This window comes from Megalops cyprinoides, chromosome 2 (assembly GCF_013368585.1).
Source record: "Megalops cyprinoides isolate fMegCyp1 chromosome 2, fMegCyp1.pri, whole genome shotgun sequence".
Lineage (NCBI taxonomy): Eukaryota > Metazoa > Chordata > Actinopteri > Elopiformes > Megalopidae > Megalops > Megalops cyprinoides.
Genome location: NC_050584.1, coordinates 43501865 through 43790222, shown reverse-complemented (window position 1 = coordinate 43790222; position 288358 = coordinate 43501865). Strand labels below are relative to the sequence as shown.

At 40.1% G+C, this 288358-nt stretch overlaps 14 protein-coding genes across 23 annotated transcripts in view; 9 read left to right on the top strand and 5 right to left on the bottom strand.

Annotated features, from left to right (window-relative positions):
- Positions 1 to 8235: 8235 nt before the first annotated feature.
- Positions 8236 to 16009, top strand: slc5a5 (solute carrier family 5 member 5). Its single transcript, XM_036519307.1, has 15 exons — positions 8236 to 8598; positions 8920 to 8985; positions 9317 to 9368; positions 9738 to 9805; positions 10107 to 10261; positions 10942 to 11082; positions 11929 to 12058; positions 12887 to 12975; positions 13080 to 13192; positions 14080 to 14150; positions 14291 to 14377; positions 14728 to 14927; positions 15251 to 15354; positions 15689 to 15771; positions 15869 to 16009. The coding sequence occupies exons 1-15, from the start codon at positions 8236 to 8238 to the stop codon at positions 16007 to 16009; spliced, it is 1863 nt and encodes a 620-aa protein (XP_036375200.1).
- Positions 16010 to 22079: 6070 nt separating this feature from the next.
- Positions 22080 to 36085, top strand: ccdc124 (coiled-coil domain containing 124). Of its 2 annotated transcripts, none has more exons than XM_036521716.1 (5): positions 22080 to 22139; positions 23335 to 23514; positions 31624 to 31813; positions 31985 to 32090; positions 35099 to 36085. In XM_036521716.1, the coding sequence occupies exons 2-5, from the start codon at positions 23356 to 23358 to the stop codon at positions 35298 to 35300; spliced, it is 657 nt and encodes a 218-aa protein (XP_036377609.1). In that variant the 5' UTR covers positions 22080 to 22139; positions 23335 to 23355; the 3' UTR covers positions 35301 to 36085. The 2 variants fall into 2 exon arrangements, with proteins under 2 accessions (XP_036377609.1, XP_036377610.1); XM_036521717.1 differs by lacking the exon at positions 22080 to 22139 and adding an exon at positions 22532 to 22551.
- A 21193-nt stretch (positions 36086 to 57278) lies between these two features.
- Positions 57279 to 115175, top strand: kcnn1b (potassium intermediate/small conductance calcium-activated channel, subfamily N, member 1b). Of its 3 annotated transcripts, none has more exons than XM_036521521.1 (10): positions 57279 to 58571; positions 83175 to 83624; positions 87367 to 87462; positions 88507 to 88925; positions 102085 to 102226; positions 104306 to 104416; positions 104607 to 104734; positions 105517 to 105525; positions 111709 to 111778; positions 113117 to 115175. In XM_036521521.1, exons 1-10 carry the CDS (start codon positions 57300 to 57302, stop codon positions 113399 to 113401), a joined length of 2982 nt encoding a protein of 993 aa, XP_036377414.1. In that variant the 5' UTR covers positions 57279 to 57299; the 3' UTR covers positions 113402 to 115175. The 3 variants fall into 3 exon arrangements, with proteins under 3 accessions (XP_036377414.1, XP_036377415.1, XP_036377416.1); XM_036521523.1 differs by lacking the exon at positions 57279 to 58571 and adding an exon at positions 72323 to 72375; XM_036521522.1 differs by lacking the exon at positions 105517 to 105525.
- Positions 115176 to 130389: 15214 nt separating this feature from the next.
- Positions 130390 to 134789, top strand: LOC118771330 (MARVEL domain-containing protein 2-like; the record flags this gene model as incomplete). The annotated part of the gene is made up of 5 exons (XM_036519296.1): positions 130390 to 131316; positions 132335 to 132513; positions 133057 to 133228; positions 133700 to 133750; positions 134068 to 134789. Coding segments are annotated over 5 exons (1479 nt in total), but the record flags the coding sequence as incomplete, so codon positions are not given.
- A 754-nt stretch (positions 134790 to 135543) lies between these two features.
- Positions 135544 to 154192, top strand: si:ch73-61d6.3 (occludin). Of its 2 annotated transcripts, none has more exons than XM_036521441.1 (8): positions 135544 to 135711; positions 139133 to 139905; positions 140928 to 141089; positions 149586 to 149740; positions 150079 to 150300; positions 152389 to 152560; positions 152995 to 153036; positions 153263 to 154192. In XM_036521441.1, the coding sequence occupies exons 2-8, from the start codon at positions 139153 to 139155 to the stop codon at positions 153362 to 153364; spliced, it is 1608 nt and encodes a 535-aa protein (XP_036377334.1). In that variant the 5' UTR covers positions 135544 to 135711; positions 139133 to 139152; the 3' UTR covers positions 153365 to 154192. The 2 variants fall into 2 exon arrangements, with proteins under 2 accessions (XP_036377334.1, XP_036377335.1); XM_036521442.1 differs by lacking the exon at positions 135544 to 135711 and adding an exon at positions 135729 to 135832.
- A 3119-nt stretch (positions 154193 to 157311) lies between these two features.
- Positions 157312 to 165945, bottom strand: nr2f6b (nuclear receptor subfamily 2, group F, member 6b). 2 transcript variants are annotated; one of them, XM_036521167.1, is made up of 4 exons: positions 163981 to 165945; positions 162315 to 162409; positions 159621 to 160196; positions 157312 to 158332 (listed from the first exon to the last, which is right to left on the bottom strand). In XM_036521167.1, exons 1-4 carry the CDS (start codon positions 164247 to 164249, stop codon positions 158058 to 158060), a joined length of 1215 nt encoding a protein of 404 aa, XP_036377060.1. In that variant the 5' UTR covers positions 164250 to 165945; the 3' UTR covers positions 157312 to 158057. The 2 variants fall into 2 exon arrangements, with proteins under 2 accessions (XP_036377060.1, XP_036377061.1); XM_036521168.1 differs by having other exon boundaries at positions 159621 to 160193.
- Positions 165946 to 172969: 7024 nt separating this feature from the next.
- Positions 172970 to 179465, bottom strand: ushbp1 (Usher syndrome 1C binding protein 1). 2 transcript variants are annotated; one of them, XM_036521962.1, is made up of 14 exons: positions 179110 to 179465; positions 177908 to 178083; positions 177660 to 177799; positions 177183 to 177346; positions 176860 to 177069; positions 176435 to 176709; positions 176215 to 176355; positions 175938 to 176026; positions 175736 to 175862; positions 175330 to 175558; positions 174800 to 174958; positions 174488 to 174585; positions 173835 to 173957; positions 172970 to 173477 (listed from the first exon to the last, which is right to left on the bottom strand). In XM_036521962.1, the coding sequence occupies exons 1-14, from the start codon at positions 179173 to 179175 to the stop codon at positions 173312 to 173314; spliced, it is 2163 nt and encodes a 720-aa protein (XP_036377855.1). In that variant the 5' UTR covers positions 179176 to 179465; the 3' UTR covers positions 172970 to 173311. The 2 variants fall into 2 exon arrangements, with proteins under 2 accessions (XP_036377855.1, XP_036377856.1); XM_036521963.1 differs by having other exon boundaries at positions 177183 to 177343.
- Positions 179466 to 180102: 637 nt separating this feature from the next.
- Positions 180103 to 184328, top strand: babam1 (BRISC and BRCA1 A complex member 1). The gene is made up of 9 exons (XM_036522178.1): positions 180103 to 180220; positions 180884 to 181275; positions 181483 to 181541; positions 181685 to 181805; positions 182106 to 182184; positions 182316 to 182340; positions 182515 to 182644; positions 183157 to 183243; positions 183608 to 184328. The coding sequence occupies exons 2-9, from the start codon at positions 180889 to 180891 to the stop codon at positions 183806 to 183808; spliced, it is 1089 nt and encodes a 362-aa protein (XP_036378071.1). The 5' UTR covers positions 180103 to 180220; positions 180884 to 180888; the 3' UTR covers positions 183809 to 184328.
- Positions 184329 to 187899: 3571 nt separating this feature from the next.
- plvapb (plasmalemma vesicle associated protein b) lies at positions 187900 to 191682 on the top strand. Its single transcript, XM_036519284.1, has 6 exons — positions 187900 to 188490; positions 189172 to 189271; positions 189648 to 190357; positions 190798 to 190966; positions 191132 to 191186; positions 191670 to 191682. Exons 1-6 carry the CDS (start codon positions 188104 to 188106, stop codon positions 191680 to 191682), a joined length of 1434 nt encoding a protein of 477 aa, XP_036375177.1. The 5' UTR covers positions 187900 to 188103.
- Positions 191683 to 196222: 4540 nt separating this feature from the next.
- gtpbp3 (GTP binding protein 3, mitochondrial) lies at positions 196223 to 203138 on the bottom strand. The gene is made up of 9 exons (XM_036522148.1): positions 203057 to 203138; positions 202516 to 202766; positions 202198 to 202284; positions 201299 to 201501; positions 199555 to 199627; positions 198402 to 198545; positions 197513 to 197678; positions 196630 to 196941; positions 196223 to 196491 (listed from the first exon to the last, which is right to left on the bottom strand). The coding sequence occupies exons 1-9, from the start codon at positions 203110 to 203112 to the stop codon at positions 196260 to 196262; spliced, it is 1524 nt and encodes a 507-aa protein (XP_036378041.1). The 5' UTR covers positions 203113 to 203138; the 3' UTR covers positions 196223 to 196259.
- A 4542-nt stretch (positions 203139 to 207680) lies between these two features.
- ano8b (anoctamin 8b) lies at positions 207681 to 241063 on the top strand. Of its 3 annotated transcripts, none has more exons than XM_036520801.1 (18): positions 207681 to 208107; positions 227545 to 227655; positions 228170 to 228302; positions 231049 to 231187; positions 231267 to 231363; positions 231553 to 231669; positions 232104 to 232231; positions 232538 to 232699; positions 233014 to 233166; positions 233589 to 233715; positions 233911 to 233966; positions 234136 to 234210; positions 234398 to 234532; positions 235644 to 236390; positions 236706 to 236897; positions 237121 to 237252; positions 237849 to 237959; positions 238759 to 241063. In XM_036520801.1, the coding sequence occupies exons 1-18, from the start codon at positions 207954 to 207956 to the stop codon at positions 239470 to 239472; spliced, it is 3483 nt and encodes a 1160-aa protein (XP_036376694.1). In that variant the 5' UTR covers positions 207681 to 207953; the 3' UTR covers positions 239473 to 241063. The 3 variants fall into 3 exon arrangements, with proteins under 3 accessions (XP_036376694.1, XP_036376695.1, XP_036376696.1); XM_036520803.1 differs by lacking the exon at positions 207681 to 208107 and adding an exon at positions 223759 to 223829; XM_036520802.1 differs by lacking the exon at positions 234398 to 234532.
- A 2052-nt stretch (positions 241064 to 243115) lies between these two features.
- On the bottom strand, positions 243116 to 252106 carry dda1 (DET1 and DDB1 associated 1). 2 transcript variants are annotated; one of them, XM_036522318.1, is made up of 5 exons: positions 252064 to 252106; positions 250144 to 250224; positions 249185 to 249236; positions 247263 to 247324; positions 243116 to 246823 (listed from the first exon to the last, which is right to left on the bottom strand). In XM_036522318.1, the coding sequence occupies exons 1-5, from the start codon at positions 252064 to 252066 to the stop codon at positions 246719 to 246721; spliced, it is 303 nt and encodes a 100-aa protein (XP_036378211.1). In that variant the 5' UTR covers positions 252067 to 252106; the 3' UTR covers positions 243116 to 246718. The 2 variants fall into 2 exon arrangements, with proteins under 2 accessions (XP_036378211.1, XP_036378210.1); XM_036522317.1 differs by lacking the exon at positions 252064 to 252106 and adding an exon at positions 251654 to 252056.
- A 4592-nt stretch (positions 252107 to 256698) lies between these two features.
- abhd8b (abhydrolase domain containing 8b) lies at positions 256699 to 267354 on the top strand. Its single transcript, XM_036522363.1, has 5 exons — positions 256699 to 257053; positions 264322 to 265073; positions 265312 to 265482; positions 265681 to 265897; positions 266162 to 267354. The coding sequence occupies exons 2-5, from the start codon at positions 264331 to 264333 to the stop codon at positions 266375 to 266377; spliced, it is 1347 nt and encodes a 448-aa protein (XP_036378256.1). The 5' UTR covers positions 256699 to 257053; positions 264322 to 264330; the 3' UTR covers positions 266378 to 267354.
- A 13203-nt stretch (positions 267355 to 280557) lies between these two features.
- Positions 280558 to 288358, bottom strand: part of lmnb2 (lamin B2) — a 10943-nt gene continuing 3142 nt past the window's right edge. The window contains exons 3-12 of the mRNA XM_036520958.1: positions 286981 to 287137; positions 286553 to 286678; positions 285796 to 285966; positions 284984 to 285109; positions 284439 to 284659; positions 283545 to 283776; positions 283274 to 283381; positions 282796 to 282915; positions 282506 to 282604; positions 280558 to 281650 (exon numbers count right to left, since the gene is read on the bottom strand). Coding sequence (XP_036376851.1) covers positions 281609 to 281650; positions 282506 to 282604; positions 282796 to 282915; positions 283274 to 283381; positions 283545 to 283776; positions 284439 to 284659; positions 284984 to 285109; positions 285796 to 285966; positions 286553 to 286678; positions 286981 to 287137 — 1402 coding nt within the window. The 3' untranslated portion in view covers positions 280558 to 281608. The remainder of the gene's footprint in view (positions 281651 to 282505; positions 282605 to 282795; positions 282916 to 283273; positions 283382 to 283544; positions 283777 to 284438; positions 284660 to 284983; positions 285110 to 285795; positions 285967 to 286552; positions 286679 to 286980; positions 287138 to 288358) is intronic.

Sequence of the window (288358 nt, the reverse complement as noted above, 5' to 3'; positions counted from 1 at the left end):
CCAAAAAGAGGACATGTCTGGGAAAAAGAGGACACATGGTCACCCTAAACTGTTCCTGTCACCCAATGTACTACTAAGTGGTAAAAATCTCTGGAAAAAGGGCAGACATAAAAATTCAAATGATACAGAGGAGATTAAGTGAAGTTACCCCAGTTTTTATTTTTACCGTATAATGGTTCAGGTTAATGGATTTTATCCATGATAGTTCAAACAGTCATAATGTGACAAACAAGGATACAATGGAGAACATTTTGGATTTGGAATTTTAAGGTTATTGTTCAGGGGTTAATGGTAAACATACAAATTAATTATTACTTTTATAAGATGGGAGGTGGTTTCTAGAAGTCCCGCCTTACCACAAAAATAGCCATTCCAATTGGTTTAATTCTCTGTTTGTTTCTTCTGTTTTTCAAAATGGTACAGAAGGAGTAGCCTTCAATTTCATGTGGACTGCACTCTATTTTAGACGTCGGTTAGCTAGTGTCATGTTTTTCCCCTTTAAACCACCTTATTTTGGAACCTTAATGTACTATTTTGTACATTAGGCTTGTCACTCTGCAATAACCTCTGTACTTGTGCAGTAGTGCTGAGGTGAGACAAATGCAATTCTCCAGTACAACTGCACACAGCCGGCAACTATTTTTTTGCACTACAGATCACACAGTGTACCACAGTGACATGGTGCAAATTGGAGAATAGGTGTTACTCCACTGTCATCATCTGATGATTGAATTGCAAGTGAGAGCAGCCAGATGAGGAAACCCTGGCTGACTTTCCCACCCCATTCTTGGTGGAATGAAGCTGACTTATTTTGCCACTGTGGACTCCTGGTCATTCTCAGCGGATGACACTGCCAGTTTCAAACCCAGGTTTTAGAGCTCAGCCTGCACTCAGCACAAACACCTTGCCGACCGAGCCGCTTGGGAGCCCCAGTTAGTTGTGTTTTGTCTGTTCATGTTGAAGCAATCTTCAAAAACAAAAGGAAATACAGTGCATTACTGAGCAGGTGATTTTCCAAAGTTTATGAATGGTGTTGCATCTACAGTAAGTAACCATGTTTGGTAGCACTGGTATTTGCAACTCAGATTGTCCTCTCCTTATGAATGGTGATAGGGATCCATGTTGACTTGGTTTCCAGCTGGGCTTGAATATGCCCTTCATCCTCACCCATCCAAATGTATGACCTTGAGATATTTACACCCTCATACTAACTCATAGCATGTTGCATGTTCATTTAGATTCTGTCTGGTCCCTCTGCATTTGTGAGACATTTATAATTTAGTACTTTTGTTTCTTCACATTAATAAACTATGTCACTTTTTAACTTTGTGAAAACTGTTTTACCTTTGTATCTGACCTACTAGAGATGAATAAAAACCATATTCCATTTTCATTTTATTTCCTAAAGTCAGAAGCTTTGAATATCACCTAGATACAGTATCTTGCCATGGAAACTATGAGACCAACATTGAATGAGTGGAATGTGTATGAAAGGCAAAGTCTACTTTGTTTTGTTTTTAGAAATGTCTTCATGTAGTTGGCAGCAACAGTTAAATGCAACACAACACAACTGTTCACATGACATGCATTTTGGATAACAGTTACATTGTTCTTTGCTCATAATCTGTTTAATGCCTATCTTAAGGTGCTGCTGTAGACTAAGGATAAACACTTTATATATTGCTATCAGCAAGGACATGCTGTGCCACAATAATGTTTGAATTAACACAGGTGTGACTCACCTTCATCTACTAACCTGAATGACATGTAGTTCTGTGAGTGTGAATAACTCCAGGTATGAGTTCTGTATAATGATTGATCTGTGCTCTGTTCCAAGGTCCATGAGAAAACACTTTCAGATCTGAGCATGGTCCCTGAGAACAAGCCTATGGACTCAGATAGTGAGGAGGACAAGAGCCCCATAGAGCGGATCAAGTCCATCAAGCAGGAGAGGTAATCTGAGACATACTTGCTTGGTTTGGTTTCTGATGTGATGACATGTCAGTGCCATTTTGTGATATTATTCCTCTGTGTCGCAGGGAGGACCTGGCCTGCAGACTGCCTGAGCTGGGAAGCCTTCCATAGACCAGGAGACGCTAGACTCAGAGCTTGCTGAAAGTGTGCTGGCCTTGGAGCTCAGACATCAAAGGTCAGTATTAAGCAGTGGCGGCTGCTCAGAGGATGCAAAAGAAGCCTCCTCTAAACATTAATTAAACATTTTTTTGTAATATTTCACCTTTTTCTTGTTGCATAATTAAAATGGATAAATATACATCAGTGTTGCATGTTTCTATGGATGCTGTTTTGGTGAAAACTGTTGAATTGCTTAAAATCCCCTCATGTGCTCTTTAAAGTCACCCTATGGAGGCCAAGCTTCCCATTGAAATCTGTGATAAAAAATGATTTAACAAGTTGAAATCCTGTCTTGTGATATCCAATGGATCGTGGCCCAAGTCTATGCCTTATAGTCAACCATTACCTTTTGATGACTACTACCTCCAGATGTTACCTCCACTGCCTTGAAGCAAGTACATGAGAATAATTTATCTGGGCAACATTTACATCGTTCTTTTATTCTTGTTAAATTGGAAAATTGACTTCAACCTTGTGGATCTGATTTTATGTGACACATTTCAATCCATTAGTTATGAAGTAAAAAAACACACTGGATCAAAGCTTAGACCTAAACCTGCTGTTTATTTGGTTGTTTGGGATATAGAAACTGGCCATGTCAGTACTTCTGGTGTAAGAGGTGAGAATGACTTACTGGGAACATGGTTGGAAAGCTAATATACTGGAGGCCTAGGCTGTTGATATAGTCAAGAATGGGATTTCATGATTTCTGTTATATTGGCAGAGATTGCAAAGGGCATGAGAATTCAAAAGAGCTCTTCAGTGGAAGTGCTTGATTAATAGTACTGGTGAGAATACAGGGTAAGCATGCAGTAGTCAAAGTTGCTCCTCTCCATGTGACAAAGCATCATGAAACCGTGATGGAAAATAAGGCAGTTATGAAATGTTTGATCCATATATTGTCCTCCTTTGAGTAGCAGGAATTGGCTTTTATGACGTAAAATGAGGGCAAAGATTCTGACAATAAGGGCAACTACAGGGAGTTAGTTGATGTAATTGCCTGGTGTGATGAAGTTCTGACAAGGTATTTTGAATCATCAGCAGGACATGGGGAACTCCACAAAGCTGCACTGTCCTCAGACAGTAAGCACCTTGAATGCTTATCAATTTGCAGATTGCAATGGTTAAGGATTTTAAGAAATTTTGTGTTCAGATGAAGAGATGATTCCTGTGCTACTGTCCACCTTCGTCATCAGTGGAAGCGTGTTTTCCCTTGCCACTGTCACACTGGCCTGGCTTGTGTGGACATTAAGCATTTCATGATATATGAGGAAAAGGCTAATGCAAATTAATTAAATTTGATCTGAATTGTAAATACTACATTGCATTTGTTACCATGTTGATTGTAGAATGATGGAATGATTGTAGAATTCATGTTTTAAATGCAGCATTAATCCAATTTGTAATGGATATTGTTTTATCCGTCATGCTCACTTCAGGGGCCACATGTGAAGCTCTGATAGGCTGCACGTTGGCCACCCCCTATACTGGGATTTTAATTCACGACATCACCCACTTTTAAATAAACCCTTTTCTTTGATGCGAAACAGAATGCATAAAGTAAACAATTTTTAAAAACTGCTGAGCAGTTAAAATGTATATTATTCATTTCACAATGAAAATAAAAGGTATGTTTGAATATTAATGGAAGCCTCTTTTTGAAATCCCACAGAATGTATCCATAATGTTCTCACCACAGCTTCAATTGCAGCAAGAGCAGCCCATTTAATTTTTAGCTGATGAAACCCATAACAAGGTGTCTTGTTATAGGTTTCATGCCAGAATAATTTAAATTATTCTAAGCTGTAATGAATGAGTGAATGGTTAGGGCTATTATTCCCATGCAGTGCAGCTGCCCCATAATGTGTCACACTGTGTCCATGAATATATGTCTCAGAGCTTTTCAGTTATACCTTAACTTTGACTGCCTAATTTGCCTACGTCCTTGACCATTGACATAAACTTCATGGCTATACCTGACAGGACAGTGGTAGTGAATGCTCCCTTCTCTTATCTTGCTTGTTTAAAACTGACAATCTCAAATAATTGAGTAGGGCAATAGTAATGAAACACATTTCACTCTAAAAACAACCTTTTTGGCAGAGTTTTTGATTTTCTGTCTGCATTTCATTAAATATTAATCAACCTTACCTTTTCAATCAATCTTTTCAAGGTCAAGCTAGAGGTACATGGCTTTACATGGAAGATATTGTGGGGTTACCGAAGCAAAGCATCGACTGCAGTGTTCATGGTGGCACCCTCTCCACAAATGCGTCTCCGGAAATCAAGGGTTGCAAGGAAAGAGGATATGACGTAATTCTAGCTGTTTGAATGATTTTAACTTTTTACGCTTCAATACCACAGTAAAATGGGAAATGTCTTGAAACCATTATTTCTAGGTGATTAAACTTAGAGTGATTAAACTTTAAACTAGTTTATATACAGGCCAACATTTCATTACTTTCTGCTTGCTACATATTGTTACATATTGCCCACATCATTTCAACTGTGGTAACTATTCTTTAACTATTCTGCTTATTAATGGAGAAAACTTATTGCAGCTTAATGTCCAGAGTGTTTTGTTGTTTTTGTTCAAGAGGCTGATCACAAACCCTATACACAGTACATATATTATGGTTGTGATGTTAACATATGTTGACTCAACCCCTTGATGCTAAAACACTGCCTACTGAAAAGTACAGACTATAATGGATATGCATTTTGTTTTGGTATTTTCACTGTTGGGACCTTGTATGCTACAGAATAGAAAGAGACAAACCTTTAAATTTGTATTCAATTTCTGTTCAAATCTGTTTTTACTTGACATTTGCAGCATAAAGTCGATTTAGAGATTAAAGGAATATTTTAATATAGGTTGTGTGGAAATTATATACTTAAAGTGTACTATGGTATTTTTTTAAAAAATATGTCAGTTACTGCAACTTTCCTTAAGATAACATTTGCACATACCGTATACTGTGCTGTAGACTGTATCAATACCTCCTCAATTAACATGCAATTTCATATACAGAATGACAGCAGAAATGGAAATTTATATTCTGGCATACGCTGCAAAACCCATGCAATTCCATTTGTGGCTCTGATCTTTTTTGTATTCTTAAAATCTCCACAGGATATCTGTTTCAATCCCTGCAGTGATCAAAGAAATAAAGTGAAGAGCCTTAACAGTTTTGCTTAGGGATCAGCGCACACTGCAGTGCGGCTCAGTGGACCTGCTTACTTCCCAGCAAAGCAAGGAACTAAAGGGAACATGCCCTCTGTTCCTTTCCTTTCAAGGGTCAACAACTGATTTCCCAATAAATATATAGTCATATTAAATTGTGAAGATATGAATAAGATCCTCATAACTTATGGATCCTGAAGAAGCTCTCTTTCCTAAATGTACTCCAAAGCTCTGTCTGCAGCTTCCTTAGTTTTCAGTATGTAATTGATCCCTATGCCATTAATTGCTTCCTATACATTTTCTTATCACTGATATTTTGAAGGCATCCAGTTTTCGTTCTCGTTCTCTTTTATACAAAGGTATAATTACAAGTATCGGTTTGCTTTAGTGAGTTCACTGCTTGCCTCTCCACTGGAGCTCAACCTCTCCAAGTCTGACGTCCCACCAAAACCAGTGTCAGACTCCAAGGGGGAAACTTGTCTGCACTTAGCAGTTTTCTTTGGTGACACATCAGCGTAAGAACTTAGCAATGTGTCAGACTTAGACAAACTGGTCCTGTCCACGACTATAAAAATCTTGCTTACCGCTTCCTTTCCTCATCAGCTGTTCACGGCATCCCTCCTCCAGCTCATTTCCCTCTTTCTTTTCCCTGTTTATCATGTCTATACAGGGGTCAACAATCTCTTTCCCACAGCCAGGTGCAATCCCTTTGTCAGACTCGAAGCCAAATAAATATACTACTGTAACCACATTAAATGCAACCTTATCCTCCTCTTTATATGTGTGAAAATTCATATATACTGAAATAATAATAATTGCAACTGTCTCCTTGTTGGCTTGCCAATGTGCAATGAGTTCTACGTATTCATACAGAACACAGCTACCTGACAGGTATTCTCCCCTTCTAGCAACTGCTCCACTCAAAGACTACCATTCGCACCTTCATTTTAATAATTCAGTTTTTGAAAAAGATGTGTCAGGCTATCCTCATTTTTCCCTTTCCAGGTTCAATAGGTAACCTATGTACTATGAATTTTGGCAGTGCTAAGTATTAAAAAGCAAGTTTGGATTTTTAAATTCTTAAGCGTCTGCTAAAGTGCGAAAAGAAGGTGAAAATGTACCTACTGTAAGCTTGAGTTCAATTACAATTTTGCTTGTTATTGTATTCTGCACTTGTATCCAGTTATGTTTTCCAAGTTGCCCTGAATAAGGTCTTATAAAAATTCTCATCTAATTAGTTATTATATAACTGGATTATGGCTAAAGCTGCTGCTTGTGTATTTCGGAGGTTTGGCAGTAAGCAAAAGTTATAGTTGACTGAGTGAGAGGCCAGTGTGTAACCATTCATTGCCTGCAGCGGAGAGCAGCTCACTTTTTACTGTAAAGGTTGTGGATAGGAGGAAGAAAGGGAAATTAAGTACATCACTTTTGATGAGATTAATTATAAAAAGCTGAAGACTTAAACTGACCTAATTAATTCTAAAATATCATATTTAATGATCATTGTTGAGAAACATTTTAAATCACTACAGAATCCATTATTTAGAAAATCTCAGAAGCAGAGAAAAGTAGTTTTTTCACAGCAAGAACAGCAGCTCAGATTTCAACAGCAGGAGCAAAGCAAGCAAGGTTATGGATTAGCAAGTGGGTTTTTACAGACATTTTTAGTAAAATAGATGTGGAGTGCATCTTTTTTTGTAATTGTTTTTATCTTTCAGTGCATTCTAGCCAATAAAGTGGTGCATTAACACAAATATATTAATTCTTGATGGTAAGCACTGTAATCAAATTGATAACACTAGACAAACCTTTTTTGAAAGAGAAAGATAAAACTGTTTACAGATCTTTTTATGACACTTTTGTGTTTTTTCACCCTCACATACTTTTCATTACCAATATTAGAGACAAAACAATTGTAGAATTGACTCGAATGATGAGGCATCTGTGATGTATGAACCAGGGTAAACTGACAGTCTGTGCATAACTCAGGAATCTAAATCTCAGTCCTCCCCTCCCTCCTTGTCTGTTCCCTCCTCTGAACCCTCCTTCAGTACCGCCCTACAGCCAGAATGTGCACCTTAAAGGATTAATGCTCTTACCAGTTGACAGGTTCTGTTCGTTCTCTCTTCTCATTGTATTTCAGATACCACTTCTGAAATTTCATCTTTTTTTCACCACGAATAGCTGCCGTTTAAGTTATTTATTTAAATGACATATATTTCTATTCTGTGTTTACTTTATACTCAAATCAACAGTTCCCTGGGCTTTAGAAGTTTTAGATCTTGAAAATGTGCCAGGAGGGACTTTTATAGGTTTTACCGACAGATAGAGGTAATGTAATCTTCAGCTACTTTCTGTTCTTTTACTCTTGGGAGGGAGAAGAGAGGGAAATATTGTACAGTGTGTGATTTTCAGAGGGGAGTGTGAAAGTTAGAGCTATATTCACACTTGCCCTACATGCTGGCTTGGTTTTTTCTTTGAGGTTTTCTATGGGATTTGTATATTCAAACATTTTAGCTCTTATCTACACTATTAACTTCTGATTCTGGAGTTTATTCATTCATTTATTCTTTTTAATTCTGAAACAACAAATTGACAGGTCGTATGTGGGCAGATATGTTAATGACATGCGTATAGCATCACAAAATATTAGGAGATTACATCATACTCAAGATTCCACAATGGAAAAAATGTTAATAAATATATTCCACTGTTGGCAAATTTGAAGATTTGGATTTGTTGTGCTAAATTCTTCATATTTGAAATTAAACTTCATTTTCTTCCATTTTTGCTTATATTATTAAAATCTTATTGTCCTTTCAGGGATTTTCTTGTATTCATTTCCAGGGGAGCTCTGAAAGAGAAGGTTGGTGTGTGGCAGTTACAGGGCAGGACAGGACTGCAGACGGGGACTTGCAATGGAGGGTACCTATGATTCCACAGCCAGAAGAAGCTTTGTCCTAGCTGACTATTTTGTCTTTGCCATCATGCTGCTGATCTCTGTTGTTATTGGACTGTTCCAAGCTCTGAAGAAGAGTGGTCGACAGGGAAAGGTAGATGATTTCTTCACAGGGGGAAGGAAGTTGCCCGCGGTACCAGTTGGTCTGTCGCTCTGTGCCAGCTTCATGTCAGCTGTGCAGGTGCTGGGTGTGCCAGCAGAAGCCTACCTTTATGGTATGAAGTTCCTTTACATGTGCTTGGGACAGAGTCTCAACACTCTCCTCACTGCCTATCTGTTTCTCCCAGTGTTTTACCGACTTGGCATCACCAGCACCAACCAGGTGAGAACATTAGTGATCCTTGCTCATGTATGGGGAAATAAGGAACAGGAGATGAAATCCAGGTACCTATGAAACAAATATAGAAATGGATAGAAAGTGAAACAGAACACACATTACACACACATCATTCTGGGACAATGAAGACTGTGTTCAGTTTGTAGAGGAATTTTGAAGTGTTATTATTGCTTTTATGCAGCATGATGGCTCAGAGATCATGGTATATGAGTGGCAGTTGTGCAGATCCAGCAGGGTAAGGGTTACGCTGCTGGCATTACCTGTTCTTTCCTTGATCTTTGAATATGTGTTTGTATTCCATTCCAGTATCTTCAAATGAGGTTTGGCAGAGGTATGCAGCTGTTGGGAAGTCTCCAGTTTCTTGTTGCAACGGTAGGAGAAATACATACCATTCTGTATGTGTTATTAACTTGGTGTGTAGACATAGCAACATTATCATTGCATTCAAATTTTACAAATAATGCAAATAGTGGGAATTAAGGAAATACCTAAAAGTATCACTTGTGTAGTTATGTAAGAATGTTATGTTAGGAGAATATCACAAGGACAATGTTATGCAAGTGCAAAGAGGACAATTTCAGTGAGATCCCAAAATCTACTGTCACCTTCTCAATGCTCTATTGGTTAGCAATGTTCAATTACTTTCAATATTATACACCTATGGAGAAACAACATTGTCATGCAGACCCAATATTCTCCACAGCTGCTTTACACTGGAGTTGTGATCCTTGCCCCAGCCCTGATACTGAACCAAGGTTGGAAATTGTGTTTTCATACATCTAGGAGGAATAACTTGGCTCATGAAGTCTGAATTTTATCAGTGATGTAGTAGCAATCCTGTCTACACTGTAGATGGTCTAGGCTTGACCCTTAACACTCATTATTGAGATGCTGAGTTGTACATTGCTGTGACAGACATGTTAGATATTGGACAACCCTGCTAATCACCACATGATTTTCCCATATGCCATAATTGCACTGTGAGATTAAGAAGGTAAATTTAACACAAGCTATGGCTAATGATTTTCCAAAACATATGGTTGCGATAATGACGCTGTGATATTTCTGCATTTTGCATCTATTCATTTGGCAGAAGTAATTGCTGTCAATTGTATATGTTTCAGCCACTGGGCTCAACATGTGGGCATCTCTGTTCTCAACCGGGATCATCTGCACATTCTACACAACACTGGTAATTGTTTTCCACCCTGAGCCTCTACGTATTCACAGCGTACATCGCCTCACCTTTCAATCTCTATATTTGTTATATGAATGATCCTTCCTAAGAGACACATTTTATATATATTCTGAATTATTTTCACTGTGATTGAGTTTATGGCTGTAACTTAAAGGATGAGATATGGCTAGTGGCGGGAAGAGTGATATATGAGTTGACAAATAAGGAAGAGTTATATGCAGTACAGTGGTACTGTAATTTTCAAGGTTCAGCAGAGCCAGGTGGTCACTGTCTCTCTGTTGCCCCATCTCTCCAGGGTGGTGTGAAGGCCGTGATCTGGACAGATGTGTTCCAGATCATTGTCATGTTCTCTGGCTTTGTGGCCATCTTCATCCAAGGCACTGTTCTGGTTGGAGGACCAACCAAGGTTCTGGAGATCGCAAACAATGGATCACGCATTAATTTTAATGAGTAAAAACAATTTGTCATAAAATTATGAAGTTCTTTGCAAGGAAATATAGCATATCAATCCTCTTTATACCACAGACAGAGGTGTCACAAGTCAAACTGTGAATAAACTGTTAATGTTCTGTACAGCAAGAAAAACGGTTGAAATACTCTACAAAACAGTGTACTCTTGGTCCTTTTTTGATTTAGAAAAAATTCTGTGGAATTAGGTTGTTCTTCAACCCCCCTCTGAATACATAAGTAGAATACTTGCCTTTTTGAACTCTTTATACTTGACCTTTGCCCATCTTTTTTTAAATTCAAAGTGACTTTTAGATGTAGAAAAATGTAGCATACAGACAACAAATTATATTTTGGAAGTCTCAGTGATGGCTGAAGGTGACTAAAAATTAAGTAAATATATTATACTCAGGAAATTGGGTATAAAATGTACGATATCACCTTTCAGGTGATTATTTGATATATATTTTTTCTCAAAATTACTTCCTAGCATTATATTTTGTGGCTAGTTGGGAAGGGAAGCATAGTTACCTATACATTTTAAGAGTTTACAACAAAGCATAAGAGGATTTAATGTTACTGGTGTGCATGCGTCAAAATATAAACAGAAGAAAGTAGATGGTCGATGCTTACAGTAAATGCCAGCAACCAATCTTTCTTGACCCTTTTCCCTTTCCTTTCAGTTTTGATCTGGATCCCAGGAGGCGCTATACCTTCTGGACTTTCACGGTGGGGGGCACAATGTTGTGGCTGTCCATGTATGGAATGAACCAAGCCCAGGTGCAACGTTATATTTCCTGCAAGACAGAAAAAGAGGCACAATGGTGAGCATAACCTTAAGTCCACAAGAAGTTTGATAGTTGCTGGCAGCTCTTTTGATCTGTGTCTTTCCATTGCAAATGGAATACATGCAATGAGTCATGCAAACAATGCATGAAAAACATATAACAGCTGATATGTAAGGCAACACCCATAACTGTTTATCTTTTAAATTCAAGGGAAGATCACTCACTGTTTTTTTTTTACGAGAAGTGTAACAGCTTGTGGATCTATCATGGGACATGTACTCGTTCACAGTGAGAAATGAAGTGTTAGCATGCTTAGGTGTCTACAGCTATATTAGCATAACCTGAGTATTGAAACTACTTGCGCAAGAGCTCATAGAATTCTGTTGCAGAGAAAAATCAAGTGGTTGTTGTTGACAGGAAATTCAATAAACCACAGAGGGAAGCAGACCTAGTTAAAGCATTTGTGTGAGTCTCATGCAACCAGTTTTCACTTCTTAAAAACATTAGATTTAACTTGTATCACATTTTATCTTCACAGCTGTGACCTGGGACCAGCACTACATGCCAACTCTAGTCCATTTCCTTTGTGCAACATTAAGAATTTATTAGTATCATTTACTGCTTGGCATTTTGGGTGACTCTCAAGTAATAAAATTTAAAACCTTATAAAACATTTTGTAAACCATGCAAATGGATGCAGTGGTAGGGATAACATACCCCTCTCAAGAGTACAACAGTAATGGTCACCTTGACAATGAACGCAATAAGCCTTAGGCCATTGACTACCTGTTATAACCACTGCACCACAAAGCCCAGACTGAGAGAAGAATTTGTACTCTTAGAACAGGATCCAACGCTTTACCTATGTGTTCCTGTTTGCAGGGCCTTGTTTGTAAACCAAGTGGGCCTATGCCTGATTGTGGGCAGTGCTGCTACCTGTGGTATTGTCATGTTTGCTCTGTACTCCAGCTGTGACCCTCTCAGGACTGGGACAATTTCTGCAGCTGATCAGGTACATGGACACTTTCACACAGGAGTGAAGTCCTCAAGGGGAAAAGCCCGTTATGCTCTCCTGCGTGCCATTTAACTCTCAATGTAGCGCTGTACTGCTTTTGTGCTTTTGTTTTCATCAGCTATGGTTTTAACTTCTCAATTTGTCACAGCCTCTTTTCTGAAATGGAACAAATTAAGGAATGCATTCTACATGTCAGAGATAGAGTATTACTGCAAATCTGTGGTAATTCATTAACTCTCAATGAAATTCTCATTTGAAAATAAATAATACAGACAATGCATGCTATGCCTCATTCAGAGTGCTACAACAAGGTTGTTGATTCAAGGAGTGGTATATGACAACAAAGAAGAAACCACAAAGAAGAAAAGAAAGGGTCCTGTGAACCTTGACATTTTTTTCAGTCTCTGGGTCTTGTCATTTTGTCATCAAACTGAGCATGTCCAGTAGGAAGTAGAAAAAATGAATTAGACGTGTATAATGTATTAACGGTTACCATAAGCAAGCAGCAGTTGTGCTAGCCTATTTCAAAAGTCCAAAGAATAACATAATCTGCTTCAGTGAATAAATTTCCCTCTGGTCTGAAGTGCCATCATACAAGAAAACGGTGTGTCAAGCTTCATAGAAGTATAATGCTGTACATCACATACCAGATTCATTATCCATTAGAGAGGCCATCAAAAGGGTCCAATTCAATCTTCCAGTTTGTGGTGGAACCGAGTATTCCTGAAGTACATTACCAGTTATGCATAAATGATAATGATAGGATATAATGTACTGTATTTCTGTATATAATAATCTGGATTTCTCTGTTTTCATCTGCCACAGTACATGCCCTACTTAGTTTTGGACATTTTTGAAGACTACCCTGGCTTTCCTGGTTTGTTCCTGGCTTGTGCATTTAGTGGAACACTAAGGTAGGCGATGTCAGTCCGTGAGTGTAATTCTAAATGATAAAGAATAATTCCCAGAATTTGAAGACATATCATTTAATCTCATGTTTGACTCATTTCCCTCACAGCACAGCCTCCACTAGCATCAATGCAATGGCAGCTGTCACCATGGAAGACCTGCTGAAGCCACATTTGGTGAACATGTCTCAGAAAAGGTTAATTCTCATCTCCAAAGCACTATGTGAGTCTGTGTGGAACATTCCAAGTTTTATCCTGTTTATATTATTATGATATAGTTTTATTATATATTTTTCATTATATATTCAGTTAGAATATGCTTGAATATTCAAAGATACCACACTGATTGAATTGTCAAAAGCACTTCGTTTAGACCCTATCTTTGATAATTATAGAGGTGCTAATTCAATTTAGTGTAGTTTGACATAAAACTCTATGTAATGTCATAGCATGTAGTATTGCCGGGAGAACTGAGGCAACACCCTTTTTGTTTTCTCTACACTGCCAAGAAGGACTGCTGAGCTCCCATTGGAGAGGTCACAGATCGTTCTGTTGTGCGGTGTCTGCTGATGGTTACATTTGTTTGTATAGCAATATGTCTGTGAGCTTTATGGTGATCCTGTGATTATAAAATTAGTTTGAATTTCATTAGAAGATAATCTATGTCTCATAGCACTAATACCAATAATGTGATTCCTGACTTTATGAGATATATGGAGTGTGGCCTGACTGATTTCTAAAACTTAAAACTACTAAAACTACTAACACAATAAGTTGAATTGAAAATAGTAGATCTAAAAGGCAGAACACATAATACACTCTTACAACTTTCCCCTTTGAGAGGCACCAGTACATTTTGAATTTCAACTTGGCTTACATTTGTTTTAGTCTACTTTATAGATGTGGAAAAGAGGTGTTTCTTTACTCCAGGTTGCTGTTCAGGCAATCCTGATACAACTGAAAAAGTTTTTTGATTATTATTATAAAGAGAAGTGGAGCTAATCATCATAATAATCTGTTTTACCCTTAATTAAACACTCATAAAACAAATCAAAAGAAAAAAAAGTCAAAGTGTTGGTACAGTGTACAGGTTTATTTTCTCCATTTCAGCTCTCGTGTATGGTGCTGGATGCATCACAGTGGCTGCCCTCTCCTCCCTCTTAGACTGGGGTGTTCTTCAGGTAAACCCTCATTTACTCTCATTTTTTACATATAAATGAAAACACTGTTTTGCATTTACATTACTGCAATATACCTATATAAGCTTCAACATTCAGTATAACAATACAGTTCACATCCACATCCCATTTCCCATCTCCAGGGCTCCTTTGTGGTCATGGGGGTAGTCAGTGGCCCACTTCTTGGTGTATTTCTCTTGGGGATGTTTCTACCTGCGACCAATACACCGGTAAGTATTCAAAATATCTACTTGTGTGAGACTGCAGAACAAACCACAGAGGGCTCAATAGAGAGCAAATGCTAGCTTTTGTGACCTTGGGCAAGGTAAAAGAACATATTACTGATTTTTCTTTCAGCAGATGTCCAGAGATTATATAAAATGTAAGCTGCTGTGTACATGTTGACTTAAAGTTTAAAGTTTAAATTCAAAGTTGTGCTACTTGTGACAAAACATGCATAAGTGAACACACACAGTTCTCAGAAAGCCTTGTACCTTTCAGTGGATACCTGCCCATTTCAATGGAAACATATACAACATTTATGACATTATGTACAGTATCTCTGCTTATCCTTTCTCAGGGCGTGTTTGCTGGTGTATCTGTGGGGTTTTGCATCTCTGTATGGGTTGCAGTTGGATCAACATTGTATCCTCCCAGCCCTGAAAAAATGGGAATTCTGCCCACTAATGCAGAACAGTGCCAGTCACTTAACACCACCCACAACTACAGCATGGTCTTGGATAACTCCTCAGCCTGGCCTGCTGTTCTGGATCAGCACGGGTGAGGAAAATGCTAATACTAATACTAATAGTAAAAACTAATACTAATACTGAGATTGAAAGATAAAATGATTGATAAAAAAAGGATAAAACAAATTACTACAAGGAGGTTAAGAGCAAGGTATGTAATCATATGGAAGAAAAGATGCAGATGAGTACTGCTGCTACTAATAAAGCTTATACTCAAAAAGCACCACTGCAAGAATATGATATGCTCACAGGAAATGTGATATGTGGGAACTGTTGAAAGGGTATGTGACAGATTTGCCTATTTGGTGCTATTATACTCTCATTTTACAGTAATGGTATATTTCTTTTCTGTAGTTTCACTTCTGTGACAGATTTCTACTCTATATCCTACCTCTACTTTGGAGTTCTGGGGACAAGTTCAGCAGTGTTAGTTGGACTTGTGGTCAGCTATATGACAGGTAACAACCAAGGCACATTTCAGGACATTCACAAATGAAAATGAAGATGGAGTTACCTCATGCCCAGACCTGTGGATCGCTTTATTAAAACAGTTGTATTGTAATACTGATTGAGTTTTTCACATGGAGGGGATGCTATGCTCACTTTCTGAAAGATACATAAAAAGATACACACACACATATGTGTGTGTATATATATATATATATATATATGTGTGTGTGTGTGTGTGTGTGTGCATTTGCCATTTGTGGGTCAGCTACATCAATGCTATTGTTTAGAAAAATATGAAAGAAGTGTACATATTTACACTGTTGTCACATGTTTTTGCACTAGGACCAACTAAGAGGACTACCATCACCCCAGGACTGCTGTGGTGGGACCTGAAGCCAAAATCCCCTGTTCCCTCACAGAACACAGTAAGAGTGGAATCGTATTTAATGTAGCACATTAATTCAGGCAGTTCAGCCTAAAATAAATTACAGTGAATGTCAGATGCTGTGCATGTCTCCACAGGATGTCTTGATGCACCTCAGTCCCCTAGTAGCGCCCACTGACCCCATTCCCAGTGGTACAAGAAGAGGTGATGAAAAAGTGGAGACCCCAAGGACTCAAACTGAAAAAGATGGAGAACAATCCCAGCTCTGTGCTTCTTGACAAGGCCTATACAGTCCTGGAAAAAGAGAATGGCCCTGTAGTGGATGCACCTGTAGATATGAATATTTCATTGAACCCTTATCATGTAGATCCATTTGAAAAGAAAGGAACATTAGTTATTCCAAGTAACTTCAGAGAGTTTGTCACACCACTGGCATTCTTCCAAGAGGAGAGGACAAGTTTGTATGATGCGTCGGTACTTGAAAGGTGGAACCAGGGCAGAACAGAAATGCAGAACCTACATGTGGTCAGTTTGTGCATCACATTGTTTCTGATCCTCACATCTCACTATACACAATACACTCAAACTGTGGCTACTTATCTCAATATGCAGGAGCTCAGTGAATGAAACTTAAGTTTTTCCTGTGAAATTTTCATTGAAATCTTCCTATGAGAATGCATATTGTGCCGATGCCTCGAGCTGCTGTTGTCAGTCCATGACCCGCCAATGAAAATACAAAGTCTTTAAGCATTTTAAAAATTTAGTTATCCAAACTTTACTTGATATGTATAGCATTTTTAAATAGGATAGACAGATTGTGTAATCACATAGAATCACATACCTCCTAATTGTGCAACAATTTTTTACAATGAGGAAGAAATCATGACAGTGCCATGGATTTAGGTGACTGAATGGAATCCTTATTTTAGAGCCATCTTGATTGTGAAATTAATTGAAATTATATTTATTTTCCATCTTTATTAACTGTATTGACTTTATTAATTATCTATTAGATGTAATATTGTTTAGCCTTCTTATCACAGAAAGAGATTTAAGGGGATCTTGTTCCTAACTGTCTTGTTTGTTTGGGAATTAATGAGTTACATTAAAATGAAATGAAAAAAGAAAAAAAATCACTGTGGATGTACACCACTTAAACATATCAGAATGGCAATATGTAAATCTCGTAATGAATCCTTGAAGTAATAGTGAAATATTGCACACACAAAGAAATGCAGTTATGGTTGGAGCATCACTGCCAAATGACCATGGTGACAAATGTGATGTCCACTCAAGTGTTAGGATTATACCTCATTCTTCATCCAGAATCACACCACAACTCATCTTTCATCTTACGTCCTTCACACTGATAACATTCTGCTCAGCTCTAAAATTGTACATACCCCAAAAGAATAACCTAAAGTAACTGTTGGTAGCATCCATGTGATTTATATCCATTTCCCAAATATCCACTCTTCTTGTTTGTATTTTGGTTTGCATCTTTACTGTCCAAATTTAGCAGCAAAAAAGATTCTTTGCTGTCATGTGCATTATTAAATACATCAGAGGGCAGCTACATTAATTAAATTCTTTCCCAACTTCTCTTTGAGGTTTAACAAAGGGAGCTTGTTTGTCAGACCACACCTGGACAAAATCTAGCACTTTCTGAGGCATTGTGGCATTTGCATGCTCCTTCTCCTGCTGAACATGCACTCCTTTCTGGATTTAGGATAATCACAGCTCTTGTGACCTTGGTAGTAGATATTGGATGCCCTTTGATCACCATCTACATTTTTTGCCTTTTGCACAGATCAGCACTCAGTTCATAACAGCATTCCACACATCACCCTCAGCACACCTGCATTCTCACCTGTGAAGCTTAAACATCAAACCCAGACACATATGCCTGCCAAGCGAATGGTCAGTTCTAGGAACGTTCTGCATAACTCCTTGCACAGTCAAGTTGCCAACAAGCTCTTCACTATTGTCATTTAGCAGACACTCTTGTCCAGAGTGACTTACATTGTACATCTTATAAAGTGGTATGAAAAATTGCACAAACAGGACGTTACTAACCACACATGAATGAGCGTCAGTGCCAAACATAGTGCTGAGATTACAAATGTGTGCACAGATTTACAAGTAAGGGCAAAGCAATATGTACGACTTGTAGGACTATACCATTCCTAGTTATAATGTTAACACATGCAACACACATGCAAGTAAACATTTGAACAGCTACATGAGCCAAGCTCTCAAACGTACATATACTGCAGGAATAATGAACATACTCAGTGTCCTTTCCACTATTGCAATGGGGAGGAAGCAAAAAAAAAAAAATTCTGGGAACCCCTGAATGGCTCAGTGGTTATTTGCAACTTGGCTCTTCCAAAATACCATCCATGAAAATGTAATGAATGCACTGGCAATATGTCTGCCAACATTTGAGTGTCACCTTCATCACTAATCTGTGTAAAGTGATGGAAAATTCACCATAGAATATCTACTTCTTCTCAAATTAAGCAGCTTCACAAAATAAAATCTACAAAAACATGATCAGTTTGAGCCACCATGGTGATGACTTTGGGAAAGGCTCAGCACCAGGAGAAAATACAGAGGGGTGCACTTGCAATCAAAATGTGATATCTTAAAAAAATGTAATAAATACCATATAGACATCGGAATATAATGAGACAACTAGGGGTGCACTGAGGTCTGTATTTCTTTGGTTTGTTGTATTTATTTGGTTTGTTTCATGAGGAAAATATATTTGATGGTGTTGGGAGTCCTCGGCAGCCATACAATAACCAGGTTATGACACCAAGAGAGCTTTTTGACCCTTCTGTGATCCAACCACAATGACATTCAGTGATTCCACATCGTCAGAGTGGGTAGATGAAAATGCTATGCCAAGAGACAGATTCAGTGCTGGCAACACAGTCCCAGGCACTCAGAAATACATTCCTGCATCAACAGCAAAGTTGCAGGTGAAGGCTTACCCAAAAAGCATGGAGTTGCGTTTCAAACTTTAAATGCTGACTGCTGCCCTAATACCCCTGACCTTTTGTGTAAACCAAAACAAAATGAGAAGAAACCCATTTTTCAGTGTCTAGTTGTGTTTGTTAATGGATTGGAATTTTTATTACATTTCATTGGTCACATAGTCTCACACTACAGGGAAGGAGCCTCAGACATGTTGTGCAATAGAACAACAAAGAACAAGTTCATCGGAATCCTGAAACAGTATTTACTGAATAGCCTTTTGTTCAGAGTGCTTTCATTTTTCACTTTCTTAATGAAATATGATCTTAAGAACAATAAACACTATAAAACCCCACCTTCACGGAATGGGTCATATTTCACGTTGCTATGGTCAGATAATAAACTACAAAACAACATATCAAAATAATATATACAAAAGAACAAAATCAGAAGCTGCATTTTTTGAAATATAGTCTTCAAATTAACACATTAATACCCATACATTGCCAACAAGAGCCTGACACTATTCATGTTTTGTACTGCACAAAATACAGTTGAATATGAGACTGTAATCACATCTGTAGCATGTATATATCAAATGTTAGTCTTTTAGATAGCCTCGCGTGAAAAATCAAATATTTCAAAAATATGATTAAAATCATATATAAATGTTACTTCAATCATATGCACACAATCATATGGCAATTTTCAGGACAATCAGGAAGGGTTTCCATTTTGACATTTCACATAACTCAGGAATGCTTCTGGCTTATTAGCCTACTCATTGCATCAGAGCAGCGAACTACTCATTGTATTGGGCTCTGAAGTCTCAACTACGTACGTACGGAGTATATTTTAAGACAGAAATATAATAAATTCAGTTCTCACGCGGGAATTTTGGGGCGATTTCATTTTATTTTATCATTTTTCAAACAAATGTAATTTTCAAGGCATAGTAGAATGCAATTCATACCGATCTGGTACATATGCATGTATTTGAAGGTACGTCCTGGGCAGATTCAGATTTTAATATTTCAGGATACAGAACTACAAGTGTTGTCTTTTTCAAGGCAACGGATCTGCACCATGTGGCTAAAGAAATCGTAAATGAGTTCAGCACGTCACATCCCTCTCCTTGTGCAAGATGAAATGAAGCAGATGAAGGTCAATAGAATGGGTGATTTTTACGGAGCTATTGCCCCTTGCAGGGTTTCTTAGCTTCGTTCGCCATTATTATGGATTTGGTCCGAAAATCCCGTTCACCACTCGTCTACGGCCCGGTTGGAATCCTCTTCGCCAGCTACAGCGCAGTCCAGACGCTGAATTCCCGGAAGAGCCAGGTCTCTTTGGTTCAGTTTCTCCAAAAACGAAGACAGAAGACGCTTGTTCAGGTGATCCGTCAAGGTTCTTTCTTCTTCCCGGACCTTGGTCTCGCCCGTCTCACATTCCAGTTCTGGCCTCCCGGTTGCGGTTCGCGACGGTGCGCCAGGATCAGAGAAGCCGCCCGGACGAGCATCCTCCTCCGTCTCATGGCTTTCTTTATTCCCGTGAACGGAAACTGTTTGCGTCTCCATGCGAAGGGAATTTAAGCTAGTTTGCAATGCCACATTCTCTAATTCTTTGTGTCGTTTACTACTAATATTACCAGCATTGGTGCAGGACTGACTTGTATTTCCAGCTTGCCCAACTTCACCGAGTTCTCCATATGTCGACTCCATGTTGCTTCCTGTGACGTCTCCGGCGGATCTCCCGGTACAGGGTAGCCCTTGATTATGTAACGTTAATATATTCGCCATCTTTGTTATGGGCAGCAAAAGTTGAATATTAATTTTTACACACACGCACTCCGCTGTTCTGTCCAGAAATAAATAATTACATTAAAGAAGAAGAAGAGTTTCAGGGTAGGCAAAAAAAAAAAAAAAAAATTCATATTTGCTGGTGCAGGGACTTTAACCTTTATGTCCCATTCCACAATTCAAACAGAAATATACCACAATATATTATGTACAAAACTGTCTGCTAAAACAAATGCAGTTAACTTATAGTAGCTAACAGCTAACTAGTTAGCTTACCAGCTCCCTTCCACTTTTGTGGATAACTTAGGAACTTGTTTGTTCTCGGCAAATGTACAAAACATTGGTTTGCAAGCTGAAGATTGTCAGTTACACATCTCTTAGTTTAACATTTTCCTTTCTTATAATGTTATAACAGGGATGGTCAACCACACACATTATTGTACTGAGCTTTTCCTGTCAAGCAATTCTGTCGTTGAATGCCATTGTTAGATAATGAGTTAGAACAGAGGGTGCCCCAAAGTGAAAATGTTAAACCTTCCACCTCCCTCCCCATTACTTGCCAGCTGAAGTAGCCCCCTCATTTACGTCAACCAATCATCACGTTGAAGGTACTACAGTGAAGGGGAGAGGGGGCAGATGGGGATGCAGCCCCAGGATGGTGAAGAGAAAGTGGGAAGTTCTCCCATGAGCTTTGTACTGTAGATGTAATTACTAACAAACAGGCAGTCTTTACGGAGAGCAATGTTAAATTCCTGCTAGCCTGAAAGGGTAGTTCGCTGAAAACAATATGAAGGTCTCACATGGTGAGCATGCCTAGCATAACTGGTTTAGGGACAAGACCCTGCAATATTCTCTGTTCAGAGGCCAAAAAGGCGGGTCTAGCAATGGGGGAGAAGCATCCCCTGCATCCTAAAACAACATGTCCACCTTAAGTGGCAGGGATCCCGCTAGAAGTTCTTTTGTATCTGCCATCCAAGCAGGGTGCGGTTATCGTAGAGCCATGGATAGGATAGGACTCTCACTTCTCTGATCTTTGTCAGGACACCTGGCATTTGATGAAAAAACAAAAACCCCTGTTTGTCACTCATGTGTTTGGTTTTTACGTTGTAAGGGAGGCTCTGCGTACTAACATACACACATGCAACATAGGATCAGTGCTAAGCAAATGCGCATTCGCCGATCGTTTTGTTTTGTACATGAGTAGTGGCCACAGTGATAAAAAAAAAGAAAAAAAAAAAAAATAGCCATCCAGGTTATTATCGGATCAGCGAAACTGCCCGACATTTGCCTAACACTCATTTTGTAAGTCAATTCCAGAACTATTTTATACTGGATGCAGCCGTGTCGCGAGCCTTTATATATGTGTAATTTAAAAGCGACATAATCACAAAGGACCCATAATAAACAGCAATGTATATCAAATTAAAATAAGACGCATAGCTACATAAATCCTGAGATACATCACACCTGCACAGGATAGTAAAATAACTCTGCTCCAACTTATATTTTACGTTTAAATTTTAGGACATGAATCTGTGTTATTTTAGATTTTAGCAGGCAATTGTGAAGACAACTATTCGATGTACAACATTGGCCTGCTTAGGACTAGCTAGCTAGCTAGCCACATGAGGTAAGCTAAACTGATTACGCTGTAAATCATTATTATTTACGTATTTGTAATATATTTTGGGACCCATAGCTCACAATATAGATGCCACTGAATATAGATACACATTGAATTAATTCAAACTTCACAACATTATATATCTATGTCTAATTTTCACAAGCCTAGCTTTTGAAACCGTTAGCTATCTGACGTTACCTACGGAAACAGATATTTGCAGCTGGCTAACCAATTACCTATCCGTCGACAGAATGCTAACTGACGACTAGCCAAGTAATCGAGCATTAGTTCAGATGTCTGTCCCTAAAAATTTCACTAGCTGGACAGATAACGCAGTATTTCTATTATCTGTCAATGTGTGAGACGCTGGATAGCGCTGTTAGAGGATACAAGAGATTTGTTGTCAATTGTCAATAGGGTAACAAGCTAGTTCTACCTACTAATCTACCTCGTTATTCTGGCTATGTTTTGTCAGCTGTTTCTTTTAGTAGGTAGCTCATTTACTAGTAAGTCAGGGGGTTTCCGAGCAATACAAGATAGCAAGCAAGAGATAAAGAAATCTGTCTAGACTCTAGCATAAAAGCTGGCATCCCTAACCCTAGCTAGCTCTCCAGTTACTCTAGCTAGCGTAGTTTACTGTTCATTAGAAATAAAGTAGGATGGTTATCTAATATCCGAGAAGTGGTTAGTAGCTATAAATCGGTTGGAATAACTCAAGCTACCCAATTTGCAACAATGGATTGTTGATTTTATGTAACTTTATTTAGCTAGTTAGATCTAGCTGTTATTTGTCACGCTCTGTCATTGATTTTCGGTAGCTGCCTTTTGCTAACCGCTAGTCTTCGTTTGAAAGTGTTGAAGTCCAACACGAAATAATTTCATGAAAATGAAAATTTCTTTTCCTATTCTCAGTGTATTCAGGGTGTTGAAAACGAAGCACACTAAAATTCCAATGTTTTTCATATGTGCATGGGACCCATTACAGGTTAATGTATCACGTAGATCTGCCTTGTTTAAGTTAAATATAATATAGAATGCGGAATGTTTTACATTTTGTTTTTCGCAATTTTCGAGGCAGAACACGTTTCCTCCAACTGCTTTTTAATTTTAGCCGTTTCTCCAGAATTTCACCAGTTTCGAATGAGTCCGTTTCAGTCACAGTGAACTGCGACTTTAATCACGCTGCTGTTGTTTCTGTCAGCGGTAAGGGACCTTCAGAGGAATGCCGAAGAAGTTCCAAGGCGAGAACTCCAAGTCAGCCACCGCAAAGGCCCGCAAAGCAGAGGCCAAGGCAGCGGCAGACGCAAAGCGTCAGAAGGAGCTGGAAGATGCGCTGTGGCAGGAAAACGACAAGCATGTACTAAAGAAGGAGCAGCGTAAGGTGAGCAGTGTTTTTTTGTTTTTCATGTTAGTGACCACCACGGAAAACCGTTTGCAGATGCAACAAGTAATATTGCTGTTTTATTGGTGTCCATACTGTATATCAGTAACTATTTAAGTTGCTAATACATCGGCACCTAATTTGAAGGCCGCTATATTGGGGAGCATTGACAATTAATTTAAATGTCTTCACTGTGCAGCAACTTTGGGCTAGGCTAACAACGTAGGTGTCCATAGGTGTCCTAAGATGCCGACGTATTACCAAGTTTGATTTTGATTCATGTAATGGCTTCCATTTAGGAGAGCTAGACACTATTAATCTCTTAATATAGGTGTGTACGTTGTTGTTTTTTTTATAGATACATATTGAAGTGCATATGAAGCTAATTACTTTAATTAGTAAAATAATGATTAAAATGTAATTGGTTTATGTATTTAAAATGTTAAAAGATGAGCCTGTTATACTTTATACCTCCTGCAGTACTTGCAGGACGTGCAGAAAACAACTGTGCAATGAGTGAAAAGACACTAAACATATTCTCACCATCCATCAAAACAAGTATACAGATGCAAAACCTACATGTTGGCTTGAATTCCAGGCTATGAAATGAAGGAATGAATGGAGGCAGATTGTTCTAGGTGAAATGTCCTAGATTGAAAAAGCAAAAGTAAAAGTGAAATGGTAATTTTACTCTAAATTAACATCTAACGTGATGTGTCTCTGCATATCCAAACACTATACCGCCCACCTGAAATGCTTAGTCAGAAAATACAACAAAAATATAACCTAGCCTAACCTATTAACTCTTGTAATTATGTCATTATTTTAAATTTACCTAATAAAGTGTTGGTGGACAAGAATCACTGCATTATTGTGCGTGTGTCTTACCAAAGGGGTTCAGTGTAAACTGGAAGTGGAGCATCTGCGCACTGGAATTTTTAATCTCTAGTCCTGACTTTAACTGAATGATATTAAACAAAAAGCTTTTGGCCATTTTATGGATTTGTTGCTTCAACATGTGATTTGAAGGAGGAATTGTGAGCCTGCTAGAGTAAAAGTTGCTTGTGTCAGGTTACTGATACTGAATTACCGAGTATACAGGAAAATGAATGTACATTTTAAGGAAGCTACTGCCTTGGAAGAAAGTCAAGATTCTTGAATGAAAGTCAGATTCTCAGTTACAGGAGTAGTGAGTGTCCCTACAGTCACCTTACCAAAATGCCCTAACTTTTGCACCTCAGCATTTTCTTGTTTTATTTTAACCTGATAGCTACTTGCATATAATTTTTAACGTAGATTTTGCATTGCTGTGATTATTTTACTATAAAACAGTTGAGTGTATTTACATCAGGTGCAAGTTTCTATGCTCTTTCACTCTTGATGTTGCTCACAAAAAATGATCACTCTTTTGATTAATATAATGACCAATAAGAGCAATTCAGATGTGGGAAATTAGCATGTCAAAAAGCAATGTAAATGAGCACAATTAAAACAATACTGAATAGTATGTCATAAAGCACTGATCATTTGCATTACTCTTTCAAATAATGCATTTTTGTCATAACAAAGGAGTAGTTGGAGTATGTCACATACCGCATTTCTTTAAACAATTGAAGACAAGAGTGGGCGGAATATGGAAAAAAGATATTGTTTGACAAATTTCAGTTTAGGAGATGGAAAAGCTAGTGAAGAATAAAGTGGAAAGTCTCCCCTTGGTTCCCCAGGGGCAACCAAAGGTAAAATTTTAAGCACAAATCTGTGTCATCCATTTTGGTGGAATGTAGACATGAGCTAAGTTTATAGAAAACACAATTGCAATAGATTCACATTATAGCTTATGCAGAAGACAGAAAGCTCAGGATCCAATGAGGAAGAGGGTCTCTGTGGTCTTCAGGGGTTGAGCCTCCTTGCCTGGATCCATGAAGGGTGAAGGTATGTGTTGAAATGAACTTAGGATCTTGATGGCATCTTGCCGTATGTCCTGTGGGAAAAGGAAATCGAAGAAGAAAAGTGACCAACTACTAATCACTTACTTCGCTTGGTAAGTGATTGGTAGTTGAGGTGTGATAGTTTACACTACCTTAATTCAGCCCACACCAGTGTGACTTGAGGGAAACTTGGCAGTAGCTGAATCAGGCCTGAAGTACTTTTTCATGGGATTAAAAAATGGCACAGGCAGGCCAAACATTTTCCACTGTCTTCTGAAATAGTATGTAATGGTTAGCTGGAGGTGGCATGATAGGACCTTCACAGGTATACTCTCCCTTATTGCTTTCCTTACTCTAACTGGTATGAATGTGTAAACAGTAACAGCATATGATTTGTGAATTCATTGTATGTTTGATGTTCAGTGCTTGTCATGGACTTGTCAAATATTCTACTCGGATTTTAGTGGAAGCAGAAGTGCAAAATCTGTCTGTTGTAAAACTACATGTGAAGAAAGCATATTGAAAATTTTACAGAACATACAAGGTACCCACAATTGTGTTTTTATTTGGTAAACATGGTTGTAATGAACAAAATGTGTCAAAACTGAATTTTCTGCCCAGCCAGCCTGATCTAAAAGTTTGGCCTTAATTTTTTTTTTTTTTGAGCAGTCTATGTTCTAATTGAATGGAATGATGGTGTCTCCCATTCCTTCTGTGTTGTCACTATGATGACAGATTGCATTGAAAAATTATGCTGACATCATGAGTTATGGATGTGTGTAATTGGCCACTTGTGCTGTGTTTGACTCTGCATGTGTGGATTTGCATGTAAATGGAGTGGCACACTGTGCCCTTGGACTGATATGCCAGTCACTGTACAGCTCTAATACTTTTAATGGTAAGGCTATATGACAAGAGGAGAGTAGCACTGGCTCACTGAATTACACAGTTGAACTTGTCTGTGTGGTGTACTTTATTTAGTGAAACTAAACAAATACTGAACCTGAACTCTCTGTTGAAGGAGTATTATCTCTGTTTTATGTACAGTAGTTTTCATTGTGTGGTTATTTCTGTTCTTCAAAAATACATTTGCTGAATCACAATTTAATAGAAACTATAGCTGACAGATTTGGAAAATAATACCCTGCAATCATCCTTCCTCGAGCAGTTTGTGTGAGAGTGTAGCTGTGTTTTAATGTCAGTTTGACAGGTTTAGCTGAAGCCTTTCTGGAGGCTATTGTATTACTCAGCTTCAGGGTCATATGCTGTGTTCTGTGAGTCTGCTCTGTCAACATTAAGAAAATCAGTTTTCTTGCTAACAGATTAGGCAGCAAATAAAGTGGAAATATGTATTCACATATGGAAGCAAATGTGTTATGAAACTGCACTGGAATTAAGTAACAGGGAGTTGAGAGAGTGCATGACTGTAAACCATACCTTGCATGATTCAGGCTTCAGGCCCTAGGCGCCTCTGTGGACTGTGATATCTGGCAGTAGAAGGCAGTGAACACAGGATGGCAGTAAGGGACCTGGTAGTGTAATCTTGTGAATGATGGAATGTTTTGCCTGTGGACAGTCGTTCTCTTCTGTTTGGCAGAAGTAACAGGCATTGGTAGCTGTCAGTCACAGACAGCTCCGCCCACAGTATTGAGATTCTGTTGGAATTTCTGATATCTGTTTTGTGCATTAAATTGGAGTAGTGGTAATAACAGGAAAAAACAACAATCAATAATTAAAATGCTCTTGCAGGGACCTTGATTGGATTGCTGGAGTCACGCTGCTGGCATTGCCCAGCATTCAGCTGAGCTGCATCAGGGGGCATATTTTTCCTTAGGTCTGACAGGAAATCTCTGTTTGATTTGACTAATACATTTTTTAAACATGATTCAATGCTAGATATAATGCTATATCTTAGTTATTTTTTGTTACTTATGGTTAGGTGAATACCCCCTACTTTTATGATATATACAGTGCAGAAAGCAGAATCTGGTCTTCCCTATGATATCTAATATCTTGAAATTGCAATAAAATATAATTTTGTTGTATTCTGAATGAGAATCAGAAATACGTATTGTATTTGTTGTTTGGTAGAGTGGGCACTAGGGGTAAACTTTGCAATTGGGCCAGGTGTACAGTGTGTGTATGTGTATAGAATAAAATTTGAATTCCAAGTTCCCATGGTAAAAGTTTGTTTAAAAAAATATTTCATTCAATAACTATGTTTCTTTGTAAAGCCCAGTGTTTCTTCTATGAATCTTAGCTAGCTAACTGAATAATGGGAATGACACTATCCATTATATTTGTGCTGTGATGTGGCTGTGGACTTGGCAACTTGGCTATGATGGCTACAGAGCCACAATCAGTTAAAATTTAGAGAGTTGTTCCTTACTCCTGTAAAGATATTTAAGGATATGATGCTTTTTGGTGGTGTTCATTAATAGATATGGCTGACAGTGCAAAGAGGTGTCTAGGCCTTTGAGCATTGTGCGTGTTTTGGGTTTGTCATTTACATTAAATTTCAGAATTTTTCCTCTAAGTTTGGAGGTGTGGCAAGTTTGCTGACTAAATATTGCATTGAATGGGAGAATCTAGATGTGGACAGTGCAAGAATATTCATATTTACTTATTCCACATGTGCAAGTGTGAAATGAGTATTGATTTACTATATTTTGGTGGTATATAAAAATAGATTAGAAGAATGCATTAATAATCAAGTAATAGAGTAAAACCTGACATTTGCACTTTAGGTTCTCTGAGAACCTCTGAGAGAAATTCTTGCTACAGAATGACCACACACACACACACACACACACACACACACAGCTAACATAGTCACCTTTGGCATTAAATCGCATATCTTGGTATATTTTGCAGTTGCAGGGTTACGTAATTTAAAAGTAACATGCCATTGCCCTTCTGACCAGAAACTGACTTTAAACAGGAATGTGGATATCAAACTGTAATATTTACTGTATATGGCTGCTCTAACAACTGATTTTATTCGGTATTAATGTTCTTGGCAGTCTTCCACACAAGTGCCCCGAATTCTCTGGCTTTTTTGGCACAACTACATCTGCATTTCCCCCATAGCCAACTAGCTAAGTGCACCAAATGTCAAATTCAATTCTGTTGTATTCCATTATCCAGAGAAACTGATTTATTTGATCTGAATTAGTTTGAGGTGATGTGTAGTAAATGTGTATTTTGCTTTCTTCAGTATGTCGTCAGTGATTCCTTCCAGGAAGTGAAGTGGATCAAAATACAGCTGGCTGTTTAACTGAGAAACATTTGTAACTGAGAACACTTCAAATGGCTGACTCCAGTACAGTTTGTTCTCATTTAGGAAGATGCCTTATTATCGTTTGCTGCTAAGCTTTGCTAATGTTTGATATTAAGCATTGTATCAGTTAACCAAAGGTTACAGCAGAAAGGGCGTCTGTGTTGTCAGTCATTGATCCTGAAGAAATGGGGAACCATTCCCATAGACACTCCATATATTCCCTTTCAGTTAAGGCAATTCAGGGAATGAACTGAAATTAAATTCTTCAAGTGAAAAATCTTAATAGAAAATGGTAGGCACTTTTCAATTAATGAATTGAATTTCAGTTTCAGTTCTTGAATTGAAATGGAATTGACCCTAACTCTGCCTTGAATGCACTGACTGTAATTATTCGTTGTGTGTGGTAGTTGTCTTGGCAGTTATTACAGTTTGGTCTAGAGGAATTCTGATGCACTGTTACTCCAGGTGAGTGGATGAGGTTAATGAGTGTATCTAATTCTCTGTGATCTGATGTTTGTTGTTTTGTATTTGTAAGAGTTGTGATGCACCACACATTAGGTGGCAAAATGTTTCGTCGTATGAAATACAAAATGGAGAACCAATAAATACTGCTGTTATTTGGGTACAGCTCCACATAAAGGTGACACTGAGTAGGTGTTGGAGTTAATGGGCTTACCATAAAAATACACAGGATGACATGTCTTTGAATACGTCTGACAGTAACTCCTTGGGTATGAGTTCCTGTCTTCAGTATCAGCATTAAATATTGTCCATGTGTGCTGATCAGCTGCAATATTTAAATAACATGACATAACTTTGGTGGTCTTTTTAGGGGTCAGAGTGACTAGCAGTGGAGCTGGGCTAATAGATTTGAGCTGGTATGTGCAGAACACCAGCTAGTGCTTGACTTGAGCAATATTGTTGTACTGTGACACTACTGTGGTGCTCTGGCAGAAAGCTGCTGTGGCCTCTCTGTGCTGTGCTGACACTGATGAGAGTGGGCACGCAGCCTCAGCTGAGCAGAGCCCTTGTCTTCCCAGGGAAGAGCTGGGCGGTACGCCAGGGAAATGCCTCACTGCCAGACTGTGACCTGCTGCAGGCTCCTTAAACCAGAAGGCAAATCCCGCCACAGACACGCTGTCTCATCATACCCATCCAGAGACATCTTCCACAGTCCCCACCACCCCATGCCCCTTACACCCGCTCCCTCAGCTTGCGTGTGAGTTGCTGTGACTTAGCCTGAAAGGAGCGGTCCATCCAATCTGCGTTCTCTTCGGGTTTCCTCCGCGCCTCCTTGCACATCCCATTAAGAGTGTTACTCTCTGTGTCCCTGTTGTTGCGTGAGTGAGTGCAGGCAAGATTTTATTACATCCAGCAAAGATATAATGTTTCTGAGGAAATTAAACATTAGGAAACTGTTGATTAACCTGTCGTAATCAGGTGAGCTCCTCAGTCATCACGTCTTCATCAGCCGGAGTTTCCCTACACAGGTCGTTCTGTGTGTCAGACTTACTAATTTCTGTAAGAGGAACAGCCTGTAGGGGACATTATTATGGCTGCTGCAAGGTTTTGTCTACACTAGGGTTCTCTCAACCCTCTGTGGTACCCCTTTCAGCTTTTACTCCTAACCCTTCTCACCTGGTTTACCAGCCCTGGTTACGCCCTATGGGCGCTCTCGCTCTCACTGCCATGCATAATGGATGCTTTGGTGCCAAGGGGGTGAGTGGCAACACTGTTCCCAGGCTTTCGCCAGGCCTGCTCGTTAAGTGACCGTGTTAAAATGTTAAATCACACCCCGCACCAGGCCTCTGGTTTCACTCAGCGCTGTCACCTAATCCAGCCGGGCTCATGAATAGACAATGCAGATTCCACTTGCGGGGCCTGTGCCTGCTGTGTCGATAATTACCGTGCTGAAGATGAGTGGCTCGTAAGCAAGGTCTTGGATTTAACTTATCAGGTAGTGTATTTTCCGGTTCTGGTTGGTGTTTTCTGCTTTGATTCTGTTTGTGCTCCCTCTTTTTCTTTCTCCTCAAAAAAAACAAGAAGGAATCCAGTGGGGTGTTGATGGCAAAGCAGTATTGTCGGGATCTGAGTGCCACAAAGGGAAGGGCAGGTGTCAGATGGGTCTCTGTTAGTTCAGTGTCACATTCACCTGCATTTCCGCTTTTGCTTTGTGCTCCAGTGTCATCTTATTAAATATTTGCTTCCCCTGACAACAATCAATTCACTTCCCCTCTCAGAAGGGGAAGTATTGACCAGACCATTTTTTGTTGTGTTCGAATAATGTTTTGATTTCTCTGACTTCAAAGGTAAAGATCAGGAATTTCTACAATCATATGATGGCTGCATTGGCCAGTGAACTTAATTTAAGCACTACCATTTCAGTTTCCTGGTTTTCGTTAGCAATGGAGGCACTTCAGTTGATTTAGACGCCCATTTACTTAAAGTATTGTAAGTTGTCAGTTGTTGTTTCTCCTTGGTACAGCTGGGTGCAACTGTTCTCTCATCACGTTTCTCTCTGGGTGGGGCTGTTAACTCACCATCTCATCTTTATACCAGCTCTTTGTGATGCTAGAGTAGTCTTGCCTCAGTCTGTATGGCTGAGGAGTACATAGCCTGGTCTAAACCTCCATAAAACTCACCCTGGTGTAAGCAAGTTAGAGTCTGCTAGAGTCTGATTTAGAGTTTTCTGTATGCCTCTTGACCTTCTAGATGCCTCTTGACCTTTTTTTCCATGTTGAATGAGTGGTTGTGACATGTAGGACATTCTACCTGTATTACATCATCTTCCAGGTGCATTTCCCTTTCTCTGTCTTAGTCAGGCCCTCTTCCCCCTTATGGCTCATGGCTCTCACCTTATCTTCTTCCTTTTTTTTCCACTTTTGCTGTGGAACCTTTCAGGATGACAGAGAGAAGAAGCGCTTGGAGGCCCTGGAGCGGAAGAAGGAGAACCAGCGGCTCTTGGAGGAGGAGGATGCCAAGCTGAAGGGCAAACTGACTAAGGAACCCACCGGGGGCAAGGTTACCCGGGCACAGATTGAAGAGACCCTACGTAATGAGCAGCAGACGCAGCAAGAGTCTAAGGCGAAAGGTGATGAGATTATCTCCCGGGTTTACATTGTGTCATTGCTAATATCCTTTAGAAGTATCATTCAAGACATTTGAATAACACTTACTGTTGTGTCAGGCCTGGCCTGGAGAAATCATTTCCTCATTTGGCTGCAGCGTTCTGTGTTTGATGCTCTGTCTCTGTCCATCACAGAAAAGAGCCATCTGGAGACCCCCTTGGAAGAGAATGTGAATCGCATTGTTCCAGAGGAGGGTACAGTGGAGGCCAGAACCATCGAGGATGCTATTGCAGTGCTCAGGTATGTCCTCTGGCCTCACATTTAGAGGCAGTTTTTCTTCAGTTTTGAATAGTGTAATTATGGTGTAATAGTATAAGTATGTAATCCAGCCAAGACATCCCTCCCTGTGTACAAGTGAAGATCTAGCATCGTTAATCTTAATCTCCAGCAATGAGACATCAGTATGAACAGAAAGCAGGCACATCTGACGCACCAGTCGTCTCCCATCTTCGTATGAATTACAAAAAATACAAAGATTTTTAACAATAAATGGAAACTTGAAATCTTTCATGAAACCATAACACTGCTTTAGTTATTTGTATGCTAAGAATTTATATAATTTAAGTATAAAAACATTGCAGGTGCAATGAAAGACTCAGGTTTACATATACCTTTAGTGTCTGAAGATGGTCAAGAGTGGTTATATTTAAATGATGTAGGCGATATTAATTTTGGAAAAAATCAGATATAACAGCAACCCTTTTTTATTTGAGTACACAATTTGAAATGTCCGAACAACCAAAATGAAATAACACAAAAATGATTATGTGTGTGTGTGTGTGTGTGTGTGTGTGTGTATGCACATATAAATGTGTGTGTCTGAGTGTATTTACTCTGTAAGAAGATAAAACTTAAGATATTGTGAACAAGCTGCATAAAATAAAATGAGTAAGGAATGAAATCATAACTCATGCCCATCTGCACTCTGTAAAGACCAAATATTCTTTATAGAATTCTGTGCTGCGTATGTACTGCTGTATGCACAATCGATAGTGTTGTGACTACAAAGGAATAGATTTCATTGGCGAGGTCTGACAGACTGACAGAGTGTATGTCAGCATTTTATGACTCAAAGAAAATCAAACATCGATGTAAATAAAGGGGGGACTGCTGTTAAATGGACAGCCTTGGCAGTTGTAGTGTAGTGTTTCAAGTTAGTGTGACAGTGACTGTTTTAGGTGGCTCTGCAAGCTGCAGATTTTTTGTATCTTTTGTCAGTTAGTGCATGATCCTTAAAAATTTGCTGATTTATCAAGCCATTATTTTCCTGTGAAACGCAGATTGACTTTGATACACTATCTCACCCCACATATACCAATAATATAAACAACAACCAAACGGTTTTACCAAGGAGATTTATTATTGTAAGTATTATACTGATGAATTATAATATTAGTAATGAATGTGTATGTGTCTGTGCTTGATGCCAGGGGATTTGGATTAGACTATTAGAAAACAACGTCTAAAACTTCACATTATTGCCAAGGTCACTAGGTTTTTACTACGCACACTAAGTTGAATTATAAAGTAGAATTGGTGGTATCATTTGCTGCAGACGGGTTCCTATTGTAATTGTGAATTTATTCTCAACTGACTTGCCTGGCTAAATTAAGGATATAATAGTAAATGGAAGTGGCAATAATGTATATTGGAAAAAACTAACCAAAAATAAGAAAACTCCGTAATTAGAAATTATCTGGATGTTGTGTTTGAAAAATGAGTACAGGCCGAATTAGTGTCTGTGTTGGCTGCGTCAAGAACCTGAGCCGAAAGCTCTTTTTCTGTTATGTCATATATACATTGGTGCAAAGCAGCACAGTAAAAATACTTAGCTTTCCTGGATGATACATCAGCTTAGAAACTAATACGAATCACGGCACTTTGCAGCCCTTGAGAAATTTCCAGGGAATCATAGTGACAAACGCAGACTGTGAAGCTCAGTTGTTGGACACCATTGTGTTGTGTTCACTCGTTAGGATGAACTTACTGTGTAGCTGTCCGCAATTGGGTTATATAGATGGTTTACATAACACATCTTCCTCTCAATTCTTAAACTTCCATGCATGAACCTGGGTGGTGAGCTACCTGGAGGGTTGAAGTCATAATATCAGTATAATAGCAGGAAGAAAATTACATATTTTTTTACATTATTTTTGTGTTGCCAGCTTGCCACATTCCTTCTCAGCCAATAATAATCTTTACCCCTCTTTTGTTATTGATCTGAAATGTGAGGAGTAGCATGGTGCAAGCTGAACTTCTAGCAAACTGTGGAAAACAAAGCCCATGCGGTTAGTTGGATAGTTTTGTCACCCCTATTGTTTTCTTTGTCTAGTTCACTACAATACAACATCGCTCCATCACACCGGATTTTACAATCCTAAAAAGATGGGGCTTTCTTTAACTTGCTTAACAATGGTACTGTTTTGTTCATGCATTGGGTATTACACATATTAGCTAGCTAGGTAGCAAGTCACCAGGTGTACAAAACTGTCTGATCGGACCACTTACCTAGACATTTTTAAAGCTGGCCATTATAAAACCAAGAGAAATTCCATCAGTGCTGTCAAATAAAAATTATCTCACTGGACTAACATGGACTGAGATTAGTCATTCTGTTAATTTGTTTTGGTGCTTTGACTTGGTTACTTAAACAAAATTAAGATTTTAATTAAGATTTTGAAAATTAAGATTCTGAAGCCACATTTGTCGTCTCCATTTTTTGGGGAAGCTAGGTTAATAATAGAAACAGTACCAGTATATGAACACATCCCCTGGAAATTTCAGTCCTTACATATGTTAGATGAAAAAACCAGCTACATAAGTAAAATTGAGGACTATTCAAACAGATTTTAAACTTCACAGAGTCTTGTATACCATAACACTGTTAAACTAGCTATCACCAACACTAATATTTTAGTAGTAGAAAATGCTTTTACCATTTGGAAAAGGTGAAACCCGCTACACACACTATGTGTTTGTACTTCTCTTTACTTAAGTTTTGAATTCTGTGGCAGGCAAACAAATGAGAGAAGAAATATGTTTCTTTAATCCTGTCTTTTAATCCAATTTGCTGTCCTCAAGCATTGTGATGTACACTGCATGTACAAAAGGACTTTTGATATGTAGCCTTTGTTGAGTTGATGTGAAGACACTGTGTGCCCTTTTAATAATATTCATCCAGTATGAATCATTTTAGTGTTTCTTTTTGCCCTTCTCATCTAAGTGTGTCACCCCTATATCTGCTGCAGCACGGCGGATGAGGTGGACCGTCACCCGGAGCGCCGCATGAAGGCAGCCTTTGCTTCGTTTGAGGAGCTGCACATGCCCCGCCTCAAAAAGGAGAATCCTAACATGCGGCTGTCACAGCTGAAGCAGCTACTCAAAAAAGAATGGATGAAGTCTCCTGACAACCCCCTTAACCAGCGCTTCGCCATGTATAACACCAAGTAAAGAAGAAGAAACAAGCAAACAAAAAAAAAAAAAAAAAAACAATGAGAGAGAGCTGCATACCAGCTGTACAGTTGTGACACGGATAAAGATAGCCAAAACAAATGATCCCATTTCCTTTTCAAAAGAAAAAAGCAGCACCCACACCCAAGATTCTCTGTTCTCCTCTGTCCTGACAACTCGCCACTGAAATTTGGTCAATGCAAAAGCTGAGCTGGGAAAAGCAGACATCCCCAATGCCGAAGCGCAGTGTCATATCCTCTGTGCTTTCACACTCATGCCTTTCTCTCTTCAGTACCACAGCACTGCACAGCCTTTTCTGGACTTTCACTGTTTACTACAACGTTTGGGTCTCATCCAGCTGAAGCAGTGGATTCAGCTTGACTACAGATCATTGGGGAGCTGGGGGAGGGGGTCTGTCATCCAAACAAATAATTGAATGGTGGTTAACGGCACTACTACATCTGTAGGTTCTGTAATGAGCCAGAGGGGATTTCAGACTGTAGGCATAAACTGCTCTTTCTCCGTCAGTCCTCCATCATCATTGTTGTGCACACACACTGTGGGGGATCCCAGCAAGTCAGGGGGGTCTCTCCTCAGGTAGTACTCCACTGCTGAGCTGTGCTCACCAGCTGCACCAACATGGCACTTGTCAGCAGTCTGCAGTGAAATTACCCATCTAATATTTATTAGCAGCTCAGTTGCTTATGATTGAAAGGTAGCTTGTTACATAAATGTTCTAACAGTGTATGCATCTAGCAATTTTGAACAGATTAAAAAAAAAAAAAGCAATATTATTTTGTAAGTTGCGCTTGTGTGGCGCCTATCCTCCATCCCTCAGGGGCTTGGGCCCTGTGTTTGTGGGACTCCCATATGCTCCTGTTAGCTGTACATGCCACCCTGCAAGGTCCATTTGTCAGGAGCATCTGGAGAGTAATACTGCTGCCAATCTCAGCATCCCCAGGCTCTAATCACGTTACATGGGCGGTTCACAACCTCCGCATACTTGGTGTTCTCAGACCTCAGGCTGCACCCCAATTTTCATAATGGACCTTCATTGCCTTTGTGAATAGTGAGAAGATGGGCTGGTTGTGTTTTTGTGTTGTTTCCTTATCGTTTTCATTCAGAGGCCCAGATTCGCAAATGGGTGATAACTGAATTTTGTGAACATGAATCAAGCAACAGCTGAAATGTATTGAGACAGGTGGGTGCAAAAGATTTTTATGCAAATGGGGCTGGGAAGTTGTCATCAGTCTTAAAGGCACACGCAGATACCATTTGATAAAACGTATAAGCCAGTCTCACTGACACTGTTAATTCAGACGTGCACTTTTCATCCAGCTGTGTTTTATCTTAGTCCCCCTTTTAATCAACAGGATCAATATTGTCTCTTGGCTCCATTCAGTTTATCTCTAACTTGTAGAAGTCCCATAATTTAAATGACAGTTAACTGATGGAAATCAGTTCCATCTTAAAATTGAACATACTTCTGAAAGTTAATTCAGTCATCTGTTATTTGCATTGCAATAGCTGCAAACCACAAGTGCTTCATGTAATACTGAACACTGTATAAACACAATAAAGTGCTAAAAATAAACACAATTTTGACATGCAAGAAAAATACCAAATTCCTCTGTTTTGCATGCCACTTAAATGCTTTTCTTATTTAATGCTTTAGCTTACACACAGTCTTTCAGGGACTATCCTGGCCTAGGCTCACAGTTTTTCTCTGCTTTTTTTGCCTTGTTACATTGTTCATCATTTTGGGCAATACGACACAAAGTGTGGTGCAAATAGTTTTGTTTGTTTTGCTTAATCATATGGTAGGGGAGGTTGCCATTAAGAAATAAATGTAAGGAAAATAACAAGAGTTCATTAACAGAAGTGGAGCAGATCTCTGCATGGGGGTGTATCGGAGTTATCCCTGTCTCTTATACATTTAGACTGAAAGCAATAAGTGTCCTTTGCCTAATTTAAAATTCAAAATATAAATGCAGAAAGAGTATATATATTATACTAGTGGCCTACTTAAAAATAGGTACATCACCACATCTAGGTAAATTCAGATACTTGTACTTTGTGTAACTGGTGACACACAGTTTGAGGTACTAATTGTAAGGTACAGTGCTTCTTCTCCAGATAGCTAACACACAGAACAGCTCATTTATCTTTTGAGTGCAGTCCCATTTCTGTATGAAATATGTGCTCAACTTCAGGTGCATGCATAATCTCAAATGTAAGCTTGATTCATAACAGAAATATGAAAGCTGAAATGGAGGGGACTGTACAGCACACAGGCAGCCTCAGCTCGTGTGAAGTTAAGGGGTTATATTTCAATTAGTGCACCCAATATTACCATTTTTTATTATTGTGGTACTACTCTGTACGTGGGAAAAGCCTGAGCTCAACTAAATAGTGGCATGTATGCATGAAATTTGTAAAAAATAAAAATTATGAAGTGCTTTGAGTGCTGCAGAAGCAAATTGCAACAGTAATCTACATGCAGTAGTTGAAAGCCTCTTTGAGGTGCTCTTTCAGCCTGAATACCTGTGCTTTACTTAATTCACATTAGAGGAGCTCATAGGTTCAGTGAAATTAGAATCATAACCCAGTTGCAAATCAGTTGCCAAGAGATTTTATAGAAAATTGAGTGCAAATCATTTTTAGTCTCTTGTGTTCCTGTAAAATATCTCTATAGGAAATGCTGATAATATGATGACAAAACCTTGGTTTAACATCTGCACTTTCCCTGCAAATATTTAATAAACTTAAGTAAAATGGCACCGTGTTAAAGCTTGAGGTGGTATTGCTTCTCAGAAGCACAAAGCAAGCATGATTAGAGGACTAAGAATAAGCACAACTATTGTGTTTAATTGAGATCGTGTCCAGGTTTCACAAATATGTTAAGAGGCGGGCTGGCAGATCAATAATAAATGGTGGAGGTAGAACAGGACCGCCATTTGTTACCCTTGCTGATTTTACCCCCCTCATGATGGATTTATATCAGTCACACTTGCTGGTATTCATTTAACCCAGAAAATTAATGGTCAGGAGTGGTTAGTCTTCCATGGAAATTCAAGGCTGAAATTGTTAAAGTAATTCATTATTTTTGAGTTCATTGTTCTGCTTTATATTTTTTAAAATATAGCGGCGCTATAACAGATTTTGGGCTGGACAGTGGGCAACACACATTTTCCAGTCTATCTTGTATTGGCAGAAGCCAGCAGAAAAATAGAAATTTTCATGCATAGTACTCACTGCAGAGCTGTCGCTACCCCTTTTACATGCCTAGAAAATGATACTTCAAGAAGAATAAGGTTTACATGCTGATTTTCTTCCACATCCACTAAAGACACCTATGAAGGATGTTTAGAGCAGGTTGAAATCATATGTATTTTTCCATTCACAAGTGTTCATTTGACATGCTTTCTTGTCCTTTGCTGCCCTTTGCTAGGAAAGCATGGACATCACTGGCTTGCTGAGCTTGCTACCCACTGCACAGTGGACACTTGAAATTTCCGTGTCACCATTCAGGGGTGATGTGTTCATCACCAATGGCTGACATGAGTCTTTGTTTTTCTATCTTTGTTTTTTTCAGTGTTTTTTTTTTTCAGTGAGCATTATGTTGAAAGATAATCTGGTCACCTTCCTACTCTTCTCCTCATTCTTCCTGTCATAGTCAGCCATTATTTCCCTTGAAGCATGAAGCGTAAAGGGCGTCATAAATCTGGTTCCCAGATTTTTGCATGCGTGGACAAGATTTCAGACAGGGATCATGCCCTTGGTAATCAGTGCCCAGCCTGGAACTGAATATCGTCTTGGATCAGTTTTTCGAAGGAGGTGTTTTCAGTGGGAGTTTTAGTGGTCCCAGCGCATGGCAGAGTGTCCCAAACATCAGAACCACAGGAGTCTGAAGCCCTGCTGCAAATTTGAAAATCACAGGATGCAGCCTTTGCATAAGTGAAAATATATTCTGGAAATTTGGATATGGAATCTATGGGAAAATCTGTCTCTGAAAATAACCTTTTTTTTTTGCTTAGTCTATCTTTTGCCTCTGCTTTTGCTTAGTATATTATGTCTCCGATTTTTTCCTGGTTGTACCCCAGTTATACAAACCTTTCATTTAAGAGTTAAAGCCCAAAGAGGAGAAGGCTAAATGGAGGATTAACATGGTATGTAATTTTGAGTTATCAGAGGTGTTTCACATAACAACATTACATTACTACTTTACTTATTATTACATTATTTTATTGATTGACATATAGGTGGAGTTGATGGAGTGTACACTGACCTGAAAATTTTTGGAATCAAGAATAATGGAACTGGTTTGAAATTAAATGATTAATCGATTTTAAACTGAAATTGTGAAATTTAACAACAACTTTGGTACCGTATGCTTGTTGGGATACTGGCACTTATTTTCACGTTTGGTTTATGAATACAATGCTGGATTATTTTGTATCCACATAGTAAGTCAAGAAAGGCAATTAATTAAAAATCCATGCGGCTGTATTTGAGTCAATATTTATCCTGTATCAGATAAATTGCTGCTATAGTAATGCTGTTTGAAAAACTATAGCAGATTTATTCATTATTTTATTTGACTTTAAATTGAAGTCAAATATGAAGGCATTTTGGACACACTGCATTTTATTTATATAATGTCTTTTGTTAGGCAAAGGAGTTTGCCAAACAGTGAAACCCTTTAATGAGGAAGGGGGTGAAAGGGTGGAGCTTATGTTTGATCTACAGATCAGGGGGATCTGGGGTGACAGTGCCACATTTCTGCAGACATGGCTTCTGCTGGTGAGAAGGTGAGGTTTGCAGTATCCCTGAGGAAATAGACTGGGCTTTTCCTTTCTGTGTTTCTCTTTAACTTCCATAATTGCTGAGAGAAATGTGGTGATCATTTGACTGTAAAATAAATTTTGGTTTTGCCTCTAAAGTTAGTGTCCAGTAGATTCTTTTATTAATGAACAGTTTTTATGTTATTTGAATGAACCATTCACGCATATGTCATCTCACCTTGACTTCTGGCTGGAGTGTAATGAACAGTCATATGCACATTTTTGTCAGAAGAAACAGGGGCTTTTTACATAGAGTTCTGTTCAAAATGTCCCATCATACAGAGAGTCCTTTACGATAGTAAGGGAAATGGCCAAAAGGAGGTGAGGTTGAAGCTGAAGAAGTGTGACCTTCAATCCATGCACCATATGCATAAAAAAACAACTTTGATGCAATAAACTGGGTACCATTCCTGGTACATTTACATAATCTCCAGAATGGTTTATGGTTAATTTGTTAAAGCTTGGGAAAAATCAAGGTTGACCATATGGATGCATCTAGAAGACAGGGGTCATTTGTCTCCTTTTTTCCCCTGTGCAGTTAGGAACAGGATCAATTGACCTCTGTCTAGCATATTTCACCTCTATATGAGCCTCCCTTGCTTAGTGTATTGAAAGAGCTGCAATCAGCAGGAGCCAAAGTTGCCTCTGCCATTAATGAACCTGCTCTGTCTGTTCACAGGGGTATTTCATCAGCAGCCAGGCACCGCCACAGGCAAGGACACCAGATCCCCTGTGCCTGGTGTACCACTTGAAATTGGTACATGTCTCATGAGCTTTGGCACTAGTGGCCCATATATGACACTCCTGTGATTTGACTGTCTGTCACATGTTCCTAATCAGTTTATTTGTGTAATTGAGGGCCTGGCTCGTTTAAACGGTTTTAATTGCCTTGAGATGAGAGAATTGACAGTTTGTGTGCAAGTGCATGGGTGTGGATGCTCAAGTGGATCATAAGCTGGGGCATGTACAGAGATGAGTGGATGTGTTACTCTAAAAAGCCTCTTCTTTCAAGATGCTAAAACAACCTAGAAGCATATTATTATTGTGCTAATTCAGGAAGATTACCATTTCTCTAACACCAACTATGCCCTTTACACTTGCCCTGAAAGTCAGCAGCTCTTGGGGATGGGTTTAATTAGCACACATAGAACCCCTTCACCAGTGCCATCTACTTAATATCCCATGAAATCGTCCTTTTTCTTTTGTTAAAGAATTGTCTAATGATGTGAAACTAGAGCTATAAAACACAGGGAGTGATGCTGGTTGACTTGGTTTGATGTAGCTGTAAAGCTCATGTTTGACCACACATGAAACAGCTGGCCGGGAAAACCAGCTGTGCTCTAATGGGATACCTCACCTCAAGGAGAATCTGTCAGTTCACCTACACAGTGTATAAACAGGAACAGTCACCACAAGCTGGTTGTATCACTGACACTTCAGGTGTTTCACACTTTGCTTTTGCACATATGCATGTGAGTGAGTGTGTGTGGGTGTGTGTGTGTGTGTGTGTGTGTGTGTAAAAGAGAGTTGGCCCTGTTCTCATATCCAAATTTCCCATGTTTGCTCACTGCTCTCTGGATTTGGCACATAAATAAATACCCAGATACAACACAAGTTGGAACCGTCTTGCAGGTGGTATCCCCTAAACTTGGTATTGCTGCATACTATATTCAACACGTCTGGGTTTTGAGGATAAAACATTGAGATTACAAATGAAGGTGAAAGGAGGAGCAGGTTGTCTTGCTTTATTCATTCATGTTCAGCATTTACTTTGCTGCAATATGCTGTGGTGAGACTCAAGAATGGTCCCCTCACCTTTAATCCTGGCTTCTGATGACTGTGCCCTGAAGTGGGGGCCCAGGCGTAGCAGTAGAGCATTTTGTGAGGGAATGCTCTCCTTTTTGGTTCATGGGTTTGAGAGCCAGTCCTTCACTTTTCCTGCACAGCCTTGCCCTCCTGCATGAGTGTGCTGCACTTCAAAACCCGACATGCCGGAGAAAAGCAATCAAGACAGATAGAATCTCTTTTTTATTATTGGGACAGAAGGCGTTATTATAAACCAGCAAATCAAAATTTACCTAGCTCTATCCTTTCTCTCTCTCTCTCTCTCTCTTTCTGTATACTTCTTCTGTGATAGGATCTCCTTTTTAACCAGCTCAGACTCCTGTCTTATCATACTCCTAATCAGGCTATTCTTTTCTTTCTATCTGACGTCTCCAAAGTATGTCCCCTCAGCAGAATTAAACTAATCTTGGAGTCTGTTCAGACAAACAAAGCAATTTGATTAAAGGGGCTGTAGCAGGTCTGCTTATATACAGTAATCAGCAGTCCCTGAGCTTTAACCAGACAAATAAAGGTCTAAACAAATGCAATTAGAGATTACAGACCCTGCCCTTTGATTCAACCTCGGCCTCTAGTGGTAAATGTTGTTATTACATCCCTTTGATACAGACCATCAGAGAGAAATACAAAAAAATGAACGAAAGAATTAATAATAAGCCAAACACAATATCATCAGGAAAGGGTCATATTTCACACATTGCACATTTCCAGTAAATGGGTCTGGGAGACCCATTCAAAAAAAGTGACTTGTTGATCCCTTATTTAGTAAAATATTTAAAAAAGACATTTTAAATAAACATATGACTTTGTAGAAGAAATGTTCTTGATTTATACAGCATGACTTTAGTTTATACCTATACATAATAGTATGGTCACATTAACAGAGTGCTTTATCTGGTAGGACTGCTTATCGTTTATGATGTAACTGTTTCGTACCTCACAAATTTGCAAGCCATACATATTCAACATTCCTTGAAATGACTTAGATGTATCATTAAGGGCTCCGTTAGGACAAGCATAATAACATGAAGCAAACTTTGTGCCATTATATATTTTTCAATATTATATAAACATTTTACCACACTGTGGAATAATATCAGTCATGGTGTCAAATATACATCTTCAATATTGCAGTTGTACAGGACAATAAACATGGTGGGCCTCCTGGCCACAGAAATGTATTCCAGTGCCGATTCATGCCTCTTGTATAGCATACCACATTTTCATTATGACTGAACAACAAAATGTACAATGTTCCTGTGTAGCCTTTTCATGCAAAATGTCATTTATTTTTTTCCCATAATGTGTGGAAATTTGTGTATATAATTTATTTTAGTTATTTCCATGTTCATAGTGATTAATATAAAACTAATGTAAAGCAATTTGGGACTATTGTTTGACACTAATTGAGAAAGCTTTGCGGCCTAATGACATAATTTATATGCTTCCTGCAAAGTATTGTTTGTCTCGTTGGGCTTCGTCGATTGATCTTAAATGTGTCTTTTAAACGCAGGGAGAATGCTGTGCCAAGATTTCACAGCAGTGCTTCAAGAGAAAATGATAATCTTTAAGTGTACTTTAAGGTGGCATTGGCAACATTTCTTCTCTTTTTACCCCCACAGAGATTCCCCTCTAGCCTGCAGTCACAGCATAAATCTAATTTCCAATTCAACAGCATGAATCTGCCGCTTTATCTGGTTGTGCTTATAGATTCAAGCATGCACACAGCACAGGAGAAATTTGCAGTGCAGCGCATGTTTTTAATGTGCATTTTTACTGCATCGGCAAACACAAAATGGAAGGGTGGTGGTGGCGGCAGTGGTGTATGTGTGTCTGTGTGTTTGTATATGTGTGTGTGTGTGTGTGTGTGTGTGTGTGTGGGGGGGGGTTAAGGGTAAATTTCCCAGAAAGGGTTTCCCACAGTGCAGCTGATAAAACACACTTTCAGTATTAACACTGGAACACATTAATAACACCTCACAGCAAACGTTGCCCCTCTCAAGATTTATTGCTGTTGCTAATCAAATACATCTATAGCCTCCGTGCCTTCAGTGGTCCTACAGATGTATCTGTTTAAAAATACAATTTACAGCAACTCCTGCATGACTTAGGTTTCTTGAACAAATGAGAAAAATGGATGGAAATATGCTTCCTATTTGCATTTCATATTTTAAAAGTAATTATTGAGCTCAAAGTCCTCAGGATGCACACATTACTTCTAGTAATATTTAAACCCCTATACTGCTAAAAGAGAGCAATACAGCTTTTACTAGCAATGCAGATGCTAATAGCTTTCCCATTTCCAGAGAAGGGCAGAATTAAAAGTATTGACATCTTGCAGGCATTTGAAGCAATGAAGTATAACCACTGAAATATGTCTAACAGTCTGCTTCATTGCTACCTTCCTCATTATTTAATTATTTCAACAGCATTGAGATACATAAATGATAAATTTGCTGATATGTGCAAGGTTATGGTCGGGGTCAGGATTAAAATTTTGGACAAAGTTTATTTTTCTGTTACCTTATTTTTGTCCCAAAAGCAGTTAATCACCATACAATCTGCCTATATTGGCCAGCAGGATATTATGAATGATTCTTTGTTATGCAATCTCAACATTATAAAGTGGGGTAGACCATACTTAGTTATCATTAAAAATGGCTAACCTAATAATCCACTTATAACACATAATTATTTGGCACACAATAGTGTACACCTGTTTCTAACCAAGTCCTTGATTTTGCTGCGACCAGTTCTTTTTTTAAGATTACAATATGAACTTCAACATGCACACAAGCTGTTGACCTTTCCTGGGGCAATACATGTTCATTCTTGCGTACTTTTAATTTCAAGACACCGGACACGTCCTACTGCACCCTGAAATCATATACCGGTACATTACTCTTGAACTGCGTGTTAATTTTCACACAAGTAAACATATTTGAGTCACAGTGACATTGTCTTTGTCTCAGTGTTATTGGGGGATTATTTTGTAGCAGCCTACAGAGAGTGTTAATTAAAAATTCAAACACATCCTGTACCCAAGCTTAAGGGACAAGACTTGGCTCATAATATTTCCCCCTCTTGTTTTGGTGCCAATGTTGTGCTCAGTGAATTAACAATGTAATCGCCCCCATCAGAAATAGTGCACGGTGCACTGTGCGTAGGTACACTGCGGTTACTGCAATGCATTGCATTCAGGTTTAAGGCTCTGAACATATAGGATTTTATAATGTTTCCTAAAGAAGCACTCACTCCTTTTGATCTCATGCTGGAATATAATTTGTAAACAGAACATACAGTACAACCTCTTGAGAATCAAATTCATTTAGAGGGCAGCAAACCTAGGAGACATCAGTGAGACAACACCTGAAGCCTTATTTTTCAATGAACAGTGAAAACAGTTCTGGTTGTTTTGGCCTATTAATAATTAATTTTCAGTGACCATATATAAATTAAGGAATTAATTAAATGGAGTGCTGAATGCATAAAAAATAGAGAGTATAGACTAAAAGTTATACCTGTTTTGAATTACTGGTTTAATTACTGATATGTCTGTTTGCAGCCTTCACAATTATGTACTATTCTTGTTATTTTCTAGCTTCTTTTTTCTTTCACTCTTCTTTTTTCCTCCTTCACTGAAATTATTACAGAGCAGCATATCTGGTATTTTATTCAACTCATACAGTAAAATGGATCTCACGTAGAATAGACACAAGTAAAGATACTGTATCAGAACAATTTATAGTACTGACAATAATGTGTTACCTATTACTCATGATTAAGTGAATATTTTATAAAAAGATCAACCAAGATTATTAGACGGAGTAATTTGTTATGTCAGAAATATGTATCTTCTAAGTAAAGGTTCAACTACATTATTTTAAGTGAAAGCTGAGTCAACGTTATCTCAGATCATTTATTAATTTGGGGCTGTAAATGACACGTTCGTGTTTAAATGTGAAATCGGATTTCGATTTGTTATTTTTAACATTGCAGGGGGTTAACAGACTAAACTGTTTCCAGAAGCGCACGGAAAGCCATATGATGATCTTATCCTTAGGTACAACAATCCGATGTATGGTAGTTATAACATAATGGCATGAAATGTTTGAATGGACACCTTTACCTTCATTTCATTGGTGTCCTCTTCATTTAGGTTTTAATCCAGTATAGCTAAAATACACATTGCTTCCCTTCTTTTTTCCCTGTTAGGCTTACGAGCCAGAATGGCGGGTAGCCTCCCACTCTATATTTTGAGGCAGTTTATCCTTCCTTTCTCTCCGTTTTTCTTCTGGTTCTTCACAGCATAAATAAAACCTTACCGTCTCAGTGGACATTAGCAGCAATTCATAATCTTCGCTCACCTTGCGGTGTATTACTACAGTCGTACAAATGATAATGACACAAAGCAATAAAGATGACAATATGCTATGCACAATGGCTGACGCATTAATCGAGTATGATTTTAAGATACAAGCGCTACATTTCTTCGTCTTTTTGTTCGTTTATTAATAGTCCGGTTGCCTGGTCACGATCCTAAAACTCATTGGATAGTCGTTACCTTGCGCAGCGGTAAGAGCCTGTCTGGGAAAACCCCCGCTGCTCCATCGAGAGCAAAGGGCTAAAAATAGACCGGAATCCCCGCATCAACAGAGCTGAGGAACATCACGAGCTTTCGCTGGCTGTAACCCTTCTTTCCATCTGTAGATTAGCATCCATTTCGCCTGTTTTTTACCTTCCGCTACCGAGTTCATCAACAGTAATTGCCCAAGTTGTTGTTACTGTTGTCGACGGCAGGAAGTATTTATTTTCATATCGATAATTTTCGAAATTGTGAAGTAGCAAGCTAAGTAGCTTTCTAATGGTTTCAGTTCGAGACAAAAAAACGAGAAAGAGCGAAACTATAAGCAAAATAAAAAGATGCAAATGGCGATGAAATTACGCTGAGGTAACAGCGTAATAAAAACAAAGAAATACATGTATTCCTCATTTCACAACCAAGTTCCCTGACTCACAGTATAATAGCTGTTCATCTGGACATGCATAAACGGGGATATACACGGCTAGTTTCTTATTCCGAATAACTAGAGGATTTTGAGCTGAGTAACGGACGACACAATTAAAAGCAGGGATACAGAAAAAAGCAAATATTCCACTCAAGCAAACGTGTGGCGAATCTTTTTTTAGATTTAGATATAGATATTTAGATATATATCACATTTTATCACCCCTTTTCTCTTTGTTCTCGGCATGTTCTAGTCACGCTGTGCCACTGTAATTGCCCTCAATCAAGGTTAACGCTCCTGTTAACCATTGAGCATAGTACCCAAAATTGCACAAATGCCCTTCATGTAATCGTCTTTAAATCATATTAGTTTGTTACCAGTTCAGAAAATTGACTACCGTCTTTACGTCAAAATCCCGTTTGCATTTTAGGTGTATCAGCAATTACCATAACTTAACATTTTGTTTGTTATGCTATGTTTTATGGGTGGCCTAGGTAGTAATTTATGTGAGGGGTAGTGCTGAAGGTGGGAAATGATGAAAAACAATTCACACAAAATTGTGGTGCCGGTTGCCTTTAGATAATGCATGTTGTTATCGGTAGCAGCCAGGAAAGCGTAGTCGCTGGCCATCTTCCATCGCAGCCTGAAGACCCACCGGACTGCAGCACGGATCCTTTACATACTTGTTTTTAAAGTCTTCCATTTTCTTGTGTATTACGATTTGCAGTTGTTGAAATCTATTTCAGTAGCATACTTCTATATACATGAAGCCAGTAGTCATTACAAGACTACAATGGATTGACACGTGTACATTTTCAGATGGGATCCGTCGATCGCAGCCTATTTTGTAGCCTACCGTTACGCACCTTTTTAAAATGCACTTTACATCCGCGCTCTGTTAATGGCTGTGGGTAAGAGCATCTGCCAGGCGGCTAAATATAGTTTAATAAATGTCATCATGGTTACAGGCCTACTTAATGTTATGCTGTCAGTTTTGGGTAATCTATTTATCGTTTAACATTATCATTGTGTGTTTGAGGTTTCATCTGTCTTTGACAGACAACTCTTTGGGAACGACATGCAGGTCAAAGTATAATTATATCATATATGATGGCAAAAAGAATACCGAGGCCACAGGAACGTGTTATGGAACCCAATTCGAAGACTGGTTTGATCATTATACATTTGGATTGGTTTGCTTTTGTGAGTCTACACGGCAGAGATGCACTCTATTCATTTATTTCAGTGTCAGCCTAATTTAATTACATAATGGAACTGATTGTCAAAAGCGGAAATTGTGGGGATTAATGTTCTGTTTGTCATTTATCAACATTTGACAAAGGTTTGTGCACGACTCTCAGATCATGAAAATTAATCGCATTAGCTGTATATCCATTTACAGCTTTTTATAGTTATGATTATAAAACATTATTTAGCCCCACAAATCTCCACTTAGGGTTAAAATTGAAGGGTGTTATAACTGATATTGAACTGAATTAATTAATATTTTATTTAATTGTTGTTTCTGTTTAAAATGCACAGCTATAGAACTTAACCCTCTCTGTTTTTTCCCCCTAACCATCCCCAACAACAAAAGGCTATAAACTGAAATGTAAATAATGAAAGCCAAAGAACACAATAAATGTATCCTAAACAAATGTACGTCATAATCAGCCGAATATGTACTAAATGAATGCATGTCATAATCGGCCGAATCCATGTCTGCTGACATTCACAACAAGACCTTCAGGCGATAAGACAGCTCAAAACCCCAGCTCTCTAGCAATGGCCATTTAGGTTCAAACACCACAACATACGTGCATTGTAAGAGGACTAACATTCTATTTTGTTATTCTGTCATCTCAGTGCCTTGATGGCTGTCAACAAGATTGTGATTTAAGATTCAGAGGTTGTCCTTCATTCTACAGTTACTGGTTTCCATGGTGCATACATTTGAGATTGTTGACAAGTGCGTAGTTTCTGATGTGAGTTCCTGCTTTGTCTGGGCTGTCCTTGTGGCGGAAGAGATAAGAGGCTTCGCGTGGGCCTTTGAACTGCTATGTATCCCTGACAAAATCTCTGACCTCTAATTTATCTGTTCTACGTTGAAAGGAACCCCCCCTCCCCAAATATATACACCCCATGACATACATTATATGTACGGACACATATTGTCTGTTTACATGTGATGTGCTGTGCTAAAGGGTGGCATTTCCGTGAGATCTAATGTCAGCTGCTTTTCTGAATCCTGCTCCTGCCTGTTGCATTGTCCCCCTTCCATTTGCATGCCAGCCCTTAACAAGCTCAGCTGCCCTTTCTTCAGCCTGAATCCTAATTAGCACTCTCAAAGGAAATCGGTCCTACCTCTGACAAGGGAGATAGTGAGCACCAGGAAGAGCCTGTCTGCTGTCTGAATCCTATTTCACATGCTTTTCGACCACTTCCCCTCCACTCTGGCCAAGACTGCTTCCAAGTTTTGATTTTGCTTCCTAGTAGAACAAGTGAAATGGCGGCAGAAATAGGGTAAGAGAGGCTTTCATCTTCAGTTTACATCTATTGGAAATTTATCTTGTGAAATAAAGTGAACGGAGCGGAAGGAACCCAATTAAGGAGAACATTGCTGGTTCTAGTAGCTTTGATTTTCCTGCAGCCAGGGGGACTGCAAAGGAAGGGTTCATTCAACTCTGCACAAGCCTGAATGTTGCTGTAAGCTTGAATATCTTTTATTTTTAGATTAAATTGACATTTACAGCAAACAATAATTTAACTAAGGGAAATATCTATTTACTGTAGTGTCACATATGTATAAACTGTAACACAGTGCTCCTGAATATGTGCTAAGTGCTACTTTCATGAGGAAATCCCCTGAGGGTCTCTGAAATGTATGTCTGTCATTCATGGTTATATATTGTTATATATTGCATGAAACTGAAAAAATGTGGCAAATCCCTATCTGTTATCCTATTGCATTTTTAACAGATACATTTTTTTTGTCATGAGTTTCAGAGGTGGAAACATACTGTAATGAAACTATGTGTTTTGTTTGGGATTTTGTTGACAACAAGTCTTAAGAAAGGATGTTGCAGATGAGGGTTACTGAACCTCTTTAATCATTTTGTGTGACATTTACTTTAAGAAAATGATTCAGATAGATGTTTACTATTGATGAGGCCCAATACCAATGAGGAACTCCTCGCTGTATTTGGAAGACTGTCTCGGAAATGTGGGAGAGCGTGTTTATTGTCTTGTAGGATTTACGCCAATACTTCATCATCGCACACTGGTTGCTTTCCTCTGTAATAGAAAACACTTAATCAAAGTCATCCACACTGCATTTGCACATTCGTTTTCCAGGTTTCAGAGCTCATGCATAGGCTGATGTTTACCAGCGTCCCTCTCTGTCTGCTTGTGTTTGAACATGCTTGCACTCTGCTTTTGCTCATTATTTACACCACTCGCGAATCTAGTCGTGGTAAATGAATGCTTCATCAAAGCAGTCGTCTACTGATCTCTCAGAGTGCTGCCCTCTGCTTTGTCCTTTTTTCTCACTTGCATCAGCTGTGAAGCAGGATATTTTTTTGTACTGCCCTCCATGAGTCACACCTTTTATGTTTTGTCTTAAATTTTGGGAAACCTTTAATTTTGTTCTGTTGAGAAGAGCTACACTTTTACTTTGCATTGTACTTATTTATATATTCATTCCTTAAGTTCCCCCAAACTATTTTTAAAAATTATTTTTTTAAAAATTGTTTGATTATATTCTGTGCAGCGCTTTTCAGTCCAGCAGTAACAGTTCTGACCAGTTCTCAGATCTACATAGTGTTTTGCAGTCAAATATAGGGGGATTACAGGATCTGTACATATCATTCTCCATCTTATGAAGTATCTATCTTTACTTATGTTGCTGCTTTTGAACAGAATACAATACCCCTGAATGTCTGTAATCAGATGTGTGCTAAATACCTGACATTTAGATTGTTGGCTGCCATTGGTGGTGCTGAGTTTTTTCATTCTCAAAGTAAGTCATGTCCTGTCCACTGTTGTGCCGATGCGCTTCAAAGAACAGTCACCTCCAGCCTCCCCTTCCGTCTCTTCTGAATCTAGGGAGCAAGATGATACCAGATGAGCAAAGGCTGTCTGGCATTGAGACCATCTTTCTTAAATGCCCACGTACATAGATATACACATGGATTGGAAGGAGTAGTATAGAGTAGTTATAGGCATGACCACCAAGCACTGCACACAAATGTTGGCAAAAATCCACGCGATTATACTATTCCTTGTTTTTCTTGCACATTTTTCTATTTAAGAAAAAAAATGTCTCTAAACTTACATCACAAAAAATTTTTATATAGTTCAGTTTAAAGACATATCAGTTAAAATACCTGCAAAGGGAAAAATATTGGGGCATTACAATAATGCAACAGCGTACATACATTTCAAACAAGGAATGCAATAAAACTACAGACAACTAAGTAGAGTTCAAGTTAAAAACATGTTAATTAAACATATCTGCAAAAGGAAAAATGGTGGGGCATTGGAATAATAGGGCAGCAAAGTACATGGAAAACAATGATCATAAATAAATGAATAATGAATATGTATTATAGAGTAAGAGTTTAAAGAGATGTGTGTCTTTAGGAGAGAACAAAATCTAAAAGAATACTGTGCATTTCCAATGTTTCCACCAGTTCATTCCACTGCCAGAGAGTGATCTCTCAATGAAGAATAACAATGTTGAGAATGGCTGAGAACACAACAGTAAGCAAGAAAACACATATCCCTCTGGGAAGATATCACCTCTATTGACCAAAATATATAAAATTTAACACATTAATACTACTTCAGACTATTTCAATACACCACGGGCCACATTGCAGAGGCGTATTTCCCAACAATATGTAGATATATAGTTAACAAAGATTATTCAGGTTTGTCCGCCAAAGATACACTCTGACATTCAAACTAATCTCTGTCCTATCTTCCTGTTTTGTTCCATCACTGTACCATACCTTTCATGGATTCTTCACCTGCAGTCTCACATATTCATCCCAACACTCCTTTCACCTCTCATTATCCATCATGTACTTTTGTTTGCTTCTCCCTTTCTTTTTCAGCTTCCATTGCTAATTTCCCTTCCTTTCCCCTCCTTTTCTACCCCACCCCCACTCCCCGACCTTCTCCCAATTTGCACATTCCATGCACCTGTCTTTCTATTCTCATCCCATCCTCCTTCACACCCACTCTTACTTCATGAATTTGGCCATTTCTTACAGCACCTCCCCTTGGTTTCCTATAAGCCACCCTTATAGTTACCATTCACTTCCTCATATAATCAACTGTTTCATTTTCCCCTCTGATGTTTGCTCCTCTCACTTCTCTCTTTGCTGACAATATCTTTGTCCTGACGTATTTCCATTGCCCCCATGGTATGATTCACCATCATGCATGCCTCTCATAGTCTGAACACGGAACACATGGTGTGAGTCTTGCATGCCTATTCCTTTGTGCTGCTATATTTGCGAAAATAATATGCCTGTCATTTTTTCAGTTACTTTCAGTTTTTTTTTCAATTCTTTCAGCAATTTTTCATTTATTTTCATTCCAAATAATTTATTTCCCTATGTGAATGGATGAGGATTTTTTAGAAAGGGGAATGGGATAACAAATATGCACAAAAAATTGTAAATTTATATTTTGGTGTACAGTAATATACCTCCACCCATATTTAGATATAGTATAGCATTGTGTTCTGATCTCAGAAAATAAGTGAAACCATGCTTGGATTATATTAAGCCATGACTCAACAGTCCATGCTGACTATTTATGTTTAGTGCGTGAAATTCCAATCTTCATTGCACAAATTTTCCTGTAATCAATGCAGCACCTTGCTCATAATTAATTTGCGTTAATGAGCACTGCACCTTAGATGTTTGCCCAACATGCACTAAAATATAAACAGAAACATGCACTGTGTTACTCTTGCTTAAATTATTTTCACTAGACTGAAGCATAGTACTATAAACTCTGCTAGCATTTACATAAAGTGGGTTGAATTTGTATTTACATGACCTATGTATGGTCCAGTCAAAATTTTACTTACCTGCAGCACTACATTTTGCACTGTTTTATCATTTTGAGCCTCAATGTCATCTATTGCAGAACTGAACATCTTGTTATATATGTATTGTTGAATGAAATGCTTTCCATCAGAACATGCAACAAAGACATAATTAATATTTGATTTTTTACTTTCATTCAATAAAGAAGTTTATTCAAATGAAGTTTATTATCATCATTTTAAGAGATTCTATTCATATATTGGGCAGCAGTGTAGCATAATGGTAAGAAAGGTTGCTAGTTTGATTCCCCACTGGGGCACTGCTGTTGTATCCTTGGGCAACGTACTTAACCGGCAATTGCCTCAGTAAAAATATGGCTGTATAAATGAGTAACGTAGAAATTGTAACCTATGTACGTCATTCTGGGTAAGAGTATCTGCTAAATTCCAGTAATGTAATATCTAAGCCTCCATCTTTCTGCCCTCAAGTTTAAAACTGGTATTTGTCTAGGATGCTGATAGTCCCAATAATTGCCCTTCTCCTGTTATTACTGTGCTTCCTGATGCTTCTCTCTGTCTGTCAGCATGTCTGTATTTCTGTTTGTCAGTCTGGAATGCTGCCATGTTCCAGTTAGTGTCTCTGTCTTGAGCTCTTCCTCTCTTTCTCTTGCGCCATTTGGTTTCTGTGCTTGCATGGGCTCATTATTCTTACAAGAGGAATTATAATGACTGCTTTCTTTTCTATGCTCCCTCTCCATCTCTTTCTGTCAGCTTCATTCCTTCTCTCTGGTGCTTAGTGGGGTCCCCCAGTGGTCATTAGTGGAGCTACACATGTTTTTAATGAACAGGTGGAAAAGCCAGGGGGATGTACGTCCTGCTGGTATCAATAATTCAAATAGAGCGCCCATTATATAAGACCTCAGTGCTGGATTACCTCAAGGATTCCCTCAAAGTGTTAACCTCTTCCTCTCTAGACAAACACCTTGACATATGTAGAGGATTTGTATACTGATACAGGGATACCATGAGACAGCACAAGACCTGCACTCTCACACATATCAGTTTCTGTGAGCGTACGTATTACTGAATGAAGGGTATTGTTATTTTTTGCTTAAGCTAACCATCTGGACTGGAAAGGTTGCTTGGCTACTAAAATGAAGAAATAGCAGAGAATATCAGGGCAACATATCCACAGGCATGCACAAACTGAGACACTCACACACACACACACACACACACACACACACACACACACACAACACCTTTACTGTTAATGATGAGGGTATGAAATGGTTGGACCATTTTCCATATGGCCAAGGGGGTGCTGGTAGTGCTATACATCACAAGCTTTAGATACTGTTAAAACACCATACAGTATTTATTCTCTATGATGGAATGATTAAAGGACCAAATATTACATGTATTAATTGGATATATCCCTATACTTGGATATAATAATACCCATGAATTAACCAAAACATTGGTGGGTTACATCCCTTCTTTTTCACAGTGCTAAAGAAAGAGCAAAGAAAGTGTGTTTTGTTCTTAGGACCTGATGAAGCCCTCCAGTCTCCTTTCTTGGAAAACATTTCAGCATGGCAAATGTTTGGGGCTGTGTGTGTGTGTGTGTGTGTGTGTGTGTGTGTGCGAGTAGGTGTGAGGTGGGGGGCAGTGAATAATTGATGGGGAAGCAAGCAGCATTACTTCCCAAACCAGCAAGCAAATGATATTTCATCCTGCCCAGGAACCCACACAGGTCGCAGAGACTAATTACTTAATGAAAATGATCAAGTTTCTACTGCAGCTGTGTTCCAGATCCACTCCATCCAAAATCCAACCATCACACCACGTGGAGATGACCTTAATGACACAAAAACCCACAAATAGTACTCACCCTAATTGCTTCCAAAATTGTGTGTGTGTCGCTTCATCTGCTCCTGCAACAGTGGCTATTCTGACGGTCAGCTCCTTCTTCAGTGAGTTATTTGTTTTTAATTATGAATCATTCTCATTCTTCTGGGGTGTACAATGACAGCAGTGATCCTCCTCGTCATGAAAGAAAAGACACATAATGTGATGGCATTATTTCTGGCTGTTATAGGGAGGGTGGACACATCTGAGAGGCAAAACAGCTGGATACTCCATGCTGCCTGTGCAGTAGGCTTTAGCTGTTGATGTTAGCGAGGATGCTGCAAGAGAAACAAAAGCTGTATCTGACAGAGACCATCTTTGCGAAGTGCTGGTTATGTCAGCATCAGAACAAGTGCGTGTAGTCATTCATTAAAATATTCTGTGATTTACGCTACTTCCTCCATTGTTAGAAAGGGGTTTTCATGAAGTTGCACTAGACTGGATGAAAGTATTATCCATATAGATGGATAATAGATGAAAAGCAATAGATGCTTTTTTAAACTATGTTTGTCCATATGTAATCACAAGAAAAATCTATGCTGTTTGGAATGGCAGACCTACAACTGGTGTCTTTCACTTGTTTATTCTGTATTGGGGTCCTTTATCCCAAGTAATAAATGACAGTAAAAAAGAATCATGGACAGCAACTCCCAAATGATCTCTGACGTCTCAGAGAATCAAACAAGAAGATAAAGTTGCAGTCCATTTGGGAGTTGCTGTCCCTGATTATTTACCAATACATAATCCCTGTCAATCATTTCAAATTAATTGAAGAACAGCAATTGTTTGAAAATTTGAGTAAAAGTGGCTGCATATCTTGTGTCCTAGAATGGGTGTTGTTTGTCCTGCCTGAGATTAAGTTTCTCATTTTGATCCCTTTATTGCTGTGCTTTGGCTTGATCTTGAAGTGATACTAAGAGGAGGACAACCTCAGGTGTACTCAATATAATTCAGTAAGCAACAGCTTCAGATTACTTTTTGAGATTTGGAGTTACTGATTGATGTCAGGATTAGATTACAGATTGCTGTTAGGAGGCACACAATACCAATTTATTACCACAAACACTACAGAACATGAAAGTGTGAGATACAATATCCACAGTATAAGTAACTGGGAATTCATCTGTGTTGTCAATCTCTTCAAGCAGTCATCTATGCCTGTCCATCATCTGCTATGATTTGGCTTTTTAAAAATGCAGATGAAACTGCTGAAGTGTCATAGAAACATATGATTCTGCTCTTTCCTCACTCAGAGTAATTTCCATTTTGTCTGTTAGTGCACAGAGAATGCTATGAATGCAAGAATTCACATGCCACTCTATCCATTGCTTTCTCTCTCTTTTACTCATTGATCAGTTTCCTCTTTTCTAAACTGAACATACATTAAAAAAAACAGTTAATAATCATTTACACACACACACACACACGCACACACACGATTGTGATTATATTACATATGTTTAGATTTTCTTCACCAGAATTAATATTTATCCTCTTTTACATCATTCAAGCATGTAGATCTCTTGTACATTTGTGCACATTTGTCTTCATATCACATCCTTCATATATCTGTAAGATTTAAACTGCACTGCGAGATCATTAAAGCTGAGCTGGATAAGGCCATAAGGAGCTACTGCCTTGTAACACAAAACGGCGTCCGACCATTATGAAATATTTAACACTTACCTGTTAATCAAATAAATACTGGTAGGGTTTAAGAGGATTAAAATGGCCCAGGATCTTCTGCATACAGTACAGAAAGTTACATGTGGTATTGTAACCTGTTTTATGTTATAAAATTAGAACTGAATATATTTTTCTTAACCAACTTATATTTTTACAGGGTCACTCTTGTTTGGAACTGTTGAACAATGCTGTAAAAGAAGAAGAGGAAATCTAAATAAAACCACAACAACCTTTACACGTCACACAGTGAATAAACATTTCCGTAATGGAAACCTGTAATTTTTATCTACTGCAATAAAATAACCATACTTACAGTTTTTGTATTTTTTCCTGTGAAGATAGCTGATTGGAAAATCTGAGCAAATTTAAAGTTCTGCACAACTGATAAGTGAAATCTAGCTCTTCTTTTTGTTCTTCTGTTGCCATGGATGTAATATGGTATTAATAAAGATTTCTATAATGGGCAATAGATACATGTTTAAAGGAAAATGGGACTCGATACCTTCCTAGTAAACCCACCTTCACCTTTCCACCTGGATCGCGACAGTTCGATCTTCGTGCTGTTGGGATTCATTCAAGTAAAGTGTGTTTGGAGCGACAGATTTTCTCATGAAGGTGGTGTTTTTCGTAGCTATACAGTGACGTTATGAGGCTGGTCCTGGTCAAACCTACCAATAGGACGAGCCGGCTCGATTCTACTGGGGCTGTTCGCAATGAAAGGGTGCCAGAATATTACAGCGCAAGGGAGCAGCCACAGCAGGACGAAGCTGTAGAGGGGATGCAGCATCGGTACTCCGGGGCTGTCTTCCAGCACCAAACACCTAGCCAGGAGCAAAGAAGCGCTGACAGCACTGCAACTTATTCTCAGAAAGCAGCATCAAGCAGAGCCCCTCCAGTCTGTAGCTTGCCGCCGCCACCTCCGCCGCTCAGACAGCGTTCTACCACCTTATATCAACAGAACAATCAGGAACTGCCCAACCCAAGCCTTCTCACCCGGCAAGACAGCACACCTCATCAACTGCAGCACGGCGGTTCACCGCTAGTGACAAGCCACGGAGCCGGCCAACGACACAAAAACCAGGGCTGTGGCTTTACGAACCAGTCCATACATCTGCAGCAGAGTCTTGAGGCCACCGGCTATAATCCGCAGTCGGAGCAGCCCCTCTATCAGGACTGCCACTGCAGTTTTTCTAAGGAGGCGAACCCTCCTCGCCAGCACCAACCCCTCACGCACCCGCAGCCCTCCCCACCGCCGCCGTCGTCGCTGCTGCTTCTGCAGAGCCCAAATCGGGAGGATAATTTGAAAAAGACTGCTAATTACCAACAGGAACATCTTGCTTGTCACTGCAGAAGAGAAGGAGGGCTGCAAGAGCACAGTCAGTTGCAGCAACAGCAGCAACCCCATAATCATTTAAAGCTACAACGACAGAACCCCTCCTCTGGCTCAGTTATACAAAACCCACATAAGGCATTGAATATAAATGCACGCGAGGCAACCGAAGTAAACCAACGATTATTTTCGTTTCAACCTCAGGACTTGCAGCAGCAGCAACAGCCACCACAATTGCAGGCGCAGCAACAGCGACTGGTGGGGAGCAGCTTTCCCAACAACTACTGCGCCAACGGATCGGGAGAGCTGAATAGGAACCAGCAATCACTACTGCTGCAGCAGCATCAACAGAAAGACGCACACTGGCAGCACCTCTGTGACCAAGACTGTAAGGGGCCAGGCGAGAAAAAGAATTCCCATCAACAGCAGTGCCACCAAACCCCTGTCAACCCACCCTGCCGCCCGCTAGTGAGAAACTTACCTGCGGCTAGCAGCAACAAAAGCAGCCTTCCTTCTTCGTTCAGCAACCGCTTGTGGCCGGAGAACCACCACCAAGAAGGAAACCAGACCCGACCAGAAGAACAGCAGGTACATTTATTTAAACACCTGAACATTACAACTGTGTATGTGTCCTGATCGCAATGATTGTAGCTTGCTACCTTCCTTGACTGCCAAGTTACAACACCTTGCTCCTGCTAAGAAAGAGCGCAGTGTGTTTTACGTGGATGTAAAGTTTGTGAATAACAGGTAGGCTACGTACTGCAGACTGCAGCCTTCAGAATTTCAAGCAGTTTGACGTTCAATGAGACAAACACACACGCACACACATACGCGCGCGCGCACACAAACACACACACACATGCACACACGCACGCACGCTCGCATACATAGTCAGTCCTGTTGGCTGTGTGTAGGGGTCGTAAAGACCATCATTTATTTATCATTGTTTTCGAATAATTGTTATCGCATTGTTTTGTATTTAGACTATAATATATATGCGTTGTTTGACGGGCGGTAATAGTCTTTTGCAAATGGTTTCTGTATCTGGATGTTTCCAAGCAATTCAGCGACCCCTGGAAGAGGGTCTTTGTTGGAAGTTTCAATAATCATTCTCTATCGCCGTGGAAGAAATCGCCTGTTAAACAGTAATACCAGGGGGAGGTAGTTTAGGTAATTGAAAGAGCTGGATTGCAGTTTCTACCAGTTGTGTATATGACGTTTTTATGCTTTTGCTGTAAGATACGATGGTTCTCTTCTACAGTGCATTGCACCACAGTCTCATGACTCATTTTATTCCCCCTCTCTCCTTGTTTATTTATCTTCCTTTTCATTCATTCATTCATTCATTCATTCATTCATTCCCAATCTGTAATAAAACAGGCTCTGAGCAACAATAGGCAAGCATGTATTTCTGACCTCAGGCTTGCAGACATGTCTGTGATTGCAAATGCACTTTTATTTGATTAGGCCTATCTGGTAGAAGAGGACATGACCTGTAGAAATAATTGTCATAATTTCTCGGGATTTGAATGATAAGATGGAGAAGAGGGAACAAATGTCATATGCACAAGATACCCATGTTTGATTTGATGCATTCCTGAGTTATTTTTGGTCCTGCTTAATGAAAACATAAAATCTGAATAGACAAAAAGTTTAACAAAATACACTCCTGTATATACGTGTATCATATCAAGGCTACAGGTCACAATATTATGATAATTGTGATTATAATTATTAACACATTTATTAATAATCATGAATATAAAGGTGCAACAGATTTCCAGATATAAAAGAATATATTGTGTGTTTTATGTTACAAAACACAAATTGTTTAATATATTTGCTGTTTGTTGTAGCAGGAATTACAAGGAAGTCTGACCAAAATGCAGCCTCTCTGATTAGGTTTCAGTCTACTTGTGCAAGATTGCAAAATAGTGTGTACTAGTTTAACCACAAATATTGAAAGAGTGGAAGAGTCTAGTTGCAGTGATGTTCTCTTGTTATGTTTTAGTGAAAAATGAAATTGATTATTTTGGAACTAAATTCTACTAATTGGAAGTTCCTTTATTGTTTGTTATTTTCTAAAAAAAAGATTCAAAATGGATAGAGGCAGAACTATGGTGAATTGGGAAAACTGTGGAAAAAACTTTGTATTTAAGGTTGAGTGAGGCTGACATGCTCAGGGATTCTGAGAAGGAATGGGATTGCATGTGTAATTAATTTGTTGTCCTGTGTAGCCATAAAGGAGTAAAAGAGAGAGGGTTCAATAATGCATTCCTTACAAAGCACGCTCATTAAAATGATATTAATACCTACGATGATGCTGATGACAATGATGACGACGACGACGATGATGATCACAATGCCGCTGCCGCCTATGGTTATTTACATTCTCATTAAGATCGTGACTAATTACTGAAAATGAATAGGTGTCATTGAAGAATGGTATTGTGTCCGGCCCTGGCAACAGTGTCCAGCACGGGTGCAAGGCAAATGCTATTGTTGTTCACATGTAATTACTCCCTCATTCCTGCCACTTATTGGGAGAGATGTAACCTGAGCCTCTGTGGCAGGCCTGTGTCGTGTTACAAACCCCTCCCCTAACCCTGAGCAGATAGTGGAGTGCCACTATGGTCAGCATGGCTCCAGCTGCTCCGTGCCCAGCTCAGGACACTATGGCCAAATATACCGCAGCTGGGTTTCGGACTCTGTTTAGCACTACAAACTGGCTGTACAGTCTGGAACTAAAGTCTGATTATGTGCTCATTTTTTTCATAATGCCATGGGTTTTTTTATTTCAAATAGTTATGTCATGATAATATGGTTTATTAGGTGTACTTGTAAATTTAATGAAATGTTTTTTCTTAATACAATATATTGTCTGTGGCTCCACTCTGATGTAGTTAAGACCTGTGCCATATTACAGTTTTATGATTGGAGGTTTTATAATAGGTCAAAATCATAATCGGGCAAGGTTGCAAGCATTAAACTTCATTTTAAATTGTTTGGCGTTTCTCATTTCAAAGCATTATTTGTGGCATTTATGTATACCATACATATTAATAAACCAGCAGAATGACACAGATTTCAAGTGCTTTATCTCTCAAAGACCTCCTTAGATTTTTCAAACTTTGTAACTGAAGAACAACATTTACAACATTACTTTAGGAGAAGAAGAGTCCCACAACTGCCCAGCGAATGATATTAACTAAAATTTGTTCTGTGTGTACTAAATATGATATGAACTAAATTTGTTCAAACCAAATCTTTTGGGGGAAAAACAGTTCCAGAAGCTTTCCCTTTGTCCGATGCAATACAGACATGGTACCATCTGCACTACAGGTAAGATTGTATTTTTCAAATAATGGAATCCTCCATCATAACAAAAATTATACAAAAATAATTTTATTTAAAAAAAATGTATATTTCTAGACATCCCAGTAGGCAATTATCCACATGTGCTTAGATGCTTTTTATAGTATAAAAATGCCACGTAGCTTCACCATCTTGTGTCAGATACATCCAGCATTCCTCCCTCTTCTCATCTGAACCTCTCTCTCCATTTTCTTATTTTGTCGCCAGGGGCAGAGGTGACAGCCTTGTCCTTATGGCTTGGTGCAGTCTCTTCCTTGAAAATCCAATGAACGCTAAACACATTATTTTAATTTCCCTTATACACAGGGAAGATAATGTAATGGTCTTGCATTTTACAGAGCTGTAAAGGGGAAGTTTCCCCCTGAAGTTATTTTCCATAGCATTGCAACAGAGAGAATAGTGGCCAAACCCTGTGGCCCTGCTGGGGGGTGCCCACCACAGAGAGTCAGCTGCTAATTGATCCATAGCTATCTCTCATCACTCCACTGCTCAGGGTGGTGTTGCATGCAGGGGACATGTTTTCATTGTAGTCATTGTTGCCAGGGTCAAGCTAGCCAACACCTTGAAAGCAAACACAAGTGGGCACGTCAACTCCACTTATCAGCAGGGTGGAACCAAAACTCATGCATCCTGCTCTGCATACTCAGGAATGGCAAGGCTAAGAAAATGCCTTACTGGTCTGTTGATAACATTTGCCACATGCATATGCTGTTGACATAGGATTGTTCATTGTTCATATTGAAGAAAAAAGGGTTTTTTCGCTTTTTCTTTAGAACAGGTAATAAGTCCAGCCAGTGGATCTCTTTTTCTGCTTCTCTCTCTATGTGTTCCTACTTTGGTCCAGTCTGGAAATTGCTTTTTTTAAAATGGGCTTGTTGAATATGACAGCAGCTATGGAGAATATGTTCCCAGTAGACTCTCACAGACCTATGGGTGTACGGTATATGGATCTGCTTCTGTTAACCACAGAGGACCAGCAGAGGTAAAAGGCGGACTGAAATGCCTTAGGGGTTCACCATGTATCTTTCAGAATGGGAGCAACGGACACGTGGTTTGCTGTAGCTGCGTACATTCCATTCAAAGGCCAACCTTTCTTCAGAGAGCTTTCTTTTCACAACCAGTGTGAACAGTAATATTTCTCATGTTTGAGTGCCTTTGCACAAGGGGAAACGTATGGAATTATGTGCACACATAATTGCGGGGATTTCTTTACACATGAGATGACGAGTGCTGCCGCAGGTTTTCTCGCTCAACAGCTGTTTCTGCTCTGGTCAGTCAAGTGTAATTTGTGGATTGTAATTGGCCTCGCTTTTTCCTTCAGTGCTCCCTTAATTTAGTAGTTACAGCACGGGCCCACACACTCAATGCATTGTCTGCATTGTCAATGCATCAGGTAAAACCATTGAAATACTGTATCAAGCAACAGAGAATACATCATAATAGGGATAAAATTATTCTGTTAGTTTCTTTCGGCCTAATTTTTGCCATGTAGCTTTTCTTGAACAGGTTTGGCCTTGAACGGCTTCACCTCTCTCTCAGTCACATTGGGAAAACCTTGGAGAAGGGAATGGAGAGAGCCCATCTGATCCCTTCCGGGCTGTTGTTGCGTAACACTGAAATAGATGGCAGAGGTCCCAGTGTGGCCACATAGCAGCTCTTTACCTGCTGACCGCAGTTTAATTTAATTGTGAAGCAGATGACGGGAAGGGACATGTGTACTCTGCTCCACACCTCAGAGAGAGAGAGAGAAGGATCACTTTTAGTGGTGCTTCTACCACTGTGCACTTATAACAAAGATTTTCTCCAACTCCTCTGTATATCATTTACCTTATGTATACTACAATATTCCACAGTTTCAGTCATGAAGCACCAGAAGGTGTCCATTTTTACATTCTGCCTAAACTCTTGAATTAATTAATTGTTTCATTGAAGTCTAATTTGCCTTTGCTCTTTATAGATATATAGAGCTTTATGACTTATTTGACAGAAATAGAAGTAACAAATCTTTATTTACTTTCAGGTCAGTTCAATTAAAAGACTATAGTTAAAGCCAAGTTAAAATCAATAGTGATGTTTGAGTAAACCTGGTTTTGACTTGCATACACAATCATTTATTACTTCATTAAAGCAAGTAAAATAAAAAGATTGTGTTCAATAATTTATTTAAAAAGTAATTCTGCCATTAGTTTAATGAAGATTTTAATTCATTTCTTCAGCATTAGTGCTTTGATTGTCTCCCTAAAACAATCTATTTGCACAGTTCCTTGTGTTTCTGTGTCATGCTGAATCTTTAAAAATAGAGGGAAGTCTTAACATTCAACAAAGCAAATCCAAGAATGTAAAATGAACAAATGGCTACGTTGGATATTTATTTTATCATTCTGAAATTGAAATTAAATAAATATCCAACATAGCCATTTGTTCATTTTTCATTCTTGGTTTTGCTTTGTTGAATGTTAATATTTCCCTCTATTTTTGAAGATTCAGCATCTAATTTTTATTGTTCAGCAGCACTGTGATACTTTAATGTGTGTTGTATTATTGCTGGGGAGAACTTTAAACCCACACTGTGAACTTGAAGCCTTAAAGCTGTCCAGTTTACTTGAAAAATTAACCATATTCATTCGATCTCCAGATTAAATTTTTGTGCTGAAAATCACCCTTCATATTTCTGAATCTTCTTGTTTATGAAGCCGTTTCTAAAGCATGCAGAATCACCATGATTCTCCCCCAACACATTTTAATGTGGTTTTCTCTTAACATGACACTATTTTGGCTCCCCTTGAAATCATGATAAGCCGGTAGTTTAAGCTTTAATTCTTTCTCCTTCTTCAGCTTTCATTTTGACCTTGTACTGCATAAATGTGATTGGTGACGTTTGTAAGTTCGGCATTTCCAAACCCTAAAAATAGTTCCAGAATAAACCTTTAGGCTACATCAGACTAAAATGTCTGTTTTTCTGCATGCAAGGGAAAAAAAAACCCTTTAACTTGTCATTAATGTTATGACCTGCTGTTTACAGAGGATCCTCTCTTGTAGTTAATTTTGTGGTTGTGGATAGGATGTGTGCAATTCCTCTGCAAGCTGTAATGATTATAACAGTGTGTGATGAGGAAATGTAAAATTTTATTGCTGAAGGTCAAATGGTGTGATCCACAACCCGAAGTGAAATATTATAGACGATGTGTGGAAAAAATGGCTCTGCAAAATGTTGTTTTTACTCATTTTTAATAAAACAGTACAAAAAAAAATTACCTGTAGAAAACAGGCATGTTAATGGTAAGTTATTGTGAATTATACAGTTGCTGACTATAAATATATTGCAGACATAAGCGTAAATGAAATTCACGCTGATCTGTGCTGGAATCTGCAGAAAGTACTTGCTTGTTTAAGCCCTCCCATTCCACAAATCAATCCCACCAATTTTTTTACATCAGTAGCAACTCTCTTTACACAGCAGTGCAACTCAGCCTTAACACCTGCATAAACACCTGCTTTTACTGGCAATGAAGCAGAGGTGGTTGGAGAGCAGGTGTAGCTATCTTGACCCGATTGCTTGCTCTAAATTGTCCTCAAATCCAATGTTTAGAATGTCATCCACAGCAATGTGAGAGAGAGAGTGTATTTGGGTGGGGATCAGAGCTGTGTAAAGACAGGAACCTCACACCTTACTGGTGAGAGGCAGGTAGTGTGACGCAGTGCTCAGCAGACATCAGCAGATGAGTTAAGTGAGCACCCTGTTTTTCTCTTGTTGTTTTTCATTCTTCATCGGAGGAGTCTCGCTGCTGCTGCCCTTCTCATTCCCAGCCCCCTCTTTTCTTTTTAAAGCGAAAAACCCATTTAAATGGAGTCAATTTACACTGGAGGCCCCTGAGGAAATTCAGGCACCGCGCTTAATTTCATTTTAAAAAATCATCGCCGAAGAAAACCGTAGCTGGGGGCTGCCAGCACAATTCCCGGGACTTTTTTCTTGTAGGACATAATCAAGCTAGGCAGTAACTTTATTAGTATTGATAGAAAATCCTACTGGGGGTGGGGGCATCCTCTATGTCTGCCTCCCAACAGCAAAAGGACTGCAGATAAAATGGAGGGGGAATGTTGGTTGCTATAAAATCCCTCTTATCCTGTTGCTTGTCTTCCATTAACAGAACATGAGGTGGTAAGAAAGAGAGGGGCATGCAGTTCACTTCTTGGAATAAACGAAAAGTACTTGAAATGAATGAGGCCACAATGCAAGCTCTACTTTAGAATGTGACATTAGCTTTGATCAGACATGATTATGGTTTATGGAGATACTCGTTTAAAACAAGTATAACTTGCCTGTGGAAAAAAAAATCAAGACTAAGTCATAAATTCTGAGGCTGAGTGGAGATAAGATTCCCAAGTTTGGTCATAAACTTGGAAAGTCTTACTGTTTGTCCAATTGTACTGAGTACTGCTGGTTGTCAATCATGATATCATATGCAAATGAAAAATAATGACGGGGAAGCCATGTTTTTAAAGATAACACAATTATGCAACTTCAAGATATGGCATATAAATAACAAAAAAAAAAATCCTAGTTTACTTGCATATTAGTCCCACTTTGTGATATACAGCTCACACATGTCGTGAAAATAGCAGTACGTCACACTTACTACTTTCTACATAAAGTACAGTATACACTTGTAAAATATTAATTCTTTAAATTATGACAAAAATCTGTATCACTCAATAAAGGAGACCAATAGTCAGTAAAGACAAAACGTTATTGTCAAAGTAGGATGGAAAGTGCCTTGTATTTGTTTTTGTTTTCTCCTCAGAGACAGTCATTTAGGAGGTTCCCAGATTTGTTTCTGTGGTAATTCGTCACTCAGAAACAGGACTGGGTTCCCTTGTGTCTTGCTCTGGTGTTTGGAACTCCGCACTTATTCAGGCTTTGTCTTGTCTCTTTATTAAGGCTTTGCCGTCAACCCCTCTGAGTTTGCTTTTGTGAGGGACTCCAGTTTTTGAATATTTATTACTCTGTCGTGGATGACTATCAAAAGTGTTTTCAAAGGAAGAGATACTTCCACTGACATCACTGTCACAGATTCCATGACTAGAACTCAAAAATTTATCTGTTGATTTTCTCTGTTTTGTGCTGGAAGGGTTACTCAGAGATTCTGCCCCAGCCGTAAGGTAAATGACTTTGACTTTGCTTCTGCTGTTAATGGAAGTCAGTGTCATTCTGTGTTTTTCAATCACTTTAATAACGTCCTTCAGATGATTTTTCTATATACGTTTGATTTGAATTAAATACAACTCACTGAAGATAAGATATAGTTTGACTTTAACCTCTGTAAATTAACCAGTTTCTTTTTGTTTGTTTTTAACAGAATACAATAGGTCACAACCAATATTTTTAACCATGGTGAAAAACTATTTTTATTACTAATATTATATATTCTACCATAAAACTATCTCAATGCCAGCTGTAGCACAATTCCATTTCAGTCAATTGGTTATTGTATTTCATAGGTGTGTGACCTCAAGACTTCACACCAGGAGCTGATTTTATTCAGCACTAATACATAGATATTGTTTGTGTGAGCAATGAAAGACCCCTGGTTTGCTTCATATAACATAACTCTGTTTGGGTTTGTGCCTTTTCTGGTGGGTAATCGCCATAGTATGATTTTTGTGCAGCAGGCTTCAGAAAATAAGATACTTTTTGGTGACGTGAACTGACTGATGGTTCCAAAGGGAACTCAGTGTCTCAAAGAGAATTCCCTCTCAAAGAACATGAGTACGTGCCACAGTCGGGCACAGCAGCAGGGTAAAATAGTGTCAGCCAGGCAGCGCTGAGGATTTAACATGCACATTTTTCAGAGTAACGCTGAAAGTTAATAACCAAAAAAGTTCATCTTCAAATTAGAATGAGTGCTGGCAGTGTGTGTGTGTCAGAGCAGTGTATTTACTCATGACTGGCTTTGGCACTGATGAGAATCCAGTTGTTGTGCTAAGATTTCTGCAGGGTAAATGTGGTATGTTCAGTGCCCTAATTTTCATGATAAGAAATACTGTAACAGCAGTTAACTGTTTTAAGTGCCTGAACAAAGGGCTGAGGAAACAGCAGCTTGTATGGGGCATCTTGGAGCATAGCATCATTTGTTAGGTGAACTCAGTTTTAATGCTGACATTGTGACAGAATGCTTTGTTCTCAGATGGGAACAAAGGCAAGCTTTTATTGGCATGGATGTGTTTCAGTGTGTATTCCTTCCTTCGAAAACTGTCCTTTACTTATTTGTTGATAGTTTCAAATTGGGATTCAGCACCTGTTAATGCTTTATTCTGTTGGCTTTTATTGGACTCAACGATGCTAGAAATTTGGTTGATTTTATTAGCTAGTGGATTTTAAGTGTAGAGAGGCCAATCTAAGGAAAGCAGACTACATAAATAAAGCAGGTATCCAACCTTTTTGTGTATTTTACCAATTGCATGTACGGTTTATACAACTAATCAAATTTGTGGCAAAGTATATCTTTTAGGGGGGTAGGAGGGGGGTTTCAATATGACAGGAGTTATTGTAACTCCTTGGGAACTGGTGTTCTACTTGGCATCTTTCATTTGACAGCAAGTTTGATTTGAATTAAATACAACTCACTGAAGATAAGATATAATTTGACTTTAACCTCTGTAAATTAACCAGTTTCTTTTTGTTTGTTTTTAACAGAATACAATAGATAAATGCTGACAAAAACATGGCTTACAACATCTGTCAATGACTATAGTAAAAAGGTAATAAGTGAAATGTCAGAAGTGGTTGTCTTAAAATGCAGTTTTATAGCAAGCAGAACAGAGGTGGTTTGTGCTGAACAGCTAATCTGTATATGCCTTTGCATTGTTTTTTTAATGAACTGTAGCAATGCAGGATGGCAATAGTTGTCTAAATGTATCTGGTTCTTGCACACCCATATGCTGTATTTTTCTGGTGCCTTTTTCTCAAAAACATTTATCCGGTGATAAGCCTAGCCAACAATTCCTGTGTGTGTGTGTGTGTGTGTGTGTGTGAGAGAGAGAGAGAGAGAGAGAGAGAGAGAGAGAAAGAAAGAAACAGCGAGAATATGTGTTAGAGAGAAAGCTAACATTGAGCTTGAGATTTTGATCCGTATTTCAGGGCTTCTGCTGTGTCCTGGCTTGCAGCCTAGGATATGGTGTCTTCTGTGGGGTGTTGAATCCAGATTTGTCTAGTGCTTTGATGAGTGCCATTCCTCTCAAGGACTGCTGCTCTGTGACATGATAATCATAATGAAAAATATTAGTTGCCTTTTGATTACACTTTGTGCCTGCTCTCAGTGGAAACCTCCATATCTACAGTAGTTTTTTTTAACTAGAAGGTGTTCAGTCTTTCAACCTGTCTTTATTTTCCAAGTCAGAGCACACTAGGAGCATAGTTGCCAGTTAGACTTACATTCACCCCATTGTGTGTGTTTGGTGATCACCTATTTTTCCAGTACTCCATTGTTCTCTATTGGCAAGCAGCTTCTTGTCTTTTTAAAACAATATACTTGGGAGATAATATGTATTCTTTATATTTCTGTTCTCTGGATAGGAAGAAGAGTTTTACACAGACCATTTGTTTTCCTCCTCAGTTACATTTTACAGAAGGGCCATACTTATTTTATGAATGCGTACGGCATGTCTCATGTAATCATTTGTCCAGCATCAGCCTTTACTGTTCATTTTATGAATTCAGCATGTCTGGCTGTAAAACTGTTTAATTTCAATATGACATTAATACTTATTATAATAAAGAAAATAACTTACACACTGTTTACACACTTATACACTGTTTATACTGTTCTTTCAATATAATAGAATTCTCTGGCATTCTTTTCATTTATACTAATAATGTTGAATTTTTATTTGCTTTGATACTTGGTTCTCATCATATACCATCAAGCCCTAACTCAGCCTTGTAAGGAACATTATTGCGCTGGTTTTGTCATGCTGGTCTGGTCTTCTTAGTGAGCTTTGCTCGGAGTGATGGATTGATGTGAGATGGTGGTTTTCAGACGGGATGGGATTCTAATGCGTAAAGACAAAAAAAGGAAACTGTGAGTCACAGATTCAATCATAACCCCTTCAGGTTTGCCGTGGATATTTCATTACGGGGAGGGGGTGAGGAATAGAGAGCTTGATGGGAGATCTGAGTAGGTGCAAATTCAACGTCAAAATGGATTTTCTAAATTAGATTTGTATAGACTGAAGATGGCTGAGGGGGAAAGAGAGAACGAGAGAGGAGAGGTGCGAGGGATAGACCTCAGGCTTATGCATTCAGACAGATGAACATAGAGGTCAACACACGACAGTGTGGATCTTTTTATTCTAATGCTAACAATGTGCATGTGTTTTTAAAATGTGTTTTAGGGTGGTATTGAAGCCCATCAAATTAGATGGCTTATCCCTCTGCATGCAAGGGAGTATCACAATACATAACAGGCACTTTGATTTTCTTGAGTTGACCTTGTGCAGTCAGACATTCATAGAAGATTGTAAAAAAAGAAGGCAATGTTTTAGCCTGCACTAAATTAAAGGAATTAATTAAATGTGATAAATGCTGGGGCGTGTGCCAGGGGCTTGACCAGAGTATACAGTCCACAATTCCATGAGACACACTGGAATGATTCCATAATCTGGAAATCAAGCCTTCATTCTCATTTTTATTTTATTAATTTAAGGATATAGTTGCTAGTAGGGTATTTTGTAGACTTGTGTGATGTAATCATAAGGTATTGCCTAAGTACATATGGAGGGAGATGGTCATGTAATGAAAGATAATATGATAATGAGAAAACAATGTCCTGGTCATATTTTCAAATCTGATACAAAAATTCATACTGATTGTATCAAAATAATGTCTCAGTGTCTCAGTACTCACAGGTTAACCAGGGATTCATAAACAACCTAGTCATACTAGTAATGAAATACATACCTAAATCGAATGTATTAATGCGACATTTGATGTTTTTTATCTCTATATATGTGTGTATAAATAATAGTCATAATATTTGCCATGTATATGGCAATATTAATAGTTTCGGGTTTCATTTCAGTTGTGAATGTTTTGTAAGGTTTGAAACCTGAAAGCGGTCCAGAAATACCTAAAATTAGGAGCATTATCAGATTATGTTAGACCTTGGTGCACAGCAGTACTGCAGTGTATATCCTTGTGGAATAAACAGGCCTTAGGACATTCAACATCACTTATACAGAAGAACATAAAATGACAAGTCAGGAAAGTATTTGAATGGGAAAGTATTGGTATATTGTATTAATCAGGAAATAAAGTGCACTTTTCATGCTGTGTGGAAATCTCAGTGTGGAAGACAACAAGGCCCTTCTGTTTTTAATGAAAGTTGTCATTTGAGTGAGTGTTCAGTGTGAGTGTTAAGATTACACAGCAAGGGGGTCACTTGTCTTACAGTGAAAGTATAAAGGAATTCAGTCAAACAGAAATGAGCCTTTAAGGCTGTATTTAATTACTCACCTTTGGAAATAAGCATGGTCGTTTGACATGAGAAGAAACAAATATTCTCATCATCAGCGTCTCAGGCGTTTTATCTCCATCTTCACCAATATTGTTTTCTTTTTAATTTGATATCATGCAACAAACTGAGTTTAACTCACAATATTATTATATTACTGTGACTTGCAAAGCTCAACAGCTAGGAAGGTACACTTATGGTTTGAAAATCCTAACAGTGCTAATGTAAAATTATGTTAGGACAATTATTCATTTGAATATAGGAGTAAGTGTAAGGAATGTCCTGGTTTCAAAAGACTAATGCTTTTTTTGTCCAAATCATATGGACCCCTTTTTCCTCTAACTACAATGACATTGTAGTTTTGAGGATTGCTATGGGATATTATTGATTGATACTTGATATGGAGATACAATTGGGTTAAGAATTCACAACAAAGTACAGAAAATAGGTAGTTGATTTGAGCCATTTTGTTTTCCAAAAAAGTGATTGAATGGGAACAAAAAACACACATAATAGTACCTGGCTGAAAAGGCTTTCACTGCCTCCATTAAAAAGTTTCACAGGATTGTTGTTTCAAGAATTTGTCTGTATTTCAATGATTTTCAATAATGCAACACATGCTATCCACCTGTTATTTGACACCAACAAAAATGTCTGTACATTGTTCAACTATTATTTCCTGGTAGTGTCTTGAACTTGGGGATATTTCATGCACATTTTATATTAAATTCATGTTCAGAATCAAGCACTTGGTTTTTGAATGGAATTTGATAATAGCAAAGAAAATGGTGCATTTTTTCACTGTTTACATTTTTCACCTTCTGCTGGTTTGTTTAAATTGGGTTTTGGCTACTAGACTCCAGTATAGTCTAGTGTTCCCTCGGCTATCCCTAGAATCTGGCAGCTCTCTCTGCAGTGTGGCAGACTGGTACAGCTACAGCTCGCAGCTCTCTCTCTCTGCAGTGGCAGCCTGTTTCTCTGCCTTCAGGGGCTTGCTCTCCCTCTTTCTTTCTCCCTCCCTCCCTCCCTCTTCATTTCCCACCCTCCCTCCCTACTGCTCTCTCTCTCTCTCTCTCTCTCTCTCTCTCTCTTTCTCTGTTAGTGCAGTCTGCTGCAGGCAGCAGCTTGAGCCCAGACTGGGCACACAAAGCTCCACTCAAGGAAAACTAAAAGATTCACGTCTCTGATCAGTCGAGGTGGGGCTGGGGGGGGGGTTGAGATCCCGAATGATCTCCGCTTAACAAAGACTGTCATCTCTCCACGAGACATTACGGGGAGGAGGATTGGAGGGATTTAAATGGACGACGGTGAACGGGAAGCCTGTGTGTGTTTCTTCTGATGACTCTAAGGTGCTGCTGCATGGCCATAAGAGTCTGCTCTTTCTCTTTCCTCTCAATTCCTCTTGCCATCTCTTATAACCCAGGCTGCAGATAGCCTTTCCTCTGAGCGGCTCAAGGAATATCCCTGGCTTTCTCCAATGCTGGAAGCTGGTCAGAACTACAGTGACTGTAAGTTTTATCATAAGTGTCTGTGCTTTTCAAAGGGGGAGTAGGTTTACAAGCCTGGTCAAGGTGGACAGGACAGGGATTCTGTGAGGTTGAGATCTGTCTGTGTGTGTAGAGAAAAAGAGAGAGAGAGAGAGAGAGGGATGAGAGGGGTGATAGAAAAGTGCTGCAGTGCTTCATTTAAACTGTTCTGCACCGTGGCTTTTCAATTTCGTTGAGAGGCTCCAGCTCGTAGCAACTAGATGCAGCACGGCATTCAGAATCAAATACGAAGAGAAGGGGGATGGACGACCACCCTCTGTCTCTCTCTCAGGGGGTTGCTAGTGAAAAAGGGACTGCTACATCTGCCTTGTTATATTGCTGCTTGTGTTTCAGGAAGGAGAATGGGTGCTTTGGAGAGTTTACAGTTAGAAGGTACCATGAAATCTCTTTGGTATTGAAAAGGCCAGTACTTTGTGATGTAACAGTTGCTTTAGAAACTAAAGGATATTGCTCCTCCTGCAAGTGTCTACTGAGACTTGGCTAGTGATGCTGTAATGCAGAGAATTAGAGATAATTATTGTGGCCTTTGCTGTCTCATTTCACTGAGCACACTGGTGGCTAGCTGCCTCGGGCTTAGGGAAGTTGGTACAGATGGCAGACCTGCTCACGCTGACACAAAAGACTGCATGTGGGTTAACTGAGAAAGCAGCCGGATGCTGCCTTGTTGCCATGCGAGCGGGTAGCCATGTGGAAAACTACTGCATGGAATGGATTACTCACTGCCGAATAAATTCCCTTTTAATCTAGCAATTCTTACTTGTTCACTATATCCTCTTTTTGGGTTTTGTAGTTGGGTAGAACTGACTGTTGTGGTTATCTGGCTATCTGCTGTATAAAACCATAGGTACTGTATTCGAATGGAACTATAAGGATCTCTTACTGGACTGCGTGCCACTTTAAAAAAAAAGATCAAAGGTTATCACAATGGACAGCTTTCAGAACGAAAGGATTTCATCATGATTTTTATGTTTTCTGCAAGTTTTACATTGAAATGGCAGTTAGGGTCTGACTCTGTAATAAAGGATTTTTATGGTGACATTTGTTACCATCCCGCTAACCTGAATGGCACTTACCAACCTATTTTCAGTGTGTATTTTTAATGCTGTTCAGTATCTCTTGAGAGGAGACTCAAAGATGTAGCGTTCAAGCTACTTTTGGCCAATTCTGTATTTGTACTGTAAATGTGCAGCCCTTTTCTTCATGACAAAGAGGGGTTATGATGGGTTCTTGATTCATGAAGCTATTCAATACAGTAAACAGATTAGCAATACATGGCATTCTCTCATGAAAAATCTCCTCTCTGAACTTCACAGACAGACTGTCTTAACCCCCCTAACTGTAAGCAGGGAGCCATGGAAGAAGGACAACCGTGACTGTAGTTCCTAAACACTTTAATGGTCTTTGTATATGACAAATAGTGTCCCGTCTTATGTGGGCCAGCACTAGGCAGGAGAGTAAGGGCAATGTATGGGGAGGGCTGGATGTGCCTGACGTAGGAATGTTTTTGCAGAGGTGTGAGAGGACTTGGCCACGCTGCCGGCTGGCATGCTGCCTGGTTACAGTCACAACTGTCGTCTAACCTTGGAGTAATAATTCACATTCACTTACAGAAAAATCAGAGAGCACCAGCAAATAGTATCCCAGGAAAACACATATTACCTCACAAATCACAAGATAAAGTGATGTGCAGAAATAGAGAACAGATTTAAATGCAATTGAAATGTGCAAATTATTAGTTCTGTTTTTATATTTATATCACTGGCATTATCTATTACTACTGGAAGTAATAGTATTTATTTAAACCTTAAAGGGCATTATGAAATGCTAGAGCAGAGCAAAATTTTCATGATTTTAAATGCAGATAATAAGTTAGTTATGTCATACACTACTATCAAAACTGATCAATTCAAAATGGGGAGGAAATAAAGTAGTGCAAGCTTAGTCTTAATTCCAGCGCACAAATTGGACATAGATCTCAGTCAGGAGAACCAAGGTATTTAGGTACCCAGGAACAGCCTGAAAAAATGAGTCTTCAGGAAGTGAAAGAAGGCAGTCACCCATTCTGCTAATCTGATGGTGATGGGTAGCTCTTTCCACCACTAAGGGGTGAGAGATGAGAATCAGCAGACCATTTTTTTGGGGGTGAGTTGAGGTAAAGGACAGGCAGACAGCAGCCAGTAGTGGAATAGAGGAGGCTGACATCGGAGTTTGGGGGTATGAATACGAGGGGCATGGGAGCAGATGAGGACTGAAGAGACCAGTCGGGCAGCAAAATTATGATTCAGAGGGGTCAGATTGGGATGGCAGGGAGGCCAATAAAGATGGAGTTGGAGCATCTAAATGAGAGAGCACCAGTGTACCAACAACTTAGCGGAGTAGATTGAGAGGAACAGATAGATTCATATATTCAGATGTGAGATCATGAGGTCAGGGCAAATGACAAAATGCTTTAGAAATGATTGTCAAGTATAATTTTTGTTCTTGGGAAGTATAACAGGTTCTTGTTGGTCTGAATGAGGGGTTAGAAGGTGGTAAAGCAACCTGCATGGATTTAACCAAGAAAGACTTAGAGTTTCATATCCAGTGAGGCACACTGTGATTTAAGATATAAGTTCATCAGGAGGAAAACAAGGAGAATTCAGTGTTATTTGCATATCAGTGGCATTCTGACTCATGGGAAGCTCTAAGTGGCCCAAGGGGTGTGAAGATTCATTTAAGCTACAGATTGAACACTTTTAATACGTCCCTGGAGGGGGAAGAAAGAGATATCAGACCTCTCCAGAAGACCTGGTTGAAGTGATCTACTCAACCGAAGCCCCCAGCTATGCTCAAGATACACAGTACAGCAATAATAATGAGACTGATCTGGTGATCCCCTAAAACTGGCAGGGAGCCAGTGGGATCACTACTGAGGAAAGCAAGGTTACTCATTTCCTGGAGGGCGTCAGCAACCATATACCCAAGCAAACATTTTTTTAGAGCTAGAGGAATGCATTCTCATTGAGATTAAACAGACAACACTGAAAGACTAAAAACATGGTGCAAAGACAACAAAAATGGCTGTCTGCACAAGATGGAATGCAATGTGTTTCAGTTTCCATTTTCTTCAGGCAGTATGTCCTTTTGAGTGCCCTTCTCTCCAATGTTTGTTTCCTGGGCATAAGAAACCAACAGGGGGGCCATCTATACAGACTGACCAATTCCAGTGCCAGACTAGTTGAGACATGCAGAAGATTTTTTGGCAAATAAAACATGAGCATTTTTTATGGACAGTTCACTCAATGTTTATTCCTAGGAAGCTGAAAGGGGAAACTGAGCAGTAGACTGAGGCATTGAAGAGTGGTTGTGCCTCAGCATCCAATCTTCAGCCACAAAGGGAGATGGTGTTTTGTTGTCACTTTCTTACTTTAATTTACAGTACTTGTTGGCTTTGTTGCAGCTGTTTTCTGTTCCACACATGCACTGATACATGCTGTTCTGGAGTAAACTCTGAGTCCAGTCCATAGATCTCATGGTTTTAGTCATGCAATGGAAATCACCTTTTTCCTTCGAAGGTTAGAGTCCCTGGACTCTAACACCCAGGTGCAAGCCTTTTCCAACAATAACCTGGGGTCCACAGTGGCAGAAATGTGTCAGAGTAAGGGTGGGTATGTCGGGCAGGGTCCCTTCACCACACCACTGTCAACACACAGAGGCTCTTTCAGTTGACTATGAGCTGCTCAGATGGTGTCAGGGAGATACATCTATCCTTGGCAGGGTGTCCTCTTCTTAGTGCACTCTGTGAAAACGTGGTGTTAGCATGTATGTGTGGAGGATTTATCTTGCCCTGTGCTTCTGTATGAATACATGGGCTCTCACAGTGATGTGGACCTGATGTACAGCTGGCGATCATAAAGGTTGGCTGAAAGAGCAAAAGGAGCCAAAAGTTCTCAGAAACCTTGCAGCCTCATTCTGTGACTTATTTTAAGTAGATAAGTTTTGTGGAGTTACGCAAGTGCACAGTTGCTACATAGAAACCATATCAACAAACCATTATTAATAAAAAACCTCCCTTTTGCTCCACTACTAAGCCCAATATTAAAAAAGAACTGATGGTTACTGATGCAGATGGTATACAGTGGCATTATGCTGAGATAATGCTGGGAGCTAAATATTATTTGGTTGTAAGTTCAGCAGTAATAGGTTTTTACCCAGGGGTAATAACATCATATAGAGATATGGAAGAAGTAACATTAAAAATAAAAATTATAGCTCAGATTATAATGGGTAGCATCATGGATATAGGAGTGTTTGACATGCAGATGCACTACATATAGAATGCTGGGAGATAGAAAGTAATTGTGCATAAATGGATTTATACATCCATTCACTGGTAACATAAAAGCAGGAAGACACTAGATGGGATTTGACTGGGCTGTTTAGTATTTGTGACATTGGCCCTATAGCTCACTGATGGATCTCATGGAGTGCAACTGTGTTGACAGAATATGTCTTGAAGAGACTTGCCCATTTTACAAACATGCTTTACTATTTCTTGATATTGTTTGTTTTGAGGTAAAAAGTACATAACATCAAAGAACATAATGTAATGTATAAATAACTCCAAGCTGTGTTTCTTTGTGCTGCATTCAGTAGCATGCCAGGGGCAAAGACTTTAGGTGAAGCCAAAGGCCGATTAACCAGCCTGCCTATAGTGCTGTGTCCCACGGGATGTGGTTTGTTCGCTTCCCTGATACTGACAAAAATAATTAGAGAGGCAGTTGCTGGAGTCCCAGCAGTCTCTTTTAGCTTAGGTTGTCTGTGCTTTAGGGTGTTTATTGTATGGATGAAATTACTGGAAAAGGGGTATAGTTGAGCCTATTATTATTATTTTTTTTTGCTGCACAAACCTATTTCCCTTAAAGGGACTGTATATGAGGGGATTTCACTGAGTGTTTACTTCTCTTTACCCCAAGCATTAATTGCTGTGCTTCTGTTGATGGCTTTTCAGTTTGCCTGGTGTATGAGTCATTATTCTGCTAGCGAAATGTGGAAAATCATTCAAATCCATCAGGATCTTAACTTTTGTCTTATTTCTCAGCTGGAAAAATGTTACATAATAAGTCGTCCTACAGAATTTACACAACATACACCAAACATCACAAAAATTCAGTGCTACAATCCTACTTGGATTGCATTGTGTAAGCAGTAATACTGCTGACAGTTGCTTGGTAGATATAGCAAGCAAGATAATGTAAATAACGTCTTGTTGCTGGTAGTTTGAGTGAGCTTATTTGCTATCTTGCTAATTGCTAGCAGCTAACATAGTTAACAAGCTAACTTGCAAATCTCTTACAGCTCTCCAAACAGGCCTGAGCCTTTGTGTGATGTTTGAAAAAGGTTTATGGTATCGAAGATACAGAGACCCTCACTAATGATAGCAGCTCAACAACTCATGAGATTAGTTATTTTAGTTTGCGAGCTAGTTAGCTGTATTAATTTCCTAATTAATACAGCTAATTTCCTAACTAATTAGCTAATGCTGCTGCTTTTTCCATGATAATGTGTCCACTGCATCATAGCTGTAGTTTTCATGATTGATACAAAATAATTTTAAATCAAGCAATGACAAAAAGTAGAGTATAAACCACAACATTGCTTGAAGTTAAAAAACAATGACTTAGCTACTGTCTGTCATGACTTAATTAATATGCTAATTTCTATTTGTGCAGCATTTTCAGTACTCAATTAATGCATGCTCTTATAGATAATTGGATACTAGGTTGCACATACCCCTCTCTAGTTGCAGTATCATAGCAATATTATAGAAGCAACTCTTTTGATTATTTTCTGCAGGTGTCATCTGTATCTATTTATAGCATAGTTGGAAATTTGTCGACAAGATATATTAGACCAAATCACACCTATCTTTCCTGATGTGGCTCTATGTACCTGTAGGTAAAGCAGTCTTCTGTTACACAATAGTTACACACAATTTTTCCTCATATTCATTTCCATTCAGATATCAGTGTTATTGGTGTAGTATAGGCTGCCATAATAATATGCATATAATATTGCATATAAATGCAAACATAAATTTTCAACTTGAGCACCCTTAATAGAAGCTATGAAAGGCGGAACAATAAGAAGGGGGGGAAGACCAGTAATTGCAAGTATTACTTACATTTGCAACATGGAGCAATAACCCTGTTCCTGGGAGACCAGACAAATTATGTTATGTCATGTTATGACATTGACGTCTTTGTTTTTATGTTTGTTCTTTGCTGCCTGTAACAGGTGTACACAACAGCTACACATAAAAATATGTAATAAAACATAAAACATAAGACATAAAAATAAATATGTCTTTGTATCAACAGTATCAAATTAATGGTGTTCATTGTATATTAATATATTGGGGTTGTAAAGGTTGTTGTGTTCATTTTGGAGCAGCTTGCAAAGCTGGCAGAGACAAATCTCATCTAAACTTGCTGTTCAACAACATTCAGTTACAAGGAAGCAGATGTTATTTGCTGACCATTTTTAAAACTGGATGCTTTGCAATCACAGAGGACATTGGAACAAACATCATATGATACCTCAGGGTCAGGTTACATGAAATAACATAGGAAATATTGCATATTATTCATTTTAAATAGTCCCTCTTTAGTGAGAGGTAATGTGGCCTAAATTGTTATAAGATTGTGTTATATTGATATGAATAGTCTGAGTGGCAGAGCTGTTTTTTTATATAAATGTTCATGTATTGATGTGGAGAATACATGATTTGTATGTGAGAGTGGCTTGGTGTGAATACACTGAGAGCATTTTTAGTTCCTTCTTATCTTGGCTGCCACTGTGAAATTCACTGCGACTGGTTTGGAAGAGGTGCATCCTTCACATAATCTATTGGCAACAAGACAGTGAATGCCCTGTGAAAAGTCCTGGGTTGGCTAGCTAGCTGGCTAATTAACAGATGATATGATTCTGTGATGTTTGTAATGTGTAAATAAAAGTAATTTAGACCTGTAGCTCACATGAATGTAACTGTCTATATCCATATACCTGTACTGAGATATGCAATGTCTATAGAATAAGATATAATCCTGTCTGAACAACACTGAAAAAATTGTGATGTCAGTGTTACAAGGCAGGCATGTGTCCACTGACATCCCAGTGTCTCTGGTGTTATGAGGCTTGGGTCTTGATGTTGTTGAATTGTGAACACAACATTGTTGTGATTTTTAATTGCTGGTTAGTTGGTTATCAAAATCATCCTTTTGGCCCAATCATAGCCTGACCATGGATATAAAAATCTGTTATGTGTTTTTTCAAAAGCAGCCTTTATGCTATCAGTTTACAGTTATTAAACAATTATAATCATGATTGCCTATGTGTAAATGGTGATACAACCTCTTGAAAGGTGCCTCCACAGCAAGATGTTTTTTTTCCATTATTTAACAAAGTTGTCAATCAGCTCCCTTCCTACACATTCTTTCAAGAATGGAAGCAAGTACCACATGTGGAACAAGTAGCTTGATTACTACTAAGGAAGCTACCACACATTGTACAGCCTGACTTTTTTCATTTTCACCATGAGATTTTCCAAGTTTTGTTGTCCCATTGTAAAATTGTACCATTTTTTGTGGACTGATCACAGTAATAGTATTTCAGCAGTCTTTTACTCAGGAGTAATTGACTAGAAATATTTTTGCATTTGATATACATATAGAAAAAACATTGTGGAAGGTATGGCAATGACATCCTTATCTTATAAGGTCATTTTTATTGTCATAATGTGTGAGCACTTTTATTCATTTGAACTGAAGAAATTGATTTTTTTATGGGTATAGTTATCATTGTCATTCCTAGTGTGACATTAGCTTAAAAGACAGAATCTAAGTAAATCATGAACTGTTTAAGATATTGTCATAACTATTCACTGGTATCTGCAATAGTCAGGTATGTCTTTTGATTATGCTGTACTATTTACATTGCTATCATGGTGAGCTCTGATGCTCATAGATATTTAAAATAACCAGTGTACTTCAGCTAGATAAGTAGTTTTACAGGCATCAAAATGTATTTTAAATCCATTAATTTCTATTTATTGAAATTGTATCCATCAATATTATGGTCCCTGACTCCACTGTAGTAATAACATTCACAAACCATTTTTCCAACTTAAGTTTGGCTTTATTTAAAACTCATAAGCTAGACCAGTAATTTACCCCTGTCAAGAGGTGACCACTTCCATTTTACAGATCTTGGAATGTTACTTCAACAATAAAGTGGTGGGTATATTAAAACCAAATTTTAACATAACATAAATGCCCATCATAAATACGGACAACATGTAAAGCTCAACGTTTTGTCGAATTCAATTCAAATAAATGGATCAGTTTAGTTGAAATATTCTGTTTTACTAATTCTAGCTCAATAGTACTTATTTGACAGTATACTTTTTACTTGATAAACATACTATTTTTTAATGTATTGTAATAATGATTTGATTGATTGTTATTAATTTAAGGTAGACTCCATGCAGGGCAAGGCGTGCAGAAATAGGGGTGGAAGGTGGGTGCTAATGCATACATGCAAACATCAGATTTATAAATTAAACTGTTTGAAAGCGGTGATGCTGGCTTTGTGTCTGAAAGAGAGGGTTGCCACGCTTCTTATTACATTGAGGAGAAGGCAGAATTTTTGCAATTGTTTCAGGGATGTATGTAGCGTATGCAGTGCATATTAAGTGCAAATCCGAGGAAAATACAGCCATACTGCTGCTTATGTCGTTCAGACCCTAGAAAATGTAGATTCTGTGCACTGTTGATGGGAGGAATCTTCTCGGTCTGCAGACGCAAACTTACCTAAGGAGTAGGTGCCCCTCCCCGTCACTGAAGAATCATACATAAACTGTCAAATGTTAAATGCTGTCAGAGCAGACTCAGAAATACATGGTGAGGTTCTGTATTAGGGATGATATATTCATAAGCAAGTGTCACCTACTTTTTCCATGGCAGTCTAAGAAGATTGCTCAGGATATTCTGAGTAGTAAACATATGGTAGGGCTTATTGGGCGACAGAACGAGCAAAATCTAGCAGAATGTTCCCTTTCTCCCATATCTCTAGTCCCCATAAGTTATTTCCCATTTCCTTCCTTCTCTCATTGCCATTATTCAATGTTCCCACCTCCCTGGGATTTAAACAAAAACCACGGGTATGAAAAAACAAAACAGGGAGCTGTGTAGCATGCGCTTTGCCAATTTGTGACAGAGATAAGGCAGAGCTGCTTCAGCAGGTGAGGAAATGAATGACGCTTTCTGACTCCCGCAGCTTCAGCTTTTATTAATACCTTCATGGGTCTCACGCTGCTGAAAAGGAATTGCAACAGATCCATGCACACACCGGCTGGCAGGCAGACACCCGCGCAAGCACACACTCTCCCTCATGCAGACGCACAGTTACACACTCCATCTCCTTCTCTGTCGAGCTGTACGAATGACTGTACACCCTCTCAATGTGGTAATGAGAAGGGATAAAGTCATCCATTACCCAGCCCAAGATAAGTTGGCTATTGCACAGAGATGCTATTTTAAGGAGACTGTTACATGCATTATGAATTTTTAAGGTGAGTATTTATTATGTAATTTTGTATTTGCTCTTAAATCAGGGTTATAAGCGTGCCAAGTGTACTTTCACCAATTATTTTTGAGGAAATATTTGTGATAAAAAGAGTGGGAAAAGAGTCATCAAATGAAATCACAATTTTGAGCCACACATCTGTTTTGCAAACTTACATCATTTTTTCTTACATTTTCTTACAATTTTTCTTACATCAAATATCAATTTTTCAAAAACTCAAATGACCTGCATGCATGTTTGCTTGGCAGAAGGAAAGAAATTGCTGAGTGCTCATCCGTCATTTTCTTTCCATACAATCATTTAATCATACACATATAAATGTGTATATCATACCAGCGTTCACATCTCCACTGATAGGGTTCAGACACGTGAACATTTTTAGCCTACATCTGTTGATATGCAGTTTATTGCAGCTGAATGACTTCCATTTACAGAATAAGAGATTTTCCCTCTGACAACCTCCAGTGATTAGCTGACAACTTTAACTTTATTTGGCAAAAATTAAAAAAAGGCTTGTTACTTTTACTTTACTTTTGCTTGTTTAAGGATTTACTTTATTTACTTTAAGGATATATTTTATCTGTAAAGGACTGTAACAATCTCTTTAATGTTATTTAATAGCAATCTACATATGCATTTTCAGTAATGCTGTAGTACTACATATGGGCTTTGTTGTTCATTTAATTTTTCCCCTGTATTTCATAGCCTGTGGAGTGTTCATTTTTGGTTTATTTAATTGAACAGTTCATCCTTTAGCTTCAGGGTGCTTTGTATTCCTTGGGGCTCCTGTCATGACCCCTGTCTGTGGTAGGAGTATGTCTGCAAGGAATTTTTACCTGTTGTTTAAGATTATATAAAAGCAAACACCAAAAGAACATCAAACAGTTTTCAGCATAATTTCACTCTAGTAAGTCTAGTCATATATCATTTCTATGTCAATGGAATTGTAGTTGGAGAAGTTGGTAGTTGGTCTGTTGGAGTTTACTGAAAATGATGATTGTTGAGAATTACTGATAGAAAATACATGTGTACATATGTAGAAAAGCTAGTATCCATGAACCACAGGATTTGAAGAAAAACAAATGTGAATATTGATATATGAGGATTTTTTATTGTTATTGTATATTTTTTTGTAGGTAAATGCTGAGCCCAAGAAGCTAAGCCATGCTGGATCCAAGCCCTCCCTCTCTGAGAGCAGTTACCCATTCCCTGAGATAGCCATGAACAGCTGCAAGTACAATGGGGGTGTGGTGAGACCCCTGGGCAGCCTGGGGGCGTCACGGCGCAACCTTGCAGAGCTCGACTCAGAGACACAGCCCCTCCAGACCCTGCACAGCTCTGGCCTGGAGGTGGTGGTCTCCAAGGGCAACGGTGAGGACCCCAGCAAGGCATCCAGCGAAAGCCTGGCCAGGGAGGGCAGCAGCGCGCCACAAAAGAAGAACAAGGACATCGGCTACAAGTTGGGCCATCGCAGGGCTCTCTTTGAGAAGCGCAAGCGATTAAGCGACTATGCCTTGATTTTTGGGATGTTCGGGATTGTTGTCATGGTGACCGAGACAGAGCTCTCCTGGGGGGTTTACACTAAGGTAAGAAATAAGTGGTGTTGATGGGTCAACTCATTGAAATGTTCATAATGCTATATTTGCAATTGAATTTTTATGAAGATTTGTGCAATTTATACCATACAGTTTTATTGAAATCACACAGTAACAATGGAATTTTTAATAGAAAGCATCGGAACTGTACTTGAAACCATTGCAGTGGTGGGTCTGAAAACTGTCCACTCTGTTTTAGAATGTCTTCTGTCAAATCATCTTCTGTAGTCATGTTGGATTCTGTGCTGCAGTTCATTCTGTTGTAAATTATATTTCAGGAATGTTTTTGCAAGATAATATGTTTCATTGTTACTAGACATCCAAGCAACTGATGCAGTAATGTACTAAACCATAAGGGTTTTTTAAATTCTTTCTTGAGGCCTTGTAGTTAACGTTAACACAACACAGGCCTGACTGAGTTTTGCAATGTGAAAATACTCAGCTATAGTTCTTCCCTGTCTCTGATCAAGGGAACATTTGCACCGTTTAATTTTTTTATGTTTTCAAAGGGAGCCAGAAGCTTAACTTACTCTAGAAGAATAGTGATAAAGACCTTTTGAAATCTTTCCAGTGAATTAATTGCTTTACTCTACATCTTCTCACAGTGGAGGTCATTTAAACCATGACTTTTTTTAATAGGTCTAATAAAGAGGTGACATTTGGGAGGGAAATAAAAAGAGAATGTTGTATAGTTGACAGTTTATGTTGTGAGTATATGATGTACTATTGCATCAGAGATGAACTATAATTTCACTGTAAGCTTTTACTAATAAGGTACACTGTTGTAACTTGTAATACCTGGCATCAAGATATGGCACCCCAAGTTAAAAATATTTCCCGTACAGTAACAAGGAATTTAAAAAAAAAAACATTAGAATTCTTGTGTCATAATTCTTAAAACAGTAATGAAAATAATAGCAACACTAATAATTCTAATAACTAATTTTACAGAGCTCTTTTCTCAGTCCTGCAGTAATACGCTTAAATAGTAAAATTCTAGATTTCCTTTGCGAGGAATTTCCTCAACAGGAGCATGTTTCAGAGACATTATTGCGTATCCCCAGCTGCATCCTCAGTGCTAGCGTGAGAGGGTTCATTTCCTATCCTCCGCAGAATAACATTTCTCACCCCAGTGAGTACAGCGCACACACTGCTGAACTAGCCTGGCTCACTGCAGCTGGAGCTCTGCGGAGGCAATTACAGGCCCGTCTGGGACATGTCAGTGCCATCCACCCTGCAAGCCCGTGCCCGCTTTCTCTTTCCCTCACTATCCTTCTCACTCTCCCTTGCGCTTGGCTACAAGGCTTCCACCGCCAGAGACCCATGTCTCTCCACACACACACACACACACACACACACACACACACACACTGCCTATCACCCCAGCCCTTGCTGCTGGTGATCTGTGTTCTTCTTGCTGTTTTTTTCCTTTGCATATTTACCACAGGATTGTTTTATTTCTATTTTCAAACAGGTACAATTTGACACACCGTGACATCTAAATGAGAAGGATAAACGTTGAATAGGTTTATTTCCAGCACTAATTAAATTTGATACAGTAACCACATTGTAAAGTGATGCCCGCAAATATATTCAAGAATTTATGTCGCAAAATTAGGTGTAGTTCACATTTTTGTCTGTCAATTAATATACAGTGTTATAATATTCTAAGGGGGTCAATGCTACAAGTGTAACCCTGTCCTAATTTTAGGCTTTAAAGACATTGCAAGCAGTGGAGGTTTACAGTATCCTGCAGGAGCCACACTAGCCAGGGACGATTTACCTATCAGGTTCTCAATGTAGATGAACTTGTTAACGTCCTGTAAATAATTAAGTGAGGGAATAATTAAGAGCAAAACCTCACCCTGCTCTTGCCCTTTACTTGCCCACAGGCTACCAGTAGAAGACAGTGATGGATGGCTGTATGCATAGCCTGAGTAGGAACTGGCACTGATCGTATTCACTGTACGGTATCACCATTCTGTCTTTTTATGTACTATTATACCAGAAGATGATGAGTGTCCTTGTATGGGTTACATTTGTTGATTCTTATCGAGGCAATTTTGTTAATAAATGGGATTATTTTTTAGCAGGCTGCCAAAGTTTGCAAACAGACAAAGATGCATTTCCCACCTTAGTTGCAGCATGGGGGACAGTGTCCACAACCCCCAAGGTAACTGGGGCGCATCAGTTGAAAGATGGGAGCACGCTGATTTGCGAGTGGCGCGAGGGAGAGGCAACATGCCGCACACAGCGAGCGCGCACGTGATTGCGGCAGGAGAGGCTGCCTCCTCTGCCTGCCTCCCCATGCAGACCAGCCGCTCATTACTGTCTGGAGCCCCTGTTCCAAAAGTTCCAATGATCCATGGCCCGCGCGCCGAGCCGCAGCACCGCCGTCTGTGTCTCCAATTCATCATCGGCGAAAACAGTGGCTCTCAGTAATGGAAATGAGAGGAGTGGAGACGGGTCCTGGGAGGGAGGCGTTCAGAAGATGAATGTGGAGTTTTTAAGGCATTAACAGGCCATGTCTTTTTGCAGGCTTTTCTTCCCGCTGCATGAAGGCGTTTCTGCCCCTGTCTGTCTGCTCCATCCATTTTCGTGCTACAGGCGGCACACTGTCACAGTGTCCTTTTCCTCCTGGTAGAGGCTGTTTTGCCTCTCCGAAAGCTCTCAGAAAGCTCCTAGGCTGTGACAATTATGTGTCATGACAAAGAACAAAAACAGCATCCTGCTCGCAGCTGTGCATTTTAAACGGTTTATGCAGTGTTAATTTTTTGACGTTATTATCAGTATTGAAATGAACAAAATTACGTTTGCCAGTGGCAGAGCCAGTGGCACCTCAGACAGTGGGGGTTTAGTGGGGCAACCCATCTGTTTTCCTGAAAGGTTCCGCAGCAGCCAGCCATCTTTGTATGTGACTGTAAGCCCCTTCAGTTGTTAACAGGCCCCAGATCAGTGGTCTGCTCTGTATATCGGGTCCATACCCAAGGGATGCATCTTTCCATCCTTTCTTTGTGTTTCCCCAATGAACATTTTTCATCGTTAGTGTAAATCAGATTGGAATGGTAGTGTAGTGTGCCTCTGAGATAGATGACCATGCTGTGAGAGGTGAGGCCAGTTGGCTGGTTTGGCAGAGGGATGGCGATCACAGGCCGCTTGCAGACAGCTGTTGCTCCGTCATCTGCAGCTCTGGAGCTCCACAACAGCGCTGTAGTCATTTACTCTCACAGCTGCACAGCTCCCCCCTGTTATTCGTCTCAATTACGTGTGTTTTCCCCATGTAGCTGTGTCCACGGTGCTAGACTCAGACTTTTATTTGGATCTTACTGTTTTGCTGTGTTTGTACTTTTGAGCAGCTAGGAGCTGTTTTCCTGCTGCTGGATTCTCAGACATTCCATGTTCCACTCTGCCTCCCTGGCACCGCGGGCACAATGTGTTGTAGTGCATAAGGAGAAATGGAGGTTAACAGGAGACCTATTTGAACAGACTGAGGTGTGCTGTGTGATGAAATGAGAGGAGAATGTGAATGCTGCAGGAGGAAAAAAAACTGTGTGAAATGTAAACGGCCTATATGATTGTTAATAATGCACAACCAGATTATATTCCCACATCCTGTGTATACAAACCTACACTAAAATTGTCCATAAACCCCACAAAGCAATAAATGCATGATAACGTATATTGCCACTAAATCTTGTCATTTGTTATGTTCACCCCTCCCCTCTCGTTGCAGGAATCTTCATATTCATTTGCACTGAAATGCCTTATCAGCCTTTCCACTGTTATATTGCTTGGTCTCATTATAATGTACCATGCCCGGGAAATCCAGGTGAGTGGCTGAAGCAGAACGGTAGGGACAGGGGGGTAGGGGATATGGTGGGAGGGGCCATGAGTGGGGAACTGAACATCATGCAAAGAAGTAAATTACTGCTCCATCAAAACAATTTTGTGTAAGCCATTAATTGTGATTCAGATGAATTGTTAAAATCAAACGGGTAATGGGAAGCAAAACTGCAACAGTTTTGGAAATTACTTGAGTATCACAAATTCCTGAAAACCTTTCAAGTTCTTTTGCAGCTTCAACTCTGTAATGACATTGATCTGACTTCGATGACTTCTAAATGGGAGAACAGTAAAAGAGTGATTTATGATCACATTAAACATAGAATTGTTAACTAATCAGCATGGTTATCTCATGATGATCTTTCATGTGAAATATTAGGCGCATATAAATGATGTTTAAATGTTCTTTTGAACTTTAATTTTAGATCACAATTAGTTAGGGTGCATTTCATAAAGGTTAACTGTTAGATTTTTTCCATTCTATCAGATTGTAACAATGAGAATTTAGCAGTAATTAATCTATGTTCCAGTGTTATGTGTAATTATTGTTGAATTTATGGCCTATTTATTATTTCTCTGGTTCTGAAAATGGACACATGCAAATGTAATTTCCATATAAATATAGTTACAGACAAATTGTGTACAGCTACATAGTCCAAGACAGACACAAAGTAATTTGTCAAAATTATGCAATTAACAAACACATGGGAAAGACAAACTTAATGCAGATTGGCATCATTTTAGTCTGCCTCATCGTAAGTACAGTGTTGATAATGAATACAGTGAACTCACAAAGACTATAATACAACAAACCTGACTTTATGGGGTGGGGAGAGCGCATACACAACTACAGTGGGGAGTCTAGCATATGAATTGGACTAACTAAAGAGACTATTGTGAGCAAAACTTAAAAGGAAGACAAAATAAATATAACACTGTCTTGCTTTTTCTGCCTTCTCCCTCGATTCCTCTCCCATTTTGGCATGGTCATGTCGGCCGATCCTTGGGGGTACGTCTCGCCTCTCTGCAGCTGTTCATGGTGGACAATGGGGCAGATGACTGGAGGATAGCCATGACGTACGAGAGAATCTTCTTCATCGTGCTGGAGCTGCTAGTGTGCGCCATCCACCCGATACCGGGTCAGTATGTCTTCACCTGGACAGCGCGGCTGGCCTTCACCTACACGCCTTCGGTGGCCGACGCCGACGTGGACATTATCCTCTCCATCCCCATGTTCCTGCGGCTCTACCTGATCGGCCGCGTCATGCTCCTGCACAGCAAGCTCTTCACGGACGCCTCGTCCCGCAGCATCGGTGCCCTCAATAAGATCAACTTCAACACCCGTTTCGTCATGAAGACCCTCATGACCATCTGCCCCGGCACCGTGCTGCTGGTCTTTAGCATCTCCTCTTGGATCATCGCTGCGTGGACCGTGCGCGTCTGTGAGAGGTATGGGCTCTCCCCCTCGTCAAGCTGTCAGGAGCACGCGGTGTAAATCAGTGCTTCACGTTCCATTCAAGCTCCGTAGCCCCTCGTACACAAGTCCACGCCCTATTTGTAAGCTATTGAAGCATCCTTTTACATAATTCATCAATGTGTAATTGTTTGTTTGGGGAATGGTTTGTTTGGTTAAAGCTGAGCCACCCCCAGGATCCCCTTTTCATAAACTCAGTGCTGTATCTCATGGGGCCGAGGATTTTCACAAGTTTTTAAATAATGAAGCAAGAAAAATAGAAAGGGTCTGAGCAACACAGTTCTCAAATTTGAATGTTCCTTGCCTTGCTTTGCGTCTCACCCTGCTGTGGTTACTTTACAGTGTTATGCTTTACTTTTTGCTTGCTTTTTTAGTCCTAGTCTCTCACATATTTGAGCTGTTTGAATCCTGCTTTAGGAGCACAAGAAGTAGATTTGTTTTCTTCACAGGTTTAAGGTAAAGCGCCTACAGAATAAATTTAAGTTGTGGCAGTTGTTTAATTTTAGATCTGAAATAGAGAGGTGCATTAGAGGAGATAAATACTGCAAAATGGAAACCTTGACCTGTCACTTTTTACTTATGGTACCTCTCTTTGTGTAAAGCTAAGGCTCTGAGCTACCGCTCTCCTTTCTCCCTACCCATACAGCCTAACCCGCTGATAACCCTCTTACCCTTCCCTTGACTCCTCTCCCTTCACCCCCCCCCCACCCCACCCCCCAACCCACACACACACGCACACAATCACAAAGAGCTAATACTAAGTCACATCTTTGACTGTCACATTTGACTGGTGACTGTATCAACTGTATCCACTGTACCAACAGGAGTAGGGGAAAGCAAGAGCAGATCACACTGAGTGCTGAGATCAACGGCTCTATCAAACCATTCATCTTTAGGCTTTCAGTATATTTGTTGGTAGACCATAATTTGAGAATGATCAGCGCTGACTGTTTTGGGATTGTTGTGACTGTTGTTGAGATCATCTTGCTGTCCCACCTTCATGACAGAGCATGCTCCACGGTATTTTTAATTAACATCTATAGGGCTCCTGAGGGGCTCAGACAGTAAATGCACTTCCTCTAAGTGCAGGCTCTATGGTCCAGGTTCAAAACTGGCCATGTCATTTGCCTTCAAGGTGTGGGATCCCACATCAGTGGAACAAATTGGCTTCATTCCGCTGGGGATTGGGGTTGGTAGGTTGGCCAGGGCTCCCTCGTTGCTCTGCTCTCGACACCCGTGGGACTCACTTTTCAGTCTATGAGTTGCTTAGCATCAGGAGGATGGGCCTATCTTACAATGCTGTTTGCCTCCTGGTGCACTCCGGGACTTATTGTATGAATAAAAGTCACAGTAGCCACACGTGTGTGTCAGAGGATTGCACGCGTCCTGCCCTGCGCTCCTACATGATTTCAGCGGTTGTCGGTACAGTGGGGACAGACTTAATGGCTAACTACTGAAAGTTGGGTGAAAAAAGTGATTTTTTAAAAATTAATTAACATTTATAGTAAACCATTTGAACCATATGCTACCCAAGGATAATATATCAGTAAAGATGTAAAGTAGCATGAAAAAGAGGAAAACATGAATAAGCAACAATGATCAGGTTGGAGCTTTGGTTTGAGTGATTTGAGCTGGTTTGGCAGAGTCGTTGCACTCCTACTTAATGCTAAAAAAGAAGACCCATCTGTGACACAGCGTGCTGCACGTTACGTCAGGTTGGAGTGGTTAGCGGGACAGATGAGTCAGGGTTGATCATTGCGTGTAGGACAGCGTTGTCCAAACCTCTCCTGGAGGGCCACTTGTCCTGCATGTTTTAGATCTCTCCCTGCTCCAACACAGCTGATTCAAATGATCAACTCGTTATGAACTCCTGAAGCCGCCTAATAACAAACTGATCATTTAAATCAGCTGTGTTGGAGCAGGGAGAGATCTAAAACATGCAGGAGAAGTGGCCCTCCAGGAGAGGTTTGGACATCGCTGGTGTAGGAAAAGGGATCTCTTGCAAAGAGGGAAGCACAACGCTAGGGAAGGAACTGTCCTCCTCCTTGCGTTAGTTCCGCCAGCCACAGTGCATGCTGGGAGGCTGCTCACCTCTTGGTGCATCTGGTGAATAACCTGTATGTGTCTATAACTCACTGTTGTGCTTTCTATTTCCCCACTATGCTGCTCCATAGGGATACCATGTGAGTCCTTGTTCTGTAGCCGTGGAAAGCAATCATTGTGCACCGAGCTGGCGCCACTGCTGCTCCGCGTGGGGGAGGGGGGTGGAGGCGACCCAAACTGCAATAAAGCAAAACACAGCGATTGTGTAACGTGTTCTCAATCAAAAATGGCAAGGAAGGACACAAAAGACCCGCAAGATATGCTTCTTCCCCCAAGGCGGTGCGAATACAGCACTATCCTGACTAAAAAAAGTAGTTAGGGGCGACTTTCATGCTTTTAGTCGGGTGGAACACCCCAGATTTGAGCAGCACTTTGAACCAAGCATCTCTTAATCATCTGTTTTTGGGTGGAAGAGGGGAGGAGGGAGTTTGTGCTAAAATGGAGCAGCTCCTTCATATCACCTTCACAGACCACCCTTAGGACAAACCTAGGCTTTGTTATTATTCCTCATGAATTAATGAGAGATTAATACAGTACTTGCTCTTGCAAGATATTCTGCAAGCATTTGCCAAAGTAACAAAAACTTGTTGGGCTCTGCAACTGAGTGGTTGTTCTATTTCATTGTATAGCCTTGACATTGGCATCAACTTATTCTAAAGCACGCTCCTTTTTCAAAAATGTGAGTATTGAATGATATATAAAATACTCCTACATAAATACATTTGCATAGAGAGATTACACATTAAGCTGATTTTTTTTTTGACCACTGCCACACTTTCCTCTCACTGGCACATTGATTATTTTTGCTTTATTCCGTCAAGAACAGGGTTAAAGAATAAGATTTTATCATATGTATATAAGCAAGGTGACATGTATACATGGTTTCACCTTCTTTTTTGATTTCTTGTTCATCTCAAAGTAAACATTTAAGAGCACAGCATCTGAATGGTGAAGAATCTAAGCGTCCATTCTAGCACAGTTTCCCTTGGGAGTGGGTCAGAGAAGTGCTGGGGAAGAACCAGTAGGGTGAGGTCTCTTGTTCTTCCAGTCCGGAGTTGGGAAAAGGGTTGGGTTCTCACCCGCGGTAAACAATGAAACAGCATGGGAGTCTTCATGTTTACCTCTCTCTCATTTCTAGCAAAGAGCCACCGGTTTTTCAAAGTGCTATCAAGTTTTGGGTTTCCAAATGCACCTCACCTTTTTGCACACAGCCGTACTCCCCAGCTAAGCGGACGTTGTGAGATTGGACAAGGAGTCTCCCTGGGACCCTATTGGCTCAGCGGGTGGGAAAATAAAAGGCACGGCGGGGGGTTGGCAGGGCCCTGACAGCAGAGAGCCATAGTCAGAAACCTGAAAAAGAGTGAAACAGCAACACAGGTCACTCCGTTTATTTTTGCCCATCTTTCTTTGCTGATATGCGTTTAATTTCCTCCAGCCTCATGACCCATGCTGAATTCCTCCTCCCACCCCCTCCCCCCCCAACAAATATGGCATGCTGCTGTACCTCTGTTTACTTCGCCTTGCCTTCCCAGCTTTTTCCTTATCCGCTGTAGACCAGACTTCAGATGCACCCACATCTCATATTCCACACAGGACACCGCAGAGGTTTCAGCCACAGAGATTATGGTTTGAAACTGCTGCACTCTCATGCAACCTGGGACAACAATGCCATCATTTTTTCCTTCTTGAGAAAAGCGTTTGCAAGGCATACAGTGAGGAGCCCTTTATATGTGTAGGGGACTTGCTCTTGAGGTCAGTTAACAGCATTGAACTGCGGACGATCATTAAGTGTCCTAATCTATCAAAAACGCACGCAACCGCCTTCTGTGGCTTTTGTGCTTTTTTCAGATGGTTGGATGATTTTCTCTCATCGGTATCTCATAATATCAGTGTGCAGGTCATTGCAGAAGATTTGTTCTCCTGATGTTTTGTTTTGCATTCTTATGGTTACCATTGCTTGTGTCAGAAAAGCAATTTTGATAAAGCAAGGTTCAACACTAAATTGTGTGCCTTGTCCCACGAAGCAGCTCTGGGAATTCTGTGCACCCCCCAAGTGCACTGTCAGCACACTCACTGTCCCACTGGGAGAGAGGCCTCCCTGCTACGAGTGGACCAAGAAGCAGCAGTTATTTTGCCCTTTAAATTACAGGCCGACAGGCAAGTAAAAAGGTTGCTTCAGAGCACTCAAGCTAATGAGTCTTCAAATAAAATAATTTACCATGAAACTTGGTGTTTGCTGATGGTGTAGATATCACCAGATGAATATGAATGTACATGTATTAAATGATTCACATATAAATGTGTATTTTTCACATTTCAGTTTCTTTTTTAGTAATGAAAATGCACCAATCCCTGTTGAAAAGGGGTAATCTCAGTGAACTGCTGATTTATTTAAGTGGCTCAATGGAAGGTAAAGAATTGATGAGTGCCCAGGTTCAGTCATACTCTTTCCATCTCATTGCCAAAGCACTTTTCTGTCCATTGCAGAACATGATGGGATATATCAGACAGGGTTGAGAGTGTCATTATCTGTTGATCAGTTTGAGTAGTTCATATACCCGCCTCTTGAAGGCAAAGGAAGATTGCAAAGACAAGAACTCAAGAGTCTTAATGCCATCAAACAATGGCCATTTCCACTATAGGCTGAACATTATATATCTATACCAGACACAGTCCACCAACCACATGACTTTTTTGTAAATCTTTTGTTCTAATCCAAGACAAGGATTCAACAGGGTTCATGAAAGACCCTGAGGAAACAGAAAAAAGATGGTTGAAAAGGTAAAGGGAGGTAGAAGCAAGGGCTTATTTCTGTATTAAAATATGGGGCAGTAAATTGAAATGGACTACATCAGAATGTTCAAATCAGAATGCAATTTCTAAAGCTTCTAAATGTAATGAAATGGGGCCATAAATCTTCTCCTCTGTGCCTCTGTGTACCTCAGGTCCAACATCCATCCCACATGGTTTCAGGAGGTGACCTGAAGGTACCAGGCTTTCCTTAGCTTAGAATATGGGAAATAAAATGATGTTTAACATTTTTCAGGCTTGCAATTTATGTTCAGCTACTTTTCTGCAAGAAGAATCTAAGGAGTTAAAAAAATAATAATCCTGTCATAATCATTGTTACTATCAATATTTCTAGTAGTAGTAGTCATAGTAGTAGTATTATAATTCCTTGTATCACTATTAAAGATTAAAGAGGTAAAAGTCATGATAAATTTGTTAGCATAGTCTGTGGAAAAAACCAGATCTCTCCAGCCATACATGTTTTAAAGTGATGGATGGAAGCTATGTATTTCAGAATTATTCTGTCTTAAAATGTTAGTAACTTCCCATAAGGGTGTTTTTATTGTGTTTGTGATCAATATAAATCAATGTCAAATGTAATAAATAGCTAAGCAAAACAGGTTGAAGCCATGATTTCATCCTATGACCACTCAGTACTGTAATGCCATACTGCTACTGACTCATTCCTTGACCTCTCCTTGTTACATCTTTTAATGTCCCTATACAAAGGTATGTGACTGAGTTTTGGGGGAACTTTCTCAAAGCATGTTTTGGAAGTGAAACAAAAAATCATAAGGCCTTTAATCATAAGGTTCCTTGTATATACATTGTACACAAGAGAAATGTAAATTGACATTAATTCCGCATTAAATACACATTTAGAACTTTGCAACAAGCAATGGTAAATTAAGATGGAAAACGTTTTATTTTCGTAAGATGCAGGAGGAATGTGTTCTTTTGTGTAGGTTGTAGGGGGGTGGACTTCCATACTAACATAGAGTGGATATTTTTGAATCTGTCTTCATTCCAGGAATAACAAAAATATAATCCAGAAGAAATGTACTGAACAGATGTATGTCATGGGTCACTATGGCAATGCACCTACTGCCCACCTTAGACCTAATTTTTTCAATTGCTTATCATTCCATTCCACAATTCCAGTTCAATTGGCTTATTTGCATGTGACATTTTGACACTTAATAATGCTGTATTTAGCATTATTAGCAGAACTAGTTGCCATATCCTGAGTTGAATTGCCTGAAGTTGCTATAGAATATTTTAAATTTGGATTTGAATACAAGGCATAAGCTTCCTCTGCTGTAGATAAATGTATATTCCATCCAATCTCTTAAAAGCTGTGTTGTGTCAGTTGTAATGCATTCAGTTCAGACCAGAGAGATTGCCCTGGTTAGTTAGATCTTGATCAATAAGTATCTTGATCTATCTGTCAGTATCTTTTTCCTAGTACAATACTGACAATAGTACAAAGGGTGTCCTGACAGTGTTAAAACAGCGTCTTTGCTGTTTTACTTATTCCTGCTCATGTAAGGGAATCCAAGCTGAAAGTTCATTTTGTGTAGCAAGTTGCTTGGGGGAATGGGAATGGTAAGGAATAGAACCCTGGATGTGGTTAACCTACAGTACTGTGTAGATTCACAGCCTTGTTACAGCACAAATCCCTAAAGGCTTTGTTTCCTGGATTTAACATTACCCACAGCAGGCAAAATGCATATGGATGGTGCAACCACACCTTGAAAATCAGATAACTGGACTCATCTAATTCATTGTGATACTTGAGGAAGAGGAGTGCACCTCTATTCATAATACATTCCCTCAAAGGAGTGTTACAAAAAATCTCATAAAGGAGAACAACAGGTGATCTCGTTGGTTAAGTATTCTAGAAGGAGAAGTATTCCCCTATGACACTCTGTGGAGACTTACTAATTGGGTCAGCTGGGTTTTGTCTCTGGGTTTTGTGGGCTCTAGGATAGAGTTGAAGACAGGCACACAATAACAATACTCATTCTCTTTTTCATTTGTGTAGAGACTGACAAACACAAGCCTAGTAACACCAGGGCACTTTCCAAAACGAACTAATGCCTCAGTAATCTAATACTGGGAAATACTTCACAAATCGGAGAGGAGGAAAATCCCCTAGTCTTGCTTCAAGTAGAAGGTGGTGCCAGCTCTATTCCATTTCATGCAAGTGAACAGTATATTGAGAGCTTCAAAACTCTGTTTAACTACAATCATCCTCCCCATCATCACAGAGGAGTTTCCAAAGGAAGAATTTGAACAGCTATGTGAAATAGATACATTGTTTTCAGTCAGAGATTAGGATTTAAGGTTTTCACACCTTAAGGTTTAAGTGTTTTGGATTTTAATAAGGTCCTTCAACACATAACTTACACACTACATTCTTTAGGTGACAGCTTGTGTTTTTGTTCAGTTCTCATTTCTAGTTAATTCTTTAAATAACGTTTGCACAACCCAACCGGATCTCATTTCTTTGCAGTTCAGAAAATGTCTCCCTGGCTGGTTTACTCCAACTCGCTAGTTACAGACAATATCATGTGACTTGAAAACAAGGGCACTTAACTGACAAGTGTTCCTACTTGATGACAGTAATTACTGGGGCCATGAAGCTCTGCAATTGAGACAGTTCCACTGTGTAAGCTACAGGCAAAAGGAGCTGATAAAAAAAGGCTGAATGAGTGGAACTTATGATCCTCTAGATAATTGGCAACATCAGTGGCAGCGGAGCCAACACCAAGCAGAGGGTTCCGCCCTTGCAACCTTTTACATCGTAGAACTGAATTCTTTTTATTCCATCTGGGAGGGAGTATTGATTCCAACTGAAGGGGAAAGGAGAGTGACGTGAAGGCTGTGATTTGGATGCCATGATCTGAAGGAGTATGGGAACTGATTCCCTTTGGCCTTGTTGATTCCCCCTAGACTAACCCTGTCACTCTGTATCTGTGACCAAACTCAATGTCTGCAACCAGATTATTACTAAACACTTTTTTGACTGCCACTTTAAATGCCTGAGACAAAACACAACTGAGGCCAAATTCAATGATAGTGAGCAAATTTAAAGTCTGCAACCTTACACTATGGCTCTGACAGAACTGGCGCTGCTGCACATACAGTCTCTAGTGCTCTAGTGAATGAGTTTGAGTCACAGATACATAAATTTCAATGTCTTTAGATCTTATGTTAGTTTCTGTTCCTCCATTTATGGAGACTCCTACTATTTTTGCCCTCAAATGCTCAAATGTTCACTGCACTTGCTCCAAACTTTCAGAAAAGTAGAAAATAAACAATCAAGTCTTACCATAAACCTGTCAAGTCACAGCTGAACTGAATAAAGCTGTACGTATATCAGACAAAGCTCCAGGAGACCTTGTATGTCATTCAGAAGGTCAAATGAATTAGCCATAGACACTTGAAACATAAACTACACCTAAAGGCACACTACTACCAGACCCAAATGTGAGCGAGGAATTGCACCCTAAATGATCCTGTTCCAAGTCCAATTTTGTTAATGGACTTTGTATGAGACTAATCTATACACCCCTGTTATCTAGTGCAGTTGCTCAAGCCCTCAGCCACAGCCTATATTGTCCTCTTGGGATCATTCTAGCCCTTCAAGCAGTGAATATTAAGCTCGTAAGTATCTGATGGCAGTGGCTGGATAGCAGAGTGCTTTCCCCTTTAAATCAGCAGACCAAGAGACTGACGTCTATAACCGTTCAGGTCTTCTTATGGATCCTCAACTCAGCCTCTGTAATTGTGTGAGTGTATCGTGCTGATTTGGATTTCAGAAAATGTTTCTCCTGACCTGTGCTGTGTAAAAGTGAAGTTAGGTCATAGATCTCCCTCACATGATTTTTCTCACATATCAGTCTCCACAGGGCTTTATGGTACACACTTCTAAGAACCTGCCAGCAGGACTGAGTCTCCTGCTGTGGCAGGAACACTCTGATGTCCATCCAGTAAGATGCTTTTAAAATTTCATTAAAGCATTGATGGAAGTCTTTCTTCTTAAAAAATATCAGTGATGGATAACATTGCCTCAGCCACCCTAACTGAGTCCAAAAGTATGAGTATATTTTGTGGTAGTAGCAACAAATTATTCCCCTAGGAAAGGAACATAATTGTGAGGACAATGATTATATGGCCAGTGGTGCTTCTGCAGCACTGGTACCTAAACAGCAGGCAATTGTACTATAGACTCTCGCATAACCCAACAGTCAATTTTAAAAAACTGGCTCTTGTCAAGAAGTGTTGGATATATGTAATAATAATGCAATACTGTGTATACAGTACAGAAAGACACATTTTTCTCAAGGGTCCAGTAAAAATGTTAGCTTTAAATTCATCTCCTCCTTTGGGCACTATGTACAGGCCACTGGTCAATGACTCTAGTGGAGCCACAATGCAGACATTTAGTCACACTGACCCAACAATCAATTTTACCTCTTCACCACCAGTGACTTTGGTACAGGATTGTTGCTGACAAAAGAGAACACACATGGATCATTGATGACCGCATTAGCCTAATCTGATTTCTTGGATATCAGTGGTGACCCATGATTTTTCACTTACCTTCTTTGCTCTCAATATACTGTATTTATTTATCAGCATGCAGGATATGGAAATATTATATTTCCGGGCATGACATACTGTATACTGCTTTTTTGCATGACAAACTATGGACTAGCCATCTGCAGTGGTTTCAGACAAAAAGTAATTTTCTTCAGGGGTCTGAGCATGATTGCAGAATACAAGGGGCAGTGTGATCAAGGCAGACAGACAGGGTTTGAGTGCTGATGGCATGATAAATGTTAAGAATGAACCGTCTGGGAGGGGATCTGCACACCACACACTTCGGGGGCCATTTCAAAAATGCAGAACATTTGCCTCAGGTATCTGTTTCCTGCTCAATTACATCCAATTGTGAAGGTAAGCCACTTTAATTTAAAAGAGGTCGGTTGGGTCTGTGAGAAATCCATCAGTGTTTGGTCCTATCAAAGTAAACGTTGATAGTGCAGTGCGACATCCGTCCCACTTTTGGTTGATCCATTGTTCCCTCCCAGGCATGCTCCCAAGGTGTAAATGAGAGAACCACAATGATTCTTAATTCTCAGTGTTTGGCTCCTCCCAGACTGATCATTGACAGTAATCAGAAAAGTGCTCTTGAGAAAGGGGAGCAGGTGGATATTCTGTCTTTATATGGATCCATTCTTACATAATGAGACAACAAGTGTTCCATCATTAATGCTATATTGTATTCTTTACAAAATAATTGAATTTATTCAAAACTGTGGGCTTTGGGCTCTTTTTGCTTTTGTTTCAGTGACACAAAGCAGAGGTCTAAATGTTATGAGTCCAAGTGAATAAACTAATAATGCTGTGCCATCCATTTCTCAGTCCTCACCCAGAATAGAAGACAGACATTTTGATGAATGCCACTCGTTTCTTTTTCATTGTTTTCCTTCTTTCTCTGCATAATTTTCCAATCCATTTGCTGTTGATTCTCTTGGGCAAAATGCCATCTGCATTTGTCACACAAGGCAAGAGGTCATGTGAAGATCATACCACCTAAGAATCATACACTTGGACACTTCACTGCTATGCAACCACAGTTAGTCTTGCCATTAACTTTTAATTTCTTCTGAAATGCCATCTGAAAACTATACTTGTTAGTCAGTAACCTTTCAGGGTAGTGTATTGCAGTGAAATCAGTTCTGATTAGAAGTGTTGTGGTCAGTTGTGAGTAAACTAGACAAGTGCAGCAGTTTGAATTTCCATCTGGATATGAAAGATAAGTTTAGACTTTTTCTCATTCTGTACAACAGTTAATTGAAAAGGTTTTGCACGTGTATGGAAATACACAGCTGGCAAGATCACCTTCCTTTGGTATAGTAATATATGAGTGAAGTGTGTGTAGCTTTGGATATGTGTTTAACATCTCTTAATTTAGTCTAACAGTTTAATTCAATAGGTATTACCCTATGATTATGCATAGGTCCCACTATTTTTCTGCATTAATTCTTTGTTCAGTTAATGGTCAATGGGTATCACAGTTTGCCCTGATCACAACATACAAGTTGGAACGGTGGGATTTTTCCAGTTAAAGCAATGCCACCTCAATGGCCTGTAAACTCTTTATCGCAGGTCTTAAAGAAAACAGTCACTTATGCAGACGAGGTGCTTAACTTAATTTTATGGCTTAATGCAGCCTATTGATTTTGGAACACTCTGCCAATGAGTGCATTGTGAGTCTTGTGTCACAGCAGTTTTTCCTAAAAAAAAAATAAGGGCGAGACCAGTTGTAAGTTTTCACCCAGTAGCAATTGTTTTGGGCTTCTGTTGAGTTCCTTTTAAAAATAAACTTGAAGGGTATTAACCTATTACATTGTGAATTGCCCCCTTAAATTCCATGGCAAAGCATACATAAATAAAAGTGCCCTTTCAAAATTGTTTTATGCGGGGTTTAATAAGAATGGGTGTTTTTTTAAGCTGCAGCACACTCTGTATGTAAGAATTACTGTATTATTGAAGAATCATCTGCATACAGTGATCAAAAACACAGGGACAAAATTGCTTTTTTTGTTAACTCTGTTTAAATATTCATTTTGTAAGAATCATTTTGGGCTCACAACACAAAATATGATATAGAAAAGGTGCATAATAAACATTTAGAATTTGAATACTGGGACTCAAGGTAAATACTGTAAAATGTGAAGGGTCTTGACAGAAATGTTGTTCAGTTTTGCTAAGCACTTGTATGACAGTCAACATAGAAAAAGAAAGCTTGCCCTGCTTATGAGACTTCTTGAATAATATTAAAGTCATCTTATGACCAACCAAAGAAATGCAGCTAATACATTGGACATTCTGAAGTTTACACTGTCCTAAGTATTCTAAAAGACCCTGAGAGCATCACAAAGAACAAAAGATATTGACAAAGAACACAAAGAAATGCACCTAAAATTGTGGCGTACAAGTTTGTGATTCAAAAGTAACTGCCATTGCAGCCTACACAATGCCAGGTATTCACTCAGTGATGCTCTAAACTAATTAACACACTGTATTATTATTTTTATTTCATTTAACAAAGAATTGTGTAAATTACTGTAGATCCAAACATGTGTTGTGCCATGATTATAGAGTTCAGCTAAAGGCATTTTTCGTTTAAATAAGACCAAAACAGTGTTTGTAAAATAAATGTCTGTTTTAGCCTGTCATTTATAATTGTGCTTTTAACAATCCACCATTTGTAGGAGACAAATCTTGTCTTTAAAACCATATGATCTACTGAGGCCAGCACTCTTAACTTTTAACTGCTCTGATGGAAGCTGGTGACAAGATTCCATTTTTGAACTATTTCAGTACCTAGAATTACATTTCATTAATCTCCTCTGTGTCTGTGTAATCCATGACACACAGTATTACCACAAACATTATTAGGACTTCTTCCTCTGCTCAGTGTTGTATATGGAAATGGTCAGACTAGGGATGTTTAAGCATGTATTTAATGAATTGCAAAGACAGAAACATGCTCGCAGTCACTGGTTGAAGGGACACACTGAACGTTACATTTGAATTGCAAAATTAATAGGTCTCTGCAAATCAATTTTAGAGCAGTGAATTGTGGCATATTCACCTAGGGATCCTGAATTAGATTTTACATCAAAAGGAAAAAGGCACTGATGTATTTTGGCTTCAGCTTGATTAGAAACAAAGTCATTAGCTGCTGTAGAAAGTGAATGCCTCAGGTGGAGAAAAAATACACCCACTGCTTGAATATTTATTTAGTTTGTTGAATAAAATTGTGTTGCTGTGTGAGTTTCAAACAAATGTACAACACAATTCTTCATTTTAACTAAAATGAGTGTCTCATCACCTCTCTTTCTTGGTTTTCTCTTTATTTCTTTCTCTCCATTTTTCACACTGCTTTTATCATTCAGAGACCAAATAAAACATACTGTAATGCCTGATCATAACTTTGATCTCAATTTCAAGTAAAGGGGATTGAACTTGGGTGTTTCCTCTGAGATGTGTTATAGAAACCAGGCGGTGGCGGTTATGTTAGTCACCAGACCTATTTTATTTGCCCTTTGCTTACCATGTCCTTTGTGAAGTCATGGTCAGTGAGGCGGACATACTTCTTCAATTTACCTTTGATGATACTGAGTTTGTTGGGTTTTTTGTTTCTCTTTTTTCTTGCCTCAGGTATCATGACAAACAGGAAGTCACCAGTAACTTCCTGGGAGCTATGTGGCTAATTTCTATAACCTTCCTCTCAATTGGCTATGGAGACATGGTGCCTCATACATACTGTGGAAAGGGTGTGTGCCTGCTGACTGGAATCATGGTATGTTTCCCTCTTTCACGTTTCTGTGTGATGAAAGTGAAAAAGTAGAAAAGTAGAAAAAATACATGTAGTCCAGAGCCACAGAAGAAGAAGTCGTTTTCAAGCTACTGTACCAAACCTGTGTATCAGAGAATGTAATTTTTGTCTGATGTTATTTCTTTATTTGAAAGAAATAACATTTAAGGGCATATTTATACTTTTACATAAACATCTATGTTCAAGATACATTGCTACAATTAAGCTGTTTACCGTTAAAAAGTAAACAGCTACTAGTATAAGATCTGTGTTGTTGGTCAGCAACGGACTACACCTCATTTAAACTATATGTAAATGTAAGAAATAGAAATAATTCAAAACTGCAAATCAGTGCATACCAAAGATGCATTTTAAAACAGTGATTTCTAGTGAATTTCACTCTTAAATTGGGTGTTTGTTACTCATTTATTACATGCTCACTTTCTGTTTGGTAGTGGTTTAAGCTGTAGAATATTAATGAACAGTTTATAACAGTATTCACAGGTTCTTGAAATAAAGCATGACCTAGAATTACATAGATATGTAAAACCAAATATTTTTATGTTATTGTTTCAGGTAGGTGCAAATTGATCTAAAGGCAGGCTGTCTTATACCCTCCTGTTGTAAAATCAGATACAGTACGAGCAGATGAATAATTGAGGTGATGTATCCAGATGGCATTCAGGGTGAGGCAGCGAAGGCAGCAGGAACAGGAGGGAGACCGTGACAGCCCTTACAAGACACTCGGAGGCAGTCAGAAGAGAGGGGGTTAGGAGATGGAATGAGGCTGTTGACAATGCACAAGAAAAGCAATACCTGGATCTCACCTATCACCCTCCTGGTGGTGTTCTGCAGCGATACATGTGGATCACTGACCATGTCTGCTCTGGTATTACATAGCATGACAGTAGCATGAGCTGCACAGAGACACCTGTAGGTAATGCAGTCCCTGTCTCAGGAGTGGTAGGTGAATATATAGGTGGTCCCCGTTTTTATATTACGATGCCTTCCTGGAAACCCCATTTGAAACCGGATCTTTGGGTAATTGAATCCTGTTTTCGATAGGTGAAATGTTGTAAGCAGGGGTTAAGTTCCTAAACATGGGCTAGGCATAACATTTTATTTTTTAATACGAAACGGTTAAATAAGGAATTTGATCAAACTGACATAAGATTTTTGTAATGCATAAATATTTTTGTATTTACATATATTAAGGATAGCAGAAATAGACACTTTTGTGAAACATACTGTGTGATGATTTGGAAATGACAGGACACTGAGAACAGCAATATGCAAGCAGAATTCATTCACAAGGTGAGAAAGAAGTGTAAGCATTAACAGGATAACATAAATGGCTCACAGTTTCATTGGATTAAAGCAACAAACTGATATAAGAAAGACAACGTAACAAATTAAAACGACATTCCCCCCCCCCGATAGGAAAAATAATGTTTGTTGCCTTGTTAGACTTTCATTTTACTTGCTGCTTTTGATGGGTCTGGTTATACTCTTGGTCTAACCCCCTAGCCTCTCTCTCATCCCTTCTGCTATAAGTTTATGGAGGTACAGTATTACATGCATTTAAGAAATCACCTTAAATTTCTCCAGTAATTGACTGAAGATTAACTGAACAGAACTTAATTTGCCAGGATTTGATTTTTTATGGCTAAGATATGAATGCTAGTTTCTCAGAACATAAGCAGAGCAAGAAAAAAATATGTTTGTATAATCCAAATATATCTAGAGTGAATGCTGTGAAATTATGCTTAACACTCAGTTGCTCATTATTTTCCTCTTGTGAACAAATTAACTTTTTCATTAAAATTTATCTTTTCCCATCTTCATGTCCAAACTTTTCTCATATTTCAGGAACTGGTTGTATGACATCATCCTATCATCCTGCAAATAAGTGTTGATAATATTGAAAATATATGCTTCAAAATGTTGATTTCTTCAAAAGAAACCAGTTAAAATATCAATTGAAGTATGACAAGCCTATTAATTAACTACTTGCATAAGACACCTGAGGTCTGATCAGAGTCCTAACTGTCCAACTTCTTTCAGGGGGCTGGCTGCACTGCCCTGGTGGTTGCCGTGGTTGCCAGGAAGTTGGAGTTGACCAAGGCTGAGAAACATGTTCATAACTTTATGATGGACACGCAACTCTGCAAACGAGTGAGTAACAAGCATTTTACAAAGAAACACTTTCTGCAAAGTTTGTTGGTTCCTGCTGTTAAAGTCAAAATATTAACCACTCTATTGATGTTTGCAACAAAAAAATCAACATTAGTAACATTTGTTTCACAGTCCCTAAGTTCGATTATCAATTATAATGATGAATGTCTGTTTCCTCACTTGTCAACAGGTCAAAAACACGGCTGCTAATGTACTCAGGGAAACATGGCTCATCTATAAACACACCAAGCTGGTGAAGAAGATTGATCATGCTCGGGTGCGAAAACACCAGCGCAAGTTTCTGCAGGCCATTCACCAGTAAGCCCTCATGATGTTATTATAGTAGCCTCCTGTACTGCTGGTTCATTAATATTGTGTAATTACTATCTAAATAATATTTAAAAGCCAACAATCATATTCATATTATTATTGGTCTAACAGTCAATCATTATTATTTATCCTTACATGTACCAAGAACAATTTCAGACAGTGATTTGTTAAAAACATCAAAAAAAAAAAACATGAACAGAGTGGAAGGATTAGTCCTGTCCTACCCTATTCTGTGCAGTCTCTGGCCTCTCCTGTTTTTGGTTGTGTACTGTGGTGGCTGGCTCTTCCCCCACGAGTAGATGTTCTCACAGAACTTGAATGAGGGAATAATATGAGTGTTGTGGAGGCTATGCAACACCTGTAATTTTGTCCTTCCAATCTTTACAGTCAATCAAGAAAGGCAACTGCACAGATTGCTCATGAAATGATTCTGTTATTAATCGAAAAAGAAAAATTGCAAAAAGTAAAAGCCTTTCTCCCTTTTATAGCAGGTATTTACAGATTCATACATTTGCTGAAATTAAAATGTCAACAGTTTGACAGCAAAAACACAGTTTAGCAGAGATGTCTTTGTTTAAAGTATTTTTTGTTTTATCCCTATTTTTAGGAAAAAACAACACTCTGATCATGATGTATACTGTAGACCCTCCTCTCATTCCCCCAAATCTTTCCCTGTGCAGTGAGAGGTGTAATGGTTGACCTGTTTTGTGTAAGTTGTGGGTTTTTAAACTTGTACTGTGTTCTGTCTTTGTTTTGCTCAATCACTGCAGAGCTCAGAAGTAAGTTGCGTCTTCTCTGTTCTTCCCCTCCTTCCTGCTGTCCTTTTCTCTCTATATCTCTTTTGTCGATGTTATCCGGACATGATTGACATGCATGAGGTTTGAAGCTGGATGCTGATCTGGATATTTTTTCTTTTTTCATTTTTTCTTTCCATTTTCTGAATGGAGTGAAAAAATAACAAGAATACGACTCATGTGATGGTAGCAGGGTGCCTGAAGGAAAAAATGAAACAGCATCTTTCGAGCTTCAAATGCGTCAGCTTGCCCAGAATCCATTCATCAACAAACTTGTCCAGATCTCCATACTAACTTGTATTGACAGCCCCACCCCTACCCCCAACTGCTGCTGGTTTCAAATGAAAATCTATCACAAAGCCTCAGTCCATGCCTCAATCAATGTGCTTTTCACGATGGCAAAATCTATACGGTAAACAGCCTTCAGTCATCCATATAAAAGGTAAACATATTCAATCACCTTGAAAAAGGGCTGAGTTTTCTTAATTTACAGAATGTCCCTACTCCATTCTGAGGCTTCCCTTGTAGTGGAGGCCCTTGTCAGCTATTTCACTTACATTTTGACTGTGAAAATTAAATGTTCTGCTGAGCACATCAATTTATATTTAATGCATTTGAACTGCAGTTTTATAGCCCTATATAAAAAGTCTGAACCAAATGCACACACTCATAAATTTCAGTAAATGCATGCCCCTATTTGAGAACTATAGTGAAGTCATAGGCTGGTGTTCAAATCCAAGCACATTTTAAAAGATATGCACTATGTCTTTGGGCCCAGCTGTATACCTCTGTGGGCCTGGATAGATGCAAGATGCTATGGAGTTCTGGCTTAGGAAAGATGCTGACCAGTTATGGCCCTCCCAAATCCTGCAAGGAATCTTGGGAGCTCATTGTGAAAACCAGTGTTGAGGGGCAAGGGATGGGATAGGGATGGAGGAAAGTGCACTCATACAGCTTCCATCGAGGGACTGTGCAGCAGGGGAAGGGGGTGTTGGGAGTGCTTGGTCAGGCACTTATATTTGGCAACTGCTTTTACTTTTGGGTAATTATCTGGTAAATGATGTAGGGGGGAGGGGTGGTAATTGGAGGCACTGTATTACAATCACACTACTGCATGGTAATTGCATACTTCATGGATGCGGAGAAATGTGCTCTCTCTTAATTGCTCTGGCGTAGTGCCACACTCCAGTGAGCATCAGTTCGTCTCATCTTGGCCATGCAGAGCTGATCTCAGTTAACTGCATGCTCTTCCCTGCTCGACAACATTACAGCGATCAAAAGGTGTCATTTTCTTTATGTTTTTGTCTATTGTTCATGTTACCACATCTTATTTTCATACAATACTACTGTTTTATTCTAATGTGCTTTTTCATCTTTTATAAGCCTCTGCTGTTGGTACTGCTTAGGATGCACATTGGATTTAATACTGGTTTGGTGACTGCCAAGGAACACAAGCGTTATCTTATTCACAATTAAACCCCCTTTCAGACTGGGGTGTACATTTGAGTTTGGACCCTCTGTTGGTTCTTTTATTATAGAGCATCGGGCATGATGTCTTTTGACAGTGTGTTTTAAGAAACTGCAAAGACCTGGGATGCCAATAATTAGCACATAAGGCTGCAGCTGTCATGTAACATGCAGTGGATTGAAGCCAAAGGTCTAATGGGTCATTGGATAGAAAGGCAGAGTGCAAGTCAGGAGGAGAGGGGTCTGTTTGTGCCCCCTCTTCATCTCACCCTCTTATGCTGTTTTTGGTGGAGTAGCTTTTTATATGGAGCAGATCCAATGGCAGAGACCACTATGTAACTTATATATTGTTATCAAGATTTTACCATGGCAATGAGTCACAGACAACCTATATCACTGCCATTTTCATCATTCAATAATGGATGGTTCATCACCACAAACACTGTCATTAATTTTTGCTTTTCAAATTGTCCCCTTTGCAACACATAGAGAAATGAACCATACACTGCAACGTATATCCATGCTGTGGACCCCAAGATACTTTTGACATTTGCACCAAATCCTATAACCCAGAGGCTAAATATTTTCAGTAAGATTTGCTGTACTACTATATTTGTAACAGTAACAATTAAATCCTATGAATATAAAACAAGTTCTGATGATATTCCAGTCTACTCAGGCATTAAAAATGCTTTCAAGATTACAGCTATAGTAAAACTGTTAATCAATGGAGAGGGCAATGGAGTAGAAAGAGTGCAAGAAAAGGAGCAGAGGCTGTGGATCCAGAGAGGAGTGTTCCCTGACCGCTGTAATGAAGTTACATTTAAATGTCTTCAAAAATTCCATTTGGATCCAGCAGACTGGAAACCATTTGGGGATTCTCTCTGTTGGCTTTCCTTGTAGTGTGACAAATTCATTTCCACAAAGCCGCTCACAGATTCCTCCTTTGTAAATCGGTGTTTTCTTCAGAGGTGGGGGGGGCGGGGTACTGTTAGGAATGATTTAGCTTTAAGGCCTCCAAAGGACAGTGTAAGGTGAAATACATTAACAGCATGTTCGTATTATGATGGGTTTTAATTGGTATGACCACTGAAAGACACCTATAGACAGATTAGTGGTAAGCTCTTAATGTATTATTCCATTTTTTTTCTGTTTTTTTCTTTATTGCTGCATTATCCTAAATGCATCATAAACCTCATTACTGTAAGGAGAGATGCTCAGAACTTCCCAGTACTAAGTCAATGGAAGTTGCAGCCTACTCTCTTTTTCTACCCAGGATAAGACAGTCTAGCCTCTAAGACAAGACATTACTTTTCACCCAGTGACAGAGTTATCCTACCAGTAATTATTTTTTATTTGCCTGTCCTCTTTGTGGGTATGCTGGAAAATATGGAGTATGTTTGGGTAGGCACATTCAGTTCTGTGGCTTTGTTCCCAGTGTTAAAGGCCATAATCAAGGGGGCTTGACCTTATGTTGGAGAAGAACAATAAAGTCTCATGAAATTGTGCTCCGGATTCTTTCCCTCTCCTTGCCCTTTCTTACCACGACTTTCCCTTTCCGGGGTTTGTATCCTGGCTAATCAACTGGCCTTTAGAAGAAAAACAACCTGCAAGTTCTGAGTGGTTCTCAGCAATGTTTTCTTGTTCGGTTCAATAGACATTGAAATTAGGTTAATGCTAATAGCTCTGATCCTATTTTTAAGCATCACCAAGGAAACCACGCCCTGGTGTACAGTGTGTTTGTTTTAGCATTGTGAACAGCTCTTTATCATTTCATCTGTTTTTGCGAGTGGACCTCCATACAGCATTTCAAAGGAGATGAAAGGAAGTGAAAAGGAGGTATTATACCTAGCACTTCTCTTCTGCACATACAGAGTAGCCTTGTTCATGGGATACACCATTACAAAAAATCTCATGGTTGATTTAGACATTGCTGGCTTCATTACAGGTGGAGAATGTGGGAATTAAACATCTGAAGGACAAAAATACTTTCTTATTACTGTCAATTAAAATGTAATTGTAACACGCTAGAACATGTCAGTGACTAGCTGATATTTGGATTTGTTTGATTTATAGTTTTATTCTGCACTCCAGTGCCTAGTCTGGCACATATAGTGTGCACATCTGGCTGTGTTAACCCAAGTATTCAAACACCCTTTTGATTGTGACTGTATTTATTTATCTTCTCTCAAATAACCAAATGTGTTTACAAAAGCAGTAGCTGCACTAGCTACTAAGTACAGTAGCCAGAATAGTAATGCTGAAATGTGTGTTTCCAGTCTTTTTCAAGTTTTGAATCTGTAATACCACTAATATTATTTCAGATATGTTTCAAGATATGCATCAGAATAATCATGATGAGATTCACCTACTAATTTAAGTAGGGGAATAATTCCTGCAATCGTAAAAGCCCATTTAAAACAAGGCTTTACTGATCGCATTTGGTCTGTAAAAAGCTCTTACGGCTGTTTTCTGAAATGGTAAACAGTTTGAAGTACTTTACATCATTTAACATGCATGCCTAATGGAGATTTGAAATTACTGTTCCATTTTACTGTTCCGTTTCTCCATTGAAACGTGCAAAAGAATTTGAAAATGAACCTTGGTCAAATTGTTGAGTATAAAAGGCACACACTAAGTGATTAATCTATGCTGAACTGAACACTGTCCTTCACAACAGGCAGTTATGGTTTCTGCTAATAACACAGCATCAAAGATCAACAAAGCAGACAGCTTTCCCGGTGCAGTTTTTTCGATAGCTCACATTAGCCTTGGTGTGATAGCTTGTTGCGAATACACCATAGTAGTGCAGTACTTTAGGAACTGGCTTGTTACCAGAGGATTAGAGGTTTGATTCCCAGCTCTGCAAAACGTTTAATCCAAGTTGCTATATATATAAAAGTATGCATTATGGACTGATGTAAGTTGCCCTTCTTAATGGTGTCGGCTGAGCAAAGGGAAACTGTAAACAATAAACACATATAGACATGTTAGGAGTACAAACCATCTACCAACAACCTAACTGTGTGTCAGCCATATCAAATATTGTAGCATATATGTATGAAGGTGAAGGGTTCACAGCCTAAGTTTCAAATCTTACTACTTGCTGCTTAGCTATCACCCATTGATTCACAAATATTTCATGCTAAAACTACTTGAGTTTTGTACAGGAAACTAGAACACTGTTCTGAGCTTTTACACTGACAGCACTGTGCCTTCCACAGAATTCTTCTGAAAATAAGACTCTTCCATTTTAATTATACTTGGACTAATTTGAGCCCATGTTTCAGATAGCTTTTAAGATCACCCTATTTTGAAATGTTTTTTTTCGCTCTCTACACCATACACCAAAAAACTGGACTAGTATATGATTCTACAAAGTCATCTTAATTTGATTACACTGATGACAGAGTGGTTTCCCCCCAAAAGATTGCGGGTGCAAGAACATTTGCTTTATTTCCCAGTGGTGATGTCATGTACATGTCGATGTATGTGGGCATCTTGTAAACCTCCTAAGGATGACTCCCACCCAGGGAGGAAGACACCCACACAGAGGAGCTGTCTTCATGGTGCTCGGTCATGACAGAGGGTGTCCTTAAGGGTGATTTGTCAACAGCAGCCATGATTACATGAAAAAGTATCTCCTCGATTATTTTGTTGCTGCAGCTCTGGTAGATTGAGCACGTTCCTAGACCTAATGGGTGGTGTCCGTGTTCTCTTTGCATGTTTCATTCATGCACAAAGACCTTTTGCAATGTCACGTCTGCTCTACAAACGAACCTGACCTGCCCAAATAAATTCCAGGGGAAAAGAATTTTTACTGAGAGAAATCGAACCAAAATATTCCATTACAAACAAACTCAGACTTACAAACAAGCAGACTTAAGCAAGTAAACTAGATGTGAAAGCCACCATTAAAAAGGTTCTGAAGTGTTGGTCGGGGAAATATAGAGTACCCCTTTGGAAGACAAGACAGTGTTTTGCGAGAGTACATTAATTACAGTAACCCTTGACTCATATTTGTGTTTTGACTCAGTAACTACATTGTGGTTCTTTTTAACCGGGCTCAGTCATCTTTATGCTCATTTTAACACATGTGCTGCACAACAGCTCGTTCATTCACCAACGCTGATCAAATGTTTGTAATTTTGACCGGGCACTGCATATTTGGCGAAGAGAAATGTACTTGTCGCAGGTATAAAGGTTTTTTTTGCCCACCAGTAAAGTTCCCCCTAGTCCCATGTCACCACCACCCTCCTGTCTGCCCCGCCATGCCCACGTGCCTCACCTGTGCTTCCGTCATCGCACCTCCTCTGCCCTCATCCCGAGTGTGCTGCGTGGTGCAGCACGGCATGCCTGACGTGGCGCACTGACAGCTTGCCAGTGAGCGGGGCTGCGTGGGTGTGGGAGCAGATGGAGAGAGCAGTGAGATGTTTGAATGCTCTGATGGGTTGTATTTTTTTTTTTTTTTTGGGTTTAGTTTTATTTATTTATTTATTGCCTCTCGTGGCCGATTTGGTGTGCATGTTTGGTATGGCAGTCCTAAAGCAGGTATGTTTGCATGTGAACCACTCTCCTCTCTGAGGCTGTCGCGAGCTCTCCTGACGGTGATTTGTTGCTCTCCGTCCTTCCACCCCAACCCCACGTCCACCCGCCTTCCCTCTCCCGACCCCACTGCCCTCTTCCCTGTCCTCTCCTCAGACTGCGCAGTGTGAAAATGGAGCAGAGAAAACTCAATGACCAGGCTAACACACTAGTGGACTTGGCCAAGGTGCGTATAAGGCTTTGTTTTTTTTTTGGCTTCATGGTTTATCTGCTCCTCTTAATTTCTGTGCTAACAACAGTTTTGTAACTCAGGACCTGTCTTATATGATCACCAAGCTGAATGATAAAATGTTTATTGTCTTTATCAAAGTCATTATCAGCGGTAGCTTTTATATGTTGTCTCAGAATTAATTTGGATGAGACTTATTACTTAATATTAACACAGACTAACTAAATTTAAGTCAATTTAAGAAACCCCATAGAATGCTGTGCTGAGGATGAATGTTTCACTTGTTTCAAGCAAAGTGTTCCTACCCAAAAATTAGATAACCGTGGAGTTAAAAGGAGTCAGCCAATGACGATTAAAACTAAATCAATTATTTGTGGCTGTTTTCAAGGACATATATTTGTGTCTGACTTGCTAGTTCAGTCAGACACCTCACAGTAACCTTCTGATTTCTCATTTGCTCATCTGTGTCCTTGTTCTTTTCCTCAGGTTCACTTTCACAGTCATTGATGAAGACTACAGATTGTAATTAAAATGGAAAGATAATTAGATTTCTTAATATTCTGATCAGGTCATAGTATCCCACTGTATACTTTGAAGAGCTTAATCCATATTCTCCACTAAACCTCACAGTAGTGCAATCTGTAGAATCTCATTTAAAATGAAATAGCCAGAAATGTGAGCTGAAATCAATCTTGTCAGAAGGAAGAAGAATATCAAAATACATGCGGTAGAGTGTTTACACTTTTAGGGCTGTGTTAAATGGCACTTAATGCTCTACAGTAGTTATATCTTTCCAATAGCAGGAACTGCACTGAGTCCATAAAAAAGCACTCAGACACTTTTGAATGCATCAGTGAACTGCCCTCAGAGAAACATACAGAAAAGCCAAGGAAACAGTTGCATTTGCTACACTGAATTGCAAATTAACAGCTTAGGAAAAAACACAATATTCATCGATTGTGCTGCTGGAAACTTTACTTCTTCACTGAGCACACAGTTGACTTTGCTGCACGACTCTAAGTTCATTAGGACTTTTTTTTTGTATCCATCCTCCTTCGTAGACATGAAACCAAAACCATGAATGATGTAATACAGTGCTGATCTTTCTACTGTATTAAAATGACAGCAGTTGTGTCTTTTTATAAAATAAATATGACAACAGTGAGGGCTTTGCATTATGATGTTTTGTCAAGTGGAATTTTTTAGATCAGAGGGAATTTCCCCCCTGTCCCTGCAGTCTCTGAGGGAGCTGTTGGACTGTAGTGCCCTCCTGAGAATGTGAGAGGCAGTGTCCTCTGTCCCGAATGTGACGTATTCCCTCTGTCTTTCCCGCAGACGCAGAACGTGATGTATGACCTGGTGTCTGAGCTGCAGGAGCGCAGCGAGGAGCTGGACAAGCGAATTGGCACCCTAGAGGACAAACTGGACTCCATCACCGGCAGCCTGCAGGCCCTGCCCGGCCTGCTCTCTCAAGCCATAACGCAGCAGCAGCGGGACTTCCTGGACGGCTTTGCGCACCGCTTTCGGCCGGCATCGCTGGGCTCGGAGCGCTCCTGGACGCCTACCCGACGGCGCCGTTCGCCCTCCACCGCGCCACACACGTCCTCCGACAGCGGCTAGCCTCCCTACACCTCTGCCATCCAAAACAAAATACTGCTGAGGCTCCAAAGCAGACTGACTAACTAAAGAGAGACCGGAAACTAAAACAGACAAATTAAAGAATTAAAATAAAAACGGTAGAGATATGGTTTATGTTTAGCCATTGTATGGCTGTTCAAGTTAGCTTTTTTGTAAAGCCCTTGTATAGTTACTGACTGAGTTCAGGGTGCTGGGGTGAAGCTGGCTATCACACCGGAGAATCCTTAAACAAGATGGAATGAAAACCTCTGGCAGAGGTCACTGCTCTGTCAGAGCGGTGCCTCAGATGGGTGTGCTGAGATGGAGGCAGCCATGGAGAACCGACCTTGCATACCAACCAGAAAAGGATACGCAATGGACTTCCTCTGCCATGTGACGAGTGTCACAGGTTTCTCTTTAGCCGAGCTGCAGGCTGAGAGGGCCTTTGGAAGCTCTGAAATAAGTTCTCAGAGTGCAATAAATAGAAAGGAAAGCTGGAGAAAGAGAGGTGTTCAGGACGTGACCAAATGTTGAAATGGAAAATACATACAGCGAGGCTGAGTTCCAGCTTTCACACAAATTCCAATTGTGTTATTTCGTGTATACAGGAAAATTGGTGCGATTAACTTTTCATATGAAAAATATTGGCAAAGTAATTTACAGCACCATTTGATTTATACATAAAGTACCTTGATTCATCAAGATGCAAATATTTAAAGGGTGGGGACCAATGCACCAATGGATCAATGCATCAAATTATGTTAACCCAGCAATGGAGTATGATTTTTGAGAATTTAGAAATCTGGAGCAATCTGGTGAATTATTTCTGGGAATTAGTTAACATCTTCTTTGTGCCTATATTTACTATAATTAATTAAATATGGTAATAAGAGTGATAGATACACACACTCCCACAATATGCATGTGCATGCATTTCTTGTTTCAGGAAATAACTTGGAAAACTGTGACAAAGGTGCATTTACTCATTACCACCACCACAGGACCATACCTTCATGCATTGATGCATCAGGCCCATAAACAATGAGGCATCAATGGTTAGAAAACTGCCATAATCCCAGCCCAAAATATTAATGTAGATTTTTGTATGCTGGAACTGGTCAAGAAGGCAAATTTGCATTCCTTCCTCAAAAACATTCCTCTACAAATTTTTAAATGAATAAAAAACATTTATGTCAAATTTCTCAGCGTCCAAACAAACATTTTGTACCTCTCCCAAAACTAATGTCCAATACATTGTTGCCATTGCACAGGTATATATACTTAAAAAAGAAATAAAGTAATTTTAAAACCTAAGCTCTAAAGTAAAAAAAAATGCATTGCTCTCTCTGATTCTCTTCTTCATGAAACATCAGAGCCTCCAAAGGTCCTCTAGTTGCCCAGAGAACAGAATGTTCCCCTTTGGCATGCCTAGCAGTCTGTTGGAAGAGGACAGCAGGCCACACCCACTGTAGATGGGCGGTTTTTTGTTTTCCTTTGATTTGTTTATTTGAGAGAACTGAGAAACAAACCCCGCCCCCTTGCATGTTTCAATGCAAATGGTGATGGAGCTAACCTTTGGGATGGCTTTATGTTGTGTTTTTTTCATTTTTCTTCTTTTAGTTTTTTTTTTACAGATATTCATTTTTTATCATTTACCTAGGATTTTTTTATAGGTAGTAGGTCAGATCTATAATGTTACTAAAGTGTGGCAGCAAAGTGAACAAAACATGCATTCCTAGTTCAATGTCATAAAATGGCAAGAAAATACAGAATACAAAGAAAAACATAGGATACACATTTTTATGCTTAAAAGTCCCAGATTTGGTGCCCAGTTATGCATTTAGGGTTAAAATATCAGTGTTCTTGACAAATTGTTTAGGAGATTTTTTTCTTTTAATTTTCTAGAAAAAAATAAAAACACAGTTTTATTTCGTGTTTTGGCCCTGTTGACGAACCTGTAACACCTCTACATATACAGTATGTCCAGCTGTAATGGAGTTGAAACGACATAAACCAAGTTGGTGATCCTTGGGCTTGTTCTGACCATCTGAGATGGTTTCTCACTTGCTGCATTTCATTTAAATTAGTCTTAAATTACCTTGGTGACAGTGCTAATGATACTGTACATTCTGCCCCATTTGTGTGTTAAGTTCAAATAATGGAACTGCTTGTGAAGGATGACCTATAGCTTTGTGACTAGATCCAGTCCTTTGAAGGAAAAGCAAACTGTAAAAGTTTGTCAATGATGTCTTTTCCACAAAGACACACATACTGTTTCAAAATGCCATGGCTCCAAAAATCAAGGTCACATGTTCATATATTCATTAGGAGATTTATTCTTTCACTGTGCATTCCTGTTTTCATTAAAACAGGCAAGCAATCAAACAAAAGCCAATAATGCTGAACCTGCATTTCCAGTTAATCAGAGTAATATTTAAAGGGCCTTCTGTCAAGCTCCAACCAGAGTCACTATCCAGCTTTTATGTTTCCATCTGAAAAGCCTCAGCAAGGTAGTGACTTATGCAATATTTAAAAAATAGACATGATCAGGTGAATTATGTTTGAATAAGCATGTGAAATGCTGCACTTAAGGAAATGGAAAAAATGTAAATGACTCTGAATGGATGTGCCCAAAGAAAGCATGCAGTTTCAGTAAAAATACTAGAAATTGAATGCGTTTGATATTAAATCAATTCAAGAAAGAGAGAAATTAGCTTTCAAGGCTGAAATCCAGTGAGTAATAGTATGGGATGGGCCACTTTTGCGGTCGGCCTGCCTTTCTTCGAAATGTAGTCCTTGATTGGCTGTGATTCTGAGGTTTTACTGTTCCTTTGTTTTCCCTTTGACCTTACACACCTGCCAGGGTTCCTGTGAGATGTAGAATAGCTTTGGCCTTCTGTTAATGTGCTTCACTGATGATGTGGCCGAACAATCCATCACACAGCAAGGGCAGGTGGCAGTCCACCTTTGCATCAGGTGCATCCATAATAAAGATGCATCTTCAGATGGCTAGAGTGAAATTAAAAGGACACCATGCTCACATACAATGGAAAAATGATCAGTAAATTAATAGCTTGTATTTTTTGTGCTGTACCCTGAATGAGAAGTGTCATGCACATCTTTCATTCCTTGGAAAGGTGGTCGTGATTTGTTCCAGTGAACATTCCCTTCTACGGCAAAGATAACCGAACTCTAAAAGGGAGTCAGTTTTATCTATGGCCATCATCTCAGTGTGAAGCCAATGAGAGTGCACTTCATTTGCTTGTGTGTGCAAGTTGCTATAAATCTGACTGGGTTAATCAAGCATATCCTGCTAGCTTGCTCCAGGGCTGCAGTCACCCAATCCTGAATTATAATGTGTGAGATTCTGAATCAGCACAAAACCTTCAAGACACAGCTTTTTGCCATCCATGATTGGTTACATGTGCATTTGGTTACTCATTACTTTCAAACACACCAAAAAGTCATCTGCATGCCCCTTTGCCTAAATTAATGGTCTTATAAAATATATATATATACGTATTTGAGTATCTCTCTAAGATTCTAATTCTGTGAATTCATCTTTCATAATTAGTGAAAGCTGGGTTTGAATGGCATATGAACCAGTCAGGTTTTCAAAACATGCACAAAAATGGCAAACCAAATCAGATGAACCAAATCAGCCCCCAAATGTGATTATATTTGGTAATACCTAAATGATGATTCAGCATTATCACCAAATAGGAAGAGTTACCGTCAAAGGTATGAGCCAGTGGTCTTTTATTTATTTATGAAAACAAAGGAAAAAAATAACTATCCCTCATTAATGGAAAGGAAAATGTGCATATATCACACAGGGGTGTGCACGGAATCTCACATTTTTTTCATTTAGGTTTCTCTTCCATTCTCCAAACCAAACCGTGGTGTTTTGAAACAGTGCAGAGGAGCTTCTCTGCATTGTTAGAAGGTTGTGAGAGTTTAAGCCCTGTGAGTATGCCCTCAGTGAGGGTGTCGCAGGGATAGTGTGGCTTCGGGATATCAATGATACTTGCAAGCTAAACAGAGTTGATTCTGAATTTGTTCCTCTCCCCTCTTTCCTAGTACTCTCTTCCCTTGCCTCTTTTTTTCCTCAGAGAGCCCGTCCCAGCTTTACCCCAGCAATTATAACAGAATCCAAGGACCTCCTCATGCTCTTCCGTTATAGCCAAAAATTCACAATAATGTGTAAAAAGGGAAACAAATATAATTGTACTACTAATGATTAATTAATGGATTAATAAACAATTCAGACTACAACAGTACAGACACAAGTAAGTATTTATTAGACTTTATTATTTCTCAGTAGTAACATCAGATGATTTATAATTTTTTAAACAGGAAAAACAAAATGAATAAATAAAACCTTAAAATGAAATGTATAATCCCTGTTTTGTATACACTGCCACATTATGCATATCTAGTAGCACTGGAATAAAACAACTGTAATGAATGAAATATGGTGATGTTACTCTCTACTTTCTGTTTTGGGTTTTTCTTTAGTTTTCTAGATCAGAATACACAAGTACACAACAGAAATGGTGAATGAGATTGAAAGGGGGAATCATAAATTCTGGAATCAGAGGGCTGCATTTCACTTTCTAAGTCTAAGTGGACTTCTTTGACCAGGGTTGAGATCAAGTGCTCTACATAAATTTGACTCATTTTCCAAGTGTCAGATTGGAGGGAAAATGGTTGAAGGATTGCTCAGTGTGTCTCAGTAGTGGGCTTCTCCTTCTCTTAGCCAGTTGCAGGAAGCCTGCTGGTGGCAGGGCTTGCCTTGCCTCAGTGTGAGTGATGGGGAACCTGGCAGCAGCAGCAGTGAGTGGTTCCCAGCTCATCTCAGTAAATGGGAGAGTCAGCATCATGGCAGTGCGGTGCAGCAGATGGGCAGCCTTTGCTACTGCAGGACTGAACCCAGCTCCTATTCCTCTGACTCCTCCCCAAGCACGTGGCACGTTTTCTGGCTCCAGTGATGGAGAGAAGAGTGTGAGACTGTTCAGTAGCTTCATTCTTCATTGTGCAAAGGAGAATTTCTGTATGGTACAGAGTCAGAGGCAGGTGTGTACAGTGGCCCAAAGAGAGAAAGAGAGAGACAGAGAGAGAGAGTATGTATTCCATTAAGCAGAAAGTCATCAAAAGGGCAATGAAAGCTTGAGGGGGAGAGGTGAAAAGGCAGAGGTGAATGCAGGCAGTTTTCCTTTTTCTTAATAGTAATTTCTTTCAATTGCTTTTGGATGGTCAACTTTAAAAGCACAGCAAAACAATTCCTTTAGAGTCACTCAGTTAAGAAGCCTCTATCCCTGGAGGATCTCCCGAGAGTGAATGAAAGAGAGCAGGTGACCTTGACAGACACAGTGTCACCCACAAGAGGTGAGGCCTAAGCTACATGGCAGGCCTCAAGCATCTTCCCTGGAACCAAGGAATACCAAGAAATATCCCTTCAATTCAGGCATATCATCCAGGCCTACTTTCAACATCAGTCCATGGTGTCTGATCCTCTTTGTCTGTCTGAGAGGACAAATGTGTGTCAGAGGTATAGCAAGGCCACAGGAGGAACTGAGGTTCAGGAACGTATACTGTATAAGGCTGTTGTAATTGAGAAAGGCTCAAGTTAATATTGAGGGTGGGTTTTGACATGCATGTCCCTCAGTCAGGAAACGTGCATGTCAAACAAATGGATAAATAATATGTTTTCACACTCTCACTTTGTTCAGAGTTTGAGTCAAATAATTAATGCATCAAAAGTCAGTTTGTGAATACACTCAATAGGTTGATTTATCTTTTACCACAATACCCTATATGACTAGGAATTTGTTTACAGTTCACCATTGTTAGGTCATAGGATACCTGTACACAGCATTAAGTGTTTTTTTTACCATTTCCCCTGTTCCTCCAACAATCCTGATGTTGAAAAATATCAATCTGAAGATATGATAAAGACAGGTAAGACAGACAAGACCATGTCACTGACTCAGAATGTGAAGATTGTGGAAGATCCAAACAACCCTTTAAATTCATCATTCATCATCTATATGAACTATGAACAGGAAAGCTGGATTAAGCTTCCTTCTTACAATTGTTTGGGATGCCATCTTGCTTCACTTTTTCCCAAAGAAGAGGGTGATTGTTTTTGTTTTTATTTTTTGCATGTGAGCAACCCCCCCTGAGAATAGGGCTGTTTCATTTTCTTTTCCCTGCTATTGTCCTCTTTCTGTCTCTCTCATTCTTTCTTTTCTGAAGAGGCAAGGGCTGGAGAACCTTGAGATGCAGTTCTCAATTTGTTTCCAATCTCCTGGTTTCAGCTGTTTAAATGTGATTTAAAGAGTCTGGCTTAAGAGAGGGTATTCTGCCTTTGCCGTGATATTGCTGAAAATAAACCTACAGACCTCAATAAACCTCTTCCTGCTTACACAGCACTGTCTCTACCAGAGCCGTGACATACCACTGAGGCCTTTTTCTATCTTTAGTCCAGATTCTTCAAATAAGCCAACCATGACGTATTTGTGCAGTACACTAAAAGAGAGCACCGATAAGGATGAATACTTTTAAAAAACCAGTTTAATGAATAATTAAAATAAATGCGTCTTCTTCTTTTTTCCTGTCGCATGAAACTACTGTTCCTGGTAAAATTGTTGGACAAGAGCATTCTGGCCTGGCTCGATAAATACTTTTAAATATTTTATACACAAAATAATAAAACAGTATGTACTTTACTCCATGGGCCTTTTTCTTTTTGTACCCCCTATCCCTCCACCTGTCTAAATGTATTGGGCAACAACTAGCAAAGCTTATTGAATGATAAATGAATCTTTAAATTTTTTATTGGGGTCCATATAGATCTACCATGTGTTCAGTGATGTTTCAAAGCTGAGTGCTTTTGGCTAAAAGTTGTTTGCACAAAAAAGCATTTTATAATGTCTATTCTAGATCACCATACTCACTATGACAAACATAACTAGGCGAAAGTCATGTAAGGTCATGCCCCCGTCTTGTTGTTCATAAAGGATTTTGCCAATGATGGTTTCCAACTTACTGTCACCAAAGCAGCAAATAAAATTCAGAGTTTCAGAGAAGGACCCAATATGTTGCTAGGGTAAGAGGGCATTGGTTTTCCCAGCAGAAAAAAAACTTACCTGGTTTACATTTCTGGTCAGAGCATCATGTCACAGTAGTGAGGGTGAGGCAGAAATATGTGTTCTTGTTCAACATAGTAACATCACTGAGGAGCAGTGGATGAAACTTACATTGCCTTTTTCTGTCATTTTTAGGAGAACTTTGTCAGAAAAGTCAGAGCAAGAGTTGCCTCCTTGGAGGTGGCTGTTGTTAGAGCCATTTGTGGAATTTAATGCAGTATAATACTATTGTCTTCAATAACAATGTGCCATCACCAAAGGGCCTGCATCTCAATTTGATTTCTGAATAGGGTTTTTTAAATAGTCATTTCCATGCTATCCAACCTATTTGTGCTGAGGAGCAGGTCAGGGTGAGAGATCTTTATTTTCTTACTAATGCAATTCAAATGTAGAAATGAGAATGGTTTTCCTGGGGCTGGATACTGTTCTAGCACACATGGTACTGTAATCCATCCTTAGCGTCTGAGGGTGTGAAGCAATGAGGGACTTGAGTGCAGAGTGATAGTATTAGGAGCGATCCAAGATCAAGTTGCCCATCAATTAGCGAGTTTCCAACCGGACCCACTTTGCAGCAGGGTTTTTTCCCCATTAGTCTGAACAGCTGAAACTCACAGGCCACATCTTATCTACTGATGGTCTTGCATACGTGGTGGTAAATTTTGTCACATGTGGTGGTAAATTTTGTCAAATGTGTTTATGTCAGATGTTTCAACACACGTGTAGGGAAACGTTAATAAAATACCCAGGCTGCCTTTGTGGAGCTGGTACATAGTTCAATAGTAGACAGTGAGTACAGAGTAGCCATTGTTCCAGAGGCAACTGGAGGCGCTTTTGTTAAAAATTCAACCCAAGCTGTATACTGGGGTTGTAAACCTCTGAAGAGACATAAGGTGCCAGTGTGTGATGAGACAACGTTGCATTTATGCGGTGTCTCAGGGGTTAAAGAGATGGCTTTTTATTTGACCCAGTTGTCAGAGCGTTAGGGCAAGTAGAACCATAACTGCCTGTTTGAAACCCCCAGCTGCCTTTGAAGCCTAACATTTACCCACAAGAAAGGGAATCCACTCACAGACACCCTCCAGTCCAACCTTTAGAAATGAAACAAATCAGCCAGGGAACACCTCCTGACTGTGACCTAAAGCAGCATCAGTTTCAAGTGATAAACCTACCACCACAGCTGCTAGTTCACAAGTACAGTAAATTACTAGACAATTTACAAATCATTTGGAAAATTTGATTAATATTTTAATGAAAAAAAAAAAAAAAAAAAAAAAAAACAACCGAAACATGGAACAAATATTTCCCCATAGGGATATGATCGTCATCATCATTAAACAAGATCATCGTGACAATGACCATTATGATAATGAAGTCATTCAAGACAACTTCTTGTTATTATGCTAAACAATGACAAAAAATCCTAAATAAATGCAGCATTCTTGTGCACATCAATAACATTTTACACATATTAAGATGAAAATAAAATTAATAACCTGTACAAGTAATTCAATTTGGTCTTCAGTAAAACAAGCTGGCGAACAATATCTGCAAATGGAAAAAGAAGGGTGATTAATAATTTGGCACTTAGAAGAAAAAAATTATGGGCAATTAGAAAGAATAATGCTGTGGTAGTGAAAGGCTGCTTATCCTTTGAAGCCCCATGGAGGCTTGGGGGGAGCCCCTGTCAATCACACATCTACCTGTTGGGCCTCATTACAGTAGCTGTAGGTCTGTGGGGCTTCCTTCATGTCTCTGTACTCTAAATGAGAGGAGCTCTCAGGAAGAGGGAAAGGTCATGAACGCCAGAACCTTGCATTTACATGTTTCATCCCAATTCCCTCACAAAAATGTCCAACATGGCTGCTTAGGGAACATCATGATTTGTCAAATCCTACAGTAAATTGACCCTTTCCAAAGGGCATATAGAATGTTAAATACGTTCCACTTTCTGAAAAAGTGCAAGTGTGATAAATTATAAAGGTAGAAACATGGTAAAAATCACAAGGAAAATATGTTAAACTGGGAAACCGTGAAGAAACCTGGTGGCGATGTCCTTGTGCTGTTTGTTTGCAGGATTTTTTTAGCTTCAGCTCTCCATGGCTAAGGACTCACACGCTGTGAGTCTCTCACAGTACTTTCCTGGCAGGATTCTCTCTCAGGGAAGCCCACGGCAGAGAGCCAAACCGGAGCGCAGAACTTACGTGATCTTGTATGCAGTACAGCTTCAATTAGGCTGATGAAGTATTCTCATGGTGACAGCTGCAGAATAGGAGCAGTGTGCCCACATGTTAAAAATGAGAGAGTCTCATGAATGATTAAAGAAAAATAAAAAGCGTCAGCAATGTAAACAAGAGATTGCTGGGTCTCCAACTCAAAAGTGGCTGGACAAGCACGTCTTTGAAGACCAGGCTTGGATGCCAATAAAGAGGCAGAGATCCAGCTCCCTTTGTGGTGGTGGATGCATTTGTAATGCTCCTGTCCATGAAAGATGTGGCCGAGGGGGTCACCGTCTCTGCTTACGTGAGTAAAAAACGGTGGCTTGCTTAATCACTGGCAGGTAATTTCAGGCTATGATGTTGCCCTTTCATTCAATTACAGCAGTGGCTTCACTTCACAATGGTCACTGGGCTGTCACAGGATGGCATGGGGGATGAGGAGAGCTCATATTCTACAGCAGAGCTGATGAGGGTAGGTCCTTTATTTAATTTGATGCTAAGTGTTGTTCTGAAGCCCAGTGGATTACACCCGGATACAAACATGCTAATTATCTCACAACCACAGAGATTTAGAACAGGCACTTGAGATATTTAAGGAGAAAAACTGATCAGTGTATTCTGGGGCAGCCTAATTTTATTTCTGAATGTGTTCAGTTAAGTGGCCAGTGGTCTGAATAACATTACCCATGGCCTCAATAACATGGTAAGGCACCATCAAGCTTTTTATAATACAGAGATCAAAAATCTACCCTTTGGAATGTTCATGAATAGACATTCCATTCTGATTCCTCAGGAAAAGGATGCACTGTGGAATATTTTTCTAGAGTAATTCTGAAATTAACATATGTCAGAATGTAAAGGTGAAGCTGTGCTGTTGATCCCATAACTGGACGGTTGTGTGTTTGAGTCCTAGACACTCCCGTTGTATCTTTTTGGAGGATTCTTAACATGACTTGTGAAGAGATGCATGAAAATTCAGCTCTTTTGTGAGGAACATAAAATGTAATTAATGTTACATGAACACTTGTCATGTAAGGAATCTGACAGTAAATGCAATTTAATGTAAAATCACTAGTAATACCAGCTCCTGTGATGTGCACTGCATACAGTGTAGTACACAGAATGTCTACACATCAGTAGTAGTGGTATGTAAAAATACCGATGTGTCAAATGACTAGTCCATGCATCAGCCTGAAAGCTGTGGATTGATGCTCTGTGCTTCTGCTTCGAATTATCGAATTCTGTTCCTTTGATCCTTATAGCACTACAGTGCATTTAAGGGCAATTTTTCACCTTTTATCAGTTATCATTAGGATTCAGCAGGAGCAGTATCTGGCAAGAGAAATGCCAAAGATTTTTTTTTTTACTTCCTCCATCAATACACTACTGCTGCAAAACCTCAGACAGAAAATGTCTAAATGTGTGACTGCATCAATTATCATGATTAGCAAACCTCTGCTGACATTCTGCACTGTGAAGAACAACACATCCTGTTTGGAGTCAGGGCCTAATGCTATTACACTGCGGCTGAGGCAGATGCAAATGTCAAACATTGTTACTATGAGTTTCCACTTTCTTAACCCCTGTTAACCTGTGCATTGCTACAGTGTGTATTTCAAAGGTGTGTAAGTGGAGATAAGATTAAATATTTAACCTGAACCTTCTGAAGCAAACAATTAATATGATCACATTTGTGATATTCTAACTTTTTTAAATGATACACAGCTGGCTAAAGTGTCTTTGAAATGATGGTGTCATGACCATGTCACAGTAAGTTGGGTTATTTGCTTCCAAAACATTTTTAACTAAAATGAAATCTATTAATGATAAATACAATTGCTTAGCCTTAACTGTCAAATACACTGATATGTGTGTGTGTGTGTGTGTCAATAAGTGTTTGAAAAGCAAAGGTCCCATTTTATTCCATTTATTTAGGTATGTTTATTACACATTAATAATTTCCTATTAACAGATCACAATATTATATGTTTACAAGTATATCAGTATTAACTTACAGTATGTGAGACGTATAAATGCCATTGGATTTTATGCAATGTCATCTCCCCTTGCAGCTTTTTGGGAGTCAGGGGACTATGTAAGAAAGGCCTTTTTAGGTCTGTCTATTAATATTGAGCTGAAAAGTATGTAGCTATTTTGATCTTTTTGAGCTTTATTATTAAAATAAAACATTAAAAGTGACATTTTCACTCTGCAATTTGAAGGTTATATACTAGATGGTTCAGGTCAACGGTCAAACTAACTACAAAAAAAAAAAAAAAACATAAAACAAAAAAAAGTCACATGGATTTGCTTTCAAGGCCTTGTTTTATATCACAAAAATCTTGTGTGTGCTTAGTTTTGGCATTGATTATGTTCTTAATATGTTCTTGCATTTGTATTTGTTGTAGCTGGGTTCAGCATTTGAAACACTGAAAAATTAAATTTACAAATCTCATACATTCTCATCAAATTTCTGAACTCAAGACATCAGCTATGACACAGTGGTAAAAAAAAAAAAAACATCTTAAATGCCTACAGTCACTTTGCATACAGTGGTCTGGAAAAGGAAGGCAATGCATCAAATGATATGCCTTGCCTCTGTTGAAGTATCCTGAGGACTCCAGGCCAGTTCTGATGATTAGAAAGGAAGTATTTTGATGACTTCCCTGGCTGTCCAGACAATAACAAATATACCTAATTCCTTCTGGTGCAGTCTGACAAACTTGACAAAAATATTTCACCGGGTTGCTATAGGACTGCCACATAACATTTTTGCATCACGTACACTTCAAAGACATTGCAACAATCAATTATTCACCAATCATGTGCAAGGGAGGGTTTAAAAATAGTCACAGTGGAGACACCCTGTAAATATCTGCATGTGTAAATGCCCTTTCAGAGGAAAGTCTGATAAATGATGCTGTCTTCCTATATGTTATTTGCTGCAGGTGATTTGGCAGCTGATCTATACCCTTCAAAAAAGCACTTTTTGAAGGCAGGAGCGTTCATCTATCTAGAAGGGAGGGTTCCTTGGTGACAGTGTGGCAGACGCTCTGTGATTCCTTTCGCAGCTGCTGATGAATCTCCCAGCTTTCTCCCACTCCCCACATCAATCACCACTGCACTTCGGGACTCGTGATGGAAATGGAATGAAACATTAAAAATTGGTTCCCCCATGACTTGACACTGTGGTGCCCCAGGACCATTTTACTCCTTAAAAGCCACTTTTCACTGCCTGGGGCTTCAAATCAGAGCTTCAATTCTCTATACATACAGCGCTGTGTTTCAGTGTGAAAGATTTTTGACATGTGCTTCGCAAGCAACTTGCGGCTCCGAGCACCTCTTCTCTCACAGATATGTTGCGTAGGACAGGTCCATTTAGTAGGACATCATCCCAGTTTTTTAGAGAATTTCCAGTTTTTGTCATTTTTGATAGGGCATTATATTCTTATGTCCTCAAACAGCCAGAGACCGGATCCCTGATACAAGGATCATCTATGATTATACCCCTGCTGCACAATGCCAATGCTGCAGCTTTGAATTCATTAGCTGCTTATAACTGTAACTATATGTGAAGTGTCACTGGAACATATCAGATATTTCTGACAAAGATCTTCTGTACTGCCTTGCAATGTTAGCCTATTAAGAATGATGCATCTACTTTGGTTTCAGCTATATTAACTAAAGACAGCTGCAAACTTAAACTACAGTTTGAGTATGTCTGGTGGAGAGCCAATGGCAGTAAGAGTCCTAGATGGAAAAGAGAAGTGCTATAAGGATATTCACTTCGAATCGATAAGGATTAGCAGAGGGAGAGATAGAAGCGACAAAGAACAGCCATGCTGAGGGGACTGGAACAAGGAAGAGTTATGTGTGAATGGACCTCATATCTCAAACTTTATGCAAATACATGTAAGCAGTCTGGTGTCAGGGGTCAGATCTGTAGTGCTGTGCAGTGTAGCTCTTTTATTGCATTACAGTTACTTTAGAAAAAAATCACTGGTGGCTTCAACAATTTTAAATTGTAGCAAATTATGTCAAAAAAAGAATAACAAAAACAGAAAAAAATGACAATTCCATGAAAAGAAAAAGAACTTTAGTAGACATTTATGTCAGAGTGAATCCTTTTAAAGATACAAAATAAAACAAAAAGACATTTAATCATGGTATTGATGTTTTTCATTGTTCATTTGGTAAGTATATAGTTCCGTTGTTCAGTTTTATCAGCTGTCACATGTGTTCTTGATTTCTTATTTTATAACTCTCTCCATGAAATATATTTCATTCACAGTTTCCTACTCTGTGCTTGATAGAGTAGGAACTGACAGTGTAAATAGCTGCTCAGCAATTTTGAAAGCTACCCTTGTAGCAGAGCTGTGGAAATCAGACCCAGAGCGTTTTTTACACATGACAGAAGAGACATGTTCTAAGGACATTAGAACAAGGCTGCAGGGTTGTAACATTCTGGGGAGCAGCAGCAGAGACTGGCTCTCTCTCTCTCTGAGGGAGACAAAGAGAGAGAGAGAAGGATAAAGAGTGAGGGAGAGATGGAGAGAAATAGGGGTTGAGATAGAGAGAGAATGAGATAGAGATGATGACATAGAAAGAGAGACAGAGAGACAGGGAGATGGAAGCATTTTTAATGCTTCATAAAATAATGAAATGGCCAGAGGTCCTCACTCCAAAGTTCTTCATAGTTTGACAGAGGTAAGGCATATATTTAAATTAGTGCAGTAGCCAAATAATTATGTATTTAACTACGTTGGGGACATTCACAGGTGATATAATAACACTCTTTCAATAGTTAATAAATAGGTATTTCTGAGGTAATTCAGCAAATGTTTTGTGTTTTTATAAGGTCAATTGGTACTGATTTGACATTGTGTTTTTTGAGTGCTCCAAAACACATGATCATATAATAACACATTTATTCATGTTAGTTTATAAATTTTACTTTCTGTACTAACCTTCACCTACAGTCCTACAAATATCAGAAAATTAAATTACTTTTAATTTACGATATCATAGCTTGGGGAGCAATTAAGGATAATAACTAAAATAGCACAATGCATGAGTTATGTATTTTATTACCTGTTATTATTTGCTGAATATTGATATCACTTTTGCAATAACATAGTTTGCAAGGTCAGAGAAAATGAAGCATCTAAATTCAAAATTGAGACAAAGAATGGGACAGTAAGAAAGAGGCCTGGTAGTCATACTGATGACAGATCACTGCTGCCCCCTGCTGGTAAAATTTCACACAAAAGTCCAACCATTAACACGGCAAATTGTCACATTATATTCTTGCAACAATTGAGGGAAGATAACATTTCAACAGTGGATTACAGTGTGCATTGTGTATTAAATCAGAGTGATTGAGGTGAGTTTTATGGTTACATTTATTGCTTGAGTGTTTTTGTTTAGGAGTTAGGGTCTTCAAGGGTTAACCAGGAAAGGATGAAGGGTCCCAGATAATCAAATCTCTCGAGATAAATTAGACCCACAAAGAAAAAAGAAGTAATGAGGAACAGGAATCTTATCCGTCTAATTTATTTAGTATCGATTGTACTGCTGCTGTGGATTTGTGGCAGTAAAATGAAAGATAGAGGAAAACTTGTGCATAGAAGATATTAAGGATATTTTAGACCTCTCTAATTTAAATTAAATCAATGCTCATCTGTAAACATTAAAGAAATTCAAAGAAATTAAAGAAATTGTATGATCAACATTTAACATTTTTGTTGATTAATGTGAAGTACATTGTAACTGTAAAAAAGAACATTTTTTTTATTTGTTTACACAAATTCATATTCACATAACATAAGATTTCAGATCTAGTGCTGATTAGCTCTTGATCTAGATGATAGATTGCTGGACTGCTGGAATTTTGTCTCATCAAGGTAATCTAAGATGTTCAGATGGCTTCTGCAACACACACACACATAAACACACACATTTAACACGATGGTGGCAAATGGCAATCCAGAAATTGTTTCAATAATAATAATACATTTTCATAACATATAAATCTAAAAACAAATTACATTGACTTAGTGCTTCACAGATGTGTTATGTGTGTTTATACCCACTCCCTAACATGAATGCTCCAAAGCTTAACCTTGCAGTGCCAGCCTCGAGAGGGCTCACCAGGTTTAATTTTTAAGCTGCTCCTCCACTGAGGCGATAACAGCAGTAAGTCACCTGAAGGGCCTGTTCAGGCAGCAGCCATTTTGACAAAACCTTGTTTTCCTCCCAGATAACTGTCCTCCTGGGCTATCTTGAGTGGCCTCCAACAACAAGGTACAGTAAACAAAGTCGTTATTTAATCACAGGGCCTTTTGTCACTGTTAATAGCTGGAACATGCAAAATGTTTTGATTCTGTCTTAACTGCCACAGCTCAATCTGTGGGCTGTGTAAAAAGTTATTCTTTGAGAGACAAATTTAGTTGTTTTGGGCAGTTTAAGTAAACTTTATGAGCGACAAGTCTTTTGGCAGCTCTGCAAAAAAGTTCAGTTAAAGCCCTCTTTGTTTTGACGTAAGTACCACAGCAATGTAGACATGCTGGGGGGAAGGGCTATTCTGTGCTCCATCTGGGGCTGTATGTTGGGCTTGGGAGCACGAGGAGCTGTTACTCTGGAAGGAGAAGCTCATATTTTGGTGTAACAATTGAATTGCTTCTGACGTGCATATGCTGGCTTGATCACTTTCTCTCAAACCCAGGTAAGAAATAGTATTTTTGTTCAAAGCTGTGGTTAAAGCATGGAATGTTTTACCATTTCCCAATTAACTGAGAGGTTCTTATTAACATGGTTTTCCATGTTCCTATTATTTATAATGTTAACATTTTTCCTTAAAATAAATAAATAATCTGATGCTGTGTTGAATGTTTAACTAGGAAAGGTTATATGAAGATGCAGAAAAGTATCATGAAACAGTAGGAACCACTGCAGAGAAGAAATAATCCTTAATTTAATTCTTAAAGTGCATTATATAATACATAAATAGATTGTTGTTTGGGTTTCCTGTTTTGTGTTACCATAATGATGCTGAAGGGAAATTGGTTCATTTAATTATCCATTTGGAAAACTGTCCTTATTCTGTTCACTACACTACACTACACTACATCTACACTGCATTTTCACTCCTCTTAAACAAAATAATATAATGTACATTTTATTTTCCAGAATTTTCCTGATGTATAAATTTGTAATCCTTTGTTAATTTGTCCCCTTGCCAGAAACATTTTTCCCTGAATCTGAATTAAAACTTCTAAGGGAAATTTTTATTCTCTGCAGAGAGCACAATGGATGACTAGGCTGTCAGGGCTCCCCTTATCCTTCCATCCCTCTGTCCTGAATAAAAGAAGACCATAGCATGATGTCTGTGGATGCTCGCTATTCCTCCAGGAGCAGCTCAGAGAACAGAAGAAAGAGGAAACCTCTCCTTGATCTCTCTGAAGATCTGGATGAAGCTGTTCCTCAAAGAAAGATCTCTCCCATCACACTTTCAGAACGCATTTTCCCAAGGATCTCAGACCAGGACTCTAACAGATCCAGCGAGAGCTCCCCATTGTCCAGCAGCCCTCTGGTTGGACATGCACTGGGTCAGCGGAAAGCAAAGCTACGGGACAAGATGAAGAAAAATCTCCTCCCGCAGTCATGGAGTGGCCTCTTTAGGAAATGGAGGAGGGGCGATGGTGCAACTCACCAGAATTTAACAGAGAGGACTATCCTGCCCAATGGAACTCGGGTAAGCCCACCCGTGAGTCCTCAGCTGCAACAGAGGTACTGGGACCAACAGGATTCCTTAAGATCCAGCAAGAGTTCCCAGAAGCCGTTGTTAACTGACAGCCCCACAGGTTACTCCCAAGCAGAAGGTCAGGACCCTCTTGAGGGATCAGAGTTGACCAGTATCCACCCAGCCCAGTACTACGCAGAGAAGCTTGAGGTCTACCAGCAGAAATATTCCTATATGAAATCGTGGCCAGGATTGCTGAGACTTCTAGCCGGCATCCAGCTCCTATTTGGAGGCATGGTGTTTGCATGCGTGTGTGCCTACATCCAGAAGGATAGCGAATGGTATAACCTGTATGGTTTCCAGGGTCCCAGTTACATATATGGTGGATATGGGACATCAGGGTACTACTATAATGGCCCCATGACCCCATTTGTGTTAGCAGTGGCTGGTCTGGCATGGCTTGTGACTGTCATTCTTCTGGTGCTGGGATTGACCATGTACTACCGCACCATCCTCTTGGATTCTCACTGGTGGCCCCTCACAGAGTCTGTCATTAATGTGGCCGTTTTCCTGCTCTATATGGCGGCTGGAATTGTTTACGTTAATGACCTCAATCGCGGGGGGCTGTGCTACTTGACAATTGGTTTCAACCCTCTTATATCCACCCTCTGCCGGGTGGAAGGAGGACAGATGGCCGGCACAGCCTTCATATTTATTAACATGCTCATGTACCTCATCAGCTTTCTGGTGTGCCTGAAGATGTGGCGGCATGAGGCAGCACGCCAAGCTAAAGAGGCGCTGGAGAAGGAGGTGGGTCCCTCTTACTCTTCTCCCCTTTGGCATACCCCCCATGTGAAAATGCTGTGTGGATGATAAAAGGACAGAGTTCATTTTCTTTTTTTTTTTTGTTTTAGGCCTATGTGGCATCCTGTACAGTAATTTTCTTGAGTAGTGTCAGTGTGAGGCTCCCTGTGTCTCACAGCCCTTCACAGCTTCTCTCAAAAGGATGTTTGATAAAACAACAGCTCAGGGTCAATAAACTTGCAGCTATGTTCAATGCTCCAGAACGATACATATGAAACACTGAGATATTTGAATTAAATCCCAGCCATTCTGGAACCCTGCACAATGGAACAGCTGATAACGCAGTACATCTTATCAACTTCCAAAAAACAACCAGCCAGTGCTACAGAGCAAAGAAACAAATTCATTACATTATCATTTAAACGGAGGGTGGGGCAGTGGGGATAAAAATGTATTTTTAAGGGTTTTGCGTATGGCTCCTTCAGGTTGATGAAGTGAAGAAACTAAATAAGCGGCAAGGAATTTCTTCTCTTCAAAGAGTGAATTCTTATTCTCTGTGTAACCTGGGACTAATCCCCTGTCCCTGGTTTATGGAGACTAAACTATGGCTGTGTAAGAGATAAGGCCTGACCCACGTGCATATAACGTAAGATGGAAACAGCACAGAACAAAAACAATCTAATCTGAAGGGGAAATAAAAGTGAACTCTCACAGTCCATTGAGAACAATGCTCATTACAATGCCAGCTTTGTGCGGTTTCCTTCAGTTTGTTAGTTTGTTTTAAAAGAACACAAACACAACAAGATACCAATGTGGTTAAGACTTAGGCAGCAGGATGGGATTTTACACAGCCCAAGAAAAGAAAAAAGGAAAAGGGCCAGAAAACCCAATTCCTAAGAAAAGGATTTTTTTGTCACAAAACTTTAGGTTGAAGGTTTTATTATTTCACATAAATACATAGCCTACATAAACACTTCCCCTATGTAATGGATTTTCTCTGTGCCTCCTCTCATTTTCACCTCAGTTACATCCACCTAATACCACGGTCCAGTCTAAATCCAAGAGAATTATTTTTGAGGATGAGATGGATCATTCTATGAGGACAAGCAAGAGGATACATTTTTCAGAAGACCCAGGCACCTTGAACAGAGCCATTCCTACTGGTTATGTCCCAAAGCCTCAAGTCATTGCAGACTACATCATGTGAGTACAATAGTGCTGTGATATGTCATCAACAGGTAAAGCCACACGGAGAGAGAAAAGCTGTCTAATCACATTCCAGCCATCATTCACACATACAGTTTAGCTTCAGTCACAACATATATATACATACTATCCTAACTGCCTGCCTTTGGGCCAGCAGTGTTTTGGCCTACCTTTGGTATTAATAACTGCTTCAATGTACTGTGGGAGATTGTCTACTACTTTTTGGTAGAAAACTGGGTGTATTGTGCTCCATTCCTCCTCTGAAACATTAGTAAGCTCCACCATTGAAGAAGGTCATCTTTGCCCTCTCTTAGTTCTGCATTCCAATTCAATTTACAATTGCAAAGACATTCTGCTGGGTTGAGGTCTAGGCTCTGTGCTGTGCTTTTGGTAGGATAGTGTGTATATTCAACTGCAGGCAAATCTACACAGAAAACAGGGATGATGGCCTTCAGATATTCCTTTATATTGCTTTCACACAGACATACTGTAGATTGTCATCTTCTGTTCTGTGACGGTGCTGCCACTTTCTCCCTTAAGGAAGTATCCTGAAATCCATTCGGTGGAGGACAGGGAACAGTATAAAGCTGTCTTTAATGACCAGTACCAGGAGTATAAGGAGCTACACTGTGACATCAATGCCACATTGAAGAAATTCAGCGAGCTGGATGCCATGATGGGCAAGCTACTCAGTGAGATCAACAGCTATGAGGTGGGACAGCTACCCAGATGACCACTGGAAATAATAAGGCTTAAATAAATGTTCAGCTGTCTCAGGTCCTAATTAGGTCAAGTGTAAAGAAAATGGCGGCTTAGAAAGCTCAGCTATCAGCAGATGGAAAGAAACAGCTCGGATCAACTCTCAGGCATGTAGCCTCACTTCCACAGGCCCTGCTATTTCCAGCACTGTGACTCAGTAGAGATGGGCTGGTCAGGGTGTATACTTTACCCATCCCCTAGACATCAGTAGCCTTACCTACAGTCAGGCTGAGTTCATTCCTTCATGTAATGATAGGTCAGTGGTGCTGCAACACAGACAATAAAAGGTGTCCACAGAAGTTATCTGTAACACATTAAAAACATGATGATTATTTTTAGTACCATTAGATTTCCATGTTATATTACCCTGGCACAGGAAATGTATAACTGAACAGATCGATTGTGTATTTTTCTCCCCTAACAGGAGCAGCGGAGGATTCAACAAATAATGAGGAAGTACAATGAGAAAAAGAATGTAAGCTATTTTTATGAAGAGAAGGACGAAATTTCAGTTTACTTTAATGCTGTTGGTCAAACAGTAATTCTTTATGCTCCCTCTTAAAATGGGCCTCAAAATGCATTTGGATACAAAGTTTTACAATTGTATGAGTAGGTGAATGACATCTCCTAGTGTAACCCAGTAGCCCATTCATACAACATTTTGCAATGGTCTCTGTGCTGCTTCAGGGGTATAAATACTCCTCCCGACCAGTGAACAACAGTGAAGGACAATCAATGTCACTGAATGTACAAGGCACCTATAGCTTATTTTGTATTTGAATGTATTTGCAGGATCCTGCATTCTCAGAAAAAAGGGAACGCTATGAGTACCTGAAAGCTAAACTCAAACACATCAAGAGCAGGATCCAGGATTTTGACCAGGATTTTTACATGGAACCTGAAGAAAGGAAGGGCCAGCACCTGAGGAAACAGCCAACATAACACACATGGGAAGCACAGAATCCTTCCTCTCTAGTGTGCCTGTCTTTTTAGAGGAAATCTCTGTTCAGTTGGTGAACGGATGAGATGTGTACTCCAGTACTCCTGTTGATTGACACCTGCTTATTGACAGAAACATTTTTATTCGATTCACTTTTGTACTTCATACTGAATACCATAGGGCAATACGTTTATTAAACATATACATATGATTTTATTCAGATATGCATGTGTGATGGTAGAAATACTTGCTCTTGCTTTATTCCAGATTTATTTTATCATTGACCAATTTGGTAAGGTACACTTTTTCCTGCATAAGAAGCTAATGTATATGTTTTTCATCCACTAGTAACAGTTTGCAAAAGGTGGTTTCAAAACACAGACCAGAATGAACCCCTGATGTCATTAGACAGATCATTGTGTAGGCTATATACTGGAGGAATCTCAAAGCTTCAGTGCCTGAAAACACATATCACCAGCCATGGGACATGGTTACGGGGATGCAAATATATTTTTGCAAAGTCTATGTGTTTGTTTATCATGTGAGCTTTCACACTTTAATGTTCAGATCTTCATACTGCCATTCTGAAGGACACCAATGCTGTTACATCATAATTTATTTCTGGAAAAAAATCAAAGAAAGCCATCCTGATTTTATCAATTTTACTTCCACTGTAGGTATATGGTGCACTGTATATATGTATGTATGTATGTATGCATGTATGTATGTATCCAAAACAAACGTTACATTTGAATAATTCTTTTCGTGATTTTTTGTTGTTGATGTTATTGATATTCAACATACATGACCGTTGCGAGTCAGCCCAAATGGTCATTTGAACATTAACTGTATGAGAACATATCCAAACCAGTTCCCTGAAAGCATTCTTTTTTTTTTTTTTTTCAATATCGTACCACCCGTGTAATAAATGTAACTATAATGGACAGGAATGTCAAACTCACATTTGGTCGTGTAACTAGGAGTTCTGCTGCTTCTTTTAATTTCCTGTTTGTGCACTCAGTACATTTGTTTCGGGCCCAAGGTACGTGATTCTCAGAACTGTATATGCAATAGATCTAACTCAGTAGTCTAGGTCATTTACCTTATACAAATTTATTTCCACATATGACCCGCGAACAAACAGTTGCCGTTGTGCTGTAATGGACGTAAAATACAGGACTGAGGAAATTAAGTCGAAGATAACTACCTAAATAAAATAAATAACTAAATGACTATTTCTCCCGTCTTGACGTGCAATCACACCCACTTCGCCAGTAGGCTGAGTTTCAGGCACAAGAAAGTAATCCCTAACAGAGTCACGACAAGTGAACTTTATTACTCGCTGGTAAGTCATTAGCCGAGTTAACGACGGTGTGCGCCGTGCCCGTTCTGCGTGGTCACAAAGCAACCACAGAGGCACGGAGTGCGACAGCAGCGAAACAAGTGGGTCAAGAGAGGGGAAGAAACCTGTTCTTTCGACTTCTTGAAAACTCAAGGTCCGTATGCAGTACATCGATTAGATGTTAAACCGTGAACGATTATAATCCAGATGTAGGAAGCTCGGAAAGTTAGTTTTGGCAAGGCAGAGTTTATATTTAATCTAGCTACGATTCACAGGTAAGTGGGAATGTGGTGTTTATTTGTAACGCTGCCACACCGTTACACCACAAATACTACTAGCTAAATCGGTACCCACCTGTAACTGCTGTTAGTAAAGGAGCTACAGGATACAGTTGATGGCAGTTTTAAATTGTGGCGTTGAATACTGAATGTTTTAAGACGTTAGAAAATGTTTTACAACGTTTATTAGATAGCTACTACGGTAGCTAGCACCATATTTCAAGGACGGTGTGTTCTCGACAGTGTGTTTTTTTCTCATTTAGGGCAATATATGTTTAAACGATTAAAACAGGACGTTGCCTTTTACTGAAATGAGGATACAGTTACAATAACGCTATCATGATAATAAGGTGGGAGTGCATGTGTACACGTACTAGTGGTGTGAAAAATTGATCCACGGTGTTATTACAAACCTGAAAAAATTGTCCACGATTTGCCCTGCATTACGTGACACCTTTGCTACTGAAAACTCACTGCTAGCAATATTTGTTTGTGGCAGGTTCTTATAATATGAATAATTGAACCTTTCACAGTAAAATAATAATGATCATATAGTTTGAAGTGAACCCTTTTTGTTGCATTATTATTGTCTTTACAAACCAAACTGTCATTGACAGATTTTAATGTTGTTTGTAACCCTGAACATTTCTTTGTTGCTGGTGTTCATTCCCAACATGACTTGAGTGTTTACAGTTTGAACTGCAATGTTTCATGAAATCTATCAAAAAATAATTCACGGGACTACTAAATTGCCTGATTTCAGTGATGTGAATGAGGGTAGTGGATGTGAGCTTCAAGAGTTGTGCACAGGTAAGCCTTGATGGACTGCTTTGGAGCTGCTGCAGTATGAATACTTAATGTAGCCTCAGAATCGTGAGTCAGTGCAGTTTTACAGTTGAATTATTTATTCTGCAGCTCATGAGAGAGGGAGGGACAGGTGTGGCCAGCTACTGCTTCAGATAACACCAGACACCGTACAGTAATGAGCGATAGACACACACTTCTGAACAAGTGTATTGTATGTATACATGATGCTGTGGAGGTCATAAACATTGTATGGACTCCACACATGGCACCTGGGTGAGTGGGGAGAGGAGTGGGTGCAGTGGGGAGTGCTGGCATAGAAACAAAGCATGTCGGGGTGGCCTCTGCTGGCCTCTCATGCTTGTCTGAATTACTGAGGCCCACGGGGGTGAGTCACAGTGGACTGATGAAAGGCATGCGACTGAGAGTTGGAGCACACTGATCAACAAGAGATGATTGAGTTTGTGGTGACCGACGGCATTGTAATGAATTGTGGGTGTGCGATCTTTGACACTGCTGATTCGCAGCTGCCTCTGTCCTCTGATTTTTGTTGTTTAGGAGCAGGCTGGAACAGTAGGAGCTGTGCTGTGCTTGGAGGTGTTGTTGCCTAGACGTAACAGTCAAGCACTATACGCACACGAGAGAACAGCGCTTGACATGGTGCTGATGAACCACTGTGTACGCTGGTTTTAGTTCCAACTGGGCTCATTAAAGCAGGATTAATTACTTTACTGCTGTTTTGGAATTGACATCTCTTGACTGTTGTTGTAGAAGAAATGTCACTGTGCAAGATTTTTTTTTTTTAGTTAGAGGTCTGTTTATGCTGCTACAATATGAAAATAAAGATGTTTCAAAACTCATGTTTGGTCATATGTGTGACTTAGTCACACAGTATACACCGTGATCCACCAGGGCGAGGGTTGAGAAACATAGGCTTTTCCTGTATAGGAAGACAAAAAAATTTGATTCATTTTTCAATTCCTGTCAAGACTCACAAAAATACAATACAGTTTTGAATACTGGAGCTAAGGAGGTGTGGCAGGGTCTTTTCTCTGACACACTGTGGGACATCACAGAGTAGAATGTTGATATACAGCAGTGGAATCCCCAGCAGACACCTGATCCTCCAGGACAACCATAGCTTTCCCTCTGAAGAGTCAGCACACAGAAGAGCACTTGTTGGCTTTTTTCTGCTTTTTTTTGTGGATACCATGGCAACACCACATTTGCTACTTGCAGCCTTGACTTTTCCCTCGTGCTTCTAAAACAAAGACAAGAAGTAGAGGTGGGGGAGGGGGGGAGGGGGTGCAATAGAGGTGATTTAAGGGGGGTAGAGAATTCCCGTGGTAGGAGATGGTGTGACTGGCTGAGATAGAGGACACTTATTCATGGCAGGACTCTCTTGGTCTGCTTTAATCTTCAAAGGTGGGGTGAGATTCTATGCAAGGAGAAAGTTTGTTCCATAAAAAGGCCCCTGAAAATAAATATTTTGTGTGTTTGTTATCAAATACTGTAAACTTCCTGATAATTGTAATTTGACATCAAGGGAGAATAGACCGGAAGCATGAAGCAATCTTAAAACTTCATTAGACATATTTTCTAATAAGAAGTAGCACACAAAGGGAAGTGGTCCCTCAGGTGCACTTACAGTTGTGTGCATGTGCATACATTTTTCCTATATTGTTCTGTCTCCAATTGTACATTTTCTTTAAAAGGAAAGTAAATAAAATCCGTAATATTTATTTATTGTAAGTGCCACCTACCATTCTTTCAGTAAATCACATTTTAGAATAATGGGTATTGTTACATTGTTCTCCATAGCTTATTTACAATGAGAAATGAAGTCTTTGGCATACAGTAGATTTTATTTTTTAGAAGAAAGTGTGCTGGTGCAGTGTGAGAGATTGAGGGTGACTCCCACAGCCTGGCTAGTAGGAAAGAACAACAGCTCTGTGTTTGCTGGCCCTGCCTCCTGGTACTGACATCTCTGTGCTGTTCTGTTCTTTGATGGTTCATAGAATTTGAATCCAAGGTTATCTGTGAATTAGCTCAACTGCTGATAGCATATCATGATATGTGGTTTTCTTGCCTTGTCCTGCTTAATAGAAAATGCTTTCAACTATCCAGGTTTTGCCCGTGAATCACAGCAGAGTCCTGGACAACAGCTGCTTTGCATCACCTTGCTTTCTGCAGTAATATACAATAATGAAATAATACCTTTGTGAGTGCCTGTGAATGAGGCTGCCTGCTTTGCAAATTATTCATGATGGCTGTAAGAAAAAGTGAGACTGACACATTTACTGAGGTTTATATTTTCCCTATTTGATTGCAAGAGCATGAACATGAATGTAACTATGTAGCACACCACATAAAGTAAAGTTACGGTGACGTCATTTCAAGGTGTTGTTGATAAATCACTATCTCCTTGTACCCTTGCTCCCAAGGTCTTTCTCCAAAGGAAAACGTCTTAATGGTCGCCATTTTGTTTTTCAGGTCTCCATAACCCTTGAATCATGTTTGAGAAACAACGCTATGACAGTCCGCCCATGTACAGCCCTCCCTACAGTCCTCCCTCTAATGGCTATGGCCCACCTGGGAGTTTCCATCCCCCTAGGAGTGAGTTTGACCCTTATCCACCCCCTCCTGGCTCCTTCTACATGGAGGCGAAGCCCCAGCATTTCTACAAGTGGCTCTCTCCACCTGGCATTGTGAAGGCTATGGAGGGTCTCATTGTGGTGCTGTGCATTGGGATCTTTGCCTGTGTGGCCTCTACACTGGTTTGGGACATGCAGTATGGTTATGGAATGGGCATGGGGGGCTACGGCGTTGGGATGGGGGGGTATGGATATGGCAGTGGCATTGGGATGGGCAGTGGTTACGGCTCTGGCTACTATGGAGGAGGCTACTACAACTCATACCCAACGCCCTACTCTGCGAAGACCAGTATGATTGCCATGGCAGCCATCAACTTCCTGGCCTCCCTGGGCTTCTTCGTGGCCAGTTTCTCCAAGACCAGCAGTTTGCGGAGCCGCAGGTTCTACCTGGTGGTCCTGGTGGTCAGTGTGATCATGGCCTTCTTGCAGGGCATCATCAACATTGTGTACATCATTGGCGTCAATCCCATGGCCCAAAGCTCACAGAGCATGTACTATAACCCCATGCTGATGATGTGCCAGAACCTGTACAACAGTGGAGGAATGGGAATGGGAGGCCTACCCATGTATAACCAATACCTTTACCACTACTGCTATGTGGACCCACAAGAGGTAAAGGGCCAGCTTATCACTAATACTGATTTAGATGAGTTTGATTTGATTTCTGTTATTGATAATAATGATAATGTATGAGAAAGCATGGCACATGTGTGCCTGTTTAATACCTTTAATGTTAATTAATATTAATTGTATTAAAGCAGTAACTATGTATCATGCCTTGTCTCCACTGGTCAGGTTGCAGACTGACTAGACTAGCTGGCAAATTGTGAGCATCTTAATTGTCACTCAAACCTGATAAAAAGGTACAAATTAACATCAACCGTGTATTTCTGTTGCAAGTTGGTTTGCTGTAGTTAACCCACAACAGCCCATATATATGCTTTGGTGAAGGCTATATAATGTATAATTATCAGAAAACCATTATGTATAACAATACCGAGGTTAGTGTTTGCCCAAATAGCCTCACACAGCTACACAAACTTGACATTATATGCAGTCATTCAGGTTTATAGTCTAAATACAGTAGCTAACAGTTATATACAGTACATAAGCTGAAACACAATACAGTACTTTCTTGATCAGATTACTGCAAAAATGCTAACAGTGAACTTGGCAATTTGACTACTTAGTGTAGTTTTGACAAAAAGTGTTTAACATTGATTGTTTAACATTACCACCAAAAATTAAGGTAATTATCAGTCATCACTGTCTTCAGAGCAAAATCACAGTGGTTCATAATTGCCTGTTGTTCCGCTTTTTGATTAAAAGCTCTCTTTGAAGTCATCCAATATATAAATCATAATATAACATATTAGATAAATTTCACGGTGAAGAATGAACAGTAAATAGGTGGGAGAAAATGTAAGTAAAGAACCACCTCTTTGGAGCTACATAATGGAAACCCTGCCCATTTCAAATGAACTCCAGTTTACAATGGAAACGGGTACCTATCCTGTCTGATCAGATGCGTCTCTCTAGCCTAGCTAAGTCAGGCTACAGACAGCCCGGTGGGGACAAGGCATTACTGGTGATGAGATAATTGTACTGACTACTGTGACATCATCCCTTTCCAGGGTATAGCCATGGTGTGTGGCTTTCTGGTAGTTATTGCCCTGATCGTTGCTGCTTACTACTCCTACAAAACTCGCAGCAAGATCTGGCGATATGGGAAACCCAACATCTACTGGGACAAACCACTGACAGGGGCCCCTGAAGGCAGAGATGTGGAGGACTGGGTAAGTGGATAGTTGATAAAGTGGCTTGTGTACCAGCAGGGGTGAGAGGTTGCAACAATGCAGTTGAACACAGGAAACAGAACCAAGCATTTTTTTCCTGTTCCTTGTGTTCTAGACACTTAGCTACTGAAGTTGCAATCCATTTGGAAAACATAGTAAAACACAAAAAACTGATATTTATAGCAACCCACTTTATTTATATTTTGAAACTTTAATTACATTGCTCTCTGCTTGTGAGAATCACGTCAGTTCAGGATTTTTTCTCCTATTTAACTGAGGAAATGTCATCACAGACCATTGACTGTGACAACTGCCACTGTGTAGGTTACAAAGCACAACCTCAGTCATAGATAATTTGATGGATATCATTCATTTTTTGTGTCTCCTTCATTCTTCAGGATGTGGCCCGATTCTTTAGAGTCAGTATAGCCTAGGCAGTGCCCAATTTCTCAGCTGTGTTGCTTTGGTTGGTTTTTCAGTTTCTTTTTTTAGTGTATTATGCACCAATGCACTCAACTGAGTGCCGTGTTGCATATTGTCATTGCGCCAAAAATTATAAGTGGATTGCCTGGTTTCTTTCAATAAGAGTGTGTAAACAGTTTTAGTACAGGAATGGTTCTGTTGCAGTGTTTTTTTAATCACCATATGCCATTATATCAATAATTCTGAATAGTACTTAAAAGAATAAGACAGTTGGATGACAAAGCATAGATGAAAAACCGTTTTTGCTTGCTATCCTTAGGGACCCAGATAGGCTGTCAGGCTAGCTATCTACTATAGCTAAATAATTGTTGCAAAGCTGAAGTAAATGGAAGCTAGGTGTGTTTCTCTGTTCTCATCAGATGCTAAAATTGTGTACATTGTTGCTGTTTAGCTGAATTTTTCAGTTAAAAACATTAAAAGCTACCTGTTTCAGTAGTCATAAATAGTGTCAATGTTAGGTGTGCTGACTGTTTTATAAATATTCACCAGTATGTCTGTATCTAGCATTGGTTAGGGCACTAACCTGAGGAAGATGCTTACCAAAGATGCCTTTGTATGTGGGGGATAATAGCACAGAAGCATCCTTGTGGCAGAAGTCTGCTGTTGCAGAGAAAATTGCGGTTATCCCCAGAGTCTATCATATTTTGCTGCCTGACATAGTCAGATGGCTACTTGCTATAACAGAGAAATCATAAATCTGTCAGCTAACTGCAAAATAACTAGCTGCCTGTGTTGTTGGCAAGCATGTCCATCATTTGCAAACTTTTTATACTAAAGACAAGGCAACTAGCCATTGTTGAGCATTTCCAGCATCGTCAGACATTATTGTTGCTATAAATGACAAGGAAATGGTAGGAAGATGTATTTGTTGTGATCTCTCTGTTACTATGGAAATCCTAAAGTTATATTAGCTAGCTAGTTAGCTGCTTTTAATGTGCTCGGAATGCCCATTGAGAAATGGGTAGAGGGAAGTTTATGTGATTTTATGTTTGTACAATCAGGTTTGTGCACTGTGAACTGCTGAGAAATTACTAGCTAGCTATGATATCTCTTCTATCTGCAAAATTCACTACCTTCAAACAACCTACTGAAGACATGCTCTCAGGAGCATGGCATATACACAGTGGCCTGTAAAGAAAGAACCATTTTTGTAGAATGGGGAGAAGGTTGGAGGGAAAAGGCAGGTGGGAGGGGTTTTGTGAGAGCTTATTGCTAGTAGCAACTTGCTTAGAGGCCAGGGGGGCTTTAGTGAAAAGAAACTGGATTGTGTTGCTCGTTTGATTTTGTATTGGTATTGAGAACATGCCAGTATAAGGCAGTTTCTTTGTTCCGTGTAAAAACTATGTATGTGTTGCACTAGTGTAGGGGAAGGGTCAGGCATGGTGAAGTTTCCACTGCTTTCCTTAGCATCAGACTCCATACTGCAACACATAGAATAAAAAAGTTACAGATACATTGTTTTGTATTTTGTATTATTTTGGTTCTCCTCCAAGGAAAATTCAGTCTGTTCCCAAGCATCATTTGCCTTTTGTTTCCTTCATCAAAATCAGTTCTGTTACTAGCTTGAATGTATGTGTGATGATCACAGATACTGATGTGGATGTTACCTTAAACAAATATCATCAATTTAAATTTCCAATTTTAGTGAGGCACATTTTCCTCAAGCTTCTTGTGACTCCTATAACATTGGAAAATGCAAAATTTATAAGTTCAATTTTGTTATTACTCTGTGAATTAGGTGAAGATTAGCCACCAGCCTGAGTCTACAATCAGATTTGTTGAAAAATGGATAGGCATATTAAGCATAACTGGCCTTGAGTTGAATTGCTTTCAAATAATTCTTTCGAAAGTAGACCAAGGACAGATAGTAGACATTTTACTTCCATAAAATGCTGTACCTACTTTATGTTAAAGTTCAAAGACCATGTCATATACTTTTTCATGAGGTTCAGGGTGAAAGCAGAAGTATCCATGTGCTGTCTGCACACATGATTTCAAGCCAAGATGGCAGTTTAGTAGGTCATGCTATAATCCAGGGAAGGGAATGTTTCTGAAATGGTGCCCTGCAGCCTGAAGGGTTTGTGCATGGAGAATTAGACATTCCCCTTTTCAATGCCCAGCGCATAACATTTAAATACAGGTTAATGGTGACATTGCCTAACATGTCACAAGCCAGAGTTACTCTAATGGATCTTGTACTAAATGCACTCAACACTTAAGGAAGCTGAAATATATAAGCAATTAGTACATTATTGCTGCTCTTACAAAGTAGTTTGCCCATGCAGTGCAATGTAGTGTCGCATGCAATAACAGTGCAGTAGTTTAATTCTCTGAAACTAGGTGTAGGCATGCCAAAATCCTGTGCTCACCCTGCATGAAAATGTTGGAAATGATTTTCATGATCACAGGGTTCTAAGCCTGCACCACACCTGGGCTAAGGGAGGGGTGCAATGATTTCTGCAAGAAGTAATCCCAAATATGCATGTATTAATGATAGTGAAGTTTCTGTTACTTTACTCTGCCCTAACGTAAGTGTTTTCACAATAGACAAGGATGATCTGAGATGGGTAGATGGTGAGATTCCAAAATGTCATGAGTTCATGCAGTATCAAATGAGATATTAAGACATCAACATTAAAACATAAAATTTTGTGCACCATCTTTACAGGCAGAGCAATGATAATAGGAACAAGCTGGATTATACACAATGTTAAAAAGTTTTAAAAGATGAGCCTTAAGTAAAGAAATACTTAGACATCAATGTTATATTTATGTGTAATAATTGTAATCATTATTTTAACAGTTGTTATAATCATTTCTAAAAATGGAATCATTACTATGATTTCTTTAACAGTTATTGTTATGTTAATGTTAATGGTTTGTTCATAATTGTCTTTATTATCAAAAGAAGCTTGATAATAAGAGGTTAATAGTAAAAAAAAAAAAAAGTTAAATTATGAAAAATTAAATGCCCTAAATACATTACAAGTTTTTCACTTAGTGCACATATTTGGATGGAAAATTTGCAACTGTGCTAATTCATTAACATGATGTATTTCATAAATAATAAATGTGCTATGTTTATGTTAGACATTCCACAGTGTTCCAAAGATAACCACCGATGTGTGTATTTGTAAATGTAAAATATTTAGTTACCGGTAAAGTCGCAGTGCTAAATAAGACTGAGAGTTTATAAAGTTATGCTCTCTTTACAGGGTATACCATGCAAAATAATGTAGTGTGAGTGGGATATAGATATGTATATTGCATGTTGGCTCATTCAGTTCAACAGCTTTGTGTCAAAATGTTCCAATTTTTTATGTGTTATTTGAAAAGAATGACAAATGTAGACCCATTATGGCCACAACAACAGGAATATTCTGCCTCCTTGATATTTAGGTCAAAAGAAAGGTTAAGGTTATATTGCAATACTTTGGGCCAAATTTTGGTGGAGCAAAAATATAACACCGTTGGAAAATGCTGTTGATGAAGTTGTTTTTGGTCATTTGATGTCAGTGCAGTGAGCAAAAATGACAACAGCACAATGCAGTTTTCATCCCATTCCTTAGGACTTTGCCCAGTGTAGGAAAGTGATGGGTAATTGTAAATTAACACCCACCAGCCCACAAATGCAGGTAGATTTTATCTTTGGCGTGTTAAAATTCCAATATCTCTACCACTCTCGGAGGTGCTCTTTGCATTAAAAAATTAACTGATCAAGACCTAGTATGTTAGTCAAACAGCTCTTGTAAAACAGAAGATGCACAAATACACTGCCCTTTCAGTCCAGATCCTGTTTGTTTTTGCTACAAGTCAATGGCAGGTCAATTCTTTCTACTGTGATCAGTAGTTAAAAACCAATTAATCTCTTGTCGACGGCATATTATTTTCAGTAACCTGCATTTAGCTTTCCCTGTCAAAGCAGTTGAAATGATATTTTCCTGATAGGTTTTATTGTGTCATGATTGTTTTACAGTGCTGGATTACAGTCCTCAAGGACTGGCAATAATGAGCCCAGATGTAGTGAACATTGACTGTACTTGCATTAACATAACTGCCGGTATTCTCTTGAAAGCAGCCTTCAGTTCAAAATGCACCTCCTGATTCATGACTGAAAAAGCTTGTGAGTGGCTCCTGAAAACAACCAATCATATGAGAAGTTAGACAGCTGATAGCAGGTGTTTGTTTATGAAACACCCAGTTTCACCCTGAGTGATCATTAACTAGGCAGGTGATAGCAAGTTTCTAGTGCTTTCAATTCAGTGTATCACACAACATGAAGGCAACAGGAAGTGAATGTTTTCCAGAATCATCCTTTACTTGCACATTTTGTAACAAACCCCTCCCCTATCCAATAAGTGTGATATGAACATATTTAGATTAAAAACAATAAAATATTCCATATCACTACACAATTTTCCATTATTCTTTCCTATTAGCACTAAAGAAGACTAGGGTAATGGCTGAGACCTTGTCATGAAAAAAGGCACATCCTGGCATTGAATCATGGAAATATTTTTAAAAAGTAAAAAAAATTACACTAAAAGCTATTTTGTGTTTGTGTCACTTCTTCAGTTGATAAGTATGATGTTTTCATTATGTGGCTATGAGCAAATACATACTTCTGTTCAGGTAATTACCTCTGAGAGTCAGCACAGTCCAATGTTTGTGCAAATGTTTAAATTAATGTGTCTGTCAGCAGGCCCTAACGGGATTGAGTTGGTGTGTGGTTTCAGTCACATTGAGTCACAGCACTGATTGAATGGTGACTGCATTCATTACTGCTCTCTTAGATCCAGGCGCTGTGCCCCGCCCTGCAGGCTTCACTTTTGGCACAAATACATACGCACACACAGGCATGCATACACACCCTGCAATCTAGGCAGATGGTTTGCTGCTATGAATGCAGTCAGTATTGTCTAGCCGATGATGTCACAGAGTATGCCGGGTGAGGCCTCTCAGCTGTAATGGCAGGAGAGCTGAATACATGCAACCAGCTGTTCTGAACTAAGCTGTATGTCCCCTGACACAGTATGTCAAAGCAGAAAGCCAGGCCTTCCGACCACCAAATAAGCTCATCATATGGTTTTCACCCTAAACCATCTTCCCACTTCTGCAATACCAAAGAGAACAGGGCCATTCACTTATTTAACAATTTAAGTTTATATAAATGCTTAAATGTGTTTAATTGTGATTTTGAGAATATTTGTATTTGTAGTGAAGGTGATAATACCGAATGAGATGACACATTCGCTGATGCTGCTCTCTGCTAGTCAGCATTTCTTATTTGATCTGCTGCACAGACTGCAGGAGTACAGGCGCACGAGTTCCTGCTATGAGCACTGGTGCTCATCTCTCATACAGGATGCTGCTCTTAGCTGGAGTGATACTTGAAAAACTGAGCTCAGTGAATAACCAAGTTTCTACCTAAAGCTCCGTGCAACCATTTTTTCTGTTTTTCCCTATGATTTCCAAACAGAATCAGCCTTTCATGTGTAATTTGTAAATACATTTTACACATGCAATAGAATTTCAAAGCTGTGAATTTTAGGACATCTGTGAGTGAATGTTTGATGCCCTGTGTGGGAAAAAATCAGCCTATTCAAAATGTATTTCTAGCTGCATGAATACCTCTGCTCTTTCATGTTAAATAACACCTAACCATTATGGATCAACACTATCTGAGTGAGATTTTGGTGGGCCTCAAGCTTTGTTGAGCGCATGAAGTTGAAACCATTACCTTCAGGCACCATTGAAGAATGTGCTTCATCTCATTTCTGAAATGCAAATACAAATGCATTGATTTTAATCACCGCATAGTGACTTTGGTTGCCTCGGAGAATGGATTGTAAATAATTGCATTGGTTTCACCTCAGCACTGACTGCAAACCCTAGCACTTAATCATTCAATTAGTGAAGCTCGATATACATCACCTTTTGATGGAATGCACCTTGACAGTAGAGTTACAATGCTTGTGTACAATATGTGTCATAACAGCGGTTAATATGGTTACTTTATCTCAACGTCTACTCCTTTGACACAAGCACAATTAGGATTATATGGTCTGTACCTTAACTGTGTTCATGATTGTGTGGATGCAGCTCACAGATTTAAGCTTCCGCAGCCTGGAAGAGAGGCTTCCTATGCAGAGAGTGAAAACGCTGAGAGGATTTTGGTTCAGCTGTGGGAACCTGGCCTCTCTGCCCCATGTCCTACGGCCTCAGACATTCCTTCCCTGCTTACTTAGTCTGCTCACAGCTCAGTGCTCATGATGCTCCATGCAGAGAGGGCATTGTTGGAATTCCTGGATGACTCGCGCGCTTCAAAGGTGGCTTTGCCACAGCTGCAGGGGAACTCACTCCACCCTCCGATTGTTGTTCCTTGTAGTCTGCCTGTTTTGCTTCCTGAGAGTTCATGCTGCTTTGAAATGGATTTAGCGCAGCTAACAATGCAGGCTTGCTTTGCACAGCTTAATGTGTCACACAGCGTTGCACAGGAGTTTGGAAAATAATGGCATTCTAACCCCCTTCTTTCATCTGTTCATCACACATCAAAGTGTAAAAAGGTGTGTTTGCTTCCCACTGTGTCGGCTCAGGGAGGGCTAATTGAGGAAAAACAAGTTGTCAGATTTTTAGTTCGATACTAAAGATGTTGTGTGACGTTCCTGTTTTTTTAGTCTTTATATTAGTCTTTTTAAGGTTGGGCAAGTGTTTTGAACGAAAGTCGCAAGACTCACAGTGGCCGTATATCCTCATGCACCTTATGACATTCACATTACTTCCTTAAAGAGTAATCTGCCGAGAAAACCTGTCTGATATGCCAGCACTGGTGTACGTGCCTCTCGGGACAATCTCTCCACCCTTTTACAACTGTGCCCTTCCCCTCACCCCTCTGTTCTGGCAGGAAATAATTGAGTGAATTACATGTACTGATTTTCTTGTTCATTTTGCCCTTGAGTGACCTTCTAATTGGCTCAGTAGGTACAGTAGGTACAGTAGCAAGGCAAGGTAAGAAGCACAGGCTTTCTGACACATGTGAAGCAGAGGCCAGTGACGCGCTGGTAGGAGTCCACTGTTTTATGTTGGAGAACCTCATCTCCTCAGTGTGGTATGACTCACACAGTACTGTACCAGGCTCTGCACAGAGACATGCTGATAAAGGGGCTTTCTTTCCCGGGGGTGAGTCATCTTGTAGTTTATAACGTGAGCCTTGGATTAAGGTCAAATCAAAGAAGAATTCAGTTCCTCTTGACACTCATTAACAGTATCAGAAAGGTTAGGGATAACCCCACTTTCTGCTGAGAGCAAGGGATTTCTCAGGTTTACTTTTGTTAGGTACCTAAAGAACTGCCTTTGACAGTGCCTGGATGTGTGGGGTGCTGGTGAACCTGTTAGCCACAAGGGTAATCCAAGTCACATTCAGAACCACATAGTCCAATTTCACACTTCGCTGCCCACCCAGACTGGGCTAAGCTGTATGTGAGATGGAATTGGCCTTTCTGTGTCCTTCAAATGGAGGTGCCTGCGGGTGGGACAAGGGGTGGTTTTTTATAAATCAGCAAAGGAACTAGCACGCTTCATGAAATCAGGCAAATTTAGAGTAATCACTTTCCAGTCTCATAAATTTAGCCTAATTCCCCGCTGCATAAGGATGGCAGTTTGCTCACTCCAGGAGATTGTGGAGTCAGATCTTCTGGGTCTGCTCACTCACTCATAGTTGTTAACAAGCTTAGTGAATGAAGGAATCTGGCCTTGTTTGAACAGTGTTGCTGGGCTGTCATTTAAACCCAACTTTGCATTTTCAGTAATGAGGCGCTCATTGGTCCATGTGTGATTGGAAATGATCATTCTTTACAACAGAGCACACTACCTCAGGGGGTAACCAGGAGAAAACATGTTCTTTTGTGCTGCCAGAAGGAAGTTGATGTTAGGCCTTACATAATAGGTCAGGAAGTAGATGTTTCCTTCTGGCTAGTACTTCAACTCATTTTTTTATTTATTGTTATTAACAAGGTCAACAATGTTGAGGATGAGAGGAGTGTTCAGGACGCTCCAACGGTGGTCTTGTCTGAGAAGGTCGCCTCTCCTCTGAACACGGCAAACAGTGTAATCTCCTACCCTGTGAAGGCTGACAGCGTCTTCAGCGGGGGGACCTACAATGGCCAAGTGTGAGTGATCTGGGGATGGGTACTGTCTCACGCTTCGCTCTGTGTCTGAGGTCACCAAAGCCAGCTGTACTGTAGCCAGACTGGTAATCATTCAGTGCAGTAGTCCTACACACAGATGCACACTGCCTTCAGATTCCTAGAAGCTACATCATAGTAAACAATATTCAGTGTAAAGCTGCTGTTGGGATTTATAGATCACACTTTAGAGAATCTGTATTCCAGAGAATCATTATTGTAACAGCGAATTGGTAGCATCAAGCTGGATGCAGTGATGGCTGCGGGGGGTCTGTGTCTAAGCCGTGTGCAGTTCTGCTCACTCTTCAGTGATTTCTCCTCAGCTACTCGGATCAGTCCATCAGCCGCCCCTCTGAGGCTCAGCCCTCACAGGGTGGGGGGGCCAGCTCCAGCCCTTCAGAGGAAGCAGGGGGGGTGCGGCGGCCCTCAGCCTGGAGGGGGAAAAGGCGGCGCCGGAACCCTGAACTGGACGAGTCGCAGTATGAAACGGAGTACACCACAGGAGCGGAAACAGGCCCCGAACTGGATGAGGACCAGTGGAAGAGGTAAGACCCACACCCAGACCAAGGCCTTACAAAGAGAGAGCCTTATTCTCATCATGTATCACTCCTTTTAGTGTAGATAATGTTGGTCTGGAAGCAACTAGTCTGCATGGTTTTATAATTAGCCTTAATTAGCAGAGTGTGTCAAAGGTTTGTGGAATGGAGGCCAGTGGTGAGAAAAGCAGCTGCATTTTCTTCTACTTCCTTTTCTCCACTTCCTGGGCTCCAGAGAGAATGTCTTTTCAAAACCATGCTTGTGTCTGTCAGTGCTTGTTGTTGTTTAAACCAATTTGTTCTTCATATGACAAAAATCTCCTTAATCACTATCTCACTATCACATTTCCTTTAAAAATTTCCTTGAGGCCTGAAATGAAAACCCATTAAATCAGATATTTAGACATGGTAAGCCTCAACATCAAAGTAAAAAGAAAAGGCATCACATTTCTGAACATTAATTCAAAAACTAAAACACCTTTGTTGCATATGTTTACACACACCCTTTACAATGGGTGTTATAGTTGTGCTCAGGTCTTACCATTCACCATCCACATCATGCCCACAGCTAGATGACTTCACTTGTGAACAATTTAAGGGCGTACTCACACTAGGCCCGGTTGGTTAGTTCTGCAGATCCATACCTAAAAATAACTCTGTGGACCCCCACATTAGCTTGATTACTAGCAAGCGAAATAAAACTAACCATACTTTATGTGGCGATGTAAGCATTGCTGTTGTCAGGGGCTTAGTCAGAGTATCACAAATGAAGCAGCCAACCTGTTTAAGTAGCTAGCCTTCAATAATCGTTCAGATAGGTAGAATAATTGCCTGTTAGTTAACTAGCTATGTTTGTCAAATCTATCGTTAGATAGCTAACGTTAGCTCCCCAGCCAGTTAGCATCGATTATCAATAAGGTGAGAACCAGACCCATTATTAACCCAAATATCCTCGAATGAATTGAAAAGTGTACTGTCCAAGTAGTAATAGAAGAAGATGTTTGTAGAAGAAGATATTTGTTGTTGTAATGATGACAGTAGCACACACACAAGTAGTAGCCCTAACTGGTTAACATTAGCTAACATTATTGTGATTAGGCTACTGTAATCTGACACAAATCTGACACGAAATATTGGTCTGTCCCTTAGCATAATGACTGAAACGTCAGCTGCCTCCGTAAAAATCTTCTTATATGTGAGCATGATTAACTGAAAATCGCTGCATTGCATAATCGATAAATCTATATGGCATGTGAAAGGCTCGTTTGTCACTGCGCCCAAAACCACTCCAAATAAGCCACAAAGTATAACCATGAACTCCACTGTGCTGTGCGGGAGCACTTTTCCTCAACACAAAAAGCTTGCATCGTGATGACGTAAGCGGGCTCGGGCCTGGAATGTTAAGCACAATGTGAGCGCAGGCCAGCGGGGGAGTGGGGGGGGGGAGGGGGGCAATCGTGCTCGGGCACGGTACAAGGCAATCGGCCTAGTGTGAGTACGCCCTAAGTGATTCTGATTAGGTCAGGATAAAATCAGCTGCTCCTGTCAGTTTTCTCAGCAGGTTTCCTTATTTCTTAGTACATGGTAGCTACAAGGAGCTACCAAAAAATTTCTGGTGTTGAATCGTTGAAACGTACAGATCAGGTGAGGGTTAGATAGTAAAGAGAGTGGCCTGACATATATCATGGAGCACAGTAAAAACCATAATCAAGAAATGGATTTAATGTGGTACCAACAGGACCTTGCCATCAGGTTGTACCTCCAAGTTGGATGGCCAGGCAAGAAGAAACTCATCAGGGAGAAATTTAAGGGTGTGCAGACCTATGCAACTAAGGCATTCAAAATTTTTCCATTTTTACTTCTTTTTTGAAAAACTTAGGCAGACAGAACATTTGAAAGGGTGTATGTATATATATGTGCGCAGACTTATGCAACTAAGGCATTCAAAATTTTTCATTTTTACTTCTTTTTTGAAAAACTGAGGCAGAAGATTTGAAAGGGTGTATGTATGTATATGGGGGGGTAAGGAATTAAAGTCAATGTAATCAACAGAGGGATTAATGCAATGCCTTTTACGTTCACATTTTTTTCCACCAGCATGTACCCAGAAATCACATCTGATGGACAACGCCAAGAGTATAAGAGGGAATTTGACTCTGACCTGAAAGAGTACAAGCACCTATGTGCAGAAATGGATGACATCCATGACCAGATGAACAAGCTCAGCCGGGAGCTGGACACGCTGGACGAAGGCACTGCCAAATACCAGGTTAGGCACAGGGATGTCCTCAGAATACAGGATTTCCTGTAATTTGGGGATCAACATAAATAAATATACTTGTGTGTTCAAGCTATCTTCCTGTAGCATCTTGTTTGTGGTTTGTATATTGGTCTGGACTCTCTGCAGTGGCACTCTGCATTGTAAGATGCAATTTGCAGCAAAAATACCTGTAACAGATACAGTAATGTTCCTACATTTAAGCTTGCTTATTGCGTTCTGTTTAATGTTAGCACAGGCCGGTATAGCATCTGTTAGGGTGGGGAATACAGGATGGGTGATGGTGGGTACAGGCCATCTTCACTCCGACTGTTGAAGGAAATGCCTACGTGACACAGAGGATGGTAAACACGCTTACTGACCACTGAATTTAGACTTTGTGGATATGCACAATGAAGGACCTACCCTCTCTTCTTGTCTCTCAGGGTGTGGCAGAGGAATATAACCGACTGAAGGACCTGAAGCGGGTGAGTGAACCTTCACTGGTGCCACACAGAACCACCTCTGCCCACTTAGCTATGAATCGTTTGAAAAACAAAAAGGAATGAGAAGTGAATAGGGCTATGATTGCTTAAGGATGCGGGTCTACCCTGAATGTTGTATCCCAGTTCTTCATGTTCAAGTGTGCAAGCACCTCATTCTCTTCTTTATGCTTTCTGACGATTGATTTTTAAAAATTATTTATCTTTCCAGACGCCAGAGTATCAGACCAAGAAGCTCCAGTGCAAGGAGCTGAGACATAAACTCTTCCACATCAAGCGCATGGTAAAGAACTACGACAAGGGACACTCTTAAAGCAGACCCCCACTACAGACAGAACCCCCAAAGCTCAGCTCATAGTGACCCATGTGGGCTCAATGGGACCCTCAAACCAAAGCTGCCCCAGGCCAGAGCCGCACCCAGTCTGACCTCACACACAGATGGGTGACAGGGTTTTGGGGGAATGGACACCTGTGACAATTGGTGCAGTTCCCTAATGTCTCCTCTCACTGCACCTTCCTTACACCACCCTCAGTCTTTTTGCTTCAGGTATGCTTTTGAGCTTGAGACTGCTCTGCACCCACAAGTGTTTCATTGATGGGGCAGTTGCTGGGACAAAACAGCTGTTTGGAAATGGCTCTCAGATGGTTATTCCATGCATGTAGCGTCACTTGATTTTTCCACTATGCAGTTTATGGTGTTTGGGCAGGTATACTCTCGCTTACTGTTTTGTTGTACATGGCTTTGTTCTCTATGTGTGTGACTGGAAAAGGTAAATGGAAAGTCCTTTCTAGTGATAAGTGCTTCTGGGGCTTTATCATTTACTGTTTGCTTCAGATATGGAAAATTCATTTGGACTTGTTCTCTTAATGTAAGGTGGCAACAATAAGAAGAATATTGTGTGTGGTTGACTTAAAGTCTCAGTTGCCAGTTTTACTGACAAACTCTTGCTGTACTACACTGCAGCACATAAGAGACCAGAGTTTACAAATTTTGTTCTTGCTTCTTATTAAGTGGACCTCCATGTGCCTTTATTTGTTTTTGGTAGAGAACTCCGCAAATTTCTTACCAGAATTGTAAATGCTTTTACATTATTCTTTCAAAGCTGTCTACGCTTTGCTGTAGTCCCACATGTCAGATAACATGCACCTAACTGCTTCTCTTTTGGTTCCTTCCATTGAGAGTTTAAATGTCATATTAACATAATCATTTTCAGTTAAAATAAGGGATTAAGCAACATTTTGCTGTGACACAGGATTTAGAATTGGAAAAGCTTTTTATAACCAATTTTCATTCTATTTTTGAGTGCTATCTGAAGATGACAATATAACATATTGTAGCTAAGTTGTTTCGGTTAGCCTAATCACAGAGCAAATATTCCCAAAGCATTGATGCCACGCAAATCTGTAGTTTTGCTACATTCAGAAAGCTGACTTTATTGGATGGGAAATATTTACATACTGTGCCTACTGTTTTTGGAGTGCCAGCTCCAAACCGAAAATGGCAAGATGCTTTTAACCTGAAAACAAGAACTATGAGGGACACCCTCTATCATTGTGTGACCAATATCTGTCTGTTGCTATGGCTTTTATTAGTGTTTCAGCATACTGTAAATATTATGATTTGGAGTCATTATTGTAAATGCTATAAATGCTATATGAATCAACATCCTATGCAAGCCCACTTTTAAATTTAATTATCCAGAAAAGTGGCTGAAAGCTTTATAGGTTAATATTTCAGTTTTGTTTTGTCTGTTGTCTTTTTGTTTATTTTACAATAGGTTAGTAATCCACCAAATGCCATATCTAATCATGAAATATGAACATGTACCATATAAAGATGCAATTATTCATCATTTCAATGAAAGGGTAGTTTGTGAAAGTTTTTTTATACTGTACTGGCTCCTTTGACTTTTTATAAATGAAATTGTTTTTCTTTAATTCTACAAAATATTTATACATTATGCAGACACATATTTTGTTTTTAAAGCAAGTTTGATTGGAATGATGCCATTGTGTTACATGTAATTGCATAAAAATGTTTTCTTATACAGAATAAATGTACAAATATTCATTTTCTAACCTAATATAATTCTCTCACTCTTGTTATTCAGCATTAAGCTCTTAAAACATGTAGATTTTCCATTGTATCTCCATCTCTAGTTATTGGGGGCTCAATGGTAAAAGTCTGAGTCATTTTTGTGTGACTGTACAAAATGAAACATGGTCATGCCCATGTTCTCATTTTACTCCTTTTAATTGAATAAACACAAACCAGAGACACCTCCTTGAACTATTGATTATGCATACTGCCTGTAAACTCGAAATGCTCTGGGCATCATTGATACAGGCCGTAAATAATCACAATTCATGCACTCACTCTTAAGGCACCTTTTTCAATGTAAAATACTTTTTTATTGCTTTTCAGTAGACATTATTAGCTGTCATTTACAAGTTTTCTAAGTTGTCAACCAATTTGCTAAAATCACCTTCCCCCACAGCTGTGTTCCCTAATGAAACAGAATGACTCTTTGCAGACTGTCTTTTTCTGCCCCCTGCTGGATGAACTGAAAATGGCATCCTGTGCTGTGTTGGTCAATTTCATCAATGCTTTTCATGAATCAGGTGTTAATATGACTACTATCTTTGTTACAAAAACATTTGCATTGAGTTTTCACATGTTTTGTCAAAACAAGGCCACCAATCCAATAAGAAGCATTCTTTATTTTACAGGGGTTAGACATGTCTGTCACACACCTGGCCACTCAAATACCAATGGGAGAAGTAAATACAAGTATGTCAATTTGAGAAGTATATACAATGCTCTCTTGGGTCTGTCTAGAGAATGGATCTATGTCCATTAATCTTTAATAAATAGCAGTTGTGCTGAAATGTAGTAACAACAGAATAGGTGAGTTGACTGGGAACAGGCCAGGAAAAGCCTGTAGTAATATCAGTATGTCATCATAAAAAGACATGTCAGAAGTCAAAAGCATCCTCTTGCAAGTCTCTTCTGCAGACAGGCTATTATAAACAGAAGTCCTGATCCACATACTCATTCAATGAGAAAACAGCATAAAATTTAACATTCACAACCAAAAATATATATATTTGTATATGAATATATCTGTATAGATTACACTTTGACTTTATGATAGAAGGAAATGCACATCTTCACATTGTGATTTTGGTTATTAATTTGCAGTTATAGACATGAATACAAAAAGCTGGAGAAGTAACACAATGATAGGAATAAATTCATCATTTGAGAAGAAATTTTCTCACTGATGTACTTTGTTCAGGTCTCCCATGTTTTTCATGAAGGCGAGGGCATGAGGTAAGTCCTAGTTGATCTAGGAATTGGGGTTCAGGCCCTGGCTGCCTTTGCCAGGGGCTCACCAGTCCTTTTAGGGCATCTTCTCGAATACAGCAGAGGCAGTGCTGTGTTTTCACACTGAAACTGTTCATTTCATGTGCAAGCACATTGCACTGTTAGTGACAAAAAGCCCATCTCACTTCAAGTGCCGTGCACAGTGAAGCGTCCTGGCACATTACTGAAAGGTTGGAAATGCATGAATCCCAAGGTTTGTGTTCTGTTGCATCAACATTTTTTTTTGCAGAGTTTTGTGGCGTACGGAACAGTCAGCTAGCTAACTGTAAGAAAGTACAACAAAAATTCTCGAAGGATGCCAGAGGTATTTTCATCTTTATGAAAAGAACAGCAAGTTGAGAATTTGTTCATATCTGTATTGAACAAGGTTGGTCAAGTCTACATATCACTTCAGGCTGAACAGTCTTTGTGTTTTTCAAGCAATCTACTGCTTGGTTGGTGTACCCAGTTGCAATTTTAAATGTACTATAAAATGTTAAGCTACATTTTTTGATTACATTCAGGAACAAAATTACTAGTGGTATTTTTCATACCCAATTTTAGCATAAGCCATGTCTTGCCATTAACAATTACCACACATACCAAAAGTCCAGAATTTATGTTTCCCCAATGACCAGAAGTGTCAAATTTGCACATGTCATGTTCAACAATATTTAAATCATCGGATGGATTTAATCTGATTTAAAACTGTAGTTGTATTTCACATGTGCAGCCCCATATTATTTGGTGTAAAACAGATAAGACCACTTGTGTCATGCCAGTTTTAAGATTGTTTCTAGGCTGTTTATATTTCAAAATATCCATCCACATTTATGAATATAATTTTTTTTCAGCTAATAAGTACATGAATAGTAAAGCCCCATCACAGTAGTTTTCAAAATAAACATTCTCATTTTTAAAAGAAAAGGGTCCCTTACATAAGGTTTATGACAAGGTTTGGCTCATGAGTTTGTATTGCAGCACAATTCTCAAATTACTTCTAGTGCTTGTAGTGCTGTGGTTTCAGTGTGAATTCCACCAATATAAATGACAGCTCCAAGGTCTTACTGTTTCTGTAGCAATGCCGGTATGCTGCTGGTATGGGCATTGGCCTTTCATTCTGTAAACTCTTAAAGCATTCTCCTAAAATTCTTCTATATTTCAAAATGTTACATAGTGGACAAATTTCTAACCTTTGTCATCTAAAGTGTACATGATTTTCCAAAAGGAGGCTAAAAAAGGGCTGGACAGTGTCAGAGAGCAGATTGCCATTGAGCCCCAGCTGGGACAACTGTGACAAAACCTAGAAATTAAAGGCCATAAAGCCGTAAAAGCTTACAGTTGTCAGGCTATAAATCATTCATCCATATGTCCAATTACTTTAATCAACATCATCCCTGTAAAGCTGTTAAATATTTTTCTTTCTCACAAAGACCTCCAGCCATGCAGAGTAGTGAAACCCCTGGGACAATTCCAGGAGTTACTGCATCAGAGCAGGGTTTGTGATATAAAGAAAAGCTGCACTGTTTCAGGACACATGTATATGAATAAAAAGGGCATAGGGTGCCCTAGGCCAGGTACCAGAGAGTGTCCAGTGGTGCAGACATTAGTGCCAGAGTGGGAGCAGATCAGGGGAGCCTTATTGCCCTGGGACGTAGGGCCAGCTGATTGAGCTGCCGGAGAGCTGCATGTCACGAATAAGAGTCTCAATGGGGGTTTTGCCAACCAGGCGCATGAAGAAGAGCTGGGAAATGAGTGAAGCGGGCACGGCCCTGAGGGCAGGCAGGCGGAGGAGCAGACGCCCAAAACGTTGTGGCTGACCCGGGTATTGCAGACGCTCGTACTCGGTCAGTGCCACCTGGGCCTTCTCCTGCAGGCTCTCCACATGCACAGGGTCTGTCAGTCCACAGGCATCTGCAGACATAAGGAAGTACAGGACAGGCTTCAATCCAGCAGCCACACATACAGGGTGGGCATTCTGCATTTACTGTTCTGTACTATAATGTACTACAGGGTGATCTAATCTACTGTGCTACAAGGTAATATACTGTATTGTACTATACTGCAGTATAGGATAATGTACTGTACTATACTGTACTACAGGGTAATGTACTGTACTGTACTATGCTGTTGCGCTGTAATGTACTACACTGTACAACAGGGTCATATAATGTGCTGTACTACAGTGTAATGTAATACGCCAGGACTGTAGATTTCACTGTGTAATTAACTGTGGAGCTTTTCATACTTAACAGAAATGCTATTATCTAATTTAACTGACTGATGCTTTTATCCAGAATAAATAACTTACAAGACAAACGTGGCATGATATCGAAGACATGCATCAAGGGATCAACAACAGTAATAGCAACACAGGTTCATATGGGGATCTTGCCCAAAATAGTTTTGTGAGACTCAGTATGCTTGTGTATGAGTACATTTACCTTTTACACTGTTGAAAATCTGTGGTTATGACTGTGGTGTGCAATTACATATACTGTCCAGGAGAGGGCACAGAATACTACAGATACCGTATATCTTCATGTTTACATTATAAAAACACAATGGTTTTCATACAGGATTTATGCATTCATTATAGATTCTGTGTAAAATACTATATTTTAAAAACAGAACACTGAGGATTTTGACAGAATGGATAAAACATATTTCCAAATATGTGCTGCTGCACTATTCATTGGTAATTTAACATTCCCATTTTCATTAAAGCACTATTTCAGTAATAATATGTGACTGTAAAAAGTGCCATCTAATGAAATTGTTGTACAAACATAGCACATCTATTCCTAATTGTTTTCTAAATTGGATTTCTCTGATTACCACTAATTGCATTAGCAGAATGTTGTAAAGTCCATCCCCTGGACAGGAATTCAAATCCTCAGGCTACAAGTACCCTCACCCCTGCCTGAAAATAAGCTACCAAAGTTCACTCTCATGTGAAGCAAACAAGCAGACTAGTGGAAGAAGCTGCAATCCTTAATATTTTCTACTCCAACTGACTGTACCACTGATCTCAGAGCAGTGCTAAGCATGTGACCACTCTGCATTTGTATCACATTCTAGGAATGGATCAGAGTTACTGAGGAAGATTGTGAGCTAAGGGAATAGTGGAGGGGTGTTTGCTGTGGGGGTGAGACAGGGTGTGATGCAGATTTGGCTGGGCAAACAGAGACTTGTCACTCACCAGGGGAGAAGAGAGCGATAGCTTTGAGGCAGCTGTACTCAGCAGAGTCCACCTGCAGGCGCGTCAGCTTGTCCACCTGGTCCTGGAAGACACGCACCTGGTCCATGAAGGAGACAACGCGCTCGGCCGACATGGGCGAGGAGTGGAAGCCGGCGGCGGCCAGCAGAGGGGCCATGTGGAGGGGCAGGGCGGACTGTGCTGCGTTCAGGATGAAGAGCTCGCTCCAGCTGAGCCGCAGCAGAGCCACCTGCTCTGACACGGGCAGGTCGGGGAAGTAGGGGATGTTGCGCGCCCACTCGATGGTGCTGAACAGGAGGCGGGCCGCCAGCTCACAGATGTTGTCGATGCCCATGACGGGGCCGCTGCCTCCCTGGAGCTGCTGCTGCTGGTGGCCATACTGGGGCCCATACCGGCTGCTGGGGTACGGCTCGGCCCGCAGGAGCTGAGAAATGAGCTCGGACACCGGCTGCCCGTTGAAGAACTCGCCTGCCCCCACTCCACTGCCAGCACCGCCCCCGGGCATGGATGTGGGGCTAATGCCTGCGTGTGTTGGCGGGATGCGTCCACGCTGGACTGCTGGAGGGGAGGGCGGAGAAACAGGCCAAGACTGAGTTATGCAGTTACTCTCTGTGGGAGTTCTGGCAGATTAACAGCAGACTGAATCTCTGTTACATAAAGCAACTTGATGTACAGGTCCACTCCCTAGATACACCATTAGTCTATCACTGTTGCCCCAGTCCATCTCTGTAATGCTGAGTGTCATGTGTTTTGGCACTGCATATTTTGTACGTGCCTGGGGAGTGAACTTTGAATTGTCAGAGACTCCACTCTGAAGGACAAAGCTACTGAACCGGTCAAGGTTAACCAGCCATTTCCAGGAAGTGGGGAAACAATTCTGACCTTCTTTTGAGTTGAAACAAAACATGAATAACCTGGCTAGTACACTTTGAGTCGTGTGCCAGCCCAATGCGAAGTACATATTTAAACACTGACAGTGATTTGACCTTAGCAGAGGGAAATAGCTTTGTCACATGCCGTTGCTTGGGGGTGGAGAGGGTAGTAGTTTTGAAAGAGGCATTTGAGGCTATTTTGACCATGAAATGGACTCACATGACCATGTTCAAATACAAACAGTAGGCCACTTCCTCTAAATGTAGTAACACACAAACATACTCACAGCTTTCCTACAAGGCATCATCGGGTTTGTATTTTTACCATGATGTAAGCCTATCCTAGGCTGTTTACTACTACAGCAGGAGCATGTCACAATGAGGTGTTACTCATAAAACAATAATCTTAAATTTACAACCACCAGTCACTATTAGACATAGTGCATTTGCAGTGGGCTAATTTATCGGTTGTTGTTTAGGAAGTGTTTACATCTAATTTGTTGTTTTCTGACCCTGACAAAAACACGTGGTGAGTTCAAGATACTTGAGCACTTATTTTGTGTGACATTTCTTCAGGATTTCAGTAACGGACAGAGGGAGTTTAGTTGTTTTTGTTTTTCATTTTTGCTCACTTCTGTTCTCAGAAATGGGCTTCAGGTTATAGTATGTGGTGTAAATATTATTTGTTGGCAGAATATTGCGTAAGTCTGCTGTCAGTAACCGGTCAGAACAGCTTCCAGTGGAAGGAAAAGCATTTTTAAAGGGCAGAGGGGACTGCAACTCTCGTCCTCGCTTCAACTTTCAGCGCTTGACCTTTCACGTGCTTATGAAAACATAGTAAATGTTAGATAAAAAAAAAAATATTTCATGCATAGTGCAATTTAATAAATCACTGCTACTTTCACACTTGTAATTTGATACATACGTGTACCATGGGATGTATTTTTCATGTTTTTTTTTTTTGAAAACAAAGTTTTGAAGTAAATCTTGTTTGTATATCATATCTATATTTCTTAAACACATTTTGACAGTTTTAAGAATATAGTTCTTGTTATTTGTTAATCTCACTCCTGGACATGTGCTATTTTCTCAAGAGAATGTGAGGGGCCAAGGGCTCAGAGAGCAAATTCCTCACCTCTGGAAAAGCTTGTCTTCCCTTTGCGCTCTATGGCAAAGTTAATACTACAGAGAGGGGGCCAGCTGCTGGGCTATTATTTTGCCAGCCTGCTCGAGATAGAGGCTGGAGGGTAGGGGCGAAGCAGCGTGAGATTCGCACCACCGCTGTGCTGGGAAACGTGACTCAGCAGCTCTTCTCAGGATGCGGGCTGTCAGAAGCGCGTGTCTCCGAGGTGAATCTCCCTCACACAAGCAGACAGGAGATTAGCCAGGCTTGACGCACGCTGAGCCCCGGCTTGGCAGTGACTCAGTTAAGCTGCACAGCGATGAGGTGCATGAATGGGGGGGGGGGGGGGGGGGGGGCTCGCGTGTAGAATAGGAGGTTTTTCACAGTAGAAGGATTTGGCCCTGACACTCCTCAGTCTTGTCTCAGTTTTTTTTTTTTTTTGACTAAATAAAGAACAACTTTAATGATTTTAGGTCTATACCCCTGAACTTCTGAATGCAGAGGCAAAAGGGGGCATCCTCTCAGATAAGTGAATTTAATAGATAATAAAAATATTCAGTTGTGGAAGTACCTATTTCAGCAATTTTGCACAGAGGTGATAACTTACAGTACATGAGGCAAAGTGTTTCAGCTGCTGTGGAGTGAGAGAGCCCTGTGCTGTGTGTGTGGTGAGATAGTTACCTTCTTTACGCATCCCAACACGGAAGCATTTCTTCAGGCGGCAGTACTGGCACTGATTGCGGTGGTGCTGGTCGATCTGGCAGTCTCGATTTGACCTGCGTTCGACATTAACTGAGCATCAGAACAACACTGCCCTCTGTTCCATAGCAGTGAACCCCGGCCCACTTTCCGGACTGCTGTCCCTCAGTTTCTTTTTGTAACTCCAGCTAAAGCTGACTGAGGTGGTGGGGTTCGGCTGGCATATGCCTCCTGACACACATCCCAATGAATCTGTTTCTACGATCACTGCCCTCTGTGTGCAGACATGTTTGAGGGGCACTCAAAGCACAGAATGGGGACTTTTGTGAATCATTAGCCCACATTACCTTGTAATGTAGAAGGTAAGGTTAAGATAAGCCAATTACAGCAAAGAATGCTGACACTTGAGGAAAACCCTGTTACTCATAAGCTCTGATAAACAAGGGGAAAAGCAGGCTGGCAGCACAGACAAACTGAATTAACAACTAACTTTTTTAAAGTCTCACAATCAGTTGCGTGTGAAGTAAGAATCTTTCTCTAAAAGATTGTGACATTGGATTGAGTTACTGCCGATGAACAGAAAATGGCTATTTATGGGAGATTGTAATGTTTTTTAACAAAAAAGTGTGCTAGATATGTATCAGTGAATCTTACTCTGCGTGTGACCTTCTTGTATAGTTTGAGTACTCTTACGATTGTGCGTGGGGAAATACATGTCTTGCTAACAAGTATAAATGATTGTGATGTGTGCACATGATACTATTGTCTGGCCTGTACATTGTGATATCTGAGATATCTTTGCATATCCTAACACCATAACAATCATATAATATATTTGAACAAAAGTACAATGAAGGTAATTTCACTGTTTCAGTGTTCACTAACAGACACACCATGCATTATATACAATGGCGTAAGCCAGGGGTGTCCAAACCTCTCCTGGAGGGCCACTTGTCCTGCATGTTTTAGATCTCTCCCTGCTCCAACACAGCTGATTCAAATGATCAATTCGTAACAAACTCCTGAAGCTACTGAATAACAAATGATCAATTCGTAACAAACTCCTGAAGCTACTGAATAACAAACTGATCATTTGAATCAGCTGTGTTGGAGCAGGGAGAGATCTAAAACATGCAGGACAAGTGGCCCTCCAGGAGAGGTTTGGACACCCCTGGCGTAAGCCATGAGTAACCAGATATAACATATGACAAAGGAAAGATATGGTATATTTCTGCAAAGTGGATGATAGTTTTTAGGCAGTCTAAATGTATTGTGAAAATAAAGGCAATTCTGCATTTCATGTGAACACTGAATATTCATGGTGAATAATGCATGTTTTCCAGATTACTTGCATTGCACATGCAGCAATGGGAACATTTTGAGATACACGAGAGGCGGGAATGAATGGGAGAAGATACCTGTGATTTTATTTGGACACACTGTGTGCCGCACATGGCCCCATGCATGATATGGAGTCAAGTGTTTCTTGTGTGTGGGATGAGTGTGCCTAGTGTGCGTGTGTGGGATGAGTGTGCCCAGTGTGCGTGTGTGGGATGAGTGTGCCCAGTGTGCGTGTGAGGGATGAGTGTGCCCAGTGTGTGTGTGAGGCTGGAACAGTGCGACGGAGCACCAGGCCCTCCCCCCTTACCTGCAGGTGTAGCTGAGGTTGCGGCGGATGCTCCTCTTGAAGAAGCTCTTACAGCCCTCGCAGGTGAAGACGCCGTAATGCTTGCCGCTGGACTTGTCACCGCACACGCTGCAGTCCACCACGCAGGCCTTGTCGTCCTCTCCCACTTCGATGTCACTGCTCCCCGCCTGGGGGGATCCGTCGTCCTCGTCGCCCCTCAGGTACCCCTTCTCCCCCAGCCCATTGGTGTCCCTGTCGGGATCGCCCCATCCCCCGCTCACCATGGCCATCGCTGTTCCACCAGGCCTGCCCAGCGAGAGTGAGCCTGGAACTTCCGCCCACCTCAGGTGCTTTGGTCGTTTGATATTAGCCTATAAAATTTGTTTACAGATGCAACTCTAGTAGCACCAGCTCAAAGTCTGACCATATGAAGAGTTCCACTTCTGGGTCAAATCTGACACAGATGTTGAGCAAAAAGGGTTAAATTAAACGTGTTAAAGACTGTTGCCAATCATGAATGAGAATTAAACAAAAAACGCTGCTCTGGATTTTGCTTCTCTTCAGATGTTGTGATTCCTACCACTCAGGAGTGACCTGGAAATTCTTGTCCCACTGAGCTGACTAACTCCTGCTTTGTTTATCCACAGTTCTCACACCCCTTTCTTCTGTCCCCTTTCTCTCTCCCTCTGCTCACCCACTCTTGTGTTTTTCTGTTTCCCCAGTCCTCTGACTCCTCCTGTCTTTTCAAAAGCTTGCCAATTCACAGGCCAGTTCACAGTTCAGGCAAGAAACAGAGCCCAACCTGCCCTTTTCACAGGAAACAATAAATTAAACACAGACGTTCACGCTCTTGTAGAAAATGGACAAAAAAATTCCACAAGTCTCATTGGCCACAAAACTTAGAGGGGGGGGGGGGGCATAGCCCCTCTCAGGACGGAGAAATGACTTGGTGTCCTCTCTCTGCAGATTTCTCCAGAAAAACACCTCAGCAATGTCAGAGCAAGCAAGGGAAAACAGAACTATCCTACTCTCACAAACCAGTCAAACCAGTTCTTAATGTGCAGAGAAAGTGGTATCTTTCAATCTGACAGCACCATGTTAGTATCACTTTACTCTTGTATGAGTGCTCCAGATATAAAAGGAAAGTACATGTAGATATTGCTAAAACAAATCTAGATTTTCTGATACTTAAGCATCCAAAACACAGATTCTTGAAAGGTCCTGTTAGTCCTGAAAAGTCCAAGCTTGTTTGTGTAGGACGTGCACACGTGGAATCATAACCTCTACAAACAGCAAACTAAGAACAAACGTTCAAGGTAAAAAGTCCACATGTGCTGAACTCCCAGAGTGCCTTTGGGCAGTAGTTCCGTCTTTTGCTTTGCGGGATTTTCTTCCAGGTCAACAGGATCAAAAGGTGCAAAGCAGGTCCAGCCTGTAATTGTAGTCTGAAAGTTTCCTTGTTTTGATGCTCTTTAATGAAAACAAAGACTGCTCAAGGAGAGCTCCCTCTGTCGTCTCCCACTCTTCCTCTCTGTCTAAAACAGGATCAAAGTTCGAGGAAGTACCCTCTGTGTTGTTTGTTGTGAAACAAGGCCTGGATCTTGCTGTTTCCTCTCCTCCAGGCTTTGTGGCTTCACTGCTTGAGAAGTGGTGTGAGGGAGCCCAGTAAGACCTTAGCTGTCAGAGAGACAACGAAAGCTCTGCTGTCCAAGTGTCCCTCTGTCTCTTTCCCCCTCTTATTTCTTCAGTGCCTGCCCCCAGCTGGAATGGCTTGAGGCCTAAGCTCTTGTCCGTTCCCGTCAACAAGGTTGGGGGAAGGACTGTGTGCTTTTTGTCAGCTTTTTTCTTTGTTGGCCCTCACAAGCATAAATTAAAGCAACCAAGAGAAAACACGGCAAGACGCTGGGCAGGCTGGCTGTTGTTGTAAGCAGCCAAAGAGCCTCTTCTCTTCTGTCTCTCTATTCCCTCTCTGTCTCTCTCCCTCCCTCCCTCTCCCTCTCCCTCTCTCTCTCTCCCTCCCTCCCTTGCCCTGTGTGTAAGAGAGAGCGAGTCTGTGTGCACAGGGATTTGACACTGCTATTCAAGCCCTCTGGTTGCCATGGCAGTCCCTGCCTTATATGGACATTGGAGTCAAAGAGCAGAGAGTGGGCTGCTGGGCTGCACCAGAGGGCTACACACATTCAAAAAGAATGTGGTGCTGCTCTCCTTCTTTAAGCCCTGACCCCAGGCCTGCCTCAAAGCACATTGCAAGGGAGTTAACCCCAACACTGCCAAAAAAAAAAAAAACAACAACAAAATTCATCTGCTTACCAAAAAACAAGTTTTTTTTATTTTAATTCCATGTTTTTTTTTTCTTTTTCTACATTACGTCAGACCTGTGTAATAGTTCATTTTTGATATGGTTTTAAAACACAAGTATGTTACATATGTATGTCTCTGGGGGAGAATGACATTACCCGCTGTTGCACTTTGGCTTCATTTATTTTGACCCCCCCCCCCCCCACACCGCACTATTAATTTGAATGCTCCTGTTTGGGAATCTCACACAGAATTTGCCATAAAATGAAATAGGCAGTTAAACTTTTTCACAAAAAAGACAAAAAACCTCACTGTCACTGGTTCAGACCATATGATTTATGTTTAGTGTATTTTTAACAGAAAATGATCCGCGTTATTCTTAGATATGTCATTGCCCATTTTTTTTTAATTTTATTTCCAATTACAGAAGTATGCTGATTTTCACATCAACGAATAATATCTTGTTATCTTCATCAATGTCTGAAAAAATGTTTAGGGATATATCATATCACTGAGCAAATTCCATTCACAGAGAGTGTATTTTCCACTGCTATATCATTTAATGTAATCCAGCCATAATAATTAAAATAATTCTGTCAGATATCAGAAGGACATGTGTTTCTATGGTCTTTACCTTTGGCATCAGTATTGTCCTGTCCTCACCATGTTTGCTTCCAATGATCAGTCTGAAAAGTTCTGCTTTGTGAGAAGGGAAGTGAGTAAGAGGTGTACTCTGCCTCTTCAGTGCTTTAATTCAGCCCTACTGCCCACAAAGGCTTGTTGTCTTGTTCTGTGCCAAGGCAGATTCAGATTAGTGATGAGCGCAAAAGGTCAGAATGCCTTAAACACCCCCGCATGGCCTCCGTGATCAGCATGACAGTTTCAGGAAATTAACAAAAAATGAGAGAAAGGAAAAAAAAAGAAAAGAAAAGCTGGATTCACAGTGTCAGATAACAGTCACGTGTCTTGTTATAGCATTACAGAGCAAGTGGTCACATATGGTCTGTTGCCTGATGTTGAAGGCCATGAAATGGAGCTTGGGATCAGTTTAGTAGTAAACATATTTACAATATCAATTTAATCACAATCCATTCCCTGTAGAAAAAAATAAACAGAACTCTGCAAATCTCAAGCATTCAAAATACCATCTGACTTTTTGTGGCATTGTCACCCTCTTTTGTCTCTGCAGTTTGTTTTCAGAGATCTGTGCTAAGCTGAATTAAAGCTCTTTTAATTAAGTCTGTGTGTGTGTGGGGGTGATTATGAACCGACAGGACAGGCCATTTCCACGTTTCCAGTTGTGTCACTCAGCATTACATCACATATATTTGATATCAGCCTCTTTAGGACCATCTGAATTTCTTGGGTTTATGGGAAATCAACGCTTTAAAGTGATAAATAATCAGAAATCCAAGAGGACAAAAATGGAGTAGTACCTTCGTAACTACAGTGTAGAAAAAGACCAAGCATCACTAAAAATGAAAGATTAAGTGGCAGCAGGGTGCCCAGTGTAAGCACTCTTATTTCTTCAATTACAGCTCAGTCGACACATGCCTTAAGATCAGACCTGAAACTTGGAATTTTGTGATACTTTGTGCTTTGTGGGACGTTTTACTGTATTTTTTCAGTTTCCCAGTAGAATGTTAATGCTTGTTGATAGCAAGAAAGAACTTTTCTTAAAATAAATGTAAAAGGAAAATCTGAAATCTGTGCAATCAAGAGATTCTACTGAAAATGTTCATACACACTCACTCATTTGCCATATTAAAAAAAAAATGACCATTAGCTCAGAGTTACCACCCATTCAGTTTGAACTCCCTGTGATTGTCTGCAAACTCTAGTTTTACATTTGTAGGTATCTGGTGGACTCACTCTTGTTTGACTTTTGGTCACATTTCCTTAGTCTATCATTCTCCTGGGCGTTAGAAAAATGGGAAGCTGATGTCATATTCCTTACTATTTGTTTTCTCTGCCTCTCACTGAGCTGTGTGTGTGTGTGTGTGTGTGTGTGTGTGTGTGTGTTATTGAAATAGGTGGGATGGCCTTTGAACTGGTGGCCAAGAATGCTGCTCCTGTCTGCATGGTGTCCAGTGAGGCAGGGTCTGTGAGTCCTCAGCTCAGCCAGTGGCCTACCATTACTATCAGAGAAGCCACACTGTCAGAGTCACACAGCCAAAGACCCATTTGCCTCCTCTGACCCGGAGCTGACGCCAGTTAGCTGAACAAACAAAGCACATACAGATCCTGACCTGCTAGCTACAGCCTCTTCACATCCAGCAACAAGGCACCTCAACTATGTAAAGGTGTGGTTATGTCTGGGGAATTATTTATTTTACATGAGCATATCTCCCAGCTGATGTTTATGTATCCAGTATCAAATCTGTTATGAACTCTGTACAGATATAATATGTCTTTTTATTTTTCTGAAAAAATTCGTTCCATTGAATCAAGGTCTCAGAATGGCTGCTGTTATGTTGTACCCTGAAGGGACCACGTGGTCTCAGAGGAAATAATGTAGGACCCATGTGCTCAGGTATGCAGGAATTTGGTAAATAGCTTTCACTTTAACCATTACTGGTGCTTAGCGCTTTGTGAATGATCACATGACTTCCAGTGTCCTCCATTATCCATTAGGCTGGCCCTTTGACCACTGCAGCAGTTACTTTCTTAAACATGGAGGACCTTTGATCTTATCAGGATGGTCAATGGGCATAAAACAAGCAGGATCCTGGAACCTGTAGAAGGAAAACATCTGCCACTATGATATGAAAAAAAACATCCAAGCAACAAACAGTATCACTGTGTGGATACAATATTCTTACCATAAAACTGCAGAGGTACACTGCAAACCATGAGAGACTATCACATACAGTGTGTCATCTCATTAGTGCAATTTTTCCATCAGCTAGCAGGCAAGGTGTTGAATCAGGAATTTTGGATGCCGCGTCATCAGATAATGTTTCTTTCTTACAGCGCTGAGCAAAATGCAGTGACACTACAAATCCCTTTAATGCTGTCTAGAAAATTACTCCCAGGACAAAGAAATATAATGACCACTAATTGCTCATCCTATTTGTCTTCATTCAGGCTAGTCTTGTTCATGTTTTCAACAAGTGAAGAATTTCATTTTCTGTGTATATCTTTTAAATGTCTGTGTGTACAAGTAACAGCTGGAACTTCATCCAAGTATTCTCCAAGTATTATGGAACTAAGAAGAGGATATATAAATGCCCATTGCCCTTGAAGAATGAAAGAGCAGGAACTTTCAGGATGCAGCACCCAGAAACTTGAAATCACACTTTCACCCATCATCTCTACACATCCAGTACTCACATTTGAACATCAAACAGATTTCATTTGGGGCATATTATAATTTAGGCTTTTTTAAAACCAAAGAGTCAAGCAAAGTGAGAGATTTTTCCATATTTAATTTAAGTATTTTTGAGCCATGGTATGAAATGACCATAGGAGTTTAGAAAAAAGAAAAGCTGATAAAATTAGTATGACTGAAGGACGCATGACTCATTACACAAATATCTTGTTATGTGTTACACTCTCTTGCTGTTAACTAATGTGCACTTCATACTAGTGCATCTACTTCTCTTGGTATCTTAATTTGTATTTTGTGATGCATATTTTTTTCTGGATATAATGTTGTACCAGTTAACTTCGCCCCCTCTGTCTGCAGTTACTTTATTGGCTTGTTGTAAACTGAGATTATTTCTGTTCCGAAATTAGCCATTTCAACCCAACCAAAATCAAAAGAATGAATGAAGGAAGAACAGCTGCAATTCTGAGACAGACCGCTCATATCTTCTTATGTCAATCATTGTTAAACCTAAGTACACAATCTGCTGTTCAGCGTTTTCTGGAGTTGGCGAGACAGAAGAGAGGGTATTAAAGTGGGCACAATTAGGCCTTAATGAGCTCAATTAAGGTATTTCCGAACATAAGTGGATTAAAAACCTGCTTACCTCCCCCTAACCCCTCCCTCCTGTAGCCCTTACCTTTAAGGACCTCATTCATTTAATCCTGTGCTTAGAGTATAAGGAGTTAAACAGCCTCAATGAGGTAACTTGGTCCCTAGTTTGGACCTGAATGGAGAAGAGCCGTGGGGCCCCTTGAGAATGGTTTCACCTCACATCGCCTTTTGTGTACAGAGGATACTTATTGTTGCAGCGTGTCAAGAAAAGGCCCATGCTCTCCAAATGCCACACTATGTGAAAGCAGACTCTGTGTGGGTGTGGGGTTTGGAAGCAGCCCTATCTAAGTAGGTTTTATCAGTCCAGGGATTCTAGAGAATCTTTGTATGTGTTCGCGTGTCTTTTGCTTGTGTTTCCAACAGGCTTGTGTGTGATTGAGGTCAAACCTAGCCAGCGCCTTAAATACGAGCCCATTCTGACCTCTCATCTGTCTCACCCCTGAGAATGGGGATGGTGTAATGGGGCAGCGAGGGCAGCGCCAGGTCAGAGTGAGAGGCCCCGCAGGAGAGAGAGGGAGAGGTGCCTGAGCTGATGTCTGTGAGAAAACAAGGGCTAGGGCAGGGGCTGCAATCTCTTCCTACAGCCCACGGGAGCAACTAATTTAAATGTGAAAGGGATGCTGGGAATAAACGAGGTGACCTTAACCCTGTGGGTCATGGCCCAGTGTGAGAGTGTGTAGGGGGGGACCCCATCTTCATCACAGCCCTGGCCTCTTACTGACAGCTCTTGTCATTGTCTTATAAAAGGAGGTTCTTTTCACCACAACCATCTTGTATTTTCCTTACTCCTTAGTTTCCCAAGATTATGGTATGGTATGTCCCTTACCTTTTTTCAGTAACTTGAGCAGGAGTGTGAAAGCTAAGATGAGCATATCATATTCTTCCACTTTAAACTGGATACGAGAAAAGGTCGCGTTACTCCTTAGCTGTGTTTAATCTTGTATATCGTCATTACATTGGGATTGTCAGGACTTCAGGGCATGACCTTTTCCCAACAGACACGTTTGTTTTCTCACATGAGTATGTGCAGGTGAACCAAATGTATAATAAGGTATTAAAAATGCATTATAGCTGTTAACTAATGGACACTACCTAGGGCAGTCTGACAAAGCAACTCTGATCAAATTCAAATGCTAATGCAATATTCTTTTCTTTCACTAAGTACTATCCTTGGAGGTGGACCATGGGATACCAGAGAGAAAATACTGAGGAAACGCAGGAGTCAAGGCTATTTCCACATTATATAATCTGTGTAATTTATAACACACTGTATCCAAAGAATGTGTGTGTGTGTGTGTGTGTGTCACAGTCCCATGTGTGTGTGTATCATAGTCCTGATGTGTGTGTGTGTGTGTGTGTGTGTGTGTGTGTGTGTGTGTGTGTGTGTGCACGCTCACAGTTCCTGTATTCTGTTCTGCGGTTGGGCAGGGAGGGGTGTGATGGAGGCCACAACTCTGGGAAAGAAGCTGTTCCCCAGTCTATTGGTGCGGGATCTTAGTGCCTTGAACCGTTTGCCGGACGACAGCAGTTCGAACAGGGAGTGGCTGGGGTGTGTGGTGTCCCTGATGATGCTGCTTGCTTTCTTCCTCAGTCGACTGGCATAGATGGTGTCCAGTTTTGGGAGTTCCATCCCAACAATGCTCTGGGCCACCTTGACCACACGATGCAGGTCCTTTGGTAAAGGGTAAATTCTCATATTATGGCTTCTTTTCATTTATCCCTTATGATTCTGATTCTATGTATTTATATATATACCCTCGAATGCTAAGAAGGATTTAGAAATACACCTATATGTAATATACTGAGATGCAGTTTGAATTCATGTCTGAGAATTTATCTTACCAAAGATATCCCTGGATATCCCTGGCCAGGTCTACAGACTATTATGAGGTGTAATAGGCCTTATGGCATAAGCAACCCACATGAGTACGGGGAGTGTTTGGAGAGGCAAAAGCAATAATACTGGCAATACTGAAGACAATCGCCTGAAATAATAGTAACGATCGTCATTATAAGACACAGAGTCAGGAAACCCCCCCTCAGACTGACCTCTCCAGGAAGGGCAGGCTTAGGCGAGAATCAAGACCTTTAGATGCTCACAGTATACTGTGGCCTCCTGAACCCTCTTTCAAACTTTTAAACAACAGCCAGGGCATCTTGTGTCCCCATGGGTGTGACACTTGACCTTTGCCCATAACCCGTAGCAAGAACGCACAGCTGCCGGCAGCCAGACGAGGCAGAGCTCAGGAGTGGGCGTCCACCCAAGAGAGAGAGCAACTCAGGGGTCCTGGAGGAGAGAGATGAATGGGCAGGCTGGGATTTTCCAAATACATCCTCCATCATCCCATCCCTACCCCTTTAGTTCTATTCCTATTACAGGGTAGCATGCAGTGTTTTCATCTAAATGTATAAAATACACTCATTTTATTATTCTTCTTTTACTTATTCTGTTTGTGTGCAGACAGAAACTTTACTTGTAAGGCGATGAGGTCCCTGGTTCTCAAGTGATTTATTTCCAATTTCCTCCAACAGTTTTACATGTAAATTCTTGTTGGAGGTATTCATGTAGTCAGAGGCTTTTGGAATATGGCCTATCTATGAAATGGACAGAGTCACAGAAAGGAAAAATTCTGTTCTGTGTGAATGTTTGTAAGTATGAACAGTATGTACACACTGCAAACAAATATATCTTAAATAAATGCTTTATTAATTTTTTTTGTGTTGCATTAACGTAGCATGTCATTCAGAGAGCAAACATGTATCCACCTGTGCTTTGTGGCTCAGGCAGTAGTACTGCTTCTTTTTCATATGCAACCATGCAGGAATGGATGATCCACATGAGCTCTTGTTACATAAAATTCAGTTGTCAGACTCAGGGTGCTTCCTATTAGGATGAAAACATGACAGGCAGGCGAAGTAGCATTACAAAAACAGAAGAGACAGAAGAGTGATGTATTTCACCTCTTCACGGACGCTTCCTCACAAACCAGCTGAAGTATGAGGAGTCTTCAGCTCCTCTACTTTTCCAGTCTGTCTGCAGATCCGGCACTGAGAGAGACCACAGAGCTGTTGTCACAGCACCGTCTCTTCCCTCTTGAACTCCAGGGACTCGAGCGTGGCCTTGAGGCTGGCAATCTGCGTTGCATGGCGTTCGGACATGGCGGTCACCTGGCGTTCCAGCCGCCACAATTGCTCACGGTACTTCCTGCGTGAGCTTCGGTACGTCCCGGCAGCTTTGCTACAGATCACAGCAGGCGGTCAGCCTTCCACGTTTAATGTATGTGCACACGTAAGAAAGAGTTCACGGCGAGCAAAAACCTCAAAACAGCACTAAACATAACACTTTAACTGCAAGACTCAGACTCGGGGTTTTTCATTGTTTTTTTTGTTGCAAAATTAATTAAAAAGCAATAATGGTGTTAATTAGTGTTTCCAAATGATTAGTATGATCACAGGGTTGGTAAGACTATCACTTTTTTGTCATTTTCCTGCACAATGCCTTTGGGAACAGGAAGGCATTTATTAATAGAGAGGAGAGTTTATTTATGCTGGCAAATCTAAGTAACATTTGCCTGGTCATGCCTGAACCGTTTACCTGTGAGCAAGGGCAAGCTGTGCCCTCTCCTCTTCACTACATCTCCTTCGGCTGGCACTGTCTATCAGCACAGTATCCAATGAGTCCCGAAGGGCTGTCACCCGTCTCTTCAACATCTGCTCCCTAAAAAGACACCGAAACACACACATAATGTCGCCCTGGCTTTAAAAAAACACAAATAAATGTGATTTAACATATAAAAAAGAAGTTTTTAAGAAATTGACAAATTAAGCTGAAAGACAACGCATGTTGATCCTTCCCCCACACTGTTTTTACTGCTGCACTACGGTCACCATTCAACAGGAATACGATAACGGTCAGCATCAACATAGTGCATTATGTAGGTGCCTGTTTCTAAGCAACCATCCAAAGCCAAGCGGCAGATGTCTGCAGTGAGGCCTGCACTGGCTGAGTTTACCGTGATCAGATAAACGCTCTATAAACACACACATTCTATAAGGGTGCCAACCCCTCAGCTTCCCACAGTGCTGATGGCATATATAAATTATCTCTCCAATAATGCATACAGTATGTTACTGCTCCCCCTGTGGCGCCAGAGGGCCCTGACTCTGATTCCCAGTCCACGGCTGTTTATAAACAGTGACAGAAATACACCTTTATTGCCATAAAGTTCTACATCACAGTGCCCTCACCGCTGAAGGGCTGCTTGGAGCTCTCGTATGATGGTGCGGTTTCGGGGACCAGGGATGCCCCCGCCAGAATCCATCTTAGCCCCCTTCTCAGCCAATTTCTGAAACCAAAACACATGCAAGCAAATAAAAGTTATGTTATGTTCGGATATTGCACCAGCCCTCCATTATTGTCAAACAAGTCAGTGTCATTGTCAAACCAAGACCAATATAAAATGACCAGACTGAGAAAACTTCCCTTCGTATTGATCATGAAATAAAATAGTTGAGCCCGTAATGATAATAATTCAGGAGACACCGTGTTGATAAACGCACCTGCCTCTCTGCCTGTCGGTCCTCCAGCTCCTCCCGAAGGCTTTCTGCGATCAGTGTCCCAGCCACATCCTGTGCCCTCTGAGCTGTCAGCGTCCATTCCAAACAACGTCTCTCTTTCTCCGTCAGCCTAATCATCCCCCGCAGTTCTGACATCTCCTCCTGAAGACACAAAAACCCGGAGGACACCCAATGACGTGGGCCATTTCCTATGGCTGAAGTGATGTTCATGAACTATAAAACAGCTTTGTCAAGCCTGACTTCAAGGCAAGTACAGAAATTACATTACTGACAGCAACCCTGATATTGACCTCATAGTAACTAATCAGCACATAGTATCTAAGCAGCACAGGCAAAGCTCTAATCTTGGCTAATAAAATATTTGAATATTAAATGCTGCTTCATGCAAATGCCTGAAACTAGTTCTCAAGTAGATTTTCTTTTTCCAAAGAATATATGTTTATTACACTATTTGCCATGTATGTAAATAGAAATGAATTCCAGAATAGAGAGGAATTGGATACATCACCAACCCTGACAGTAACCAGCTCATACAGAAGAGCGGCCTTCTCTCTCTTGGTGCTCTGAGGCCTGGAATTGTCCTGAGCCCTGGGCCCAGGAAGGGTGCCTGTGTCTGGGCTAGGTTTGGCCTCGCCATCAGGCTCCTGAGCTGGGACGCATACTGCTGCTCTGTCTCGCTTCAGTTTCTTGATTTTCTCCCTAATGGCCTCCTCCTGTTCTTCTAAGGCTGATGGAGTACACCTGGTATAACATTAAGAGACCTATATAATGCTATAAATAGCATTTTCAGAAGGACATAGATGTTTTTAAATTACACAACAGCAGAAAAACAATGATGAGTGTTTGTTAGTACACAGGTCCAAATACAGGATAAACTGGCCAATTTTAATATATACTTAACCTTGACGTAAATCAAACCTGTTGGGTTGCTCAACCGTCTCTTTAGCACCCCCTGGTGGAGAAATGGAGGACAAAGATTCCCCTGTCTCTGGGCTCCTGAGCTCTGGCTTTGAATGACTGAGTTTCAGTCTTTCTTTTCCAGCCTCTGCAAGATGAAATTCACAGTAAGTGTATACATGCATACATATTAATGAGGAAATAGATATAGTAAGTAAAGTACCTGCTGTCTCTCTGGGCTCTGATATGTCCTGCTGTTTTCTGGCCTCATACAGAGATAGTAACTCATGGTAGGCTTCTTCACACTCCTCACTGTCAATAATAACAATCAACAAACTACATGGAGATAGACCACACACGTTTTTGCAGAAAAAACAATCAAGATAGGAAATAAAATTCTTTGATTTGACAGACTAAAACTGAGATACACCAGCAGTATAATTTTACATCATATAGGGAGCATGCAATGTTATTTTTTATCTGGTCTTTTCTCATAATACCTGTATTTCAGGGCCATTTGGAGTGCTGTGCTGTTAGCTTCATGTCTGCTGAGAGTCATGCTGATCTGCTCGGACTCCCCCTTCCTTCTTTCCAGAGCCGCAGACAGGCGCTCATTCCGAGCCTTTAGCCTCTCTATACACCTACGGGAGGGAGCAGAAGGTCATGGCTGATGTTTGGCTCTAACCTAGGATTTGCACTGCAGTTCAATCAAAGTCTAACCTCTGCAGACGGTCTGTCTCTGACTCCAAAGTGCCCATCACACTTGAGCTGGGACTGCTGGAGACAGCAGTGCTGGGAGAAGAAGAAGGAGGTGTGTTGTCGCCCCCTGTGGCAAGAGCTGGAAAAACACCAGCAGATTTTCTTAGCAGCAAGGGGGATCCAGGGAAAGGAGGGGATGCCCAGCAAGGACTCATGGCTCCGCTTGAAGAACTGGAGGGGCTGGTGGGAGGGGAGAGACTTCCCCCAGTGTGCAGATTTTTCTGAAGGCCCAGCAGCTACAGGAGAAGTATGGAGTGGTTAATGACTAGATTTATTAAAGGATACCACTCTGTTTCATGACATAATGTACTCTGAGTTTTAGTGTAGTGCCAATTATGCAGACTGAGAGCAGGCACTCTACCTCCTCTCCAAACTGTAACACAAACCTTTAACTGCAGTTTGTTCCTTTCCTCCTTCAAGCCCCCCAGTGCAAGCTTTGACCTGGATAGCTCCTTTTCCCGGCACTGCAGGGTGGTACGGAGGTTGCAGTTGCGCTTGTGTAAAGTTAGAACGTCCCGCTGATACTGTTGCCGCTCCGCAGCAGGTAGTTCTGAGGGATATGAGATCCCAAACTCTCTCTCCACCTCTTCCAGAATCTGAACCAAAACATGACAAAGGCTGTAGAAAATGGGCAGGATTGAAAAAAAACTGATCTTTAACTCAAAAAAAGTGATGTTATTTGTCACTTTGGCTTCACCATATGACACACCTGTGTGGTCCTGACCCAGCTCTCTCTAGCTGCAGTTATGTGATGTGTGTATTTCTCCTCATCAAAGGCAGTGTGTGGGGCAGCCCAGGTCCTTCCTTTAGTGATAGAACTTTCCAGAGCAGACAAGACCCCCTGCAGCTCTGTCCACAGCTTGGCATTATCTTCTGAGTGAGGTAATTATGAGAATTTGTAATGATGTTGGTATTTTTAAGGAACTATGCAACAATTTTGATCAGTGTACATGTAACATAAATGTAAGATATTTCAACGAAAATCAACGAAAATCAATGAAGATTTATTAGATTAAGAGTTGCCAAGTTTGCCAGAGAAAACAAAAACATTCAAAACCATGGAGTTGTTACTCTTCACGTAAACTTGCAGGCTAGCCAACTGCATAGAGTAGTAACAAACACAGAGACAAATCAGAAAAATACACAGACAGAGTGCTCTGTACAGTGAGTTTAAATTTATGCTAACCTTTCTCAGTTACTGAACACTCAGATGCTACAGGTTCATCCCTCTCTTCTGGGATGCACTGTGAAGGTGGACTGGGCAGAGGCCCTGGTCTGGGAGTGCTGATCACCTCCTGTTCCAGAGCTGTGCTGCCTTCTGGGTCCCTGCAGTAGAAAGCTCCAGCATCAGTGTTATGGATTCTTTTCAGAGAGCATGACCAGAAGTACAAAATAAACATCAGTGATTTGTGAAGTCTTTATGATGAACCATACCCGGGAATTTGCAAAGCGTTCATCCTCCCATTCAGCTCTGCAATGATCCTTAGTAAGGTGCCCACCTCTGCCTCACACTGGGCCAGCTCCAACTCTGAAGGGTCAGTAGCAGCTGGAGACCCCCCCACACATGTCAGGGGTTCCCCGGAGCTGACAAATGCCTTTGCTTCAGAATCCTTTGAGGGAAAGCAGTGTTTTACTTACGCTATTTTGGTACCTGTTATGCTTACATTACAACATTTTTTAGTTTGTTTTACTAGTTTGTTTTTTTAAATGCTTCTGTACATAGACATTTAAGTAAAAGTATTTTATCATTCTTAAGTAATCTGACTGAAAGCTTTGCATCTACCACTACAGCCATCCCTTTCCCTTTGAGAGACCTACAGTATTTCATTAGATCATATTTAGAGGTACTGTCCCTGAGGTTGCGTTGTCCACTCCTTGCATGACCAAAAAAGGCAACACATTTAGCTATGTTTTTTTCAATTATACATTGAGATTTCTTTTCTCTTTTCTACGTCATACTATTCACCATGTTTACCACGAAATTAGATCCAGTCTTTTTTTTTCATATCACTTGAGTACATAAACAATTTTTTCAGACCTCTTCTCGTTAGGCTGAGGTTATTGGTGTATTTATTTATTTATTTTTTGCAGCCTTTGTTTTGAGCAGAGGAAAAGGAGGAAACAGAAACATCCTGCAATTCCACTTCCTGCCAAGACAACAATGTACTAATGTCACTGGGATAAGGGAAGGATGGGAGGGGGTTATTGAGGGTCACAAGGTGGGGCAGCAGATAATATCACAGCCGAAATGTAATTAGACAAACATATGTGTTGCGTGTTTATGCGACCTATTGAGCAGCCTGAGTATTGTCACAGGCTTAAATGTCTTTAGAGCCAAGTGTTAAAATAACCTATGCAGTCAATATAAGGTCTGTGGCGCATTAGTGAATACATATTAATGCCCATGTGCTGGCTGTTGGTTCAACATTATAAAGAGTGATTTTCTGAAGAATAATCTCTATATAAGAAAGATTGGTTTTCTGCCTCAATATGTATCTCAGAGTGCAATTTTATTCAGGAAAACATAATTATGTGAGTGGTATATTTGTTGTGAGTATTACCTTGTGAAAGTACTGCAAGTCGGTGAAAAAGCTGGCTGTTTTGCTCAGGCTACAGAAGAATCATGCAAAACCTACCATATTTGCTCCAGCTCTCTCGGGCAGGACCTTCCCCTGGTCTCCTTGCCACTCTGCAGAGTCCATGGGTTGGCTTCAGACTTCTGCAGGGCTTTGTGCCTTTGGTATAGAGGCTGTTATTCTGTTGTTTTGTATAATTATACCTTCCAATAGTTCCACAGTCTCGGATGTAACCTCCTGCTTGTGCGCCCGCCGCCTGGAATTCTGTTTCGTCCCCACCTCTCTGCCTCTGGGGTGCGATTTTCCAGAGTCTGAATAGTTAGTGACAGACAGACTTCTTTTCCAGCTGTATTTCAACTGCAACACCTCGGTCAGATAAAAGTAGCCCGCATATCGCAAGTGGAAAACATTGAGTTAACAACCCCCACCCATTCTCTCTTATCCACATCCTTTCCTGTCATTGCTTACATTTGAGTGTGTATTGTGTTCCTACCCACTGACAGTGGCTATGGCTATATCCAAAGACAGAATCTTATAATCTTTCGCTTGTAATCATTAATCTGTAACTTATATAACATTTTGCCAATGACCACATTATGACAGATTTGATCGATCCATTGAAGAACATAAGGTATCTAGGGTACAGGTATTATGCACATTAAAAAAGCATGGGTCTGAGACACATATTTGTATTTTGCAATGTGCTTAGGTTGTTATTAAAATGTTGACCACTTACCTTTTTGCTGATTTGCTAACTAAAAAGCTAACTAAAAACTAAAATTGCTCATGCAATATTACTACTATTACATTAAATTAAAACATTAATTATACTCACAATTCTCCGTTCAAAGCCTATTCAACATATGTTGATTTTGTAATAATAATAACCATAAACATTCAGTGCTTCGCGCTGTGACACTGAATCTAGCTTGTGTTTTAACAGCGTTTATTCTTTTTTTTTCCAACAGGTTAACAGCTAAGTGAAACTACAACTACCAGACCCTCCAGTCTTCCTGACTCTTTCATGGTTTCCGGTATGTAGAGTGCCGGATACCCGACATACCTAGCCAGTAAACTAGCTAGCTAGCTAGCTAGCATGATAGATAGATGTTTTGGGTTTTGCTAGAAAAATCAAAATTACCAAGATATAGTTCTTCTTGAATATTGCAAGGTAATGTCAGTGGTTACAATTCTTTTGTTTTCTTTTTGTTGTTAGGTGTGTGGAGTAAATGCTTAGTTAGCTAACGTTAGGTAGTCGCGTAGTTATGATGCTACCTAGCTAGTCAGCAAACTATAATACTGGACTTGTGTTTTGAGCCGCAACATTATCTCGTTGCTAGATAGTCAGACTTGAAAGGGAACCGGCTTGATAACTCGCTTGGTAGATTTTGGTACAATTATTAATATATTGGTTAATGGTTAGCAAAGGTTTGTTTTTGAGCTAGTTAGTGACCATTTTTATGCTTAGCAAGGTAGCTGGCAGGCTAACCAGGTACAGCAAATTGTCAAATTAGAACAAAAATTTCAAGCAAACTCTGTAGCTAGTATTTAGCTGTATAAATTTTAACTGTTAGCTAGTTTGCTAAGTTATGCTTTCAGTACAGTACTAGGCGTTAACCAGCACGGTGCAGACATTGCTGCTAGGTAGAGTTCATAGCATGCAGGAAGCTGGTTCTTTATACTGTCATAACACTTGTCGTCTCGTTTAAATCAAACCTTTTGTTGTGTTGCTGGCTGTCTGTTGTGATAGGGGGAACTATTAGCACTGAACAGACCCCTGGCTGCCAATGTGTGTAGTCTTACAACGTGTACTGTTAACTTATGTGTTGTCCAGCTTCCATGGAGACACCAGAACAAGGCCCAGCAGATGGAGAGGAGCGACTGGTGGAGTTGAGGCCACGGACTCGCTCCAATCCAGAGGGGGCGGAGGACCGCCGCAGTAGCAGCGGCAGCATCACCAACAGCACACCCCAGCCTGCAGTGGGCAGCCGCAGCGAGGGTGAAGGGGAGGCCTCCTGCAGCGATAGTCCTCCTAGCTCCACCACCACCACTTCCACCACTGTCACTGCCACCTCTGCTGCTGCCGCCACTGCCCCAGCCACAGTCCCCACTCCCACCTCTGCTGCCAAAGACAGGCCGAAGCCTGCCCAGCCTCAAGCACCCCCCATGCCCCCCACTGCAGATTTCCAGCTGAGAGCACCCCGGGTCAACTGTCCAGAGAAAGTGGTATGTTATGCTGGGCTGAATGGGGTCTGAGGCATGTTTTAGGAATATGATCGCAGTCATTCATATTTTGATCTGAAAAAGTAAGACAAGATTCGTGCTTGCTTTTGAGTCATGTCTGTACAAACCAGTTGCTGTATCTGTTTATTGCAGTTATAGAAGTGAGGACATCAGTATCTTAGTATATCTGATTCTTGTTTTCCTGAACAGATCATCTGTCTGGACCTGTCAGAAGAGATGTCCCTGCAGAAGTTGGAGTCCTTCAATGGGTAACATTGCACCCTAGGAAGTGTTTTTCAGGATTCTTAAAATCTCAGTCTTGAGTGTTGCGTAATTGGCTCTAAGTCTCTTGAAAGTGATCATAAAGGTGTCAAAACCCCTGCTGATGCTAGTCTTTGTCCGTGTGATGTAGGTCCAAAACGAATGCACTGAACATCTCACAGAAGATGATTGAGATGTTTGTGAGGACAAAGCACAAGATTGACAAACGTCATGAATTTGCCTTGGTGGTGGTGAATGATGATGCTCTGTGGGTGAGTACATTGATAGGGAACCATAAACACGATAAACACAACTGCATCTGCAACAATGTAACCGTACTCTGGCCGCATGGATTAGCCAGCTGGAGATACGGTCTTTAAATCCCATCTAACATAAAGCTTGCTGTAAAGAGGACAGCCTTATAAGCATGACCGCATTCCAACACAAGTCAATGTGAGAGTGAAAAGGATGCTTGGTTGGCACCATTGTGTTTGTAAACACAGACATGTGTCATGGCCTAGCTCATTTTTTCATGTTTAATATTATTTGTTTATTATATTTGGCTCTTTCAGCTGTCCGGCTTCACCTCTGACCCCAGGGAGCTGTGCAGCTGCCTGTACGATCTGGAGACGAATGTCTGCGAATCCTTCAGTATCCTTCTGCCTCAGTTCTGGTTCCCCCAGCAGCTTCTGCATGGCATTCTGCCCCCTGGAAGGGATAGCTGTCACTGTTTGATAATTTGTTGTAATTCAAACATGGTCTCTCCTTAACAGCATGATCAGATCTTGAAGACCTTCTGAATGTTATGTAAGTTGTTGAAGTGTTATTACAACTTATTATGCAAACATTGTTTGAACAATGGACACTGTGAAGATTGTTATCTTAAGCTTTATATTTGACAGTCTGGGTGTAAACTTAATTTAGATGCTGAAATACACAGTACATTCTGAATTACAGTCTTTGTCTTATTCTGTTCTGAAGCCTGCAGAAAATTGAGCTGCCACTCATGGAGAATATTCAGACCATTCCCCCTCCATTTGTGGTACGGACTCTCCTCATCTACAGCCGCCATGCGGGTCAGCTACAGTTCAACCCCTCAGAGGCTGTTAGTGTGAGTGTCCTGCACTGTAAGATATCATTAGAGCAAAGCCTTACTCTACACTCTGGCATCAAGTTACCAAAGTAGCATCAAAAGTTTATGTAAGTGTGTTAAGGTCCAGTATTAATACACATTGGTAATTCCCTCCGTGTCATGACAGAATGACTTTTTGATCTGAGATCAGACCAAAAATCAGAAGGGCGCATTTGGATTAGCACATAGACTAAATAAAGTAGCAAATAGACATTTGTAGCAAAGTGATTTTGACCAGAGAATCGGTTTTCTAATCCATGTAATTATGGCGCTAGAATGCAATTTACTGAGAAGTGTGATAAAGGACATCTGGTGGAAATGGTCACTGTAGTGCAATGAGTGCTAATGGTTTAGCACAAATGATTTGATACCCCTAAGTCATCTGTATAGTCTGCCCTGTGATTCTGATGTCTCATACTGAAATCCTCATCTGAGACCAGGATGACTCGTACACATGCACACTCAACTCTTTAACATCCCTCCTCCTACAGAAGATGCTGCAGTCACCGTATTTTTTCTTTGATGTGGTTTACTTGCACAATGGTGCTGAGGAGCAAGGGGACGAGAGCAGCTGGAAGGTATGGCCTGGTGAATTCACAGCAAAAAACATGGAGCAATGCAGGCGTACAGTGAAAGAGAGGAGAGCTAGCTGCCTTAAATTAAAAAAAAAAAAGTTGACTGGAGTTAGAGTAAGCGCATACTTAGTTTAGAGCAAAGATGTCGTATTATTCTAAAATGAAAATGAAAAACCTTAAAACATGTTACACGCCTGGTTATTAGTAAGCAAAACTGTAAATGCTAATGCAACTGATGCCATTCTGCTGGTTTTATGCATGCAGTTTGTAGCTGGTGTTACTTGAATAATAACAGGCAGTCTCACTCTTTACCTGTCACCAATTTCCATTCCTCATCTGTTGTTTTTTTTTTTTTTTTTTTTGGTAGGACATATATGCCTCATTCTCTGACTTGGACTCGAAAGGCATGTGCTACCGGTTCGAGGTGTCATTGTGCGGTCCTGCCATCGAGCTGCACAACTGTATGGCCAAGCTTCTCTCACACCCCCTACAGAGGCCTTTTCAAAGCCACGCCTCCTACAGCCTGCTGGAAGGGGAGGAGCCTCAGGAGGTAGAGGCCACTGTCTGATTGCCCCTGAGGCATGTGGACAGAGGAACAGAGGACCGCTGAAGGTGGCATTTCCTCAGGCCATGGGCCTCCCTGTGTATAGTGAAATCTATGGAAATAGGATGACCTGTTCCTGAGTGACTGGCCCATGGAAAGCTTGATAAGCAAATGTGTCACTAATTGTTTGAAGTGGTACAGATTGTCCTGTTTGTGGCTGGGCATCTGTACATTTCTGAAAGGTGCAGTAGGTCCACTAAATGAGAGTCAGTGAAAATTGTATTCTCCATATCCATTCTATTAGGTAAGCTTTGTGGGAGAAGCTATTTAAAAATTTCATTTTCCTGGTTGATGTAATATAATTTTTTAAAAGACGGGTGTTTTAAATTGATTATTTTTCATTTTGATCATCTTTTTTCGCTCTTGACTAAGCAAGAGAAATGTGGGTTAGGACTGGATAGTTTGTCACTCATTTTTCAAAATGATTGAAAAGGGAAGAATTCTAACCATGTGAAATGGTGGGTAGGACTTACTGAATTTTCAGGTGCACTATAAACACATTCATTGTACAACAATGTTGATTTTAAAGGTGTTTCTCTTGATTAAAAGAAGAAAGTAATGCCTCATCCCTGTCCTCATGTATATTACACAAAATTAATTGCATTTTACATTTTTCCAGTTTTAAAGCTAATAGGGAAGTCACAGAATTTGAAGCTGAAGAGGTTTTATGTCAATTTATGAACACATTTAACTGTTTATATTTAATACTGCACGATGTGCTGTTTTAACAAGTGGACTTGCTTTTTTGCTTTCAGAAAAATATCCCTTTCTACTGTAAATTTTCCACCCACTGCATTTATATCTCTTTGATTGGAAAAACCTGCTTATAAGGTAATGAAAAATACTGCTTAAATGTTGTGCACCTAAACACCAGTTACATTCACATACACATACACATATACATTGTGTGCATATTATTAAATTATTAAAATAGAGTAGTACTTTAAGGGAATGCAAACCAATATACTGTATTTTTCTAAATTAACTTTACTCAGTCTAGCAAGCTAAATGATCAAATAATCAAATGACCTAATATATATGTCTTCCTTGCAAAGACCATGAAAAACCACTTCCCATGAAAGTAATAGAGGCACTATCCTGGCTATGCTGTTTGTAATTTAAAAAGACACAAAAAATAACCCTAACAAGTGAAAAAGTTAATTATGTTTCCATTTTGTCGCTGATTAAAACATTTAAAAGTTTTAAACACAGCTGAAACAAACATTTGGGCACACAAATGCACATGCAACACTAAATTATTCTATTCCAAAACTTTGTTGCCTCATTCTAAAAAGTGTTGTCAGCTACTTTGAGTGGACTGGACATGAGGACATTTTTTGGTGCAGTTATGACAAGCCTGGTAATTACTACTAGTTCAGATGATAATATCCTTGGAGTGTTAATTCCAAAAATCAACCTACAAGAATTCTTTTTTTCTAAAAAAGGTGGAGATGTGCATTTCAGTGTTATTCATTTTAACACAGGTAGGTATTGATAGATAGATAGATTGTCTTTTCCGAAATAAAGTTATTCTTCACATCTGTACAGTCACAGATTGTGTAACATTTTCTAAATAGGTTTGTGGAAATAGTCATAACCTCTTCTCCTGGACATATGTGCAGGGGTGAGATTCAAGCCATAGTCTCTTCACAGTCGGGTGTCATTTCAATACTGAAACCTTTGGGACAGCGCACACTTAGGAGGAAATAAAATGGTTATGATGGGCAAGATAATAACAGTGAAGATGATCATGCATCTTTAGCATTCAAGTCGAAAAAGGTTTGGCAGAAAGTCAAGAAATGCTTTGGTAGGTGTAGGGTTCAAACCTGGCTGTATTTGGGTGGGGTTCGCATATTGCCATGTCTGTGTAGTTTCCTCCATATACTCCCATTTCCTCCAACAGTCCAGAGACAAGCTGTCTCAGTTATGTGATGTACATAAATTGTTCCCAGGGTGTATGTGTTCCTGTGACTGCCAGGTTCAGCTCCAGCTCACCTTGACCCTGATCTACTGAATAAAAAAGTTCAGGTGGAGACTTATCTACTTATTCTTTCTGTAAAGGAAACACTCTTTTGTATTTAATTGTATTTGGAATTGAATTAGAGCATAGAACACTGTAATAATTATTCTGTCATCTTCAAGCACAATATCTTTCGGTGCCTCCTGTGAATTAGTGAACTGTTGGAATGATGCATTACTTCTCCACCAGGTGGCAGATTGCGTCTTCAAGAAGTGGATGACAAGTCTATAAAATCTGTGGGAACACAGTGCATGTCATAGTATAGCTGAAGAAACAATTCATACATTTGTTGCCACTTGTGCTATTATGGCTTGATTCATGCCGTCATCAATAACTAGCAATGTAATAAATGTGCAAGGCTTTTAATTCTTGGTTAAGGGTCAGTAGAAATGTAGTGATGTTGCTCCTAATTCATTACAATTGTCATCGTTTTGATCCAAGTCAGGCATCTCATTACAGACAAGAAATTCACAGCTTTCTTGGCGCATTCAAAATGAGAGTTGATGTGCCAATTAAGTGATTACAAATTTGATCTAGTGATCTAGTGTCCAGAAACAGCACTTAAGGAAAAGTACTTGAGAATCATTATTCAGGAAAACATTAAGTGTTTTATTTAAAATCTGATAAAAGATCCATGTTGCCTTTATGAAGTGTTAAATTCCTCCCTCTTTCTTCAGCATCAGCTGTGTGCCCCACATAATGACGCTAATCTCTGTCTTAGACATACATTTCCTGCGTTTGTTCTGAAGTTTATCTGAGATCAACCATGACAGTCACTCTGAGTTTGTCACTATAAAACACCTCCATGAATTACATCTTCCTGTGAAGACAGGTTGGCATAAAGACAATGCCTGACAGGAAGACCCCTGGCTTTCGTTATTTTCCCATTTCACACCCCTCCCCAGCAGAAGAGTCAGCTCCCGACGTCATCAAGAAAACAAGCGTACCGAGGATCAAACGTGAGCATCGCCTCCCGCACTGGTGGGAATATTTGTTATTCTCGCGTCCAGAAGGGATGACAGCTCTCCATTGTTGTCCCTTACACTTTACCACCGTGACGCCTCCTGCATGCAGGAAAAAGCCTCAGCCTTTTCAGGACTTTTTTTGTCAGTTTCCAAGGAATTCATTTGTACTAGTTGAATCTTTTCGCCCGGTGAGAGGTTCGCTAATTTGTCACTTTTTGGCTACTGAGGCTACGGCCGGTGATGGAAAACAGATAACTCGGAACACCACAGGATCTGGCAGAATTTTGTAGGTCATCAAGAGTTATGTTATTATAAAAACAGTCAGATCTGACAGGAAAATCAAAGGAAATGTGACAAAGCCGTTCCCAGACCTAAACCTCATGACTAAAAAGAATAATATTTGTAAGGATGTAATTATATTGTTTGCTTATAGCTACAGCTTGCCTTCAAAAACATCACTGCTGACATGATAGATTGCATTGGTTATTGCTGATTTATGTTAATATTATTTATATGACTTGTTTTTACAAATTACAGGTATAGGTGTTAAATATATGGATGCATTAACAACATTTAAATGTGCATGGACACATTCTAAAACCTTTCTCAAAGGTGAACACCTATATCGTAAGACCTTTGAAATTACATGACATTAAGCAAGAGCACCTTCTTTCTGTCATGTAGGTCTAACTGTTCAGGATGAAATGTGTGTGCATGATGTCATTTCTGTTGTCCTTATGAAATCTGGTAAGAAGAGGCTACAAAACAATGGGAGATTACAATATGACCATCTGCCACATGTCACTCCTCTGGTACTTGGTGCTAATTTGGTATCTAATGCAAAGATCTGTCAGTTGGACTGTGCAGCCAATGAGGGAATGACATGAACAATGAGGGGACAATGAGGGAGTGATGCCTGAGCACCTCCCTGCCCACTGTGCAATGTTGTGATAACCCCGGGTGCAGTGTCCAGGGGAGGGCCAGGAAGGAGCTGCGAAATGGGAAGTGTGCCACAACGTTTATAAACATTGTGGCTCTGCACATTCTGACGCTAGTGTTTACACATTGCAATCTATGCATCGTTCCTTACATTCACTGCGAGCAGCCAGATCAGCGGTGTTTACAGGCTCAGGTGCTCATACTCTTGGGCTTTCACCCTCTGTTGGACAAAGTGGAATTCATGAGAAAAGGTCATTCCACTAAGGGAGCCAGCAAGCCTACGAGGACCATTGTTTCTAAGTGGGGTGCCGATACCACTTGAGTTGAAAGCCAACATGTACAACAGTAGTTATTCACGAGCCAAGTTTGGACTGGAAGCCAAGGACATTCAGAAGTCCAAGGGCAAGAGCTGTGGCTACTACATGAGGATTGTGTTCTTCTTCTCCTCGCTGATCCAGTCACTCATCATTGTCAGCCTGGTGCTCTTCCTGGTGTATGGGAGGCCAGAGCAATCTGTGGAGCAGCAGCGAGTGCAGGACCTGGAGCAGAGCTTCGAAAGGCTCTCCAGGGAAAACCAGCTACTCAGGCAGCAGAAGAGTAACCTCACCCAGCAGCTCAACAAGAATGTGGCCGAGAAGCAGAACACCGAAAAAGAACTGGCCAAAGTCCGTGCCATGGCCAACACCACCACAGTGCAACTTACTGCTCTTCAGGCAAAAATGGTAAGATCTAAAAAAAACTTTTCCCTCTTCATTAAGATGCCCCTACATCAGCTAGTGGTGAATGTTACAATATGTCTGCCTAGTCACTGTAAAATGCCTCTCTAGGCTTAATTTGATCAGAACTGTTGCAAAACTTCAATAGGAAATTACATTTACAACAGGGCTATTTTGGAACAAAATGTATGTCAACATGTATTTTTTTAAAAAGTATCTGTTTTCATCTGTGGGCACTCCTGGTTACTTAAACTGTCAACAGTCCTTAAAGACTGATTGAGCGTAAGAGGAATAGTGAGACTAGTGCTAGTGAGTTACAGCAGAAAGCACAAAAATCTGTATCATGTGATGTCCGATCACCAGGTGTACTATGTAGGATTTATGCTATATATTCTACTAATTAGATCATTTGTGAAGTTGATTATCAGTTGTAAAACTGATAATACATATATTCACCTAATACTTTAGTTATTGAAACAAGAATTTTATTTTGGCTGAATTTTCTTTTTTTTTTTTTTATTCCCAGAATTATTGGCGTATTTAATCCTTAAAAGTTAAGCCAAATTAAAATATAAATATGAAATTTGATTCTGTTGATATGTAAATGACCTAAAACAAAGATCTTTGTGAACCAACCACTCAAAGTCACTGTAGCTTATTTTGTTTATTGAAAATTTGGGTCCACAGTCTCAGTGTGAAGCAGATAAGAAAAGGGCAGAAATGACACGTTCCACTCCTATTCAATGCCCCCCGCCTCCCCAGACCCCAGTAATAATCACTACAAATGGTAAGTCTGCTTGTGTTTTACATTACATTACACTACTTGTTTTCTACTGTAGCATCTCATATGATCATAGCCATGGGGTCCATGTTCATTTGGAACGACACTGAGATCCTCCTTTTATCAAATGACAAAAATCTGCTGATTTCTTAAATTCCAAAGAGCTATTATGTAACCAACCGTGACCTTAAATCACCAATCATTATCCCTGGCTTCCACAAGTTGTTGGTGAATTTTCAGAGAAAGAGCATTTTATTAAATCCTACTGAATAAAAAGTATTACTTCAAACACAGAAATGACATAGCAAATGTGTGAATTCAAAATTTCACAGCCTTTAGATTTATCCCAGTATATTTCTATAAAATATTGTCCTGTTCTCAGGTGAAATGAAAAACCTGCAGGCTCGGAACCAACAGTTGGAAACTCTGGTGAAAATAGTGGAGGCCAACTTTACCCAAACTGTCAAGCACCTCAGGACTGACCTGGAGAGTGCGGTCAAAGCCCGAGATGCACTGAACTTGGAAGCAATTTCACTGAGGCGGGAAAACTCAAACCTTAAGGAGCAGCTGGAGAAGTTCACACAGAAGTGCAAAGAGGACTTTGTCAACTCCCTGGAGGGCATCCAGACTGTCACCAGTGCCTTCCTGCAAAGGATCGAAAACCTGTTCCCTCATTCCCTCACTTTCCACCTCACCTGCGAAAGGCAGCAGGAGCAATTGGACAGAATCCGCTACAGCTGCTCCAGCCTGTCCAGAGAAATAGAAGACAGGTTTCAGCAATATCTAAACAATGTTGGAAACAAGGTTGCTGAGATTCAGGGCAAAAGCAGTATGCTGCTGGTGCAGAACGCGCGCCTGATTGAGAACTTGCAGCAGTGTAGCCAGAACCGATCTATGGAAGCAGCAGAGAACAAGCGCCAGCGCCAGGTGGCCCAGGAGAACAATGACAAGCAGATGGAGCAGCTGCTGAAGGAGAAGAACGAACTGCGAGACCAAAAGGACCTGCAGGAACAGAAGGTCAAGCTGAAGGAATCGGAGATCGCTGTGCTCTCCGGCAGGATCCAAACTCTCAGCACCAGCTGCGGCATCAAAGTAAGAGACTGGAATCTGATGTCATGATTCCAACAACGTACACCTGCATTCTCACTCACACACGTCATACCAGTGACAGCAGGAAGCTTTAGTCTCACAATCATGTCAGTGTTTGAACTAACACAGCAGAGGTGACAAAGTGGAGAACTGAGAGAGAGGAGTAGCAAACTGTCAAAGACTGCAGCGGAAGAGAGAGGAATGTCAAAAAAGATCTGTGTAACTATCAGGAGTAGTGAGCTGTAATAAATGATAACATGCACCTAATAAGAAACGACATAATAAATATGGTATCGTGGCATTGACTCCATGATCTCCGCATGGCCGAGTGTGTGCATGACCATTACTGTAAGTATCTAACTGGCAGATGTTTCATAGACATTTATTCTTGTTTGCTTGACTTAATATACTGCATTTTATAAATCCTTTTAAAATGTTTTCAGGCAGCTGGGCCAAAACCTGCTGGACTGCATGCTGGCATGACAATGCAGCAAAATAGACCCAATACACCAAATGGACCAGTTGTTGGGGCACCTGGAATAAGCAGACCGCCTGTGAATGAAGCAGGAACAGGTGGAACAAGCAGCCAAAACACACAAAGTGGACTTCAAGGTAAGGGACATGTTGATAGAGGAGTATGAAGCTACCCTCAAGAGTCAAGCTTCACATGAGGCTACATTGCACACACTATGGCTAATGGGTCTCTTCCAGTGACAGATGTTTTTCTCTGGCTAATAGAATCAGTTGGTAACAGATATTTGCTTTTTGAACCCACAGCAGCAGTGAACCCACAAGTGAAGCAGCTACAGGAGAATGCCAAAAAGGGTTCTGAGTGAGTACACTGTTACTGCTGTGAAACTGTTCATCTGAAAGGGTAGCCTTTAAACTATTTGACTTTTGGACTCATTCTAGTAACCTGAATGGGAATATTATACAGAAAATAACCACAACTGGCGGATCATAATAAACATACTTTAAATTGTATAGTAAACAATCAAAAACACAAATAAATATGCATAATTAAGGTCAAAATCAAAGATATACACAAATAACACTAGTGTAAGCAGCTACCGTAAGATGCCATGAATTTGCCAGTGTTGGTATTTTTCATTTACTCTAACACATCAGTTTCCCTTCATTTTTGTCATTTATAAAAATAATGTTGTCCAGATAAAAGGCCAAAGCAACTCAATCTTTCACGGGCATGGCACCAACATTCTTGAAACAGCATATATATCATGGATATGTATATTCATCATGAGCTATTAAGCCATTCCCAGAAACTCATGTGTTTTGTTTTCTCTCTTAATTCCAGAGTATCTGGGTGATTCCTCAAGCCAGATGAAGGATTTAAGTATTTCAAATAATCATCAACCCCTGTTGATGGAATTGAGAATATTGTGTAAGTTGTATATAAAATTTAAAATTTGGCATTTTATACTTTCAGAAGGAACAGACTGAGAAAGTGGACCTTGTTGCTTTACAACAAATTTGTTTTTGGTTCTTCTTTTGTACAGCGTGTATTTTAAACCATTAGGAACACATATATTTCAAAGAAACTGTATGAAATGTTTCTGGTCCCATTTGTTCAATTTTGCATTTTATAGATTGTAGATTGATTGCTGTCTGCAGTTGAATATTACGTATGACTTTATGTGTTGTTGCATGAGATCCAGTCAGGTAAAATGAGCCAGTTTGTAAAAAAGTACTGTATGTATATAATTGAATAAATTTCATTTATTATGAAAAAAGTACTCTGCCTGAAATATTCTTCATCCAACAGATTACTCAGTAACATTTTAATCACTACCCAGTGGCTGATTACAGTCATTAGTTCCTTCTCATGAGAATTTTGAATATCTCATGTATATATCCACAGATTACCATTAGGGAACCCATCAAACTGTACATGCCTGTCAACAGACAGATGGGGATGAATGGGTGGAAGGTGAACAAACTCCGGTGTTTACATTTTCCATACAGTTCAGAACACGGATGTCCCACCACTTAAGACTTACACAAAACACTTAAACTGTAATGTACTATATGTACTGTACTCACACAAGTTGAGTGATGGACAGCGGAGATTCCTGTACTTTTTTCAAACCGCTTCTGCCTTTGTCTCATAGCCATAGTACCTTAATTTAAATGAAAACAATCCATAACATCTGATGTTGTCTTGCCTTATCCTCTTGTCTCACCCGAAAGTCTTTGTCCTTATGCTCACTCCTACCTATAGACACCACCTATACAAGACACATAACACCAATGTTCAATTTCAGTGCAAACAAGCAAACTTCATAGACTCTCTTGCCAATCTTGCAGTCCACATATGGGTCAGGAACAGGCAGTAATGCAACTCCTCTGTGTTGTTGTACCTGTCACAGTTATGTTTTAGCATCCCCTTTGCAATAACAGGTATACTAAGTAAAAGCAAAAAACGCCAAGTGATGGCCAAGTCCTGTTAAGTTAACAGCTAACCCAAATATATTGAGTGCATGCTTACCTATTTGAATGTACATTATGGATATTTTACACATGGTAGATGAGGTAAAATGGAAATTGCAAAGGTTATGAAGACCTGAAAGTTACAGTTTTAGTTACAGTGAAGATGCAAATTTAAATCCTATATAGCTCTGTATTTTCCCACATCAGCATTTGTATTGTATATGCATTTTGAGCCAAGACAGCCAACTATTATTAACAAGTGTTTCCTGTGACAACAGCAAGTCTGCTCTCAGTTTAGTAAAGCACTTTAACTGTTAAACTTCCTTTTATATTTTTAAAGCTGTTCATGATGTTTGCAATGGGTTTAACAGCAAATAAGAAAATACAAAACTAAATGAAACTCTTTAACCCCACTTTGAGTGTTTGCTCTGCTTTTGGTTGTTTATGAATCATTTTTTAAAAATCATTTAACAAACCTTATACAAATGTACATTTCACCAGATTTTCTATTGTTACAATTGCAATGCATGTTAACAGGAAAACCCCAAAGAAAACATAATCCCCCTCCCCTTACCTTCAAATACCAAAAATAATTTAAGACATAACACTGATACATGATGTAAACTAAGGCTAGAGGATAACCTCAGTTGTAACCTGGGCTTGACTCGTCCACTGGGCCCCCTCATGTACAGTATACAATGAAATGATGCGAATAACTTCATCCCATAAGGATAACATCCTCCTTCTCCAGTGTTACAGTTCAGCTACTTGTACCACGGTGGGACTGGTCTCACCCTGATCACCCTGCTCTACAGCAACATGACTGGTGCCCTTGGTAAGGGGTTCTGCTGACGGCACCACAACAGGAGTGGTCTCTACAAATAACCCCAATAAACAATCTGACGTATTTCTGTACATCGTTTTCCTGTCAGGAGGTACGCACACGGGGATAATGTGGGAAGATTAAAAAAAAGGTTTTGAGCGGAGAACCTGGGCGCCTGTTGATGAATGGGAGAGTCAGGTGAGGGAGCGTCCTCTCCAGGATATCCTTTGTTTAACATCAAGTGTTTTTCCACCCTGTGCAGTCAGACCTCTGGCTTACCCGGAGTAAACCGAGGGCATTGGCAAAGAAGGGTCAATGCTCGCTCCCTGAACCCCTCTCTCCGACCACACACTGTTCCTTTGCGCTACACCTGCCAAATAAATCACACTCTGGACCAGACCTACCAAGACACAGCCCACACTCCGCCCATAACACTCCCACTACTAATTTGATAAAGAAGTTGCTGAAAGCCTCATAACAATGAGTATTTCCTACTTTTTCCTTAAAGACAATGTATGACTTGAAAGGCATGCAGTACATACTGTAAGTTCTTACTTTTATAGAGTGTGAAAAGAATCACTCTTTTCCAGTGGTATTTTGTTGGTGGCCAAGCAGTGGCCAACAGCAGCTCAGTGGATCAGTAGGGCCAATTTTGTGTGTGTTCTAAGGGGAGTTTTGAAGCATTTTTCAATAAAAATGCAATCACATGACAAATGCAATACTATGTAGCAAACTAGTTGTTTGTATCTTACAACTCTACAAAGCACATATTTCAAGCATTCTTTTACCTGAAGCACAGATCATACTACCACTTGCAGGCTGTTTGGGCCAAAGTTTTTTTACAAGAGGGAGTGGAATCCTGAATTTCTTTCACACAATGTTTTCGAAGCTTCCTAATATAACAGACCATTCCACATTCAAGCAGTAGCAAGTTAGAAAGTCCCTGATATGCAGCTACAATATACAAAAAAATCCCAGTATAGAGTAAAAAATCCAGTAAGGAAGGAAAGGAATGAATATAGAAACACAACATATTTATATATTTTTTCCTATATACATATATTTTCCCTTACATCTTATTGCACAAACAATGAATATTTATAGTCTGAAAATTAAAATATGGGAATAATTTATGATATGGAAATTGATACATCTTGGTTACCGGCTATTTTCAGTCCACCACATGCACCCAGCTAGCTACGTGTTAAGTGAACATTATATCACACAAATGTTCACTTAACACATAGCTATATAAAAAATGTACATATATATATATATATATATATATATATATATATCCTTGTTTTCACCGATTAATTAGGCTATGTTTTCACCAGTGTTTTAAATTAATCCTGCCACCTTCTAAGTTATGATTGCACTGATCAAAATCACAATTGCACTGATTTAGAAGCTGGCAAATCAATGGTGAAATGGGCATGGAAAAGGCTCTGTAACATATAATTTCCAGTTTTAAATCCCAGGTGGGCACTAATATGCATGCTATTATCACATTATATTAATAGATGATATACAAAAGGTCTACATATGTACATTTTATTTATACATTGTTGAATTATACAATATGTACATATGAACATCGTGTATATTATGCAAAATGTACATACATACATAGATGTTGTACATACAAACACATGACATACAACATGTGACCTGTACTCCTTTGGTAAAGGCACCTGCTAATAAAACAAAGAGACTATACAAATTGTTCACTTCAGAATCAGTTTTTCTATAAAGTGGGTCATGGGCCAAAGTGTCACCTAACTATTTCTTCAACAGAAATGGAAAATAGAGAAATTTCCAGACATGAGTTGATAGAGATGATATTTTCACTTTGATGACATACTGTGTCTCTCATTTCAAACATCACTTCAAAACAAAGCGACCCAAATAGATGTACTATTATTAAACTGTTACTTTTTATTACTTATTCTTTTTTTTTTTTTTTTTGGGGGGGGGGGGGGGGGGATTTGCTGGGTTGTATACATAGTAAATACAATGTATTTTGAGGAGATTCCAAACTTTTTTTTGGCATTTCACAACTCCAGCTTCGACACACAGAATTATGCAAACAGGGATGCCTATTTGCCCAGTTGCCTCATCCTAAGCCCCTCAATTAATCAAGTAAGAGATGAAAGAGGAACGTCAAAACGTCAGCAGGCTGAATTGGAGGAAGGTTTGAGGGTACAGCATGCTGAGCTGGGCTGCACTCTGTTCTATAGAGGGAGAGATGCCGTCAGAGGCAGCAGTGAGGAATAAACTTGGGAAGAGGGGTGAGAGGGTCAGCGAGGAAGCATAAATATTTAATCAAGGCCAGATTGACAGGGGAACAAAGGACATGGTGGGCTGCTTCAGAAAAGTCCCTTTCCTGCACAACTGAAAGGACTGTGCAAGGTCTTTCATTGTGTGTTGACAGAGACTGTTCTACACTTAAGTCTTAAACAGTTACATTCACCCCTCACTGCATTTCCACTGAAAGTGCTTATAAGGAAGCAATTTGCCATTACAGAATCTTTACTAGGTCTAATGGGTAAAACAGAAGCCATCTGTGTCAACTGTGTCCAACGACCATCGCCGCTTTTGAGGTATTTCAAGTTCACGCCTTGGCAAGCAACACTATTTTCCTATGCAGAAGTCCCTGAAGATGATATCCAGGATTTCCTCAGCTCCCACCTTGCCTGTTATCCTGCCCAGATTGGTGAGGGCTAGCCTCAGCCCTTCTGCAGCCAGTGCCAGGTCCAAGTCTCGATAGTGGTGGTACTGTGCCAGGGCCTGGACACAGTTCTGCAGATGAGCACGGTGCCTTGCCTGGGTCAGGCTGGGATCACCACTCAGGGGGTCTCCACACCTGGAGCAGAAACACTGTGGTCAAATACAGCAAACCTCCTTTCTTCTCACACAGATGTGTATAATTAAATGTGTACACCTCCAATGTTCATGCAAAAAATGCCAGTTTTCAGCCTATAAGCTCCTAACAAATACTTACAAAGTTTTTACTTGTTTCTGAAAGACCACAAGAAAGTTGTCCAGTCCATCACCCGTTTGGCAGGACAGCAGACAGGCAGCAGGCAGACCTTCTGTTTGGCTGAGTACTTTCTGTATTCTCTCCACCAGCTGTCCAGCAAGCAGGTCACTTTTGTTGAGGACCAGCAGGCATCTTTGCAAGGCTGCCTCCTGGGCTTCTGCACTATGCAGTACAGTCCTAAGCTGGCCCATGAGGAAGCTGGGTACTCCCTGGAGATCTCTGGGAAGGTGCGTGGAGTCCACAACAACCAGTGTCAAGTCTGCCTGCTCCACCCTGTGGGAGAGGAACGGATTCTTACTACCTCCTTCCTGCCACAGGTCACACAGCCTCAGACGCCTGTTTGGATCGCAGTACTAACACTCCCACCTCAGTGCATGAGTACATTGTGCACATTCTACATGCCTGACTCCTTTCTGCCCCGCTGTCGTCAGCTTAGCAGAGACATGGGAAAAGAGCTCTCCTGTTGATGCTCACACTGAGGTAAACAGTGGAAGCAGCTGGCCTAAATCAACAGGTTTGTTCATCACAGAGTGTCTGAGTCCACTTTGTCCTATTAGAGGAAATATTATGTAACTCAATAGTGGTGATAAAAATACACATCCTCTTGAATTTGTTTATTTGGGATGTTCATAGTTCTACCATTCAATTAAAAAGAATGTTTTTTTCATTGTCTTTGCCCATATATCACAGACACATTTCACCAGAACATTTAGGGGTAGCTATTTTTAACAATGTGTTCTGCAGACTATCCACTGTCCCCTGAATATTTAAGCAGTAGTCTGATCCACTTGACATGCAATTGATTCACTTTGTCCTTTGTTCTCCCCTGCCCCAAGTTCCCTACCTCTCCCTGGCTCTGCGGACTCCCTCTCTCTCCACAATATCCGGGGTGTCTCTCAGTCCGGCTGTGTCACTCAGCAGAACAGGAAATCCCCCTATGTCCAGGGCTGTCTCCACCACATCCCTGGTGGTCCCTGCAACCGGTGACACAATGGCCACAGGACGCTGGCCTGAGAGGGGAACACATTGAGAACGCCATTCAGCACCTGAACCTAATTCTCCATTTCCTAAAAAACACTGCTCTGTACCAGAACAATGAAAACCTATATGAGCAAACTGTGAAATTTAACAGCAGGGGGATGTGCTACAAAAAGATTTTATACAAGTAGAGTCATTTGCATTGCTAGCAGACACAAGCTACATATCCAACATTGCTGGTCTGCGTCAAACCAGATAAATAAACGATACACCTTCACCTAGATGACAGTTGTCATTTGCAGGTGCTAAAAAACATTACAGTAGGTGCTCAGTGACACAGTGTATGATTCATTTACTGATCCCAGTGCTTCACAATATTCAGGAACCAAGTAGTGTTCACAGCTAAACAACTTTTGACATGTGAAAAATAACAAGAAATCCCATCTGGAAGCTCATGTACCTGTACAGGAAACAATGAAATACATAATCTAAACGACTGATATAAAAAGGTGTTATTCTGAAAGGAACAGCTATTGAACTTGAACCAGGGAACCATTCTCAAGAGCTTCTAGTCTTGATTTGTTCCCATTGCTTTTCCTGTTGTACTTTTTCAGACATGAAATCATTACACTGTTACTGCGGAATGCTGAAAACTGTTACGCAATGCCACTTGATTGTCAAGACACTAAACATGGAAACCCCATTGTGTCAACGGTTGACAGGCTCTTGTTCTCTGCCCAGTGATTGACACTTACACAACATGTTCAGGAGACTGCTCTTTCCTGCATTTGTCGCACCAGCGATGACAACCTGGACGCCCCCGCGGAGCCGCTCCCCTCGTCGTCCGTCCCGCAGATGCCTCTCTAACTCCTCCTGAAGCTGAGACACAGAGCTGTCCACTGGGGGTGACAGAGAGGTGAGGAGGTCACCATCTCTGCCGCCTCCACTATACTGTGTGACCCCAGGGTCTCCTCTCTGACCAGCTCTCACAATGATGATCAGAGACTGTTTATCAGTGTGTGTTTAACCTCCGTGGGCCTTCCATCTGACACATTCATTTCACAGTCTTGTGTGCTGCACACTTTCAAACTAATCTAAAAATACATAAGATGAAATTGAGTCCCTAGTATCATTTAGCCAGCAACACCTACATATTGATTACCAGTATCTTTTGGTAAATATTAAAAATCTTTCCAGGAATGAAATGGTGCACTTTGTTCTTACATTATAATTATCTATGTGATGGCACTATATAGCAGTTGAGGAAAATCTGTGGGACACTATAACAAGCCCAGTTATAAACCCATGAGAAGTTAAGCTTTCCTTACTTTAGCACATAAACCTGACTTCAAACCCTATGTTGAAAGCTCCATGTATCATTTGTTTTAGCCTCTGAAAATGCACCTTCTAAATTACATAGTAGGTAATTGTATAACCACACAGCCTCTGGTGTTCTTGAACTTTCTTCCATGCTATGATATATGCTGTAAATTGTGTGTCCATATAGAAGCAGCTCTGTTATTCTGTATGACAAATCAAATGACAAAGAGTTTCTGGGCTACTGTCAGACCCAAAGAATGGTGACAAACACCAAGGAATGTCTGCAAATTGATGACAAATGGGAAATGCAGTGAACTAGTCAAACTTTAAGGTGCTGCTGCTGACAGCAAAATCCTGTGTACAGATCCTATGGCATGCTTTGAAGACAACACTCATGCCCCCGTTGGGTCCCCACAGCCCTTTCTCCCCACATCCTCAAAGGAAACTGTCCTTTCAACAGTTTGATCTCTATCTTTTCTCCTCACAGTCGCAGTCACTCATTCACCGTAAATGCAAACAGGAAAACAACACTAAACCCTTGAGAATTGCTCCCAGAGATGTTGTTTTTTTCCGCTGATGGAAACATACCTTGGTTTAGGACCCCGTCCTCTATGAGTTCGTCCTCACTGAAGTCAATGAAGGCTTCAACATGCGCCAAACACTGGAACAGCAAGCAAGAACATTAACACTACTGAGTGAGATCAACACCATATGAAGTGTGAACATGGTGTTGGTTTTGTTTATCATAAGTAGCCTTTAACAATGACTACATGGACTATGTGGAAATAAGAAAACTACTGTGATTAAAATCCAGGCTAAAATGTATTTCAACATACAGTATCATGAACATATTGCACGTTGGCCCAGTTGTTCAGAAGTAATCTGATCGGATTTCGGCTATTGGACTGGATCAAATCTTGAAAATGGGTTGTTCAAAAGAAAAAAAGGATTCTGAAATCGGATTAGATCACGTAATTCAGTCTTGGTTTTGGTCTGGATCAAACCTTCAGTATGAGTTGCTCAAAAGTTTTTAGTAGGATTGGGATACCTTTGATCCAAAAAATCAGGATTACACAGTCCAATGTTGCTTTGAAAAACCGGCACAAAAGTAAGATGGATTACCTGATCCTGGATAGCAAAACATGGGATTTCCAAATCCGGATCATTCTGATCCAGATTAAACTTTTTGAACAACTGGGCCGTTAAGATTAAAAAGGCCATTAATATGCAGGTAATTAAACACCAGTTAGATGAAACACAAGCCAATGCACAATATCAGCAAGGGTCAGTAATCATAGCTAATTTTACTAATACATGCTCCAGGTTTGTGGCATTTAATGAATGCATTAAAGAAATTAAAGAGTAATAGAAAATTTGGAGGTAATGTTTGAGGAGGTGTGTCTTTCAGAGATGAAAAATGGTAATGAGAGGCTGTGCTATCGTTAAGTTGTCAGTCACTGTGGAGCTAGAGAAAAGAAAGAATGGAATTCAGCAGAAGATGAACAAGAGGTGTAAGATTTACCCTTCCATCAAATGATCTTTTCCATGCTTTGTAACAAGTCTGTGTCAATAACCTTAGTGTGTACTTGACAAGAATAACTTTCCTTTAATTGAAAAAATGTATAGGAAATGTCCGCCAACTGGGCCATCCGTCTGTTGGGGTCATTATAGCAATCTGTCTTTGTATGCCAAACAGAGTTGCAATAAGGACACTTTTTACCCAGCACACAAATGGCTACTTCCAGACAGTTTGAATAGTGACTTTCATAGAAATCTGACTAATAGACAGCATTTTGAAAGACAGGTTTCCTCAGGAAGGCTCAAATTAGCATTTCTGAGACCGTGTTTAAGGACTATTTACACGGATGAGACGCCAGGCCAGTACTCTGGGCGGGACCACTCCGCACCCCACGTCTCACAAGGGGGTTCAGCATGACCAAGACAGTCTGGCTTGCACCCAGGCCAGGATATCCTGTCTCCTGCCCTGTCTCTGGCCAGCTCAGGGCCCCCAGCTCTGCACACCCCACTCTCAAAAACCACCAAGAAAACAGTGACAGCAACAATGGCCATTCAAACAACTACACTATAATTGTGGGCAGAGCTGCGATCTGTCATCAAAATGCAATAACGATGTATTCATTAACCAACAAGCTGCTTTATAGTAAAATATATGTAGAACAGAGGATGAAAGACCGATTGTACGTTACAGAAAACTGTATGAGATGATTAGATTTGTTTTGGTTTAACCTAAATGTACTTTAAACACCTACATAAAGCTGTACTTAAAGGGAAGGTAGATACACATGCTTTTGTCACAGCATGACTACTGTACCCTGGTCAGCCGCTGGCTCCAGTTGCTGTAGAGCTGACCCAAGTCACCTGCCATTTGTCGGAGAGCCTGTCTCCTCTGTGCCTCGGTCTCTGCGTGTATCAGGTCTCCCAGCCCCTCCACCTCTGTAAGGCCCAGCTTTCCTGCATAGAAGGCCCGGCGTGTGAACTCTCCGGCCTCTGCAGGCCGAACACCTGGGAGGGTTCCTGAGGAACACAGAATGCACAACGAGTTCCATCAGAATCAAGAAACACTTCATTTCAGAAATGGACTGCGCAAACAGAGAGCAGACAGCTTAAAACAAAGTCTAGCAGACATCGCTGTTATAATGCGTGACGCTTTACAACCAATAACAGATCCAGTTACCCTGTCGTTATGAATGCCACTGACATCAAGACCTGATTTACCCTGGTGAGGAGACAGGAGCTGAGTAATCTGAGACCTAATTCCTTTTTTAATCTTGCAAGGACATATGCAGCTCAGCGATAGCCCACTGGAAGGCTAGAAATGTTACATTAGCCCAAACTGAAAGGGTGACCGACTTAATGAAGTCTCTCACACAGACATAGATGTGAGGTCTGCAGCAGACATGCAAAATGACTTGCTGGCGTTGAGAGATGTAGTCACTGAGCAATCCCATGACAGTAACTCAGCTTTGAATGCAGCTCATTCTGACACTAAATGATACACTACTGCCCTCTAGTGAAAGATTAGCATATCAGGACCACTGACAAAAGGTGGTATAAAATGATGAACTAGTAGTTTAAAATACCTTCCAATGGTCAAAAACAATATTCTCTTGGGTCATGCCTGGGGGATGGGGTGAGGGAGTGGTTTGGAAAACAGTTCTCTGAGGCATGAAGTCCCTCTGAGGCATCTCAGCTTCCCCCTCCTTCACTCACCTAAGGCTTGTAAGACCCCTCTGATGACAGCAGAACCACCATGTATGTGAAATTCCACACTGTCTTCCCCAGTGAAGCTATGAGGACCTTAAAAGAAGAAGAATCTCTGGTACCATCATCAAAAATACACATATATACTATCTAGCCACCTAGCTACCTACAGACAATCATGTGCAAGTGCTTAACTCCAATTGCCTCAGCAAATATCCCTACCCTTTATTAACAAGGTCATTCACTGTCAGACCAAATAAAGAAAAACAGTGAGTGACAGAGAGTCTGACTGACGGAATGATTTTACAATTTCAGTTGCATTCAAACCTGGGAACCAAAGAACCAGTCCCCTGTCGAGCAGCTCCTGAGAACGAGGGTCAGTGATGTTCCGAAGGAGAGCAGTACGGGGGACAGCACGGCTATGCGTCAGGCCAGCCAGGCTGCTGAGAGCAAGAGCAGAGGCGGGGCCGCTGACACGCAACACAGCCACTCCGCATCTGCCATGCCCGGAGGACAGTGCGAAGATGGTGTCCGAATCACAGAGGTTATTGCTGAACCATTTCTTTACTGGATTCACTCTGCGCAACACATGGATAATGTGTGATTAGACTTGTATACCTTGCTTATTTTTGGAAATCATCTCACGTTTGTATAAACATCAACAATATTTTGTTTTGACAATACTTGATAGACGATAAAGTACACAATATACGCCAACAGAAAAGCGTTTCTTCTTGTCCCATCTTCACCATGAATAACTGACCATGAAATGTACATTAAATGATTAAAATGAAACACAACTAGCAAAAAATGCCCACGCGAGCCCAATTTTTGACCGTGATATGGCAAAAAATAAAGCCTTACAAACCTTAATCCTGGTATAATGAGCATTCTCCGGAGAGCACCAGACATGAACGTAAACATGTCGTTTCATAGCAAATGTCGCATATGTACCGACGCCTAAACTCCTATATAAATTACTCGTGTAGTACGTGTTTTCAATACCTACTATTTAGAATTGTCCTCCTAAACTATACATTATCCAGCTCAGTTCTGTCAATTACTTTATGTAGCTAGCTACTTAGCTACAGCAACCTGCAACACATTTGTGGGAGCAAAATCAAATTCACAAAAAAATGTTATTGTGTAGACAACGCAATGCGCTTCACTTTGAACAAAGTAAGCATAATTAGAAAATGAGTAATTTTGAAGGAGAAAGGATCTGTCTTTGACAACTTCTACTGTCTTCTCAGACCCCACAGCACATGCCCCTATTAAACCGCCTACCTACCGTTCCTCCCCTTTCTTCTACCTTTGGAAATAATTGGTGTAGGTCCGACAGTTTTGATTATTTTGATTGGTCTAGATGTTTTCTTTCTTGCGTCATCAAGATTGTGTGGATTTGACTTGCCGGTTTTATGTCAATCAAAAAACGACCCTCCTTTTGTGCACCATGGAATTGTGTCCATGCTGATACTAAATCACACAGAAAAACAGCCCGTCATAAATGACCTGCGGCTCTTCGTTACGATGTGTCTGTACCGGCGTGGACTATTGAGGGTTGAAATAATTTCCTAATTATCCTAATTTCAAATTAGGATAATTAGTCATTTGTGAGTTCAGACTTACTTCTGTTGTTTTATAACATCAAATGTTCACACAGAATCATGGTAAATGTAGGTATGGTGTGGGGCAAAGAATACAAACCGTATTTAGTACAGATGATATCTGCCACTCAGCAGGGTGAAATTGTAACACAAACAAATATTATTAAAACGTTCTACGTGGTAGATCTGACATCAAGTATTAGTGCAACGTAAAATACCGTTATTCGTTGCTCTTAAACTATCTGTGAGAACTCTCAGAAAAAAATCTCGTGTCAATGTTTTTAACGTGAACCACATAATTTATTTACCATGTGTCTCCTCGTAAATTCTGAAGGTGGCGGCTTGAATGTGATGTCAGCAAACGAGACGCAAAGCATGAGAGTATAGCAATGAATACGGCCAATCCCACAAACGCAGAGCAATTGGGGTCGCCAAACACTAACCCTTTGTCTCAGAAGAAAGATGATAGTATTACTCAATACTTACGTTTTCTCATTAAGCGACAAAAATACGCATTTTATAAACTGAATGTCATGATATGTTAAACGCTATGATGAGCTGTGATACAAATACATGCTTTATACTATTATTATTATTATTATTGTTATTATTATTATTATTATTATTAGTAGTAGTAGTAGTAGTAGTAGTAGAGCTACTACTACTATTACTAGGAGTAGTAGTAGTGATTTATTTTTATTATTTTTGCAGATGTACTTTCCAGGGCCAGTATTACAAGTGGAGTACAGTACAAAGCACAAAATTAAATGTAACATGTCATTATTTACTCAATGCAAGTACAGCAAATTATTATATCATTTATGTTTTCTGCAACAAGTTAATTATTATCTTGATACCCTAAAGCCAATGTGAATAATCCAACTCCTGAATTGCTGTTCAATTCATAGTAAAGTGCTGAAAAGATGGTGCAGTCTCAGTCCCAATGTTTCTGAATAAATCCAGGCTGAATGAAGGAAACCAGGTACACTCTAAAGAGGCGTCATCAGAAGATGACAGCTGTGCTGTATTATTTTGTCACTGAAAGGCCCATGAGTTGGGGTTGACCTACAGAGGGGTGCGTGATTGAGGAGTGCAGGATATGGGTAGGGGAGTTGGGAGCGCTACATATATAAAATATAGTTCATTATACATATCTGCATGTATTAAGCCAGAGTAGCAAACAGAAAATGAATATTGATCAATAAAGGCAATGCTCAGTCACATTAAAAATATACAGTGCTCAGTCTAACATTGAAACAGATATATGAAAGATCTTAATTTAGTTATTGCTCATTCTGTGCTAGTGCTTGGTAATCTTCCATCATATGCATTTCTATTACCTCACTTGAAGAGTTCATGGTAAAAACCTGACTAAGAGAGATGTGGAGATGTTGCATCACTAATGAACTACAGTGCCAGAAATGAGCTTTAGATTTATGAGTTCTTCCTTTTCTAATTTAATGCAGCCATCAGTGAGTTGCAGACATATCATTCTTGCACTTGTTTTGTGGCACTATGACTGTAACATGTGGAAATGGATTTGAAGAAACTACCTTCAGTCCACATGGCTCACAAAATACAAAAGTAAATATGTGCCTTGGTTACATACATAAGACCATATACAATATTGAGCATTACCTAATTTTGTTTTGTATAACAGATAAATAAACTATTAATTTTACTTCTTTAACTTTAAGACCAAGTCTAATGTGAATCAAAAATTTGACAAAAAGTCTGAACTACTTTCTGTAGTTGATTCTCTTTCATGTTCCGCTGAAAGTGGTATCTTTTTATATTTCAAAATACAGATCACAAAGATGATAAGATCTGCAGATGTTAACAAGTAGGGGGAGAAATGCAGTTGATGCACAATGGATTCTCACTAATAAAGAAAACATCATATCCACTGCCTTGTGGTATTGTGGCCTGCGGTGACCATTTCTATCTCTCCTACGTACTTCCATTGGCATTGAGCTCCAGTCTGGGCATTGGTGAGGCAGTGGTTCATATTTACAGCACTATATGCACAGTTGTGCCACACTGCAGATCTTTTCAGCTGTCAGTAGTGAGGTGGTGAGTAAGCAGAATTCATGCCATTGGGCTGCCTCAGAACAAGACAGAGGGGGAGGGTTTACTACAGATGGAGACCAGGAGAGCGAAAAAGAAGTGACACAAATTCGTTGCAGAGCCCAGAGGGAACAATCTGTAATCTGCATGCTAAATTATTGACACCTTTATTGTGCACAACATGAAGCAGCCACCTTAAATGAGACATCAGCACATTGCACATGTTCTCCCTCTTTGGAACATATTACATGGTAATCATGTTCAAGCATACACTGAACACAAAGACCACACCTAATATACATCTGCTGCATGCAGTGTTAGCAGAGAGAGTGTAAGAAGTGATATAATACAGCAGTACATACTTGATCTAAGTCCTGGCACTTTTCCATACGGAAATTCAGAGCCATAGCACTTGATACATGCTTATTATGTATGTTTATATTTGAAAATATAAATATTAGATTATTTGAGTTTGAATTTACAGTTACAGTTTAACAGCAAATATGTACACATATTGTGGTGATAATCACCTGGTCTTTATTCTTAATGATACTTAAGTGTGAGGCAGTGCTCTTCATGGCAAGGGTCAGAAGTGTGTTTTAGTGGTAAAGAATAGGTTTGTGATCCCAAAGCTGACACTTCAATTCCACACTTTAGTGGGCCTGAGGCATCATCACTGATTAAAATCTTGGAGCTCCAGAAGCTCTTTTGTGACAACGAATGAATTGACATCCTATAAGGTGGTCATGTAAAGGCGCTTTGCTAAACAGACACTGTTCTGTGAATGAGAACTCAGGTGAATTATTTCATTATGCACTTTCGCCTTCTAGTGGTGAAATGAAAGTACTGACTACACCTTGAGGGAGCCAACTCTGTCAGTGAGTGAGAGAGTGAGGAACTCTACAATTTGTTGCATACAACGCAAACCTTTGAATCTGCAACATTTTGTTACTGTATAATGTAATTATTCTTTCTGAATAATTACCCAGCTTCATAGTTTGTATGAGTTTGCAATTATATAATGTATTACTCTTGGCCCTAAGTACACAAGTTTTGTTTTCTATAATGGACAGAGGCTACTCAATATTGTACCTCATATTACCAACAGTATCTGAAATGTGCATATATGGTAGCATACATTTTTTAACCAAAAAGCAATAGATAGTCATCTTTGATGTTCCCTTAGGAAGAACAGAAAAATAGATTACCTTCACCTCATCTGGAGTCTCAATGAAAAATTAAACTAAGAGGATATTTTTACATTGATAAATAAATTATAACCTACTTAATCCCACATGACAGGCTGTGTTCCTTTCATTATGCTAGTCAGCCTCTCATCTTTGAAGAGGTGCCCTGTGGAAGGAACCCTGCTGAAAAAGAAGTTGCCCCTGCCTGCAATTGCTGTGTAATAGCAGGTTCACTGGAAGTATTTTTTTCACAAACTGACAAAGTAAGTACTCTGTCTGGACTGTCATGTAAAGGACACTACAAATTTAGAGGGTGCGCAAGCTATAGTGCTGTTGACTGTTATTGTTCAAACTGATCGTGGATTGCAGACAGGTATTCATATGAATATCTAAATAAAGTGGGCCGAAACGTTAAAGCACTGGAAATCATACACGTGTATTTACATATGTTTAACTGATAACAGTACATGCCCTCTGCGAGTGGACACGCGTTTGCTCAGTTGATCATTGTCATCAGGGTCCAGTATTCTATTAATGGAAAGCATTAGATCATCTGTGACGGCTGGCAGAGTTCGACCCCCTTGTAAACGGCATTGCTGCGTGAAATTTCCTCTTGGAAGGCGAGGAGAAACATAAAAATTTCCAGCGTGTGTGCGAGTGAGCCTATGTGTGTGAAACTGTCTTCCCCCTTTTCTCTTTGTCCCTCCTCCAAAGTAAGACTCGCGCCGGAGCGCTATCTGCATGTATCCCGCTGCAAACAGGATGAACCACAACAACCTTCACTTTCTCACGTCCATTTAACCCCATATTCGGTACAGCCGGCCGCGATCCATGCTACCCTGACACACGATATTGCAGTCCCATCTCCCCGACAATATCCGCACTCATTCCCCACTGAAGCAGCATGCCCGAGACGGGAGCGGCAGCAGCAGCCGCCGCTGCAGCCGCAAGCAGCTCCACTGACACCGAGAGCGCACGGCACAGACACCGATCGCAAGGAGAGGGGGAAAAGACAGACCCAGCTGCTGGTTCCCAGCAAACCTCCTCCGGGGTTTTGGGTGAGTTTCCTTATGTTAAGGCAACCTAGACTGTGTTCGTGAATGAAATGTAAAACATGAGCTACAAACACAGGTGGGTTTGAGGGGAAAACAAGAGCAGCATGTTATTGCACTGAAAGCGTCGCAGACGACACCGTCCTTTTGTCTTCTAGCTAATCCTCCCGAGTCATCCTAACCCTTGAAATAGAATTTTTTTTATCAATAGCTCAGTGCTCTGAAGTAAAACGATGTCTTTGTCTTCAAAGGTCAAACGCATCATCGTCGCTCTCACTCCTTATTTCGCTGATTTTACTGGCAAGGTGCGTTTCTGATGAAGACATCCGCGATGTGCCATGTGTTATGATTTCTATAATGTCAAACGTCCCGATGTAGATGAACTTTCTGAAGTCGCACGAGGAAGGTTAAATTATGTGTATTGTTCCTACTCATTACTTACAGTAGCTAGATCGTTTGTCTAGCAGCGTTCCGTTGTCTAGTATTTCTCCCATAAAATGAGAAAGTTTTAATAGCTTGGTTTTAGCGTAATTGAAATAACACTTAGGTTGCAGCTAGACCTCGCTTACGTTATATGGGTATGCTGTTTTGTTCATTTATGAAATAAAAATATTGCTTTGTAATTCAGCTGAAGCATCAATAGTCGTTTCCTTACTATGGTGGGCACTGCATTTGGCCTGAACTTAAATACGCAATTCGACATTAATGCGCAGATAATTTGCTTCAGTTTTATTCAGCTCGCACATCGCGTATTCCGGGCAACATGCCTCATCGGTTTGGGGGGTTGAAAGCCCGGGGAAACGCTTTCAATGCGGCGGTTTGTGTTTGTGTGGCTGGGGCCGCCGCGTGCTCTCCTCCAGTTGTGGTGCAGGATGATGCAGTGTAGCCATGGCCAGTGTATTAGAAGGGACATTCTGTATGCATGAGCTAGGCAAGGTAACTCGTGCACAGAGCAGCTCTTAAAGGGGTACTGTGGAAGTTAACACGAAAGATACGTATTGTTTTGTGTTGTGTGTATGTATTTGTTTGGTTGATTTGTTTTCTTCTTTTTTAAAGCGGGGTGCGCGACCGCGCGTGCCTGCGAAATTTATGCATTTATTATGTACTGTAGAATTCAGAATCTCTTATCTGATCAGGAACACATTTCTCAAGCAGACCAAATATATTCCATAGTTTAGCTTTTATCATTTATAAGATGTTATTTAATTGTTTTAGAGACGCTTGTTAAAGGTACATTTTTGTCATACTGTTATATAGTTTTTGTGAACATACTATGAGTTAAAGGGCCTGTGGGATTGGGATGGAGATTTGCTGCTCAGATTGCCACAATATTAAGGAAGCACATTTAACTGTGTTGAATTAAATTCATGGTCAATCCTGTAAGGATTTTCTCCTTGGGGATGTGAGATTGCTGCTCGCCATGTCTTCATTCTATTTCCTAATCCTGGTGATTTGGGCTGGATTGCTTTGATTTTGTGTCATCTGTCTTCTCTTGTGTTTAAATCACTGGTAGTTAAATATGAATTGCTTGCAGAGAACTGCCTTTCTGCAAAACAGAAAGGATATCTTGAATTTCCAATGTCAACTCCACCTACTAATGTAAATACTGATGCAAAGTATAGTGGATTCGACTGATGGTTATATTGTCCAGAAACCCCCTGTATTTTTAGGATCCCTGAAATGCCTAGGAGTTTCACAGAACATACAGCATTAAGTGCAGGTCAATGTGGTATGCATTCTGTTTGGGATCTTGAACAAGATTTATCCAGGTGTTACAGAAAGGAACCAGGCTGCCTCTTGCCATCCCTCTGCTTCGCCTATATGTTTCCTGTTTTGTTTGTGGGATTCCATATTTAGTTTATGGAAGCCTGAACTCTGAACTCTGAACCTGTGCAGAACCCTCTACACAGGGCGGTGACTTTCTGAGAACTCAAGCTCAACCATATCTCCCAAAATAAACAAAGCATGAAGTCCTGCTATTATTCTTTGCTTGCTTGCACAGATGTCAGATTTGACTGTCTCATTCATTGAACCTGAGGGCAGCCTTGTTGTTCAGGAAAATTGCGTGGCACACGTATGGAAATATGGTTGTTTAGCAGAGTCAGTGAGTTGTAGCAGGGTTGGTTGCACAAAATAGTGGCTTATACCTTCTCCAGCTTCCTCTTATGTCATCGTCGGTATAAGAAGATCCATGTTTTCAGTATGAGTATGTAATCATCCAATTTCAAAAAGGTTTTTCATATTTGTATTAAATGATGTTGATATCAAACCAATAGTTTTACATTTCTGATTGCCTTTTATTTACTTTTATTGAGTAAAACTATATACATTCTTCATAATCTTAAAAAAGTCTCACCTGTAGAGAATAGTGATAAACTTTTTGAGCTAATAATCAAAGGTAAAAAATACTACTGAAATTCTCTGTAAAAAATAGTAAAAGTAAATCCCTATAGATATTACAGCATGACAGTATTATAGGCCACCTGTCATAATGAAATCAGGCATTCTACCATATAACTTCATTAATTCTCATTGGTAATTGCAGTTTGTGCTTTATTCAGTATATTTACTTCATAATCAAAATATTTCCAATATCATCATATTCCAGAATGGAATATGATGATATTGCAGAATGGTTTGTGATTCCAGAATGTGATTCCAGAATGGTTGTGATTCCAGAATGGTTTGTGGCACAATGTGACCACTTTACACGTAACACACTAACATCTCTAAATAAAGAAAAATCTAAAATTGTTCTAAAATTCACTGATTATGTAAATGGAAACCAAATAATAACAAGCAAAATTTGTTTCCATTTATTCATAAATACTGCTACTGATCAGTAAAATATCAGTTGAAATCAGTGGATGGAGGAGGGTGCTGTCAGATGTGTATACAAACAAGTTACTTAGTTTAAAATAATGCACGCATTTACTGGTTAAAACCCCAGCCACAGCACCCTGCTGTTACTTATTAAGTGAACACAGCTGGTTGAATTCATGGAATCATAAAACAAAGTTTAAAATCTTACTTAGAGCACTGTGTAAGCAGATAGTACTATTAATTCACAAATTTTAAGACCTATGGTGGTTTCGTGAAAACTATTGCTTTTAAAAGAGGGAAAATAGAAATCAATAGGTTCTCCACTATCAAACTATCATCTATTAAAACTCTAGAGACTGTACATTTTAATGTGTTTATTTACCTAGCTAGTGGCTTGTTTTGAAACCACTTAGGTAGTCATCTGGTTACCTAAGTGGTTTCATTCACAGTGTAACCTGATCACCTGCTTTTCCTCATTTGAACATGTGCTTGGTTCAGATATGGCTGGTGTGTGCGTGTGCATGTGTATGTGTGTGTGTGTGTGTGTGTGTGTGTGTGTGTGTGTGTGTGTGTGTGTGTGTGTGTGTGTTTGTTTGTGTGTGTGACTCTTTGTCATACACCATTCAAATGAATTGGTCCAGTTTCATCTGTAAGGGTCCGGGAAATGTGGTGTATTGTTTGCAATATCTCAGTCTGTCTGCATGCTTCAAATTTATGCAGTGCAGTTTTTTTTGCAGTGTTAGTATTGCAAATGTTGTCTTCTACTATTATTTCTGTTGGTCGCCTTTTCAGGTATTTCCCAACATTGTTTAATTTCCTTGACATAGTTGAGCAATTCATGAAAGAATCTATTTTTTTCTTTAAATTTTTATTTTTAGTCGCCATTGTTGCAGCATGCTTCATCCTCGCAGATTTTACCAGGCAGAATTGTTTCTGTCCATGCAGGAAGTGCTGGTGTTTGCAGTAGTATTAGCTGTGTGAGTGCTTTGACTTTGCTCTTATACTGAGCACTTTACAGGCATACACAATATCAGTGTGCCACGTGAATATTCATTTTGTGCAAATATAGTGGTTGCCTTTTTCTTCCTTGTTGAAGGCACCAGCTGTTATTCTCCACTTCTTGTTGTTAATGTTTTTAAAACTCTACAAGTCCAGTGTCTCCGTAAACAAATACAAGGGCTCTCTCTTCAGAAGTCAGTCTTGATAAAGATACTTCGTGTGAGAAAAGCATGAGTGAAATGTTTTAAACTGGGGTTTCCTGTTAAACAATTTTAGGGAATCGGTCTTCTGGCAGGATTTTGTCCTTCTTATTGAGTCTGTGGCTCTTTCTTACTATGTGAAGTCCTGTCTTGAAGCTCTGATCAAGTAAGACATGTGAATGAGCCGAATGTCATGCTGTCTGCTGCGCATACACATATGTGGGTCAGCAGTGTGGGGCTAAGTCACTGAATACGTTACTGGATCGAAATGTGCTGCTGTTTGCACACTTGGACAATGTGCTTTGCCTGCATCACTTTAGAAGAAGCACATTTTGTTGAAGAAAGGGGAGAGACGTGACATTTTAGTAAAATATAGTGCAGGAGTTCAAAGCCGTGCAGTGACAGCGTGGCAGTCTGAACATCAATTTACTCATGGCATGTAAGAGAGAGACATCTCCCCGCTGTATCCTTTCTCCAGGATCTGCTTCACATATATTGCTGAGCTACGCATTATCTGTATTAGTGATCTCGGAAATTGCTCAGTGTGTGGTGACCTTGGTGCCAGTAACAAGATACTTGTCTAGCTATAACATCACCAGTGCTGTGTAACCCTTTCACCAGCCGCAACTGTGAGCATAAAGCCCTACAGACGGGTGACAAATTAAAGGAAAACCCTGAATAAATGAGTGGAGAAACATAACGAATGCAGATGCTTCCACACAGGTGTACTGCATGGTACAATTAAGCAATTAACATCCAATCATGCTCTGTGGCATGTATAAAAATGCTGAGCAGGCCTAGTTGATCTTGATTTTGGATCAAGATGGCAAGAGGAAAAGATCTAAGTGGCTTTGAAAGAGGGTTCATTGTTGGGGCACGGATGGCAGGAGCTTCAGTCACAAAGACTGCTCAACTGGCTAAAATGACATCTGCATTTAGATCTATGGGAAAGACATCAGTAAATAGGGCTGGAAATTGTGGTGGACAGGACACATTTGATGACCGTGATGCTCATGCATTAGTATGATATGTAAGGAAAATCAGAAGAGCAACTCTTCCTCAGGTGACTGAGAATGTCAATGCAGGACGTGATCAGACTGTGTCAGCAAGAACAGTCCGTCGCCAATTACATAGAGAGGGATATTATAGTAGGGTTGCAGTGCATAAACCCCTCATTACAAAGATGAATGCACATTTGAGAGTTCAGTGGGGCAAAAACCATAGGCACTGGTCTACAGAGATGTGGAAAAAAGTGATATGGTCAGATGAGTCATCCTTCACCATATTCTCGACAAGTGGGCGAGTGCATGTGTGGCGTACACCAAGAGAACGGTACAGGCCTGAATGCTTGACCCCTACAGTGAGGGGGTCCGGTGGCTCTGTTATGCTGTGGGGGGCATTTTGCTGGCATGGTTTGGGTCCACTTGTCCCCTTAGAGGGAAGGGTCACTGCAAATCAATAGTTGTTCTGAGTGATCACCTTTATCCTATGATGAAACATTTCTATCCTGATGGGAGTGGTCTCTTCCAGGATGACAATGCCCCCATCCATAGGGCACAAGGGGGCACTGAATGGTTTGATGAGTATGAAAATGATGTGAATCATGTGCTATGGCCTTCGCAGTCACCAGATCTCAACCCAATTGAACACCTATGGGAAATTTTGGACCAACGTGTGTTAGACAAAGGTTCGTGGTGGCCCAACACCTTACTAAGACACTTTATGTTGGTTTTTACTTTAATTTGTCACCCCTCTGTATTTCACAGTGCAGTGATCAATTAGTATGCTTTTATCTCTCAGTCTCAGGAAATCTCCTCTGAGATGTTTCACCTTGTCTGAGTAAAAATATGTACGCTTACCCAAACCTTCTGTCATATTCATAATATGCAACTTATTTTTTAACACTGGGACATATGCATGTAACTTGTGGGTCATTGTGAATGGTTTAGCATTACTTAATCTGTCATTAGGGTCATCACTTTATTTTTCCCAGTTTTGTCTTTCCCAGCTTTGGAATGCATGAATATTGTGCCAGGTTTGATTTTACATGTTAAATAATTATTTTGGTGTCAGGATTTGCTCTGCAACTGGAGTTTCCTTTTTGCTGCAGTTCTCTTAATAGTTGCCATGTGATGTGGCAAAGAAATGCCGGAATGCCTTTGTTGTGTCACAAATGTACAACGTTTTTATGGTTGACAAACTGCAAGGCTTATACATATTTTTTGGAATCTAAAATTGCTAGGGTGGGCATCATTGGCTTGCAAAATCCAGCTTTTGAAGACATCATTTAAATTAATAAACATTTTCTGCATCATTGCTCTCGTGCTTTTTTTATTCACAATGATTCAAAATTAGCAAAATACGCACAATAAAACAATATCAAAAAACATTGGATACTCACATCACGTTCACTCCAATAGTCAAAACCACCAATTTTTAAGATAAAATAGTCATCAGTAATCAAAATATAACAATTTTGTTTGGTGAAGTTATCCTCATCAAAGCAGCAAAACCCATCATTAGGACAAACCCAGGGAATGCAGTGCAATGGGTCTGCAGTCTTTCCTCAATGGATGAATATCACAAAGGTTGATCTGGTTTGGAAAAAAAGAGAACACGTTCAGCTCAAATGTATAAAATAATTTAATATAAAAATTGTACAAAATTTGAAGAATAAAGCAAGCGCAATCTAATTACAAATCATGTAGTTTTTATTATTTTCTCTAAAAAACAGGTCCCATTTTATTTATCTATTTAATTTGTTTGTTCATTCATTTGTTTGTAAACAACAACCTTTAAGGAAAGTCACTTTAAAGGACTTATGCAAATGATTTCAAATCCATATTAGAAATTTGGCTGTGATTCACCATCTACATGTGACAAATGTGTGAGCCTACTTTCAAGGAAAATATGAGAGGGCTATGCCAAAGCTGATCCCCTTTTAACTCAGAATGACTCTGTTATTGTCTTAAACTCACTTTTTGGCCCATAAAACCAACAGCAAATATTTAAAAATCAGTGCTTGGTGTTATGGTTTTCAGCTGACAGATTAAGAAAAGATAAGAGAATATAGATATAATTAACTTGTAAATTCAAGTGCCATTTCAAAACAGCATTCCTTTGGCAGTTTGGTTGATTTGTGCTGAACTCCTTGACACACTGTATACTGTAATCAGATGTTGTTAAGATCATAATGTTTTTGGAGGATTAATACAAATAATATGTAAATAAGACAAACATTCTTGCATTAAATAATTTTAGAATTATTCTGAAGAAGAGAAATCAACAATGGAGATCATGGACACTAACAAGTCCAATGCAGTAGAATAATTATGTTTATAATGAATCAAATGTTTTGAGATTTTTCTTGAAATGTAATAAAACTGCAAAATGTAAAACAGAACCTGGTATAGTTCATCCATAAGTATGTTCCTTTTCATTTTACCTGCAGAATGCAGTTACCAACATGGTTTTGCATAGCAAACAGAGCACAAAATATGATGAAGTCATATCTGCCAACTTAACAACAAGAATGTCTATTCAGTGACTAGCTTGTCAAATTAGTTTTGTATGTGCAGTAATATTATAGTTTGCTACCTGCATTTGAATGACATCTGTTTAGCAAATTGCACCTTGAATTCAACAAAAGATATTTCACTAGAACAAAGTATAAAGGCTGCTATTTAACTCAGCAGAAGTCATCAAAGTGTATATTTCTGTCTCCTTGCATGTCTGAAAGGATAGTAGAATAGTAGAGTGAGAGTACGCTCTTCTGTGAATCTGTGGTGGTGAATCTGATGTTTGTCGCAGACAGCACATTGTCCTATCAGCCTGCTGCCCATAATATTGTCAAATATTATCACTTACCAACTGACGCACTCCATGGCTTAAATATAAATCAGTGTTTGGCTGCCCTTTCCTTTATTCTCTGCAAATGCTGACTTGGGGGCATTTTTTGCCAGTTTAGTGAGCCCACGGTAAGCACAGCCACAGTGGCGTGGAATGCTGTGTTTAGCCCCTTGGGCTGAGAACAGCTCTGGTTTCGCTATTTAATGCCTTTTTCAGACTGAAGGTCTGTTTTATTTGCCAGAGGGGTGCAAAAATTTTTCTGTCTCATTTCGTTCATTCATTAGACTAATGTGGGGCACAGTGTTTCTCCCTCTCTGTGTGCGATACGTTTGTTTTTCACTTGATCCTGGTACTGGGACACTGTTGCATGAGATGCAATAGCTTAGCATGAAGGTGCAATAGGGCCAGCCGCCAGCTCTTCTCTTTTTGTTTATAAAAAGTCCCTCCAGCAGTCCTGTATGCGTTGTAGAGAGCAATGTCTAATGTATCCCACTAAGTGCTGATTCAATCCCATGCAAAACTTGTATGAGCATTAGCCTGGAAATCTGCTATTGCTATCATATGCTTAAAATGAAATAAAATAATGCACTTTACACATGCATGTTTCTGAGTGGGTTTAAACACAGCAGAGGCTAAGGATTTTCATTGAGCTTCTGCGGTGTTTGTAATGGTGTTTTTGAATTAAGCTCCACTGGTACCTGCTGGCATTTGACTATAATTAATAGAGCATAAACGCTGCTGTATGAGCAGGTTCTGTGTGATCATCTCATGGAAATGAGCTGTACAGGCAATGTGCAGCCATAGCTGATATTATTATTGCACAAGATTACTGTTATTGGCTAATAACTGTTCCTGAAAATGATCTAAACAGAAAATGTATACAGTAATATGCTAGCTTAATGCAAAATAGATCATAGATCAAATGTTGATCAAATAAAGGTAGCCATTGAGTATTTGTACATTCTCAAAGGCTTTCAGTTTGCACAGCGGTTTAAACCAGCATATTTTTGCAATTAGTGTGTATGAAATAATATCTGAGACATAACCCAGACTATTTTACACCCAGGTATACACCTTGTTTAAAGCCTGTATATAGACAACAACAGAAACTGCACCCATACACATGCACTATTTGAACTACTTTGCAAATTATCTCTTTTTTTTCTTGAGAACTGATGGGCACAGCAAATTTGTGAGGGAGAAAAGCAATTGAGCTAGGTGTGGTGCGGAAGCTCAGGAGACTTTGAAGGAAAGTACGATTACAAAGTAAATGTTAAATATAAAAGTTCAACTCACTTATAATCACTGAGAGCAATACCTTTTATCATTGTGATTGTGGTAGCTTACCTTGGACACAAGTGGATGAGACAGTAGAACAGGATATGAATCAATCCGATTCGTATTACTCATGTGCTTGAGAATGAAAGCAAAGCAAACAGCCATGTTTACCGTTCATGATTATTAAAACTGAAGTGAATTACTTGAATGACCTACTGCAGATTTTGTTTTTTCCTCCAATGGGCCTGCGCTGAACACCAGCCAGTCCTGGAGCCCCGTGCTGTGCCTTGTCAGCATATGTGCTGATGAAGTCTTCGGAACCACTGGCATACTGTAAATATCTTTGATGCTTCCTGGCTCCCTCTCGCTGTCCTCTTCTCTCTGTCTTCTGTTGAAAAACATCTTGAGGCTCTTATGTCTGAAATTGTTCTGTAATTGTTCTTTTTGTAGATATGGTATTAAAAAAACAACAATCACAGTGTGGTGACACAGTGAGATAGATCAGCAGCAAGCTGGCTAGCCACCATTAATATTATCACTTGTCTATCTGACCAAGCTCACTAAAAACGTTATGTATTGTTAACAATCGTCACTTTGAATACATGTAAGTAAGAAGCGTGTTAACCTATTTTTGGTCAATGCAATATATTTTGCCTTTGCTACGTTCTCTGTAGTAATCCAGTGAAGGAAGAGCTCACTCCACTGCCGTGTTGTCAGCCTGCCTCACTTGGGAGGCTGATATTAGCCAAAAGAGTAGGGTTCAGGTCAAGTTATTGAGCACTGGGTCAGTGATTTTTATTGAAATATGTCATCACATTACCAAAGTAGTTAATCCACATTCAAAACAATGCAAACTCCCACAGAAATTAAATACCATTTTGGCCCGAATATAGGTGGGTCTGATTATATGACCGTCATATAATCAGATCGATTTTATAGACCCTTATCAGACCCACTTTCATTTCTTCAAATGAAGAAAACAAGAACCTGTGAAAACCACAAAGATTTTTTGTAATATTTTGTTTAATGTGCTTTTATTTAATTTGCCCAAATATTAGCTTTTTGAAGTAAGGATCATGTAATCCTTGGATTCAGTTCTTGCATGCACCCAAATGGGGATTTTACACACATTTTATCCAAGTCCCTAAGTGCACTACAGGAGATATCAATGCCCATTTAAGGGTTTGATGCTTCTCTCACGCTCAGATTAGTAGCATATAGCTAACCGGTGAAGATTATTTCTGTTTTTATTTGTGCAAAAACTCTAAAAGGTTTTTGGTTGCATACTGGATTGCAGGCAAGTAGGCTATGTTGGAGGATTCATAGTGACACAAGACTGGGTTCAGGGCTTCCCTGCATGAGTGCAGGATGTGGCAAGTGTAATTGGAATGAAGTTGGAATGAAGTATGAAGATAAAACACATTTTAAATGAACTCTATCCCCTGGCATTTCTTTGGTCAATGGCACAATATTGTGGAACTTAGTTTTAACATGAGCAATTTTGATGAGATTGCGAATACGCAGTGAATTGAATTTTTTAAAATATATTATTTTGGGGGGCAAAAACCTACCTTATATTTTCAGTACTTTTATATATTTTCAAAATTGCTATATTGCTATATGTGTTCGCCATCCCTCTAAACACAACCAAACATGCACACGCATACACGGTGGGACATGTGGCATACACACAATGACATGTAGATACAAATTGTATTGTCAGCTGTGCACTTGATGCTACTGCAGAATGACTTTAGAAAATTGAAATTGGCCTTGCATATGAAAAATTAAATTTATTAAAATAATTGAATAGACAACATTTGACAGCTGTGGTTGTCATTCTGTTTTTTTTTTTTTTTTTACTCTCTGTTGGCCCTATTGCTCACTCATTCAGTGAGTGAGTAAAGGTCACTACTGTTTCTAGGGCTGCTTAAAAAGCTGTTGTTCTGACATTATATTAGCTTGTACAGAATTATTTCTATAAAATTTATCAGTGAGTGATGGCAACCTTTTCTTTCTATATCATTACTACTCTATTTCTACAATAGCTAATGCATAGTTTCATGAGAGAGATGTATTAGCTACATTTCGTTTTTTGATGTTGAAAGTTCCTGATGGTATTAGTATAACAGTGGGAGTGCCCTGACAACCCCACAGGGAAACTAGTCTGCTCACTACCTAGTTAAACAATGAATGGCTTTTTGTCATCTCTGTACCTTTTGCTGTCTATTTGAGATTTATTTAATAAAATAATACTTACCATGGAATGAATTTTCAATAGCTGCAGTATTCAGAAATTAATCCATTGTTTTTTTTTCATATTTATGACTGCAGACCCCTGTGTGTGTGTGTGTGTGTGTGTGTGTGTGTGTGTTTGAGTGCATAGTTTTATTAGCAGGAGTCTTATGCAGACAGAGATAGCTGTGATCCCAGTGGCACCTCATAGCTATTGGCACATGCCATTACATAGTAATAAAAATAGTGGATTCTCTTTTATGGTAATCATTTTTTTATCATCCTCACTTTAACAAGCTGTTAAAGTGGTAGACTGTGAGAGACGCAAAACCTCCTTTTGCAGTGGTGAAATGCTTTGAAGTAGGCCAGCATCAACATTGTTACCATCCACTTCCTCTGATTGTCATGGAGCACTTTGTGTGCAGCATTCTCTTATTGTAAACAGCATTGATCTGGCCCGCTGCCTCTCATGCAGCCACTGCATAAGAGTTGAGGGCTGCTGGAACCCAGACTGACTGGTGTCAGACTTCGATTAATTCAAACACTCATCTTTGCTGTTGTTAATCCTGTCTCTGGGAGGGCCTGAGTGAATATGCACCAGTGTGGGAGGCACGTGTCCCCATGTTTTTTGAATTCGTAATACAGAATAAGAGTAAGCCTGTATCCTTGTAACAGAAGAGTGCCCCTTCTTTTGAATAGAAAATTGTTTTCTTGCGAGTGCATACGTAGTGAAGCAGGAACGTGTGGCAACAGAAAAAATAAATGCAAAGCAGTTCCCCTTCCTTGGTGACTGAGTTTCCACCCTGACTACAGTGAGATCAGTCACAGCAGTTGAGATCTTTGTACTCAGTGGAACCCAGTGGCACTTTATAATAGCAGTCAGTCATCAACATCGATCTCCAGACTAAAAGAGCACAGATGGGTGTTTTAACACTGCTACTGTCATCATTAGGTCCTTGGGTACCACAGAGCATGCTTCATATGATCATAGATACCATAGTGATTTGCAAATTGCTATTAATTGTCTCCTTCAGGTTAGATTCAATGGACTGTCAAGTTCTGACAGTAGGCTGTCCATGTGTGTGCAGCATTTTTACAAGTAAAGGTTAGCATGAAAGCTACCCATCATATTTAGTTTTTCCCATTACATGCTAGGCCAGAATTTGAGAGCATGCTTATTCAGCTGGGATACTTAGCAGTATTTGGACTTTGGACTCTCATCTTTGCCACTCTATTTGAAAATGTGCACCATACACAAGAAAACAGATCTCACCTGCCTCTGTGAGATCAACAGTGCCACTGCAGTTGACATTCAAATGACTGTTGTGTGCTGTGACTTTTTTACTTTACACATCATGTCTCCATCATTCTGAATTGCCATACCTGGGAAGAAAAAAAGTGTGTAAGGTTCGTTTTTACACATTTTTAAGAAAACAGTACACCTCATTACCTTACACTGTTGTCGTTTAGCAGATGCCCTTATGCAGAGTGACACATAGGTTACAATTTGTTCATTTTATCCATTTATAGAGCTAGATATTTGCTGAGGCAATTCTGGGTTGAGTACCTTGCACAAGGGTACAGCAGCAGCGCCCTAGCAGGGAATGGAACCAGCAACTTTTTGGTTACCTTTTGGTTATTGAATTGAAATTATATTAATTATGTAAGTAGTTAAGCACCAATGTAAAAGAATGGTTCAGTTCAAGGGTTTCATTCTTTTTATTCTTGGTTTATTATTGTTTGTATCAATGTTTCCTATGCATGCTATACAGGTCTGGAGTATTATCATTCAGTCAAGCATGGAACTGATGAAGCCCAATGCATTAACATGTTTTAAACTGGTAAAAATGGAGGGGGGTGAGGGCATGAGGGCATCTATAATTTTTCTACCTCTCTGTCTCTTCAGATGCACTGTAACATTCAAAAGAGTGACTGCATCTGTTAACCATGCCAGCAAATAGTGGTCTGTTTTAGACATTTGCCAAAAAAGGAAACACAGCTTAGCCTAAAATGACTTGCATGTTTAATACTGCGTCGGTCAAAAGTGGGTCAGCGCATCAAACACTAATACCCTCTCTCCTGGCAGCTTAATAATTAATGAGCTTCTGTCACTGAAACCTTGTGCTGCGGTGGTCTTCACGTTCCCAGACTTGATTGGTAGAGCCCCTAAATCAGCCTCACTGAGACAGGCTGTTACGTCTCTATGAGAGGGTGCTTCACATTTCTAGCTGAGAAGATGTAGGTTCCACCACGTCCCCTGTGGTTTTGAATCTGTGTGTTTCAGAGGGAAATCTAACTACACACACTTCTGTTAATGCCCATGTTTTTTGGGGTGTCCATTTGTTTTTGTTTCTTTTTTTAGAATGCATTTTACCTCTCTTTAATTAGAAGTTTGTTCCCTAATATTCTGTTAGTGAATTCCTAAATGTTTCTCAGTGAGTAGTAATAATTAAGGCAGTCTGGATGTTACACAACAGTGGTCGGTGAGCTGCATTCAGGCCCATTCACTGATTCATAATTTCTAATCCTTTTCACAAAGCACAATTCAGGCAGTTAGATAACTGGTCTGACCATCTCAGGGGGATACCCAGTTGAGCCCTTTTATCAAAGGGCTTTAGCACAGGCTTTCTATCATGGGTATTTCCTGACTCTTAGCATGCACTGTTGATGGTTCACTTAAGAATAAACTGTACACATGCCTCCTTTTTTACTGGTCCCATAAAAGATTCATAAGTCTGCACTCATGTTCTGTATAAGATATGGTGCTGCTATGTTTCAGTCCTGTGGTACCAAGAGGCTGTCAATGCAAAAATGCATTAGTATTTCATCAGGAAGTTCATGTGATGAACATATGTTGAGTATTCATTGTAAACATTTAAATGTTTTTTTTCTTCTCTTTATGCTATTACTTGCTTTGAGGAGTTTTTGGTCCAGATGAAATACTGAACTGCTCTGGGGAGTACATACCTCTTTTTTTTAGCAGGCTTATAAGCCAAATTTTTCTTGTCCTTTCAGTTATCATTTTAGCAAGTTTCAGCTGAATCCATGAATTGCACTCCTCAATTATCCTGCTCACGGCTGTCTTTGAATAAGCAATATCATCCTTCCTCTACCACTCCATTTCATGAAAATTCAAACAACTGAGGTTGGGGAGGTTATAAGTACCTGTATAATAAATAAATATTATCACACCTTCGGACGCTGCAAGTCAAGTTACGCTCTGTTACGTAGTCTGTCTGTTGTTTTGCTATAAACACCTCCTTTTTCAGGGCGAAAATATTTGGGGCTATAGCTCCGAATGATCAGACCTAATGATGCCACTGGTCTTAGTTCACCATCTTGAATTCATGAAAATTCATTACTTAAAAATAGTATGCAATCTTTTGTTTAAAAAGATACTTGTGTGTTTTTGTTGTCTAGTCCCAATTGCTTTGATGAAAGGTTTTAAGGCAAAATCAACTTCATTCATCCAATCAGATTATTGTGTCACATTATGCCATGTTATATCATCACATTAGACTGCAGATTGCCTGCCATCAGTACACATGTGGCATTTGAAGATGGGGGGGCTTTAGATGACCAAACAAATGTTAGCCCAAGTTTTGGTCCATTTGGATACCTACAGAAAAGTGTTCCCATAATATCAATAGGCATACAGTTGTTCTGCTTGGAACTTAAACTGCAGTAAATGATTTAAAGTGTTTGTTTCAGTGCTAGTGCACTGTGTAGTATGTGTATGTAGTACTACTATATAACTAGTATGCAGTCTATACATAAGTATGTATGTAACTGTGAGCTACATAAATTAATAGCAGGTATACAACAATGAATGGCATCTTTTTTATCTCTGGGGAAAGGAGGTATTTTGGTCTGACCACAGTAGCCTGCACTTGAATATATTATATGCTCTGTAAGTCACCCTGGATAAGTGAGTGTGTCAAATGAATGAATGAGTAAAAATAGCACAAGGAGCTGTACAATGCCTCTGAATATCACCAGCCTTATTAGAACAATTATAGCTTTGGTTTTAATAATTCTGTTAATCATAATGTAATGGCTTGGGAGTGATGGTTAGGACTGACAGTGTTGTCAGCTTGATCAACAGCCTGGATCAGACCCTGATATTTTGTCCGTTTGGAAGGAAGTGGAAAAAGGGGTTGGGGGGGTTGAAGAGACAGTGCCCTTATTGTTGATCCTCCTCTCTCTGCCCACCAGACTGTTGGCACAGGCAGCGCCCACAGGAGCCTGGTGAAAGCACAGATCGAGCGAGAGAGAGAGAGAGAGAGAGAGGGAGGGAGCGCTGCCTGGAAAGCCAGTGAGAGAGGCTTTTATATCCGCTATCAGGTCTGTGTATCCAGCTGCCGGAGAAAAGGGTGGATTTCAAGCAGGGAGGGGTGTGTGTGGCTATCTGTGTTAGGTTTGTTGGACAGGGAGGTGGGGGGTTGGGGGGAGGGTGGAAGAGGCTATCGCGACAAGCAATAAAGAGAATCTGTGTTCCGGAGGCCGAGAGATAGAGCGAAGAGAGAGAAGGAGGGGGTGAACGGTTTAGAAAATTCTATGTGTATTGCGTGTGGGCTGCAACTGCAGAATGCAGCTATTGGGTCTCTTTTTTGTTGGTCGACAGATGGAATTCGATTGAAAAGAATATATTTCCGAGAACTGGCATCCTGGGGTTTGCATGCATAATGAACGCTTTGCGCGGTTACCGTGTCACTTATGTGTTCCAATTAAAATGACCGCTGGGACAGGAAACTGTCTGCATTTGGACTGTAGCTGCAGAGGTGCATTTTGATTGTTGCTCCACTACAGGATCACGGCACAATGAGAAGGATTTTCATGGTACAGACTTGAAAAAGATTGCTTCCTCGGCCTTATTAAGACATGCTGTTTCATAATGGAGTCTTTGTCTTTAAACAGTGCTGTTTTTGTGTCACCATTCAGATGAATGTTTTTGGAGATGTGTTTGGCTTCTTTAGGGTCATATAGATTAATCATTGTCATAAGCAGGAGCTCAAGGGCAGACCATCCCCTTATTGCTATGATCAGTCCTGCCACCACCCCCTCTGAAGGGCAGCTGCACAGAATTTGTCTATGAACAATTCTTCAGTACTGCAGGTTTTTTAATGAGCATTTGCTCTGTTGCTTGAAAAAAGATGGTTTGGGAATAATTGTGCTGTCCTGTCAACAGATGTATCACTGTGTGTGACTAGAAGGATGAATACTGTAGATATGATGCTGATTTTATGTGGTTACATTTATTTGTGAACTTGCTATGCTGTTTGAGATGCTATTTTCCTTCTATAATTTGTTGCACATTGTTTTATAGTAATGCATTCAAAGTGTTGCTCAGCAGGTCAAATACATTTATGGTACCTGTATGTACAGATGCCATTACAGCAACATTGCTTGGACTCATGTTTCAACATGCTGTTTTACGTAATACATACATATATAGCATGTTGTGTAAATTGATCTTTTCAATCAACTTGTCCATAGTAGACATCTGTAACTTATGGCAAGAACCATAATAGCATTATGCCTTTAAATTTTAGACAGTCATTCTGTTCTTGAGGGTCGTATTTGAAACTGGCTCAGTTTGTCAGCAGGCCATGTTGGAACAGGCATGCTTTCATGCTGTCAGGTGGTTCTGTTGGGTGTGTGCACTTCACATCTGTTGAGCGCGCCACAGAAAGTTGCAGACTGCACAGTTATTGCGTAAGGCCTGAGTGGAGCAAGATGTGGCCAGATAGATCAGCCTGTTCCTGGAATATGAGCTCATACTGTGTTCACTGGTAATACAGGCCTGCCAGTCATTCTCTTGTCCTGTTTGCCTTTGTGGGACAAAAGGCCTCTGCAGTGTTTTCCAACAGAAGGTTTGTGAGCAGTTTAACCTGTGCTTAGAATCCCGAAGGGAGAATGCATGAAACACCCACCTCTTTCTCTTGCTAAAAAGTGCTGGGAGGGTTAAACAATCATCCAGGAGCACAGGACAGGTGTTCAATGTGAGAGAATTGTCTATGATGCAAGACAAGGTAATTTCCATTGAACTGTTTACACAAGACTACAGCACATGACCTCAAATGCCATAGAAGGCAGACTGGTGGGCTAGTCTTCTACACCCATGTTTTACATAGTATTGTACAATTCAAATTCAAAAAAGGTTTGTCTATGATGGACCTGACCCACACTCATTTGAGGTTTAGCTTGTATAAACAAATTACATTTTTTTGTTATTTCGGGGAGGGGGGGGGGGGGGGGGGGGCACTTATGGATACAATGGATACAATGTCTGAAAAAAACATCCTTTATCATGTCCAGAAACTTACAATAAACAAATGATACCACAGGGGCCTTTTACTTTAAGAATAACTTCAGGTAGGACCTCATCAAGTTAATGTAGTCAGAGTAGTTCAGGTAAATCTAGTGCAGCATTCTGTGAGATAATAAAGAGCAATTTTCCTAGTTGCAGGGGGTTTTGAGGATTTGTGTAGATTCATGTACATACTTATACAAGTGATTGGTAAAGATGTGGGGTAGACCATGTAGTATAATCTGTTTTATTTAAATAGTCTCTGTATTGGATCCAAATACGGAAATGGTAGAACCCCTGTAATCTGCAGATATTCCAGGAAATTCTCCTCCCCGTTCAGGAGTCTGACATCCTGAAAAGTGGAGTGTTAAATTTATTTGACATGTGTTTGTATTTTATCTTTCTTCACACTAAACCCTAAGACTAACTTTATGTCTAACTTATGTAACTTTACTTTTTAAGTCATGATTTAAGGAGCAGACTGCAGTCAGGTTGAAGGGCATTGGTTGGCCATCCTGATGGCCATTCTGAAAGAGAAAAGTGATAGGACTTCTAATTTGAACGTGGAGTATCCTTGGCTTACCAGATTATGAACCTGGGGCAGGAGAAAATGTCAAAGTTCTCACATGGGGGGTTTGCAGGAGAAAGTGTATGAACTGCAGTGCATGTCAGGACACTTTGTCAACAGCTACTGTGGGTCCTGGTTAAAGGAATTCTGCATTCAGAGGCCATAAATCTAATATAACCAGTTTTTCATATTTGCCTGCAGTATGTAAATGATCGGTTTGCCAGCCATCTCAATTGTGTGGTGCAGAAATGCTCACAGGAGAGATTTCTGGAATGATGCCCACTTCCTAAGTGGAAGGATGAACTTCTCTGAGGAAGTCACGCGTCAGTGAGTGGAGGATTGTTTTTTCTGTGAGCCATTTTGATGTGCTGTCCTCATTTCTCTTTACAACCGGGGCACAGGCTCCTTTTTGTCGGAGCAGAATGGTCAAGGGACAGTCACTCTAGACTTCTGAGTGTGACTTCTGTTTTATGGTTTTGCCTGCTGTGTAACCTGATTCTTTCAAAGATTGTTTATTATTCTAAATGTGTATGATACAAGATTTTCTTGTCGATGGAAGATAGGAGCTCATGTCTGGGTTTCCTCCTATCTAAATGGGCACAAAGACATTCCCCTGCATTAAATTGTAATGTGCAATCCTGCAGCTCCCCACTGCAGTGTGTGGGCACTGCTGTGTTCTGCTGTGACCTGATGGCTGGCTGGACATTGAGAGGACTAAAAGTTACAGTAGCGGCTCATATTCACTCTCGTGCTTGCTGTGCGTAACACCAGTCATCTGTGTCCCCCATGTACCATTGTCAGCTTCAGCCTCTTACTAGGGTTATGTTAGACTTAAATGCAATGTGAAGTGCAAGAATTAACAACTAACAACCTGTTGTACACAATATAAGGTTGTCTATTTTTATGCTTTCTTGGCTGCTTGTTTTTTTTATTAAATTTAAATTTAAATTTTAACGACATAATTTTATCCCTTGTGATGGTGTGTAGCCCCTTTTTCCTGACAGGGGAGGGTTAAGGCTGTCCCTCTCATGTTCCAGGGGAAATATGGGTGACATTTAAAGTTGGTATGGGGGAGGGCTAGGGTCACTGAGCAACAGCGCTACAAGTGTCCATATCTGTCTCTTTTGTCAATACCCTGCGCTGTAGTAAGGTGACTGACGGTCTCTCGCTCTCTTTCTCAGACAAGCTGTTTGGAAAGCGTCTGCTGCAGGCTGGACGATACATCATGTCCCATAAGTCCTGGATGAAGACAGTGCCCACGGAAAACTGTGACGTCCTCATGACTTTTGCAGGTGCTATAAATCAGAGGCAAATGTGGATCTTGTTTACACTCTCTCTCCTGCTCTGTGTCATTATCTATTCATACCCACAAGTCTCCATGGCAGAGTCTGTTTGACTGCCTCTCTCCTCCCCTGCACACACGCTCTTGTGTTCATTGTGTTGCAGACTCGGTTGAGTTGCTTTTCTGGCCTTTTTAAATGCCTGCTCGAAGAAGACCTTACTGTATACTCCTACATTTTTGTATTTCATTTATTCAAAATTACAGAATTTGACCTCACTACATCCATTTAGAATGCCATGGTTAGCCTCTTTTCAAAGCTCAAGCTAGTAATGCACTTATGGCTATGTTCTGGAATGGGGAAATTATTAAGGTTAAGATTAGTGATGGTGGTGTTTCAAGAGTGATTAATGATTAAAGAGTGAGTAATTTTAACAACATGCCCAATTCTAAAAGATTTTAAATTGATTAATCCTTTGAAAGGTAACACTAAACATATATACGCTGCTCTTTTTTTCTTCCCATAGACAGCACAGATGACCACACGTTACTATGGCTACTGAACCACATCCGCCTGGGTATTCCAGAACTTATCATCCAGATCCGACACCATAAACAAACTCGAGTCTACGCTTTCTTCGTCACAGCAACCTATGAAAAGTGAGACCTGTGTGTTTGGGAAGGGGTTGCTATGTGAAAGTCTGGATGTGGGGGTCAGAGCTTGCACATGGTCATGCTGTCTTTTTGTAGAATCAGTACATCAGCAAGATTCGGGGAGTTAAAGTTATGTATTTACTTACTGTATAAGGTTTACGCCAGTCTCAGTTTATCCCTAACCCAAACATCTTAGACCCAAACAGATTTGGAATTGGTGTTGGTAAGATAAAGCTGTACCATTTATGTCTGTGTTTGTTCTTTCCAATAATTAGATACTTTATAAATCATAGCATTTATCGCTCTCCAAAAATAGGGAGAATGCTCACTGAAGGTCATTCGCCTTATTTTTTCCTTAACATGTAACAGGACAATTTGTTATTCTTCCATAATTAAACATGCAGTTGTACTTCTGCCACAGTTCACTATTGAAGAGGATTCTTAAAAATTGTCTCTGGAGGAGTTGGTGCTAAGATATTTACAGGGACTAGTGGTTTCTGAAGGACTTCAGGTAATATGACCTTACCTAATGGAGGCTGCATACTTCCCTGTGCTGCCCACTGTCACACCCTAGAGAGCTGCTGTTTGGAATGAAGCAGTGGTTCAGTTCAGCCACAGAATATCATTATCAGTTGAAACTACCATGCAGGCTTGCTGTCTGATCCTCTGGGTGTGACCATGTGGATCAGGTTATGAGAGAGCTTCTGTCTGGTTATATTTCAACTGACAAAACTACTGCAAAGCCTGCAGTTGAACACTACCAAATAATCTGATGGAAAAGTGCCTCCTGATGGGATTTGAGAAACAAACTGTGGTCATGAATTTTCTCGCCTCAGTGGGCCTACAGAGGGAGTGCTTAAAAATGGAGGGCACTTCCCACAATTCATTGCGGCAGCTGTGAGATACATGTGCAGGCCAGGGGGAGCTGTCCTGCTCACTGGGGTCTTACATTCTTGTTTTTTTTTTATCTCCATCTGCACAAAAGAATCAGGTAAAATGATATGTGGAGCTGGCCAGGAATGTGTGTGAGTGCCTCCTGCAGGCAGTGCATTACACAAGCTGCCAGGGCCTGAGGGAAGTTCAGAACGCACACACACACACACACACTCTCAGACACAGCCAGGTAGCTGGCATGACCCATATTTTATTGATTGCTAAATTCCTTAAAGGGATGTTTTAAAATAGAATCTTCTTTTTTTGTCAGTGTAATAATATCCATAAAGAATGTAAAGGAAGGGAAAGATTCATGCAGTCCTCTCCCATTTGGTGCTTTAGTGCGGTGCACACTGCAATTCATTATCAAGGTTCACTTTCGCTGTGGTCCTGCTAGATTTGGACCATGCAGGATTGTTGTGCTACAACTGCACAACCGACCCAGTGGAATCTGGACAACGTTCCCAGGTATCTCCTCACTGAGCTGGAATAAGATTCTTTGTGAATATCCAGCTTTTAAGAGGGCCTCATGGACACAAAATAGCCTGAAAATAAACTGCTAATAAGACTTCTTTCAATCTTATTCTACTACAAGTGGCCCTTTATATTTCACCTGATGTGTGTGTGTGTGTTTTTACTTTAGTGTGGCATTTTCCCTCCTTGATTTGCTACATTATTCATAGCTAGTGATATATTATCTAAATTAATGTATACTTCTGTCACAGTACAGCAATCCTCCCTGTAATATTTCTTCCAAGTTAATACAAGTCGTGACAATACTTAAAAAAAAGCTTGCATAACTTTTAGATCAAAATGATAAATGGGCTGGTTCCTTTTAAGTAATTTTGAAACTTCCTAAAAAAAGTTGTTCAACACACCAACAACACAACCTTCTAGGTAATCTTTGCTTGGTTATGAAAAGGTTTTGAAACTTCTTTGTCCTGAATGAGAAAGTAGAATCAGGTCTGTTGCCACATAACTTCCTGAGAAGCTGTGTAAAGAAATTGTAAGCGATCTCTCTGTGCTTTCATTTTTTGTCACCTTGTGTTTGTCAGAAGCCCTCCCACTGTTAATACTGCATTGTGAAAGGCCTAACCTTGACTTTGAGTCAGTATTACACAGGGACGTGGGATCCTGCTTGAAAAATGGCCACGTACAGATGTAAGGTACATGTATTAGCTGTGAATGGTAAGCATAACATCATGCAGAGAACAGTGGTCGCGCTGCTTGATTAGTCTGGTGTGCAGCTGCACGTATGAAGCCCCTGGGGAAGGAGGATACGGTCCTGTTTCAAGGGGAGAGCAGATGGCAGATTGTTGCATGGCGTGAGGCACAGGCTGGAACGATCTCGCGTTGTGTCTGCGGATGTATATTCTTCCTGGGTGCCGTTTGGAGAGGAGGGAATACTGCCCACGGAGCTCTCAAACACCCCCAAGCACCTGTCTGTCTCCACTGTGACTGGAACAGGGACATTCAGAACATGTACAGAAGAGTGTAAAAGCATCGGCCTAAAACCTAAGCAAGCATGACCCTTGTTTAAAGTGATGGCACTCATACTTTTTACCATGCTGATTCCTGTCCTTCCTAACAATAATTTCCTTTGTTCTGTTATTCTGTCCATTTAGAAAGATGATCTTTCCCATATTCCATATTGTTCTCCATAACCTCTGATGTAATCTGATTTACTCAGCTGGTATCCAGTTATTACCAATTCTTGTTAGACTGCTCCATGCGTTTCTGGTGTGTGTGTGTGTGTGTGTGTGTGTGTGTGTGTGTGTGTATTTGATGTATTTGAAATGTGTGTTTTTTTGTTTGCCAGCTTGTTGCGCGGTGCAGAGGAAATGGGTCTGCGCAAAGCAGTCAAACCCGAGTTTGGGGGCGGCACTCGCAGTTTCTCCTGTGAGGAAGACTACATCTATGAGAACATCGAGAGCGAGCTGTGCTTTTTCACCTCACAGGTCAGTAATGATGGCCTCTGTCTACCTCTCTGCCATTGCTGGGGCTGATTAGTCACTGTTGCTCTTCTCTTGTGTCCAGGAGCGACAGAGCATCATCAAATACTGGTTAGACAATCTGCGAGCCAAACAAGGAGAGTTCCTTCACAATATCCACTTCCTAGAGGGACAACCAATCAGTAAGCAGATTTTCTTTGGTCATCTTCCTTGGTTTGTTTGGCTGTTGTAGCTACATAGTCAGAAGATCAGCATTCAGATACAGTAAGTGCTCAATTACTAGAGGTCGACTTGTTTCATGGCAGATTAAAAGTATTTTTTCATAAATATAGACATAATTCCTTCCTGTGTGTTTGTGTTTTGTCTCTCAGTACCAGAGCTGAGTGCCAGGGGTGTGATTCAGCAGGTCTTCCCCCTCCATGAACAGAGAATCCTCAGTCAGCTGATGAAGTCCTGGGTCCAGGCTGTGTGCGAGAAGCAGCCTCTGGGTCAGTGCTCCTGAATAATGAAGGCTCATGACGGACATTCCTACACTGAGTGAAATATCGGCAGTTTGAAAGTTTGTCATTGTCCATTGATATTACACACGCACAGCTCAAGTTAGCTCAAGAGTGCATGTTTGTGCACCACCCCTCTCCTTCAACTGGCGGGCACTGCCGCTGTTGGGGGTAGATCATTGCATTTGTTCTGTGCTGAATGGACCATTCATGCTCACAAAGGGTCCTGTGACCTTATGCTAAAGATTTCCCACCACACCATCTCTTTGAACATGCAAGCAGTTCAAATGTAATACATGTGTGGTAAAAAGCATCTTTTGTTTCAGATGGAAAAAATGATCGAGGTTAGATGGTGAATTGGTAATCATGTTGAAAGAAGATGAGGTTACAATGTCTGCCCCTCTCTGCCCATCTGCTCCTGCTAGATGACATTTGTGATTATTTTGGAGTGAAAATTGCCATGTATTTCGCCTGGCTGGGCTTCTACACCACCTCCATGCTGTATCCTGCAGTGATCGGATTTGTGCTGTGGATGCTCACTGAATCAGACCAGGTGGGATAATGGGCCCGTATGCACAGAACACACACCATAGGAGAGTCTTCATTATGAGGTTCTCTAATAGACCGCATAGGGCCCACATAGTATAGCTCCCATACATCATCAAATCTCAGTAAACAGTAACCATAATGAAATCACTTTGATTTTTCATTCACTCTTTTTTATTGTTCCCAGTTAAGGATCAAGACATTTTTTGACCTTCACCAACATTGTTAAAGATGTCTTCTTTGTGTGTGCGTGAGCATGTGTGTCTGTCTTTCTTTGTGTGCTTGTAACATTTTGCGGGTTCTTCCTGTGTAGACCAGCCGGGATATCTGTTGTGTGGTGTTTGCCCTCTTCAACGTGGTGTGGGCAACCCTCTTCCTGGAGAGGTGGAAACGCAGGGGGGCGGAGCTGGCCTACAAATGGGGGACACTGGACACCCCTGCAGAGTCTTTGGAGGAGCCCCGGCCTCAGTTTCGGGTGAGTGAATTATGGATAAGTTCTGACTGTGAAAACAGCTGAATAAGAGTACTTGAAGCTCTCCCAGGAATTCAGAAGTCTGTGTATAAAATCAACATGGGCTACTCTTCACAAGGAAGGTATGATTTAACAAAAGAGTGGTACGTACCATGACAAAAGCCTAGAGCTGAAAATGTTAAAATATGTAAATGTATATATGACAGGAGGGACTAAAATGGGGTCTATTCAAAAACACAGTTATGAGTATTCTCTATTATTCATATTTTGTTTTTTGTTCAGTTCTTGGGTGAATTGTCTCCTCCCCCCTTCCCCAGGGTGTGAAACGCTGCAGCCCAGTGACAGGCTGTGAGGAGTTCTACTACCCCCCCTGGAAGAGGAGGGTGTTCAGATGGCTGGTCAGCCTGCCCATCTGTATCTTATGCCTTTGCTTTGTCTTCCTGGCCATGCTCATTTGCTTTGAGCTACAGGTCAGTGGCATTGTCGGTCTGTCTCTCACTCTGGCTTCTTTCAGTTAATGTGTCACTGAGACCCTTAATCTGTGTGACCAGTGTTCTATTAAAGATGAAGATTCAAAAGGATGAGCATAGATTTTTAAAATAATGTTATAAAATAATAATTTATAAATAATAATTAATGTAATTATGTAAAAAAATTCTGTTGATTGTTATACCTCTGTAGCCAATAGGCTGAAATAAGAGCGCAAACCACTTCGGTTATTAATGGGACTTCCTCTGAAATGTGTGTTAGTTTGTCCATTGGTATGTCATTGAGTCACTCCAGTGAGTCAGCCGGTAAGGGATTTACTCTGTCTTGATTTTACACAGTTAAACAACTGAAAAACACATCCTCACCTGTACTCTGACAAAGCTTCATTTTCCTTGTTTTGCAGGAGTTTGTGATGGGAATCAAAGAGCTGCCCCGCGTGGCCAGGTTCATCCCCAAAATTATGCTGGCCATCACTGTGACTGCTTGTGACGAGGTGTACAGGAAGATTGCCTGCTGGCTCAATGATATGGGTGAGCTGGGCATTGCTGTGGAAACAGAGCCACATGCTGGAAAGAAAGGGCAGGGGACAGATCTGTCAAGGGCCTCTCTACCATCACAGGGCAGAGCAACATGTTTATACAGAAAATGCATTCACGGACATGTCACTGATGCCATGATCGTTTGAAAAAAGCTATCTTGACATTTTTTCCTGTGTATTTCTACAGAAAACTACAGACTCCAGAGTGCCTATGAGAAAAATCTCATCATTAAAATGGTTCTTGTAAGTTGGATCATTTTATGTGTTATTGCTGATTCCATCTGTATCACAAGGGATGGATTTCAGTTTCATGTTTTGAGATATTGATGGACCTGATGCATTGTTAAGATACAGAATTCACCTTGACTACAGATCTAGGCAAACATGTTTTAATACTCTGTTCTTTTTGCAGTTTCAGTTTGTAAATTCTTATCTCAGCCTTTTCTACATTGGATTCTACCTCAAAGACATGGAGCGTCTAAAAGAGGTGAGCAGCAGGCATCCTGTTTCTATCCCTCCATAACCAATTCTCCAGAGAATGTGTGAGCAATCGTGGGCATCAGAAGTACGAACCCCCTCCCAAACTCCCCAATCTCAGCTATTCCTTTTCCCTTCACCTGTGTTCTTCTCTCTCCCCCTGTCTGTCCATCTGTCAATTGGTCTGGCCCCCAAAGATGCTGTTGGTCTTCTCACTGGCCTACAGCTTTCTGAGACAGATCAAGGAGAATGTGCTGCCCCTCCTCTACCTCAAGATCCAGATCATGATCATGAAAGTCCCTCCAACCCTCCGGGCCACCTGCAGGTCCAAAGTACGCCTGCGGGGGGGGCAGGGCCAGGAGGTCTTGCCCTCTCACGCCCTGTGCATGACAATCTCTGGTCACCCCTGCCTGATCCATCTGTCTGTTGACCAATCTGTCTGTGTTCTGCTTCCTGGCTCTCGCACTTTTCCTTTACAACAACCGAAAGCAAGTCCGAAACCATTCTCGTGAATATTGTCATGCACAGAGAAATGAAAGATGTATTAAATGCATTTCTATTGTGTATGGATGAGTGATCTATCAAAACCACAAACTTTTGTACTTCCCTGTTGTTATGGAAGAACTCTGTCTTCCATTTTGAGGATTTTATAATGTGTTGATTACTCGATAAATATCATCTGAAGATATTTTCCACACGTATGAGTGGTGGGGAAAAGTAAATGCTGTGAGGCTTTCAAAAAGTCAGCTCATTTTAAATGATCACAGTCCATATACTTCAGAATGTTTTAGCTTCAGAATGCTTTGTGTTCTAGAAAATAACATGTTTGAGCTGATTAGGTGCCTATATGCACTGTTGTCAGGGCTGGTAGCAGACTCTTACACTGAAGGTCAGTATTTGTCATGAACCTGGCTGATGTGGCCCGTCGGTTTGTCATGATTGTGCTTTGAAGAGTGAAGCCTGGGAGCTTATATGTTTGCTGCTTAAGGACATGATCCAAGTCTCACCCCAGTGGCTGAGAACAAGCTGCTATTTCAGAAGTGCCTGCAGTGGTTTTAATATATGTTAGCTTTTACACACGGTTTCTGGTCATGTATTTTTAAACCATGAATGCCACATGAATTGCCTTTGGTGACCTGCGTCAATACCTAATATACCTATTAGTTTCATCAAAGCTGCCTATGAAGCCTAATTCTCAATGTGTAGTTATTTTGTAGAGTTATGATTGTTTTATTTGTCCAGTTATAATTGTCCAAAATCTTTGGCATTGGCTTTGCAGGTGTAGACTTACATTCATTTTAGACTTGTCTAACCAAACTCATTTTTGATTAAGGAGGCAAACAGGAATACATCAGTTCAGTAAGAACAGGATGTCCTCAATGTTTTAAGTGCTCTGACCTGCTATCGAAAAGTGAGAGTTTCTCCGTCTCTCCTCCCCAACAGATGCTGGCCACTCTGCTCATCATCCGTCAGTTCCTACAGAACGTGAAAGAGGTCCTCCAGCCTTACCTGTACGAACGGCACAAGTTAGGTGAGCTGACGCTCAAGGCTGTGTGGGACATACTTCTGTCTGCGCTGCTGAAGTACGGCCGCCTGGCTGCAGGGAAGGCCCAGCTATCTCCCACAGATGCAGCCATGCCTGGCCCAGGCCTTAGAGGCACACGACCCGGGGTTGGACAGACGGAGCGGAGAGAGAAGAAATGTCTGAACGGGGGCTGCGGGGTGCCAGAGGAAGAAGAGGAGCAGGAGGACAGCGGGAGGCACAGTGAAGAGGAGAACGAGGAGGAGAGCCTGATCGACTGCGGCCTCAAGCTGCGGAAGGTCAGCTTCATCGAGAAGGTGGACCGGAAGTCAGGCGCCATTGTAAGCCAGATGGAGGACAACTTCCTGGAGGAGGGCAGTCCAACCATGGTGGAGAAAGGCATGGACCCGGCGTCTGTCTTTGAGATGTGTGACGATGATGACGACAATGAAGTCCCTGAGATGAAGGAGACTTCCGGAGAGAGCCTAGCCCCACCCCTGCCGGCCAGTCCCGAGAGCACCATCTCTTTGCGACACCGGAAGAGGGGCCGTAGCCTGGAAAGGGAGGACAGTAAGGCCAAGAGGGAGTCCTGGATTGATCCCCCTGAGGAAAGTGAACCCATTGCACTCACCCAGGCTGAGATCGAGAGCTGCATGCAGACATATACGGTATGGGCCCTTCTATTACTCGTCAGTCCGTCAGTTTTGTCACCTAAGATATACTTTTCATTTTATTAGGTGTAACATGTGTCAAACAAACATCTTTCATTAAAAAGCATAACCACACAGGTTTCTATCAAAACATGAGTAAATTATGCTGCTTGTTCACTTCTTTCTTAGATCATGCAGAAGTTGGGTTAGAAAAACCTCTCCATGCATCTTTGGATGCATATTGAACCTTAATTGCCCAGTGCTGTTTGAAACAGCGTGTCTGTAAGAATTGAAGATGCAGCGACAGCGTCTATTTCGTGTTTTGCCCTACAGGATACTTTCCAGGACTACCAGGAGATGTTCGTCCAGTTTGGCTATGTGGTGCTCTTCTCCTCCGCCTTCCCGCTCGCGGCCATGTGTGCCCTCATCAACAACATCATTGAGATCCGCAGCGATGCCTTCAAGCTCTGCACAGGCCTCCAGAGGCCCTTTGGCCAGAGGGTGGAGAGCATTGGCCAATGGCAGGTAAAGCACCCAAGTGCACCCACATCGTCTACACAACAGCCCAATAGCCGTCCAGACAACCAACGTGGCCACATTGTATAGCAATTAACAACAATGGTGTGATATTTACTAGTCTGCGTGCATCAATGATAGTCAGAGCCACGCTTAACTTGTCTCATCTAACTTACATATGGTGATGTTTCTAGTGACTTGCATGTGTTGGTGTTATCCTCTCTTTGAGCAGACAGCGATGGAAGCCATGGGTCTAATTGCCATCATTGTGAACTGTTACCTGATTGGCCAGTGCGGTCAGCTGCAGCGGCTCTTCCCCTGGCTCAGCCCTGAGATGGCCATCATCTCCATCGTCATCCTGGAGGTACAAGAGCGGCCAGCTCCAGACCCTCACCGTCTCCATTTCACTCAACTGATTCCAACATGCACCACTGCTCTGACATGTTTGTTCAGCTAAGGCAACAGATACTCAAGGGTTACTCATGGATTACTATTCATGGAACAAGCTGGTGTGGCTGCTACAGAAACCATTGTCCTTCCTGGTATATGTCCTGATGCATCACTTAACCCCCTACGATCAACTTCTCCCTATCCTGTATCTGACACACTTCTCTACTTCTAGCCTATTACCTTACATTGCAAAATGGTTTGAGCTGTGTTACTAGACTTTTCATTCCTGTTTATTTCTGAAGGTGATGAAAAGCCATGTGTGAGTAATGAGTTCTGAGCTGCAGCCAGCTGTGTACCTGCTGTAAATGTCATCGGTAACATGATCTTGAAAAGTCTGACTCTGCTATTACACACCGGTGCCTCACTGACATCACTGCATACATAACATACATAGCTTTCTAAATTCAGCCTGACGTAAAAGTCCAATTGTCCTGTTGCACTTAACAACTTTCTCCTTCTGCCTGTCTTACTGTCTCTGTCTGTCTTTGTTTCTATCCCTTGTCTCTGCAGCACTTTGCCATTCTTCTCAAATACATCATCCATGTGGCTATCCCTGACATCCCCAGCTGGGTGGCAGACGAGATGGCCAAACTCGAATACCAACGTAGAGAAGCCTTCAAGGTAGCATGGCCTGAATTGCATTTTGACATGTCTGTAATTTGTCGCACTCATGGGCCGGCGTATGCTGGCACCATTGTATTTCAGTCATAGCCAAAACATATATGTTTCTGTGTTGCCCCAGAGCTGTTCACAACCCCGACAACCTCCATCCCCTTAGGACCAGTTTTTTAAAATACTGCGTAGCTGAATGCGAACAGTGCACGCTGTTACATCCCTGGTCCTCATCGGTAGATTGAAGTCACCACTGATGATATGCTTGGATTTGGGGGATTACTGAGCAGTTTTAGAGAACAGATTAAAAAAGAATCTGTATATTTTTTCCATTAGAGGTGATGGTTGGTTAATACAAACCTGCCCTCTAGATTAAACTAAAAAGGAAGGCTTTTATTGATTAATACTGCTGCCCCTCTGCATGAGGAGTTAAAAGGTGACGATGGGACTAGACTTATTTAGATAGTTATTGGTGGTTTTCAGCAGGTATCCATCCATTTTGGTGTAAATCTATCCGTTTTGGTATAAATTTAATCATTTAATGGGAGTTGGTATTTAATATTCCAGGAAATAAAGATTATTGAGTGACTAGTTTTGATAAATTGTTATGAACTGACAAATCACATTATAAACATTGTTGTTAAAATGAACAGTAGAGTGCATTCATGTAGAGCACTGAAAATTAAAAGGAACAATGTAAAGACATGCTACAACAGATGTTTTATTAGAGAACTGGAAATATAATGTAAATAAAGAAAAATGGGAAATTTAACGTGTTAGACGCTGAGTGTGTTTGTGTGTTCTCCAGAAGCACGAGCGACAGGCCCAGCAGCACTACCAGCAGCAGCAGCGGAGGAAACGTGAGGAGGAGGAGAGACAGAGGCAAGCCGAGTACCAGGCCCGGAGGGAGCGGGAGCGGGACGAGGGCAAGCCCGACTCTGGCGGAGCGGGAGACCACCACCACGACAAGAGCCACGGAGGCAAGTCACGCTCCGGCGGCGGAGGCGGGGGTGGGGGCGACAAACCCAAAAGACCCAGCTCTCTGCTGGCCAACAATAACGTGATGAAGCTCAAGCAGATAATCCCGTTGCAGAGCAAGTTCTCCTCTGGCACTGCTCGATCCCCCCAGTCACCCACTGGGAGTGAACCCAAGCTCCCCGGATTTCTCAGCTTCAAGTTCCTCAAGTCGCCTGAAAACAAAAAGGAGGCTGCAGCTGCTGCTGCTGCTGCTGCTGCTGCTGCCACGGGCACTGTTGCCACAGCTGTGACCAACCAGGAAAAGTCCCAGTCACCCAGCAAATCATTCAACCCTGGGAAACTCTTTAACTTTGGTAAGTCTGAAGGGGGTGTCTGTATAAATGGAGCTCAGCAGACCAAGCCAGGGGATGGCCCTCAGGCCCCTGACAAGCAGCCCACCAAGTCTGACCTGAACGGGGTTCCTGAGGAAATACCCTCTCCTGGAGGAGAAGGGGGGGAGAATGGGCACCCTGCAGACTCTGAACCCTCTGGCCCTAAGATATAACCCATCAAAAACAACCACAGTAAAATAAAAACAAAACAAAAAAAAACAACAAAAAAAAACACTGAAAATGAGGCCATAACTGAGGAAGGATCTCAAGCCTCCTTTGTAAGTTTTTTGGAGCAACCTCGGCTGGGCCTGGACGCTGTCATGAAAACGAACTGAGACACGCATTGGCCTGCTGTGTGTGGCAACACCCAGCAGGCTTTTCAGAGAAAATAAGACCCCCCCCACTCCCCATCCTCCAACCCTCTCACAATCCCCTTTCTGCAATACATATAGGAATGCATGAGCTGCGTTTCTTATCCTTTCAAGCCTTTTCCTAACAGGGAAGTGCAGTGTCTCTTAATTTATTCTATAGTCTGACAATTGTAAGCATATATCAGTGTTTTGCCACTGAAACGCACAGCCTGAACCACAGATCTGACGTTTCCAAAATCATATCGAAATCCTTCTTGATCACCTCAGAAATGATCTCTCTCTAATATCTCTACCATTGTGTTCAATCTGCATAGATAATAACTGTGAACGATTCTAGGCCTAATCTTTTTTATTATATAAAGCAGTTGAGCTTGCTCAACAGTGTCAATCAATGTCTCAAATTTGATTAGTACTGCAAAGAAGACAAGTTCATACCTCATACACTTTCATTTAAGAACTCCTGAGAAACCACAAGCTTTATTTTATACGCAAAATAATCAAAATGCTTTGTATATTTCCACCCATTCAATTGCAATATATTATGTGATGAGTTTTTAATCAAATGTAAGAAGAGCAGTTTTTTCTGGTCTGAGGGTTATGAGGCTGAGGTGGAACTGATGAGATTAGGAGCACACCTGTAGCACCTCAACCTCTGTCCTGTTCTTCTCTGAGAGAGAGTACGAGTGAGTTTAGACCAGGGGAGGTGCTCTGGCTTGGAGAGTGGGTGTGTGATTGGCTGGCTCACAGCAGTGTCGTCAGTGTATCAGTGTTTGGCTCTCAAACACTGATTTTGTTTTTAACTCTGAAAGTGTACCCATCACGATGACACAGGTGTAAACAAGTGTAGCGTAATGACAGAGCTACATGTTTTGCTAACATCTAGGAGGTTGTTTTCTTGAGCTGTGTTTAATATTCAGATGGGGAGGGATGATCACAGTATACACCAGCTAACCACATAGGGAAGGGCTATAGAGTGTGCAGGTGTAATGAAGGTATTTGTATGTGCCTAGGATGGTTTGAGTTATTCATTTGATATGTGCCATTATTTTTAATGTACTGTTTGCAGAGAAAGCCAGACAGCAGTGGAGTTACCATGCATAACCATGCACGGCTCACAGTAGATAAATAGAATAAAAAACTTTTGCACTAAACCCTGACACCCTACAAGGAGAAAGAGTATTGTCTGCAGGGGGAAGGGAGAACACCAGCCTGCCTCATAACATATGCAAACGCAGGAAATTTATTTTTATTGCAACACGTCTCTTCAATTTTGTAGACATTAATCCATTCAATTGGATTCTCAGTTTGTGCATCTTGGTGCTGTTCCTATTTATTAATATAATAAGTGATGTTTATTTTATGTATTCCAAATTAAGATTATTTGAAGTTATTTATTTAATATGTAGGCATGGTTTTATTTGTTTTAAATGAATGATTTGCCAAAGCAACATCAGAATCAGGACACTGGCAGGGCTTTTAAATGACATACAGAGCCATACTTTTGCGTTTAGTGTCAACATGAGCAAATGTGGAACTTTTGGCATGCTAAAAAAGTGGATTTACATAATCCACTGCCTCCATAATGTGTTCCATGGGGCAAAATCCCCCATATTGAGCATCTAAAGGTTTTCCATTGAGGTAAACTCAACGGGGTGTTTTGTCAGCCTAGCAGTTCCACATTTGAGCCACAAGGTTGCGCCAAAAGACAAGTTTAAAGAGAAACCCTGGTGGCCCTGAATTGACAGTTTTCTTTCGAGAGAGAGAGAGAAAAAACATAGGTTACAGAGCACAGCTAAGCCATTACAACAGCAGTTTTTGGAATGTTTCAAAAAAAGCATAGTAGAAACTTTGAAAAAAGTTTATGAAGGATCAGTCGGGTGATACGTCACCTGAAACTGTAATGATAAGAGGACCGATGTGAGATTATCAACATAGTGTTCTGGTTGTGAAGTAACCTGTACAACAGTGAGATCAGTTAACTATATACTTCTTATTCTCTCACTGTGTAGTCATTTCAAAGAACTTTGCAATAAGGAGAATGGAACTGCTGTACAGTGTTATTGCTCCAGCTATAGTGCTCTTCTATGCCATTCTTTAAATCATGAGTTTATGGATTCCGCTTCCAATTAGTCTCAGTCTCAGTTTGACCTCCCTTTTAATTTTAATATGAACAACCCTCCTGTAGGTCCTTCAATCTGGGCCAAAGCTGACACACATCTTTATATTTTAAAATAGAAACACCAATTTAAAAGTGATTCCCTAGATGCACTGGATCCTTAAAGAATGAACGCTCTCATTCATCTGCCAGGTTTTAGAATAGCTAGTGGACAGATAATCTTGTATCACCAAAATGCTATCACCTTTTGTTATTTCAACAAAATATGGATTTTAGCCAGTACTAACATATAATAGCTTATTTACTGTAACACATAAATGGCAACCGATTTACCATTTTGGGTGGTAATGTGCTCTGTCAGTTCTCATTATTAATACAAGTTATTTTGCTGTTGTGGTGAAGACAATGAGGAACAGAGATGTATGGCAGAAGTATTACATGGTATGGAGCTTTGGTCTCGCATTCATAACACCTCAGTGGATTTATTTAGGTATGGGCGTATTAGAAGGATAAGCATCTCAATTCAATGCAATAAACAAAGTGAACGTGCAGTTGTTTAAAACGGGCTGATATTCTTAGTGAACAAGTTCATCTACAATATGCAGTAAGTGAACTTTTGTCCTGCTTCATCCCTCATGAAAAAGGTTTAACTTCACTGGGTCTGGGTACAGCAACAAGTTATGACCATGTGCTTATGTAACAGTTTGCAAGAAGAGAACCTGAGCTCTTGGATTACCTTTATATGTGAATTATGGCAAACTGCTGAAAGAAATGATACCATTTTTGTTACTTCTGATTTTGTTCATTCAATTTTGGGAGAGGTTCCATGGCTGGTTTTAGCACTGAATCTTGCTTAAGGGTCAAAGGGATGTGAAATGAATGTGTTTCAGTATAAAAGGAAAACCATACTGCTTGAATCCTGGGCTTCTGTTAGCAGAGTAGCATGAGTCAGAAAATTAAATCCTTAAAAAAAACATGCTTGGTTTACGTTTGACACGCTGTAAATGAGCTTACGTTTTATTGGAGGAAAGAATTGATGAATATAAAATGTATCAGACAGGAGGAGCTAGAAAATGAACAGGAATTAGCTTTGTGAGAGTTCCCTCCCAACCATTTCTTTACTAATAAAAAAGCAAGTCTTCATGAAAACTTCACCTGAGTGGACATCATGTGCTCTTCCAATATACCACTGTACAAAAAAGTTTTGTTTTTAATAGGAAAAAAGATACTTGGAAATTGAATTATTTATTTCTTTTAATTTATTTTGTCATATTTTTGTAATATCTGCAAATAGATAATAAAACAGTTAAAAAATAAAATGTGTTTTAATTGCCAAATGTCTTGCAGCATATAAACGAAGACACAAATGACTTTGCCTTCAAATCACACTGAACAAGCCTCCCCATACATGCTACACCCCACCATAGCCAAAGGGAAACTGTTAGAAGAGTTTTACATCTGGTAAAAGGTATGCACACATATATGCGTTTTGTGAATTTCATTAACATAAAAGGTTTACTAAATGGTTTCAAGTTACTGTCTAGATTTTTTTTTCAATCTTGAAGGTGCAACAAAGGTCTAAATGTACATGTGACTATGTGGGTGTTTCATATATTATATACCAACATGGCATCATACCACTATACTAGCAAAACTATTACTGTATTTAAGTGTGGTTATACTGTTTTGCTTTCTAGTTTGAGGATCAAAGAGCCCAATTAACTTCCATACATTGTTGAACATTCCCTGGTTAAAGCTTCAGTGTTTATCTTCTTAATTTTGTGCAAGAATAAAAGTAGCACTGTTAGGTAAATTTCTTAATGTTAATAATGTAATGTTCTTAATCAACATTCGATCTCCACTGTCAAATCAGTAATGGTGTGTCTATTCTAGATGTATTCAGTGGGCCTGCTTCAGGTTTCCTTTAGCTCAAAACATGACACAGGATGCATCTTCTGTATTCAACTGTACGAACTTATAAATTATACATTTTATTTGTAGTTACGATCCAGAATCTTAAATCCAGATAAGTACAAACAGAAAATGTTTAAAAAAATAGACCAAAACAACAAAATTTGTTTTTGCATATCCATACATGTCTACCACAGCACACTATTTACACTGAGGCATTGTGCCAAACTACGCTCCTAAAATCAGCAGGAGAGGGCTGGAGAACACAAGTGAACCTACACCTCAGCATTGTGCTATGAACAGGAACTGCAGTGTCCACCAGCAAACAGTTCTAACACACACAATAAACAAGATTAGTCTTGATCTGCAGTCTACCTCATGAAGCTTGCAGCAATGCAACATATGCCGTGTTGTCTAACTTCAGATTAACTCAGGCTATGTACACAAAACTGGAGGAAAAAAAAAACAAACAGGTGTCCTCTGGCTACAACAAATGACAATACCCAACGTGAAGCCAATTCAAAGTTATGGTTAGCCTACCCCTAACCCTCAACAAATAGGTCTACTTCTCCAGCCCCCTCACCCGACCTGGAAGATTTCCTTGACATTCTCATTGAGGGAACACAACCGCAGACTTCAGTGAAAATGTTTCAATCATGTTTACAAACTGCCTCAGTATGCCTCATTGGTTCTGGCAAGCCAGGGCACATGCTGTATGCCATTCTTTCAGATCAAACAACAACACAAATTCAGAAAATACTGCTCTCAAAAGCACTTTACTCTACTGAAGACTGAGGTTCATTCCTTCATTTGTATCTGATTGGATATCTTTTGCCATATTTGTAACAAAAAAAAACGCACACAACACCACTGCTCCAGTGGGTATTTTAAACAGAAAATGTGCTTTTCCAACACCAGAAACACAGATACAAATGAACAGCTTGATAAACTATGGCTGTACAAATGAGGACCTGTAGGAAATAATGCATTAAAAAATGTTTGTAGAAGCAGACAATGAGGAGTTAGATAGCAGCAGAGGGAGCACGTCTGAAACATGATCAATTATCCCTTCACCTTTACTTATGCATGTACAGCTAGCAGATGTATGCAGCCAGTGTATCTATTCATTTCTGCAGGGCTCCACACGAGTTGTGGCCTGGCCTATCTAAGGTGAGTGTTAGCTAATTATCAAAAGTACATGAGGAAACAATGTGATCAAGTCTGTCTATGAATCAGACAGGTAGGAGGGAAGTAAAACAGCAGGCAGGGTTCCAAAGGCTCCACCTTTTTGTCCATGGGACTGAAAGTATACATATTCAAGGTTGCTGAACTGACCACTGCATGAATACTGTTAGGTCTTGTTGCTTTTATTTAAAATGTTCACTTTTTCACATTTTCACTTCTCCCTTATTGGCTCTATGATGGGTCATGTACATTATACCAAACAGGATTTTTTTTCCTTGGATTTTTTAGATGATTTTCTGAGAAATATTTCTAAAAGATTCTGACTTAAAATGTACTCAACATGTAGAAGAAACATAACTGGAGAACAGTCTATGCCAGCAAATGTAAAACAGACTTTTAAAATGCTCAGTATCAGACTGAAGGGACTCAAGGGGAACAACTACAAGAACAGAACTGCTCCAAAGTAAAACAAGCTGAACTTGTAAGTCAGTGTAAACAAAGGGTTAACTTCAGCATGGTATACTCCCAGCAATAACTGAAGTTCTGGAAAAGGCAGGGTGGTACAAAGAGTAACTTGTGCAGACAAACTTGACATAGTTTTCCATTTGTTGTGCCATGCGTTGCAGAGGACCTGTAATATCCACCACCCTCTGCCTGTGACTACACTGTAAACCAACAAGGCTACCACTCACCTAACCTTTGACACGCAAGGTAGGAAAGGGCCACTATACAGGGCACTTCACCTCTGCTTTCGGAAAAGAACACGCTCCCGCTTACATCGATTGGAGAGGGCCAAGCCAGAAGCACTTACATAATACACTTCGGCTGTCCTTTGTCTGGTGCCTTTTGACATACAGTTCAAGTGCGTGCACACGATATGCTTTGGAACGAGTGCCATTGCTACAGTTTCTTTTAAATTATTTTGAAGTGCCTGCACATGAAAAAGGGACTGAGCGAGAGTTCCTGCGATACCAATCGCCCACAAAAATCCATTTCAATACTTCTCCATGCTGCCAGATAAGTGACGGCTTTCGGAATATGACATTTTACGAGCACAACTTGTTATTAAAATAGCTGCTTCCGGTCAGTCAGACTTTGGTGAGGTACATTTGTTCTGTCCCCTCAAAGGAAGTCTGAAGTCTCACAGGTTAAAGAAAAAAAAACAGATTGGCCAGCATTTACCTGTGCGTTTAACAACACAGGCAGTGTGCCCCAGTTCAGTCATCCTTTGTCAAAAGGCTAAAAACTTTCAAATGAAGCAAGCTGTGCAGTCACCACATTAATCAAAGCATTCCATGCCCAGTTTTATCAATAATCAGCAGAAAATAAAAACATTTTTTTTAATATAAATCACCAAACTGGATAGAGGCATGAGTTTTCCAACAACAAAAAAATGAAAAATACACATGTTGAACATCAACACAATGCAGAGATTTTCCCCAGAGTTTCTATTCTGTAGTGGCAGTTTGGAAAGAGTGTGGCCTTGGGTCCAACATAGCAGGAGCATGGAGAGGTGGTGCAGTGCCCCTCTGTGGTGAAGACAGGGTAGTGCAGTTGGAAGGAGGGTATTGTAAGCACAAGACAGGGAAGCTCTTTGTAAGGAGTAACGTAAAAAAAAATGCTTTTCTCAGGTATCTTTCAAGAACCTGGTTCTCCTTCAGTTACCTATGCCTCATAGAAAAAAACGTGGGCAGAGTTACATGAACCTGTGAGCGAAAAAGTTTATGTACTTGCATGTCTGTACTTGTTTGTATCTGTTCGTATGTAATCATGTGCACAAGCCTGTGTTTGTGTGTCTAAATGCGTATGTAGCATGTGGTGCACCGCTCCATGTGTCTAAGTGTCCTCGTTCATCTCCTGGCTATCTGTTCTGGCAATTTTCCGGGGCGGTGCAGGGCTCCCCGCTTCTCCTTGCTCCTGTTCCCGCTTCTTGGCTGCATTCTGTTCAAGACAAAGAGGAAAAACTGTAAGCTCAAGCTGTTTACAAGTCAAATCAAACGGGAAAAAACTACATCCTTCAGCCTGGCCAAAAACACACAAAAGGGAACAGAATCCTAATGTCACATAAGATGACCAATTTCAGAAATTTTCTTTCAAACTGCGGTTACCGAGAAATGGTTTAAATGATCAATTTTGTGGGGTTTGTCAAAAAACAGCATGCAGTTTTTTTTTTACATAAAATTCAGTGCCTCAAAATACAGTAACTATCTATTTGAGTACTGGTTGTTATATCATTAGGTTCAGATTCAGGTATGTAAATTCTACACTATTTATCATTTTATAACTTCAGATGTAAGATTCATATCTGTTGTAGCCATATATTCATATATCCAAATTTGAATTTTTTTTTAACCAAGGCTAAACAACTTTGTCTCTTTACCTTTTTATCCCACTGCTGGTGAAGGTAACGCAGGAGAATATTTGTTTTCTCTGTGACAATGACTAGAAAACAGAGACATTCATTAGATCCTACACAAAGCCATGTATAAACATAACCTTATTACAAGGGTAAAACAAAACAGCTTCCTCTGATAATGCAGAATAAGGGGTTTCTCTGCAGATTAAGATCACTCTTCCAATTCTTCCAACGATTTTCACTTTTTGCAGCAGCTTCAATTCAAATAAGTAATAGCAATGTCCAGCCCCAGAGGCGGGTTTGTATCTTAGTGATAAGACAGGATTCGCACCTCCATCTCTGAAAGTGAGAAAACATCAAACAGCAGCATCCATAAGTGATGCAGAGATCATCACTCCCTGCCCCTGCAACTCAGGCACAGGAGGGTTACAAAGCAGCTCTAGTCCACTGCAGTGTCATAACGAAGGCCACATCACAGCTCACTGAGTCACAATCAATGGCTGACACACCATCCTTTCCATTGTCTTGAATTAAATTTGTCAAATGTATCAAGAATGTATCAAGAAATGTATCAAGAAAATAAGACACACTTCATCCAATAAAGAAAACAACAGACAGAGAAAGTTAAAAAAAAAAAAAAAAACTAGTTACTTGATAAATGGATAACCTAAATATTGTGACAGGTAAACAGAGATAAGGCTGCAGGGTAGGTTGGTGTATTCACAGCCAAGATGAAATGAGCACCACAGTCCTGGGCAGACACCCAGGGGGAGGGCCTATCCAAGGGAAGACACTGCATTACACTGCTAGTCTACCAGGAAACAGGGCTTATCAACTACGGATTTAGGATAGGCACCAGAGGGTTATAACCGAACAAGCAATCCCATCCCAGTGGATACCTCAAAGGTCTCCCCAGCTACTTCAATAAGAACTTTGTTTTGGAACTCTTTGAAATTTAAACCCAACCATTTCTGTTTTTGAACAGGTTCTTAAACATGATTCTTAGGGATCTCCACCTCTGGCGAGTCTCCATGTGGGAAAACTGGAAATAAGTCAATCCATATATTTTGTAAAGACAGATACTGAACTGTCCTTGCGTTTCGTCTATGTTAACAAGAACAGCGTTTCACCCAATTTCATGCTATGGACAAAGGGGAAGTGGCACTGAACTAGCTAAAATCAGCCCTAACGGATTACCAATATTATCACAGAAATACAGTTAATGCAATGCCTAATATATACTTTATGCATTTCTTACAAGTTTTTCAATTGGGTACAATTCCTTACAACGTCAGTTCTACAAATGATACAATTACTTGCAATAGTGTAAGATTTTTTTCAGTAAGCAATTCAGGTTCCACTTCTGAAGAAATGGCAATGATCATGAATGCATTTCACTTTTCTCTCAAAATCTACAGGCTGTGAGCATGCTATATAAAACAACCTACCACTTTCATTAAATGTTTCCCTTTGTGTTTTTAACATGTCATCTTCTCACAACAGTATTAGCAAGTTTGCTGTTATACGGGTCAGGATCATTTTACTCAACGCAGAGAGTATCACATAACTATTTCTGCAATTCCATCCTTTATTTGTGGCTTACTTTTTATTCTTTTATTCAGAATTTCAAATATTTCAAAGACATCACTTAAATTTGTAAGATGCTTGAATGATAAACAAAACAGCCTTAGACAGCAGATATTAAAATGGGTTTCTGCTAGTATCCTAACATAGTTTTAGCTTGGCCTTACCATCTTTAGAATCTGTCTGTCAGACTGTGGACATGGCTTTTATAAAAATGGCTGCAGCTCCACCTGCACTTCTTAACTTCAACTGACAGATAGTGTGGGTGTAGTAGCATCTAAGCCAATTACCTGATGCTGTCTGCAGCAAGGAGATACACAAAGTGAAAGTGTCAAGTCCTTTCAAACCTCAAATATACTTACTCTGTTCAGAAGGGTATTCGCGTGTGGGGAGGTACACAGACGGTCTCCTGTTCTGTAATACAGACCTCAGTGAGTTAAGAGTTGGACTTGCGTAAAGACACTGAATATATTAGACTGGCTTATTCTGTCACTAGAAGCTACAGAGAAACAAATATCTAGCTGTTTATGAAATATACTTGATATCACCTTGCAATACACACTTTACCATGATGTTAGCATTCATAATCATTCTCCATATTGTTCTTTGTAACAGTGTACAGATGCAAGTGTTTTTGTTTTTTGTTTGTTTGTCTTTAAATTAACAACAAGGAAGCCTGGACTCTATGGAAGACTTCCTTTATCATCAGAAAAAGTATTATTTCCTTTACTCCCTAAATAATATGCAATACATGTTTTACATCATTAGATGCAGCATGCCCATATCTATTTCTTTCTCCTGTCCCTAGCTATATGCCCAATATTAAAATCTGCTTCAGAATCCCACCCGCCATTCTCACAGCCTGTTTCTCTTTCTTGACTTGGTGAGAAAAGTCCTAAACACCTCAATCTGTTCATTAGAGAAATAATTTACTGCAATTTGGTCAACGTGTAGAGACAATTATACTGCTGAAAATGACAGGAATTGAATCTCTTTGGCAAAGTGTCATATCAATATAACATTTATTATTAGATATAGCTGTGAACTTGCAACAGCAGTTTTTTTTAATGCAAGATCTAATATCATACTGATGACAAACATTTCTGCAATATGTCACAGGATACCCTCAGATCAAATAGTGTGCCCATTTCAAATTAACATGAAGGAGCGCTCAGAAGAGAACTGATCTGGCACACAAATTCAGTATCACAAATGTCAATCACTCAAAATATTGACAAGATCTACAGGTTAAAATGATAATCAGCCTCATCATCCTATCACCCAGGAAAATCCACAGCAGATTTTTAAATTAGATGCTCACCGATGCTTTGCACACGGAGTCTGCATGGAACCTGCTGAAATTGCTCTTGTTATAGACAGGCAAACCCTTCAAGAAATCGGCCTGTAAGGAAAAACAAATCTTCATCTTAACATGGAGGTCTGAATAAATGCTGCACTCTACAAAAGGCACGTACCACAGATCCTACCGTAAACATGAAATTATGCAAAAACACCTGTAAAGTATACTTTCAATCTGAATGCTCGTTTGAAATAAAAAGACTGAAATAAAGTATGAAATTAAGACAAACCATTCATACAGACAAAATAGCGCTGTATTTCAAGCATACGTCGAGAAAGCTACATCACAGTAGCTAGGAGGCTTATCGCCAGGTGCACTGGCAAAAATGAAATTGTTTTAACCTCTGGATATACGACCATCACAAATTTCACTAATACAGTAACGAATAGGATGTAAGATGTTAACGTGTTTCAATAGTCAACATCACTTGAATTTCATTTGTAAGGTAAATAGGCTTTGTAAGGCTAACCTTCTAGCAGATTAGCTAGCTATAAACACTAACATGCAAATTTGTCGCCTTATAATTGTTCAGTTACTTAGGTAGTACTCTTCGAAATAATTGCGAAGAAGGGAAAATCATAATTACATTAAAGAAACTGACGCAGTCAGCTAGCTAGTTACCCAGCAAGGTAGCTAAGTTCAATAGGGCTAGTTAGATCTCAGCAAAAAAAAAAAAAAAAAAAAAAATCACATAAAGCTTTGAGACAATTAGATGCATCTTGATTGCAGCCGCCCAGTATCCCATCACTGTTCCCAGCTCATCCTGACTGTAGTAGTCAGTAACTTTATTAGCCTACTGGCTAGCGCTTTACCCACCCAAAAATGGGCGAGGTATCTAGCTATCCTTGCTTGCTAGCTAGCAACAACGTGGTGACGGTGCAATGTGTTTCAGCAAGATAGCAAGCTAACCAGCTAGGGCGTGTTGAGTGTCGCTGTCAAAGCGTTTAACGTTAGCTTGGTAGTTGGTAGTGTTATAACCATGAAATTGTGACAGTTCACATAGTTAAGTTACCTAACTAGCTAATTCGCTATGTAGACAATACTACCTAGACAGTCTGGCAAACCCAAATGTCTATAACGTTGGCTGCTTAACGACTCCAATTTTCTAGTCGTTACGCCGTGCTCTTGTTGCCGGGCGTTACCGGACTCTCTAGCTCACTAGTAAACAACTGTATGACAAAATTAAAGAGGGTCACAGCTATATTTCTAATGTCTACAATCGAACGAAATCCCCAGCGAGTCACCTAAATGGCATGACAACAAAACGCCCTTCCAAAGACTAGCCTGCTAGCTAGCCCGCAGGTTGCTAGCTAACCGGTTGGATAACGTTGCTGCAGTCTATGGTGCACCCTCCCTAATCATAATTCATCAGTTTAGCTGGCTAGCTTGCTTAACATGAACTACAGAGGTATTTGCTAGCTAGGGTTAAATAAGACACCTACAAGAAATAAAGAAAATGTCAATACGTTACCTTATCCATATTTAGATGTCTTTTGTGCGTTCCAGCTAAATTCAAGTTATCGTGGTAAAATGTCCTATTTTATTAAATAAGTAGCTGGCTGTCGAGCTAGCGTTAACGTAAATAAACAGTTCCGGCTTTCCGTGTTAACTAAAATAGCCAGTAGGTATATCAACTTGCTAGCCAACGTAGCTAGCTGGCTAGTACCAAAAACCTAGCTCGCTAGCCATCCAGCTACAACCACGTCGTAAGAAACCATTTGCACGGTTTTAGCGGTAGCTGTAACTATGTCCGAGTTCCAGGCTCAAAAATAAAATAACTACTATATTGCTACTAGCTATAGTTACGTGAGAAGTTCTGTAAGGACACTGGTGAAAAATATTTAGCTATGTAAAATAAATGCCGCTTTAGCCGAGACCCACCATCTTTGGTTCAGCACACAACAAACAAGCAAGACTTTAGGAGAAGATGGTGATGCTAGTTGCTGACACTTTTCGCTAGATAATTTCCATTGGCTATCAATTGCTTCAGCGGAAAAAAAAACAAAAACTAAAATGAATTTTAATTGGACTTATGTCTGTCCATCATTCTTAACCCCACCCAAATTGGCCGACAGACAGTGTGACAGTGTGGTAGGTTGAGAATTTAGTTAGGTATGTTAGGGCAGGAGAGTGGGGTGCCTGAGGGGGAAGAATCAAAAGCCGTGGAGACTTTTGGGAGTTGTAGTTGTGTGTTGTGACGTGCTTAAAGGAACCCTGTCTCATCTGGGTAACCTAAAACATAAACACAGGCATTACAAGCGGCAAACACGTGATACTTTCAGCCTAGTTAGTGTGTAAAACAATAGTAGGATAAACTAGTAATTATTCGTCAGAGAAATGCTGAAAGCATACTTTAAGGAAGTGTTTAATAAGGACATCAAGGCAGACTATGCTAAATTGAAGAAGCAACAGTAAAACCATGCAGTTGCAGGGTACAATGGCAATGACCCACCCAGGACCTGAATGGGCAATATTTCAATTAGAAGTCCTGGTCCTTACCACTAATCCACATTGTCACGCAAACTAGACTACATTTCGACACACTACAAATACAGTGGATAGCATCTTACCAGGCATGAGTGCAATATGCTGATATGTGAAATACAAAAACACAGTTTTGAATTTAGTTACATAATATCACTTGGGGGCATCAAAAACAATGGTTGCATATACTAATATGGGAGGATATTCAGAGTAGCAAAAAATGTCTCAGTGTTTTGAGGGCAAAGGATCCAGATGTAGTTAAGGCAATGGGTAATGACATCATACACTAAACCAATAATATCTACAGTCAGTTATGGATCTGGTTAATGCATTACTCAAATAATGAGGGCATAACTATTTGTCACATTGAAATTCATATAGAAAATCCCATCCCAATTCTAGAACAATTACTGTAAGATAAATGACAAATACATAGGGCAAAGGTGCATTATAAGGTGCACCATCACCCAAAAACAATTCTTAATTGAAATCTTGGGCCAATGCAAATGGTTAGTTATGCAACATACAATGCCCTCTGTATTTATACAAATCCCTAACAAAGTATGAGCAAAAGCAACTTTTAGTGGCTTGCCTTCAAAAGAGACTTCTTCCCTGCATCTCTGTCATAAATATACCATTCTTGCCTGCCAGTTTGAATGGTTATTTCTGACAATTTGTTACCTGGAGCTCTCCAACTGCTGAGTTTGAACGTACGCTTGCCTCTGCAGTTGCACTTGTCTGACAGCCCAGGGCGAGAAGATAGACATACATCCTCTTCCCAGCAGGGTTACAACGATACTCATAGCTTTAAATTTCATAAAAATGGACACTGCAGAATAAAGTGACAGATTCAGCTTCATGTGAATTCATTTACAGCCATTTCCAACCTTATGCACATCAATGGCCATTTGCCTCCAACCTTCAGACAGCTTCTGATCTTCTGATTAATAATTTTTTATTTCCCTTTACACACCAGGAAAACAAGAAGCATTTGGATGCCTCTATCCAGTTTTCATTAAACTTTCAATAAACTGAATGTGTGTACATTTGATTTGTGTGAATTTTTAAGATTACCAGCCTTTCCAGCCTTTCTGATTTTTAATATCAACATGGTTATATGCAAGGAGCCAGTCTAGGGAGCAAAATTTTTTTCAGGATTCAAACAAACCCGATTCTCCACTTGTAACTCACAACAAAAATCTGAATCAGTCCTTGTTGATTCATACATTTTATATTGGAAAAACATAACAGCCACTTCCAAGCTATTAAAAACATTAATGTGTGACTAAACTTGCACAGATGGCAGACACATAATAAACACCCTCAATGATACATGCCACTACAGTTCCCAAATATTACTACAGCTTTGACGTAAATGTACCTCCTACTTATGTAAACACATGTGAATGTTTTAATCACTTCCTGGGACACTTTTTATAATATCTATAATATCTATCTATCTAACATATTTCAATGTTGATATTAATATATTAATATGAAGATGAGAGTTGATTTTTTGTTTTAAAAAAGTTGATTTATTTTTAAAGTTGTTCAGATACTCTCAAATATCTCACTTGGTTAGAAAAAAGTACTTTCTACTGGAGATGAGATTCAGTATCCAGTATCAGTCGTCTTTGAATCACATCCATTCACAATGTTCTAGATTTTATATCAGCGTGTTTAAGACAAAAGGGGATTGAGAATTTACCATCTGGGAAATGTAGAAAAGTACATTTATTCTGTAATAAGTCCATTCCCATGCTTGAACTTGGTTGGTAAAGCTGTCTTGATGTTTACTTAAATCTCAAAAAGCACAAATCAATTCTTTCCTGTGGAAAATAAGGAAGCCAGCAAAGGTAAATTAAACATTATGAGACTTTGCAGCATTAGAACTGCAAGTTCTTTGGAAAAAGATTTAATGTTTATTTAAATAACAGTGATTCTCTGTATAATTCCTTAATACCATCATGCTGTTAAATTAATTTTGGTACATTTCCATTTGTAGTCAAAAGCCAGGTTGGCAAGAGCTCTCTAAATCTTTAATGTAGCTTCCAAAGAATATCATATTTAATATGAAGCTGCCAATATGTACCAGGCATCACCACATAGTTCCATAATGCAGACTGAATAGAAATAATGTTCATCCTGATTTAAACTACAGACAAAATAACTATACTTTGTGTTATGTCTGCATAATGTAAATAATAGTAACATTTAAGTCTACATTTAAGCCTATGAGGTTTCATGCTCAAGATATGGAGGTGCTTTGCCCTTGACTGCTCAGTAAGATAGCACCATGGTCTTCAATTTGATGAAAGCAAGAAATGGAAGCCAGAGAACAGAGGTGAGGACTACCAATACATTAGCATATTTTGGGAGATTGAAGAGCTGTCATGTGGGGGCATTCTGAATAGCCTGAAGTGATCTTGAAAGTCTTTCAGGGCCAACTAACTTGAACAACATTGTGAGAGAGAGTGAGCTGATCAGCAAGAGTAAACCTGAGGTTCTTGTTGTTTGAAGAGGAAGCATTTCCAAACCATCTAGGAGAGTAGCTGTGTCTTGGAGATACTTCACTTGAGATGATGGTTTGACAACAAATCTAAACATATGTGCAGAGAAACTTGCTAGTGGGGAAAAGTAAAGTAATAATTGAGTGCCATCAGAATAAGAGTTAGGAAAAATATGGACAAAAATAAAACAGCAAAGTGTTTTTAATATAATATAAGAAACAGAACAGTTCTAAGTACCAATCCGTATGGAACTCTAATTGAGAAAAGATGAGAGGTCAAGAGATAGCCTCTCCAGTTGACTTGGTTAGAATGATCTGAGAATAGCAGGAAAACCATTCAGGGCAGTATTGTCACCCCTGCTGAGGTGGACAGGTTCTTTTCTACAGTGTCCGAATTCAGCAGCAATACCCAGGAAGACCATGAAAGAGGAGAGGAAGTTTGTTCACTAGAGTTGCATATTGCAAACTTTCTAGCAAGCAATGGAACCAGGTAGCTGTAACATTGCGTTAGAATAATAGAGTCAATAAAGTCAATAAAGTCAAGTAATGTTATGTTCAATCCAGTCAACGATGTAGGGATAGGATTGTGATTAGATGATATAACGGAATCTGCAGTATTCACAACATCATGACCCCAAGTAAATACTATGCCTGCCTGGCTGTCGCTAAACAGTGAAAGAAAATTCTTACACCTCGCTGTTTTTGACCGCACCCGTACCATCATGGAGACAGTTGCCTGGCGACAGAAGCAGCGCCGTTGCTGCGAAGCCGAGGGAGGAGGGGTAGGGGTACGGAGAAAGATGTGTATTTTTCCACTTCATTCAAAACTCATGGTAGCCTGTGGGGCACACTGTAGGATCAGATTTGTAATACCTTACTAATTTGTGACAACCTGCAGTTACAGTTTTAGCACAGTTATGTGATTTTTTTTTCTATATGCTTACATAACCTGTGAATATTAATTGAGTTCGAACATCTTGCTCTGGTTTATTTCCATCTATTTTTTTCGTAGACCGTGCAGATACTGTATGTATGGCACGTAGCATACGGCTCTAGTCTTATTTAAATAAGGGGGTGGGTTAGGTATCCCTGTTTTGTGTGATTGTGGTCGATATTTATCGGTATTTTAATAGCCTAATCAAAAGAGAACAAAACAGAAACCTTTCGTGCTTTACATCTTGGGCCACATTTTAGATAATTGATGCAAAGAAACATACTACTATGGCAATTCATTGAAATCATTCATGAATTGAGAATACTTGTAAAAAAACACTTAAAATAAGTTACCAAATCGTAAGTCCACACTGGTATGCCTGTGGATGAGCCTCGTTATTAATGGTCATTCTGAAAGCATTTTTGTTTGGCTCTCCTTCATCAACATCCACTTCATTCAGCAACAGGAACACTACCACCCTATTGGCAGCCTATAGCAACAGTAATGTCTCCATAATTGGTTTAAATACCTGTTAGTCAAATAGAAGGGGGCGGGTCTGTGAGTGCAGAACCACAAGGGCAAGCGGATAGCAGAAAATGACACACGAGCACAGTTACAGTAGATGCTAGTAGATAAGAATGTGTTACTAAATACCTGACATATTCGCGATGACAGTGGGTTCATCAAGATGTCAGGAACAATATACCCTTAACGCACAACGTTTGTTCATTTAAACGTAGCCTATATATTTCATTCCTTTCGACAGTAACATGTAAACCACAGATGGAGATACAGGCACCAAGTACAGCGCAGCAGATTCCAGTTAAATTAGATTACTGGATTGGCTGCAACAGATTATAGCTCGTCCTTTTCCACAACGCTTGGTTTACTGTGTCTTGGAAAGGTGCTAAACATTTCTCACCTGCTGGAATAATCATCACAAGGTAAGATTTAACATTCGTTGGTTACAAACGTTACATTATTTCGGAATTAATGGATTTTAAATGAAGGTTTAAATTGATGCAATTTAAAATGTAAAACAGTATATTAAATGAGCGCAAATGTCAGTATTAAATATCTAACAGGGAAGGCAACAATCTGTCTGGTATGTTGCGTTCCTGCGCAACACACTCACAGATGGCTAAATATATATGATTATCCTATTATATTTTTTGTGTCACATTGGTAATGTCAGCATTATTATGACAACAAATTATATCTATCAAACTGAAATACAGTGACCGTTTAAATACAGTTGCATTTTGTGCCAAATGCATATGGGTGAAGGGCTGAATACCATTCTGGCATTTGCCGACTATTTGCTGCATCAGTTATTCGTCTGTCTTTCATTCAAATACCAGCGACTAGGGTCGAGTCTTTGTTGTGTGTTTTACTGCATTGTAGGTTGACAAAAATTTTTTAACCTCTAAGTCAATTGATGGTACACACGTGAAAAACATTCTTTTGCTAGTTTAATTCGTTTTTCATGAATGTTTTATGATAAGCCTTGAGTGACCCAGTTTTAAATTGCTAGTCAAAAGGTAATGATGCAAAATGAATTAAGTGGAAAAATTTCATTTTATAACATATTTGTATACCAATGGCATGCTATCATTTAGGATCTGCTTTTATGAAGTTTATTTCAAATTTAATTTGTGATGGAGTTGTCACTGTTTAAGAAACATTGATTAAGATTTTTTTCCAAAAGGGTCCTTGAATAAGATATATTGATTCATCGTGTTAAATTTAATATTACTACAATCACTCGTGCAATACCTGTTTTGTTAAGATTCAAATTGATCAGATTGATTAACTGACTGTTTAGTATCATGGAAGTGGATAGTTAGTGACAGTTTATATTTCACGTTAAGTAACACTTTTAAGGTGGTCTTGCTATACTGCACACAGTTTCTATAAAGGCGAGCAATTAAGTTCAATCACAGCACAAGCTTCAGCATGTGAAATTAACATTCTAACTGCCTGGCTTAGTGCAAGGGCATATATTTAAAACAATACCATTATGTTTCAATTAAGCAAATAGCAGCCACTGTTATTATAACTAAAAGGAGTGATGGAAAACATTAGATTATAATGCTCAAAGGATGAATGGCATTTTTAACTACAGAGTCAATGAAATATAGGAACAGATGAATTTGCTATTCAAACCTTGGGATAATCCATCCACATTGTTTAGTCTATTATTTCAGTTTAACTCCATACTCCATACATAACATTTCAAAGGATAAACGTTACTTAAATGCTTCTTGCAATAACTTCTACACAAATCAGTGAATAAACACATTCAGATTGGCAACCCCTTTCATTTGAAGAATTAGTGCCATTTTACATATTAAGTCTATATAATATATACAATGTTTTCATCCTGTGATAACAGCATATCCATTCACAAAGACAGACAACAAGTAATAAAATAGCAATATATTGTCCTTATGATAACATACTTTTTCACTGTCAGCTGACTCACATTTCAGCATGTCCAATACAAAGCAATGGACACACATGTACCCAAGTTATTAACATGCCTTATAAGCTATGGCCATCTATCAGGCAATTCTGAAAAAAAAATGTGCAGCAGCATCCCACACACTTCCTCCCTCTGCCTCTTTTAGATATTTCCGCTCTAGATCAATCAATCAGATGTTACAAAGCCAAGCCTTTCTCCCTTTTAAAAATAAACTTAACTGGAAAGTAAAAAGGAATGGTTGACCACAAATAACAAACCTTGTGACAGAATACGCCACCGTAGAGAAACTCAGTTTTTCACTCTAAAACAACCTTTGATCTCTTTACTGAAAACTGGGCCCCTTAACTCAGCTCTCTTTGGGAGAATAAGCATAAACATGTTGCAGTATTTATGCTTGTGTTAGCCTTTTTTGTGTACATTTTATGACTTTAAATACAAAAACCAATTCCTGCCTCTGTCAGTTTTGTACTAATGTGATGCCGCTATAGTGATCCCTTTCCCCAGTTATGTATTATACTGATATGAATGTCGCTTGTGATCTTGTGTTGCACAAGGGAAGATGTAGCAACACAAAGCCCAGTTTAGTTTAGATAAAACCAATTCTATACCCTGGCTGTATTTTTCCGCTGAATTGTGGTACTCGTCACTAATCATTGCATTGCAGGTTATGAGGTTATGATCATCTCTGAACATTAAAGGCTTATGAAATGAATACGGGTGCAACTACTTTGGACTAACACTCCCTAGACTCTTTCCTCTTTATTTTGAAAATGCTATGAAAATAGGAACACATTGCTATCATAACAAGGAAAACCATGAAAATACACTGACATGAGACAGCAGTTATCTGTCTTATTCCGATGATTGCAATCCTCCTAGATATGCAGCATGGAAATGATGAGCATACATTAAATGACTTCCTAAGACCATCCTAATGAAAGTCTTCATTTTAGATAAGATGTGATTTTATTCAATAAACACTGCTGACCCATGCAGACCAGAGCAGTCATAATACAATGTATAATGCAGTGATGAATTGCTTGATCTAGATTTGCTGATTTTTCTCTTGAATGTCTATGTGAAATGATATGATTGTGTTTGTTAGTTTATTTCTTTGAATATCTTGCTGATACCATCCTTATCTCTCACATTGACATTTAGGTCAGGAAGATAGCATCTTAATCTGCCATAATCCCAAATAAACCACTAAATAAAATATGTAAATCTCAACTCCAGTTTCCACTCTTGCTGTCTCTGGTGGCACAGGCAGAAACTCCAGATCGATTTGTGTGACCGTTTGCCTGCTGTTCAAATGAATCTCAGAGGGGCGCCCACAATGCACCATCAGCCTACAAATGTCAGGCCTGAAAGAATGCTAGAAACATGATTATCAGCAGTAGAGGTCTCACCAGTCAGGTCTCTAGTGTCAGCAACAGGCCCTTTTTGTGTATCATGTCTTGATCCAAGCAACTTTCTTCCGGCATCATTCCTAATGTAATTCTCTCTGTTGTCTTGTTATGCAACAGATTTGTGGTTCATTGTCTAATCCTGGAAAAAGTGGGCCCCTTATTATCAAAACTGTATAAATACAGGCCTGAGGGAGAGAAGGGATTTTTGCTGGGTGGAGGTCAGACCATGATATCAAGGTAATCGATAAGGTTGCTCCTTTAAGAATGTAGTATCCTTGCTTTTCATTGGGAATACAGATGCAGTGGCACGCATTACTGTCTACTGAGAACGGGAACCCATAGTTCAGTTAAAAGATGTAAAAGATGCAGAAAATACACTGCTGGCGTTACATTATAAACCCATCAGTTCAGACAGGGTTTTCACTTGCCACTTACTGATGACATTCTATCATGTAATCACAATGACTAATGACATTCTGCCCCCAAACACTTAAACTGAGCCAACTGAGTTTCTGTTTGCAAGCACAAACTTATATAAAGGCCCTTCAGGTTGTGCTGCATTACCAACTCCTTGAGATTGTTAGTTGATGGGCATTCTCGCCTCTTCTTATTGGACTACCTTACAGGTCTTATTTTGAGGAAGACCGTTTTCATTTAGAAACAACATACTGTACTTGAAACAGAAGAATAATTCACCTCATAAAGGCCAGATCCATCATCACTGACTAATCTGCTGCTGTATTTGGCTGTCCTGTGTTAGAGGCATTGATTAACTTTTCTACCTTTTTAAAACTATTCCTGATTTGCCTAAGGTACAGTGAAGCCTTCAGTATTGGCTTTATGTTAGACCTACACGTTGTGTGTGTGTGTGTGTGTGTGTGTGTGTGTGTGTGTGCGTGTGCAGGAGAGAGAGAGAGAGAGAGGGGGGGGGGGGGAGGAGAGAGAGAGAGAGAGAGAGAGAGAGAGAGATTTTGAAAATGAATGTTTTTAATGTCTTTCTGGCCGCTGGGGTGATATTGTGCCTGGTGCTTGAATCTGTACCATGGGATTTTGCATTACACATTTAATTGCCAGCTGAATGGCCTGCTTTAGCAGTGGGAGCAAAGACCTAGGAGCTTTATTGCACTTCAGACACAGAAAGGTAAAGCACATGCAGAGCAAGTGAGAGAAGAAAGTTCACAATAGAACTGCTGCACTCAATACACTGGATAATAAGGGAACATAGGATAAATGTTTAAGGATAGGTAAGGATCATGGTGTAATTACAGCATCACGCTAGGAACAAATAAAAATGATGGGTATTCATGGGCTGGTCTGCTTTGTTATTTCATCTCAATGCTGACGATTCAAAATTATGTGACCCACCTCTGTATATGATTAACAACATCTAATTTAACAGAAATAGATCATAGCCAAGAGTGTACATTTGCTCATGGACTACCAGCATTAAAAGGTTTAGAGCAACTCCTGTCACAGATTTTCATGGCCCATTGACAAGTCTGCTGAAGAGGTGTTTTGTGGACTGCTTTGAAAATGAATAATTTATAGACAACTTCCCCTGGTTTTGAATAATATATAAGGATAGAATGAGGAATATGGGACACCATAATAGAAAAGAGGTGATATTGACTGGGAGGGGTAGATGGGAGAGGTTCTTTGCTTGCATAGTAGTCCCATTAACAGCTCTTTCTGTCTGATTGAGGCTCTGCACCAAGGAGGCCATGAATTGAACAACAAAAGGGACATGTTATTTATTAAGGGAGGATATTTTTTCTTTGTGTGGTACTGTTATTCTTGGCAACTACTTATAATCAGTACTGCTCTTTACAGCCTTACCAGCAAACCTTAGTCTGGATCACAAAGTTTCCGCATCTCAGGAATGGTTGTGTCAGTAAATACATTGAATCAGAAATGGTGGCGGTATACATATTTGTATGTTCACTTGCAAGGGATATTGATTTTCTTTTACAATTCATCAGGGGGCATTATTCTTTTATCAAAGGTTAGAGAGAAAATATCCAAGGCAAATGGTGTTAGGCAAGAACCCAGTCAGCACAGACTGTGCAGCTGAGACAGCGTGTAATGCAGAGAAATCAGGCGTGTGCAAGGAAATGGGGAAGTGGTGGTAGCAACAAACAGAACTGTTACATTGTTCACTGTAATCCACTGTCATCCTTGCTGGGCAGGAGAAGAGGAGAGTCCAAGACTTGATATGTCTCACTGAAGTGAAGTTCAAAGCTGACTGGATCCAAAATTTTACATTTTTATGGATAGCAGATTCAGACATCTCATTGCCAGACCACTGTGGCTGACATCTTGTGTTCTGCTTGTGGTGTTGGGAGAATTAATCGGATTAAAAGGGACTGGGGGACAGGAAGGGAGCACCATGAGGAGCCTTGCCAAGCATCTTTAGGTGGGGGGTTAGAAGTAAATAGATAATCCCTGGTGGAGAGGAGCAGCTAGTTTTGTCACAAGGCTGCTTCATTTTTCCAGAGCTATTTAACACAAGAAGAAACTGTATTTGGATTGAGCACAATGTATCTGCTTGAGTGGGTGTGAAGGGGGTGGCAGAGATTGACATCGGTTGTTGTGAAGAATGCAGTGTGGTTACGGTGTTTCTAACTCCTCCTTTATTTGTCAAAATGATGAAAAATAAAAGTTGCATTAAGAGTTTACAGATTCCAGACATAATGGACAGAGTCTTAGAAGAGGATTTCTGAAGCAACCAAATTAAACTGGAATTTGGATAGTCGATATTAAATTATAACTTAAATTAGCAGATTGGTTCCAGTTTTAAAGAAAATTATTTTGTGTTCGATGAAATAAACACCACAGATAGTCAGTTGAATATATCAACACATAAAACCAGTAACCATTACAAGATTTATAAATGCTTTGTACATCCAACCACTTTCTTTCCTAATTGTGAAACCACTGTAAGTGTCTAAGCCTTTCCCTGACTAATTGCCACAATGTAAGAACACAGAAGAATTGGCATCCCATACCTAAATATCTCCCCTAGAAAGAGGTTAAATGAATAGAACTAATTTAGTCATTTCGCTATTGATGGCCCATTAAATGAAGGAGGTGACTAAATATTCAAAAACATTAATCAAATACACTAGCTGAATTAGTCATGATTTATATAATTAGTGGTCATGCTTGTAAGTGACTGCTTAGACCAGAGCTTTTATCTAAAACTGGGAATTTCACAAGTAATGCCATGCAAGATTATTCATTTTTAGCAAGTTTCTGCTAGTCGCCTCATTTTTAAACAATTGCATTGAATTCAGCTCTGGAAAATGGAGAGACTGAATGTGTTAGAGCTGAATGAAACTGAACCAAAACAACACTATGCACTTCCCCCGCTGAGAGAACTAAAGCCAGATTATCCATGAACGTAATCCTGACTTCATTCAGAGCCTCATTGGAGGCTGCAGTCTGAGCTGTCTCCAAATGACTATATTTACATGCGTGGCATAAAAAACTGTTTTCAGGTTGCTGTGATTCATATTGAACTATGACTGGACACTACTAATTTGGCATTTTAGAATGACCACGTAGGCATAGCTAAGCCATACACCATTACTGGTCTGTTCTATTAATACTCATCAGTTGTCATGTCGGAGGAAGAGGGTTGTCTATTTATATTCTGCTTCTGGGGAAACATGGCCAAGCTTGGGTTATCCCTTACTATGGACCATCTTATATAGGGGCTCTACCGTGTTAAGGTGTAAATTCATACTGGACAGTTTTATTTTCAGTTTGGCATATGTTGGAATTAAAGGTTTTGAAGATGTCAGTTGTCTGAGAATAGCAATTAAGTGCTTGATGTGGAAGCATGAATGCAAGACATGATGGGAACAGAACTCATTAATGAGGAGAAGACTGAAAAATGTGAATGATTTTTCATGTGCTTATTATTGTAATTCAGTCCAGTTTAAATTTGTTTATATTCAACATTATATCTGAAGGCTGGCATTGGAGGATGGAGCTTTTGCTTGTGATTCAGATAGAATCACTGTAATAAGTGCTTTGGGAGATGCTACCACATTGGTGTTTCCACACTCTGATTGACAGCTCTGAGAGTGAATACATGCTGGGGGAAGAAGACATGCTGGGGAGGGTTGCAAGAACACCATATGCTTATAAATCTGAAATTAAATATCAGTAAAAAACTTAATTAGTTTCATACACAGGATTTAAACAACTGCTTTATGTCTGCTTTTGTGTAAGTATGTACATGCATACATTTTGGATGTCATGACATAACTGTGTGGTGTGATAACGTGACCAATGTCTGCTTTTTTGTCTGCAGGCAAGCACCATGCTGACAAGCTTTATGGAGGGGATCCTGTGCTGCCTGACAGGAAAGTCCGCCAATGTGGTGGTGCCCATCGAGACCTCAGAGCCAGCAGATGGCTTTGAGTTCGTGGAAGTGAAGCCAGGCAGGGTGCTTCGCGTGCGACACATCATTCCAGAGCGGCCGGCAGTGACTGAGCAGATGACAGGGGAAGGGGGCAGCGTTCACTGCAAGCGCAAGATCACTGTTTATCGCAATGGGCAACTGGTCATTGAGAACCTAGGTGACATTATGCAGTCTGAGCTCCTGCACTGTCAGAATGGTGACACAGAGCCCGGCAACACCGTAGAAGTGGAGCTCTCGGACTATAACAGCTCTACCACTTCTACGGTGACCCCTGACCCCAATGCAGCGCCCCCACCTGGACAGCAGCAGCAGCCTCCGCCTCGGCGGCGACGGCGTAAGCCAAAGCGTACAGTGGTGATTGACTGTGAGCGGAAGATCTCCAGTTGCAAGGGCACTCACTCTGACGTGGCACTATTCTTTGTGCATGGGGTGGGAGGTTCACTGGATATCTGGGGAAGCCAGCTAGACTTCTTCTCCCGCCTTGGCTATGAGGTCATCGCCCCTGACCTGGCTGGACATGGAGTCAGCTCTGCTCCCCAAATTGCTGCTGCCTATACTTTCTATGCTCTGGCTGAGGACCTGCGTGCCATCTTCAAGCGATATGCAAGACGGCGTAACATTCTCATCGGACATTCCTATGGGTCTGTGTTCATATTTATGTGAATGTCAAAGCAAAAGTGCTTAAAAAGCATGAATGATTTGGCTGGAGTAATTAATTACAGAAGGAGTAATGGCCCATTATCTAATTATTCATGAAAGCATGCCAGAAATGGGCAACTTCAGTATTTGAGGGCCAGAGTCCTTCAGGTTTAGAATTACCTTTCATTAACCAGATTTACACATGGAGCACCCTGCCTTACCTTCCTGTATTTTTTTCAGGGTGTCTTTCTGCACCTTCCTGGCCCATGAGTATCCAGAGCAGGTTCACAAGGTGGTGATGATCAATGGTGGAGGTCCCACTGCCCTGGAACCCAGCCTGTGCTCCATCTTCAACCTTCCTACCTGTGTGCTGCACCTTCTGTCCCCTTGTTTGGCCTGGAGCTTCCTCAAGTAAGTGTTCAAACCACAAAAACAACTATGCAAGATTTTTAATTCACAATTTCACATCCACAATATCTTTCAGACTGAAATTACTTCTACAGGAACCGTACAAGGAAGAAGTAATTGTAGACTATTTAATCATGGTCATCATGACGCCCTTTGCCTGTCTGCACCCTTCATTAACGTCTATGTCTTTGTGATTGCCAGGGCTGGGTTTGCCCATCAAGGTGCCAAGGAGAAGCAGCTTTTGAAAGACGGAAATGCTTTCAATGTGTCGTCCTTTGTTTTACGAGCCATGATGAGTGGGCAGTACTGGCCAGAGGGGGATGAAGTGTATCATGCAGAGCTCACAGTGCCAATCTTACTGGTGCATGGCATGCATGACAAGTTTGTGCCCATAGAAGAGGACCAACGAATGGCAGAGGTATGCAGTAGCTTACAAGAACAGCTTTTAAACCTCAAGTCATCTATTTTTTCCTTAACAGAAGGAGCCATTACTTTACAAAGTCATTTATTGTTCATACCCATAAAAAGCATAGTATGTCAACTTTTATAAATAGTGTAATATCATACCTTTGATCCTACATTTCCCATAATGCAGCAGTAATATGAATTCATGAGCTAAGTTAGAGCTTCAATGGTTGGTGTACTGTAGGGAATGCCTGACACTGTCACTGTCTCATTACAGATACTCCTCCTGGCCTTCCTGAAGGTCATTGATGAGGGCAGCCACATGGTAATGATGGAGTGCCCAGAGACGGTCAACACCCTTCTGCATGAGTTTTTTCTGTGGGAGCCTGAGAGCTCATCCACTGGGTCCAAGCCTAAGCAAGAACCTGATAAAATTCTTCCAAATAATGTTGAGGCCCAGCCTACAGCAGAAAGCAGGCACAAGGACAAGTAACCAACAGGGATTATGTTTCCAACCAAGTCAATTCAGTGGCTTGTTCCATGGCTGGCTGTGCTGGGCATATCTGCTCGCAGGCTGAGCTGTTTTAAAAGAGCCAGAGTCTGAGAAGGTCACAGGAGGCTACAAGAAGCTCCAAGCTTGAGCTGGACCTGAATTCGTGCCACAGGAAATGTACAGGAAGTGAAGACAATAGGAACGGAAAGAGCCGAACACAACCTGAAGGAAATCAGGGCAGCTATGGTGGTGAAGGTTTGTTGTTTTAAATCACTCTTCTTCATGCAGTGACTTGTCTTCCCTGTGGCTTTGCCTGTGACATTATCTGGAACCTGAGAGAAATGTGGAGTCTAGGGCAGATGAACACACTGTCAGGATGTGAAAGAAAGATGAGAGGTTGTGAGCTGGTGAGTAGGGTCATGGTGGACGAGAAAACAGTAACATTTGCAGCGACTACTCAAGGGTGGGTAACTGGGGTTTCCTTTCACGATTCTCCTCTGCTGGCTTATGAGTGGCTTTGAAGTGATGGTGATACTGCAGGTGCAGTTGAGTAGCTCTGTTGGTAAGAAATGTATCTGTGTCACTCACAGTTATGGAAGCACAGTGCCCATTTCTGTTAAGCTTTTTTCCCTCTTTTCATGTGAAGAGATCAATCCATAAACTCAGGCAAGGCACCTTCATGCAGGAGGCGAAGTTAACAGAAATAATTTTCTATGTTTACTTGATTGCATTTTTAAAGTAAGGTGGAAATATTAACATCAACTTAACTGATACATGTAAGTTGTTATTCCTTAAAATGCATCATGTATACCAAGGCCAAATTGGGCTTGCTGCTTAGAGGCAAATGGACCACAGAAGTGAAGGAGAAAGCATATTTGTTGCACACTGAATATACTATAAGTGGAGTGGGGATATGTATCACTACACTCTTCTCAAATTGCAGAGTGATTTTTACTACGGTTATGATCTTAGGTTAGTGAAGCACAATAATAAATTAGAAATTATATATTTTTGAAAATGAGTTGGAAGTTGTTTGTGATTAAAAATGAATATGATACATTCCAACCAAAAAAAACTGAACATAATTCAAATAATTTGAATATACAACTAAATACAGCTGTTACAAATTTCTCAAGGGTATATGTATTGAATACATTTTCAGTCTGTTCATAAGAAAGATGTACTTCATAAATGCAGAGTTACTGGTTGTTTAAATAAACAACTCCAGGTATGTCACATTCATGTCACTCCTTTAAATATAAATGATTAAAAAGGAAAGTATTGAATTGGGAACCTGGGAAGGTCTACACCTTAACAAAGAGAAAAGTAGTGCTTGACAATCATTTAAGAATGAGAGACAAATGTATTTTAAGTAGTCTGGACTTGAAAGTGCTGTTCTGCAAATCAATAAGAAATGTTAAATGTTGTGTAGCCTATTACCTTAAACTTTTTCCAAGTAAGGGCTGTTTTCAAAAAAAACATTGAACATCTGACAAAATCTGTACTGGGTATGTGACTCAAGATGCTCTTTGTTATGTTATAAAACAAAGTGAAAGTGCTAACAATGGAACACAAGAAACTGTATTCTATCTGTATGGAGAAGTTTGGCTTGCCAGATTGATTAATTCACTGATTATGGAGAGGTCTTATTCTTTTTTCACTGCTTCCCATTCTGCAGTCTTGGAAGTCCACTGGTGATGCTGCTTTTCCTTCTGGCTGAGGTCAATGACTGACTTAAATGTTGATTAAATACTGATCTGGACTCGAGGTGTGCTATCACACACAAATAGAAAAAAAGTAAAATGGATGAGAGTTACCCAAAATGTCTAACATAATTTCTTTCAAAGGACCTGCATAGATCAACTCATGATATGTCAAGTCCAGATAGCTGCTCAATTAAGTGTTCAGTAACACCAGGCTAAAACCCCAGCAGTTTGTGTGAAATACCACAACACTGTGGGTCCTGAAGAACAGCATTAGGAAACACTGGTCTACAGTGAATGTTGCCAACAAGGGGCAACACAGTCTATTTAATTATCAATGACCCAATGCTCTGTGTCTTTTGCATTTTGACAAAAAAAGTAGAAGAAATTCATTTAGAACCAGTGTCCCATTTAATATGCCTTTTTTACAGAAAAGAAAGTTTCTGTGCTCTTAGAAATCACTGTTGCTGAGCTGACAAAATTGGGGAGTGGTTGTTAAGTGCTTATGAAAAGAAAAAAAAAAAAAAAAAAACAGGATTCATCCAGATGAATATATAATCAGCTATGTAGCATGTGGCAAACAATATGGAGTAACACATAATCCTCTCTCCTTGTTTGAACACAACAAAATGGGGAGTTAACTCTCTGGTGTATCCTTTTTATGCCCTCAGAGAACTCATTGTTTTGCCCTGTATATGACTTTGATGTGACCTCTGTGCTTTTGTGATGAAAAAGGGTCTGAATTACTTCAGAACCATCTCCTGCCCAAGACTGTTATCAGAGTAGGTGGAGGTGTAGCCCCTGGGGGTTGGACGAAATGTTCTGATCATTGAAATACTTCAAATGTCACAAGTCATCCAGTCATTTTTGTATACGAACAGCATTAGTCCTAAAAGATGCTTTAGGCGGATCCTTATTGCCTAAGCAGTGCCACACTTAAACTAAATGAAAGCAATATTTATCAAAACTACAAAGCTAAATTTAAAAATAAAAACATTTCGCCTGCCTCAGAATCCTCCTTCTTTTTGGCCATCCAACCACCTGCTTTCCGATTGCCGTTTTCCAGTGTGCTGTATTCTTCTGAAGTCAGTTGAAGGTGCTGTTGTCTGGGGCTGTTTCACTAATATCTAAGATAATGTAATGACTGTGAGAATAATACAAATGCTGTATGCATTTAGGGAAATAACCCTTGGTTTGATCCATAATGGTATTAAAAGGTGCTAGAATTTGTCTTTCCCCAAGAGTGAAAGCACTTACATTTTTACATATGCAACCAATGTTAATTATCCAAAATGCATCTTGGTATGCAGACCTGAAAAGTGATTGACTAGAAATGCAATTAATTTAATTAACAATACTTGTAGGCCCACTGGCTGAAATACTATAAATAAAATGACCAAATATCTCAAGTCCAATATTGTTAATGTCCATATGCACATTATGGATAAACCTAAATTATGACTGAAAATTGCTTGATTCAACCACAGAGTGCACTTGTATCTCTAATGTCTAATAAAGTTATCAGTACTACATTGATGTGTGTGTGTGTGTGTGTACAGCAGCTTTCTAAATTAAAATTGGTAGTAGCCTATCAAAAATGTACAAAATACAGACAGACTGCATGCAGAAAGAGAAAGTTTGCATTTTAATGTCTGCTGGCTCTACCAGTGGTCATAAGATTTTTTTTATTATTCTGAATCAAATCAAAATGTAATACAATTAGTACTATGTAACTGGACCGTTTCCTGGAATGAAAGCAAGCAAATATTTCTGCTCCTTTCCCTTTATACTCACTACAGAATGTCTTTAAAAAGAAATGGACAAATACAGCAATTTTTAAGAAAATGCTTTAAGACATTTAAAATAGCTGCAAACATCATTCTACTTGTCTAATGCTACATGTAAAAACCATACACACAATGACATAACAAATGAAGATTTGAAAGCCTGATGCAAGCAAATATTTCTTGAAAATAATGCCTTCTGAGACACAGACACAGAAACACAGACATGTACATAACAAGGGCTTTCACATGTTCATGGCAATAAAGTAAAATGTTATCCACACTGTATTCTCATTTCCTAAGATAAAACATGAAATATACACATGTATAAAAGGTACACAACTTTGCTTTTTCAACACCATCACCCACTAATTTTGGCTGTAACTGGGCAAAGCAGCAGTGTCCCTCTGAATTGCTCCCTCGGCAGTGAACTGTAGAATTCTGTTGAAGCACTAGACGTCAAAAAAGCAAAATGGTCATTCTCCCTAAAAAGTGCCTGTTTAATAATTTTATTTCATCTTGCAAGTCCTCCCAGATACATTTAGCAAAATCTTGCAGGTGGCTCAGATACAGACAGCTCTTATAATTAATGCATGAACACTCAGTCAGACATAGCCAATCACAACAGAAAAAAAATGAGCTTAATCAAAACTACACCCCCTGACAAAGGCAATGGCAGATGAATAGGTGGTCTGTGCCTGAAGCTAGAATGCATTATTGAATGCTGCATTAAGGAGTTATCTAAATCTACATCTATAGCTGAGTCTTAACTGCTGCTTTCAAAAAGTAATGAATGTTCTTGGCTAAAATGTCTGCAGTACAGATGTATATGACATACTACAATCTCTACATTATTTTAAATTGTAAATATGGTCAGTTTTAAGCAGTGAAGTGCAACACCTAAAATTCTGTGCCCTTGCTAAAGACCTGAAAAAAGTGTACTGCAACAACAATCTCGGTAAAAGGCATTCTCACAGTATGATGCTGGTCTACAGATTCAGACATTTTACATGTCATTAATCCAAATTGAACTGAATTCCAGTTTTAACACCCTGTCCCCTGAGGCCAATAAAATTTGTGATCACCTCTCAAGAAAGAAACTATAGGTGTAAAACATGTGGTCACATTGAAAAATTGTGTGTCTTAACACTAATCCAAGGATGAAGTAATAAAAAAATTTCAGCATTCACTGCTTTACTGATAAGAATTCATCATAACTACCCAGACAATGTTGTGTAGGTTACAAGTCTTCAGACAACTACTACTACTATTTACAGTTTAGTTCAAGTGTAACTGAATGCACTTGAGAAATCAAGACATCAAATACAACATCAGTGTGAACTCAGAAACAAATCTCAAATGGTCAGTTCAGCAATTCCATAAACACAAATAATTTGTCAATAATATTAATAAGTATTACTAAACTAAAGGATTGATTTGTTTCTTAACCGTCACAGAAACTGTGTTTTATGAAAATATTGGTGTCTGTTAACATGCCCATTTTCAATACTTCTGGGGGAAAAAGTCAGTATTGTGCATGAACATGATCAACTGGTCTTCAACTTTGACCTGAACATTTTCATGGCTGTTTCAATTCATTGTATACACATCTTTGGAAAATTACATTCTTGTATTGTACAAGAGTCCCTTGCAAATCCACAACTCCACTGCATTCCTTGCAACAAGGGAAGCAATTTGTGGGGAGGACAGAATAATAAGCCTAATCTTTAGCTGTTACTGATTGATTGATTTTTTTTTATTACTGTTACATTATGGACTGTATTAATGTGTTGGCATTTTTTTTTACAATCAGTAATTACTTTTTCATACTGATGTTTAACCTGTCTATATGTGTTCATTCATAAGTAATATGCACTGCAAATGGCCTGTGATATCTGCTAAAGTACTTCTTAGTGATGATGGTAATGAGATCAGATCATCTGACAGTGGCGATTCTCCCAAAAAGGTTCAGTGTCATGTCTCTAACCCCCTGCTCCGCCAGCTCACTGGCCCATCCGGATATCCACTGGCCGCAGCTGCCGTTCTCCCTCTGCGAGGAAGATCTGCATGGCACGGTAGAGCAGGTAGACCCCCATCTCACGTCTCCGTTTGATTGGCCAAGTTGCTACAATCCCATAGTAGTCCCCTCTCTTCTGATTTGTAAGCATCTTTAGGCCTTCGGTCATAAAACACACAAAAGGAAGAGGAGGCAGAGTAAGTGTAGAAACAGCAGAGAAGAAAGAAATGATTGTGGTGAGAATCCATTAATGTAGCGAAAATGTAACTGGCTTTCTACCAAAAATTTTGATTTTTTTTCCATGACAAACACTCCTGGGGCAGGAGTTTGAAGACACAGCTATTACAAGATGACCAATTACTAACCAATGGCATCTACCATGCAGGCCTCACGGGTGTAGGCCTCGACTGGGATGACATTCTGGAAACAGTGCAGAGAGATGACCCCCTGGCTAGCATTCCACACCTGCAGGATGTGCTGCACCTTGGAGCACAGTTTCTAACGCAGAAAGAGCGAGACACGCAGAGAAGTTAAACAGGTCACTGAAATTTTTTCCATTGTGTCATTTGGTGAGCTGTACTTACTGTTGAAACCTTACAGCTGAATTTTCAATGGCCCGAGCATACACTTAATAAAAGCAGTATATTAAGACAAGATCAATCACTGCAAATGAGTTATGTCAATGGTAAGTAAAGTGCTCACTGCAAGCCACGAGACCTGAGATGGTTGGTGGTAATAATGCTGTACATTTTAATAAGCTTAACATTTGGTACTTATTACAGCCGCAGTACCTTAAAAGGATTAAAAATACGTAATCCATTCGGCATGAACTGAAGAGACTAGAATGGAAATAAATCTTGGAAACTGATCATAAGTGATAATATATTTACAACAAAACCCACAGGAACAAAATGTAAATCTAAGTTTAGAGTTAGATGTTACCTTTGAAGTTTTGTCCCCTGTGTAGTAATCCAGTGCTTCATACAGGTGGCTGTATGGCCTAGACCGCTTGCCCTTGCCCACGTAGAAAATGGCACTCACAAAGGTCCGAAAACATTCTGCAGGGCTCATGGACTGACTACGGTATGGCAGGTTCTTTGTAATTCTAATTTAAGAGACAACAGGATTTGAAATAGTGGGGTATAATCTACAAATACAAAAATCGTTTTTGTTTCTTCGAAATCAGTGATTGTGATGCATAGCACATTAGCAAGAGGAAGTGACACATTCTGGCTGACCTGGGGTCAAGGAGCAGGTAGTTGAAGCTGGACTTGATGACGCCCTCACGCCACTTCCTGTTCTGGTCCGGTTGGTCAAACTGATGGTACAGAGCCATCTCGTCATCCAAGCAGTCAGGCACTTTAAAAGTGTGCAGGGCAGCAGCCAGTTCTGTGCTGTGTTCTGCAGACACACACCCAGAGCACCTGAGTATTAGCTATCTGTATTATTGGAGCAGCACTTAAAAAGTAAAGTAAAGTAAAAAGACAATTTAATTCATCATGATAAAGGCCAACTATACATGAAAAACTCAGAGATGCTGAAGATTCTACCTGAGTTGTAATTGACTGGCTGCTGGCTGCTGGGTTCTTGCTGCAGACGGCGCAGTCTCTGGATGTACACTGGACGGGTGCGCCGAGTAATAGGTCCTGGATCTTCTCCCAGCTCCTTCAGCCTGCACCTCAGCTCCTTGTCCGTTAGCCCCTTGGTGTCAGAGGGCGCCTCCTCCTGGGGCTGATAATTCTCCTTCCCCACACTGCACTGCAGGGAGCGCCAGTCATATAGCACGGTGTCCTCACTAGTTGCAGTGCTGGTGTTGGAGCTGCAGCTGATGTTGGCAGTGGGTGGCACGTGACACTCAATCAGCTCGTGGCCTTCCTCAGTGTCAGTGTAGAGGTACTCAACGGGTTCGTCCATGTCCAAAATCAACGGACGCCCTCCGGGGGTGTAGGAGAGGTTTGCCAGCCTTTGGGGCTTGTGGCAGGCGGAGAGCCGACTGATGCTGTATCGTGGGGTGCATCCAGAGGCAGGCGTTGCAGGCGGGTGCTTTTGTGGCTCTGGAGAGGTATAACCGAGGCAGGTTGCTGGTGTCTGTTGAGGGATCAGAGATGAGGACTGATCCGAATGAGTGTCACCAGAGTCCGTGTCGTCTGTGATCAAGGATTCCTCCACTGTTCGCTGAGGACGGCTCACCACCGGAGAAGTCGGGTTGGCATCATCCTTTGCCCCCTCCCTGCTTGAATTGGACACGTCATCTGTTAGAAATTCATTCTCCTCTATGACATTGTTAATGGGGAAGGCTGGCCGGGTCTCCACTCCATCATCCCCAGCAGAGCTAGTAACACTTCCACCAGTTCTTTCCTCCAGGATCACTGTGTCGGCTAAACTTGCAGAGATAGTGGCCGTGTCAGCCACACTGCCAGAGATTATCAGGGTGTCTGCTTGACTGTCGCTCTGATGCGAAGCCTGGTCTCTGCTAGTCCTTAAAGTGGTAGTCTGAGTATCCTCACTACTGGATTCATTCACTGAAAGAGTCGGAGTGCGACAAAGTCCATCTGGCCTTCTGTTGCACGTTCTGCCATTGTTATTCCGGCGGCACAGGCGTGATGGTGTAGGCAAGGTATCTTCAAACAGGGAGGAGGTGGAGAGTGAGGCATGCGGGCTGCCACTGGTTCTCAGGGAGCAGCGGCTCTGTCTGGAACGCGTCCTCCCTGTGACAAAGGGGCTGGGTGTCAGCGGCAGCACAACCACCTTGTCCTCAGGAGCTGGGGTCCTGCTTGCTTTGGAAGAAAGCATGACCTCCCCTGCAGACAGCTCCTCATTGCGTTGCCCTATCTCAACTTGGTCCAGTTGGATGGTGCCTGAAAGCATATTTTCTAGATTCCTCTGTGCCTCTGCATCAGCTTTGTTTAAGGTGGGTTCTGTGTACAGCATTAAGTTATTCATCAGAGCAGGAAGCTCTGCCTCCTTCATGAACACATTAGAAGGGTCCCTGCTTCTATGAATCGGCATGGTTTCTAAACCATGAGGCTCATCCTTATTTGAACAACCCTTGCTTAAGAAATTCTCTGGTAGGTCTTCTCCAACAGCAGAATACAACAAACTCTCTGTTCTCACTGGAAGCAAAGGCAAAGTGGGCTGCTGCGCTGCTGATGTTGTTGGCTGCGAAACAGGGGAGGCTGCTTGGAGAGGATCATCACTGTGTTTGCTCTTCAAGCTCTCTTTCCCTCCATCTTCCAAAGGTAAGTTCTTCCTGTAATGGTGAGAAGGCTCCAAGGCACTGACGTAGGGGTCACTATCACAGCTGCTGTATCGACTAGCCGCGCTGCTGCTGCTGCTACTGGAACTGCAAAGGGGCTGAGCAGGGTCTCCCATTTTATCTAACTTCTCACCACCTTCCTCGTCTTCCCCCCCCTCCTCCATTAGCCAGTTTCCCACTACAGTCTTATCCAAGTCAGGACTAGCACAATCGGTATCCCGGGAGAAGACAAAGACGTGGTCAGGCGAAGTGACATCAATTCCCTGATGATGGTGTAAAGTAGCCATGCGCTCTGAATTGAGAAAGTCTGGGTAATCGGAGAAATCAACTGTGGTGTCTACTGAGGAGTGACTCTCTTGGTGTAGCGACGTCTTGGGAGAATGAGCACTAAACACAGGAAAGTACTCATCGCTATCTTTGAAGCTTACACTTTTGCGGCTGGTGCGGCGTAAGGAACAGGGTGGGTCCAAAGAACGAGGGAAAACATCTGTGGATCTCTGACGGATATCTGACACATCTAGGTCCTCAGACTGCAATGAGCTGCAGTCAGAAAGTGGGACTCCCTCCTGAAGTATGGGCAAAATCGCTGAGGGGGCTCTTGGACCCACTGTTGATATTCGAGTACTCGAGAGCACGGACGGAACACCCCAGTCAGAGTCCACACCCCATTCCTGGGCACGATGCACATGCAGGTCTGCGAGGTCAGACAGCCCTGAGAATCGGGGCCTGCCGTTCATCCCTGACAGGCTCAAACAGGAAGATCGCCGCGTGCTGCTGAGTGGCCCCTCACCAAAGTCACTCAACAGGGACATGTTGACCGATGCCGCACTGCGCTCTCCCACGCTAGAGCGGCAGGAAGTGTCTCTGCTACCCTGGCCACGATAAAAGGCTGTATGGAGAGAGGAAATATGCTTGGGTAAGTGGATGACCAAGCAACATTCAGTAAAATGACTATAGTCAAGAATGTCTTACAGTACTGGAATTGCGGTAGGGCTTCAACCTCAGCTTCTAATGCATCCCGAGAGTGATACTCCTTTAGAAGCTGGGCACATTTGCTGTTTTCCTCTTGCTTTGCCAAATCAAATGGTGTTTTCCCATCCTGACAAAAAACCACCCAAAAACATGCAAGCCTCAGAAATGACTTCCAAGGTATCATCAGTAAAACCTACACTGTGACAGAGCTATGAATGCTTAATAAAACAGACATTCTAGAAATTACAATTAAAGTGGTAATATCTGATTTTTTTTAGAGACAGAAATAATGTTGACCCTTGTTGATGCTGCACTGCTTCATGCTTATTGGTAGCCTGAGTTCAGGAGGCCTGTATCTCCTTAAAACAAAAGTTATTTGCATGCCATAAGATCTTTAAAGCAGTATAAATATGCTGATATTCAGGTAGATATCCCCCAGTATCATAAAAAAAATCCATGGCAGGGTAAGTTCATCATGACTGAATGGGTTACCATGAAAAGGAAAAGAACAGACAAGAAAACCACCAGTGCAGACTCCCTATGCACAATCACTGTAGTACATTAAAGTCGGTTTAGCTCCTTCTAACTCACAAAATTGACAGCAAAAGAAAATACACTTACTGCTTTCTGGTTATTTAAACATATTTGTTAAGAAAAATTTGAGAACCTCTCACCTGGTCTTGTGAGCTTGGGTCCCCTCCATTCTGTAGAAGCAATTTGAGGTTCTGGTAGCAACCCCACAAAGCAGCGATGTGCAGGGGTGTCAGATCCTCCACAGACCTATGAAATAAAAAGGCACTTAGTGTCACGCGGGTCATTTCATTTACCAAAACATGGTCGCTATCCATACAACGACACGGAGGGAAATAGCTGCAAACCCCGAATCGCATTGTTAAAGCAGGCTTCTCGCTAGCAACTTCATATGCGACTGTGAGACCTACCTGACATTGGGGTCAGCTCCGTGTTGCAAAAGAAGCTTAAGACATCGAATTCGCTTCTCTGTCTCCTTGCCGACAGCTAAATGAACAGCCGCTACACCTTTGCGAAGGATCAGGTTGGGATTTGCACCTTGCAAAAGAAGCGCCTCCACAGTCCTGCACAGAAAAAACACAACATTGACAGTGCTCTCCTGACTACAAAAGGAGGTCAGTGTAAGTTTTCAAAATGTACTCGTGGTGTACAGTGTTTCACTTTTGGAAAATCGAATGCACTTACGAATGCAAGACCGAAATTTTAACATACGTTAACGTTAGCTTCTAAGGATCCCAGGTCGCCACGATCGGCAAACATGCCCAGCAGGCAGGGAAATAGCAAACATAGCTAGCTTGAGCTCAGCCAGTTGGCCAAATTCTTTCGCTACCTTTGTTTAGCTTTACTTAAGGATAGATAGCTACAGACGGGCTTGATAGGTGAAACACTGCAAGCTGAACCAAACAAATCAAGTGATATTACCTTGGTTCTCCGTCACTCACGGCCTTGCATAGTTGCGACGCTAGATTCCTCTTGTGCGGATACATATCTAGCTCCTTTTTGTGAATGGATAGGTAAACTGGCTAATGTTGTTGTTATTATTATGATTTCGCTCAGTGCAATGCAACATCCTTGTCAATTTTTGTTGTTTCGATTGTTTATGAACTCAGTGTTATACCTGCCACGGATTTAAATGTGGTTTCATAATAATACTCTAAAATGAGTACTGCTGAGGCATTGTTTTGTTGGCCATCTTAAATTACGTCCCCCTTTTCTATTAAAATTCCCTCCAAGTTTACCGACCGCCTCTTCCGTCCCCAATAGCCCGCCCATGCATAGTGCTCATTGGCTCCATTCAAGACCATCTACTCCGCGATTACCAATACCGTGCCGTAAGAATTACAACTTCCGACTTTGGTGCGCTTCCTTGTGAACGGAAAAGAGGGTGGTTATGGAGCGTTCTTCGATCGGTAACATGCTAGCCAGGCCTAGCAAGCAAGCCACTATTTGCAATCATTGGTTATATCCTTTTAAAATAAAAATATTTTGTCTAACTACAGACACGCAAACGTTTGTGCAGATTTTCAACTCGCCATATTTTGCCTGCCGAAATTAAATGCAGTTCATTGGCGATGCACACTGAAAGTTGAAATATTTGGTAATTAGTGCCTCTAGTGGTTACAAGGTGCACTAACATGAAAGACCTGCCCTCTCCGGAGCCAGGATAAGGGCAAGACTTTGTCTGCTAGATAGAGTATATATATATATATATATATATATATATATATAAAAAAAAAAACAGAGACAACAGATTTCATATGTAAAACATTTATTGTATAACGTTGTATAAAATTTCTTCCAACATAAATGTTATAACAAATATGGAAGAAAGACAAAAAAAAAAAAAAAAAAACTTTTGGCATGCACCCACCCTAGTTCTCATAGTAATGATAAAGTTTAGGTTTTTTAAAATTAAAAATTTCAAAAGTTCTTATTTCACAATTCCAATGTGGCTCAAGTAAATATGGAGATGTAATATTAATGCACATGATTTTGTGCATTTCATAAAATCTGATTTGAATTTCAATTACAGTAAAAAAAAGCACCCCTTACAAATTCATAATTCACGTTTTCTACCACTATGGTATTCCACATTTTGTAAGGCCTATATGTGGGCAACTTGATTCCCAAGCAAAACAGCATTTGTAAAATTCACTCACATTTAGACAAACCCGAAGAACAATTTGTCAGTGTAATGTACTAATTAAACAGTGCATGTAACAATGAGTTAACCATTTAAAAGCTTATTCAAATTCTTCAGTGATAACCTGGTTGTTGCAGCTCTGTACACATCACATTACAATTAAGCAATGTGCACAGAAGTCACAGTTTCCAAATGATTCACAATTTTATGTTTCCATATGTACCTGTGTGGAACAGGATGAAATCTGAGAGATGCATCAATCCCAATTTCAGAAACTGTTCCTTCAGTGAATAAAACACTGAGGTATACCTTGTTTAGTTAACCAAACACTTCTCTCCAGAAATGTCAAAATGCTGTACTGAAGAAAACTTCTTTAAAACCATACTCAATTTAAACACTCCATGCCATCTGAAGGCATTTCAATGAACTGTTTTGACCTAAACTTTACCATCTTTTGAGAACCATTCACAAAAATACCCACTTTTATGTAAACACATTTTTGATATACTATAATTCTATTGAAGATTTAAGAATAATGCAAAGCATTGCATTTGAAGACATACAAAAATTCTGTTTCCCAGGCCAATATTGGAATTACGAAAGTAAGGAGGCTGCATTGCACCCGATTTACTATTAAAAGGTTTTATATTCTTAAATTTACCTGCAAGTTAATAAATAGACAGATTAATCCAATTCTATTTCTCTTTAAAGGAACAATAATGGTCATGTTAACATGCAGCCTCCTGAGGATGAAACATACAATGATAAAAATACAATACCAGAAAATTTCTTTAATTTTCAAACCCGAGATTCTTCCTAAGAGTTCTTGTTTTTTTTCCTGCAAATAGGGTCAGAGGCCTCAAACATACAGGCAATCACTTTGACTGACACAGCTATGTTTGCCAGTCTGTGAAATTCATACATTGTTTTCTTTGGACAATGAAAGAATACAATCATGCCTCAGTATGTGCCACATCCCCACTTTAGCTACTCTAACATTGTTCAATAAAATTTTATATGGAAATATTGCCCTTCATTGTTTCTTTACTAAACCCCTGGCACAACCATACATTCAGTAGATGCTGAACTAGAGAGATAAGTTAAAACTAGATCTTAGTTGCATGATCTTGCCCATGACAATTATAGCCGCATTTTCATTATTTCTGAAAAAATATTCTGTGTATATTTAGTTGTCTGAGAAACATAATTTTACATTTACAAAGATATATAAATTCATGATTGATTATAATTGAAAATGCACTAGCATAAGCATAAACAGGGTGGAAACATACATTTACCTGGGTCTTCCTCCCTAAAATATACAATCGTGTCAAGTTAAGTTTAGATGCTCAAAAAGCCAATCTATTTTTATGTTGTGTACTTCATAAATTAATCATAGATAATACTGGCCTGTCAAACAGGATGGAGGACAACCTGTTAAACAAGATTTGGTATATGTGTGTACCACACTGTATATACGTAAATGACCTTTATTCATTGTTTTATCTGCATTTTGACCAAAAAAACAGGGTGTTAAATATATTGAAGGTATAAATTCATCATACAGACAAGTTGGGCTGCCTTGGTCATGTAAACTTTCTATCTATTAAAAAAATGCCAACGACTACCTTGCATATCCTTTTATATTATACCCATGCATTTACTCCCATGGATAATTATGAAGTACGAAGGAAAACCTGTCATCTTTGGCATTACTAGTGTCCCATCTGTGCTTACATGTACAGATGTTTCCAGCAAGATATTATATTTCACTGTAGCAAAGATTTAAACATACTTCAAGTTCTACCTCAACACTCACTGTTTAAAATGCTTTACTCATCCATAAGGAGTCATCCATGGAGTCACTGTCATTTTGTGTGCATTTGCACTGGGATTGCCAAGCATATGTTAACTCTTTCATGAAACAAAGCACTGGGAGCACTGAATGACTTAATAGCCTCAGCTAAATCCACATATTTAACATCTGGCACTCACCAGCCTCACTGGAGCTGCACCCTGGCTTTTCCACCCTGTTTATTTGATCTGCGAAGCCAGTCTAATAAGACACTACAATAGCTTCTATGTAATGGCTGTCAGTTACAAAGCCCATTAAATTTAACTAAGCCACCGTTTAAAACTCTCCCAGAAACTGCAGTTTCTGCAATTGCTCTGGATATGACAGCAGCCATTTAACAATGAAGCTCTCATAATCATGATCCTAGAATACCACAAATGTGACCACATGTTTTATCCCTGAAATGATGCTGCCTTCCAACTTGAACGTGTAAGTAAATTTACTGTTGCATTATTGATAGTTGTCATCCATTTCCAGATTGCTAACAGTCAAAATGCCTTGCAATGCAGCAGTAGCATACTTAACATACTTGAGACACAAGCATGTGCTCATTACCAATTGACGTTTATAATAAAAATGACCTTGAAGACAGCTTAGTTACACTAACGCTCCTGTTCTGGCCCCAGGTGACTGGGAGATTTAACACCACACATTTTTGCATTTCATGTTGGTTCTTGAACGAGAACTCTTGAGGACAGATGTGTCCATACTGTGTAGAAAGTTTGGCCATTTCATTCAGTCCATATGCTGTTCTGCTTCAGATGTTTGGAGGGGTAGGGGGGTGTGATTATGATTATGCACATGTTAAAAACTAGGTCCATTTAAAAATCTAGGCAGATTCATTTGGTTTGAAAATAAAAGGATCTTAAAAGATCCCCAAAACTGAATAAAAGACTGACATGTACAAAAATATTTAGGTGGCTCTAGAAAAAAATGGAATTGTAGAAAAAGAAATACTGACGATCTATCTTCACATAATTGAACATTCTCTGGATGCTGTCTTTGGATCTCCCTGCAAAGAAAATGACATAATTAAATGAACAATTAAATGAACGAAAACATTTTCATACAAGCATGAATATTTTGTTAAATGAAGCGATTTATCCCATGAGGAAATGCAAACATAGCACGACAATGTTTCTGAAATCTTCACTACACAGTGCACATGCTTACTTGGGCATGTGCGCTTACAAGAACCACACATGTTGGTGATTCCTAACTGATGTGTAGATTACTGGCACTGTGTGACCCACAATGCCTTGGAGCAGTCAATGTCCTTGAATTAAAACATGAATTTGACTTGTGAATTATTTTTTAGTGTTCACCATGATAATTGGCACTGTAGTGCCTTGCAGGTTTGCATATTTTCATGAGGCCTTCTTAGGTCGTGATATAATCACATTGTCTGCTGTATAATGGCCAATTTTTCCACCTGCTTTTCTTTCAATGGCTGTAAAACTGAGATAAGTCAAGGTGGCAGCATTTTTCATCTGTGGAAAGCATCCTTTTTATTCCTGTCATGTGGACGGGCATCCACAGTTTTGTCAAAATATTTTAGGTGCTAAGTGTTTTGGTAATTATCATAAGACATATGCTGTATAAATTTTTTCATTAATTATGCACCATTAAGTGCTGTATTACATATTGCAATGCCACAATTTGATTCTTACACACACATTGCTGGATTCTTTCAGGCTGAGTTTTTAAAACAGTGTTTCACAGGAACATGAATACAAAAATGATTCTGTCCCTGTATTTTTGGTTAATATATTCAGGTGATTCTAATGTAAGTATTTCTTGCACTGTGATATGATTGTTCAGATAGCACACTGATCAGGTTGGGATGCACATCTACGGGAAGCCTTACCTGCTGATGGAAAAGATCCTCTTCCCCAAAGTCTGCATCCTCTTCATCTTCATTCTCCACTTCCACTACAGTTTTAGAGACAGTCCTCTTGGCCACCTCCTGGACAGTGCAGAAATGGGAGGGGCATAACATAATGCCACTAGTGCTTGTTTTCATGGCACTGCTTACAATTTTTTTTTACATGAAACCAAGCAAAACTGGTTGAAAGGATACAATTTGAGTGCACCAGAAAACAGAACAGGAGCACTACTCTCCTTTTTTAAGCATGGGCTGTCATTATTGGTCATTACCTCTCCATCAGAGTTGACTAAGGTGGTTAGGATGTCATCTCCCGTGCCCCATGAGCTCTGGCTTTTCCACAGCAGGTCAGTGGGGGGGCTGTGAGACACTCCAGCATCCGCACTCCAGACCTGGAGAATTAGAGGATCACTCTGGTTTGACTGGAACACAGATCTACATGTAACGGTGCAGACTGGTCAGGGAAACAATGATTGTAGATTCAAATCCCAGGTGGGACAGTGCTACTGTACCCTTGTGCATGGTACTTAATATGAATGGCAACAAAAGCCTAAATATTTTAAAAGATATAATATATATTATATATCTTATATATATAATATATATATAAGATGTAAAATGTAAAATGTAAATAATGAAGGTCTCCACAGGTAAGGGCACTGATGAAGCAAATAAATACTGATGATAACATACATTAACAAATGGAAGAGTCACAGCAATGGTAGGTTACCTCATACCAAGTTTGCTTACCGTGACAGTCTGGCCAGCCTTAAGGACATATTTAGGAGTGAATTTGTAGGCAATTTCTTCTCCATCACCAATCTGCCTTTTCAGTCTCCAGTTGCCAAGAGGCTGATCCTGCACAAACAAATAATTTAAGGGAAAGGTTAAAAATTGCCTTAATTCCACAATATTTAATTACAACATGTCACTCCCATTAGCTATGAAAATGCAATGCACATGCGCTTCAACAGCAGCAGTGACAGTTTGGTGGCACTTTTCTCACGAGACGCTGCTGTACCTTCTCAGCGGTGTTCTTCAGGGTCACCGACTTGCCCTCCAGATCGATCTCCTCGATGGTGATGCTGCCCGTGGCCTCAGCCTCCTGACTGATGTGGACCTCGGGCTGACTGACAGTCTTGGCTTCCTCCACCTCCACACGCTTTCTCTTAGCGCGAGAGGAGCGCGATGAGCTGCTGCTGGTGGTGGCACGGGACATTGTGACCCGGGAGGGGCTGGGGGACAGTTTCAACCTGGGGAAGACACAGAGAAGGGACAGGTCACTCTTCTAATGCTCTCATCTGTCTGACCAGTTGGATTTAATTCAAACCTTAATTACTGTTTTACAGTCCTGTCTTCAGACTCTGCCTCTGGCTCTGCTGAGCTGATTGACTAGTTTTTCCTTTCTGCTCCAGTTCATTTCCTTCCCCCTGGACTCTCGACACTAACCCTGATGCTTTTCCAATCTAATGCTTTCCGTTTCATGCACTGAACCCCAAAACAAAAAAAAACAATGAACTCAGGAAACTTCAGACAAGCAGGTACATGCATTGATATCATACTGTCACCACAATAAAACTACTGTAAAGAATAAAATGGCCATTTTATTTATTATTAATACAGAAAACAAACATACACATTTAAGCAAGACTGCACAAGCAGAGTAGAGCCACAGGTTTCAAGAATTTGTTGCACATACAAAAGAGTTCTGAAAAGCTCACACATGCCCTAAGGAATTTGTGCTATTTAACCAGGTGGGTCCACCCAGGGTCCCTTAAAAAAATTTTTCGCACCTACCATCTTCCACTGACGGGAAATCAGAAATAACTGACAGCTGCTCCATTCTGGTATGGAACTACTGAAAATATTCAGTTACCATAAGCAAAAGGTATGACTGACATTAGTCTTCACTCACCTGTCCTCCTCTCCCTCCAGCAACTTCCTGTAGGCGTTGATCTCCATGTCGAGGGCCAACTTGACATCCAGTAGCTCCTGATACTCATTGAGCTGCTGCTGCATGCAGTCCCTCATCTCTGCCATCTCCCGCTCCTTAGCGTCCAGCTGCCGGCGGTACTTATCCCTGTCACTGGCCAGCATGTCCTCCAGCTCACGAATACGCTCCTCCGCTGCGCTGGCCTAAACACACACACACACACACACACACACACACACACACAGAAACACACACACACACACACACACACAGCTTAGTTGATGCTTGCAGTCACCTATGCAGTCCAAAAGTAACTTCTTTAGGGCTGTGATGGGATTTGTTTAATTAATGTAAGTGATTGGATTAATATATTTCTCTATACTGTAGCTACAATTACAAAAAAAAAAAAAGAAAAAAAATCAGGAAGTAGCGCAAATTCCTACAGTAACATCCAATGGTATTTGAACCTGCAGGTGCTCTGCTGTAGTAAGTGTCTGGTGTGGTATGAAAGCGAGCTGCAGGTGTACCTGTTTCTGCAGGGCTGACAGCTGGTAGCCGAGGCTCTCAATCCGCATGTGCGCCTCCCGCAGCTCCTCGCGAGCTGTGCTCACTGCCTTGTCATTGAGGTCAGACGACACCTTGGCGTTCTCCAGCTGGAAGGGGGGGGGAGACAAGAACCATTACACACACACACACACACACACACACACACACACACACACACACACACACATACACACATACACACATACACACATACACACACACACACACACACACACACACACACACACACACACACACACACACACAGGATTGATTTGCTCTCTGATGTGCATGTACTGTCAACATTCATGCTGGTCCAAAAGCATCATTTCACTGTGCAGTCTGTACTGAATCACTAAATGTAAAATTAGTGATATTTAGAATAACTTGCTTCTGTATGTTTGTTGTTGAGTATTTCTATCAAAATGACACAGCACACTATAATCATCTTGCTCTTGAGATGGTGTACTGCATAAAGCGTAAAGCAAAAAAAAAAGCATGACTTGCTCTATGAAATTCACGCCCAAAATTCACACCCAAAACATTCCCATATGTAAATCTTAGATTTCATCGTATTACCTCATCCTGATATGCATGACTTATGGATGACAAATACAAATCACTCCTGTTTTATCACACTGCTAAAGCCAACTTTAATGATAACATGCCTAATGATAACTAAAAAAAAAAAAGGACAGAACAGTTAGTTGCACAATTCCTTACCCATCTCCAAGTCAAATACTGATGATTTATCAAGGATGTAGTTTAAAAGATGTGCCCCTACGCGCCATACCTTAGCCTGGAAAGTGTGCTCCAGCTCCTCCTTATAGATGGACACTTGCTCATCATGCTGTTTGCGCAGGTCCTGCAGGGCCTGTGCCAGCTTGAACTCATATTCCTGCTGCATTCCGCTGTCCACCTCCACCATTCGCTTCTCATGGCGACGCCTGGTCTCGCGTACCTCCTACACAGCGACAATTTACCTGAATAGCTCAATCACACCCACAAGCACGATGAAAGCCAGCCGATGACCCCCTTTTCAATTTTTTAAATGGGGGAATCTGCAGAGTACAGAATTTTGACCACAGCAAATAATTCCATTTAACAAATTACAGAAAACTTGACTGTGATCAGAAAAACAGGCCAGCTCCCAGCTAAGTACATAGCTTATCCACTTTTTATATGATGACTATGCAGTATATAAGAATCACTTAAAATTCAGAAATAGATTGTTTAAATATTTAGAATTTGGTGACAGTCAGTGGGGACCTTCCCTTCACGGCTGGCAGCAGCAAAAGTAGTGGTGGTAGTGGTAGCTATGGTTTCTGGCTGTAGTTCAATGATATTTAATGGTCTGTTACATCAGGTTGCGTGACTTGCTTCACAGAAATAACATAACTGAATTTTAATATAAATACAGGATTTCACTAGGAAAAACTTCTCCCTTTTCATAGTTGTCACCTGGGTGGTGTCCTACGCTTGAGACAATACCCCTATTATATGCCCCCATCATCAACATGAATGAGAATTACCACAGTTTAGACACAAACCTCCTCAAACATGCTCTTCCTGAAATGCAGCTCCTCTGACAAACTCTGACAGCGGTTCTCCAGGTCCACTCTCATCAAAGTCTCTGCCTCCAGCTGCTTCTTGGCCACCGCATGGGCATCCTCAGCCTGTTGAAATGTAACATCACAACCTTAAATAAAACTGCCAAATGAGTCACCTTCCCCCAAGCTTTACACATAACCTGCCTTCTGTTCAGCGGCTCTACATGCGTCAGTAATTTTTTCCATTTTCTAATGCGCTTAGCCAAAAACAGTAAGGACCATGAAAGTATCTGCTAGCTCTTAGGGTGGGTAATTACATGCCCTGCTTCTCTGGTGCTGTTCCGCACCTCTGCAATAATTTTTTCTTCCACTGCTGCATTTACATGGATTCACACTGAGAACCTCAACAGAGTCTGACACATCCAAACCTTAGAAAGCTGTGCTTTCAGGTCAGCAACTTCAGCCTCCAGTGCTCCATTCTGGCTCAATGCAGTGTTAAGTGCAGCCTCACTCTTGTTGTACAGAGACTCCAGCTCCTTAATGCGAGCCTGAGCAATGGCCAGGTCCCCATCTCTTTTCTTCAAGCTGGAAGAGATGAGAGAAAAAGCACATACAAGTGCCAATGACTCACTGCGTCAATGCCAAAGACATCAGTGCAGGGGCTTTACAGCAGTGAAGAAATTCAGGTGCCTCTAAATCTGTCACATGCTCTTTTGAAATGACTGCGCAAGTCACCACATCCTCTAACTCACTTTAAACCATGTAGAGCCTGGCATAATGCACCCACACAAGGTCAAACAATTATTGTTGTCTTTCGTATTTTACTTGTTTTCATTAACTGAACCTGTGAGTGGGAGCTGTGGGCTTTTAACCTTGTCCTTTAAATGTGGTCACCGTCTTACTCTACCCTGTAAATACCTGTCTAAAGACTGTAATAAGCACCCTGCTGTTCTCCATGTCCCTTCATTCCAGAAATTCTCATGAAGTGCCAATCGCAATAATCAATATTTATATTGTAGCCCCACTTCATATGTGTAAGTGTATTTAAATATACAAAAATGTATACAAGTATAACCATCACGAGTATTTTCCCATTTTTGTGAAATTCCTTTACATTTAAAATTTAATTTTGGAACTAACACTACTTCTATGGGAAAACAGAATTAGTGGACAACAATACAACTTCTGGCAAGGCTTCTAGTGAAATGCTGTGCAGTAAAAGCAGCTACCGCCTATATGCATCTTTCTGATGCATTACTGTTCCCTTTTGCAAGCATACATCTGAACAGCTGCACTTCAAGCTGCACTTCCTGTCTGCAGAGGTTCCCTAGCAACAAAATAAACAGTGGCAAACAGTCATGCCTCCGTCTAAAAACCTGTTAATTAACGTGCCCTATATTAGATTTTAAATGCATTACTGCAGGTTTACTGCTGTCTAACTCTTTCAGAAAATTTTAATAACTTTACATCCAACCTCTCCACAAGACCAGTCTGGTTTAATCTGAAACCTGAATACCCTTCAACACACCTGTTTATACCACCATTTCATTAAGAATGAATGGGGTAGGATCAGAGCCAAGGTCAGGATAACCCATACCAGGTTCAACTTTGAGGCGGTAATACCACAGCTTTACACTGACACTGTTGAGAGGTATACAGCAACTTCATTTCAATTTAAGAAAGCCTCCAAAACTATATAGATGATTCACATTCCAAACCACTTCCTCATCTCCCACTTCTCTCAGGAAATGATTACTTTCAGAATAAAACAGTGATTACATGCAGTAAATCAGGAGTCTCTGAAAC

Coding starts and splice junctions, on each gene's coding strand:
- ccdc124 (XM_036521716.1), top strand. CDS start 23,356: ATGCCGAAGAAGTTCCAAGGCGAGAACTCCAAGTCAGCCACCGCAAAG. Junction 31,814..31,984: donor GCAAGAGTCTAAGGCGAAAG/GTGATGAGATTA, acceptor TGTCCATCACAG/AAAAGAGCCATCTGGAGACC. Junction 32,091..35,098: donor GATGCTATTGCAGTGCTCAG/GTATGTCCTCTG, acceptor TATCTGCTGCAG/CACGGCGGATGAGGTGGACC.
- ushbp1 (XM_036521962.1), bottom strand. CDS start 179,175: ATGGACTCTGCAGAGTGGCAAGGAGACCAGGGGAAGGTCCTGCCCGAG. Junction 175,863..175,937: donor AGAGCCCAGAGAGACAGCAG/GTACTTTACTTA, acceptor TTCATCTTGCAG/AGGCTGGAAAAGAAAGACTG. Junction 174,586..174,799: donor ACCGACAGGCAGAGAGGCAG/GTGCGTTTATCA, acceptor TTTTGGTTTCAG/AAATTGGCTGAGAAGGGGGC.
- si:ch73-61d6.3 (XM_036521441.1), top strand. CDS start 139,153: ATGTTTGAGAAACAACGCTATGACAGTCCGCCCATGTACAGCCCTCCC. Junction 141,090..149,585: donor GCAGAGATGTGGAGGACTGG/GTAAGTGGATAG, acceptor GTTATTAACAAG/GTCAACAATGTTGAGGATGA. Junction 153,037..153,262: donor GACTGAAGGACCTGAAGCGG/GTGAGTGAACCT, acceptor TTATCTTTCCAG/ACGCCAGAGTATCAGACCAA.
- kcnn1b (XM_036521521.1), top strand. CDS start 57,300: ATGAGGCTGGTCCTGGTCAAACCTACCAATAGGACGAGCCGGCTCGAT. Junction 58,572..83,174: donor CCCGACCAGAAGAACAGCAG/GTACATTTATTT, acceptor ATTTTTTTGTAG/GTAAATGCTGAGCCCAAGAA. Junction 102,227..104,305: donor GCCTGCTGACTGGAATCATG/GTATGTTTCCCT, acceptor AACTTCTTTCAG/GGGGCTGGCTGCACTGCCCT.
- nr2f6b (XM_036521167.1), bottom strand. CDS start 164,249: ATGGCCATGGTGAGCGGGGGATGGGGCGATCCCGACAGGGACACCAAT. Junction 160,197..162,314: donor TGTTGGGATGCGTAAAGAAG/GTAACTATCTCA, acceptor CCTCCCCTCCAG/CAGTCCAGCGTGGACGCATC. Junction 158,333..159,620: donor TATCGCTCTCTTCTCCCCTG/GTGAGTGACAAG, acceptor TTATGTCTGCAG/ATGCCTGTGGACTGACAGAC.
- plvapb (XM_036519284.1), top strand. CDS start 188,104: ATGTACAACAGTAGTTATTCACGAGCCAAGTTTGGACTGGAAGCCAAG. Junction 188,491..189,171: donor CTGCTCTTCAGGCAAAAATG/GTAAGATCTAAA, acceptor TTGGGTCCACAG/TCTCAGTGTGAAGCAGATAA. Junction 190,967..191,131: donor CACACAAAGTGGACTTCAAG/GTAAGGGACATG, acceptor TTGAACCCACAG/CAGCAGTGAACCCACAAGTG.
- babam1 (XM_036522178.1), top strand. CDS start 180,889: ATGGAGACACCAGAACAAGGCCCAGCAGATGGAGAGGAGCGACTGGTG. Junction 182,645..183,156: donor ACCCCTCAGAGGCTGTTAGT/GTGAGTGTCCTG, acceptor CTCCTCCTACAG/AAGATGCTGCAGTCACCGTA. Junction 183,244..183,607: donor GGGACGAGAGCAGCTGGAAG/GTATGGCCTGGT, acceptor TTTTTTTGGTAG/GACATATATGCCTCATTCTC.
- ano8b (XM_036520801.1), top strand. CDS start 207,954: ATGCCCGAGACGGGAGCGGCAGCAGCAGCCGCCGCTGCAGCCGCAAGC. Junction 227,656..228,169: donor CGTCCTCATGACTTTTGCAG/GTGCTATAAATC, acceptor TTCTTCCCATAG/ACAGCACAGATGACCACACG. Junction 231,188..231,266: donor TGTGCTTTTTCACCTCACAG/GTCAGTAATGAT, acceptor TCTTGTGTCCAG/GAGCGACAGAGCATCATCAA.
- abhd8b (XM_036522363.1), top strand. CDS start 264,331: ATGCTGACAAGCTTTATGGAGGGGATCCTGTGCTGCCTGACAGGAAAG. Junction 265,074..265,311: donor CTCATCGGACATTCCTATGG/GTCTGTGTTCAT, acceptor TATTTTTTTCAG/GGTGTCTTTCTGCACCTTCC. Junction 265,898..266,161: donor AGGACCAACGAATGGCAGAG/GTATGCAGTAGC, acceptor GTCTCATTACAG/ATACTCCTCCTGGCCTTCCT.
- slc5a5 (XM_036519307.1), top strand. CDS start 8,236: ATGGAGGGTACCTATGATTCCACAGCCAGAAGAAGCTTTGTCCTAGCT. Junction 10,262..10,941: donor TCACGCATTAATTTTAATGA/GTAAAAACAATT, acceptor CTTTCCTTTCAG/TTTTGATCTGGATCCCAGGA. Junction 14,378..14,727: donor TACCTGCGACCAATACACCG/GTAAGTATTCAA, acceptor ATCCTTTCTCAG/GGCGTGTTTGCTGGTGTATC.
- gtpbp3 (XM_036522148.1), bottom strand. CDS start 203,112: ATGTTTACGTTCATGTCTGGTGCTCTCCGGAGAATGCTCATTATACCA. Junction 199,628..201,298: donor GGAGCCAGCGGCTGACCAGG/GTACAGTAGTCA, acceptor TTGCTGTTCCAG/TGTTTGGCGCATGTTGAAGC. Junction 198,546..199,554: donor GGACGGGGTCCTAAACCAAG/GTATGTTTCCAT, acceptor TGTCACCCCCAG/TGGACAGCTCTGTGTCTCAG.
- dda1 (XM_036522317.1), bottom strand. Junction 249,237..250,143: donor ACTCCGTGTGCAAAGCATCG/GTGAGCATCTAA, acceptor TCTGTATTACAG/AACAGGAGACCGTCTGTGTA. Junction 247,325..249,184: donor CGAATACCCTTCTGAACAGA/GTAAGTATATTT, acceptor TCTGTTTTCTAG/TCATTGTCACAGAGAAAACA.